The 288,358-nt window shown below is 40.6% G+C and overlaps 3 protein-coding genes across 8 annotated transcripts; all 3 read left to right on the forward strand.

Moving 5' to 3' along the window:
* The first annotated feature begins 26,418 nt into the window (after positions 1-26,418).
* Atp8b1 (ATPase phospholipid transporting 8B1) lies at positions 26,419-159,610 on the forward strand. Of its 3 annotated transcripts, none has more exons than XM_021239201.2 (29): positions 26,419-26,771; positions 43,003-43,186; positions 90,124-90,326; positions 113,381-113,478; positions 115,149-115,262; positions 117,264-117,362; positions 117,476-117,537; positions 118,830-118,902; positions 119,001-119,071; positions 122,069-122,151; positions 122,270-122,428; positions 122,599-122,687; positions 124,517-124,707; positions 127,645-127,853; positions 129,242-129,285; positions 129,925-130,081; positions 135,725-135,913; positions 137,842-137,954; positions 140,019-140,183; positions 140,916-141,027; positions 142,624-142,699; positions 146,089-146,221; positions 146,628-146,916; positions 151,197-151,420; positions 152,638-152,721; positions 153,442-153,687; positions 153,995-154,133; positions 155,980-156,110; positions 157,292-159,610. In XM_021239201.2, exons 3-29 carry the CDS (start codon positions 90,146-90,148, stop codon positions 157,532-157,534), a joined length of 3,774 nt encoding a protein of 1,257 aa, XP_021094860.1. In that variant the 5' UTR covers positions 26,419-26,771; positions 43,003-43,186; positions 90,124-90,145; the 3' UTR covers positions 157,535-159,610. The 3 variants fall into 3 exon arrangements, with proteins under 3 accessions (XP_021094860.1, XP_087048238.1, XP_004858456.1); XM_087192112.1 differs by lacking the exon at positions 43,003-43,186 and adding an exon at positions 52,245-52,393; XM_004858399.4 differs by lacking the exon at positions 43,003-43,186 and having other exon boundaries at positions 26,420-26,771.
* A 25,225-nt stretch (positions 159,611-184,835) lies between these two features.
* On the forward strand, positions 184,836-204,029 carry Nars1 (asparaginyl-tRNA synthetase 1). Of its 3 annotated transcripts, none has more exons than XM_004858395.3 (15): positions 184,836-185,056; positions 186,126-186,208; positions 190,554-190,619; positions 190,734-190,826; positions 190,911-191,000; positions 191,939-192,017; positions 193,070-193,140; positions 195,477-195,563; positions 197,861-198,082; positions 198,190-198,389; positions 198,869-199,004; positions 199,332-199,445; positions 201,666-201,797; positions 202,111-202,242; positions 202,959-204,029. In XM_004858395.3, exons 1-15 carry the CDS (start codon positions 185,014-185,016, stop codon positions 203,088-203,090), a joined length of 1,680 nt encoding a protein of 559 aa, XP_004858452.1. In that variant the 5' UTR covers positions 184,836-185,013; the 3' UTR covers positions 203,091-204,029. The 3 variants fall into 3 exon arrangements, with proteins under 3 accessions (XP_004858452.1, XP_004858454.1, XP_004858453.1); XM_004858397.3 differs by having other exon boundaries at positions 184,836-185,011; XM_004858396.3 differs by having other exon boundaries at positions 184,855-185,056; positions 186,129-186,208.
* An 8,092-nt stretch (positions 204,030-212,121) lies between these two features.
* Fech (ferrochelatase) lies at positions 212,122-246,497 on the forward strand. Of its 2 annotated transcripts, XM_021239198.2 has the most exons (12): positions 212,122-212,300; positions 213,095-213,175; positions 216,914-217,046; positions 221,830-221,949; positions 223,292-223,440; positions 229,410-229,544; positions 235,224-235,330; positions 238,529-238,627; positions 240,681-240,788; positions 241,314-241,478; positions 244,553-244,612; positions 245,065-246,497. In XM_021239198.2, exons 4-12 carry the CDS (start codon positions 221,852-221,854, stop codon positions 245,197-245,199), a joined length of 1,056 nt encoding a protein of 351 aa, XP_021094857.1. In that variant the 5' UTR covers positions 212,122-212,300; positions 213,095-213,175; positions 216,914-217,046; positions 221,830-221,851; the 3' UTR covers positions 245,200-246,497.
* Positions 246,498-288,358: the final 41,861 nt, after the last annotated feature.

Here is a 288,358-nt window from a genome sequence, read left to right on the forward strand (position 1 = left end):
GAACTGAAACCTCTATTACCTTCAATTGGGAGACCACTGTCCCTAGCACAGAGGAACAGAGCTGACCCCAGCATAGAGGAGGTAAACCTTCCAGGTCCCTGTTCCACCGCCCCCAGCACTGAGGAAGTGAGCCACACAGGTGCCAGCAACACACAAAAGGCCCCACCCCACCCCTGTGGAAATGAGAAGACATGTAAACAAGTCTCAAAACCAGACTTCCAGATCACCTAAAGCAACCCCAAAGATGTAACAATCTGCTACTCAACCACCTAGACTCCCTGAACTGGCAACAAAAGAGGATCTACAAAAAATGACATCGGAAATAATTACTCACATAAGAGCAGAGATTGTGTCCATAGTGAAAGACATGATTAATAAATCTAGAAAGGACACAGATAAAAAAAATAGAGGTGCTGAGGAACATGATGGAATCCCAACATAGGAAACAAATGGAATCCATAAAAGAGGTGCAAACAGATTTCCAGGAGATCAAAAACTTCATTGAAAGTTTACGCAGCAGAATGAGCCAATTAGAGGACAGAATTTCAGATTAGAAGATAAGATTGCAATTAGTGGCCAGGAAAAGAAAAATTCTTTCAAAATTGTAAGGGACCATGAGAAATCAATCCAGTAGCTGCTGGATGATGCAAAGAAGAATAACATAAGACTGAGTGGAGTCAATGAAGAAACAGGAGACAGTGCAGACAACATAAAAAAAACTGTTCAAATAAGTGATGGCAGAAAACTTCCCAAGCAGGGGAAAAGAACTTGACATACAGATAAGTGGGGCATATAGGACTCCAAATAGCCTGGATCAAAAAAATCTACACATAGGCATATAATTGTTAAGATTCCAGAAACACAACAGAAGAACAAAATTCTACAAGCAGTTAGAGAAAAGAGCAAATCACGCACAAAGGAAAGCCCATCAGAATCTTGGCAGACTTCTCAACACAAACCATCAAGGCAAGAAGAGCGTGGAGTGACATATTCCAAGCCCTAAAGGAAAACAGCCTCCAACCCAGATTGATGTACCCTGCAAAACTATCTTTCAAAATTGATGGAGAAATAAGATACTTTCATGACAGGGATGCCCTACCGAGGTCACAAGTCACGTGGAACATGCCAAATCAGCCCGCTGCAGACAGGTAGGTCTGCAGATGCCCTACCGAGGTCATGTGGAACACGCCAAATCAGCCCGTGCCCTGGCAGCAACCCACTGGACACCACCACCACCACCCCACCTCACCCCATCCTACCCCCCTGCCCCTCTGGCCTCCTCTCTGTACAGCCACCTGGTTCCACAATACAAAAACGCAGAGGACACAGGACCACCAGACCACTGTACTGGGTAAGTTGGAGTCATCGTCACATCCCATCAGGACTGAGTCTATCTTCAGGGGAAGGGCAGCTGGAACCTGCAATACAACTCTGCAGAGTTCAACCCTACAGGAGGACAGGGAGCTCAACTTGGGACTTGGGACTGCCTGAATCTCATGGGTCTGTGACTAGCTTGCTGAGGCTCATTGACTTATATTTGCGCCCTGCTACCCATGTTGTCTATTGTGACAGCAGAGACATACCCTGAAAGAGGCCCTACATCTTCATTGTTTTATTTTTATTCCCAAAATTAGTATTATTAATTTTTTTTCTCTTTTCTTTTGCTCCTCTTATCTTTAATTTTTTTCCCTACTCTTCACAAACATTTGTTTTCTCTCCTTTTCTTCTTTTCTTTTCTTCTTTCTTTTCTCTTTCCTTTCTCTCTCACACTCACTCTCTTGCTCTCCCACATTGTTCATCTTCCCTTTTTGTCCCTGTTTTGGTCCTCATTCAGAGTTCTTCTTTATTTTACTATTATTCTCTTCCTCCCTCTCACCTGTGTCCTCTAGTCACACTGCTAACCTTCCCCTATCCTTCTTCCCATCTGTCCCTCCCTCCCCAAACCTTTCTAACTCCCCATCCCAAAGGGTAAAGTTGTTATATTGAAGAGTTTATTCACTATATGTTGGGTTGGTCCTTGATCTTGATTTAATTCACACAGCTAAAGGCGATAGATTAATAACTACCACAAAATGTCATTTTCTAGGATGTACTTGATGCAGTGGTGTTGTTGATTGTATCATTTGGGCTAACGTGTTGTTATTGATCTAGTCAATGAACCTTCCTAGTATAAGGAAAATGAGATAGCCTTAGAGTCATTAGAGACTCAAAACTTAAAGACCGGCTATATCTGGAAGACATCTCTGAGAAGCAATCGTTCCATAAGGGTTCTAATTACAAGCAACAAAGATACCTACAATAAGCAATTTCAAACTATCAACCCAGGAGTTAAACCAAGGACAGTACCAAAAACAAAAATGAGAAGACATTTAAGCAAGGCACAAACTCAGACTTCCACCCCACCAAGGATAAATCCTGGGGGAAATGAGATGGAAATGTCCTATAACCAACCACCTGGATACCCTGAACTGATAGCACAGGAAGTAATAAAACAGATGAATGAGGCTCTAGAAAAATTCAAAGCAGAAATAATCTCCCAGATATCTACAGAGATGGTGAGCAGAGTGAAAGACATGATTAAAGGATCTAGAACAGAAAGAGATAAAAAAAAATAGATGAGCTCAGAAACATGCTGGAAGCCATGAATACCCAGCATAAGAAAGAAATGGAAACTATGATTGCCCAACATAAGAAAGAAATGAAATCCATGAAACAGATTCAAACAGATATTCAGGAAATCAAAAACTCCACTGAAAGTATCCAGAGCAGATTAAGGGAATCTGAAGATAGAATATCAGATATAGAAGACAGGATTGCAGTTAGAGACCATGAAAATAGAGATTTCTTAAAAATAGTAAGGGACCAGGAGAAATCAATCCAACAACTGCTAGACAATGCAAAGAAGAATAATGTAAGACTGATAGGAGTCCATGAAAAAACAGGAGAAAGCACAATTGACATAAAAAAAACTGTTCACAGAAGTAATAGTGGAAAACTTCCCAGACAGAGGTAGAGAATTGGACATACAGATAAGTGAGGCATATAGAACTCCAACCAGCCATGATCAAAAAAAATCTACATCTAGACATATAATAGTCAAGATCCCAGAAACCCAACAGAAAAACAAAATCCTACAAGCAGTTAGAGAAAAGAAACAAATCACCTACAAAGGAAAACCCATCAGAATCACAGCAGACTTCTCAACACAAACCCTCAACTCAAGGAGAGCCTGGAGTGAAGTATTTCAAGCCCTAAAAGAAAATAACTTTCAACCTAGACTGTTGTATCCTGCAAAATTATCTTTCAAAATCGATGGGGAAATTAGATACTTCCATGACAAAGAACACCTGAGAAATTTCATGAACACCAAACCCGCACTCCAAACAATTCTAAACAATATCCTAGAAAAAAGCAATGAAGGCCACAACTCCCTGAGGCCCAACAGAGGGAAGCCACCAGGCAAGGTAAGACACTAAAGGGAAAGGGGGAAAAAATAAGAAATAAAAGAGCCAACAAAAGTAAAACATCATGACAAGGATAAATCAATACCTATCAATTATAACCCTCAATGTTAATGGCCTCAATTCACCAATCAAAAGAAATAGACTTGCAGAATGGATTAGAAAGGAAAATGCAACACTATGCTGTATACAAGAAACACACCTAACTCAAAAAGAAACTCATAGACTGAAAGTAAAAGGATGGAAAACAGTTCTCCATGCCACAGGAACCCAGAAGAAAGCAGAGGTAGCAATCTTACTTGCAGATAAAGTAGATTTCAAACCAAAACTAATTAAGAGAGACAAAGATAGTCACTACATCCTTGTGAAGGGAACAATCCAAGAGGAAGAGATGACAATCCTAAATATATATGCACCAAATACAAATGCCCCCAACTAAGCAAAACAAATATTAATAGACATGAAAAACCAATAAACACTAACACAATTGTAGTGGGGGACCTCAACACCCCACTATCACAAATAGACAGATCATCTAGACAAAAAGTTAACAAGGAAATTCTAGAATTGAACCAAGCCATTGAACAACTGGACTTAATAGATGTTTACAGAGTGTTCCACCCCACAAAATCGGAATATACATTCTTTTCGGCTCCACATGGGTCATTCTCCAGAATAGACCACATGCTGGCTCATAGGACATGTCTAAGTAAATGTAAAAGAATAGAAGTTACCCCCTGTATATTATCAGACCATAGTGTAATAAAATTGGAGATCAATAACATAAGAAGCTGCAAAACTGCAACAAACACATGGAAACTGAATGACACCCTCATGAACAACCAATGGGTCACAAGTAATTAAAGAAGAAATTAAACAGTTTCTACAAGTAAATGAAAATGCCAGTACAACATACAGGAATCTATGGAACACAATGAAAACAGTTCTATGTGGGAAATTCATAGCAGTGAATGCCCATATTAGGAAAACAGAGAAAACTCAGATAAATAACCTAATGCAGAACCTCAAGCTCCTAGAAAAAGAAAAGCATAATGAATCCAAAGCTTGTACAAGAGAGGAAATTATAAAGATCAGGGCAGAAGTCAATGCAATGGAGACTAAGAGAACAATACAAAAAATCAATGAATCAAAGAGTTGGTTTTTTTGAAAGAATAAATAAAATCGATAAACCTTTAGCCAACCTTATCAAAAAAAGGAAAGAAAAGGCACATATACACGCAATTAAGAATGAAAAAGGTGAAGTCACAACAGATCCAACAGAAATCCAGAGGATCATCAATACCTGCTTTGAGAACCTCTACTCCAATAAAATGGAAAACACAGAAGAAATGGGCAGATTCCTAGATACATATGAATTGCCAAAGTTAAATGAAGAAGATACAGAAATTCTAAACACTCCAATTACAATGAGTGAAATGGAAAATGTAATAAAATATTTACCAACAAAGAAAAGCCCAGGTCTGGATGGCTTTACTGCTGAATTTTACAAGACATTTAAAGAAGAACTAACACCATTACTCTTTAAACTCAAAAGGAAATTGAAAGGGAAGCAATACTTCCAAATTCATTCCTAGAAGCAAGTGTTACTTTGATTCCAAAACTAGGGAAAGACCCAACCCAAAAAGAAAACTACAGGCCAATCTCCCTAATGAACATAGATGCAAAAATCCTCAACAAGATACTGGCAAACAGAATACAGAAGGTCATCAAGAAGATCATACACCCTGACCAAGTTGGATTTATCCCAGGGATGCAAGGATGGTTCAACATTCATAAATCAATAAACATAATACACCATATTAACAGAGTCAAGGACAAAAACCATATGATCATCTCAATAGACGCAGAGAAAGCATTAGACAAAATCCAGCACCCATTCATGATAAAAATCCTACAGAAAATTGGAATAGAAGGTCTTTATCTTAACCTAATTAAGGCTATCTATGAAAAGCCAACAGCCAACAACATACTAAATGGTCAAAAACTGAAAACTTTCACTCTAAAATCAGGAACAAGACAAGGATGCCCACTATCACCACTCCTGTTCAATATAGTTCTGGAAACATTAGCCACAGCAATTAGAAAAGAGAAAGAAATAAAAGGAATAAAGATAGGAAAAGAAGAAGTTAAATTGTCATTATTTGCTGATGATATGATACTTTACATAGAAGACCCAAAAAGCTCCACCAGAAGACTTCTAGACTTAACTGACAGATTCAGTATAGTAGCTGGATACAAGGTCAACACTCAAAAAACAATAGCCTTCTTGTACACAAATAACAGACTCACTGAAAGAGAAATTAGGGAAACAATTCCTTTCACAATAGCATCCAAAAAATGAAATATCTAGGAATCAATCTAACAAAGGAAGCAAAAGACCTCTACACTGAAAACTACAGAGCTCTGAAAAAAGAGATTAAGGAGGATGCAAGAAAATGGAAAGATAGCCCTTGCTCCTGGGTAGGAAGAACCAATATAGTGAAAATGGCCATACTTCCAAAACTACTATATAGATTTAATACAATGCTGATTGAAATTCCAACAATATACTTCAGAGAACTAGAGAAAACAATCCAAAAATTCATTTGGAACCAGAAGAGACCTACAATAGCTAAAGCAATTCTAAGCAACAGAGACATGGTTGGGGGTATCACAATCCCCAACTTGAAACTATACTACAAAGATACTATGATAAAAACAGCATGGTACTGGCAAAGAAACAGACCTGAGGATCACTGGAATAGATTAGAAGATCCAGAAACAACTCCAGACATGCTCAGCCACCTCATCTTTGACAAAGTAGCCAACCACCATCATTGGAGGAAAGATAGCCTATTCAATAAATGGTGTTGGAAAAACTGGATTTCAACCTGCCAAAGATTAAAACTAGACCCATACTTATCACCATGCACTAAACTAAGATCAAAGTGGATTAAAGATATAAATATTAAGACAGAAACACTAAACTTGCTGGAAGATAAGTTAGGTAGAACTCTTGAAGACATTGGCATAGGAAAAGACTTCATGAACAAAACCTCAGCAGCATGGGAACTAGCACAAAGAATCAACAACTGGGATGTCATCTTATTAAAAACTTCTGCACTGCAAAAGAAACCACCAACACAGCTAACAGACAACCTACAATATGGGAAAAATTTTTAGCAGCTGTACCTCAGACAAAGAACTACTATCTACACTATATAAAGAACTGAAAAAAATCAGACCCCCCAAATTCAAAGACCCAATTCCAAAATGGGCATCTGAAATGAACAGACATTTCTCAGACAAAGAAGTAAAAGCAGCAAACAAATATGTGAAAAAATGTTCAACATCACTCGTCATTCAAGAGATGCAGATGAAAACAACCCTGAGATTCCACCTCACCCCAGAAAGAATGGCTGCTATCAAGAAATCAACAAATAACAAATGCTGGCGGGGTCATGGGGAGAAAGGAACCCTTCTCCATTGTTGGTGGGAGTGCAGACTGGTGCAACCACTGTGGAAATCAGTATGGAGATACCTCAAAGAACTAGGGCTAGAGGTCCTATTTGACCCAGATACTCCCCTGCTGGGTATCTTCCCCAAAGAATTAAAAGAATCATACCACAGAGATATATGTGCACCCATGTTCATAGCAGCACAGTTTGTAATAGCTAAAGCTTGGAAGCAGCCCAAGTGCCCATCAACTGGAAACTGGATAAAGAAAATATGTTTTTTTTAATAAAATGGAGTACTACTCAGCCATAAAGAATGAAAAACTACAGTCAATTATAGCTAAATGGATACATATTGAGGCCATACTCTTAAGTGAAATAAATAGGACACACATGTGTAAATACCAAATAGTTTCTGTAGTGTGTGAAACTGATAGTGTAAAAAAGGGTTAAAATGATTAAAATGAATAATTGATAATTTGAAATAAGAAAAAAGGTCCAAGGACGAAGGAGTGAAGGGAGGGGAAGAGGAAAGAAAAAGAGGGAAAGGAAGAATTATGAGAAAAGAAAAAAATGGAAATGAAATCTATGTAAATAGTTAAGGGCCAAGGGGGTGAAGGGTGCACAGGTAATGGGGGAAAAAATAAGAACCAAGATGCATCATATATAGGTACAAACACCCAATGATAAATGTAAATGAATTGTATACCTAAAATGTACCAATAAAATGTACCAATAAAAATAATTTAAAAATTTTAAAAAAAGATACTTTCATGACAAAGAGCACCTTAGGAACTTCGTGAATACCAAACCAGCATTCTAAAAAATTTAAACAATATCCTAGGAACAGACACTGAGGATCACAACCCCAGGAAGGAAAGCAGAATGAACCCATCTGGCATGACAAGAAATTAAATGTAAAGAGGGAGAATCCAACAAAAAGAAAAAGTCATGACAATAATAAGTCAATACGTTTCAGTTATAACCATCAATGTTGATGGTCTTAATTCACCAATCAAAAGAAATAGACTGGCAGAATGGGTCAAGAAGCAAAATACAACAATATGCTACATACAAGAAACATACTTAATTCAAAATGAAACTCATAGACTGAAAGTTAAAGGGTGGAAAACAATACTCCATGTGATGGGAACCCCAAAAAAAGCAAGAGTAGCTATCCTCTGCAGATCAAGTAGATTTCAAACCAACACTGATTAAGAGAGATGAAGAAGGACACTACGTCCTTGTAAAGGGAACAATCTAACATGAAGAGATGACAATCATAAATATCTATGCATCAAACACTAGTGCGCCCAACTATATAAAACAAATACTAACGGACATGGAAAGTCATATATGCACTAATACAATTGTAGTGGGGGACCTCAATACCCCACTGTCACAAATAGATAGATCAACTAGACTCAAAATAAGTGATGAAATACTAAAACTCAATCAAACTCTTGAACAAATGAACTTAACAGATGTTTACAGAGTCTTCCACCCCACAAAATCAGAATACACATTCTTCTCAGCTGCACATGGTTCATTCTCCAAAATAGACCACATACTCATGCATAGAACATGTTGAAGTAAGTGCAAAGGAATTGAAGTTATCCCCTGTATATTATCAGACTATAGTGTGATGAAAATGGAGATCCATAGCAAAAGAAACCACAAGAATTTCCTAAACACATGGAAATTGAACAACACACTTCTGAATAACCAATGGGTCAAGAGGAAATTAAGAAGAAACCAAACAGTTCCTTCAATTAAATGACAATAACAATACAACATATCAAAATCTATGGGACACAATGAAAGCAGTCTTACAAGGGAAATTCATAGCAGTGAATACGCATATTAGGAAAACAGAGCGAGCCCAATTAAACAACCTGATGCTGAACCTCAAGCTTCTAGAAAAAGAAGAGCATGGGCTGGGGATTTAGCTCAGTGGTTTTGCCGCCTGCTGTGCAAGCACAAGGACCCAAGTTCCATTCCCGGCATTAAAAAAAAAGAAGACCAGGACAACCCCAGAGCTCATACAAGGGAGGAAATTATAAAGATCAGAGCAGAAATCAATGCAATGGAGACTAAGAGAATGATACAAAAAAATCAATGAAGCCAAGAGTTGGTTCTTCGAAAGAATAAACAAAATTGACAAACCCTTAGCCAACCTTATCAGAAAAAGGAAAGAAAATGCCCAAATCCATGTAACTAGGAATGAAAAGGGTGAAATTAAAACAAACCAAGCAGAAATCCAGAGGATCATCAATACCTACTTCCAGAACCTATACGCCAATAAGATGGAAAACACAGAAGAAAGAGAAAGATTCCTAGATACATATGAATTACCAAAGTTGAATGAAGAAGACCTAAAAATTCTAAACAACCCAATATCAACCAATGAAATTGAAAATGTAATTAAAAATTTATCAACTAAGAAAAGCCCGGGCCCTGGTGGCTTCACTGCTGAATTCTACAAGACATTTGCAGAGGAACTACTGCCACTACTGTTTAAACTCTTCAATGAAATTGAAAGGGAAGCAATACTCCCAAATTCATTCCTGGACCCAAGCATTACCTTGATCCCCAAAGCAGAGAAAGACCCAACTGAAAAGGAAAACTATAGGCCAATCTCACTTATGAAGATAGATGCACAAATCCTTAATAAAATACTGGCAAACAGAATGCAGAAAATCATCAAGAAGATCATACACCCTGATCAAGTGGGATTCATCCCAGGGATGCAGGGATGGTTCAATATATGCAAATCAATCAATGTAATACACTATATCAATAGAGCCAAGGACAAAAACCATATGATTATCTCCATAGATGCAGAAAAAGCATTTGACAAAATCCAACATGCACTTATGATAAAAACCCTACAAAAAATTGGAATAGATGGTCTCTACCTCAAACTGATAAAAGCCATCTATGAAAAACCAACAGCCAATATCATACTAAATGGTCAAAAACTGAAATTCTTCACACTTCACAAGACAAGGATGTCCATTATCACCACTCTTGTTCAATATAGTTTTGGAAATGTTAGCCTCGGCAATTAGACAAGAGAAATAAATAAAAGGAATAAAGATAGGTAATGAAGAAGTCAAATTGTCATTATTTGCAGATGACATGATACTCTATATAGAAGACCCCAAGAACTCCACCAAAAGTCTCCTAGACTTAACAACCAAATTCAGTCAAGTAGCTGGTTACAAGGTCAACACACAAAAATCAATAGCTTTCCTCTACACCAATGACAGACTCACTGAGAGAGAAATAGGGCAAATAATTCCTTTCACAATAGCATCCAAAACACTGAAATACCTAGGAATCATCCTACCAAAAGAAATCAAAGACCTCTTCTCTGAAAACTATGGCACTCTGAAAAGAGAGATTGAAGATGATATCAGAAAATGGACAGACATCCCCTGCTCCTGGGTGGGAAGGATTAATATAGTGAAAATGGCCATACTTCCAAAACTGCTATATAGATTCAATGCAATTCCAATTGAAATCCCAGAGGCATACTTCACAGACCTGGAGAAAGCAATCCAAAAATTCATTTGGAGCTAGTAGAGACCTAGAATAGCAAAAGCAATTCTAGGCAATTAAGACAACATAGGGGATATCACAATCCCCAACTTGAAACTCTACTACAAAGCTACTGTGATAAAAACAGCATGGTACTGGCAAAGAAACAGACCTGAGGACCAGTGGAACAGATTAGAAGATGCAGAAACAACTCCAGACACACTCAGCCACCTCATCTTTGACAAAGGAGCCAAACACCCTCACTGGAGTAAAGATAGCCTCTTTAATAAATGGTGCAGGAAAAATTGGGTTTCAGCTTGCCAAAGATTAAAACTATACCTATCTCTCTCACCATGCACTAAACTAATATCAAAATAGATTAAAGATCTAAATGTTAAAATGAAAACGCTAAACCAGCTGGAACAGAGGTTAGGTCGAACTCTTGAAGACATTGATGTAGGAAAAGATTTTATGAACAAAGCCTCAATTGCCCATGAACTAACACAAACAATCAACAAGTGGGATTTCTTCTTATTAAAAGTTTTCTGCACAGCAAAGGAAACCACAAGCAGTGTGAAGAGACAACCCACAATGTGGGAAAAAATTTTCACCAGTCGTTCCTCAGACAAAGGCCTTCTATCTAGAATCTATGAAGAACTTAAAAAAATCAGACTTCCCAAATTTAAAGACCCAATCCAAAAATGGGCATCTGAAATAAACAGACATTTCTCAGACAAAGAAGTAGAAATAGCAAATAAATACATGAAAAAATGTTCAACATCACTGGTCACTTGAGAGATGCAAATGAAAACAATGCTGAGATTCCACCTCACTCCAGAAAGAATGGTTGCTATCAAGAAATCAACCAATAACAAATGCTGGGGGGGGGCTATGGGGGAAAGAGGAACACTGGTCCACTGCTGGTGGGAGTGTAGACTGGTGCAACCACTGTGGAAATCAGTATGGAGATACCTCAAAGAACTAGGATTGGAAGTCCCATTTGACTCAACTATTTCCCTGCTGGGTATCTTCCCCAGTGAATTAAAAGAATCATACCACAGTGATATATGTGCACCCGTGTTCATAGCAGCACAATTTGTAATAGCTAAAACTTGGAAACAGCCCAAATGCCCATCAACTGGAGACTGGATAAAGAATATGTGTGTTTTGTTTTTAATAAAATGGAGTACTATTCTGCCCTAAAAAATGAGAAATTAGAGACATTTATAGCTAAATGGAGGCACATTGAGGCCATACTCTTAAGTGAAATAAATAGTTCACACATGTGTAAATACTGAACAGTTTCTCTGGTGTGAGAAACTGAAAGTGTAAATGAGGACTAAAAGGTATACTAGATAATGTGACATAGGAAGAAAAGGGGCAAAGGGGAAGGGGAAGTGGAAGGGATAGGGAAAAGGTAAGAAGGGAATGGAATTAATATGAGAAAAAGAAAAAATGGAAACAAAGTCTTTGTAGATAGGGAGGGATGGAGGGGTTGAAGGGAGGGCAGGGGAAAGGGGGAAAAATAAGAACCAAGAGAGATTATGTAAAGGTGCAGATTTCCAATGATGAATGTCATTATATTGTACACCTAAAATGTGCCAATAAAATTAATTAAAAAAAAGAAATGATGTTTCAGAAAATGAGTATAAATTATGTAAGGGAGATAAGAAAATCATGAGAACACTGAAGTACCAAATATTTGAAGAGAAGATAATGCAGACCTGTGGATCCCAGCATTGGCTGGATGTTAGAATTACTAGGTGCTCAGTTATACATCCTGAGGCTTGGCCATTCCTAATCAATCAAGTCAGTAATTAACCACCACACCACCATCCAGAACAGCCCTCTTCCAACTTTAGTCTGAGCTGGAATCACTGAGGAGCTTGTTGAATGTGATTCCAATGGGTGGAAGGCTGAGTCTGCATTTCTAACAAGCTGCCAAAGGATGCTGTGGCTGCTCTTCCAGGGACCACAGTTGAAACAAGGCTCAGGACAGCAGGGAGCATGCTACAAAGAGGTGCAGCCAGTGAACAGGTACAGGACAGCAGCCAAGATATTGAAATTATCTTTGGACACATTATTTTGATGGCAGTATAAAAATGGTAAAATATGCATGACATAAAATTTGCCATTGTAGCCATTCTTGAGTTACAGTTCAGTGGCATTTAAGTATGTTCACATGATTGTGTAACCATCACTTATATCCATTTCCAGACCTTTGTCATCTCCCCAAACTGATGCTCTGTACCATTTAAACAATATTTCCTACCCCCCTCCCACCTGGCAGCCACCTCTGTATTTTTGTGTCCATGAATTTGCCTATTCTAGGTATATATACCTCATGTAAGTGGAATCATACAATATTTTCCCTTTACTTACCCTAATGTCTTCGGGATTTATCCTGTTAGAATTTCTTACTATACCTTTTTAAAGTTTTATGTTGATACATTGTTTCACAGTAAATTCATAGTGATCAGCTGTTTTGGGGGGGATTTTTTTGTACCTGGGATCAAACTTGGAACCTTGTGCTTGCGAAGCAGATGCAGTACCACTGAGCTAAAATCCCGGTCCAATCAGCTGTTTTGATAACAAAGGAACAGATCCATAGTGCTTCAGAGCAAAGTTTATTAAGTAGGATAAAGTTTATTCCCCTAAAGGGCCACCCTCTGTAATATGAATGTGACCTATGGCTAGGGCCCCTGATCGCCCATTCTTTTCCCACTGAACTACCATTAGGAAAGTCCTGGCTTGAAAAGGAATTAGCAGTGGCATGCCTGTATTAGCAAGCGGTCAGCCAGCACCTCAACCGGGAGGGAGGAAGCTTGAAGCTGCTAGACCAGGTCTAGAAGGATGAGGTCACTGATGAGCCTGGCTCACGAGATCTCAGGTGACCTCAAAGTGACAGAGACAGAGAAGCTTTAGATGGAAACGCCTTAGTGACAACTACTTGGAGTAGCTGACTCTCTGGGGACAGAGTTAGTAACCAGTTTTTCCTGGCAGAGGAACTGTGGCTGAAAAAATTCCCCCAAAGGAAAGGAACAGTGGCTCTTTTGCTGGACTAAAATTTCAAAAAGAATGTTGACACTCCAAAGTAAAACAATGTAAGAAAATTCCAAAGGAAATACTCTGTCTCCATTTAGAAATGTGAGAACTTACTTCCAGCAAGCCAGCAACAGCCCAGCGAATTTCAAGTATCACACAGCTTTCCCCAAGGCACAGGGCTGAACCAACAGGATCTCAAGTCATCTCTATAACTGGAGAAGAGCTTTCCTTGGAGCATAAGCTCCTGCTTTCTTCTGTGTTTATTTGGCATTTGTGAACATAGACTTATCTAATGACTTAAATGGAAGGGATTTGGGCTCTGCATCCCAGAAACAGTGTCGTGTTACGGGAAAGATCTTAGAACTGAGAATTTGGCAGGCCTGGGACAGAATGCTCCATCTGCTCCCTGGCAGCTTTGGGCAAGTTATTCACTTCTATTACTTTGGCTTCATTTATCTCTTTGTTGAAACGAAGATAATAATACTTCCCTATAGGGTTATAGTAAAGATGGTATGAGATAGTGTTTGTGAAAGTTACAAACTCTTATAGTAATTATAGATGATACTGTAAATGTGGGTTTCTACAGCCTTTCTGTATTTATAATCCAGGCACTGTTAGGCAGAGGGCATCTGGTGATGAACAGAAGGAGATGACTGGCACATCCTTTGAGAGCTTACAGCCTAGAAAGGAAACAATTATTATTATTATTATTATTATTATTATTATTACTTTGTGGTGCTGGGGATCGAACCTAGGCCCTTGAACATGCCAGGTAAGCTTTCTACCACTGAGCTACATCACCAGCCCAGGAAGCAGGTCTTCAACAATCACAAATGCAGTAAGCCTGGATCAAGCTCTGTTACAAAGGAAAGCAGCCAACTGAGAATTACAAGCAGTGCAATGTGACTTGGTCAAGAAAGCTTTTCCTGGAAGCCATGGTTGACCTGCAGGAGAGCAGGCATTAGCCAGGTACAGATGAAAGGCTGTTCCAGGCAGAAGCTTCAAAATGGCAAGGAAAAGGCTGGAGAGGAGACCAGGACAGCTGGAGCCAAGGGAGGGAAGCTGAGCCAGATACCTGGTGGAGAAAACTCCAGGCTGGATGGGGTTGTTAGGCACCTAGGAATTTTGTCTTTATTCTAAGACCTCGGGAATCCTTGGGGGTGGGGAGGCCACTGTCAAAGGCAACATTTCACTTTAGGAAAGCTCACTGGTCCAGGAGACCGATGGCAGCAGCCTGGGATGGGGTGATGGAGACATAAAGATGAACTGGAACATAAACACCTCAGTGTCACATGGCAGTCAGTCTAGACTTGTTTGTAGAGCAAAGCAGCAAATCCATAGTATTCTTTGATGGTTGGCCCAGATATCACCCGCCCTGAAGCACATGCCAAAACGATACCTATGTTTCATTCAGCCGTGAATAGGAGCAAAGATCACACTACAACATGGATATGCCTTGAGTACATCAAGCCCACAGAAGACATCTGTGACAAAGGACCTCACAAGCGATTCCATTTACATGAAATAGTAAGCACAGGGAAGTTACCGAGGCAAAGTCCGTTATGAGTTGCCAGGGGCTAGGGGAAATTGAGAAGTGACAGCTAAGGGTACAGGGTTCCTTTTTGAAGGATGACAGGTCCCAAATTTGCTTGTGGAGATTGGTGAACAACTCTGTGAATACACTGAAATCTATTGAAACATACATTTTTAATGGGTGTATTATATGATATGTAAATTACATCTCAATATAGCTTCCATACAGGTACATATCTATCTCTATCCATAACTCTGTCTGTCTGTCTGTCTACCTATTTATCTTGTATCTATCTACCTACCTACTACCTACCTACCTATCTGGAATCTATCTATCTATCTGCCTATCTATCTATCATCTATCTACCTATCTATCTGTGGTATCTATGGTGTCTATCTATCATCTAGCTGGAAAAGTCTGTGAGAAGGGGGTCCACACTCAAAAGCACTGCTGACCATAATCCAGTGGGCAGGAGGGGGCATTTCCTGGCCCATCATCCTCAGGGAAGGAAGGCATCTTGGCCCTTGACCTGATCTCTGACTTCTTCCAGAGTAAATGTGGTGGCCCTGCTTGCCAACTTCCAGGAAGGGAATTGAGAAGGCATTAATTTTTCTAGCTGTCTCACTGCCTCCTACTTCATCGTGTGAACTGTGATGTACAGAGTCACATGACAACAGCCACCTGAACCGTGACTGAGGGTGTGACAGAAACTCCTGCTCATCCTCCAGGTTTCCACTTAGATGTCATCTTCTCCAAGAAGCCTTCTGGGACTTCCAGGAAGGAGTCAGGGGCTCCTCCTCTATCTTTTCCGGGGGCCCCTGCCAGGTTGTGATGACAGGGTTGTGAAGACAGCTTTCTCACTCCCCTCTGGGCAGGCACAGGCTTGTTCTCCAGTTGTGTCTCCAGCTCTGCCTCAGAGGTTTGGGGAGATTTGATGGTCAGCCTGAGGACGGTGCTATAGAGGCCACAGGAGGCTGGGAGCAGGAAGGAGGGGTGCTGTGTATATGACCTCAGGCTTCCCTGGAGCAGAGCCCATTGCTCAAGCTTGGGGCATCTCACCTCCTTCCCAAAGAACCCCAGGTGGTACATAGAAGCGACACTTCCTGAGTGGCCAGCCTCTCTCATCTACTCTGTGTGGGAGGGACAATAATCAACCCAGTGCTGATACTGAGGTGTTTTCTTTTTTGCTATTTTCAATGCAATAGTTCCTGGGGAGCATGTTTCCAGACCCCCAGTGGATGCTAAAGCCATAGATAGCACCAAATCTTATATACACTGTTTCTTCCTATCCATGCACACCCATGACAAGGTTTAATTTACAAATTAGGCACAATAAAAGATGAACAATAATAACTAATAAAATAGAGCCATTTTAATATAGTGTATAAAATTTATATAAAATTTATAAATATTTTTATATAATATATATTGTTATAAATATTTATATTTATACAATCTCTCCTCAATTTTCTTTTTGGTACCGGGGATTAAACTCAGGACCTTGCATTTGCGAAGCAGGTGATAGCACCACTGAGCTAAATCCCCGCCCTCCTCAAATATTTTAATTTGTCATCACACTACAGTAATATTTTTGGACCATGGTTGACCAGGGAGATGTCTCTTTGAGTAGATCTGAATTTTGTGTGCATGTTTATATAATGCATATATGATTTTATCTAGGAAAAAGGATACACACTAATCTATTCTGGTTTCCTTAAAGCTCTGAATGTTTCAAATGCTCACATCTGCTACAGTGTCATTTGGCATTACCAATAGCTAAAAAGCATTTGCATTTAATTGGAACAATGTACACCTATCTGTACTTTAAAGGGTAAAGGTGGAGCTCCAGGGACACTGAAACTGCTGGGTTGCTTCTTCCCACCACTCATTCTCCTCTGGGCCTCAGTGTTGTTCTGCATAAAATGGGTGGATGGTTGAGAGTTTTAAGGTTATTTCCACCTTTTATAGACTCTGACCTATTTTTATTCACTAGGTTCTTTTCTAAAATTTTGTTTTATGGTTTTTGTTTTTTGAGACAGGGTCTCATTATGTGGTCCAGGATGCCCTTGAACTCTCTATGTAGACCAGGCCGGCCTCAAATTCATGGTGATCCTCCTTAGCCTCCCAGGGTCTGGGATCACAAGTGACCACCACCACACCTGGCTTAAATTCTTTAAAAAGTGGAAAGTTTAGTCTGACCATCATGTTAGTAAGGAATTATATTTAGCTATGTGTGACAGTGAACTGAGAGACAGTGGCTTAAACACATTTTCTCACAAAAAGTAAGTCTAGAGAGAGGCAGTCTGGACTGATGGAGTAGCACTGTAATGGCATCAGGTGTACATTCTCTCTCTCTAGTCTGCCCTTCATGGCAAGTGGTGTTTTTTGTGTGTGTGTGGTTTTTTTTTGGTACCAGGGATTGAACTACTTGTGCGCACCAGAACCACTGAGCTAAATACCCAGCCATGGCAAGTGGTTTCTATCTGTAAAGTTCCCTCAGCTCCAATATGGCAGTAGCCATCACCCATGGTCCCATTGCCAACCAGGAGACAAAGTAAAAATGTGAGTTTCCTGACTTTCAGAGCATTCTCAAAGTCTCATATAGCATCCTGTCTACACCTCCTTGGTCAGAACATGGTGGAGAGAGACTGAGACCTGTGGCCTTTTAGCTGAGCACATTGCTGCCACCAATAACATCCAGGTTTGTGACCAGAGAAGTGGGAACTGGGTTTCAGGTGGGCAAGTTCAGTTCCACCACACCACAGTTGTGTGAGGGCAAATGACATCCCCAGTGAGTTGACGTCTCCTTGTGCTCATGCTGACAAGACTCCTGTGCCTTTCAACCTGGGGTGGGGTGGGGGAGTCACTTCTGGAACAACAAGCAGTGACCCCTGTGTCTTGAGGGGCTCTGAAAGAATGCCTGTTTCTGGAGCACAAAAAAGACCTCTTCTCCCCTGAAAATCCCGCCACTAAGGAGTTTCACCATTGATATAAAAACAAAACAAAACAAAGAGATAAAACACTAGTTTCTATTTAGAATGAAGATGCCCTTGGATGAGTTAATGTGTCCAGCTCTAACAGGAGAGGAGAGAGTGATCGTGGGGACGGAGAGAGCAGTGTTGTGACAGTCCTTGCTAGAGGGTGACTGGGGAGGCTCTGGATGCAAGAGGGCTGCCTGAGGCTTTCCAGCACCTCAGTGAAAAAGGACAAGCTGTGAATGGAAACTAAGGTGAGAGAGTAGGATGTGGCCCCATGCATGTAGTTTCGGTTCAGTGATTAGCTTTGAAAGGGACTTGGTGCCTATCTGGCCAAGCACACCTATTTCACAGAAGATGAAGTGGTCTGAGACAGGCCATGTAGCCTGACAGAGCATGCAAACAGCAGGAAGCAGGCACAGCCCTCCCATGCTGTCTCCTGTGTCTCCGCCCAGGAGCTGTGCCATCTCAAGGCTTGCTTTTCATTTCTGTCCCACAGAAGATTAGGGCTCCTTGGTGAATGCTGCAGAGGAGAGGTAGGAGAGGGTGGGGTTCTGAGCCAGACAGGTGTGAAACCAGGCTTTGTAGGGCCTGAAGTTTATACAAATGCGGGAGAAGGGTGTTCCTTAAGAAAAATTTAAGAAGGCAAGACCTAGGCATGGTAATACCTATACTCCAGCTATTCAGGGGGCTGAGGAAGGAGGATTGTAAGTTTGAGGCAAGCCTGGCCAATTTAAAGAGACTATGTCTCAAAATAAAATTATGAGAAAGTCTGGGGATATAGCATAGTGGCAGAGCACTTGCTTAGTGTGTGTGGAGCCCTGGGTTCAATCCTCAGTATCACAAAATATATATATATATCATTAGTTTCATGGTGAATCTGCCACTCCCCTCCATCCTTTGTTTTAAACATGTCAGTTTCTCCACCATCTCTTTTACACATGAATCTTCTGTTTTGAAGTATTATAGTTTTTAAAAAACTGAAAAAGGTTGACTCTAAAAAGCTTGAAAATCACCATTTTTCATGTCACCGTCACCCAGCGCTGTCTAGAATGAGGCTGTGCAGAAGACACAATCACCTGCCAGCATTTTAATTGTCTACATTGTTTTAGAAATTAATTGATTTCAAATGAGTCATGGGAAATGTACTTGTCCAAGACTTAAGTGCTAGGACGCAGGGAAGTACAGTAAGCTTTGACTCACGAGATGGAATTTGAGCAATTCCTGATCAGGTGCCCAACAAATAAATGTCACTGATTGTTTAGATGGGAACACAAGTGGATTTAAAAGTTGCTTCCCAGCCTGGGCAACTTTAGCGAGACCTTGTCTCAAAACAAAAGGTAAAGAAAGGGTGGGAATGTAGCTCAGTGTAAAAGGGCCTGAGTGCAATCCTCAGTACTGAAAAAAAAATTGCCTTCAAATGAAGTACATCTTTAAAAACCAAGGGTTTTTGTATGTGCGTTAAACCCTGGAATTTATTCTCACTGGTACATGAAGGAAATTCACCTGGGATTCTCAACAGGGGAGAGATGTCTGGAGAATGCCCTCATCTTAAGGAAAGAGGAGATTAATGAGCTTGATGATTGTGCAAATCCTTAGTAATTCAGAGTAAAGTCGTTATGAGTGTGGTACAGGTTGTTTCAGTGCTCTTTCCTTATGTATTATTCTTGGGTTCTAAATATACTGGCCTATGCTTTAATATGGCTTGTCCCTGTCAAAATGCATACTGAAATTTAATTGACATTGTGACAGTATGGAGAGGTGGTGGGGCCTCTAAGGTGACTGGGTCATGGGGGTGCCATCCTCATGAAGGGGTTAATGCAGTTCCCTCCAGAGTGGTTAGTTGTCTCCAGAGAGGGTTGATATAATGCACCCAGCTCACATTGGCCCCTTCTCTCTTTCATATATGGCCACTTGGCTTTCTGCTTCCTACCATGAACTGAATAAGCACAAGGCCCTTACAGATATGGCTGCCCACTCTTCAACTTTCCATCCTCAACAACCATGAGCCAAAATAAATTTCTTTTCTTTACAAAGTACTCAGTATCAAGTGCTCTCTTAGAGTAACAGGAAGTGAACAAAGATCTTCTGCAAGATATTAGGGCTCGTGGTAGTGCCTTGGGCCCTACTGATAGAGTAAAAGGTGGAAGAAGGATAAAGCAGTTTCCTCTATAATTACATTTCTTCCCTTTCTCATGACACAGGAACAGGTTTCTTCATTTTAAAACTCTAGGGAAGTGGAGATGACATTGTTAGATAGAAGATAGATGGAGCTATATTTGGAGGCAAAGGGAGGAACAGGAAAGAAACACGCACAATGCTCCTGGTACTTACCTAGACCTGTTTGGGAGTACTTGTGTTTTAGCTTCTGGGAGTTTTGGAGCAGCTTTGCTGGGTTTCCCCATTCCATCTGTCAACATTAAGTCATGGTCGTTTTGTCCAATTACCTTTCCACACAGTGGTTTCTGTTTCAATCCTGCCTATGCAATGATGTCTCCATGAAAACCCAAACGGACAGGGTTTGGAGAGCTTTCAGATTGCTGGATGTGTGGAGGTTCTCGAGCAGGAAACCTGGAGAAGGCACCAAAGCTCCACTTCCCTTCCCTAACACCTCTCCCTGTGCCTCTCTTCATCTGTATCCTTTGTAATATCCTTTACAATAAACTGGCAGTTGTTTTCCCTGAGTTCTGGGAGCTGCTGGAGCAAATTAATAGAACCCAAAGAAGTGTTCATGGGTACCCCGATCTGCAGCTGCTCAGTCAGAAGCACAGGTAGAACAATCTGAGGTGTGTGCATGGTGGGGACAGTCTCAGGAATCAAGCACTCAGCCCTGTGGGGTCTGATGCTACCTCCAGGTAGACAGTGTTAGGATGGAATTAAATTAGGGGACACCCGACTGGTGTCTGCTGCAGAATTGCTTGTTTGGTGTTGTGGGAGTCAGTAGGAGAAACTGAGTCTGAGTTGGTTTTTTCCTTTGATATCTTCAGAAAATATAACACCAAACTTAAAAAAATAATTTTTGCCAACATGTCAATTGAAAAAAGGATAATCACTCGGTGCAGGCTGAAAGTTTGGGCAAGTCAGGAAGGCAGTGTCTGTGCACACCATAAGCTTCTCCATTTGAATGCCATTCTTTTCATTGTACCAGGGATGCCAACAAATACTAGTGTCCATGTTCAAGGTAAGACTTCTCTTGTAATAGAGGCATGCTCTTTCTGGAAGAAGAAGGAACAAATCACAACTTCCACAATAACAGGAACGAGGGAGAAACAGAATCTTTAGAAGCCATTAACAGAGTGGTGGGTTGTGATTAATGACACATTTCTAGAAGACCCACTGATGAACATATAAACAGCCAATAATAGCAGGTGACTAAAGAAATCAGCAGAAGAAAATTCTATACAACTACTGAGAATTATCACTACGCAGACCATTGATTCATGCTATAAGAATTAATAAACATGAAGGGTGGCAGAGCAATGCTCTAAGCCAAGAGAGGTCAGGAAGAGTAAAACCTAGTCTTCTATTCAGAGGACTCAAAGGGGAGTGCCTCAGGAAAGCAGTGGAGATAATAGGGAGATTTCCCTAGAAGTCAGGTGCAACTACTGCTTGGGGAATATGCGGGCCAAGCTTCCTCAGAGGAAGCTGCCTTGGAGCTGACAAAGGAAGGCTGGAAGCATCAGGCAGATGAGGAATGATGCTTCAAATTGAGGAACTAACAAGCCTTATTCAGAATGCAGCAGCTTAGAAGGGAGACCTTGCGGGGAGGTCAGGAAAAAAGAGGTATGAAGCTAGAAAAAGCAATGTGTTTTCAAGATGCAATGAGAAGAGACGAAAACAGGGCATAAAATGGTGCATACAAACTTCCTACAACCACATGAAAACCTAGCAATATTATACTAACCATTATCATGGAAGATTTTGAGGCTGAACATGGTGGCACACATCTATAATCCTAGCACTTGGAAGGCTGAGACAGAATTATCTCCTTGAGTTCAAAGCCAGTCTGGACTACATGTCAAGACCCTGTCTCAAAAAACAGGAAGGCTATTTTGGAAAATTATTAATTTAGTTTCTAAATACTAATTAAGTTTAATTAGTGTTATATTATCAATACCTGATCAATGTGATGTACATTACATTTCCAGATAGGAAGCAGTTTTTAAAAAAATCTCTTCCTTGTAGAAAAGAACTGTAGATGAATTCTGCACACTAACATACTTCTGAATATGAAAGAAGGAAAAGTGAATTTTCATAGCATGCCTAGGGGTTAATATATCTAATATTTCATGGATGCTAAACCTGAGAGATTGCCAGAACAATTGAGACACATTTAGTTACCTGATGTCTCATGTTTCTTTTGCAATCTAATTTTTCTTTTTTTAAATGTTGGTTTAAAAAAGGGACAAGAGGTACTAAGTGGTGAAGGAGGCAGGTAGCTTAGTAACTCAGTGGGTATTTAGAAAATTATTTGTGCCAGAGACAGCAGACTATATCATCTGTATCTGTATTGCTTTATAAGCACCACTTGAAAGGAAGCAGGCAAGTATTTGAAGCTTATACCAGCAGTCATTGCAAACACAGGTTCACATAAAACCTTCTTATATTTAAAATTTTGAGGTAGGGAGTGTAGTTCAGTGGAAAAGAATAAACTTAGCATGTGAGGAGTTCTGGGTTCAATCCCCAGAGCTACAAAAAAATAAAAAATAAAGAAGTTCTGAAGTTGGTCTAGACATCGTCTGTGAAAAATTCGCCTTCCAACTGAGTTAATCTTTACTGCCAGTGCAGGGTTACAATAGCACCTTTCCACTGGCATGAAATGCTTTAGCTTAAATAACCACTGGGCTTAGCAGAGAACTGAATACAGGCAGTATCACCTCTTTTTAAGCTTATCTTTTATCCCTTAGCTCTTGCCTTGTAGAGAAAAATGAATTTCCAGTTAAATTGAGTGAGTTCTCTGGGCAATCTCCCAGCAGCCTTATTGCTTGCAACCATTAAATGTGATACAGCAGCCTTGCCAAGAAGAGAGGCAAAAAGAAATGGTTGGAAGAGAATTTAAACTACAAAAGCTGAAAAGCATTGCTATTCTGTTTTAGAAATGGCTGTTTCTGTTAAATTTCAGTATTCCTCCCAGCTGCTTGCAAGGTAAAGGTGTTGGCTATGGAATGGGAAAGGCTTCTATAAAATATCCTGGTATTTATCAGTCCTGAGAATCCCGGGAAAGACCCCAGGCAGGTGGAAGCAGGTCTCTACCAGGACAAAAAGCCACGTATCTCTCAGTGACTCATGTAAGGCATATTTCAAAATCAGTCCTTGTCGCATGCACAAGATACTTTCAATGACGGAGCAGACAGGATACTCTGAGACTTGGGCTGGTTCTTTCAGAGATTACATAGGTCAGGACTCCCAGTCCAGCTACTTTCTCCCGGCAACATCAGCTAACATGCCTGAGTCTGCTACCTGAGTTGCAGGAGCTGAAACCCATGAGGAAATGGTTTGAACATATCCTGGTCTGGTAGATTCCAGGCAAGTCGGGCTTTAGCCAGGTAACTCAGCTAAGACAAAAATCTATCTTCTTCTAAGGCTTTTTCAGGTGCAATTTCTAGGAAGCCCACCCCGACCATATTATTTAAAACTGTGACTTATCTTCTCACTCCTAAACTCTGAACCCTGATGAATATTTTTTATTATTAGTGCTGGAGATCAACTCCAAGGCTTTGTACATGTTAAACAAGCACTCTATCACTGAGCTACATTGCCAGACCTCATTATGTGTGCATGTATGTATATATGTATGTATTTTTGTGGTCATGAGGATTGAATCCAGACCCTTGTGCATGCTAGGAAATCACTCTACCCCTGAGCCTCACCCCGGTCCCCTTATCTTTTTTTTTTCTTTTTTAGATAGGGTCTTGCTAAATGACCCAGGTTGGTCTCAAACTTGCAATCTTCCTGCCTCAGACTCTCAAATAGCTTGGATTACAGGAATGGTCCATAACATTTGCCTCTATTTTATTTCTCAATGTAAAAATCTCAAGTGTGCAAGTAGATGAACTCATATATATGTGCACCTTCATAACTATCACCCAGGTTGAGACAGAACTTTCATGGTGCTCTAGAAGCAAGACTCTTCAGGGCAAGTTCTCAGTCAGGTCTGTTCTGTTTTTTCAAAGCATTTTTTAATGTTACTTTTTCAGATAGCATTTGCCTGATTGGTTCATTATTGTACCCAAGCAGCTAAAACAGTGTTGGCACATAGTAGGTACCCAATAAATATCTGTTGAATGAATAAATGTTTGAAGCCATACTTGTTGGACTCATCTACCATGCTTCCCCTCCAATTTAGCCTGTAAAAGGAAGAAAAACCTCACTTGAATCTCTGGTGTCTGTATAGCAGTGTTAACAGCAGCCTTGGAAGTGGAAGTTATCAACTTTGGGGACAGGTGTGAACTGGGCATATCCTAAGGCAGTCTCTTCTATGCAACATTTTCTTGGTCAGTTTGAGCAGTTTGTAGTAGAGCTGTGAGAAAGAGACTGTTCTTTTAATGTAGAGTCCTCATTTCGGGGGGCAGGGTGCTGAAGATTGAACTTGGAGCCATGTGCATACTAGGCAAACACTCTATCACTGAGCTACACCCCAACCAACTTGAGTCCTCTCTTGATTCTTAGGGTTCTGGCATTTCTTTTTTTCTTATTCTTTCATTTTATTAGTGCATGTTGTATTACATGATGTTAGGTTTCTGGCATTTCTAAGTGGTGACTCTCCTGACTTTGCCATTCCTTTTCTCAATCTTGAGAACTGACTTGTGTCCCTTGCTCCCTTCTTCATGTCACTTGCAGGTTCTGGCTGCTCTGTGTCCTGGCCATTTCTCCCTATGTTGCTGAACTAACCTCCCAGGTGATACCCCATCTTCACCCTTATCCTCTCATGAACATCCCCATAATTTCCTCTAAAATACAGCCTTGATCATGTCGTTGTTGTGGTCAAACTTTCAGTGGTTCACCCGTACACCAAAACAAGTCCAAACTCCTTAGCCTTGCATTCAAGGGCTCTGGGGCCCAGGTCCGCCCACTAGCCTCATGTGTCACCACCACACTGCAGCAGACCACCCACCCCTCTGTCACTAAACAGGCCCTCTACTCTCTTGCCCCGTCCCTTTGCTCTGTTGCTGGGTTCTGAAAGTAAGTGCTAGAAGGAACTCCTTGAGATCAGGTAGTCTGACTTCATTTTACAGTTAAGGAAACTGAGGCCCATAGAGACGAAATGACTGATCAGCACTACCTAAGTGTGATTGATGAAAAGGGACCTCCGGGCAGCCTTAAGTTTAACAATATCAGTTGGATTTTTTGTGTACAAGATCAATCAGTGGGCCATCCTTTGACTAACTCTCTACATAACTCCCATCCCTAAAATTGTGGGTTTTGAGAACCAGTCCCACTGCCTCTATGAAGCCTTCTGGGTGATCCTAGTTGGGAACTGGAACTTTCAAGGCAATGAATCAGCCTCTTTGATCTACAGGTAACTGATATTTACCTGAGTCCCCTGGCCCTCACCACATTGTGCAGTGTAACCCCCCCCCCCAACACATACACACGCTGAGGTTGGAACCCAGGACCTCGAGCTTGCTAGGAAAGGGCTCTACCACTTGAACACTACTCTCTCAGGCCCTAAGCACACTCTCACATCTTGACTTTCCTCCATTCTGACCCCAGCAACTTGTACTTAGTAGGTGAGCACTAAGATCCTACAGAACAGAGGGTTAGCAGTGTAAGGAGTGTACTTACACCGTATACTCCCAACACGCGCACGAGGGTCCAAAATGCTCAGCTACATTTCGGGGTGCACGTGCAGTATCTTAACTCTGACCCAAATCTCTAAACATGAGCAACTTTGGTCTCAGTGAAAAAGCCTGCTTGCTGCAATTACAGGGTAAGTTTCTTGAAGTCTTTTGGCGAAGTCTCTATCCCCACCCTCTGTGCAACAATCTCTGGCGACTGGTTCCGGAACGTGACTTGGCATGGATAGCGCACAGCTCTCCTTACAGAGGAGCACAGGTCGCTGGCGAGCCGCGGCCCTGCCAGCTTTCCGGGCTAGCGCGGTCACCGACGCTGGGTTTCGGCCAAGCCGGCAGAGGGCGGGAAAGTGACTCGGGGATGGTGAGGCAGGGTGGCGACTGCACTTCGGGAGAGCTGGAGCGCCCGGGAGCCCCGGATCCCCGGCTGGGCCAATGGAGAAGGCGTCCTCAGGGGCACCAACCGGGTGCCCACCTGCGCAGGGGCTCACAGAGGGTGCTGGACTAGACCTAGGCCCCATTGGCCCACACAGGGTTCGCCATCCAGCCTCTCTCTGACCCGGGGAGGGACAGGGGGAGGGCAGAACACCGGGCCCGCCCCGAGCCCTAGCCTAGCTCCAGTCTCGGCCCCAGCCGCGCGGGGCTGCGGCCGCGGGAGGGAGACCAGAGACTCCTCCCCGAGCGGAGAAACCAGTTTGGCCGGTCGGGCAGAGCGGAGAGAAAGGGGCGGCCGCCGAGGAAGGGCGCTCGGACGCGGGGCGGGGGAAAGCGGGGAACCATTGGCGAGCCGAGAGCCGGAGGAGTCGCAGCCGACTGGACACGCTCCCCGGGGCCCCAGCCAGCCGTGTGCGCCATGAAGCGCTAGCGCGGGGAGGGCTGGGCCCGGGCGGCGGCGGACAGGTGCGCGGCGAGGCTCGGAGGGGCGCGCCGGACGGATGCCCCAGCCGGGGCCCTGCGAGCCCTAGGTAAGAGGGGCGCGGCGCCCAGACCTCCGAGCGTCCCGCCTCTCCCCGGGCGGTCCGCAGGCCCGCTGACTCCGGGGATCCGGGATGGGGAGACAGCTGCTGTCCGCGCCCTCGGTCTCCCAAGTCTTCATAGGTGGGATTTGGGTGGGAAGCCGCGAGTCGCCGCACGCTTGGGGACCAAGAGGCACCGCTGGCCAGGAAAGCGCTTCTGTGCGGAGGTCCGCGGGGTTTCCACCTGTCAGGAGCCGGGAACTTGCGAGAGGTGTTGGGGCGTTTAGCTGGTTTGCGACAGACTTGTCCCGGGTTAAGCTCCGAAGTTCAGCCAGTGCTTGGGACGCCCTCGGAGGGTGCCGCTGGCTGAACCGCCGCGGCGGCCAACTCCTCTGGGAGTCCCCCATGGCTGGTTCTAGTGGGTCCCGCTCTGGGAACTGATGCCGTTTCCGAAAATGACCCCAGGGCCAAGTGTATTTGGCCGCGCACCTGCGGGGTGGGGTGGAGGGGGTGAGATCGCTGTCTCCACCGCTCCAGCTCCAAGGCCAGGTAACCGCCTCCCATCTATCCTGTGTCCTTTAAGATGGTGTGGGCCGTGATCGGGGAAGGGACGGTGCTTTTCTGGTGACTCTGGGGTCGCGCCCGTCAGTTCCTCTTCTCGTCCCAATTCGACGGCGGCGCTAGCTCCTCCCTGCGTGTCTGTGGAGGGGCAGCTTATTGGAGGGGGGAGAGATGTTCCATGGATGGCAGTGCTTTAACTGCCCACTTCTTCCACCTTCTCCCCTCGCCCAAAGTGAAAAACGCTGTGACGCGTAGGACCAGCTTCTCCAAGAGAGGTGTGTGCGTGTAGTCCCCGCCCGCCCCGGAGGCTCCGAGCTCGGAGGCCGGGCTGCTATATAGTGGAGAGGACGGCAGTGCAGATGCGAGCGCTAGCGCGAGCTCGGGGCGGGGGGTTGTCGACGCGCAAAAGTAAAGGGGACCTGCGCCACCTTTCCGCCCAGCAAGTCCCCTTCCAACCGGCCCGACCCTCCGGGCCTGCACACGCCGCCTCCGGTGGTCTCAGCCCATAGCCCCGCACGCCCGAGTTCTGCTCCCGGAAACTGCCCACCCTGCTGGCGGTGAGAAAAGTTTGGCTCCCATCTTCCTGGTTGCTTTGCCTTCAAAATTCTGCCCACCAACCCCCCCCCCCCCTTGGAGAATTAAACCAGACAACACTAGTGAATTGCTTGTAGACCACCCGGCATACACTAGGTGGCTGACAGAGGTGAAATGCTTTTAGGAACGAAGGCTACCCACCATGTGTGGTAGAATCTCCGTGGACAGTAAATAGGACGGCACAGAAAAAGGGGAAGCCACGCAAAAACGTGAAGTAGAAACTCTGATTTTCATGGTCTGAAGAGTACTTTTGTGTTAGGCCTAAAATGTCATTCATTTACTCTGGAACTATTGTTGAGAACCTTATTGGCCCTATTATAAATGCGTATACTGTGCTGCACAAGAGATGGTGAATGGTTATTAGCTGATTAATTTCTGCGGAGAAGTCACGTTTGCCTGCAATTACTCCTCTGTAGCCTCCTAATGATTTTCATTATGTAGTGAAGATTTCCTTGTTCTAATTTTGGAAAGAAGCCTTAACTGTTGTGTTCATTTATCATTTTCCAGTGGTTGTGCTTTAATAATTATTAGTGGTTCTCTGTGCAGGTTACTAAGGGGCAAATGACTCTGGTGGCTTACTTAGTACTAGCAAACACAGATGCCACCTGTGTAAGCTCAGTGCTGGCCAATTTGCACTTTTCTAATTTGTATTTTAAAGACAATACATAGCTGTATTGACTTGTTACTTGCTAGTGCTAGAATTAGCTTTTTTAAAAAATTGAGGCCTTAAAATAATAATTTGGTAAAGCAAATGGTTTAATAACAAGTGTTCCCGTAAGCTCAAGACTGGTTTCAGGGTTAGCCTGGCTTTCAGGATTTCAGATCTTAGTGCTAACAAAGTGCAATACCAAACCCCCTATAGAATGTTTCTACCCCTTCTTTCTGTCCTCCCTTCTTTCCATTCATTCTTCCCACCTCTTCCTTTTTCTTGCTTTTAAAACAAAGTGATGGAAACACAAGTGGCTGTAGATTCTCACAGGTTTCAGTTCTTTGAATAATCTTAGAGGGATTTAAATTTTCTAAACTTGTTTGCTCATCTGTTGGGAGAAAAATAAGGATGTCATCAACTTATTTAGGTTGTTGAGAAAATTAAATGAGAAATATGTGAATGTCCTTAATACATAATAAGTTTAAATGTGCTTTCATATTTTCCTTATTAGACTGATTCTTCTTTTAAAAAACAGCACCATGCCCACATATTTGGTGTGTGCGTGTGTCTATCTATCTATCTACATGTGGGCAGATAGGTAGACAGATAGATATGCACAGGCAATTGATCCCAGTGCCTCACATTTGCTCAGTAGGCACGTTGGCATATTCTATTGGCTTACTGTTTAAATTCTGTCTTAGTTTGTCAGAAGTAATATTCATGGAATTCAGGTAATCCTTATAGAAGTTTAATTTCTTAATTGCCAATACTCTTTGGTTTTAGTCATTGTGAAAGAAGCCTCTGCACTTGCAGATACAGAGGAGCTTGCTCTTTCAGGGCCAGGACGTGCTTTATTGGTTCCATTCATGTCCCAATAAGAAACTTTAAAGATCCTTAAGTACTGGATTTTAGTATTTGCTTCTAGATTAGTCTCCTGGAAAGTTTTTCTTTGTGGTATCATCAGGTATCTTGAGTTTTTAAAGCTGTTTTGGGGGTCACCATTCCATTAGATTAATTGTATTTATGCCAGTAGGTCTTTTTTACCTATTAAATAAAAATTTGCCAGGGGAGTCTGAATAACACAAAAATAAGATAGCATATGTTCTTTATTTTGTTAATCAAGTTACTCCTGGATCCCCCTCCTTGTGCCTTGCTAAAAGTAACACCCAATCTAAAACCTTTTGAAGTCTTGTATCCAGGAGTCTTTGAATATCTAGGAGTCTTTGAATATGAAGTCTTTGAATATCTAGGACAAAAAGTACTATGTGTGTATATATATGTGTGTATGTGTGCGTGTATATATATATATATAAAATGCACATGAAATGCACATATGTGTTTCTTGTGTGCTCTGTCTCTGTCTCACTCTCTCTTTTTTATGGTCCTTGGGATTGAACCCAGAGCCGTGGACATGTGCATATTCTAGGTGAGCACTTTATTACTAAACTACATTCCCAGCCCTCTAATTTTTATTCCTAGAAAATAAAGAATTTTTTTAGCATCAGTTTATTTCAGAATAGATTTAGTATTCCTCCTGATACTTCTAAATGCATTCCATTTAAAAATAAACTGTCACCAAACCCATCCATAATGGAACTGTGTTGGAAACTGGTTCCCTTGAGTGGTCCACAGGCAGCAATGAACAGATCTTGCTAGCCTCCGTATCCTTTGATCCAGATTGTGTTCCATGCCCTACCTCTTCCTAGCTGTATAAGTTACCTAATCTCTCTATAGCCTCAATTTCCAGGTCTTTAAATGGCTTAATAAGAGGCCTACCTCAAGGTCTGTGCGATGAGTTCCAAATGAGATGCTTTGGGTAAAGGAGGGAGCATAGTGCTCAGTGAAAAGAAGTCATTACTATCATCATTGTGTTGTTTCTAGTGTTCAATAAGTACCTCTTACCCAGACAGTGCCTTTCTCCTAGGCTGTGGAGGAAACAGTAGTCACTGTACATGTTAGTATTTGCTTAGCAAACATTGGTGCCCATTTTCACCAGGCCCGGGACAGAAAAAAATTCTCCGAGTAGGGGCAAAGTTCTAAGCCTTCAAATTTATGCCATTGTTCTGGAGTTCTGGCCGGTGGCTGGAACAACCATGGTTCCCAGTGACCTTTTACCTTGCAGGAGGATGACCTCAGTCCCAGCCAGGAGGAACTCAGGCTGCTCCCTCAGGTGGTGCTACCTCCTCCTGCACAGTGGACTACTTGGGACACACAGAACACTGCTGTGCCTCCTCTATCCCTCATTTCCTGTCTGTGTCCTCTCCCTCATTCGCCATACTCCTGTTTTGTTGTTGTTTTTAAAACATTTACTAATCTTCGTTTAAAACAACAGTGTCTGAATGTTGTGGTTTTTGCACAGGATCAACGCTCTCTGCATGATTTTCTTCATTGTAGAGCCTCTGTAAACACTGCTGAGAGACAACCTTGGTAAAATGTCATTCATTCATTCATTCTCTTTCATCTTTCATCTATGCAATGAATTAACTTCCCTGCCGCTCAGAAGCCTGGGAGGTTTACTGAGGGCTTGTGTTGGTTTTTTTTCTTCTTTGATATGCAAATAGGGCAAGTATCCTGGCTCCTGCTGCCCTTGACATTGTCCCTCTCTTGAGGAGGGATGGTCACCTACAGCCCTTGAGGACTGCTGGGATCCCTTCTGGCCTGGAGGGTTTGTTTTCATTATCAGTGTAGTACATTTGCATTTAATGGGTCAGGGATGGGCCTGCAAGTGTCGAGGGTGTCAGTCAGGGGAAAGGACCCAGACTCCAGGAGGATGGTGTCACTTTTATTCCAGGGTGCTCTTCATTCAGTGGCAAAGACCATCTACTTCCCACTAGCATGACTGAGAAGCCAGGCATTTCTGCATTCACTATGTGTGGAGTCTGACCTTTGGCTAGTAGCTTTGGTCTTTGTTTACAGGACTGTTGCTTTATGGCTTTGTTTCTTTGCTGAGTGGCTTTTGTTCTACTAGAGTTGAGGTTTGTTTGATTTAGGGCTGGTTGTGTTTAAAATCAGCTTTCTAACCTTTACCCAAATTAAGTTGAGCTAAAAAATCTGCACTGGGGCTCCTGCACCTCACACTGTCCTCACAGGGTGCCACAGTCCATTCTTGCCAGGTGGGAGGCTCCCCTCCACGGAATATTCTATTTTATAGCGTGACTTGAACACAAATCTTTGTCTCCGTGGGACCCAGTGAAGTATTGAGATGATTTTTTGAGAGCGCTGTACATTATCTGTGGATCCATAAGAAATGCTTCACATTCTCCATGGAAAAATAGATAAATGTGCGACTCAGGTGGTTTAAATATTCACTCACTGGGAAGATGGGTCAGGTTTTGTATATTTAATCCTGGGAAATATCAGCTCTTTCTTTACACTGGAAAACACATGTGTGAGTCCTTTAAGTCAGGCACTATCTGCTGCTAAATCTCTAGAATTTTGACAAAGTTGGTATTGGGGAGTGGCTTCATTAGACTATAGATATTGTGAGAATTAAGTGAAAAGTCTTTGTTCTGTGTTTGGTAGCAGGACGACTTTGGGAGGAGGGGAGGTTTCTCATGATCTCACTTTCTTGATGCAGAAGTTTGTCATGAGAGTTTTTTTAAAAACTACAGTTAAGGTGGGCATGGTAGTACGTGCTTGTAATCCTAGCAACTTGGGTGGCTGAGGCAGGAAGATCACAAGTTCAAGGCCAGCCTTGGCAACTTAGTGAGACCCTGTCTCAAAACAAACAAGCAAACAAACAAACAAACAAAGAAAAAAACAAAGGGCTGGGGATAAATAGCTCACTGGTAGAGTGCCCTTGGGGTTCAGTCCCTAGTATTGAAAAAAAAATTGTGGTTAAAAAAATTTGTGGTTAATATATATAACTTTAAATTTACCATTTTAACCATTTTGAAGTGGTATTAAGTACCTTCACATTATTGTGCAGCTGACACTGGTGCCCATCCACAGAACTGTTTCATCATCCCACACTGAAACTCTATACCTATGAAACAACTCCCAGTTCTGCCTATTTCCCAGTCCTGATGACCTCTAGCTTTCTGTGCCTATGAATTTGATTACAGTACCTCATGTTAAGTAAAATCATATACTATTTGTCTTCTCATAATGCCTCAAGGTTCTTCCATTATAGCATGGGTCAGAATTTACTTCCACTGAAAGGTGAATAGTACTATAGTCTATTATTTGTGTCCCATGTTTAGCTCAGGTTGTGATATTCACTTAGGTTGTGTTTATCCTTAGGTATTATCAATAAAGCTGCTATGGACCTGGATGTATAAATATCTGTTTTTTCATGTGAGTTTTTCAGCTTGGTAAAATTTATTTTTAGTAAGTTCAATGGGTGGGAACATGTAGTATTTAACCTATGTTTTCCTTCTCTAACCACTTGGGGAGAAGAACTCTAGAACTATAAGGAAGATGGTTGTGTGGAAGACACGTAAGCAGCAATCACATGTTTCTCCTTTTTACTTGGAGCTGCTGTTAGGAAGCTGTGGTCATTTGTCATTCCAAATGGCCTGGGTCATGTGGACCCCACGGCCTTGCAGCCTCTATAGACCAAAACTGCCAGCTAGAGATGATTTCAGAATAGAGGGGAAAAAAAAATCCTTACCTTCCTTCTAAAACTGATTTGAATTTATTTTTTAATTTAATAGTTAAGTGTCAGATTGTTTTCCACCAAAAATAGGATCCATGGCTCTCAAAATATGCTTCAAGCCAAAAGGCCAGTTGCAGACTGCAGCATGGAACAGTTACCAGCTGCTGCCTCTTCCTAAGAATGTACTGATATGTGTGGCAGCATGAAAGCCAGGACACTTAAGTAATAAGTAGATATCAGTCTGTTACATTAAAGAATCTTAATCTGTATTTTCTTTCACTGTTTTTTTTTTTAAGATGGACTCTTTCCTTATTGCCCAGGCTGTCCTTCAACTTGTGGTTCTCCTATTCCAGCCTCCCAAGTAGCTGGAATTATAGGTTTATACCACTGTGCCCAGGTTACTATCTCATATGAGCTTATGAGTACCCTGAAAATTAGCCAAATAAGAGTTTTTATATTTAAAATATAAGGTTTTCTTTTTAAGTAAAACAACAACCCACAAAAAACTTCAACCCAAAATACCACCTTCCCTAGGTGTCCTTCCCCTTTCCCATTTTATGTTAATCACTGCCACAAAAGGAATACTGGGGCAACTTGGCTAATCTCTAGGAGACACAATACTTTGTTTAGCTCAGTTTAAGATTGTTTATAATTTTTATATATCAGTGTTATGCTCCCTCCTCCCTTCAGAAATGTGAAGATTCTGAAAGGTCAACATGAGAACCTCAGGCCATGTTAATAGTGACATAAGCATCTAAAATGTCCTGGGTCCTTGAAATCACTTGGACCAATACTATTTAATCCTCAAGAATATTTGTTCTGAGTCTGAAGTCTTAGTGAAGGATTATGCTCATTTTCTGAGTTTTGGCTTGAATGGCCAAAGAAGCTCTATGGACCATTTTCTCCTGCATTGTCCCATGGAGTGAATAAAGGTAAAGCATAACCTTTACAAAGTCCAAAGGACAAACAGAGGCCTCACCAATAACATCCAGCTAATCAGGTGGCCCATAGATAGGTAAGCTGCACAGTTCATGTGCCAGGCCCCTGGCAATAAGTCATTGATGGAACAGAAACCCAGGTTGCCTTTCAGGTGTTCATGTTCGAGACAGGGGACAGATTGATATCCAGAGTCTTTCCAATGAAAGTTTGAAAGTCTTGAGCCCAGAGGAAGGGGCTTCTGGGCCAGCGTTCCACCACTCCCAGCCCAGAGGTAGGGGCTTCCAGGCCGCCATTCCACCACTCCCAGCCCAGAGGAAGGGGCTTCTGGGCTGCCGTTTCACTGCTCCCAGTGCAGAGGTAGGGGCTTCCAGGCCACCATTCCACTGCTCCCAGCATAGAGGACGTGAGCTGTGCGGGCACCAAAAACACCCACCCCCCCCAGCCATTGAAATAAGAAGACACATAAACAAGCCTCAAAACTAGACTTCCAGATCACCTACAGCAACCCCAAAGGAAAACTAGATGGAACAATCTGCTACTCAACCACCTGGACTCCTTGAACTGGCAACAAAAGAGGATCTGGAAAAAATGAAATCAGAAATAATTTCTGAGATAAGAGCAGAGATTGTGCCCATAGTGCAAGACATGATTAATAAATCTAGAGAAGGCACAGATAAAAACATAGAGGAGCTGAGGAACATGATGGAATCCCAAAATAGGAAACAAATGGAATCCATAAAACAAATACAAACAGATTACCAGGAGATTAAAAACCCCATTGAAAGTCTACACAGCAGAATGAGCCAATGTGAGGACAGAATTTCAGATATAGAAGATAAGATTGCAATTAATGACCAGGAAAAGAAAAATTGCTTCAAAATTGTAAGGGACCATGAGAAATCAGTCCAGCAGCGGCTGGATGATGCAAAGAAGAATAACATAAGACTGATTGAAGTCAACGAAGAAACAGGAGAGAGTGCAGACAACATAAAAAAACTGTTCACAGAAGTGATGGCAGAAAACTTCCCAAGCAGGGAAAAGAACTTGACATACAGATAAGTGAGGCACATAGGACTCCAAAATGCCTTAATCAAAAAAAAAAAAAAAATCTACGCATAGGCATATAACTGTTAAGATTCCAGAAACCCAATGAAGAACAAATTTCTATAAGCAGTTAGAGAAAAGAAACAAATCACTTACAAAGGAAAGAGCATCAGAATCACAGCAGACTTCTCAACTCAAACCCTCAAGGCAAGAAGAGCTTGGAGTGACGTATTCCAAGCCCTAAAGGAAAACAGCCTCCAACCCAGAATGATGTACCCTGCCAAACTATCTTTCAAAATTGATGGAGAAATTTAGGAACTTCATAAATACAAAACCAGCACTCCAAAAAAGTTTTAGACAATATCCTAGGAAAAGAGAATGAGGATCACAACGCAGGAAGCCCAGCGGAATGAATCCAGCAGGCATGACAAGAAACTAAACTCAAAAGGAGAGAATCAAACAAAAAGAAAAAGTCACAACAATGATAAGTCAATACATATCAGTCATAACCATCAATGTTAATGGTCTCAATTAACCAATCAAAAGAAATAGACTGGCAGAAGGGGTCAAGAAGCAAGATCCAACAACATGCTGCATACACGAAACACACTTAATTCAAAAAGAAACTCATAGATTGAAAGTTAAAGGGTGGAAAACAACACTCCATGCGACAGGAACCCCTAAAAAAGCAGGAGCAGTTATCCTCTTGGCAGAACAAGTGGATTTCAAACCAACACTGATTAAGAGAGACAAAGAAGGACACTACATCCTTGTAAAGGGAACAGTCCAACAGGAAGAGATGACAATCATAAATATCTATGCACCAAACACTAGTGTGCCCAACTATATAAAACAAATACTAACAGACATGAGAAGTCATATATGCACTAATACAATAATAGTGGGAGACCTCAATACCCCACTGTCACAAATAGACAGATCAACTAGACAAAAAATAAATAATGAAATGTTAGAACTCAATCTAACTCTTGAACAAATGAACTTAACAGATGTTTACAGAGTGTTCCACCTCACAAAATCAGAATACACATTCTTTTCAGCTGCACATGGGGTGTTCTCCAAAACAGGCCACATATTCACTCATAGAATGTGTTTAAGTAAGTGCAAAGGAATTGAAGTTATCCCCTCTATATTATCCGACCATAGTCTGATGAAATTGGAGATCCATAGCAAAAGAAACTGGAAGAATTTCATAAACACATGGAAATTGAACAACACACTTCTGAATAACCAATGGGTCACAGAGGAAAGTAAAGAAGAAATCAGACAGTTTTTTAAAAAATAAATGACAATGACAATACAACATATTGGAATCTATGTGACATAGTGAAAGCAATCTTACGAGGGAAATTCATAGCAGTGAATATGCATATTAGGAAAACAGAGTGAGCCCAATTAAACAACCTGCTGCTGAACCTCAAGCTTCTAGAAAAAGAAGAGCAGGACAAACCCAAAGCTTATACAAGGGAGGAAATTATAAAAATCAGAGCAGAAATCAGTGCAATGGGGACTAAGAGAATGGTACAAAAAAAATCAATGAAGCCAAAAGTTGGGTCTTTGAAACACTAAACAAGATTGACAAACCCTTAGCCAATCTTATCAGAAAAAGGAAAGAAAAAGCCCAAATCCATGCAATTAGGAAGGAAAAGGGTGAAATTACAATGGACCCAGAAGAAATCCAGAGGATCATCAGTACCAACTTCGAGAACCTGTACACCAATAAGATGGAAAACACAGAAGAAATAGACACATTCCTAGATATGTATGAATTATGAAACTTGAATGAAGAAGACCTAAAAATTCTAAACAACCCAATATCAATCAATGAAATTGAAAACATAATTAAAAACTTACCAACTAAGAAAAGCCTAGGTCCTGATGAGAAATCAAAGACCTCTTCTCTGAAAATTATAGCACTTTGAAAAGAGAGATTGAAGATGATATCTGAAAATGCAAAGACATCCCTTGCTCCTGGGTAGGAAGGATCAATATAGTGAAAATGGTCATACTTCCAAAACTGCCATATAGATTCAATGCAGTCCCAAATGAAATCCCAGCAGCATACTTCACGGACCTTGAGAAAATAATCCAAAAATTCATTTGGAACAGGAAGAGACCCAGGATAGCAAAAGCAATTCCAGGCAATAAAGACAAGGTAGGGGGTATCACAATCCCCAATGTGAAACTCTACTACAAAGCTACTGTGATAAAAACAGCATGGTACTGGCAAAGAAACAGACCTGACGACCAGAGGAACAGATTAGAAGATGCAGAAACAACTCCAGACACACTCAGTCATCTCATCTTCAATAAAGGAGCCAAAGATAGCCTCTTTAATAAATGGTGCTGGAAAAATTGGTTTTCAACTTGTCAAAAATTAAAACTAGACCTATATCTTTCACCATGCACTAAACTAAAATCGAAATGGATTGAGGATCTAAATATTAAAATAGAAATGCTGAATCACCTGGAACAGAGGTTAGGTAGAACTCTTGAAGACATTGGTGTAGGAAAAGACTTTATGAACAAAACCTCAATTGCCCATGAACTAGTACAAATAATCAACAAGTGGGATCTCTTCTTATTAAAAAGCTTCTGCACAGCAAGAGAAACCACTAACAGTGTGAAGAGACAACGCACAATGTGGGAAAATATTTTTACCTGCTGTTCCTCAGACAAAAGTCTACTATCTTGAATCTATAAAGAACTTTAAAAAATCATACTTCCCAAATTTAAAGACCCAATCCAAAAATGGGCATCTGAAATGAACAGACATTTCTCAGACAAAGAAGTAGAAATAGCAAAGAAACATATGAAAAAATGTCAACATCACTGGTCATTCGAGAGATGCAAATGAAAACAATGCTGAGATTCCACCTCACTCCAGAAAGAATGGCTGCTAGCATGAAATCAACCAATAACAAATGCTGGCGGGGCTGTGGGGAAAGAGGAACACTGCTCCACTGCTGGTGAGAGTGTAGACTGGTGCAACCACTGTGGAAATCAGTATGGAGATACCTCAAAGAACTAGGGTTAGAGATCCCATTTGACCCAGCTATTTCCCTGCTGGGTATCTTCCCCAAAGAATTAAAAGAATCATATCACAGTGCACCCATGTTGATAGCAGCACAATTTGTAATAGCTAAAACTTGGAAGCAGACCAATTGCCCATCAACTGGAGACTGGATAAAGAAAATGTGTGTGTGTGTGTGTGTGTGTTTTAATAAAATGGAGTACTACTCAGCCATAAGAAATGAGAAATTAGACATTTATAGCTAAATGAATGCACATTGAGGCCATACTCTTAAGTGAAATAAATAGGACACACGTATGCAGATACCAAATAGTTTCTCTAGTGTGAGAACCTGAAAGTGTAAATAAGGACTAAAAGGTATAATAGATAATGTGAAACAGGAAGAAAAGGGGCAAAGGGGAAGGGGAAGTGTGAGGGCTAGGGGAAAGGAAAGAAGGGAATGGAATGAATATGAGAAAATGAAAAACTGGAAACATAGTCTTTGTGAATAGGGAGGGATGGAGGTGGTGAAGGGAGGGCAGGGGAAGGGTGAAAAATAAGAACCAAGAGAGATTATGTAAAGGTGTGAATTTCCAATGATGAATGTCATTATATTGCATACCTAAAATGTACCAATAAAATAAAATTTTTAAAAAATGACAAGGGAACAGATTCTAAGTATCGGTAATAAATTTTAAAAAAGGAGTAGGCAAGGGAATAAGTTGCCATTGTAAACAGAGTGGTCAGTGGAGCCTCACTGAGAGGCTGACACATGAGGAAAGACTGGAGGAGAGGAAGTGGCTCAGGAAGATCTGGGGAAAGAGCACTCCAGGCAGAGAGGATGGGACACCTTGGTGCAGGGGCCCTAAAGTGGGGGTACCTGGCTTGTCTGGTGAACAGGTAGGGCTGGGCCTCAATTGAGCAAGTGGGGAAGGGAGGGAGGGAGGAGAAGAAAGTAGAGCAGAGGGTAGGGTGAGATTTGCAGGGCCTCCCTGGCTGTATAAGGACTTTGGCTTTGTGTGAGATGAGGGGAGGTGCTGGATGCTGCTTATTGAAGAGGTATGGTTGACTTGGGCCCTTCTGGTTGCTGTGTCTGGAACAGGCTGGGAAGAGGGTTCCTACACAGGGAGATCAGGTAAGAGGAAAGGCCAGGGAAGCCATGATGGATATATCATGAGAGAGACAGACAGACAGACAGAGACAGGGATTTGATAGATAATGATTGATACAGACATGGATGTAGCTTTTAATTTGATAAATTATAAAGGATTTCTGGACAGATTGGATGTGTGGCGATGGGGAACAGGAGCCAAAGATAACTTTCTTGGCAGAACCTGTGTTGCAGAAGAAAATCTGAGTTTCTGAATGCCATAAATTTAATGCCTTTAGATGGCTGGTAGTAGATTATAAAGAGGCTCCTCAGAAATATACTTATAAGGTTTTGTCAGAGAACTGTATCTGTGTTTATCGTCTGCGTGTCTTCCTAGTTTGGTAGGGTGAGAAGGGAGCACTTAGAGAAGGGGGATGTTCTGCATGAAGCGAAAGGCAGAAAGATCTGTAAGTAACTCACAGGGTCCTGAAGCAGGCTGCAGCCCCAGCAACTTTGAAGTGTTGCTGCTCAAACTCCTGTTTCCTTAATTCCCCAATTCCCCTCCTCTCTTTGCGTGATTGAAATAGCAAGCTTTTCCCAACACCACAGTTACAAGTAGCACCTGTCCCATCATCTCCATGTTCATGGGCTTTTAAAAAGCAACTGTGCTGGGCGGAGGATGTAGTTCAGTGGGAAAGCACTTGGCTGACATGCACAAAGCCCTGGGAATTTTAAATACTACAAAGCAAAACACTCCAAAAATACCCACAAGCTTTATTGAGGTGTAATACATGAACCATTTAGTTCATCCTTTTCAAATATGCAATCTAGTAGTATTTAGCATAGTTCTAAGTCATGCAATTATCACCACAATGTGTTTCAGAATTTTTCCATATCTCAGAAAGAAATTCTGCACCTTGTGTGTTCTCCACACTGCCCCTGGCAATCCCTAATCTAATCCCTGTCTCCATGGGTTTGCCTTACCGACTTTTCATATGAATGAAATAGTTCAGTATGTGAGTTCTGTGTCTCTTGCTTCTCTCACTCAGCATATTATTTTCAAGGGAATATGTATGAAAACTTAACATCTTCATATTACCAAACTCACTTGTTATTTTTGCATATAAAACATTTTGGGAGAATTAAAAAAGCACACACACAAAAGAGATGGAACAAAGCAGAAAGACTAAACCACATATTACAAAGGGACTTTCTGTGCCTAGAGAGCTAATGTGTGCGTGTGTGCACGCATATGCATGTGTATTAATTTATTTACTTTCACAATTGAATACAGACTCTGCAGAGTTTGTGAGTAAATCTCAAGACTAGTGACTTTCCAGTGGCCCAATGATTTTTCTTTCATTCAGTGATTGAATAATGATTTATTAACCACTACACTCCAGGTCCTATGCCAGGTACTGGGGGTAAACACAGTGGTGAACCAAACAAGGCTGTGGAGTCGGGAGATAAGTCGATATTAAATAAAATATTGAGCAAAAGAGATATGAAATAAACTGATATCAAAATTACAATCTGTGATAAGTGCCTTGAAGGATTTATGATATTACACAGAGAGTAAGAAGGACCTACTTTAAACTGGATAGAGATGAGCACAAATATCTGTTGAAAGATGAATGGATAAACTAAATGTGGAATATCCATGCAATGGAATACTACTCAGACTTCAAAAGGAAGTTAGTTAATTTTGATACATACTACATGAATGACCCTTGAAGACATTATACTAAATGAAATAAGCCACACACAAGAAGATAAAGATTGTATGATCCCACTTAAAGGAGGCACCTAAAATAGTCAAAATCATAGAGGCAGAAAGTTCAACTGTTTTTACCAGCAGCTGGGGGAGGGACAAATGGACAGTTACTAAATGAATACTGAAATTCAGTTTGGGAAGATGAAAAAGTTCTGGAGCTGGATAGTGAGAATGATTACACACCAGAGTGAATATGCTTAATACTGCTGAACTATACACTTAAAATGGCTAATGTGATATATTTCATGTATTTTTACCACACTTTAAAAAAAATACCCCTGGAAGGTCTCTCGGAGGATCCTGTCCTTAAGTTGGGACCCAAAGTGTGAGAAGGCACGAGTCAGTGGAAGATGGTCTGGTCAATGGGAACAGTGTGCGCAAAGCCTCAGAGGAGGGAGGGAGCTTAGTGCTGTATTGTAGGAGCCATAATGGCTGGGGTGAAGGATATGGGGCTGATGGCATGAGGTGGGCTAGGCTAAGCTGTAAAGGAGCGAGTGGAAGCCATTCACAGATATCTTAAGCAATAGAGTGACATGATTTAATTTCCAGTTTGAGTGATCAACCAGACTACAATGTGGAAAATGGGTTGGGAAGAAGACCTGAGCAGGCAGGAGGCCAGTTAGGAGGCTGCTGCAGCTTCCAAAAGAGAGTGACTGGACCTTGGGCTAGGAGAGTGGGAGGGGATGAAGAGAGAGGAGGGTCACAGCTTCGCCTGAGAAGTGGGAACCTTGTTCTTCATGGGGGATTGGATTTGGAGACCTAAAAGAAACATTGGATGATGTCTCAGACTTCTCATGTGTGATTCATGATATTGAGACAGAGTAGATTTGGAAGGTGGAGTTAGCTTGGATCATGTTTGGCTTGAGCTGCTGAGATACACAGGAATGGCCAGAGGTCATGCTTTAGTAGTGTCAGAAATCAGGTTAGAGATCTCTTTGCAAATGAAACTTGGAAACTCTTGGATCATTCTTATAACTCTGAACTATGAAATATTTGCATAACAGGGTAAAACCAGCTAGTGCCTATATTTCCTCACTGTTCTATTTTGAGTTTGTTTTGTTAAAAGACAAGGAATAAAGAGTTTTCAAGATCTAAAAATACTTTGGGGTTAGTATAACCAAGATTGTTTCCTAATAGGATGGAGCGAAGTCCAGCTTAATGCTTGGCCTGGTTTTATTTAGTCAGTTTTAGGTGCTTATCCACAGAACCAGAATGTGAGAAAATTCTAGTGATTTGTGGAACTCTTGCCCTAGTTTTGCTGTGAACTTTGAGATAGAAGACAGGTGCTGGTTTATTAAAGACTTTGGTCCCTAAACTAATTAACTGGAGTCAATTTTGTCCAAAAGGGACATTTTAGGTTCTCACAACTCAGGGGATATCATTAGCATCTAGTGGTAGAGACCAGGAATGCTGTTAGACATCTCTCAAGAAATACCCTCAAATGTCAGTAGTGTTGAGGTTGAGATAGAATATGAATTTTTGTAAAATGCTGTGTTCTGCAGGACTCAGTCCCAGGCACATTTCCCACTCCATGCTGTGTATCTCCTGTGTACACCAAACCCAGCCCATCACGAACTGAACTCCCTAACCAGTTTCAAAGATGGTTCCTCTCTTGCTGATGATTACACCAGAAATATGAACCAGAACCTTAACCCCTTTTTCTTCCAACCTGCATCCCACTTTCATTTCTAATCATCTCTAAGATCCAGTGCTTCTACCTGCAGAATACCTTGGATCTGATGAGCTACCTCTATCTCCCCTGCCATCCACTTAGTTCAAACCATCATCTTCCCTCCCCTGGACTATCCCAGTAGCCTCCTAAGTGACATGTCCATTTCGAGCCTGCTGCTTTCATCCCAGAGCAGCCAGTCAGGTCCTGGGTTGTACCCCTACCCAGCTGCAAACCCTTTTAGTAGCTCACCACTTCAGTTGTAAAAACAGCCACTTTCTCTCCACAGCTCCTGGACCCGGATTGCTCTGACCCGTGCCTCCTCCTGCTTGTACTCTTCAGCTTCAGTCCAGCATCATGGTCCTTTTCTGTCCCCAGACCTTCATATTTGTTGCCTTCTCACCTGAAACACTCTTCCTTGGAATCATTCCTTCTTATCTTTGGCTTTTGGGCTCCAGTGTCATTTCCTGAGGGTAAGCTCTGATAACATCAAGTAAAAGACTCCCCCAAATCTTTTCTTGTACTCATCTGAGTGGAACCTTCCCTTGCTTGTGGGAATTATTGGTGTGCTGTACCCGTGATGCTGGATAGTTCCTGAGGAGGGATCCCGTTGGTCGTGCTCATGATAGCTCAGTGGCAGACAAGGGCTGAAGCTTGTGTGAATGATGTGAATGGGATGTTAGTGGTAGGAGTTGCTTCCTGGGTGGGTGAGGATGAGCTGAAGTGAGGAAATAAGAAATGGGGGCCATAGAATGGAACTGTTAACTCAGTTGAGGGGTATTCAAGAAGGTCCCCTTCAAGAAGGTCTCTAAGAAAGGGCTACATTGGAAGGTGATCTTGAAGAATGGTGAGGGGTTCCCCAGTCTTGGGTGAGAATGAAAAGCCCCAGTTGGTGTGAGTGGGAGACATATTTGAGATTCAGCCAATCCTAAAGAAAACCTGGCCTCTGATCATGTCCACACATGGTTGGGATAGACCATCCAGAAAATGGCAGCTTCCACAGTATGGACCAGCAACATCTCATCCCAAACATACATGTCACTCTCCCAAGGATCCTGTTAATATAGATTCTGGGTTTGTTCAGAGAGCTAATTCTCCATTTCTATCAGGCAGATGCTACAAATACTGTTGTTCTGTAGAGAACAGGGGAAAACCAGAGATGATGTTGAAAATGGCAGCACCTCTGTCATCATGTGCTCTTTGTGTATGGCAAAGGAGCTCCATCTGTCTCTTTAACACTTAATTTTTCCTTTACACTGTCTTACTGGGGCTTCATTGATGACACATCTATATGGCATATTCAATTTTTTTTTTGCATATTCAGTTTTTAAAAATTTCTTATTCTTTATGGGCCTTCTCATGTTATTAAAAGAATAGAAGCAAAAGAAGACAGGTTAAATCACACATGTCCTGTTCCTCCATGTGCAGGTCATCAGTGTCAAACAACCACAGTAAGCGTGTTGATGCTTTTGTTAAACGTCAGCCACCTCAATATTATTTTATCCACACTTGCATTTGCCAGGTGCCCTCTTCCTCCTGTGATCTTCGTATTACCTCTGTTGTAGTTTTTGATAGAGTAATTTTGCCTGGATGGTGTGTTCTCTGTCACTTAAACTTCTGGACACCTTCCTGCCTCCCGCCAGCCCCTACATCTTCAGAAAAGACAAAATAGAATTAGTCTAAGCTGGTCTTCATTTGGAAAGTGAATCCTTTCTCTTCTTCTTTTTTTAAACTTTATTATCATTCGCTAAACACACATGTATACAAAAATTAAAAATTTTCAAAGAAAAGCAATGCAAGGGAAAAAAACTACAATAATATTCAAATATAATAGAACTCAACCAAAGCAAAACTGAAAAGTACTTAAACATTTTTCCATATAATTTAAAAAAACATCTCAAACATTAACAAGACATCAAAGGATGTGATTTGTTTTAGAAAGGTTTTCAAAACTAATATTGAACAAATAGTGGTCGGGAAAAAAATCCTAATTAGCTAGTAGACTCCACATAGGCCAAACTTTTTAAATTTAAATTTCAATACAGTCATGTGACACATGATGGAAATATAATCTGAGAAATATGTTATTAGGCAGTTTCATCCATGTGTATTGCAAAGTACCATGCAGAGTGCCAACTTCTAAATGCAAACTGAGAAGGTATACGTCAATCATCTGTGATGGCCCCTTGATATTATCCAAATACACAGTTAAACACGAGATACTTGAGGCTACCATTGGCATAGCAGCACACTGTTTTACAGTAAACTCTTTTACATAAGTAGGATTATGCTCTAAAGGATGAAAAGCACAGCAGGTTATGATAAGTACCTAAAACAGTAACAGTCATTTATCACACTATGGAGTACTGTGTACTGTACATAGTTGTATGTGCTTCTTCTGGAAACACAGCCTTCTCTCCTTTGATCTCAGTGCCTCTTCCTTCCCAACCCACTGATGAGCTCCAGCCTAGTCTCTATCTACATCTCTTCCTATAGTTTTAAACACAATCTGTATATGGATTCTTTCCAGATTCCAGCCTGTAACTCTGATCTCTCCCCTTCCCCTCCTGCCACCCCTACCCCTTTGAACCTTTTCTTCCTATTTCAAATTATCAGTTATTTGTTTTAATCATTTTAATCTTTGTTTACACTTTCAGTTTCTCACACCAGAGAAACTATTCAGTATTTACACATGTGTGTCCTATTTATTTCACTTGAGGATGGCCTCAATGTGCATCCATTTAGCTATAAATGTCTCTAGTTTCTCATTTTTTATGGCTGAGTAGTACTCCATTTTATTTTTAAAAACCACATCTTCTTTAGCCATTTTCCATTTGATGGGCACTTGGGCTGTTTCCAAGCTTTACCTATTACAAACTGTGTCGCTATAAACACGGATGCACATATATCGCTGTGGTATGATTCTTTTCATTCTTTTGGGAAGATACCCAGCAGGGGAATAGCTGGGTCAAATGGGACCTCTAAGCCTAGTTCTTTGAGGTATCTCCATACTGATTTCCACAGTGGTTGCACCAGCCTGCACTCCCACCAACAATGGAGAAGGGTTCCTTTCTCCCCACATCCCCTCCAGCATTTGTTATTGAATGATTTCTTGATAGCAGCCATTCTTTCTGGGGTGAGGTGGAATCTCAGGGTTGTTCTCATCTGCATCTCTCGAATAACCAGTGATGTTGAACATTTTTTCATATATTTATTTGCTGCTTTTACTTCTTTGTCTGAGAAATGTCTGTTCATTTCAGATGCCCATTTTTGAATCGGGTCTTTATGTTTGGAGGGTCTGATTTTTTTGAGATCTATATATATTCTAGATAGTATACCTTTTCTTAAAATTATAGTTAAGCACATGGATTTTACATTATCTGGAGCCTTCTTTAAGATCCACACACTACAGGTGGCTGAGGAATTTTCTGTGTGTGACTGTGCCATTCATTCTTAACTTGTCAAGAAGGAAATCTTCGATTTGGCTGTACATTTAGGATCACTTGAAGAGCATCAGCAATGTTGCCACCTGAATTCTCCACCCAGAGATCCTGATTAATCACCCGGGGGATACACCTAGGGCCATTCGAGGGTTTGGTCAAGACAGACTGCTTGGAAAGGCAGATGATGTGGAAGTCTTTTATAGGATGACATTTTGTGTATCAAAAATGTTCTTGGGCTTAAAGAAATACCCATTATGAGCCTGTGGGGGAAATGATAGAAATAAATGAGTAGATTCTTCGGCTTGGATCCTGCAACATGTCAGTTGTAGCTGGCCTTAAGTCACTTTACTTCGTAGCTCACAACTATGTAGTGATTTGCTGATGACAAAGACCTTCAATAACTGATGAATTAATACATTCATTTCCACTTTACAGATGGGGACATTGAGGCACAGGGAGACCAAACACAGATTCAGCACTCTCCCCCCCGCCCCGCCCCAACCTTTCTGAGCTCTGGATTCATCTTGTAAAAATAATAAATTTGGAGATTTTTCCCTAACAACCATGATAGCTCTAAAATAGGTGGGTCTGGTCTATTATTTTTAACTACTTGGTAGTTTGACAGAACCCTCCAAATGAATGAAATGGGCTCAAGAATGAAGATACGATCCAAGTAGCCCCTCTATTTGTAAGAACAAAGATTTAATAATCATACCTAACCTAGATGAGGAACTCAACCCTGACTACTGGGCCTTGAGATCACTTCAGGGAGCCTTTGAAAAAGTAGAAATTCCTATGTCCTATCCTTTGTGTTTCTGAAGTTCTGAAGTGATTTTGAAGCAGATGACTCAGTACTTGAGGCCTGCTTTTTGGTCTTCTTAGAGATTACTCTTATCTGATCAATAGTGGTTGTATGAATGGTCTTCAACCCTGATTTTATGAATTGCAAGCAGTTGGCTGACCCAAACCAGCCTAGATTGAGCAGCCAGCATTGGACAGGCTGCATCCATCAGGCACACATTGTAGAGACAAGGAAGTTGCCTTCTATACAAATCATGTAAAATCATGACGTGGCTATTGAGACCGAACTCTTGACCACTTAGAAGTCATTTCCTAATGGGTTAGGGCAAGGAGGTGTTGGGAAATGAAAGAGACAAAGAAATGTGGAACCATGTGTTCCCTCTGTTAGGCTGAAGCTGTCCACGGAATGAATACATTTTTCACAAATCACATATAATATTATTCACATCAGTGAACCCCTTTAGTTAAAGCCAATGAAGGTATTTTGAGGGTTGCAGAATGTAAGGATCAAGCAAGTATATTTTGAGGGGTTTGATCAAAAGCTCTCTGGCCTTAGTAGAACAGGCAATCTCCAGAGAATCCTGACTGCCAAGTCCTTGTGACACATCTTCCTTCCATCTTCCCAGAAACCTTCTCTCTCTCTTGCTCTCCCCCGCCTGTCCACCCACCCCCATTTGGAAGCCAGCCCATCATAGTTTTAATTGTCCAATTCCCAGAGCGTGAATATGTATGTAAACATACAACAGGATGTTCCTCACAGCTGTGCAGAGGGCTCGGGAGCCAGCGAAATGGTTTCTTTGTTCCAAACTGAGTTAATCCTCTCAAACCTTCAGCTATGTTTAGAGTAATTGTCAAGTTATTCATTTTCATTTTAAAAGGACCTTTAAAAATTTATAAATTGAGTATATTTTTATCTTTTCAAGGATTTACTCAAGTGAGTAAAAGATTTTTAAAAAGATGTTTGGGTTACTTTTTCCATCTTAAGATTTTTTAAAATATCTATATTTATTGAGATCTTCTAAATCAATTTTACACTTACAGACTTGTGGAATTTGAAAATTATGATAACCAGTATGTTAAAAGAATTAGAAACACAGGCTTTAGTCAGTGTTTGGACCTCTTGCATTTGTATTTATAATATATAGATCTAGCAGAAAGAGAATCTTTTGTTACACAAGTTAGGAATTGAAAATTAGCCATCCCTTAAGTAAGATAGAAACATTGTGTTCAGTGTTACTAAAATAAAAAAGCAAACATCAGTCCATAGCTGATAACAACCCCAGGTTTTAAAAGTTAATTTTGCATTTTATGTTTGTCTCTCTGGCAGCCTTCACCCCTATCCACAAAATCTCCTGATACCATTTGAGTGAAGTAATTTCTCTCTGGTTTTCATTTTACTGTAAGACTTTTTTTGCTTGTTCCATAAAAGCCTTCTCATACTGCTTTTGACCAAATTTGGGCTGTGCTAAAGCATCTTACAATTCTTGCGTAATTTCTCTCTGCATTTCATTTTCCAGCTAGGTCTTTTAGGATTGTTCCATAAAAACCTCCTCAGATTACTTTGGACCAGATATGGACCTTGCCAAAGTATCTGCTTAAGTGTACTTTAGTGGCTTCTGTTTCTGGATAATATCCTACTGATTGGAGGTTAGACTCAGTGAGTCCTTTTTAATGTAGAGAATATGGCCACAGTAATGGGATGATACTTCAGAGGCTGGGAGACCAGAAGAGGCTATGTCCCACTGGCTTGAGTTCTGTGGCTGTCTGCATTGCTCTGAGAGAAGCCAGAGCCATATTGGATCTGCTGTATGGAGAGATGCATGTGGCACAAAACCAAGGGTGGCCTCCAGCCAGCACCCCCAAGCAACTGAATCCTGCCAACAGCCCTGAGAGTGAGCTTGGAACTGGATCTTTCCTGAGTGAACTTTCAGATGATGTGCCTGGCCGACACCTTGATTGTAGCCTTGTAGGAATCCTGAGCCATGCTTGGATTCCTGAGCCACCAAAACTGAGATAATAAATACTTGCTAAATCTCGTGGCGCTTTGTAGGCAGCTATAGATAACTAATACAAGGACAAATATTCAAGGCATACCTAAAATGCCACCTGCCTTTAGGGATCTCTTCAGTTGTCAGTAATCACTAGTAAGTTAACACGTGGAACCATCACCCTTGTCATTTCTGGATGAAGGAAAGGCTCCAACAAAAATAGTTTCCAGACTGTAGTTTTTTTCCTGCATATTATTTCATTTTTTTAGTTCCTTTTTTGAATAAGCAATATATGCAAATGGTAGAACCATCAAAAGGCACCAAAGAGTGTGAAGTGTAAGGTACGTTTTCTTGCCTTCTTTTGCCCTAGATATTCAGTTCCATTTCCTAAAGTTCCCACCCATTGTTAGTTCATTGGTTCACCTTCTAGAGACAGTATTTACATTTACAAATGTATACATACCTATTTCTCTTGCCCTTTAAAATAAATGGCAGTGGAATTTGCCTACCAATTGCCTGCATCAGGAGTCTGGCAGATACAAAACAGATTGAAATGTTAAGTAATTTCCGCCATTAGAGTCTGCTCACAATTTAATAGGTAAGAATTTAACTTGAGGAGTAGCTGGAAAATCTTTGAGAGAAAGATAACACATACCCTTTACCTGGTGTCACCATTTTCTTACTCAGTGGCTTCTCTGTAAGGCAGGTAAGGCAAGGATAGGGTAATTGGGGCTGGCATTTTTTATCTCTACTTGTCAAGGCTGATTATTTTTTGTCTAGGTCTCATATTTGGGGAACATGGTGGCATAATCATAGGTCTGAAGTGAGACTTAGAGAAGCTGCCTGGTCCTCCCACCCCTTGCTTTTGGGCAGACACATCCAGGTGCCTTGCTTTTGAGCAACTTCCACAATGACGTGGTTGTTGACCTTTGGTGGGGGAGTGAAAATAGTATTGGAAAGTGTCCCAGACAGTTGTTTCATCCTTTTCTCTTGATATTTTCTGGCCAACTTTTCCTTAAGAAACCTTTGTATTGTGAAAATTTCATTGTCTTGTTGTCATTTTTCCAGTGCTGAGGATTGAACCCAGGGCTTATGCATGCTAGGCAAGCGCTCTACCACTCAGTTACATCTCTAGCCCCAAATGGCAGTGCTTTGTGTGATTTGCTCTGGGTCACCTCTAAGGATCTAAAATGAGTCTGTGCTAGCTGGGGAATGTGTCCAGATGAGGAAAGTGGAGGGCTTGCTGTTGTGCTTTATTTCTATTATCCCAATGGCCAGATCTGGGTGAGTGTTGTTCCTCATGTTGGGGTGCCCCAGGCTGCCAGACCCAGAATTAACCCCTTCCACGGCTAGCCCAGAGACCCTTGCTGCACATCTTACCCTATTTGTGACTGGGTTTCACTTTTTACAAAGTGAAGGTGATTAAACCAGATAATTAAAACAACTCTCAAGAATGGTGGAGCCTAATTCAAATGGTAAATGAAGCTAATAAATGTCTCAGAAGACAGGTGATTTAGGAATTAGAGATGATACTCGTATTACAGTCATTAACCTTAAAATTTTATGTAGCATGACAAACAAGTCACAGCGGAGGCCAAAGAGTCACTGACCAGCCCTTGGCTTAACATAGATGTCAGCTTTGTTTTCTTAATGTGAATACCAGCTTTCGATTGAATTGAGGGTATTAAAGTGTACTCACCTGCTTTGCTATGCCAACTGCTAAGTTGGCCAATCCTTATTTATTTATTGTTCAAAAACAGTGTAGAAGAGAGCAGCTTACAAATAATTGGGATTCAGTCTTCCATCTACTGTGTATCCTGGCACAATTACCAGACAGTTTCTTTTGACTAGAGCAACCCAGGAGTGGATAGATTTTAAATAATTGCTTAATTATTTCACTGCTCTCTGACAGAGTTTCTAAGTAGAACCAATTAATGTTTCTTTGCTTGGAGCCACTCATCTGTGACCTTGATAATGTGGGGTGAAAATCCCTCCCTTCATCTCTCCCTCCCTTCTTCCCTCCTCTCCAAATATTTGAGTACCTACTATGTGCCAGGCACTCCTAGGTATTGTGAAAGCAGCCAAGGGAAAATGAGACAAACTCCTAAAGTACCTGCCCTTGTGGCACTTACATTCTCATGTAGCTAGAACAAACACACTAACACGTAGTGTTAACGTTTGTCACATGTTGATGGTAAATGCAATGGCAAAAATAACTCGGGGCAGGCGTGAGGGCTGTTTTGTATAGAGAGGACTGCAGGAGGCCTTATTAAGGTGACTTTTGTTCACTCAACAAATGGCCGTAGGATACTTCTGTGTCTCAGGCTCTGCTTTCGGCTCAGGGGAAACACCTAAACGACGGAACCAAAACCCCTGCCTCCGTGAGTGCACATTCTAGGGGGAAGAGACAGATAATCAATGCATTTAGTCTGTTAGAAGTGCTGCAGGAAGTGCCCTGCAAGGTAAGGGTTGTACAGTTTGAATGTGATGGTAATTGGGCAGATCTCCTAAGGAGGTGACATTTAAGGTAAGGTGGGACAGCAATGGGAAGATGGGCACAGGGACAGTGCCTGCACAACACTGGGAGGGGCACCATGCCAGAGGCTGCCAGGACCAAAGAGGGGCTGTGTAGCTGGAACAGAGGGAGGGAAAGTGGTAGAGACCAAGGGAAAGGCAACAGGTAGGTTTGGGGTTCACCCTGACAGAAATGAGAACCTGTGACAGACAGGGATTGAACCCAGGGCACTTAACCACTGAGCTACACCCCAGCCCTTTTTATTTTTTAATTTGAGACACAGCCTCACTAAGTTGCAAAGTTTCCCAGGCCAAGCTCAAACTTGCTATCCTTCTACCTTAGCCTCCAAGTGCTGGGAGTGTAGACATCTGCCAGTGTGCCCAGCAGGCAGGGCTTTGAGCTGAGGAGTAAATAAAATGGATCCGCATTGCCTTCTAAGAGAAGCCACTCCACTTCTGTGCTGACTTTAGAATGAAAGGGTCTGGGGTCTGGGAGCAAAGCTCCCCTTTGCTGGCCTGGGGGAGCCTGGGAGAAGAGTGAGGTCAGCCGGGGAAGTCAGCAGCTCTGTTTTGGTTAGAAACGAATTTTTTAACTTAGCTGTAGTAATGTAGAAACACTCAGGGGAACCACCCTCCTCTTTATGAACCGTTCAGCACACAAAGAACACTGGTGCCAAACTACTATCTCAGTGAGAAAGAAACTTGAGGATTGGCAGCTCAGCTGAGGGCAGAGTGGTAGTTACTCACACTAGAAGCTGCCTTGTTCTCCATGTTTTCTCTCCCAGATCCCTTGCCCTGATTAAAAGAATTGTGAAATGCTGCTGCTCTGGCCTGAGTGTCTTTGGCCCTTCCTCTCTGTCTGCAGAGGACCATGGGAACTTGCAGGAGTCTTGTCTTGGCCAGAGAGTAACACTGTTCCTTCCTGGAGTCTCAGGTGAGGAGTCACATTTCCAAACACATCTGATTAGGACGGTTCCTGTTTGGGAAGGCCCAAGCTCTTTGCACAGACAATCCCTGGATGGGGCTGTTTCTTTCACTTGTGCTGTTACACCTGGGCGCTTCTGGGCACCGACCTTAATGGTGCTGGGGCATCTTCTCAGCCCTGTTTCCCCGCTCTGTGTCTTCACTGTCCCTGTTACTTCCCCCACCCCCTTGATGCTGGAAATTGAACCTGAGGCCTTCACACTGAGCTTTGCCCCCTGGCCCTTGTTATTTTTTATTTTGAGACAGGATCTTACTAAGTTGCCCAGGCAGGCCTTGAGCTTGTGATCCTCCTGTCTCAGCCTCCCTCAGTGTCAGGATTACAGGTGTGCACCACGATGCCTGGCTTGGCCCGGTTACTTTTCCATCGCAGTACAGATAAATACTTCTGTGGGCCAGACTCCTCTCTGGCTCTGCTCGGGCTTACACTGCAGAGGGACCGGAGCCATGTTGCCCACCAGCAGCTAAGTATGGTCCTGTGGTCCAGAGACATTTGTTTGGTATGGGGACCCCTTTGATGGTCTCACCTGCTTGACACACGACTTCCAAACTCCTCTAACCAGCAACGCCTTCCCAGCCTTGCTCTCGGTCAGTGTCACAGTCTCCTTTTCCAACCACTGTCTTCCTCATCCCCCCTACTACACTGCGGCAACTGAGCTAATTCTGTGTGTTCTTTGCTGCCACCTTGCTCCCAGGGTTCCCTCTGAAAGCCTTTCTCCTCTTGCTCCCTGCCTCTAGACCTGGTCCGGCCTGCACCTCCCCTGCTATGCCTCCCGCTTTGTTCCCCTGGTAGTGTGGTGCCCCTGGCCGTGCTCACCTGTACATTCTCCATCCTGCACCAGGTATCAGGCATGTGCTTGCCGGTGTTCCTGTTGTGACTGCAGGGCATGCGTGTGAGGGGAGTGGCATTTTATTTGTCTATATGTGCTGATCTGTAGCTATTTCATAAACTTATACAGTATACTTTACATACTATATATGCTTTATACATTTATCTTTGGATACTGTATGCATGGTACTGGTATATACTTTATATACTTTCTATCTTATATATTTATCTTTATATACTTAATGTACTATATATACTTTATCCTTTTTCTACTTATCTCTAGATACTTTATGTTTATCTATGCTTTATATCTTTATGCGTAACTAATACTGTGTTTAGTAGAGTGGCAGAATTTTACATTTCAGGGAGCTCATTCCTTAGGATTAATCTTACTTCTTGTAAAGCACCGATGTACATAGCAAAATTATAGGTTTGACCTCAGAAAGCTTAGGGAGGGTTGTCTTCTTTTTTTGTTGTTTTTTTTAGTTTCTTTTTGTCTTGGGTTTGTGTTTTAGTTTTTAGTGAGAATTTTGTTTTGCTTTGCTTTTTCTGGTTCTGGGGATTGAACCCATGGCCTCCCACATGGTAGGTCAATGATCCACCACTGAGCTAGATCCTATCAATAGGGAGGATTTTATGTATTGAGTAGGTTCAGTTGAACCAAAGCATACTTCTTTGGAATATAAACACACTTGCTGAATATCAGCATGTTGCTTACCATTTTTACCACCGTTTTGTGGTGGGAACTAGTACTCTAAGCCCAGGCTACTTTGTCCCTGGGCTAAAAGTGTAGCCCATTGCTTTCCTCACAGGTGTTTCTCTTGAGTTTCTTTGCCTTTGCTGTACTCTCTTGGGAATGTGATTTTTTTCTCTGGTTGTTTCAACAGTGCTACTAAGTGTGCCCCTTGAGTCACTGAGAACTAATTTATCCTGTTTGATACTACCCCAATCTTTGGACACTTAATGCATTCTGATCACCTCATTGTTTTCCAAGGTCAGGATTTACAGTAAGATTTACACCCCACCCCTGTACACCCTACTGATGCCTGGTGTGGAGGAGTGAATCATTAGGCTGGGCAGGTACACTGCTTATCAGAAAGGAAACTGCAATTGACTTTTGAAGTGCACTTGCCTAAAAATAACTCCCTTGGCCTGATTTTGGAAGCTCAAGTAAGGGAAACTTGGTAATCCCATGTCATTCTGGAATTTAGCAAAGATGAATTGAAGTATCAGGAAGTCAAGGAATTGTGCAGTAAGGCCAGTGCTGAGAGAGGTAGACAATATTGTTCTTAAAAACACCATCTCAATGTCAGAGGGAGTCTAACATGCCTTATATGTATAGTTTGACTCCCAAAGAAATAGCTCTGTTGATTTTATGAGGTAATGTTGAGAGAAAAATTTACCATCTTAATTTTCCCATGTATAGCAACCAGCACAAAATCTAGACTCTTCTTGAGAGGAATGAAAGTCTACCTCCCTCATGAAGAAGCAATGCTAAGTTACCCCTGCCTGACTGTCTTTTTCTTTTCTGTTCTTTCTCTTTTCACACTGAGCCTGATGGCTTGTTTTCATCTAGAGGTTGTTGCCATGACCTTGGGATCTGCTGAAGTGGGTAGAATGAAGGAAGGGCCAGATTAGCTCTTGGTCTCCTGGGAGGACAAATGCAGGAAGAGATGGGCCCCAAGGAGCGAGCAGTCCCGGGAGCCAGGATGTATGGCTCTGGGGGTAGTGGCTGGGCTCTGCCTGTCGGCTAGTGATCTGGAGCAATGCAAACACTGAGCTCTTCTTTCTTTCTGAGATAAGTTTTCCCTTAACCTGCCTGGGCCAGAAGACTGGAAAAAGGAGGCTGTGCTTCCCAAAGCCACCTGTCCATTAGCATCAGGACCAGAGTACCCAGCCAGCCTGGGAGAACTCATGCCACTCACTGGGAACCTGCCCAACAGATTCTTCCTGGAAGCTGAGGGCGGGCCCTTTCTATTCTGGGCTCCTCAATTCCTGCCCCAGCAGCTGTGGGACCATCTTTGGAAGTAAGTCCATCTCTGAGTCACTAATTACAGAAGTCCTCACTCATTTTTGCTCAGTTGGCTTTGTTACTGCTTACAATGCTCGCTGGTATGTTCAGCCCAAGGGTTAAACCTTTCTCCTGGGTGTGTTTCACTTTACAGCACAGCTCATTTCCTCCTTGCATCAACTTCCACTTCTATCCTTGGCGTGGGATGTGTTATGAATTTGCCTTTTATATTTAGAACTTAGAGTAAGGATTAGCAAATGTAATGTTTTGAATCCTGCATACTGACTTAGGTAGGTAAAATACACAATAGAGAAAGCTTTAAGAGCTTAGCTTTGTTGGCACATAAGCAGTAAAAGCCACCTTTTAGAATTTTAATCTGGGGTATATTTTTCCTCCCTCAATTCCTGTGGCTAAATATTTTTAGCATTTAGGAATGGCTTTGGAGAATAAGTGTCACTCTAAGATTCTTGTTAGTGGCTTGAAAAACTATTCCTGTATCTCTTATAAAAGTGGTGTCTAAGATATTTGTAGCTTACTATATATGTTAAAGAATTGTCATCTAGCTCTTTACTCTGTAGATTTTTTTACTTTTCTGTTAGCACATGTTTGCTATACATAATGTTTACATTCCTTGGGTGGCGTTGGCGCACATACGTAATACCTTTTAATTCCTTTTTCGTCCCCTTTACCTCCTTTCCTTTCATCTCTTGATCCTCTTCCCCTTTGAGAAACATCCATCTCCTTACTTCCTATTATCTCTCTTATTTTGCTCTTATTTGTACTTTTTGTTTCTCATGTAAGAGAAACCGTGTGCTATTTAGTCTTGTGTGTCTGGTTTATTCCACTTAACACTGTGGTCTTAAGATGCATCCATTTTCCTACAAATGTCTCAAGATTATCTTTATGCCAGAGTAGTACACTGTTGTGTATGTGTGTAGATTTTTTTTCTTATCAATTTAGAAGGTTTTTCATGAATGCAGGCTCAAATCCAGTTGCTTCCTGGTTTAATATAGTAAAACAAAGATGCCTGGTGTGTCTTAGACACAACCCTACTGAGTGCCTATTTGTATCTCCTGGGCTAGAGAGGCCCACTGAGGCTTTCTGTGACGATGGGAATGTTTTGTAGAGAGCCACTAGCTGCATGTGTCTTGCGCACTTGGGGTGTGACAAGTGTAACCAAGGAACTGCCTTTGACCTCAATTTGGCTAATTACATTCGAATAGCTTCATGTGGCTAGTGGCTACCATATTGGACAGAACAGTTACCTGGGACAGCTGTCACCTGAAACTGTGTAACTGGGACATCAGGAGGCTTCCTGAGGACCTCAAGCGTCTATCTGGAAATGAGTGTAGAATTAGACAGAGCCGAGGCACTGGCATTTTCCCAATTTGCTGGCTGTGCATGTGCCAGACCTGAGCTTTTCCAGCAAGCTGTTGGGCAGCCTGAGCTCTGAGAGCGCCAATCCTGTAATGCCAAGAGCCTGGCTCAGACTGGCTCCTATAGCCCTAAGGGTAAACTCTAGCTGCTTTAACACCCTTTATGATCTACCCCACCCACCTCTCACTCCATTACTAAACACTTTCCCCAATCACCTTCAACTTCCTGACTTAGACTCTCAGGTCCAAGAACAGGTGGTATCCGCCTCACCTGTAGACCTTTGCAAACACTGTGCCGGGGCTGGAATGCCCTGGCCCTTTCCCTCCTCTGGCTTACTGCCACACATCCTGTGAGTCCCACTAAGAGCCCAATTCCTGTGGCACCTCTACTGGGATTTCCTGACTCCTCCCAGCACAGATGAGTACTCCACTGCTGTGCATCCCAAAGTGCACCCCTCTTTTAGCACCTACCACCCTGGGTTGAAATTGCTTATTTATCTACAGGCCCCTGGCCCTACACAGAGCTTCTCAAAGGGTGGCCCTTGGCCCAGCAGCAGTAGCATTGCCTAGAAGCTTGCCAGAAATGCACATTCTCAGCCCCAGCCCCCAGCTCCTGGATCAGAAGTTCTGGCTGGGAGTCTGGCACCTTGCATTTAACAAGCCCCCCCAGGTTCTGATGCATGGAAAAGTCTGAGAACCACTTGGGTGAGCCCTGAGCCCTGATCCCCAGGAAGCCCAGGACCATGACCTCCTATTTGCTGCCTCAAGCACACGGCCTGGCTCAGAGGTGTTGCCCAAGAACACACCCAGACCACAAACCTCAGTTATTCTCTGGGCAACGGTTCCATCTGGAAGTTTTTTATTATTGTTATATTACCTTGGATTGTGATGTCCTGTTCTAAATTGTGCTTTTCTGATATTGACATTTTATTAATTGTTTTATTATGGGTATTTCCTATTTGCTGTCACAAACATTTTGGGAAGGAAAGAAGGGAAAACCATAGGAAACAAAAGAAGGAAGGTAAAAAAGGAGGGAAAGAATATTTATAGCTGAAATTAATTTTAATCTCATCCCTTTTCTCCAGAAGTGATAAAGAACAGCTGAATACTTTTCAAAATTATTATAGTAACAAATGCATAACATAAAATTGACCATTAAGTATATTTATATTGTACATCGGTGTTAGGTATTTCTGATGTTTGGTCACCACCATCCATCTCCAGAATGGCTTTATTTTCCCACATTGAAACTCTGCTTATTCATTAAACAGCTCCCCTGGTGGCACATGCCTATAATCCTAGTACTTGAGAGGCTGAGGCAGGAGGATCCCCAAGCCAGCCTAGACTACATAATGAGTTCAAGGCCACCCTGAGCTACACAGTGAAAGCCCGTCTCAAAATAAACAAACAAACAAACAAACAAACAGCTCCCCTATCCAGACGTGGTGGTAGCAGTAGTCCCAGTACTCTGAGAGACGGAGGCAAGAGGATCTCAAGTTTAAGCCCAGGCTGGGTAACTTAGCGATTTAGCAAGATCCTGTCTCAGAATTTATAAAGGGGCTGGGGGCTGGGATGTAGCTCAGTACAAAGGGCCTGTATTCAGTCCTTTGTTCTGCAAAGAAAAAAAAAAGAGAGAGAAAGAAAAGCCTGCTCCCCTGTCCCTTCACCATGCCCTCGCAGTCCCCATGCTGTTTCCTGTCTCTATGACTTTGGCTGCTCTAGGGACCTCCTGGAAGTAGAATCATGCAATATTTGTTCTTTTGTGACCGGCTTGACTTAATACAATGTCTTCAAGGCTTATATTGTAGCATGTATAAAAATTTCCCTTGTAAGACTAAATGATATTTCGTTGTGTATCCCACATTTTGCTTTTCGGTTCATCAGATGGACATATGGGTTGCTTATACCTTTTGATTATCATGACTAGCACTTCTATGAAGTGCTGTAGTTATACAAACATCTGCTGAAACCCCCGTTTTCAGTGATTTGTGTATATACCCAGAAGTAGGATTGCAAAATGATACAATAATTCTATATTTACATTGAGGAACTGTTATGCTGTTTCCCACAGTCACTGCACCATTTTATATTCTTACCAGCAATCCCGAGAGATTCAGCTTTTCCACACCAGCAATTATTTTTTATTTTTTAACATTTGAGTAGTAGAAAGAGAAAAGTTAATATAAAGATAATGTCTGAGAAAGTTTCCAAACTTGCTTAAATGTATTTCTTTAATCAGTGAAAATATACTGAGTACCTATTGTATGGTAAGTTGCTGTATTGAAAGAAATAAAATCAATAGTATTCATTCCAGTTAGTCTCATTTGGTTGTAACAAATTGAAAATGTTTGTTTGTAATTTGAAAAAAATGTAAATGTTGAAATGTTACAACTAGCTCCAGGCATAATTCGTAGAAACGGAACTCTTTTCAGAGAACAGTTTTTGACACCTGTTATATTCTTAGAATTTCTGCTAAAGAAATAACTAGATAACTATGTAAACATGCATGTTTAAGAACCTTCCTTTTCCTCACTCAGATTCTCATTATTTTTAACCTCCTGACTTTTGTAGAACCTTCAGATCTTTGGATCAAGAGAAGTAATCTCTATCAATATCTGGCTGCCATCTCTCAGATTTTTAAAAAATCAGTCTAAAGCTATTAAGCCACAGAACCTGTGACTTATCACTTGGAAGCACATTACATCATCAGAGAATACTTATTGGTTTAGCACTTTAACAGGGAAAAGACACCAAAAACAGTGAAATAGTGAAAAAATAGATGTCTGCATTTCTGGCGTCTCCCCACACGCACCACTGTGCATTGCAAGCCCCTTTTGTTTGTCCTAGCTTGGGAATCACAGGTGTTAGCAGCCACCTCCTCTCTTGAGATTCCACTCTCAAGAGCAAGACTTAACTCTAAAGTATACTCTTTATTGAGAAACGCATGCATTTTTACATATTTGTCAAACTCTGTAGACTATACAAAACCTAGAATGAACACTAATGTAAATTATGGACTTTATAGTTAGTGACATTTCAGTTGTAACAAATGTCCTGAACTAATGCAAGGTGTTAATAGGGGACACTAAGGCAGGGGGCTGAGGAGCATATGGAAGTTCTCTGTACTTCCTGGTCTCGTTTTTTCCTGGTACTGGGGATTGAACCCAGGGGTGCTCTACCTCTGAGCTACATTCCCAATCCTTTTTTTATTGTTTATTTTGAGACAGGGTCTCACTAAGTTGCCCATGGCCTTGTACTTGCAGTTCTCCGGCCTCAGTGTTTCAGTAGCTAGGATCACAAGTGTGACCTACCATGCTTGGCTCTTGCTCAAATTTTTTATAAATCCCAAACTACCCAAAAAATCTGTTTATCTAGAAAAAAAAAAGTAAAAGAAAAAAGTAAAGCAAAACAAAACAAAAACCAAAACTCATGGAATTGGGAAACTGAGGGACAGAGGGACTTCAGCCATGTTCTGAAGTGTGGAGACAGGCTTAACAGTATACTATGGTAGGGATCCTGAGGTGTGGTCACATTTTCAAAGCTCTGATCCAGTCAAAGATCCAACTGGCCAATGATAGCCCGAGCACAGCTCATGGTGTGCCCTGGCTCAGGTCGTAGGCCGCGGGGGTCAGGCCACACTAGAGTATGGTCCCTCCCCACACTGCACCACCTCCTGGACCTTGCAAGGGCCCTGCATTTGGATCTGAGAGTTCCCCAGGGCACATGCAGCACCTGTCCACCATCCCCAATCCCACAAGGTTCCACATGCCTCTTTGGCGAGACTGGTCCATGGCTTTCTCTTGGTCTGAGAAATCCTTTTTCAGTAGGCGGCCCAGCTACAGTGGTGAAGATATTCTTATGATTTCTTCCACTTTTAGCAACAAAGGTGCACAGTGATTGCTGCTTCTAGAACATGCTATTCCAGTTAGACCACTGGTCCTTTTAAATTGCTTTCTCTAGAATACATTAGAATCCATTAAGTACAGAGTTTGTGTATGTGCATTATATCTATTTTTGCAAGTTATATTTCTCTTTTTTAAGAATAATTTTTGAACTTTCTGAGTTCTGATTTTACAGAACAGGAGATTGTAGTGAACCAAGAGGGGGGCATAGGAAAGTCATATTTTCTTGTCTTAAAAGGGTCTGGAGTGCTTGATCTAGGTGACCTTGAAAAAGAAAAAAAATGTTAACATTCTTTCCCATTTTCATATTTCTAGAACTATTTAAAATATTGAGTTTCATAGAGTCAAATGAACTGCAAAAACCACACAGAGAATATTTTCAATTTACTGTTCCAAAAGGATGATTATGCCAAGACGTGGTGGCACATACCTGTAATTCCAGTACATAGGTGACTGAGGCAGGAGGATCACTGAGAGTTCAAGGCCAGCCTGAACTACATAGCAAAACCCTATCTGGAAAAAAAGAAATATATATATGTGTTTGATTTTGTAACTCATAATGTTTTCCACTTCAGATTTTAATATGGTAAAAAATTACATTATTAGCAAATAGCAAGTAACAATTTTGTACCTAACATTTATACTTCCTATTAAGTTTAAGAAATATTTATGAGGACTCCAATGAACTTCCATTGAGGAGGTTATGGGAACCAAGAAGAAGGTATAGGACAGTCATATTTCTTGTTGGAAGCAGGAGGGCAAAGTGAAACTCTGGGATTCATTACTCTTGAGCAAACCACTGGCTAATATATCCCTCAAGGGAAGCTAGTGTTTGGTTTGAGGAAGGCAAAGCGGAGAACAGGCTGTCATGGGAGGAGGATCCTCAGGCATCTCTGGAGCTGACAGCCCCTGTTCCCAGGGAGCAGGATATTAGGATCAGGACTTTTCCCACTACCAGTCTGAGGGCAGGTACTATTATGGCTTGTGTCTAGCTGTCTCCCCAAAGCCTCACGTGGTGATAGGTGGCTGAATCTAGAATGTGTGGTGCTGGAATTGATTCATGGTATATTACTAGGCTCAAGGGCACTAGGATTAAGAGTGTGAGTGCTATCCACAGGGTAGCCAGGATAAGATAGAAGGAGCAGAAAGACCTGGGGTCATCCCTTGCTTGCCTGGTTTTGCTAGCTTCTGCCCTCCATGAACAGTTTCTCCTCTGTGACGCCCCTCTGCCATGTGCCACTCTACCTTGGAGCCAGCTAACTATGGACTGAAACCTCTACCAACTGGGAGCCAAATAAACTTTTCTTCCTTTAACTTTAGGTGTCGAATATTTTGTCTTAGCAGCAATCAAAGTAACTAAGACAGGTACTGAGTCAGAAGTCACTCAGATATCTCATCAGTCCAAGTATTATCCCAGAGCAAATGTGTGTATGAAATGCTAATCCCCTTAAGATGTGGCTAATCATGTTATTATTACACTGAATTAATTTGTGACTTCCCTCCACTTTTATTTCTGAGGTTAATCAAAACCACTGTAGAGATAGGCACAGTGGTCCATGCCTGTAAGTCCAGCTACTCTGGAGGCCGAGGCATGAAGATTGTAAGTGCAAGACTAACCTGGGCAACTTATTGAGAACTTGTCTTAAAATAAAAAAGACTGAAGGTATAGCTCAGTAGTAGAGTGCTTGCCTGTCATGTGCGAGGTCCTGGTTTGATTCCCAAATTCCCAGCACTTCTGAAACAACACAGGAAACAAAAAAAATACACTATTGGGCAGAGTCACTTTTAAGTCATTTCTTTTTCCCTGACTTTTATATGTAGGAGAGATTCACCAACTTGGAAAATACAGATACCATGGCACCAATCCCTCCTTGTGGGTGTGCATGGGTTTGGAGTGATAGCCTCTTCCTGGTGCCTTGAACCTGGGTATTGGTGACGAAGTGAGGGAGCTCCTAGTAGGTCACCTCCACGGTGGAGAAGGGAAAGCATAGAGCAACACCAGTCAGGACAACTGAGCCTCAGCAGCAGCTGTCTTGCAAAGGACAGGTCTTAGAGTGAGCTTCCCAGTTGTGGCAATGGGTTGTTCTGAATCATCTAACTGCCTCCCCAACCTTGTTCCTTTTACGACCACTGGGCGGGGATTGCCAGATAATCTGTTAAGGATCAAAAGTTCACAAAGCAATCTTACTGTTTTATTCCCTGAGAGTGAGTGAATATTTACTCAGTGGCTATCATCGTATCATATCACGTCATATCATATCATATCATATCATATCATATCATATATCATATCACACCACTATGTTAGATTGAAATGTTCCCAGGGAAGTACCTTGGTAAGTCATAGCTGTCTTGGTTGGATGTTAATAAACTAATGGTCGTAATATATTAGCCGGGTTGAGTCCTTAAAGAAGACTGGACTTTGGGCCAGGGATTTAGCTCAGTGGTTCTGCCGCCTGCCTTGCAAGCGCAAGGATCAGAGTTCGATCCCTGGTACCAAAAAAAAAAGAAGACTGGGCTTTAAAGACATGGAGACTTGAGAACAGAGGAAGGAAGGAAGCAAAACATGGTGGAATCTGTGGATTTCTTTTAAAAAGTTTTCCAAGGAAGTAATGTAGACAGATGTGTATTTTCTACTTGTAAACAGTTGTCTGAAAATTGACATCTAGTGATTTCCAGGATGAGAGAGAGAGAGAGAGAGAGAGAGAGAGAGAGAGAGAGAGAATAAAACCAAACAAGCATAAATGTTCCACTTAGGAAAAGAAAGAAGAAAACATAAGGAAAAGAAACTTTTTGGTGGGGGGATTATTGGGGATGGAATCCAAGGGCACTCTACCACTGAGCCAGCCCTTTTTGGCTTTTGTTTTTTTGATACAGGGTCTCACTAAGTTGTCCAGGCTGACCTTGAACTTTTTTTTTTTTTTGGTATCAGGAATCAAACTCAAGACCTTATGCTTGGGAGGCTGGCCTTGAACTTCTGATCCTCTTGCCTCAGCCTCTGGATTGTAGGCATACACTACTGTGCACAACTTGTGCTTGTCTTTTTTAAAAGAAAAAGGAAAGATAAGAATACAGCAGTGTAAATCATTTACCAGCAGTTATCAGGTGGCAAAATGAGAAGGAGTTATGTGAAGAGGATCACAGTCTGTATCTTTTTACATAGTTTTGGCTCCTGGGGGCATCTTATTATTCCACATTAAAAAATAAATAGCAATAAATATAGGAAATGGAGGACCTTAAATTTCAAGGTAAAATAAAATTTAATTGTATTTTAAATGAATATCAGAATTTGATTGTATTTTAAATGAATGCCATAATTTCAATGAAAGCAGAAAGGCAGAAAATCTAAGATATATATCTAATATATACATATAATATGTATATATTAGATACATTCAGCCTTGGATGAGGTTGGGTGACAAAGGAGAATTACAATGAAATCCTGAACTATTTATGTAGTGATAGGAGCAAAGCAACTCTGAAACAGTTTTAGACCCATTTTATAATCAAATGATGATTGTTTTAAGGATCCAGCATTCTCACTGAGAAAGAAGAAACATACAGATGTAAAATGGGAGGACAAAGGACGTGGTGGGATCAGTTGGAATTAGAAGTATAGCTCTGGACTCACTTCTGAAATGTATACATGCATAAATATACTTGCAAATATATACATGAAATATATACATGCATAAAGATTCCCTAATGTGTGTGTGTGCACGCACATATGCACATGATTTTATATCCAACTTCATTCTGTCCATCAGCAAAGGCCTGCCAGTAGCAATAAGCACATCTGCCGCCCAGATGGTGGTCTCTAATATCATGAAAAGGAACCTGGGGTCCCTAGAGAAATGGCAGAGACTGGATTGTCTTACTGCTGTCCCAAAGTATGGAATTGCTCAAAGAATGATAGGTGTCAGGCGACACAAGTGTCAGCTTAAAGGACTCCCACTAGCCAAGCCTGAGACAGTTTGAATAGTAATGACAGTAAGGAATTGCAAACCACTGGGGAAAGGAGGAACTCATACCTTCACACTGATAACATGAATCACTAGATAAATGAATGGGAAGAAGAGAGATGGTGCTTACAGTGGACTCCCCAAGCTGACTGATGAATGTGGAGGGGCTGCTGGGGCTGCGAAATCATCCTTTCTGAGCCTTTCTGAGTAGTAAACATCAGATCTGGCTGACTCAGGAATGAATACCATTTCCAGGGGCAAATTGTGATGTGGAGCAGGACGTTTGCATTGTCTTCAAGTGTGACCCCCAAAGTTGCAAGTTCAACAAACAAAGTGGAGAAACCAGGCAACACCTTGATTGTGTGATCGAAGTGAAATCATCAGCAAGGGGCAGGGGACGGCGTTGGTTGCAGCTGTGACACACTGAGAAGGGCCAGCATCACCTGTATGGTGTTCCAGGGAGATCCTGTAACCTGAGTTCAGTCAGGAGACAGCATACTGATCTGGTCTTTAAAACAAAATTAAAAAGGAGGAGCAAGGTGTTGTAGTCTTCAAAAAATGTCAGAGTTATAAAATGATTTTGATGAAAAGGTTGTGAAAATGTGTCAAATTAAAGGGTGGCCAATTAAGAAACAACTGATTATAGACAGATCCTGGGCTTGAAGAAAAATAATACCATAAATGACATTACTGGGTCCGTTGCAAAGTAGGAATATTAGGTAACTATTAATGTTAGTGTTGATGTTGAATGGTTTAAAGTTGATAATTGTCATATACTGTGGTTATGTGAAAGATGGTAAGAGACTACCAGGAAGTATTTAAGGGTAAAGGAGCATGATGTAAACTATGTGCAGATAGTTCAGGCAGGGGGAGAGTGTTTTGGGAGGACTGCATGAGCCAGTGCAGACAGTACAAAGCTCTGTGTCTGTGTGTAATTTCTGAGTGCGTGCATACGCACACAGGAGAGTGTACAAAGAAAACAAAAGGGAAAAAATGTTACCGGATGATCCAGGTAAGTGGCACATTTTTGAAAAAGGTTCCCTAAGGTGGAGATGGTCTGTGGTTGCAAATATTTCTATGCTTTCATTTTTGTAAGAAGTGACAGCAGTTTGTGGTTTCTTAGATATTCTAATTTGGAACCCCCAAAGCAGTGATGGTGAACCTTTTAGAGCTTTCAGTGATACAAACAACCCACTGCGGCACATGTGCCATAGGTTCACCACCACTGCCCTATAGTAGTTAACTTTAGAGGATACCTTCTCTTTTACAGACAGTGGTCTTGAAAATTACTAGTGTGTGTCTCTTCTGTCCTGTATGCTTGTTTGTTCCCTCACAAAAAAAGGGGGACAACCAAGTAAACAAAGCATGGAGGTTAAAAATAACAACTTGAGGTGAAACAGAGCTTGATCGCAATTCCAGCTTATTACTCTTTGTGTGATACGGAAAAATTACTTAACTTCCTCTAAGCCTCAGTTTCCTTATCTTTAAATTGGGAATGGTAATGATATTTGGCCGAGGGACCCCAAGTTCAAATACCTACAAGGGATGGGGCAGATTCAGGCTGGCTGGGACCATGACAGCTGGGGAGCCCATGGACACTCATGAGGTAGACCCCACCCGGTTCTTGGGATGGTTGTCTTGCCCAGGTATCACCACATTACCAATTTAAGAAAATTTGGAAATCTGGATGGTTTTTGTTTTGCAAAATCAACAGATCTTTAAAATACAATAAATTAAAAGTTAAGCAGTCCTGTTGGTGATCTTAGCATTGCACAGCTGCAGGTAATTTCTGTAACCCCAAGTGCCACATTGAGAAGACCACACAAGGCCACCCAGCTGAGCACAGAGCTGGGTGACCCAGTGCCTGGGGGGCCTCTGTGGCTGTCTGTCCCTGGCAGTATTTGCTATTGTTTTGTTATAGTTGGGGATTGGGTAGAATTAGAACAGCACTACTGTGACTCCAAACAGAATATGGGGCCTGAAAATGGTTAAAATACTGGCTACTACTGACCATTTTGAAAGCAGTTAGGAGTTAAAAACTCCCTTTGGGAGCTTGCCTGTGTAAACAGGTGCAGCCAAGCAGCTGACCAGGAGAGAGATGCCTGGGATCTACAGATAATGAATAAATCAATCATTAAACATTCAAATAATCAAGAAATAACTTGATTAAGCAGTGGGTGTCAAATTACCAAACCATAGGACATTTTACCTAGGATTTTTAAAAATCTTGGTTGGAAAAAAATACAAACCTAGAAGACTTAGTCTCCTTATAATCTCTCCCTCCCCAAATGCCAGTGTGGTTATACAATGCATGAATGTTACTATTTAAATAAGATGTTGGCAAAAGAATAGTTTCATAAAGCAGTTCCAGTGAGACTGTAATATGTGAATATATAAACACATTCAGCCGTGGGTTCTCTAATTTACAATTACACATTGTTGATAAACAACCCAAGACTATTTTTGTCTGGCCGGTGTAGTGTGTCTCTTGTTGGCAAGATATATACCATATTTTGTGGCAGAGGTGTCAGATGTAGAGTTTCTATTTCTGAAAAATAACACTTTCTCTTTCTGAAAAGTCCCACATGTATTCATTATGCAAAGATACTGACTATGAGATGATTGGTTTATATTTTAAATTCCACAGTTTGGGGTTTGTGACACGTTTCAAGAGATCTGAAAAAGGTGGTAATGGATACACCACAGGCTGCTTTGTCCTGAACAGCTGCCGGAGTAAAATATTTAATGTCTCTTTCACTACTAGGGTGACATTTTCCTGCAGCCTGAGCACGTAGGTTATGAGCTAGGTATTCCCCTGGCTATCAATGATTCAACAAATGAAGGTAAATTTGAGGCCCTGCAAGGGCTGTAGTAACTACTTAGCTGTTCTGAAGTGTCAGCTGGGCGGCATGTTTTTTTCCTCCTCATGTTGGAGCCTCTCATGGAAGACTATCAACAGCTAATATTTATTGTACCTTTCCTGGGGTCAAGTTCTATACCATGAGCTCCTTGTATATCAGATCTTTTCATCCTCACAGTAGCCACAAAAGGCAATCACTATTTATTATTTTACCCATTTTAGAGATGTTAAACTGAGGAATAGTGATATTCAATTTTTCCTGTGTCCACGCAGTTTTCTGGGTGCTGCATTCTTTGCCACGTAGCTAGAATGGTCACAAGGAATGCTGTACCATGGCACAGTGAAATAACCTTGGGAAATGACCTTGGGTTTTGTTCCTGCACCAGCTCTGTGGCAACCAGCTGTGTGACTTTGAGCAAATTATGTACTCTTTCTTAGCTTTAGTTTGCTCATCTTTGAAATGGGGGCATTGGGGATAATTTACTCATATGTTGGGAAGATTTAAATGTGATAAAGGGTGAAAACAGTACTGCAAACATGCAGGGATAAACAATGAAATAGGAAAAAATAACCCATGATGCACAAAAAGCAAGCAATGCTAAAAATTCCTGCTGGTCAAAAGAGCAAATACATCTCTTCAGGTGCCATACAGATGGAATGGCCTTAGCTTATACTATAATACAGGTTCCTGCAACATTTACACTTTACTAAATATTCAGATGTGTTTGTTTTCCTATTGTCTATGGAAAAGCTTATTTAACATCTGAGCTATTTAATATCTGTGTTCTCAAGAGAGGCCCAAGGCGGAGCAAAGCATCCAATACCTTAAGAGCCTATATTATGGATGCATACACATGCCCTGCACACCATGGTGGCATATGTTAATGCATCCGTTCCTATGAAAGATAATTTTTGGCTTATTGTTTTAATTGAGGAAGATTTCAATAATATACAAAAATAGAAGCAATAGTACAATGTGCCCCCTTGTTCTTGGGCATGGCTGGCATTGATTCATCTACATCTCCATTTATCTCCTCTCTTCCTTGCAGTATTGCAAAGCAGATTCAGCCATTGCATTCTTCCATTTAATCTGGTTTTGAAATTTATTTTGTTTTACTTTTTCATATCATGATGTAGCTAAGAAAAGTTGTTTGCTAAGCAGGCTTTGAGGAGAGCATAAATATGCATGTTAAGTAGTTAGAGCTGGCTGTGGTAACATGTAACCCCAGCACTGTGGAAGGCTTAGGTAAGAGTCCCAAGTTTGAGCCCAGCCTGGGCAATGTGGTCACTTCCTGAGAATATTTCAAAACAAAAATAAGTAAGTTAGTAAATAAATAAATAAATAAGTAAATAAATAGCTGGGGATGTGGCTCAGTGCAAAGGCTCTAGGCCAGCGGTGGAAAACCTTTGGCATGCATGCTGCAAGGGGCTGTTTTTTATCATTTAAAACTAAAAGGTTTGCCATCACTGCTCTAGGCTCTAGGTTCAGTTCTCAGTACCATTAAAAAAGAAAGTTGCTGCTTGTAACTCTTCACTTGATGGTTTAAAAAAAGTGATTTTTTTAAAAAATTGGGATCTTTCTAGTGTTCGACTCTCTTGTGGTCTTGAAGTTACTTTCATCTAGAAGAATAAGATGTCTTAGATGAACACAGTTCTCTGAGTCCACACTATGGGGGCAGGAGACAGTATGGTGAGGGAGAAAGGGGCAGGGTGTGGATTCGGATGATGAAACTTGGTGGTTTGTGTTCCTCTGCTTCTTAAGAGCTCTAAGAACTGGGATATAACATGGGATTCTGAACACAATTCTTTATTTGATTGGTTTTCTTTCTTTCTTTCTTTCTTTTTTGAGACAGGCATGTGCCATCACACCCAGTTTATCTGGCAGTTCTTCATTAAAGGTCTTATAAGTGTCTGACATTTCCCTGAGTGATAGAGTTGTTGCAGAGAATAAAATGACTTGTTTAGATTATGTTCTTTATAGGTATATGAAAACCTTTTGCAAGCTGTGAAATAGCATTACTTTTATATTCTTTCCCTGTTTTTCACTTGAAAACTTCAGTTCTCAACTATTCCAGGCTTACAATAGTTCATAATAAACTAAGTTTTATTGAGAGGGAATATTATGATTTTCTGACATCTATGTCTCACTTTATTTCTAATGAAATGCCACCCTGGAATTCCTCACTCCGTAGATGTCTGAGTCCCAAATACTGTGCATTGGGCAAAGAGTTTTACATAAGATTAAGATTCCCAAGGACAAGGTGTTGGAAATATAGCTCAGCAGCTGAGCACTTGCCTACCAGTAGTGTGCGTGCGGCCCCAGGTTCTATCCCTAGAACAAAGGAGGGGCATTCCTGACGACCCTGTAAAACAGGCACCATGTACATTTCATACATGAGGGAATAAGGTCAGTATGGATATTTTGACCACAGTCCTATAGGGCATTAGGTAGTAGAGCTGGGATTTTAGCCCCATGTCCATCTTTGTCTCTCTTCAGACAGATGCCCTTAACCATTTCCGCAGTCCCACTTGGGAAATAAGACAAATAGGACATGGCCCTGAGCCTTTAGAATTTACTCCTTTATGTTGGAGACAAAACAACCATAATACAGAGCAGAAAGTAGAGAGTGCTTTGGGGAGTAAGTTGTTTGAGTGCAAATGACAAAGCCATTACATTGGGATCTGAGGATCTGGAAAAGTGTGAAGGTGCCTTTTTGGCTCTATGAGTGTCCCTCTGTGTGGCCAGAGGGTGGCCAGAGTGAAGGTGAAGTCTCTAGTGCGAAAGGCCAGAGCAGATACTGCCTCTCCTCCTGTTTCTACTACAGGTGTGAAACTCTACCCAGTGATGGCAAACCTTGTAGAGCTTTCAATGATAAAAAATAATCCACTATGGCACCCATGCCGTAGGTTCGCCACCACTACTCTATAGCTGTTTCCATAATGCAGCATGGTAGATGTGGACAGTTTTTAAAGACAACCTGAAAATCTCACTGATTGCCATCTGACCGCTGACAGGCATCTGGTGAGTCACTGGTTCTGATTTCCAAATATGTTGAGCATAATTGTATCTCATCTAGGTGGCAAAATTTAAATCCCATTTAAGACATTTCCATTCTTGCTGATAGCCCAAGCTACTACTATCCAGACTGCAACAAGTATGCTGAAAATTTCAGTCCTTGTGTGATCTATGCAAACCACACAGACCGAGCTGCCTTGGTGTCAGTGCAGCAGTGCCCAGGGTTTAGACTGCAAGTTCTGAGCTACAGATTGCTCATGGACAGACCTCCCTGATGAAGAAGGAGAGTTGGAGTGGACTCTTGAGTATGGGTTGGGGTGAAAGGCAGCCATGAATGCAGAGACTCTCATGCTGAGCAGGTCTAGCAGAGAGCACTTGGTGGTAGCCTAGTTACTAGCCAAAACACCAACTTTGGGTCTTGAGTGTAGCTCAGTTTATTGTTGATGGGTATGTCAAGAGAGCAGGCATCATGACTCTGAAATATTTAGAGATGACATTATGTAAATTTAATGCACAATCTGTTTGGAGTGCTTTTTAAAACATGCTTGAGAAAGGTTTTAATTAGCTCCAGATATTTAAAGTAAAGCTCAAATCCATGTGACATTTGAAGGCTTTTCTCCAGTTGTAAAAGCATGTGGACAATTTGGATTTATTCCTAACTTGGCTAATTTGTGAATTATTTAAGCCCCTTGGTCATTCTTGATGCTTTTCTCTTTATTTTTACACTTAATTCCATTTTCTTCCTTTCTAAAAAAAGCTCTGGGAAACCAAGAAGATTAATATGTTTCAATACCAGGTTCAGGTCAGTTAGATTTGCTCTTTGTTGAGAATGTATTTCTGGCATGATGTGTTCATGGACAGCTGAAGGTTTACTTATGAGTGTGTGAGTGGGTAGCTGGTGGGTTGGAAGGAGGCGGAGCCCTTCTAGACAATACTGCCTGCTTCCTCCCCAGATATACAGGGCACAGTGACAGTGGGCTCTTGTTTCTAGAATAAAGGACAGAGGCCCGGGGATTTAGCTCAGTGGTTTCACCACCTGCTGTGCAAGCTCAAGGACCCGAGTTCAATCCCCGGTACCAAAAAAAAAAAGAAGAAGAAGAAGAAGAAAGGACCGAGCTTCCTGACTCAACTCAGAAGTCTATAGTGTGGGGGCCGGGGATTTAGCTCAGTGATTCCACCGCCTGCCTCACAAACTCAAAGTCCCAAGTTTGATCCCCGGTACCAAAAAAAAGTCTATAGTATGCATTTGCTTAAATCAGATTAATTTGGGAAGAATTTTTCAGGTTAGTCATATGTTAAATATTACAAGTATTTATAATGGTATTAGTAATAATAAGATAAAATCATAAGTCATTTTATGATAATAGGGTTAAAGGAGTATTTTATCATTTGAGTTCAGTTGCATTCAAGAAAGTCATTTTCATTTTGCAGATGGGTGGAGTTAAAGTCTGGGTCTGTGGAAAAGGGAGAATGTGAAAGAGATAAAAGCTCAAACATTTTTGTTGATATTTTACTTCACTCCAGCATATAAAAATGTTATATATTCTCTGTATACCATCCATGCCTGGAGGGTGGGGTTAGAGAGGAGGTGGGTCACATATTGCTAATCAAACCCAAGCCCTCCTCACTATTAGCTGCTCCCAAAAAGGTACACAGAGGGTTTTTTTTTTTAAAGGGAAGTAAATGTTGATTTAAGAGGAAAAAATAATCACAGTAGAAGAGAGTTCTGGACCAAACTGACATTTTTCCTAGGGCCATATTTTTAAGAGGTGGAGTAGAAGACTCATTTAATTGACACTTCTTTGAACCGCCCCCCGCCCCAAATATTCTGAAGCTGTTTTAATAAATGTTCAGGTTTTATGGGTGTATTTTTTTCTTAAAATGCAAATCAAAATAGGTGTTTGTATAAAACATAAGTCACTGCATTTGAACAGCCTGTCCTTATTTACATTAAATACCACTTGTTTCTTCAAATTATTCACTAGAAATAAATCTTATAACCTGGGAAGCTGCAAACAAAGAAAACCATGTTTGACCTTCAGGGAATTAAAAGAGGGAACAAGAAAGTGGCTACTTAGGTCCTAATTAAACAATTTCCTTTTGTGGATGCAGTCATGGGGAAATGTGGATTGTGAATTATAGACACAGAGTAACAAATCTGCAGTACCTGACAGTAACATCCTGTTTGTAGAAATTAAGTAGTTTTAAAAGAAAGCCCCTCAAAATTTAAAACTACCCAGTGAAGCCTTGTACTACAAACTGAGTGGCTTAAACAAGAAATTCCTTGTATGTTTCACTTCAAATTTTTAAATACAAATAAAATTTTTAGTAGTCACAGAGTGTGACAGAAATAAAATGTCCTTGGAACTTGCTCTGTAGACTAGTGTGTATTGAAGGATAAGTAATTTTTGGAGTGTGTATTTGAAGCATATTTATTAAAACTGAGCAGTAACTACAGCAAAAAGACTGTAGGGGAGAGTATTTTATCACTGGCCTCATCCTTTCATGTGATTAAAAATAATAAAATCAGATAACTTTCATGGTTTCACTGTTTTTGAATCCTCTCCAGACAATTTACTTCCATGTTGCCTGCAAGCTGGCAAAATGTTTCTGCTGCCTATCTAGTGCCCCACCCCACACCCTGACCTCCTAGGTCCCAGACCCATGGTGGCAACCCAAACCTGATGAGCTGGGAGAGTTTCAGGAGTCAGGTGATCTCTCATTCTTAGTTCCTGGGGTTAGGCAGTGATCTGGTCTGCATATGCTTTACTGTTGAAAGCCATCTGGTTTAAAACTGAAATGGCGCTGTTCTCCAAAGTGAGATTTAAGAGAGATAACAGCTGACTCGCTGGGTCCCGCTGCCCCCACAGCTCTGCAGAGGAGGCTGCCGAGGGGCATCTTGGGAAAACACCAGGCCAGCCTAGGTCTGGGAGGAGGGGTGGAGAAGGCCATGAGAAACTAGAGTATGAATCCTGGACGTTTCCTCTCACTGTACAGAGGGCAAAGGTGTTTTTTGTAAAGTCAGAGACCTGGATTCTAAAAGATGCGGGGGAGGGGGTCCCTCTGGCAAGGCTGTACAGGTGTTTGTGGTGTTTGTGGCCAGGAACTCCATTTTATGCCCTCCCGTTTCCTCAGTTTCCGCACTGGTAAACCTGAGTGGAGAGACAAGAGAGTCAGGACTGTTGGGTTCCAATTAGAAATCCAGTGTACATTTAACTGTGTGTCTCTTAGTTATTTGTTTTCCTAGATATAAATTGGATTAATTATATTTTCACCAGTGTGCCACACAGTGATGTTATTAGGTACAATTAAAGCAGTGAGTGCAGTGATTAAGAGCACAGACTGTGACAAAGAATTGTGTTACCACCTGTATGTCCTTGGGCAAAGAACCTCTTATAATGTCAGTCTCCTCATCTATAAAATGAGGATAATAATTTGACCCTGGACAAATGAAGTAAGATAATGCAAGTTAAGTGCTCAGCACAGAGCCTGATGTATAAATATATAGTTGGCCCTCTATAACTGCTCACAGCCACATCCCAGGCAAACATTGAGAACTTCAGAAATCTTGAATCAGAAATATTACCCAAAGAAATTAAACCTATTAGATGTGTAAGAGAAGCTTGGGCCTACTCCTGTCAGTTGCTCAGAATCTGAAAGTCCAAACAGAATTGCTGACTGTCGGTAGGAAACTCTACAGATCGTTCAAGCCAAATGCAAGTATGTCCGAGGGACATATAAAATATTACCCATATGTTTGAAGTATCATCTTGGCCTGAAACCTAGGGTATGAACTCTGCTGTCCGGGAAGAGTTTGTAATCTAAGCTGAATTTAAATACAACCAAGAAGATAGTGATTAAATGTCAGATGTGGCCCTCATCCCTCAGACTTCGGGATCTGGAATTGGTGAAGGTGTTAACTTTTGGGTGGGAAGGGAAATTAGACTGTCTTGAACAGTCTCAAGCATATGGGGTCCATAGATAGTCTAAGAAAGGAATCAAGTAGGTCCCCTAATCATACTTGATATGCCATACTTGATCATACACAGTGTCCATTTAAAGGTATAGCATTTGAGCTATGTTTCAGTTTTTATTTTTAGTTGAAGCCACAGGTTTGGAATTGGATCATTAAAGCAGGATTGGGTGGGATCACTAAGGAAAATTACTAATTTAGTTATTAATTACTAATTTAAGTCATTTTTGTCAATGGACCTTTGTCCAGGCCCTTGGGAATAGGCATAATCCTAATATTTCGAGACAACTTTTCTCCCACTTTGAACAGCACTGTGACAACTCATAAGAGATTTGGGAACAGAGAGCTGCTTGAATTCATACTGTGTAATCCTGGAAGAGTCACCTAATTTCTCTAAATCCAGAAAAGGAGGATAATCACTTCCTTCTGGATGTGTTGTAAGGATTTCCTGAAATATACCCCAACGTGTAAGCAGCTGCTCAATAGTCTAGGTATAAGAAGTGGTTCAGTTTTATCAGTTGCTATTTTAGAAAGATCTTCTTTCAATACAAGTGTTCTTTCCCAAAATAGAAGTTTTAGCACATTCCTATAATCCCAGCTATTTAGGAGGCTGAAGCAGGAGGGTCAAAAGCTTGAGGCCAGGGCTATAGATTTAGATCACTGGCACCATGACTACCTTGCAAGTGCAAGATCCTAAGTTTGATCCCCAGGTACCAAAAAAAAAGCTTGAGGCCAGCCTGGGCAATTTACCACGAAAGGGCGGGTATGTAGCTCAGTGGTAGAGTGTTCCTGGGTTCAGTCTACACAGTGCTGTAAAAAAACCAAAAAAAACCCAAAAAAAACTAACCACCACACACATTTTATTTATTTATTATTTTATTTTGTGGTACTGAGGAATGAATTCAGGGCCTTGCTTGTGCTAAGCCCTCTGCCACTGGGCCCCACCCCCAGCTCCACATGTATTATTTACAAAGCTGCCTAAGAGGACACGGTTTTGACTTCTCCCTCTCCCGCCCTATGTTTAATTTTAGAAGGCACTTCCTGTGTTCCTACCACTATCATTTTTAATGGCTACACTGAAATCATTAAAATTTGCAAAACCATTATCTTATTGAACTTTCAAGTGATTTCTGTTCCTGCTTTCTATAGCTAACAACCAACAATTTAAAAAATTTGATTAGAGTTCCTTGGTTGAATTATTAGAAAAGTGTCTGTCAATGAGATGCTTAGTTCAAATATGTCTTTAGTGTTTCTGATACTGATGTATTGTATTGTTTTTCATAAGGGAGGCACACATTTCAAAGTCAGTAGCTGTGAGTGTGAGTGTATGTGTGAGAGAGAAGGTGAATTCGTTCATCTTTACCTGAGCCAGCATTAACATAGTCGTTGGCTATTGTTCACAGGCATAAAATGGTGTCTTATGTTTTCATTGGTGTGCTTGTCTTTGGTTATAGTGAGAGTAATCTTTTCCGAGCATGGTTATTCTTGTTTATTCACCACATCTGCCCCTTCCACCCTTTGATTAAAACAAGCTGTTGTCATGAATCTAGATGGGGAAAAGAAACCATCTCACTGTAGATGGAAATGTTTAAAGTTTGTGTTTAATTCTGGAAATCTGGAAATCTGTGCCAATCCGAAGGTCCTTCTGTCGTGTCATCTTTCTATCAATAGCTTGATGACTCTTCCAACATTAAAATGAAGTAAACGCTGATTTTACCCTGGAAGTTTTGCTTCCAGGGAGCCATCAATTCCAAAGCCCCTTCTATTCTATATTATTTAAACATGAATATAATTTTAAAGTCCAATTACAGTGGCAATACTAATGAAGTAAAGATAGGGCCACTGTCCTTCACTAGTAAGGATGACACTAGAATATAAGAATAACAACGCTTTTTCTTCTGGTAATTTTCGTTATTATAAAAGTACATTGCGGATTGAGGCTGAGTCTCCAAAATAAACATTTGGGAAATTCTGGTTTTATTGTCCTCTGAGAACCAGTTCTAGCCTTTTGTATACTTTTCCTCCTTAGTTTTCCAGACAAAGAAGTGATGGCTCCACCCTGTCTTAATTTTAAACACAGTTTTCTAGCTGCGACTTCCCTAACTCAGTCTTGCCTGTAAGTTTGGTTTTTTGCTTTTTGTTTTTGTACTGGGGATTGAACCGAGGGAGTGCTGAGCTACAGCCTTTTTTATTTTTCATTTTAAGGCAGGTTCTCACTAAGCTTCCCAGGCTTGCCTTGAATTTGTAATCTTCCTGCCTCAGCCTTCTCGGTAGCTGTGATTACAGATGTGCGATACTGCACCTGGCTAGCCTTGTGTTCCTTGTTCCAGCTGGCTTCCTGTGCTGAGTGTTGTTGCTGAATGTGACTGCAGGGGTAATGAGTAAGATGGAATTACATGGTTTTACATATGAAAAATCTGTGATCACAGCTGCTCAGTGTCCAGTGTGGCTTCTGAACGCCCTTCCTGCCTGGCTCTCATCTTCCCACACTCTGCCCTCTAGCTGCTAAGACTAATGCTGTGCTGATCACATTCTTGGCAGATACCTTCGGTGTTGCTCTCCACCCCTAAAATGCAGCCTTCGGGACTGGGGGAGGTGATTCCTGCCAGCCTTTCTCCAGCTCTACACTGATACCCTCGAGGGGGAGCCGCCTGACCTCTCGATTGTACTTTCTTGCCTCTGAGTCCACATTCTAGCTGTTCCGCATTCCTGAAAACCCCCTTTCCATCCAGCCTGTTCTGGTTCACTTCGGTGTATCCCACATTATCCAGCTCCAAAACACCTAGAAATAATGATCAAATTACCCTATATGATATAAATGGGGAAGCATTTTAATTCTTACAACTCATTGGTGTAGGAAAGATCTATCTGTAGACTGCATAGTTTGGTTTATTTTGCTTAATTTCTTCATTTTAATGCTTATACTTTTCTTGTGACAAATGGTGTTCTAATTAGGTGCTAGAATTTGGATCTTGAATGTCCTCCAAAGGCCCATGTGTGGAAGGCTTGGTCCCCAGCCTGTGGTGCTACTGGGAAGTGGTGGAGCCTATAGGAAGTGGAGCCTAAAAGAAACTGCCTCTGTCTAGTCAGCTCCACCCAGTAGAAGGGGAAGTACTGGGGGCATGGCCTGGAGGGGTGTGGGGACCCTGGTCTACTTTTCTTCCATTTCCGGACCACCAGAAGGTGAACAGGCCCCCTCTGCCACACACCTCCCATCAAGATGGGGAGTGAACAGGCCCAAGAGGAATGGGCTAACCATCCAGACAATGAAACCTACAAAACTGTTAGCCAGGAAAAACCTCTCTTAAAAATGGATTATCTGCCTTTTGTCACAATAATGAGATGTTTACACTGTAGACATGAGGAAGGTGTGTTGAGGCTCCGATGGTTCCTGGACAGAGCCTGGACTGCAATTCAATCCATGATGCATTTGCTGTATCACATGGAGCACAGGGCCTGGAGATATCCAGAATCCAATTTGATGTTATACCAAGGAGCTCAATAACCTTGATCAGTTTCCTTCTCTGCCTCAGTTATCTCATTGGTAAAATGACAATGATAGTGACTAACAGCACAATGCAGAATATGTTCGTGACAACTGCATGAGACAGTGTGTGTGAATAAAACTTTGTGAACTGTAAGAGACAGCCTCATGTTACCTAGAAGGAATCATTATTAGCAGGATATGTTGGGGAACCTATGACAGGGTTGTACTAATACATCCTTTCATCTTATCTAGGAGTGCTAGGGTTTAAATCTGAAGTATCTCCCAAAGACTCATGTACTGAGGTTTGATCCCTAATGTACCACTGTGCAGAGGTGAAGCCTAGAGAGGTAATTGGATCTGAAAGGTGCTGACCTCACCAGTGGATTAATCCATTGATGAGTTGATTAGCTGAATGGGTTGTTAGGAGATGCAGCCCAGTTGGAGGGAGTAGGTCACTGGGGTTGTGTCTCGGAAGGCTGTAACTCTTCATGGGCTCTTTGTTTATCTGTTTCTCTCCTTCTCTCTCTCTCTCTCTCTCTCTCTCTCTCTCTCTCTCTCTCTCTCTCTTTCTCTCTGGTTCAGGCTGCTATGAAGTAAGCATCTTCCCTCTGCCATGATATTTCTGCTTTGGAGCCAGCAAACCATGGACTGAGATGTCTGAAACTATAAGTCAAACAAAACCTTTCCTCCTTTAAGCTGTTTATATCAGATAGTTTTGTCCCAGAAGAAAAGCTATCTAACACAAGGAAATGAAAAAAACTACTCTTCTCTGAGAGGTCAAAGTGTTGAGATTTCTCCTGCACATTTTTCTGTGGTCTCTTTGGATGTTGAGCAGTAGGAAATGGTAGCCAGTCTTCCTTGGTGGCAGAAGGCTCCAGGGTAAGCTTGCTGAGAAATGGGATGAAAGTATGGATCTAGAGAAGTCTTTTCTATTAAGAGCAAATAGCTGAATTGGTTCCTGCAGTGATGATGATAATGATCCCTTAGTTTTACATTAATGATCCCAGCCTTATAGATCTTTAAGCTTTGATCTGGGAAGACAATGAAAAAATAAAATTCTTTTGTGCTTGGAACTGTAATTATCTTGCTTTGATAACAGTATAAAGTTTAAATTTAATCTAGATGTTAGATATGTTTTATTGCTATTGCTTCAGAAAATTCTTTGACTAATTACAACTGTCATCAGGCTTGTCAGATTTTACTTTCACAAATATTGGGCAGATTCCAAGCAGGGTATATCATGTGTCTGGAGGAACTAGGATAGCAGATGATTTCTGTTGCCTTTTAGATGAAAGCTTTTCTTTGGAATAACTTAGAAATAATAGTAATCACACTAGGCATCTTATCATAGAATTGTTAGACTGTGATTAACGATGTGTATATTAATTAGTATTGCATAACAAATTACTCCTAAGCTTAGCAGCTTAAAATAGCTCACACATACCACCTTACAGTTTATGGGTCAGATGTCTGAGCATCTATTGCAGGGTTTCTCATAACTGAGGTTAAGGCATCAGCCAATCTAGGATCTCCTCTAAAGGTAGAACTGAGGAAGGACCTGCTTCCATGTACATGTTCCTGTTGGCAAAATGTATTTCTTGAAGGTTGTCAGCCTGAGGGCCCCAGTCCTCTCTGGCTGCTGCTGGATGCCCGCTGTGTTTCTTGCCATTGAGCCTGTCCACTGGGAAGCCGCTTCCCTGAAGCCAGGAAGATGAGAGAGTCCGCTGCCAAGAGGGAGGTCATAGTTTCTGTAACCTCATCATAGAAGGTTACAGAAATACCTGTGCCATATTGTATTGATTAGAAGCAAAGGGCCATGTCCAGCCCACACTCACAGGGAGGAGATTTTACAAGAGCACTGGATTAGTCAGCTTTTTGTCACTGGGAGAGAATATCTAACATACACAGTTTAAAGGAGAAAAGGTTTATTTTGGCTCCTGGTTTCACACGTCTCAGTCTGTGTTCAGCTGGCACCTAGGCAGAAACCTCATGTTGGGAGGGCTTGCGGAGGAATCATCTGTCTAATGACAGACGGAAGACAGAGCAAGGGAGCAAGGAAGGGGCCAGCCAAATGCCCCCGGTAAATCACTTCCTCCACCCTGGCCCGACTTCCTCTCAGGCCTTTGAGTGCTCTCATGATCCAGTCCAGCCACCTTCTGTGAGCCCCATCTTTGACTCAGGAGACTTTCTGGGGGACATTTTAGATCTAAGCCATCACAGTCGTGAAGTCCAGGAGGTGGGGTCATTGGAGACCAGTTTAAATTCTGCCTGACAGAATTTTTTCTACTTTGTATAGAATAGAAATACAATATACATACTTACCTATCATGTGTTAAATATTTTACACCCTTATCTTTAATAATAATAAAATGAAATGAGGAAAAACATATTTCAGAAATACCCCTTCTCGTCGAGGACTTTCCAAACCATAAAAGGATGATGAAGGATGAGCAAGAATGACTATTGTGGATCTTCCTATCTGAGGTTTGTCTCCCCAGACACAAATCAAGTTATACAACAAAGATGTCATTGACTGGGGACTTGGGTCTTTACGGCCTCTACGCTCCCATTGCTGTTATGAATGCATACAGATCACTTTGTTCTAGTAGTGGCAACATGCAACTTTTTTGTTCCTATTTTTCCTTCATTTAAGCTTGGAAACCTTGTGATAGCAACAAGAGTTTTTGTTTTCATTTTTCTGGCTTCAGTGATATCAAGGGTTGTTTTGTTTTGTTTTTGTACTGAGAATTGAGCCCAGGCCTTAACACTGAGCTACACCCTCAACCGACCCTGCCCTGTTTTATGTTTTATCTTGAGACAGGGTCTCACTAAGTTGCTAAGTTGCCCAGGCAGGGCTCAGACTTGGGATTCTCTTACCGCAGCCTCCCAGAGTGTGGAGATTTGGGGTCTTACTGTTGCAAAGGCAGAAGACTAATTCTTTCTTGCCTAGGCCTCCCCTTTTTTTCTTTCCTTCAATGCCTCCTCTTCTGCAAAGGGAACAGAGGAGTCCATTCATCTGTTCACTTCATGGGTGTTTATTTGGTAGCCAAAGTACTCAGATATGATAGATTCAATATAAAGGTTCAAGTTTGAAAACCTGCTATGTTATATAACCTCCTTTATTCTGGAGTCTATGATCAAGAGGCCTGGATACTTTGGAGAGCCACATAGGGAATGAGGCACCACATTCTTAAAAGTTGGAAAATCCCAATACCAAACTCTGATATAGATGATACCTCTTGCTTCCTGCTATCTCTGCTCCTGCTATTTTTAGGCAGGCTTGGAGAAAAGTGTGCGGTCGACTAACACAGGGTTGTTAGGAGGTGATGGTGGGGGACAGTCCAGGGAAGAGGAGGAAGGGTGGCTATACCACTCAAAGGCAGACCCAGACTGGGGTGCTGACCACACAAAGATGGTAAGGTGGGGAGAGCCATGCATGCCAAGTCCTGGGCATTACACTTGAGTAGTATAGAAACCTGGTGTAGGGCCAGGGATTTAGCTCAGTGGTTTTGCTGCCTGCTGCGCAAGTGCAAGGACCTGAGTTTGATCCCCAGTACCAAAAAAAAAAAAACAACCAAGAAACCTGGTGTATTAGTTTTCTGTCACCATAATGAAATATCTGAGATGGACAAACTTATTACGAGGTTTATTTAGTTCACAGTTTTGGAGGCTGAGAGTCCCCTAATGGCACAGTGTAGGCTTGAGAAAGTTCTCTGTCTTGGCTGTGTCACGTCATGGTTGATGGCAGTGGCAGGGACATGTATGGGAGCCACATCTCAAACAGGAAGCCAGAGAGAGAGACTGGGAGGTACCAGGCTTGGGTTTTTATAACAACCCTCTCTAACAACTAAGGGTCTCCTGAGAAATCCCTCTATCCCTTCCCAGGGCACAGCCTACTGATCCAAAGACCTCCACCAGGCCCCACCTCTTGAAGGTCCTCGGCTACAGCACATAGAGCCTTGGGGAACAAGCCACATGCAAACAACGACATCTGGCTACTAGTGTAGTGGCAGGCCCTGGCCTCGCCATGTGTGAAGGCCCTCTTTGTCAGCGCTGAGGAGTGGGGAGATCCTTCCTCTGGGGTGTATTTGGTCTTTGAGTCTTTGTCTTGAAAGTCTTGATCTCAAGAACAAGGAGAAGCAGGGAATAGAAGTTAGCACTTACAATGGATCTATTATCTGTTAGACCTTGCTGAGGGCTTTCATAGCCATTAGCTATCCATATTAACCTTTATAGTATATGAAATATAAACATTCCTCCTCTTCCTGCCTTTTTTTGCCTGTGGGAAACACACTTTCAAAATGTTAAATAATGTACCCAAATTATAAACTAGTGAAAAAGAGACCCAAGATTTGAAAGCAGCCAGGTGTGGTGGCACATGCCTGTAATCCTAGCACTCAGGAGGCTGAGGCAGGTGGATTGCTGTGAGTCTGAGGCCAGTCTGGGCTACATAGTGAGTCCAAGGCCAGCCTGAACTATATAGCAAGACCCTGTCTCAAAAAACAACAACAGGGGCCGGGGGGATTTAGCCCAGTGGTTCCGCCGCCTGCCTCGCAAGCGCAAGGACCCGAGTTCGATCCCCGGTACCAAAAAAAACCCCAAGAAACAAACAAACAAACAAAAAACAACAACAAAAAAGATTTGAATGCAAACCCGTGTTCTTCCCCCAAAATCATGCTGCTTCTCAATCCAAGCAGCAGCAGGTGCTACTCTTTAGCAGTGGGTGGCCACTCCGTGAGCTAGAGGGCCAGTGGTATGTGGCCCAGAAATATTCTAACTGCTTGTCACTAAAACATGACCATAATGTCACTCCCCAACACCAGCTCTTTTTCTTGATGGCCTATTCTATGTGAAGGTCTTGCAGGCTGATCCTTATTTTCTGTTTCCTATGGTTCATTTCTTAAAAGTGAATTTGCCATATACCCACTCACACATTCCAGCGTTGGCACTGTTCATTTGGTGGTAACCATGCACATTGGGGTATAAATTCCAGCTCTGTAAACAAGGCTGGAATGCCACTGATGTCAATGTTAGAGCACTTGCTTAGCCTGCATGAGGCCCTGGGTTCAATCCCCAGCACCACAAAAAACAAAGAATGAAATGCTCTATAACTATTTTCACATCAGTATGATGCTATCCAGAATGAGATTACCTGGAGGACTGGAACACTTGGAGGAGAATGTAGGTGGATTTGACTTGAATTACATCCACTTGTATTACTAGTTAGGATGTTTATTTACTTTTTCAATGTAAAATTACATATTTATTTGATTAAATCGTATTTATTACAAAACTGAAATCAAATGCTGCATTTTTAGAAGTATACAGTACACATTTTAAACAAACATGTTTATATAGCAATTTGAAACCTACACACACATACACACACACACATACACACACATGCAAACAACTAAAAAATGTAATAGTTCCCTGTAGCTAAGGTGATTAAAGATAGCTTCTAAAGACACATGGGCAGAAAATCCTTGAATGCTATATTGCATCGATGAATTCTTTTTAATGGTAGTAAATCCTTTGCCCACTTGTGCTGATTCACTTTTACTTTCAAGGTATAAGTGCATGGATTAATGATGAAATACCCTAAGGAATGGGGTGTGGATGTGTTACAAGATGTACCACCACAGCATCTTATGTGAAGGCTAGATGATTGTGTACTGTTCCATAAATTTGAAATTCTGTCTTTGTCAGTTACATAGCTTTTAAACACTCAAAGAAACAACACCTCCAAGTCAATATGGCAACTCTTTTACTAAGGGACATTTCCCCACTACTCTACCTGGTAGTTTATTTTACATCCCCAAAGCACACATGATTTACCTAATTTGAGGCATTTGAGGTTGACCACTTGTTTTGCTGCTGTCTCTTACTATCTTTCATTTTAGTCCAGGGGTCAGCACACTTTTTCTATAAAGGGCCAAAGGGTAAGTAATTTAGCCTTTGAGGTCATATAGTCGTTACTGCAAATACTGTATTCTACTCTGCCATTGCAGTGCTAAAGCAGATGATACCTAAATGAATGAGCAAGGGTGTGTTCTAATAAAGATTTAAGAAAACATACAGTGGACCAACTATAGCCCCTGAGCTATAATTGGCCAATTGCTGTCTAGACTATAAGTCCTGTAAGGATAGAAACAAGATTGCCTCCTCTGTGGGAGACACTGTACTGGGTACTGGAGTTATTTTGATAGACAAGAAAGGTAGGTCTTTATGTTCAGTACCTTCAGCCCCTTAGCAGAAGACTTCTTTTATTTCATGTGCATGGTAAAATCTTGAGCAATACGTTTTTGGTGGTTTTGAATGAGTCAAAATCCTAAAAAGCTGCACATGGTAAGACTTCTGAACTTGGCTCTCCTTTTTCCCTCTTCATTATCCTCAAGTGTTTATCCGTGATCCAATGAATGCTTGAATCTGTTACTATATAGTTGGTATGAACAGTAAGAATATGGGAAAGAACTTTGGTAACAACCAACTCTCCAAGTGCCCCAGGACTTTACTGGAGATTTATTTGCTCTCTTTTCCAGTCTTTGAATGCCAACTGTGTGATGCTGAGTGTTCACAGACTGGGCTGTGTTCTTGTACAGCTTGTGGTCTAGTGAGACAGGCAGATGATAAGTAAGTAAAAGCAAGTGTGTATTTTTAAGTCGGTGTAAGTGCTAGAAAGGAAACAGAAATTTCAATGGTCAGGAGGCCAGTGGCAGCAGAAGGCAGATACCTGTTCAATGGCATCGGTGGAAGGAACGTTAAAGTCAATCTCCATTGAGCTGGGGATGCTAGAGTGTTTGCCTAGCATGTGTGAGGCTCTGGATTCAAGCCTGAGAGGGAGTGGGAGGAGAGTCAGAGAGACAGAGAGACAGAGAGGCAGGCAGACAGACAGACAGATACAGAGGCAGGGAGACAGAGACAGAAGTACGAAAATACCCTGAGGTAGGAAGGACCCGTTTGTGTAAGGAAATGAAGGCAAGGTATGGAGCTTAGGGGTAGTGAACTAGAAGGAGGTTGTAGGAGTATGCAGAGCCCTTGCAGGAAGCTCTTGAGGGAAAGAATATGGGTTTAATCTAAAGTACCCTGTGAAACAAAACTATTAATCTGCTCAGGCTGCCTTACAAAATACCACAGACCAAGTGGCATAAACAATAGATGTCTGTTTTCTCAGGATTCTGGAGAGAACAAGATGCCAGCCATGTTGGTTTCTGATGAGGCTGGTCTCTTGGCTTGTAAATAGCTACCTTAGTGCTGTGTTCTCACATGGCCTTTCCTCTACGTGCACACGGAGGGCGAGAGATCTCTGGAGTCTATTCTTCTTATAAGGATATTAGGCTCATTGGCTTAGGGCCCCACTCTGATGACCTTGTTTAACCTTAAATGCCTTCTTATAGCCCCTGTCTCCAAATACAGTCACACTTCAGGGTTAGGGTTTGAACGTGTGAGCTGGGGAAAGTGGGGCCACAATTCAGTCTGTACCACATAGTAAAGTCTATGTGTTTAACCTGTAACACCTATGAAGCAGGGGAACGGCACAAGCCTGGTGGCTATGTGGAAGGTGATTGTGGTAGAGACCTCTTGGAGCATTTTGGGAGTGAAATGATGGTGGCCTGAGTTAAGTTGTGGCCAGGATAATGCTGAAGAGGGGATGAGTTGGAGGCATTCTCGAGGCAGACATGACTGCCCTTGCTGTATCTTCTTCTTCTTTTTTTTTTCCTCGCTGTATCTTCTGGCTGTCTTTGGTAGTTTACTTATCTGTACCCATCAATAACCTGGATGTTCCTTTGTGGTTCACTTTCAAGGACTTGGTATAGTACGTTGCACTTTGAAGGTGCTTAATGGATGCTGAGTAAATGTATGCCTGTCTGCCATGTGCTGGAGTGGTCTCCATACTATTTATAGAGCCTGCCTCTAAGGGATCGAGATGTTTTTTTAACATTTTCATATTTTATTGGTACATTTTAGGTGTACAATATAATGACATTCACCATTGGAAATCTGCACCTTTACATAGTCTCTCTTGGTTCTTATTTTTCCCCCCTTCCCCTGCCCTCCCTTCAACCCCTCCATCCTTCCCTATTTACAAAGACTTTGTTTCCATTTTTTCATTTTCTCATATTAATTCCATTCCCTTTTTTCTTTCCCCTACCCCTTCCACTTCTCCTTCCCCTTTGCCCCTTTTCTTCCTGTTTCACATTATCTATTATACCTTTTAGTCCTTATTTACACTTTCAGGTTCTCACACTAGAGATTCGGTATTTACACGTGTGTCCTATTTATTTCACTTAAGAGTTTCGCTTCAGTGTACATCCACTTAGCTATAAATGTCTCTAATTTTTCATTTTTTATGGCTGAGTGGTACTGCATTTTATTTTGAAAACCACATTTTCTTTATCCAGTCTCCAGTTGATGGGCAATTGGGCTGTTTCCAAGTTTTAGCTATTACAAACTGTGCTGCTCTGAACATGGGTACACATATATCACTGTGTTATGATTCTTTTAATTCTTTGGGGAAGATACCCAGTAGGGGAATAGCTGGGTCAAATGGGACTTCCAGTCCTAGTTCTTTGAGGTATCTCCATACCGATTTCCACAGTGCTTGCACCAGTCTACACTCCCACCAGCAGTGGAGCAGGGTTCCTCTTTCCCCACAGCCCCACCAGCATTTGTTATTGGTTGATTTCATGATAGCAGCCATTCTTTCTGGGGTGAGGTGGAATCCCAGCATTGTTTTCATTTTCATCTCTCGAATGACCAGTGATGTTGAACATTTTTTCGTGTGTTTATTTGCTATTTCTATTTCTTTGTGTGATAAATGTCTGTTTATTTCAGATGCCCATTTTTGGATTGGGTCTTTAAATTTGGGAAGTCTGATTTTTTTAAAGTTCTTTATAGATTCTAGATAATAGACCTTTGTCTGAGGAACAGCAGGTGAAGATTTTTTCCCACATTGTGGGTTGTCTCTTCACACTGCTGGTGGTTTCTCTTGCTGTGCAGAAGCTTTTTAATAAGAAGAGATCTAGAGGATCAAGATGTAAATCTAGAAACCCTCCTTCTATAATTTAGAGCTTCCAAGAAATGATTGCTTCTTAGTTTCCCTTTGGTAGTCTAAATTACCAAAGCTAAGATATTGCCATGTGTGTCTGCGTTACACACACACTACAGAGCACCCTCCCCCTGGTTACTACCTCAGTCTGCACTCCTGCCTGAGTGGTGAGGCACTTGGCTATGCCAGGCCTTTCTTGCTTTGGATGACATACATGTGGGTTGTCAGATCCTTTCCTTTGTGTTTGTCTGCCTTTTCCCTCAGCCTTGAAGAACTGCATATTGTCCCAATTTGGAAACATTTGGCAACATGGTAGCAATGTTGAAAGTGGTTCCTTACCAAATGTTAATATAAAATGCACTGTATGCCACTGAACTCTACATTGAAAAATAGTTGTCATGGCTTGGGTTTGTGTCCCAGAATTCATGTGTTCTAAACTTAATCCCCAAAGTCACATGCTAACGTATCTAGAAGTGTGATATTTGGAAAATAATGAGAATTAGATGAGGTCATGAGGGCCCCCAGGAAGGCACTAGTGGCTTTCTAAGAGAGACCCAAGCTGGGAAGCCTACTCTGTCTAACCATGCCTTCTGCATATCATGATGTGGGAGGAAGACTTTTACCAGCTGTCTGAGCAGCGGCACAGTGTTCTTAAACCTCCTGGTCTCTAGCACTGTGGGCTAAATAAACCTCTGCCCTTCACTAATCAATGAATCTCAGGTACTTTGACATATACAGCAACAGAAAATAAACTAAGACAATGGTTAAAAGGTAATATATATATGAATGTATGTATGTGTGTGTGTATATATATGTGTGTGTGTGTGTGTGTGATCAAATGTTTCTACATTGTGCTTTCAGATTTTGAATGTTTTATATACTGCCATAATAGAGGTCCTAGACTGCCACTCACTGCTCAGCCTCAGGCTTGGCATCTTTGAAATGGGATAATAATTCCTACCTCACAGAGTTGCCCTGTTCCTCACAGAGCAGGAGCTCAGTAAAATGGTGACTATTTTTTAAATTACTTTTGGTCTGAAAGTTTTGTGGTGAATGTTTTGTCTTTAAGAGTTTGGGAATTTTTAAGAGAATGTATTACATATAAATATTAGCTAAAGAATAAATGGCACTACAGTGTATTACAAAAACACAAATAAGGCTAAATTGTGTTAAATTGCAAGAAATAGTAACTTACAAATCCACAGAAAATCTGAAAAGGGGGAATGTGCTTTACTTTACAGCTAAAATAAAATTAAGGTGAGCTAAGAGTAGATGTGTCTACTGGCCATTTGTATTTGCACCAAAAAATGGAATAAAGAAAGAAATGAATAGAATTATGCTCAGAGAGCAAAAGCTTTTATGCCTATGCTTAAGTATATTCACTAAGTATACTCATTCTTTTTTTGTGTGGGGTACGGGGGATCGAATTTAGGACCTTGTGCTTGCAAGACAGGTGTGGTGCCACTGATCTAAATCCCCGGCAGTATACTCATATTTTTAAGAGGATAATCTAATTTTTTTCTTGATGAGGGACAGATAGATTTTAGCAGTAATTTTGGAGATGGAAAAACTTAAAGGGACAGACCACTCCTTGTATTTGCTATTGTAAATAACACTTTTCTAATTATGAAAATAATAGCTTAAAACAATAATTGGTAATGTTTATCAAGGACTTACTGTAGCTGTCAACTGAGTTGAGCACTTTGTGTGGATCATCTGTAAAGTGGGCTCACCTGACGAAGTTCCATGTGAATAACTGGGACTGTTCTGTACATGTTGATCTGTACCTCACCTTTCAGCTTAATACATTTGGACTTTTGCCTCATCACTAAATACTTTATTGTGCACAGTCTGAACTAGTGTGCACTCTCCTATGGTATGAGGACATATATAATTGTATAATTTCCTTATACAATTCACAAGTATTGGATAGCCAAGTTGCTTCTGGCTTTTGCTGTTTTAGCTAGTACTGGAGAAAAAAAAAATCTTCATATAAATACTTAAAAATTTCCTAAGTCTCCATTTGTGGGTACACAATTCCAAGATACTAGATCTGGTATAAAAGCTGCAATCAGCTAAAATAGTTTCACTCAGGGCAATTTATATTCAACTAAAATATGTAATAAGCTATAACATAAAAATAAGAATATAGAAGATCTCTCCTTTGAAAGCAATTTTTGCTGCAAAATTTTAATAATTATTGTGAAGTCATTTCATATCCTAGAGTTTGGGTTTTCTTCTCTGTAGAGAACACGAATAATAACTTCAGCAGAGTGGTGTGGGATTTCTCAAGGGACCACTGTCTATAGTGGTTTCAGTGCAGGGTCTGGTGTGCAATTAACACTAAATAAATGTGAGCTACTATTGGTAACAATACTGAGTACATGCTAGTGTGATGCTTATATAAATAATGCCAGGCTGTATGTCTCTCCTCAAGTAATCTGAGGTATTTGTGTAAATATTTTCTCAATATAAATATAACAAAGGGTATCCTTGTTACCTTTGTAGGGTCACTTCGTGCAGCAGTCGTCACACAAATTCTAGATAGGGAATCTGGGTGGAAGTTAGAAAGGTGAGAGAGTGCTCCCTGAAAGTTATTAGAAAATGTTGAGGCTTTATGGTTGTATTTAAAATGTGTCACAGAATAAAGGCTCAGAGTATTAGCATTAGCAGAAACCAGAACTCTTAAGGGAATGGTTTCCAACTCTGCCCCATCCATAGTAAGAAACTCAACTCCATAGATACCACAATGCAAATAAATGTCTATGTGTGCCCCTTTTGTAAAACTGACCGAACAGTACCTACACTTACTATGTGGACCATATTTTCTTATTTTTTTTGTCTATTTCATTTTATTTTAATGTTGGTTGTAGCCTGCTAAAGTTATTTCACTGGAAATAAATTCACTAGAATTTCACTGGAAACCCACAATTTGTCTTAAATTTGTGTACCTGTCTTTAAAAGGTGGGAGGTGTGGCTCAGTGGTAGACAATTGCTTAGGATGTATGAAGCCCAGCTACATAAGAATTTCATCAATAATGAATGGCTGTTCTTGTTTGCATATTGAGTGGAACTTTTGGGTCATTATTTAGAACTATTTACATGTTAGTGGGATAACATGTTCTGTTAAAGGGTGTTGTAACAGGATGCAGGTAGGCTTCAACCAAAAGCTGGGCAGGAGTCAGCATTCTCTCTGTTTTCCCTTTGTTTTCAACCAGGTAGTTCCAATTTGCCAGCAGAATGAATACAGAACAAGACTCAGAAACAACGTGTGAGGAAGATTCTCAGCCTAATGATGAAGTGGTTCCCTACAGTGATGACGAAACTGAAGATGAACTTGAAGACCAAGGGCCTGCTATTGAGCCAGAACAGAATCGAGTCAACAGAGGAGTGGAAGAAAACCGGGATACAATCAGAAAAGGTAACTGTCAGGAGGGCCTGGTACCTGGGAACTGTGCTGTTAGATGATCATATGGATTGTGGGAACATGTGCCAAGGATGAGGTCTATTCCACATGGTCTAGGGGGCCTCTTCCTTCTCTGAGCTCCTCCTAGGATGGGCTTGGACATGTACCCATTGTCCTCAGTATGGCAGGCCTGGGAGATCACATCTGACAAGTTCTGTGGAGAAAATAGAACATCTTGGTCACTGTGAATATATTTTAAATGGAGTTGTATGAGGAAAGACTGTCTTGTTGCACACAGCAATTTTAAAAAGTACACATATCAATCTTTGGATGTAAATTATTTGTTTGTCCAAATTGTCAGCAGAAATTATATAAATAACTATGTGTGTAAACGAATTGGAACCATTATGAAGAAATTGCACCTATGTGTTTATGTGTGCATGCTCGCATGCTCACAAATGGAGCAGCAAGAACAATATCCAGTGATAATTACTTGGTGGTGCTCAAATAAATATACTTTCATAAATCAACTAGTAGGTGCTACATTTGGAAAGTTGTCTTTTGTTTGCCCACCAGATCTTGGAGTGCCACTCAGTGAAACAGCTTCTCAAAAGTATCTTAGAAGTGTGGGCCCTTTTGGGGAGTGATGTTGGGCTGTTCCCAAGACTGTACAGTTTGAAGGGATCAGGGCATAGCTTTGCACCTCTTGGCACCTTCGGCTCGTTCCCTCCAGTGGCCATTGGCAGTTTAAAGGACTTGGAGTCGCCATACCTTTTGTTCAGTCATTTGTGAACCTGAAATGGCCTTGGCTCACTGGGAGGAACTTTTTAATGGGTTCCACTTGCCACCAGTGGCCCGTCCTGTACAGACTGTGGCTCTTGTCCAAATGCTGTCAGCTTCAGAGGCAGGGTCTAGATAAGAGGACTTTTCTTGTGAAGAGCAATGGTTAGGAAGCATTTTAGGCTTTGTGGACCATTTGGTCGTATCATCACTATTCAACTCTGCCTGCATCATGCAAAAGTGGCCACAGACAATAGGTCACTTACAGCAATGGAGTGTGCCTTACTTTCATTCACTGCTGTTTTGCTCCTGTGGATTTTCTGCTTCCTGCTGGTTCTTCCACCATGGCAAATGTGCCCTTCTCTGTGGCTCTACTGAAGAAGCTGAGCCTTTTCTGTTTGCACCCCAGATTTCAGGCAGAAATTATTTCCTGCATAGCTACTCGATTCCAGTGGAGAGCTGCTGTTTGCCATTCACAGAACTCTCCATGCAGCACTGTTTGCAGCTCTCCAGATGTGTCTCCTATGGCCTCATCACAATCACCTCTGGTTTCATCTGTCTTCCCCAAAGTCCCTGTCTCCACTATTCCACTCTAGCAAGTTTCCTACAAGCCTCTGTGTCCTTCCTGCCACTCCCAACCCCCTAGATTCCCTTCTTGGGTCTGCCCCCTGATTCAGCCTAGTTTATTGGAACAGTTTTAACCTGAAGAAAAAGTGGCAGGCCATGAAACCTCAACCCTATAATGGTTTTTCTTCTTGTTCTTGTGATGAGGTCACTCTGCGGCTCCCCTGTGTGGGGACAGTCTCAGTATAAGGGAGCCTAGATATCCAAAAGGGACTCCTCCCAGTGCAGGCTCCAAAACCTGGGTGGCCCTTGACTCACGTGGGTTGTGTGCCCCCCAGCTTTCCATTTCAAACAGGTAGACAAATTAGTCCTGAGTGTAGGCTTCAGGGTATAGTTTTAAACTGTTGAGTATTGACAGTACGAGCTTTCAGCAACAAAGCTGAAGGTATAAAATGGTGACCAGTGAGTGAAATTAAAATAGAGTCACCACCAATCTGAACAGAAAGGTGGCCTCCCTCCCAATGTCTGGGCATTGGTAGGCTGGGGTTAAAAGTGAGTGGCCTGACAAGTTAGTGAGGGAGTTCTAGCTGATTGCCCAGATAGTGAAGCAAGCATGCTCCTTCTTGGTCCTTGTCCCATGGCACTTTGAGTCTGCTATCACAATCTCAGAATCTCAGTACATAGATATCTGGTGAGTTGGCAGGCGAATTGGTGCCATGGAGGGGAAGGTGAACTTTGCTGTTGGTGCCTAGTGCCACACCATCACATGATCGGATGTGTGGTTCAGGAAGCCTCGAAGGGCTGGGGTTGAGTGCCTGCAGAAATGTCAGAGAAGCACGTAGTAGGCAGAAACCCTCACCTCTGTTTTTTTCCGACTCTGCTTGCACATTCTGGTGGTCATAGAGTTTGCAGGTCCCCTTTTTGGTAGATTCCTATGCTCATAATATTGGCATTGACAGGAGAGAGCTTGATCTTGGCTCTTCACAGCCTTTACCAAGGGTAGTTGGTAGTCCTAGGGGATATTAGTGGTTCTCATTTTTTAAATTTATTTTTTAAAATAATTTTATTATCAAACACACACACACAAAAATTAAAACCATTCAAAGAAGAACAATGCAAGGGAAAAAAACCCTACAATAATATTCAAATACAGTAGAACTCAAACAAAACAAAACTGAAAAGCACTTAAACATTTTTCCACATAACTTTTAAAAGCATCTCAAGCACCAGCAAGACACCAGAGGATGTGATTTGTTTCAGAAAGATCCTCAAAACCAACACTGAACAAATGGTGGTCTGGAAAAAAACTCCAGTTAGTTAGCAGACTCCACATGAGCCAAGCTTCTCTGTAATTTAAATTTTGATACAGTCATATGACATGCTATGGAAACACAATCTGAGAAATATGTTATTAGGCCATTTCATCTGTGTGTATCCTTAATTACACTTTCAGTTTCTCACAATAGAGAAACTATTCGGTATTTACACACATGTGTCCTATTTATTTCACTTAAGAGGATGGCCTCAATATGCATCCATTTAGCTATAAATGTCTCTAGTTTCTCATTCTTTATGGCTGAGTAGTACTCCATTTTATAAAAAAAACTACATCTTCTTTATCCAGTTTCCAGTTAATGGGTACTTGGGCTGTTTCCAAGCTTTTGCTATTACGAACTGTGTCGCTATAAACATGGGTGCACATATGGGTACTGTGGTATGATTTAATTCTTTTGGGAAGATACCCAGCAGGGGGATAGCTGGGTCAAATGGGACCTCTAAGCCTAGTTTTTTGAGGTATCTCCATACTGATTTCCACAGCGGTTGCACCAGTCTGCGCTCCCACCAACAATGGAGAAGGGTTCCTTTCTCCCCACACCCCCACCAGCATTTGTTATTGGTTGATTTCTTAATAGCAGTCATTCTTTCTGGGGTGAGGTGGAATCTCAGTGCTGTTTTCATCTGTGTCTCTCGAGTGACCAGTGATGCTGAAGACTTTTTTCATGTATTTATTTGCTGCTTTTACTTCTTTGTCTGAAAAATGTCTGTTCATTTCAGATGCCCATTTTTGAATTGGGTCTTTCAATTTGGGGGGTCTGATTTTTTTCAGTTCTATGTATATTCTAGATAGTAGTCCTTTGTCTAAGGTACAGTTGCTGAAAATTTTTTCCCACATTGTAGGCTGTCTCTTAGCTCTCTGTTGGTGGTTTCTCTTGCAGTGCAGAAGCTTTTTAATAAGATGAGATCCCAGTCTTTGATTCCTTGTGTTAGTTTCCATGCTATTGAGGATTTGTTCATAAAGTCTTTTCCTATGCCAAAGTCTTCGAGAGTTCTACCTAACTTATCTTCCAGCAAGTTTAGTGTTTCTGTGTTAATATTTAAATCTTTAATCCACTTTGATCTTAGTTTAGTGCATGGTGATAGGTATGGGTCTAGTTTTAATCTTTGGCAGGTTGAAATCCAGTTTTTCCTCATTTTTTAAAGAGTAAATTTGACTGTGACTCATTACAAAAATTGTTCTAACCCCTCTGTCTGCCCCTCCCAAGCACTCAGAGAACATTCAGTAAATGCCAGGCCTCTTTGCTCCCATTGCACTTATGCCACACAAGGAGGGAGAGAAAGATGCTTTCTTTCAGGCATTATACCAGTTAAGGTTGGTGTCACTCTGGCCTTTCCTTTTTTAACCATCTTATTCCTTTCTTGACACTGAACATCACGGATAATTTCTTTTGAAATGTTCAGGACACCATTGCACAAATCACCCTGTACCATCCAGCTGAGTAACACCAAGGCCTAGACCCATTCCAGTGTGAACAAAATCCTTTTGTTAGTGACATCATTGTTGTATTGTTGCATAGAAAGTTGATTTTCGTTCTTTAAAGAAAGAACATGTGGTAGCCAGCTGAGCTTTCATGTGAAACAAGAATTTTGAGAGACCCATTGAAATGTCTCTTCCATTGAAGGACCTTAATTGTGTATTGTGAGAATCCAGAAAAGGTGGAAAGTTGCAGTTAGAATGTGCTGTGAAGGAAGAGGTAAGCCCACAGACTTCACTGGAGTAACTTTACTCTTGGTTTACCTTGAACAACGATTTGCAGAAACCAGGGGGAATATTTTCTGTGCCAGTGGATGAACACTGTTGTTTCCTGACAAGCACAGGAGACTGCTAGTTCTGCCAAATGATCCAGGACACAAAGATTCTGTAGGCCCTAAAATTGGAAGCCTGGAATTCTCGTCCTCTGGCGCTCAAGACTGCCTATTAGCATGAAAGGACCCAAGAAGTCCTAGCTTCAAGGAAATGGATTGAACCATAATCAGCCAGAGAGTCACAAAATTCTTTGACTTTGGGGTAAATCATTTTTAGCTTCCTATGCTGTGATCCTTGTCCCCAGACCAACTCCTTGTATAATTCTGTGCCATTAGGAACTGCTGAGAGATAAAGTCCTTGGGGAGAATCAATTACTCTGGAAAAGATTTCTGGATTGGTGCAACCTCCTGAGCCCAAGGATAAATGAGGACACTGTCTCCTGCCTCATTTCCAAGAGACACATAATCATGGGTGTATAATACCCACATTTATTCTTTAGAATGTTTCTATTGATAAATTGTTAATTTTAATTTTATAGTTTTATTATATTAAACAATGTGTACTTAACAGAAAAAAATCAAAAAGTAAAGTATTGAATTTTTAATATTTATCAAGTGTTTATAGAAAAGCATCAAATTTTTCAATACCAACTGTGTTTTGATGTACAAAGTCTAAAAGAGGACAACAGAAATAAATTCCTATATGAAATACAATGAAAATACCAACAGCACTCTGCAAAACAAATAATCTTCACTTCAGTTATCACACCTAAGGCAGTCTTCACACATGACAACAGTACATTCCAACACATGTATCGCTTGCACTGACAGCATGTGTGTTTTGCTTTCCTGGCCTTTCGTAGGACATGCTTGACGTCTCACTGGTCTTGCTGCTTGGTCAGGAGGTTCTTATTATACTGTGCAATGTGTAATTAACAAGAACATAAAATATCAATAAAATAAACTATGAAATTTTTAATATGTCAGCATTTTCACATTAGCTATGCACTTGCTTACAAAACCTAAAAGATAGCATCAGAAATAAATTCCTATAGGAAGTACAATGAAAATACCAGTCAAACTTTACAACAAAAATAATCTTTGCTTCAACTGTCACAGCCAAGGCAGTCTTCACACATGACAACTACACGTTCCATGCACACATCTTGCTTACACTGACAGCACATGGGCTTAGCTTTCCTTTCCTATGTAGCAGGCCATTCTTGTCACCTCTTGTGTTAGTTACTTTTCTCTCATTGCTGAGACAAAAATACCTGACACCCAAAGTTAAAGGGGAAATGGTTTATTTACCTCACAATTTGTAACGGTTTCAGTCCATAATCAGCTGGCTCCAAGGCAGAGTAGCAAATGGCAGAGGGGTGTCACAGAGGAGAAATAGCTCATGGCACCCACTGGGTAGCAAAAGTAACAAGAGAGAAGACAAGTCTCTTTCTCTTCTTTATATTGTATCCAGGCTACCAGGATTAGGGTGGTGCCAAGCCAATCAGTGTACTGATTTGTTAATCACACACCCTTAATCCCAGCATCACACACTTTAGATTCAGCCACCTCTGAAGAAGCCCCATCTAAAACTCCATGAGGCTTTGGGGGGAAATCTAGACACAAACCATAATACCTCTCTTCCCCTCCTGTTTTGTCAGGAGCTTCCTACTATATTATACAACATGTACTTAGCAGGAAAATAAGATATGAATAAAATAAAATATCAAATATGTAATGAGTGCTTAGAATAGACATCAATATTGTCACATCAGCTGTTTACTTGCTTACAAAACCTAAAAGATAACATCAGAAATAAAACCTATGTAAACTACAATGTAAGTGCAAACAAAAGTCTACCACAGAAATAATCTTTGCCTGAACTGTCACACCCAAGGCAGTTTTTACACATGAAAACTTCATGCTTCATACACAAGTATAGCTTATAGAGCCAGGGATTTAGCTCAGTGGCACTGTGCCTGCCTGGCAAGCACAAGGTCCTGGGTTTGATTCCTGGTACCAAAAACAAACAAGTATAGCTTATACTGATAGCACATATGTTTTGTTTTCCTGTCTTTCTTGTAGGGGACAGTTGACATCTCTTTTAGTTTTCCTGTTGTCATAGTAGATCTTTGTGATGCTATGCCTGCCTATTCACCTATCAACTCACCAGTGTGCTCCACAATTTTTTTTTTCTTTTTGGTACCGGTGATTGAACTCGGGTCCTTGTGCTTGCAAGGCAGGTGGCGGAACCACTGAGCTAAATCCCCGGCCCCTGCTCCACAATTTTTTTTTGCATGGTTCTCTGGGCAACAACATTTTGTTTTTCCTCTGCTGTAAATGCTATCTTATGAATTCCAGTCTCAATCCTCTAAGAAAATTTCTCCTTGGTATTTTACACTTATTATTTTCTTTGTAAACTATCAAACTATTTATCCCACACATGTTTAGGATCAAGTAAAACACAACCATTGACCAATGCTTTATGTTTCAAGTGACATCATAGTTACTGCATAACTCATCAACAACATCTACACTGCCTTTGGTTTTGTTGTAGAAAGTTTCCATCTCAGGCTTCCATTTTGTTGAGGTTTCCCTGTCAATATTTCCATGATGGTGCAACATTGACATCAGCAGTGCCAGTTTGTTTTTCAATGTAAATCTTTCTGAAATCCAAAGATTATACTATATAATTCTCTATTTTGAAATTACAATGTTTCATTTGAAATTTCTGCTTTGTTTCTGCATACAGTTCCTATGCTTGTCAACTTGTGCTCTGTTAGCAAATGTAACATCAGTTGGAAACTGGTACACCAATTATTGAATGTCACATTCTGATTAGTTTGGGAGATGGGAGCAAGTCTGTTCACAACATCATTTGGTTTTTTACTATGTGAATATAGACCTGGTGGCTGAGTTCCAGGATAAATTTCTAAATTGAAAGCGTAGCGAGTCTTTGCATCTACAAGGGGTTAAATTTTTATGTGCTATTTTGACCCATCACTTTTCCATAAGTCTTCTACCTTCCTGTGATTACCATGAGAAATCCCTGCTAAGTACAGCAGACCTATAAATGCTTTCAGGTCAGCTACTGAGGTGTCATAATAAATACATTTTTGTATATGGCTGTTGGTGCATACAGAATGTTTTACTTGTATTTCAGCCTTTGTGTATTTCACAACATCTTGTAACATTCTGTCTTTTACAATTTCTAACATTGAATGGCAGTGCTTGCACTTTGCCCAATAGATTTTTACCTCTGTCAAGCCTCACTATATTTCCTGACCTAATTCTAACATTGAATCATTCCATTTGGTTGTGTGACCATTTTGCAACATTTTGACTAGTCAAATATGCACTCACATTAGTTAACGGAATCAAGGAGGTCTGTGTTCCCTGTGTCTGTGTCAGTCAATTCTTGCTCCATTTCACTGTCATAGGAATTTTGGCTCACACGGCCAATGCCAAAGTATTATCATCTTCATCATCATGCATGAGTGATCTGATAATTCACTTTTGACCTCCATCAAAACTTGCAAATCTGGTTTTTCACATGCCATTGTACTGAGTTGGGCTACTTCTCCCAGGAAAATCAAAAGAAAATTTTTTTAAAAAACAAATCCTAAATGTGCAGAAATTTAGCAATGAGCAATTCACAGGTAAAACTCACCTATCACTGCTTTGGAGCTCCTGTACACCTTGCCACTCGTCTGCCAAGTGTGTGAATACACAGATGGGTTTTTGCTTTCCCCAGGCACAGGTACTGTGAGTCACAACCACATTTCATTATGATAAAATACATGTTTTCATAATAGAAGAGTGTTGTGGGTGTATTTTACCCCCTGTGATGCTCAGGTAAACATACACAAATCCTGTTAGATGGAGGATTATGTGGGTAAAAATCCTTGTTTGACACTTTTGCTCACATGCATATACCTTGCTGTTTATCATACCAAGTGAGTAAACACAGAATGCTTCCTATATCCCCCAGGCACAGCTACTTAGATGCACAGCCAGCTACTATTATGCTAAAGTACAAATTTATAGTAGAAAAGTATGAGGTGAGTAGTTGTAACCCAGTGTTATGCCTACAGGGTTCTCTTCCATCTTCTGGTTCCAGCTGGCTTACACATCTATGTCCCATGGCACATTCTCACTGAAACCCTGCTTTCTCTATTGGATATCCTGTCTCCTGCTCCTATGGCCAAGTTTCCGGAACCCTGTAATATACCATCTACCTATTCCAATGGCTTCTTCCCCTCTGTGGGCTGCCAGGCCAACTTACAGATAATACTTTCCTAAAGGTGACTAAGAAGTTTGGAGATGTAGCTCAATGCTAGAGCACTTTTCTAGCATGCATGAGGCCCTGGCTTTGATCCTCAATACTGAAAAAAAAAAATCACCAAGACCCCAGGTGCCAAGCCTATGGAACTTTACATCACCTGTCTTCCTTCCACTATGTCCTCTGAATTGTCTAAGTTTTTAACAGAGCCTCCCTCAGGAACCATTATCTTTTTCATTCTGTCTCTTCTTTCTAGCTGCCCCCCTCCACCATCCTTGAACATTCCTGTCCCCATTCATGCTCTGTTCTCTGCCTACAGACTCTCCTGTGATCAGCTTACCTTTTTCAACATGCTTTGCCAACAACATGACCCTGTATTGCTTGGAGAGGCCCAGAGCAAGAGGGATAAGAGGAAAGACCCCAGACTCAGACTGTGTGGGTTTGAGGCCTGCCTTCACCACCTTCTAGCTGTGTCACCCTGAGAAAGGGAATTCTTTTCTGTTTCTCAATGCCCCTATCTGTAAAATGGGCTTAATATTAGGAACTATTTTGTAGGATTAAATCAGAAAAGTGAAGGACTGAATTGCTTTGGGCTTATACTAAGTGCTTAATAAATATCAGCTGTTGTTACCTCCCACCTGACACTTCTACCTTAAAGTCTCCCATTTCAAATCTCACTCAGCATCCCTTGTCCCATATTTCTATCTTTCTTCTGACCCCTGCCCTTCCCTTTGGGGTACTTAGATTCTCCTGGCTCCCTATGCTGAAACTGAAGAGTCATTCTTATTAACAGATCATTCCCTCCCCAAATCTAAGAGCAATGAATGGATAGATGGTTGATGAATCAGTTTTCCCAGCAATCAATTTGCCCCTCTATTGAGAAACTGTTTTGTAATTTAGCATTGTCCCTGCCTCTGCCATTAGGTTTCCCCTTTCATACAGGCTCCTATGGGAAAGTTCACCCATACACATATAGTACAACAGGGACAAAACTAAAGCTTGCAATAAATGCCCCAAAACCACAATTATGCAACCGATTTTCTTTAAATGGATTTGTCTGTACCAACGATTCTGGCCAGGACAGTGGTCAGGGTGGCTTTCTTGTGGAAAAGGCACATCTGGTCAGCTATATGAAAGCTGAAGGGAAGTTAATTATGGGAAGGGAGGAGTGAGGGAAAAAGGGCTCCTTCCAGGGCCTATGGAGGAACTTGGAGGGGTGAGAATGTTATGAGAAGAGTGTGCCCTGATTCGTTCCTCTTCATCATCTATCACAGTGTGACTTAAAAACTGAAGGATTGGTTGTAGACTGTCCATCATCATCTCTTGAGTCTGTGTGGGCCTAAGGTTGAACCCGTTTTATTCTGGACTAGTTTTAAAGCTTTAGGCTCTGTGTGGCATGTTTCAGACTCAAGGGTATCTATGAACACATTGAGTGTTTCAACTAGGATGTGAGTAGGGAACAAAATGAGCTCTTCTGAGCTTCCTCTGCTCAGGGGGAGCTTCCTAGATGTGAGACCCCCAGAGTGAGTCCTGAGCAAGTGTGAGAAGAAATTGGCTCTCAGAAGCCCCCAAGTTGAGGCAGCAAGCAGTAGTGAAGCATGAAGAAAGGCTCAGAGGAGCTGAGTTTTGGGGAACTGTGAGGGCATGCTAAAAGGCTTGGACATCATCCTGAAGGCAGGGCTAGCACTCACAGAGACCAAAGCAGAAACCTTCTGGTCTTCTCTGACCTGGTTGGGCTGTCACACAGCATCATTTCTGCTATGTTCTCTTGGTTCCAAGCAAGTCCTTAAGGCCAGCCTTGATTGAGGGAAGGAAACTAGACACCATTTCTTTTTTGGCAAAGTTTAGGCCTGGCCCAGAAGAGCACTCACACACCGCGTTGGTAGACACCATTTCTTGATGAGGGAGTAATAAGGTCATTTGGCAGGGGAGCAGGTGAGATGGGAGACACTGCTGCAGCTGCCTATGGAAGATACATTCTCTTGAGCAGATAGTGGATCTGCTTTGGGGATGGGTAATGGGGGCGAGGAACTCTGCTGACCAAGGAGAGGATTATTGTTGCGAACCCGATGAATTTCAGATCTCTGTAGAATGGCTACTTGTTGCTGTGTGACTGGCAATTAGAAATCTAGGATGAGGTGGTTAGGAAAGAATGGCTCAGCCTTGTTCTTGGGGAAGTAAAAGCATCTTAAATTCTTAACCATAAGGTTGAAGCACTGAGCTTTAGTTCGCAGACTGCAATCCTTAGTGAGACCAATCAGTTGAGTTTTGCTACACCTGTATAAGTGACCTGTTCTCAGGGATAATTAGTAATACAGAATGATGAGATTCATCTTGGTATATGGATACATGCATATAGCATATTTTGATTATTTTTATCCCTATTACCCTCCTCTCTCTCTTTCCTGCCTCTGCTCCCATCCCTTCCCTGTCTCTTAAAGTCTGTATCCTAGTTCTCAGTCTTTTTCTGAGTACACTCACCTGCTTCCCCACCCCTCCATAAGCATACTTGGGCATCTTACACACACACACACACACACACACACACACACACATGCGCACACACACAGCACAGCTCAGTTTGTCTACCTTCTATGTTTGTGATGTTCTGCAATTTTGGAATTGGAGATGCTTTTGACAGAAGTTTCAATGTCACTTATCTTTCTTTAGAAAAAAATTATACCATGAATAAGGTCGAGTGAGGAATATTCAGTTGGATGCCACAAAAGTATGTGCTCCTGGACAACTGTCAGGCTTGGGGTCACCTATATATGGCCAAGAGGAAGGTTCCAAAGCTTTGTTCTTGACTGAGTTTTTTTCTCAAAAATACAAAGCTACATTTCTTTAAAGTTCTTTTCAAAGTCAGAATTTGGTTCATAATTCTGTTTGGGGGCAAATTGGCCATTGGTCAACAGTATTTAAAATGGAATGTTTAATAGTTAAGGTTTCAAGATGATATCCTGGGACGGATCCAGTAGATCAGTTCCAGGCTCTTACAATGAGCAAACATACATCCAGTGGTAAAAGAAAAGCGGCCACATTTATTGACAATCATGGGAAGATGTGCTTAGGGAAAGTTTGAACAAAGAAATGGTGCTTCATTGAGGCGATACTCTTCAGTGAAATAAATAGGACACACATGTATAAATACCGAATAGTTTCTCTGGTATGAGAAACTGAAAGTGTAAATAAGGACTAAATGTATAATAGGTAATGTGAAATAGGAAGAAAAGGGGCAAAGGAGAAGGAAGTGGGAGGGCTAGGAGAAAGGATAGAAAGGAATGGGATTAATATGAGAAAATGGAAAAATAGGAACAAAATCTTTGTAAATAGGGAGGAATGGAGGGGTTGAAGGGAGGGCTGGGCAAGGGTGAAAAATAAGAACCAAGAGAGACTATGTAAAGGTGCAAATTTCCAATGATGAATGTCATTATATTGTATACCTAAAATGTACCAATTATTAGAATGAATAATCGATAATGTAAAATAGGAAGAAAAGGTCCAAAAGGGTAAGGGTAGTGGGAGGGGCAGGGGAAAGGAAAGAAGGGAAAGGAAAAATGATGAGAAATGAAAAAAATGGAAATAAAGTCTTTGTAAATAGGGAAGGGTGGAGGGGGTGAAGGGAGGGCTAGGAATGGGGAAAAAATAAGAACCAAGATGCATTATATAAAGGTACAATTCCCAATGAGAAATGTAATTGTGTTGTATACCTACAATGTACCAATAAAAGAATTTAATAAACAACAAAAAAAAGAAAAAGAAAAAAGAAATGGTGCTTGGATGACAGGAAGGTAAAAAGCACAGCACACAAAGACCTTTGGATTTTGAAGGACTAGTACCCCAGCCTGGGCGCTTTTCATTGGGTCTGTAGGTGAGATTGACAAGAATAATTGACAGGATGCTGAGTCATCCCAGGAGTTTTCAACAAGCATGTGAGTCCCAGAATTCATGCTGATTAAATTACATGTATGAGATGCAGTCCATATTTATGAACCTTTAATAAAGTTAGAGTAAGGAAAATGCTACTGAAGGTCAGACCACAAAATCTAACACATGTGAACTCTTAGAATTCCAGTGATCTGGATCTTTGTTATTTTATTTTCTACCTCTCTCAGAACAAAGGAAGGATTGGCTCTGCGGTGTTGTCCACACTCAAGTGGGTAGAGGGGAATGGTTTTCCATCACAGATTGCGCTACCTGTACTAAAGCTGTCACCCAAAGTCATCAGGACATAGGGGACATTTTCCTCTCTCATGGCAGAATTTCAGGCTGCATGTGGCATCAATGAAACCATTATAGCTGTATACTTGGTGAGCATGACTTCTCCTCCATAAAGAATCTGAAATTAAAGATGTCTGTCTCTACAGCACAGGTCGTGTGGATTAATTTTTATTTGGCAACAAAACACAAAGTTGGTCCATTGAAACATGGAGATACTAGGAAATCCATGAAATATGCCAAGGAGCTATTCCACTAAATTAGATATATTTTCAGGTTTTGATGTATTCCACATATTAAAATTTCATCCTGTCTACTTATTTTCCTTCTGTGATCAGCCATAAACTGCCTTTTGCCACTTCATCCTTAAGGACACCAGAACAACCTGTGGCTTATAAAATAGGAGGGATGATTGATTAATAATAGGGCGATGATGAGACTTTGCATCTCATTTTATAGAACTTACTCCTGACTAATGTAATTTATGACCGACTTTGAGTGAGAAGCTCTTGCTCACAGAGACCTAACATTGCTGCTGTTTTTCTCCCTGTGAGTTTGGAGCCTCTAAAGTAGATTTATGTGACAGAAGTCATTACTAAAGACTCTTGCCTATGCACTAACTAGGATTTGTCAGTGCCTCTGGTGCATCAGAATCACTTGTGGAGCTTTGAAAGCCCTCCAGGTGCCTCAACTGACCCCTAGAAGTTGAGACAGAGGATATGAGTGAGGCCAGCAGAGAATCCACAATTTTAAAAGAATCTGGTATAGGTTGGCACCAGAGCTCTTGCCTAGCACACATGAAGCCTAGGGTTCTATCCACAGCAAAGAATCTGGCTAAGTTCAACCTTACATGGTAGATTAGCCTATGCCATCTCCTCCAGCAGGCCTGTCACTCCAGGCTGGTCCCCTGGCCATCCTCTGCTGGATGCGAATTAGAAGTGTAGAGCCTCTAATACTACTGCTCTAGTCCACAGGATCCCCAGGGGTTGTGTAGTCATATTCTCAATGAGAAGGTGGGACCATGCTTCAAAGGACATCAAAACCTGCTGAGAACCCTTTTGCTCAAACCCCAAGTGTATTGCTTCAGTGAGAAAACAGCTAGATGAGAGGTTTCCTCACCCTCAAATGTGGTGGCAAGAAATGGGAAGAGAGGGTGCAGCTAAGCCTTGCCTGGGAGTCACATCTCCTGGAACCTTTGCTGGGTCCTCCCTAGGTGGATTTAAGCAGAAACCCTGGGTGGAGCCCAGGCCTCGAGATAAAGTAAAAGCCACCTTGGGGATTCCAGTAGGGTCTGGAGCAGTGCTTCTCAGAGCCTGGGGGCATGAGAGTCTAACTAGGGATCTTGTTAAAGCAGGATTCAGTGCTGTAGGGATGGAGATGTGAGACTGCATTTCTATGCAGATCCCTGGTGATTCAACTGGTCCACACTTTGAGTAGCAATGGCCCAGGAAGTTTTTGGACAGCAGTTGTGTTCTTTGTTTTTTTCTCCCAGAGACGAAGAGTAGTATTGAGCCTTCTGTTTTGCATTCAATTTAACACAATTTTTTTTTGTAACAAAGTTGAATGCTTCAAACACTGCGCAGTACATGTTTGCAGTACACAATGTTTACAATCCTTGCGTAGAGTTGGTACAAGTACATAACATATTTTAATTTCTTTTTTCATCTCTTTTCCTTCTTTCCCTTGCCCTTCCCTCCATCTCTTAAAACCCTTCCCATTTGAGAAAGATTTATCCCCCTACTTTCTATTATCTATCTTTTATTTTGCCCTTTATGCACAGTTTGGGTTTCTCTTATAAGAGCAACCATTCCAACCTCAGATCTTCCCTGGGTTATTTCCCTTCCCCACTTTCTCAAAAGCTGCTCAGATCCTCACTATCCTCCCCACAGTGCCCAGTTTGAGCCACTTCCTGAATTCCAAGAAATGTAAAACCCTGTGCTCACCCTTTCTCTTCTCTATGCCCAGGGAGGACTTCACCCTGCCCTGCCTCCTCTCCATGCTCCTGCCATCAGCTGTACCATCTCATTACATCATTGGCCTCCCCCTCTCTCTGGGCTCCTTCGCCTCAACCCCCAGACTTGCTTCAGTCTCCTTGGCCTAAAACACCTTCTACAGACCCGACTCTCTTTAGTTTCCCATCTAGAAGAAATTTATCTCAATGAGTCTTTGATGTTCTTTTCTGATCATCAAATCCTTAGCCATCTTACATTCTGGGGTGGGAGGCACAGCTGCACTGTCTCCTGGGGCTCATGTGCTCACTTCCATCACAACATTCTAGGTCTCTGAATGTCTCCCTGGTCTTCATAGGCATGTGATGGTGAACCTTTTAGAGACTGAATGCCCAAACTGCAACCCACAACCCACTTATTTCCCACAAAGTGCCAACACTGCAATTAACCCTAAATACTGAAGTTTTAGTTTAGAAAAAACAACTCATATACTTGGCTCACGTGCCAATAGAGAGGGTTCTGCATGCCCTCTGTGGCACACGTGGCATAGGTTTGCCACGATCATAGACTGTTTCATGGGTTTTTCCTCTGCCCTTCTACTTAAATATAGTAGGATACTCTTGGCGCGCTATTTCACTATGACACATTTCCCACGTGGTCATTCATACTCATGGTTCTTTCAAATCTGTGCCTCCACACAGAGAAATCTGTGCTGCATTGCTCTGGGGTTCAGAGGCTTGGATCTTGTATTCTGCCTCTCTGGGATCCTTAGCCTGCTATTCTTGATAGCTTTACTTCATTTATGCTACTAGTTTCTTTTGTTCATTGAAAAGAAAGTTTTGTCCTTTTTTGTTTGCTTCTTCTTTGTAAGAGAGATTCTTTTTTAAAGACTTGTACTCCGAGTAACATTCTGACCATTCTTTTAAGATCATGTTATTAACCATTATTTTGTTATGAAATTTTATTTTTTTCATAGAAGTAAGATGTCTTGGTTACTTTTCTTGTACCTAAGACAAAATACTTGACACCAAAGTTAAAGGAGGGAAGGTTTATTTCAGCTTATTGTTTGTAGAGGTTTTAGTTCTTAGTTGGCAATTCCAAGGCAGGGTGGCATGAAAGAAGGGCATTTCTTCACAGAGAAGAAAGAGTTCATAGCATGGCAGGCAAAAAGCAGCAGGCAGCAAGCTTTCCTTCTGTCCCTTATATTCCATCCAGATCACACCTAGGGTGGGGCACTCTTAATCCCAGCATCACATCCTAAATCCCAGAATCACACACTCTAGATCCAGCTACCTCCGAAAAGCCCCATCTATGAGTGCCTGAGGCTTTGGGGGGACATCTAGATACAAGCCGTAACAGAAGAGTATTTTTATATTTTCTTTATTAATATTTACTTGTGTTACATTAACATTTTTAAAAGGAAAAATGAGTTTATTTGCAATGTGGCCAAGTGTAGAGAGCAACTTGACCATGCTCTCTGCCGCTGGAGTGCACAGGAGTGGCACTGATATGTCAGTTTGACTCAGTTCCTGCCCTTAGTTGGCTATTGAATAAAGTCCTACATCTTTGCTCCAGTGACCTCTGCTATGGTTATTGGCTCTGCTCTGGAGCATAAAAGAACTGAGATTTGCTTGGTGAAAACTGGGTAACACCGACAGGGAACCATTCTGTGGTCCTGTGATACCCACCTCTTCACATGTGAACTTGGACCAGACCTGTCCTGCCTTTGTGCTCTCTGATAATATCCTGTTTCCCTGGAATGTGCTTGGACCTTTCTCTTCTTCCCTTACTGGTATAACTCTGAGGTAGCTTTTAAGTATAAACACGCCTTCCAGATGTGTTTTAAGGGACATGTCTCCCAAAAAGCCCTCCCTAACAGCACCACTCCCTGGCTGGTTCAGAATTCCCCTACTGCCAAATGTTTATCATTACATTTAGGACACTGTTTGAGGGCTGGGGATTTAGCTCAGTGGTTCTGTCACCTGCTTCACAAGCACATGCTCCCGAGTTCGATCCCCAGTACCAAAAAAATAAAAAGCATTGCACCTAGAATTCTGTTTGCAGGTTTCCCTGTGTCATCCATGCTGGATGGAGAGTGGTAGTCTCAGAGTTTGGGATTATGCTTGATTAATAAGTGGTTTCTCTTTGAAATGGGTTTCATAAATATCTTATTCCATATCAGTGCTTTTCAAAGTTGATTGTGTCTGAGAATCACATGGTAGTGGGTTGTGAAACCCACTGGCCTCTGTCCTCAGAGTTTCTGATACCACCGTTCTGGGGTGGGGCCTGAGAACTGGCATCTCTAACAGGTTTCCAGGTGCTGCTGGGATGGAGCCATTGGTGTCTGGAGCCCTCACTTTGAGAACCACTACTACACATGATCACTGCTACCCCTGACCTGTACTTTCTCCATCTGTAAATTTCAGAGACTATGAGGATGGGTAGAAGTTGAGCCTAATTTAGAAAAACTAGAACCCATGACAAGGGGAAGTGAGCTCCACCCACTTTGCTGGGCAGGGTACTTCTATGATTTGAAGTCGCCTTCTCTTTCTACCCTTTATGGCCTATTGGCTGAGGAGCCCTGTGCTGGGCCAGGTTGGAGTGGAAGGACCCAGCAGGCCTGGGGCCCGGTGGCTGGTCTGTATTAGTGACCTGAGAGAGGCAGGGTCCCTCTTGGCAACAGGTATGAGAGGACAGGGTGCACTTCTCTTAACACCTTCCATGTGCTTGCCATGTGCAGCCAGAGCCCCTCAGGAGAATTTGGTTCAGTTGACCCGTAGATCATCGATTCTCTTCTTTATTTAGCTAAGACTAAGTTCTGCCACCTCTGTTCCACTCTTGTTATCATCAGCACTCTAGACTATTTTCCTCCTATATTTGCCTTTACTTTGGCTTTTTTTTTTTTTTTTTTTTTGGTACCGGGGATTGAACTCAGGTCTTTGTGCTTATGTAGCAGGCAGCAAAACCACTGAACTAAATCCCCTGCCCTACTTTGGCTTATTCTTGTTTTCTTTTTCTTTTTTTTAAATATGTACACTTGTGTGTCCATGTACATAACACATATGCAGATGTGTATATGCATTCATACTGTGTATTGATTCTGTGTGTCACAGCAGGAAGCACAGGGTGACAGAGATTCTTCTGCTTTAGGCACTTAATTTGGAGAACTTCTCCATCACCCATATAAATCTACCTTATTGTATAGATGTTTAACTAGAGATAGGTATTTGGTTTGTTTCCGGTCTTTCTGTTAAACAGGACTATGTTGAATAGCCCTGCGCTATGTCATTTCTCCCCTGGAGAGTAGTTTATATGTGGAAGGAAGTCCTAGAAGTGTGATTGCTCAGTGTGTGTATGTAAAATTTTGAGTTACAGCCAGATTCTTCCCCACAGAGCCTGATTCTCCACTCTTTTCAACCTGGAGTGTCATCAAATTATTTATTCTTTGGCAATATTTTGCTATTGCAAGATAAAAATTGGTACCTCCATGAAGAATTGCATTTCTCTTTGGTAACCTTGGATACCTTTTCACTTCTGAAAAAGCCATTTGAATTTCTCTCCGTATGAACTGTTTATTCACATCCTGTAGCCATTTCTCTCTTTGGCTTTTGTTTTCTTTTTGCTATTATGATGTTAAGCTTTTGATCATTCTATGTCCTGATTTCCTGCAGTTTTTGGTGGTTAGTGGATCTATAGGCAAAAATTCAGAGCCCAGCTAAAGGGACGGGCAGGGTCAAAGTACTTCCTTGCCGGGTGGTAATGACCAAAAGGACTTGGTGGCTGCAGGAACACTCTGAGCATCGTGTAGCAGTTTTCAGATGTATGATGATGCATTTACCAGACTGGTTGGTTGGTGAGTTTTGAGCCATGTGTGGCTCATGTTAAGCACGTCTCTGGACATGTGGCTTGATGGTTTTGTTGACACAACCTTGGTTTAGTTATTGTTGAAGCTTTTAACTAAAGGCCATGGTAATGAAGTTCCTCCCCAACCCCAGCCCCCACTGGTATATTTATTATTTCTTTTCTTTGTCAATATTTCCACTCTAAAAAACGAGACAAGATGCTTCTTTCTTTAATAAATTAGCTTTGTCTTCCAAGAGTCTAGTAAAGTCTTCTGTTCCAAGTGGCTTTTTAATAATCAATTTAATCAAAAACAATTTTAACAAAAAAAACCCAATTTAATCAAAAAAATGCCTCCAGGTGCTATTTTGCTATCTTTCCTCAAGGTGTGCACATTAGCGCAGCATCTCTCAAATTGTATGAATAAGTGTCATGTAATTGCTTCAAAAAATACCTGTGGTCATGTTAATTTTGAAAAGGCTGAGATTAAATAAGTAAGTTTCTTTACCATAGGACTTTTCAGAGACCTAAATGTATCAGCAAGTTCATTGAATGTCCAAGGTAGAGGTGTGGATTTAGCAAATGGATTTGACCACAGAACAGCATTTTCACAATTTTTTGTAGTCTCTGATTGAAATACTAGTCAAACAATTAGCTCCAATCTCAGAGAAGAATTAGAAGACTTCAATTTACTTGCCCCATTGATTTGTCTGAATTAGGCCAAATAAGAATCCTTAACTAGAAATAGGATTATTGACTATGTGGCTGCAATCAGATTTGTGAAATTAAGTGAAAACATTTTTGTGGTTAAATCCCAGATAAGATGCACTGATTACTTTCTCCGGGCACCCTAAGGTGTTATCAAGCATGTGAAATTAAGACATCAAGGTTACTGCTGGTAACACCATGGCTGCTCCTGCTTGAGGTCAGAAACCACCCTCTAGTCGAAGCATCCAAATCAGCCTGGGCTGGGAATGAGGGGCAGTGCTGGGAGCAGATAAAGTAACCAGCTGAGGGTTTAATGACCAAGCAAACCCAAAGAGTCAGGTGAGGGAACCAAAGGAAAGGTGGGAAAGCTTATTATATCCAGGTCATTAACAGGGTGGCTTAGTCTCTCCTCCTGAGTATTTCTAAGACTGATTCTTTTAACCCTTATCACTGAACCCTTTTTTCTCTTTTCCAGAGCAGAAAATCTCGTCTGATTTTCTTCCTCAGCCTTCTTGAAACTTAGAAGGGTATTCTCAGAGTGTTCTAGAACACTGGCGGCCGGGATGTGTCATAAGTCATTTGTGAACTCAACTCAGCCACCGAAAGCACATGCATTTTAAAACTACCATAAAATAGATTAGATTCAAGATTGCCCTACGAAATGCCTTTTTTTAACCCACTTTCCCTTAGAGCTCTTCTTTGAATGGGAAAGAAATGTTCTGATTTCAGACGTTATTACAGTGCTCACAAGCTGTTTTATAGTTCCATTTCCATTTTCCCAATTGATAAAATTGCACTTGAGCTAGAAAGATGCCAGGAAGATTTCCATTTGTCATAACACAACAGTGATGATTACCCTATAAATGGCAGCCGAAATGATTTGAGAAAAGTGTTCAGTAATGGTATTGTGGTTTTAAAAAAGAATCAGATTAATTATTTGCGGTTTTCAGTAGTCCACACTTGATCCTCTTGCAATATTATCTGTATTTCCTAGAGAGTAGGAGTTAAAAAATGAATCATTTAAAAAGTTGAAATGAAATATTTTCAAAGGTATGATGGTTTATTTTTATAATAGTCATAAGACTGATCATTTTATAATTCCTTACTTGTAAATGTTCTTTAATATATTCTCTTTTCCAAAAATGATTGTGCCCCATGAGTTGTCAGTGTTCTGCATTCATGTTCATGAAGAACTCAGTGCTCAGAGGGGTTTCCTCAGGATTTCTTCCTAACTGAAGGCATCCTTGTCTTGAGCCCTAGTGACAGTAGTATGCTGCGCCTTCCTGTTAGGAGATAGCACACCCATGTACTGGGGCAGCAATGGAAGGGTGATCCTGTCCTTGTAAGCCACCTTCCCAAATCAGCACTTGCTGGCAAGAGCGAGACTCATCATGGTTTGGAGCTTGAGTCACAATGGGAACCTTAATCAGCGTGGCAAGGTGGATAGGCAGGCTGCATGTGAAACTCAGATTGCTGGAGTTTGAATTTATTTCTCTGCCACTGATCACCTTGCTGATCCTGCTTGTGCCCCAGTTACCTCAGCTGTAAATTGAGATGCTGACTATGTGGCATGACTCCTGGCATATAATAACCACTGAACATATCAGCTATAGAGCTAGTATATGTCATGGGACAGTACAAGGCAAGGGAATATGGACAAAGACAAAAGAGAGGAGTGAAATCTCTTTCCCAGGGGGCACAGCCTGACTGGCAAGCCAATAATCTTCGTATTGGAGGAGTCCTTTGGCCTCAATTCCCACTAGGTACTGGTCTCCACTGGTAGGTCACCCATTGTCATAGAAAGAGAGAAACTGTTCACCATTTATAAATTTTTCTTTTCCTTTTCATTCAGAAGGTATTTTGGGTGCCACTCTGTGGAACCATATGGAGGACTTGTGGGGGATATAACAAGCTTGACATGTTTCAGTCTCCCCCTAAAACCCACCTAGGGAGGGGAGGCATTGCTGGCATCTGTGGCCAAGGTGTGGAGCATTAGTAGTCCTTGCTGTGCCTCTGACTAGCTTGGCCGGGACATAGGGTAGGTGTGAGGGAGCCCAACTGACCTCTGTCCATCCTTGTAGGAACGTACTCACTTAAATAAGCGTGTAACTCCTCCTCATGGTTAGGGTCAATCTCATTCTGGGGGCTGGGGTGTGCCCTGTGCAGAGACAGGATAAAGATGTGTGCGTGTGTGTGTGTGTGTGTGTGTGTGTGTGTGTGTGTGTTGGGGGTAGCAGAGGCAAGGGACAGGCCACAAAGGCTGTAAAGGATAAGACCTGCCCAGAATGGGATGGGTAGTTGGTCACTCTCTCCAGTTCCTGATTTTCAGGAACCAAAGACAGAGGCAGAGCTGTCATAGACAGCTGAGAGTGAACAGTACAGTGGCTTCTTCAGTATGCCCGGAGGGTGTGGCTATCCAAGAGGACTATATTGCAGTCACACTGCCATCAATGTTTTTGAGCGGCTTTATCTGGGTTGGCAAAAGAACAGATGTGATCAGAGTGCACAACCAAGTCCTCAAGGAGACCCTGAACTGTGCTTTCACCACTGGACATCACACCTTTGCCCCATGCCACCACAGGCTATGAAGAACATCCTGAGCTTGCCATGCTACCAGGGGAGGCAGCACAGGTCTACAACAGCCTTGTGGCTTGTTGTTTAGGAGTCCGGTTGGCTGTAGGATTGGAGGAAAGGAGAGGTGATCAGTGAACAGGGAGGCTCTGCACACATAAGATGCTTTGCAGAGTTCAGAATTAGTCTACTACACAGGAGAGGACATCTTCTGCTGACTGGGGAAAGCCACGGAGGAAGAGTCAGGTTAGCAAGAGTAGCATGGTGGACAGAGGTAGGGAGAAATATTTAATGAGGCACCTGTTGGATGAGAAATATCCACAACAGCAGAGAAGCTGGGAACTTTCTAAAGTTCCCTAGAATTTAGACATGGCGATGGTATGGGTGGAGTTTACTCAATGGCATGATGTGCTGTTAAGTTTGTGAAATGAACTTGGAAAGATGACAGGCATTGGTCATCAGGGTAAGGCAGTGCACAACACTGACCTATAATCTGGACTCAGAAGTGTTCAATTAGTTGATGATATACTTCTTTGATTTATTCATTCACTAAAAATTCAGTGTAATGTAAATTTTATAAACCAAGTCAATGAGATTGAAAAAATAATTTAACTCAAGTTAACTGACCTCTTAGATTCTGGTGTTTTTGTTTGGGCCATGTTTAGATAAGGATTGCTCTTGTTGAGTTCTGTGAAGAACTGGTCAAGTCATAACATGGTTGTGAGTTTGACAGGTCTGCCATAACAGAGTACCACCAACTGGGTGGTTTAAACATTCAAAAGGTATTCTCTCACAGTTCTGGAGGCTGCGAGTCTGAGATCAAGGTGTCGACAGGTGTGATTCCTTCTGAGGGAGTGAGAACAGAGTCCCTTCCGGGCCACTCTTCTTGACTTGTAGATGACCACCTCCTCCGAGTGACCTTATATCATTGTCTTATCCCTGAGTCCTAATTCCCCTTTTTAATAAGGACATTAGTTCTATTGGATTAGGACTCACTTGGATGATTTCACTTCAATTTGATTCAAACTACAATAGCTCTGCTTTCTACTTATATACTTTTTTCTCTTTTAAAGATTGTACATGGCAAGTCAAAGCAAATGATCGAAAGTTCCATGAACAACATCATTTTATGAACACTAAGTTCTTTTGTATTAAGAAGAGCAAATATGCGGTAAGTTGACTCCTAAATTACTTTTATTGAAGCCCCATTTTATCCAGTCACTGTCATGTTTGCCTGCTTCGTGCTACACCTGCTTTCTAGGTAGTAACAAGCCTAAGGCTCTTGCTAATTTTTGTTCTTTAGAATGTCATTTTTATTGAAGTTTAATGACCTCTAAGGTGGGTGTGGGTGACTTGAAACAAAACTAAACATTATATAGACTGAAACTTTCCCTAGGTATATTCCAAGCTCTCTTTAAAGTACTTTATGAAAGAGTATAGTATATTGTCACAGAAGCCTTATGCTTAGAAGTAACAAGTTTGAAATGAATTTTAGTAAGTTTTCTTTCCTTCCTCTGCCTAGAATAGATTTAGAAACTTTAAGGATAGCTGGGGATTTAGCTCAGTGGTGCTGCCACCTGCTTTACAAGTGCAAGGTCCTGAGTTCGATCCCCAGTACCAAAAAAAAAAAAGAAGGAAACTTTAAGGATATTTTCACCTTAAACCAATGCAGTGGCATACACCTGTAATCCCAGTTACTCAGAAGGCTGAGACAGGAGAATCGAGAGTCAAGGCCAGTCTGGGCCACATAGAGAGACTCCTTGTCAAAACAAAGATATTTTTACCTAAAACATTGCTTGTATTTGAAATCTGATAAAGAGTATCTGTCAAATATGCACTTAAATTTTATAAAGTGGCCAGGTATCGTGGTGCATGCCTATAATCCTGGCACTCTGGAAGGCTGAGGCAGGAAGATCACAAATTCAAGCCCACCCTGGGCAACTTAATGACCTAACAAGACCCCGTCTCAAAAAAGTAAAAGGAATGAGAATGTAGTTCAGTGTGAAGGCCTTGAGGTCAATCTCCAGTACTCCAGAAAAAGAAAAGAAGTGTTTTAAAGTGTCTGTTTTCTTCTTAGGACTGCTGCTGTAACAAAGTGAAAAAACTGAGGGGCTTAGAAAAACAGAAATTTACAGTGTGGGGGGCCAGAAGTTCAAATTCAAGGTGTCAGTAGAGTTAGTTCTTTATAGAGAATCTGAGAATTCCAGGCCCTTCCCAGCTTCTGGTGGTTGCCCACAGTTTTTGGTATTCCTTGGTCTACAGACACATCACTCCAGCCTCTGCCCCCACCTTTAAGTAGCATTCTCCCTGTGTCCAATTTTCCCCCATTTTATAAAGATACCAGTCAACCGCTGGTCTAGTATGACTTCATCTTGATTATGTCTGCAAAGAGCCTATTTCCAAATAAGATCCCATCCACAGATATTGAGCTTAGGTCTTGAGTGTATCTTTTGGGGGACACGACTCAATCCACAAGGGTGCCTTTTAGTCTCTTGCTGTACACAAGCCTCTGTCCCCCTTGAATTGACCTGTTTCTTTCCTGCTTTGCTCATGTTGACATCTGCCTTTGCCCATTTTCTAACAGGCTCTATAACGGATCAAGGCATCTGACAGCAGGATCCATGAGGTCACAGTCTGATGTCTGTATCTTGTTACTCTCTCTGACATAAGATTCCATGTAGTCATTTCTGAGCCCTGGCTAGAATTAAAAGCTTAAAAGAAATCTCAGTATCTTTCTGACTGATGGATCATGGCCCTGGGTCACTGTAGATCATGGGACGTGGTAATGTTTGCGGGTGTGTATACTTGATGCATGAATGACTTTCTTATTTTTTCCAACAGAATAATGCAATTAAAACATACAAGTACAATGCATTTACCTTTCTACCAATGAATTTGTTTGAGCAGTTTAAGAGAGCAGCCAATTTCTATTTCCTGATCCTTCTTATCTTACAGGTAATGCTCTGTGGTATCTTAAATCTGTTGTGAATTCTGACAGTGCAGTAATACCTAATGTGTGGTGATACAGTGTGGATAATTTTGAAAGTGTCTCATATTAATGTCAGGTTTTTCTACCTAAGGGGTCATTGCCTCCTGCACAGAACAGGCTCAATTTGTATTTGAACAGGGAAAAAGAACAAAGAAAAATATGATTTTATTTTTTAAAGTTAAATTTTGAACAGATGAGAGTGCTCAAACTGGTAACCCTGAAGTGAATAAAAATATAATCTTCACTTTAGAATTATTTGTACTTTAAAATTAAATCTATTTTTATGCTTATCTTTTTAAATTTAGTTGCCTGATTTCCAGAAGAGTGTTACTGATTTTTATTAATACTTTAGTCATAAAGTTTATGTTATTCTGTGAAGTGCTTTTACATTAGAAAAGACTTTTTCTGATTTAAAAAAATTGTGGCAAAGAGATTCCCTTATCTGGATAGCAAGACTTTTTTATGTGTAGGAACAGTTGCTATAATCAACTCATTTCACTCAGCATTCAGAGTCAACCTTTAGCACCTGACAAGCTGGTTACAAAGACAGTGTTATCTGCTTTGCTGCGTAAAGGGCTGGATTTGGAAAACAGTCCCACTGCTGGGATTCTCCCACTAATACTATAAAATGGTAGCACGTGTGTCTTGGTGGGGACGGAAGCTGCACTGAGTGGAGAGAAGAGGAAAGGGAGACACTAGGAGGAAGTGGTTACTAGCAGATTTGGTGGAACATAAGCTCTGGTGACTTAGAGCTGGGGATGTAGCTCAGTGATATGGTACTTGCCTAGCATGCGCAAGGCTCGGGGTTCAATACCCAGAACCACAAGGAAAGGCCTGTCTTGATTGTAAAGGATGGTCCTACTGTGAAGGGTGGATGTTTAGACAGAGGTGAACCATACAAGTAATAAGGTGCTGCTATGTGGTCAGTGTGCTACTATTCCTTTACTTCCTTCTAGAAGGGAAAAAGAAAGATTCACATATTCACAATTTTGTGGGAAAGGGTCTTTCTTCCAACCACACCCCAATTACCTTCTATTAAGGCGCAGGGATCCAAATTAGGCTAACAGCAGTAGCCTTAGACAAACAGCCCTTTACTTACACTGTTACTTCACTTAGTTCTTAAACTCTGTGAGGTAAGGATCAGCATAACCTCTGTTTTGCAGAGATCTGAGGCCAGGTGAGATAAATACAAAGTAACATTGCTTAAAGTCCCAAAGCCTATGTGTATAGAGCTGGACAGGGCTGGATCCAGTTCAGCTTCAAAGAACCACCACATAATGTGACCTAGTGATTGACAGGATGATTATGAAAGATCAAAATGAGATTTGCTTCCCAATCTTCTATTCAAATTGGGAGGTTGCGTTGATGGAGGTGGAGCCTTTTGTAAGGCCACCTGCGTTTTTGGCTGGACCAGTAGCAATAGTCATGAAAGGATTACTTTCTTCAAGTGTCCCAAAGATAGTCTACCAGGTCACTCACTAGCTGATGGAGATAGCCATCTGCTGCCATCTTTGCCTGTGCCACAAGACTCTCAGAAATCATTGCCTCTGAGCAACCTTCTGAGAGAAAGCTATGTGCCTTTCCTAAAAATTTAGGACTACTTTCCCCCTACCCCAGTCTACCCCCCACTTCAGTTAATTATGATTTTCACAAAAAGTGCTGAGCAGTTCTCTTTTAGGTTACAAAAGATCTCTTTTATCATGTTACAAAACCTCCTTGGTATCCAGTTAAAGTCACAATGAGATAATTTCAGAACCACTGACCATGGCCAGGATCTGTTCCATGTGTCCAGAAGCTAGAGAAGCAGGTTGGCTGGATGCTTAAATGCCTTTTCCTATATGGATTTCAGGTGCAGATTTGTGTGGTGATGGAAATTAGAATTAGCAAGCTTAGAGTCAGCAGCCTACTTCCTGTAAGTTAGCTGTGCCTTCACAGGTACTTCACATAAGCCTTTTTATTTCTGTTAGGCAATTCCTGAAATATCTACCCTGGCATGGTACACCACACTCTTCCCCCTACTTCTGGTGCTGGGCATCACTGCTGTCAAAGACCTGGTGGATGATGTGGTAAGGATTTCTCATGCAACTAACTGTACAACTTTGTACTTGACCATCTTTAATTTGGCATTAGTACTTACGTGATGAGGTGATTAAAATATTTCTTCATTTTTCTTCTAAAGGCTCGGCATAAAATGGATAAGGAAATCAACAATAGAACATGTGAAGTCATTAAGGATGGCAGGTATGTTGCCTCCTTCAATTTGTAATTTAGTTACAAAGACATAATATATGCATTTGTCTAGAAACATAGTCATTACTAAATTTTTTAATTGTCAAGACATCTCTTAACTTGCAGAGACACTGCATGGGCTTTGCTGCTCCGAGGTCATACAACCCAAATTGGACTATGTGCAGTTGCCAACTGGCCTTTGTGTTTCCAGCACATCTGGCATTTACATGGCTCCTTCAGCCTCCGATGAGCTGCATCCACCTCTGCTCTTCTCAAACTTGTCCCCTTCAGGGGTTTGCTTGTGTAGGATGTCTTGACACCTTCATGACCTACCAGCAAAAGTGATTTCTCTCTTCTCTGCCCTTGAAGAGCATTTTAGCTTTTTAAATTATGATATGAATTGTATTAGAATTATTTTTGTATCTCTCCTTCTGAACTGTACTGTAAGTTTCTCGAGGATGTTGTCCTATCTGAAACACACAAGAAGTGCTCAATAAATGTTTGTTCAACAAATGTAGTCAGCTGTGACCAAAGTTCCAACTCAGGGATCAGCAGTGAGTTGTTTTTTGAGTGAGAGCCTCAAGGCAGAACTACAAATTCAAGTCCTAAAAATAGGGACTAAGACCCAAGTCAAAGAATTTTTAATGTGTTGATATTGAAGCAAATAAGCTGATTTATGATAATATCTCTACTGTATTTAATTAAAAATAGACACCCCTAAGCCATAAATATGTTAACATAGTTTTTCTTCTTGCAATAGATGGATTTCAGTTAGAAATGTAAATGGGTATTTCCTATGAAGTTTAACACCAAAGATAGTCATCTTTCATTTCACTGATATTCTTATTACTTTTATTATAAAATCCAGGCATAGTCATTAAGAATATGAACAATAGAGAGGAGACCATCTCTGAAGCCCATGAGGGTTCTTGTGGCCCACAGGAAGCTATAATGTGTTTTTGTCCTGGGCACTGAGCAAGTGGTGGATGGCTGAGAAGGAAGAGAGGAGTGAAGGGAAGCAAGACATGAGCAAAAACAAAGGGAGTGGCACCATCTCCCTGCCACTTATTGGAATAGCCCCAGTGGCCACTTCCTTATGTGAGGTCAGGTAGGAAGAACACATCAAAGCCATCACACTGCTGTTGTTTCCTCCATATATGGTTACATCATTAAAAGGGTGGACCTTAGTAAACATTTCCCCTGTGATTTACACATTTTCCAGAATCTTTGACATCCAGAAAGAATGATAATTCCCCTGCTTGGAACTTAAAACCCAATAAACTCTCATTATTTTTAATACTTAGGTTCAAAATTACCAAGTGGAAAGATATTCAAGTTGGAGATGTTATTCGTCTGAAGAAAAATGATTTTGTTCCAGTAAGTGAAAGCGTTCTATCTTTCCCATTCCTATCCTCCCGGCCTGCACTTGGGTCACCCCGAAGCTCTGTGTCATAGGTGCCTTTTGTTTTGTACAGGCGGACATTCTGTTGCTATCCAGCTCTGAGCCTAATAGCCTCTGCTATGTGGAAACAGCTGAGCTTGATGGGTGAGTGTGTCTCAGATAGGCCCATTTCAACACTGGTGTTGCAGGGATGTGCACTCCCCTGGTGTCTGTGTTCTCCAGCAGGAAACCTCAAGATCTGGCCCTGCCTCTGCCGCTGGCACTCTTGACAGTGACCTGAGTAAACTGGCCTCTTTTTCCCCCATTACAGATGTTTGCCCTGCTGGATTTCAGTCTTGCTTCCCCATTGGTTTCTATCCTTCCATTCTTCCCTTTTGAAATGGGTATGTTTACCTGTGCCATTGTGTGTCCACAGTGTTTAATTCTTTCTGACTTTTATAGGAACTTCCAGTTAAAAGTTTACCTTAAATCTCAGAGTAGACTTTGGATCTGGATTTTTTTCAGCAATGCTGAAACTTTTAAGACTTTGGCAACTCTTAGAGATACACTGAATGCATTTTGCATGAAAGGATGCACATGAATCTCTTAGGAACCAGAGGCAGAATGTTACGATTTAGATCTAGTTGTTTCCCCAAAGCCCTTTGTGCTAGTAGGTGGGGCATTTGGGAGGTGATTGAATCATGCGGTCTTGATAATTATCAATGGACTAGTCCCCTGACGAGTTTATAGCTGATTTGCTGTTAGGAGGTGGAATCTGATCAGAAGAGAGGGGATAGTAGGGTGGGACCTAGAAGGGCTTACCTCTTCCTACTCCTCCCTACACATTCTTTCTACTTCCTGCTACCATGCCATGAGCAGCTCTCCTCTACCATCCCCTCTGCCACGCCACCCTGCCTTGGAGGCAGTGGACTATGGACTGAAACCTCTACAGACTGAGTCAAAACAAACCAAAGTAAACCTCTCCTCCTTTAAGTTCTGGGTATCAGGTATTGTGTCACAGTCATCTAAGACAGATCTTAGTTACTTTCTTTGTCACTGTGACACAGTACTCACACCACAATTTAAAAGAGCAGAGGCTTACTTTGGCTCATAGTCTGTAGAGGTTTCCGTCCATAGTCCGCTGGCTCCAAGGCAGGGCGGCATGGCAGAGGGGATGGCAGAGGGGAGCTGCTCGTGGCATGGCAGCAGGAAGCAGAGAGAATGTGTATGGAGGAGTAGGGAAGAAATAAATACTTCCAGACCATATCCTCAGGCCCCAGTGACCCACCTCTTCCAAACAGATCCCATCTCCTAACATCAAGTCAGCTATAAACTTATCAGTGGACTAATCCACTGATGATTGTCAAAACCCCATGATCCAGTCACTCCCTAAATGCCCCACCTATGAGTGCATGAGGGTTTGTGGGGATGTCTAGATCTAAACCATAACCTTCTGCCCATGGCCTCCAAAAGACTCATCTGCATCCCTTTATATAGAAGGCATTTACTCCATCTCTAAGAGTTGCCAAAGTCCTAACAATTTCAGCATTGCTGAAAAATCTAAGTCCAAAGTCTCCTCTGAGATTTATGGCCTCTCCCAGAATTCTCAAGCCTTGCCTTTCGCCACCCCTCAGGGAAGGTAAAGGCCCAAATGGGAAATAGATGCTCAGGCCCTTTAGAAACTGCCAAGGAGTTTTGAGAACAGGAATGACTATGGATATTATCTCATTCAGAGAAGAGATTAGGGTTTTTAAGTCTTTACCAGTAAGCAATTTTAAATTTTCCCTTTGTTGGTTTTAGCTATCCTACCAAAACTTAAAAGAGAATAAGGTTCTGGTTTTGACCAGTTTTCAGTGCATTTATTGAATGCTTACAAGGTTGCAGGCACATTATATTTAGCTCATTTTTAACAACTAGGGCCAGGGATTTAGCTCAGTGGCGTGGTGCCTGCCTGGCAAGCTCTTGAGTTCAATTCCCCGTACTGAAAAAAAAGAAAGACTTTTAACACCTCAGTGTGATGAGCGTTATTCTTCCCCGTGTATTGCCCATGAGGAGACCAAGGCCCAGAGAGATGAAGTAGCCTGCTCATGGCCACAGAGTAAGTGGCAGTAGGGACCCCGCTTCCTGTGCTCCTTGTTCCTTACGTCCCAAAGCTGCTTTCACTACTTCAGAGAGCTAAAATCATGTGAGTGAAAAACCTTGGCCTTTCCTTGCCCTGTGAGTGAGTCAGCTGACAATTCAATCTCAGCAATGAAATAACTATTAATCTCACTGGTGGGATATTCGAAAGGCTAATGAAGATAGGAAGTCTTAATAGGCCCTGCCAGAACAGAGTGGTGGAGCTGGGAACCACTGGTCAGTTTCCTGATAGGTGGACATTCCTGAGCGGGTATCTGAGAGGTCTGTGAGGGGCCATCCATGGTGACCAGGCAGCCTTGCTCTCAAGAGTGCACGTCCTGGTCTGTCTCCATGTGTCACGCACAGTGACCTTCCCTTGCACGAGGGTTGGGACAGGCCAGGTATTGGAGGTGAGACTGTCACCTCCTTTCCTAAATCCAATTATTCATTCTAGAAAATAAGTCAGCAGAAGTTAAACAGAACACCTACAACAAGAGGTTTTTTTCCTTCCTTTTTTTATTAGTATGTTCACAATAAATAGTAAATGCATTCATCATGGGGAATTGGTACATATAGAACAATTTTGTTTTAATCATCTTAGTATGCTGAAATATTAGAAGCTACATTTCCCAACAGCAGTTTGGTGAACAGGTAAAAAGAAGGAGATGAGAAGTTAATGAGGATGTTGTGGCTGTCTTGTCCTAAGTGTCACCATAGCAAACAGCAAAGGTGACCAGCATTTCCCAGGTCAAGGATTCTTCTCTAGTTTAGAGGGTAACCTCATCCAAACTTAAAGTTTCAAGATAGACAACAAGTATAAAAATAGAACAAGTTAAGGGCTGAGGATGTAGCTCAGTGGTAGAGCCCTTGCCTAACATGTATAAGACTAAGTTCAATCTCCAGAACTGAAAACAACAAAAAAAGAACAAGCTAATGATTTAGCCTTCATTTCTAGGTAAACTTAATGTTATCTTGTGTGTGCTATTTATCTTCCTCTTTGAAGTATAAAATGTGCTCATGCAATTACTTTTCCCCTCCCTTTAGAGAAACCAATTTAAAGTTCAAAATGGCACTTGAAATCACAGACCAATGTCTTCAAAGGGAGGATAACTTGGCAACGTTTGATGGTTTGTACAAAACACATCCTACTTTATTTTAAGTTTTAGTTGCTTGATTTGGTCTATGAATTAAAGCCAGAAAATCCTTCCTATGTGATTAATAATGTAAATCATATCTTTCCTAAAGGTTTTATTGAATGTGAAGAACCCAACAACCGACTAGATAAGTTTACAGGAACACTATTTTGGAGAAACAAAAGGTTTTCTTTGGATGCTGATAAAATTTTGTTACGTGGTTGTGTAATTAGGAACACCAATATCTGCCATGGATTGGTCATTTTTGCAGGTACTTTGAGATTTTCTTAGGAAATTGATCTGCTATGAGCTCTTAAGATTTAAAGGAAGAAATTGCTTTTCTGTCCTTTTTTCATCAAAACCAAAGGAAGAGTAATTATATTGACATGCTAGTTAATTGATTTACCCAATTGTTGATCATATTGAATTTTCCATTTTTAGGTGCTGACACTAAGATAATGAAGAATAGTGGGAAAACCAGATTTAAAAGAACTAAAATTGATTATTTGATGAACTACATGGTTTACACGGTATTTATTTTCCATTTCAGTAGATGAAAAGCTAGACTATTGTCTTTAGCTCTAATTTTGTTATATATTTCTCTAGTGCAAAAAAAAAAATTACTTCTTTAGATGGGGTAGAAAAATCTCAGGTAAGCTCAGTGAATCTAGGCTCCTAAAGGCAGAGCAGCGTTGATTTTACTGGTATCAGTTTCCCATATGGGAGCTCCTCTTAAAAACAAACTTTTTTTCTCCAACATATACTGTATAAATTCAAATACAAGGCAAGACTAAAAATAAGGTGTGTCAAGCGTCTTCAGGCCACACCCAGGTTCAGTGATGGACTAGGAGGACCCATAAGATTTACTTTACAGTTGGCCTCATGGCTATGACTTATTACAGGAAAATGATACAAATCAAGATGAGCAAAAGACTCATAGGGCAAAGTCCAGAGGAAATCAGGCACAGGCTCCCAGTGAATTCTCTCCCAGTGAAGTCACACACAACAGGCATTTAATGCCCCCCAGCAATGATTTGTGACAGCACATGTGAAATGTTGTCTTCCAGGGAAGCTCAATAGACTCTCACCCAGGAGTTTTAACTGGAGACTGGTCATGTAGGCACCATCTGCCTGGCGTGCACCGAAACTCAAGACTTCCTGAAGGAAAGCAGGTTGTCAGCATAACCCATGCTGCCTGCACAGCCAGGCGCAGTGAATTGTTCTTATCAGAGAGTAAGAAATAAGGAATCAGAAAACCCCCCTAAAATTAAAGTTTCCAGATGCCAACCAAAGGCCAACCTTGGAAGAAGGCCTTGTGAGGAGGGCAGTCTCAGTTCTGCTGTGTTAGCTCTTTTCTTTTTTTATGGTGAGCCCATACATTAAGCAGATCTCCAACTTCCTAATGAGAATTATTTCTCAAATTTTTAGTTCAATTTGAATATATAACCTCTTAGGGACTTATAATAAGTAAAATGCTTTATTGTAGATACATATTGAAAGTCACATAAAAGTAATATAATAATTTAAGGAAAACTCTTTTTCTTCTCCTCTCGTATTTAATGAAAAATTTCCTTGAACTTGACATGTTCATCTTCACTGTAACCATGGTGATCATGACTACAGCCCTCACAAAGAGCCTATCGTGTCTCCCCTGTGCCAAGTTGTTTTGACACATAGCACTTTTGAAATAAAATACATGTCCAAAAATTTAGTTTTGTCTGTGGAAATTTTATTTCCACTTGCAAATAATGTACACAAATACAACTAGGATGGGTGGCTTTTTAATTTATCCCATAAGTATACAGTCATCATTTCCACGACTTAGGGCTTACTGTATTGCTTCTCAGGTGATCTTATTTATAATACCTTGTAGTCTTTATGATACTGTACCTTCAGAAATAATTACCCAAATGTGTGTGATGGTTCTATTTAAAAAAAAAATTTCCACCCAATATTTTTTATAAGTAGCTCGATTTAGCATAGTTTGAAGTTGTTTCATGCTAGGGAAAGCTATCTTCCCAAACAATATGTTATTTTTCAAGGTAAAAACAGTTCAGAGAATATCCTGTAGTATGAAAGTGTTTAAGGATTTGAATGTAAGATACTACCTTCTTTATTAAAAGGTAATTCTGGGAACAAAACCACCATATATATAGAATATAGAATAAAGCAATCAATCATAACCATCAAATAGACTTTCAAAGCATTCTTATGATACTATCTTAAGTACATTAATTTTACAGACTATTAAATTATCATAAACAATCATAAAGTTTAAATAAGGTTAATTAGGAACAACAAAATGCACGGGGTTGGAAATTCATCTTGGGAATACAAGTCAATGCTTCCTGTCTTGTAGATCTTTGTTGTTCTCATCCTGCTTTCTGCTGGGCTTGCCATTGGCCATGCATATTGGGAAGCACAAGTTGGCAATTACTCTTGGTATCTCTATGATGGAAAAAATGCCACTCCCTCCTACCGCGGATTCCTGAATTTCTGGGGCTATCTCATCGTTCTGAACACCATGGTGCCCATATCTCTCTATGTCAGGTAAGGCTGTCCTCTTCTTGACCTCTTGCTTTCAGGGAAGATTATAGTATTTTGTCCCAGTTTAGCACCTTCCAGTCCAGCAGTAATTGTTTCAAAGGTCAAAAGGAACAAGAAAATAACTTCTATTTCAAAACTGAATGTAAGCCAGGGGAAGAAAATGAACCTTTGAGTATCTACTCTGTGCCAGGCACCTGCTATTTAGTCTCTTTGCAGATAAGGCCCTGGTGTTCTGGGGTCAAAGGCCACAATCATTTACTTGGTAAGATTTCTTCTCAGTGTGTTCCAAGTCTCAGGAGTCAAAAAGAGCCAGGGAGAAGGTGAAGATTTAAAATGTCATGGAAAAACTTACTTTTCCCCTTTGGGATCCTTCCTACCCTCTTAGCTGAGCCTGGCTTATTACCATCTGCCATGCCAATGTTTGCTTGTCACAGTTACGGCCTTTCTGCCACTACCTCCTGGTGGGAAGGTCTTTGCCTTCCTCCAGTCTCTCACAAGGTTCTGACGTTCATCTCATTGTCAATCTCAGCTACAACAGAGGATCAAAGTCATATCTCTGACCAATGTCAGTCACCTTGTTTGGAGATATTTCTTCCTTTTCCTCCTCCTTCTTTCTTTGATGTTAGAGTTCACTGTCACAGGCCAATTGGATTTTAGGCCTTTGAGGGAAGAACTGTGCCTTGGAATATACTCTGCAGTCAAAGGCAGCTCTTAGTTCCAGTAAATAATAGTCCAGAGGCACATGGGATCCCCCCCTACACACACACACTCCTGTAATTACACACACACACCTGTAATTAGAAGCTTTTCTTTTAATTTTATTATATGAACACTTGTTTTGTTGTTAATTTTATTACATGTAGTTACTGTTGTTCTACTGATAGGAAATAATCCCTGGGGCAGTCATCTGTCCCACAGGTACTTTAAAGATTAAAAAAGACTAAAATGAGCATTCCCCTCATTAAGAGAACTATTATACAGATTATTTTGTATAAAACTATCAATGTATGCTATAAAATAAATTATACTGCATGGAATTTGGGGTGAAAAAGTTATACCACGTGATTAATGCAGTTCTTTATGTCTCTTGGATATTAATAAAAGGTTTTTTTTAAGCATAAGTCATATTAAATCATTCTAGAGAGTATCTCTGCTTTGTCTTCCACCTCATGAGCACTTTGCATCTCATTCGGAATAGAATTATCAAGGACACAGTATCACCTCCAAGATCTGGCAGGATCTGCCTACACCTCAAGGCCCCTGCCACTCCGGGTCCCTTGATGTTCCTTCTACCTTAGGATCTTTGTCCCTACTCTTAGCTCTGCCTGGAACATTCTTCTCTAGATAGCTATATCCTGCTATTTCATTTTCTTCAGGCCTTTGCTCAGAGGTCACCTTATCACCCAGCCCGACCCAAGCCACCTGATCTTAACCATTGCTTCTCTTCTCCCTTGGTTTCCATCTCCCCTTTCCCTGCTTTGAATTTCTACAGAGAACTTTTAGCACCTGAGAGAATGGATATTTATTAGAATTTTTAATCTAATAGGTAACCTGCTTAATGGCAGGGATTTCATCTGTCTTGTTTACTCATATATACTCTGTAGTTTACATAGTAGGACATATTTATGAAATGGAGAGAGGGAAGGTAAGTCATTTTCTGTCTTTTAAATCTGTTATAAAAGCATCCATTGCCACTTGACAATTTCTACATATGTAAATAGCTTCCTTATTACTGAATTATTCTATATTGGCTTGGTTTGGATTTTTTGGTACTGGGGATGAAACCCAGGGACTCACACATGCTAGGCAAGTGCTGTACCACTGAGCTATATTCCCAGCCCCTTATAGTTTTAAAATTAAGAAGATCTTTTTATAATATCTTCTTTTGGACATTCTGTAATCTTGTAAGATAGAAAAAAATATATACTTTTTCCACAATGAGGGGTAACAATTTAGGGGTTATTTGCCCAAAGACCATTGTCCTATTTGAGAACATCTGGCAGTCTGTCTCCTAGTGTGCCCTTACCTCCTTGGGAGTGAAGATCAACACAGCCATCCCAGTTGTCCCTGAGTGCAACAGGGAACGAGATGGAAGAGAGAAGAGATGTCCATGCCTGTGGCACTGTCTGCAGGGTCACCTTGTTGCCCATTTCTTTGGGCTGTGTTCTGAACATGGAACTCCATGGCCTGATGTGCAGGAGTGAGAGGGAAGTCACACTGAGCAAGTTGTTTGGAAGAGCACTATTATTCTAAACCCGTCTTGACTCTGAAGCTGGAGTATGACATGTATGGTCAGGAGAGTCCAGAGGCTGGGCATACGGGCCACAGAATGGCTTATGTCCTGGAAGATGTTATAAAAACACAGGTTTTAAAAAAATTAATATAATGTAATACCTTACACCAAGTAACTTTTTGGGGACGTGGTTGTAATGAGTCAGGTATTGTTGTGTAGCCCAGGTTGGGCTCAAACTTATGATCCTTCCGCTTTAGCCTCCCAAGTGCTGGGGTTGTAGGCCTGTACCACTACACCTGGCTTTAAACCAAGTAATTTATAGACAATAGAAATATATAGCTCACAGTTCTGGAGGCTGGGAAGTCTAAGGTCAAAGGCCAGCATATTTGGTGTCTGGTGAAGACTCACTCCCTGCTTCGTAGATGGCAAATTCTTTCTGAATCTTCACATGGCAAAACGGGCAAACAAGCTCCATTAGGTCTCTTTCATAAGGATGCTAACCCTATTCATGAGGGTTCTGCTCTCAGACCTAACTACTTCTGAAAGGCCCAACCTCAGTACAGTTGCACTGGGGATTAGGTTTCAACATATGGGTTGTGGTCGGGGTGGGGGGCACTAATGTTCAGTCTGTAGCAAGTGAGGATAAAATCCACTGCCTGCCACTCACATCGAAGTGCTCCATATAATGTAATCTTTTGTCTTCATAGTGTGGAAATAATTCGTTTGGGACAGAGTCACTTCATTAACTGGGACCTGCAGATGTACTACACTGAGAAGGATACACCTGCAAAGGCTAGGACCACTACGCTAAATGAGCAGCTCGGGCAGATCCATTACATCTTCTCTGATAAGACGGGGACACTCACACAAAATATCATGACCTTTAAAAAGTGCTGCATCAATGGGCAAATCTATGGTGAGTGTGAGTACAAGAGAGTGAAAAGGCAAACCCTATCCCATTCACAAGTGGACTGCAAACTTGGATAATCTTTTCCTTGAAATAATGTCTGAGATATGCTTTTGTTGACTAGACTCATATATTTAAAATAAAAAGGATGGTTGGGTGTTGAATTAGGGTAGAAGAATCATTCCTCTGGTGCTGCCTGGAGCTGAGCCTGCCTTCCAAGAATGTCTAGTGCCCTACTGGGTGGAATCCCTGCTGCTGTGGGCTTTCCCAGCCAAGCCGTAATGGAGGACTGTGAACACTGTTGGGAAGACCTGTGTAACAAAATTAACAGTCGGAAATAGGCATACCTCTCTCCACTTAAAAATTGAATTACCATATGTTCTAGCAATTCCAATTCTAGGAGTATACTTTACTCGCAGAATTGAAAATGAGAACCCCAAAGGATATGTGTACAGCCATGTTCACAGCAGTATTTTTCACCATAGCCAAAAGGTGGAAATAACCAAATGTCCATGAAGAGAGGAATGGATAAGCAAAATATGATACATAAAAACAAAGGAATCTTATTAAACCTTAAAAGAAAGGAAATTCTGACCCATGCTATAACATGGATGGACCCCCCAGGGCATTATACTAAGTGAAATAACCCAATCACAAAAGTTTCAATTATACAAGATAAAAACAGTTCTGTGTTTAGACGGTGTTGGTAGTTTCACAACAATGTGAATGTACTTCATGCTGCTGGTTTGTACACTTTATAATGACTGTAATAGCTAATTTTATATTTTGTGTGATTCACAATTTTTTTAAAAGTTGATTTCCATTCTCATTTTCCAAAACACAGCTTATGCTTACCAATAATACTAAGACTAATACTGTATTGAAATAGAGTGCTCTAACTTTTAAATAAAGACAACATGGTTGTGTTTTTTTAAAAGGATACATGCATATTCTTTCCACTTAGAGAAAACTTTTTTCTCTGAATGTGTTTTCACATCAGTGAGGAAGATGGACACTAGGGGGGAAGAAGTGGTCCCATGAGTGGTGGCAGTCCCTTCTAGGAGAGTTAGGAAAGCATTTGAAAGCCCTCAATTCAGGTGCCAGTGGAGTACAGAGGGATGGGCACCAGTATGTGAACATCTAGACAAAGGGGCAGCAAACTTTTTCTGTGAAGAGCCAGATGGCAAATAGTTTAGCCTCTGCAGGCCATATATGATCTCTATCAAATATTCTTTATTTTTCCCAACTCTTGAAAAATGTGAAAACCACTGTTAACTCCAGAATCATCCAGATACAGGCCACGAGACCCACACTGCCACCAAGTATGCAAAGCCAGGTTGGAGGGGCCTCCAGACACAGGTGAAGACTCAATTTGGTTTGTCTTATTTGTTTCTCAGGAGACCATCGAGATGCTTCTCAACACAGTCACAGCAAAATAGAGGTGTGTTCTTCAACTTAAGGAACTGTTTGGGATATGTATTCATTTCCTAGAGCTGTCTTAACAAATTACTGCAAACTGGGTGCCTTAAAACAGCAGAAATTTGTTCTCTCACAGTTGTAGAGGCCAGGAGCCTGCAATCAAGGGTCAGTAGAGTTGTGATCCCTCTGAAAGTTCCAGGGAAGCATCCTTTCTTGCCTCCTCCTAGCTACTGGTGGCTGCCAGCAGTCCTTGGTGCTCTCTGGCTGGTTACAAGGCTCCAATGGTCACATGGTGTTCTCCCTATGTATTTTGTCTCTGTGTTCAAATTTCTCTCTATTATAAGGACCCCTGGCCTCCATCCTAATCCATTATGACCTCATCTCGATCGAATCTGCAAGGATCCCATTTCCAAATGAGGTCATGTTCACAGGACCCGGGGCTTTAGAACTTCAACGTATCTGTTGGGGGACACAATTCAACCAAGTGGAGGGCACTCTGCCATAAGACAGATATAAGCCTCTTAACACTTTAGTCAAGAATGTTCTCAAATTTTAAGATGAATTTTGTGTAATTAAAAACTTCAAAGGGAGGTTCATTCATATCAGTTGTTAATACAGAAGTATTTTTCTTAAATCATATTTCCTTCTCCACTTCTTTCAGCAAGTTGATTTTAGCTGGAATATATTTGCTGATGGGAAGCTTGCATTTTATGACCATTATCTTATTGAGCAAATCCAATCAGGGAAGGAGCCAGAAATCCGGCAGTTCTTCTTCTTGCTTGCAGTCTGCCACACAGTCATGGTGGACCGGACTGACGGTGAGTGTTTCTCTGGCATTGCAAACCTCGGAGGCCAGCTTTTCAGTTTGCAGGTGACTCTTATGACTCAGATGCATACCAAATAGTAGGCATGCTAAGTCTGTGTCACACTCACTCAAGCCATGAGTATTTGTGAGCACCTGCAACTAGATGGTACATGGAATAACAAAGCCTAAAACAAGATTTTCTCTGGAAGTTTAAAACCCATTCACAGCTGTAATCCTGGTTTTATCCCTTTGTAAATGCAATTTTATCATTAAAAGAAGTGGTTGGCTCTTGAATTATAATAGAAGACAAAAACTCTTTCTACTCTATGATACTTTATTGAAAATGTAAAAATCAGACCTTATCTGTATCACAAATGGACTTTAAACTTAATCATTTGTACAGTGATTTAAGATATTTGCTTTTATTGCTTAAATTCAGATATGTTTTGCTGGAAATTGTATCAGCCAAAGCCTCGGTCTCTTTAAGATGCTTTTCTCATTTGAAGGAGCATGATTAATGTGAATTTGCATGGGAAGAAGCAATGCTGAGATTTAGGTTCCTGGGCAGAATTTTTAAATCCCAATTTGTACCAGTTTTGTTACTGCAAATTCATCTGTAACAATGAAAACTAGTCATTTTATCACATATAGGCATAGTGAATTATATAGATACACGTGTGCATTATAGAAAGAACAGAGGGAATTCTTTTGATATAGCTATAATTAAACACAAACTGACTTCATTTACTCACTTCCTTCATCCACTTCATTCCATTCTTTATTGTTCTTGTTTGCTTTTATGGTCCTGGGGATTGAACCAAGGGCCTTTACACTGAGCTACATTTCCAGCTCCCCTTTTTGTTCTGAGACAAGGTCTCACCAAGTCACTGAGTTGCCAGGCTGGGCTTGAACTTGCGATCCTCCAATCCTGCTGTCTCAGCCACTCAGTGTGCTGTGATTATAGCCATGTACCACAATGTCTGGCTCATTCTTTCCTTTTTATGTCAGGCACTGAAGCACATAAAAATTCCCCTTGATGAGGTTCCAACCTTGATGTTTCATAAGTAATAGATAAGTCTCAGAGAAGGAATATTCATTAAAAAATTACATACGTAAAAGCTATATGTGATATCTTTCAGCAAGTTTCAAAGAAACCCATTCTCCAAGGATAACCTAATAATTCAATAAAGTGAGACTGCAGAGTTCAAACTAGGATGGATCCATGGGAGAGGCTGTTAACAGCAAAGAGGGGAAGGATGGAAAGGGATGATACCAGCTCACAAACTGCCAAGGCAGAAGTCAAAGTCTTTTTGACCAGCCCAGCAAATTTTACTTGTAGAATAAAAACTATGATATTTTAAAGCATCTTGGTTTGTTTGGATTCATTAGTAAAATTATTCTTTTTACCTTTAAGTGTATGGTGGTATTTTGAGAGTTAAATGGCCAACTTATGAAAATGTACATACCATTTTTAGATGGGTGTGGCGGCACACACCTGTCATCCAGCACTCTGGGAGTCTGAGGCAGGAGAATTGCTAGTTAGAGCCCAGCCTGGGCAACTTATCAAGATGCTGTCTCAAAAGTAAAAAATAAGAAAGGGGCTGAGGATGGTGGGTTCTATCCTGGGCAGGAAGGGGAGGAGGAATTATATACAGTATACCATGTCTGTTTTACTTTTTCCCCATTAAAATATTAATAACAAAGCCCTGGACTGTGTGCTGGAGGAGCACCAGCTTCCTCAGTGCTGCAGTAAAAAGGCTGGATGTTCAAAGTCCCTTCTAGCATCACATTCTGCAGGTCTTTGTCTCACTGTCAGCTGAGGTGAAGGGTTAACATCCCAAGGAATCTTTCTTTACCCAGTAAATGATAAGCATCCACTCAATGATAAACGATAAGCAGTTGCTCCAGCTACTGAGAATTCCTTGGCACAAGGGAAATTGGTTGGCACAGGTGGTTAGATAAGAAATTGGCTCGATTTTTGATCCACAAAGAACCATAAATGACTCCCTAGGAAGGGACTTCAGAGACCACACATCTCCAATTTTAGAGATAAGGAAATCTAGACCCAGAAAGTGCAAGGGACTTGCCTGAGGTCATTCAGCAGGTGCAAACTTATCCTAGTACAGCCCCTCATCATGTGGCTGGCCCTTCACGTAAGATCCTGTTTTCTTTTATAAGAATAATGAAGATTGAGGGTTCTTTCTGTATTGTGCATAACATCATCAAGAGAGAGGACATCCTTTCATATATGTGGCCATCAACATCTGACCTTAACAGGTGATTTGTGTGGCCTGAATGTTGAATACCTAAAGAGATCATAATGGAGAGTCCACATTAGTTTCCTATTACTTTGGGATCAATACAATTCAGACACTTGAGACACCTGCGTATTAGCTCATGGTTCTGTAGGTCAGAAGTCTGGGCATGGCATAACTGGGCTCTCTGCTCAGCATCTCACTAATGCCAAAGTCAGATCATGTGCTCATCTGGAGCCCAGTGTCTTCCAAGTTCATATGGTTAGGGTAGGATTCAGTGCCCTGTGATTGAAAGGCTGTGGTCCCCATTTCCCCATGGACTGTCAGCTAGGTTTGGTTGCTCCTGTAGGTCGGCCTCAATGCTTACCAATTGGTTCCCTCCATCTTCAATCCCAGGGGTAGAGAATCTCTCTTAAATTAAACCCCTTCTCCCTCCACAGAGCCTGACTCCTTTTAGGGGCTTACCTAAGTAGGTGCAGAACACCTGGATAATGTCCCTATTTTAAGATCACCTGATTAGGACCTAAATTGAATCTGCAAAATCCCCTCATAGAAGCACATAGGTTTGTGCTTCCATAACGGGCAGAAGGTGAACATATGATATATAGGTGGGAACCTTGGGACCACTGAGACTCCTGCTCTTACAGAAGCCATAGAAGCACCGAGCATGGGAGGCTTGGGGGCCTTTCTTTCCCTTGGAGGTCTTTAGCCAGTGGTCAGAAAGCTCAATTTACAATGCCTCAGCCTCACACTGGGTATAATATCCTTCAGCAGAGAGACAAGGGGTTGGTGTGGAGGCCCAGGGAGGGATTAGGGTGAGATCTTTGGGGGGAATGAGAAAGCAACAAATGTGGGAGACATATGGTAAAGATTTGAAGGTGGTTAAGGTGATTGAGGGGAAAGAGAAATCTGAAAGGCAACTGGTTTGAAAGCTGGTGAAAGGAAGATCTGACATGCTATAATCAGCCAGAAGCAGCTAGGGAATTTGAATAGAGACAAAAGGTGGCATTTGTGGTTGGAGTATCTTTTTTTGTTTGCGTCAATTTTATGAAACAAAGATTAGTCTGTAAAAATGGTCTTTCTGGTTGCCTCTAAGGGTGTGGTACATGAAGAATTTTCTTCAAAGGGTTATTATTCCAAGTGTCTTCCTACAAAGTTGAGATTTGGACCAAGTCTCTGAGGTTTTTTTCTTCTCTATTAGTCTGCAAGTCTGTGATTCTATTACCAGAAGGTAGTGGAATGATTTTCCTTTTCCTTTAATGATACAAATATCAAGTTGTTGGCTTCAAATAGGATTGTCCCACTTGTAGAAATGTTACCACCTTTCATTATTTTGTTTCTTTTCTCTGTTGGAAATAAGCTTGCTGTTAATATTATGTAAGGTATCACAGTGCCAACTAAAATTGTGAAGGGAGATGCTTTGTTCTCACTGCTGCTTACTTAGCTCTGGGTAAACACCTTGCCCTCTGGCAGTAGTGTATGTTTATGGAATGGCCAGATTTAGCAAGGACATTTATGCTTTCTGGGTGAACAAATAGAAAGCAAGCCTATAGTGTCATCATTAATTACTAATTGGGAGTGCTTAGTCTGAGCCAGCACAAGAAGGAGGGAGAGCGAGAAGGGGTGTTTAGTTCTACCTATAACCATTTACCTGGGAGTTTCCTACTCATCCAAATAGATGAAAGTGTGAAAAGCTGCCCGTGTAACCTGGTCATACCCATGATGGAAAACCCTTTTCTACAAAAATTCATCTGGATATGGAAATACTTTCCTTTCTATTCTGAGACAGAATAATTTGGGCAGAAAATAGAGAATCTGGGTTGGGCAAAGTAGGTTTTTAACTTTTATTGCAATATAACATGCAAAGACATGTACATATCATAACTCTACAGCTCAATAAATAGACCTTTATAATGAGTACTCATCTATAAAAGAAAGCCAACAGCCTGGAATATGCCTAGAATCCCACCACTGAGAGGCTGAGGCAAGAGGGTGGCAAGTCTGAGGCTGTCATGATTACTTAGCAAGTCTGACTCAAAAGAAGAATTTTTTCCTCAATCTCCATTACTGAAAAAAAAAATATCACGAAAGAAAGTAAAACGTGCTATCAATTCCCCCAAAAGCCTCTTTTGTGTTCTCTCTCCTTACTCTCCATCCAGAAAAACTCTCCTGGCTTTGGATGTGGGTTAGTTTTGCCCATGTTTTAAGCTGTATGAGTGGAATCCTGTAGAACATGTATTCTTTGGTGTCTGGTTTCTTTCACTCCAGATTATGGGATTTATTTTCATTGAAGTGTAGCTATGCATAGAAGGTAATTTTCTTTCTATTATTTAACTTTTAAAAATCAAGATACTAGGGCCAGGGGTGTAGCTCAGTGGTAGAAGGCTTGCCTAGCATGCACAAGGGCCTGAACCACAAAAAGAAAATCAAGATATTGATCAGACTGACAAAGTTGCATTGTTTTCTAGTGAGAAAATAGCTGTGGTAAAGTAAACATACTCTTCTAGAGGTAAGATAAACGGATATGATCCTTTTGGAAAACAAAAGTAGAAATATATAGCACCAGGCTTAAAAGTGATCAGTGTAGGGCTGAGGGTGTAGCTGAGGGTATAGTACAGCACGAATTTAGCACGTACAAGACCCTGGTTTCCATCCCTGGTCCCACAAACAAACAAACAGTATTTTACTGTTAGGAGACTGTCCTTGAAAAAATCTTTTTTTTTCCCCCAGTTTTTTGAGACAGAGTCTCACTATGTAAGCTAGGGTGGCCTTAAGCTCATTTTGTAGCCCAGGCTGGCCTCAAACTCACAGTGATCCTCCTGCCTCAGCCTCCCAAGCGTTGAGAATACAGGCATGAACCATCACACCAGGCTAGAAAAAAATCTTTATACTAACAGAAAGGCTATTATAATGTTATTTTTTGAGATCCAAACTTTTGGAAGTAAATTAAGTGCCTATAAAGGAAATGATAACATGTTTACATTGATTTAAATAGTATTTATGAAGAATCTTTAAAGATATGGTAACATGTTCAAAATATAATGTTAAGATAATCCAGATGGAAACAGCTACTCAGCATGACAGAAACTATTCCAAAAACAGGCATTTTAAAAAGGATTGAAAGGAATGAAAAAATGGTATAACCTGTGGATAGTGGGATTTTATGAGAACTTCCCTATTCTGACTAGTTGTTTTATTTTTAGTTTCTATTACCATTTATAATTCAAAATAAAAGTTCAATGTGTAAGAAGCTTTATTTTGGCATAGCCCTTAAGGGTCAGTGGCTAGTTTTTGGGGGGATGTGGTGAGCTTTGCAGAGGATCCAAGTAGAGAACCTGGGCAGGCACTCTGTGTTTAGTTTCACAGCTTTTCTGGGATTTCTCTCCTGCTTTCCTTGTTAGGTCAGATCAACTACCAGGCAGCCTCGCCTGATGAAGGTGCCCTGGTAAATGCCGCAAGGAATTTTGGCTTTGCCTTTCTCGCCAGGACACAGAACACCATCACCATCAGTGAACTGGGCATTCAAAGGACCTACAATGTTCTTGCCATTTTAGACTTCAACAGTGACCGGAAGCGAATGTCTATAATAGGTAGGTCTTCCTCAGACTCTGTGGCTCATTCAGTTCAATGTTGCTTTTCACTCATTTTATCTAGCAATGCCAGGATAAAGCAGGTAATGAATAGACTGTTCAGCTCCTGAAGGCTGCCCAAAGACTTAAGAGAAATTGGTGGTATTTTTCTTTAACTCTTTTCTTCACCATCTCCGCCGCACGAAGGGACATTCTGGACTATCAGAATCCTACAAATGCTGTGGACATTCTCCACCATAGAGGCCTCCAGCTGCTAAAATGCAACTTGCCCTAGCAGCTAGCTGTGGACAGCCTGCAGTGCAGCCCATGGCATGTGCTTTTTTCCCCCTTCCTAGTACTTATCTTCTATACGTGATACCAGGAGGGAGGACTCAGCAGGAGAGAAGTGAGAAAAAGGAGGCTGGGCTTATGGATCAAAATTGTAACTTTAGTCCAAGCCCTTAACCACAGGCCATCGAGTGGAGATGAAGATAACTTCATAATAATGAAGTTATTTTATTTTCAGTTGGTAATTTGAAATAATTTAAAATGTATGGGAAAATTGCAAGGATGGTTTAAAGGACTTTTGTGCACCCTTTAATATCCACCATTTGTTAACATTTGCCATACTTTTCAATTTTATTATTTATACAAATTAATATCTTCTGCACCATTTGAGAATAAAACACAGACCTCATGCCCTAAATATATTAGTAAGGGCTTCCTAAGAACAAGAAATTTCACTCATATACAAAGTAAAATGACCAGAATCAGAAAATTTACTATGATACAATATTATGTAATCTACAAACTTCTCCAAATTTTACCAGGAAATTTCTAGCTTTCTAGTCCTCTCTTCCCTCTATCCCTCCATCTCTCCCTGTTTGTCTTCCTCTCTTCTTCTCTCCTTATGTTTTCCTGGTCCAGAATCTAGTCCAAAATTACATGTTGCATTAAGTAATCATGACTTCAACATTTTTTGATCTATCATATACTGACATTTTTGGAAAGCATAGGCATAGGACATTTGTAGAATGTCCCTCAGTTTGGGTTTGTTTGATGTGCCCTCATGATTAGATAAATTCACGTTATATATGTTTTTATATATATATATATATATATATATATATATATATATATATAAAATTGTTTTTGGTACCAGGGTTCAAATTGAGGACCTTGAGCTTGCAGGGCAGGCAGCAGAACCACTGAGCTAAATCCCCGGCCCATGTTATATATTCTTGACAGGAAAGAACATATGTGATTCTGTGCCCTTCTTGAAATCACAGAAAGCATATGATGTCATTTTGTCTCATTAATGGTGGCACTAACTTTGGTCAATTCGTTAAGGTAGTATCCATAAGCCTTCTCCACTATGACACTGAATTTTTACCCAATAAAAATACATATGTCTAACTGTCTACTGAACTCTTACTGAGTGCTGTGTTCCTAACATTGGTCTGAACTTACTATCATGCCTGGCATCTATGTTAGAGATCTTGAAATCTAGTTAGTGATGAGGCACATAGTGCAATTAAATTATTGGGTGGCTCAAAATACAAGAAAGTGGTTATAGAAGACATATTATGGTCTGGTGTAAATGTCATGAGTTCATAGGTAAGAAAGATTCCTTGGCACGGACAAAGAAAATTCTATGGCAAAAAGTCACTAGCACAAGATATAGTACATAGGAGTCTAAATATTTGTTAAAAGAATAAGTAGACATGAAAAACTGAGTTGACTATGATGGAAACTTTCCATATTTATTTCACTATTACATTCATTGTAGACAGTGGCTCACCAACCTTGTTGAAGGTAACACTTTTCTAGATGCATTAATGTTAAACTCATCAATTATGAGCACAGTAGCCCTTCATATTAACTTTATAAATGTAATTTTCTATTAAGAACTTGAGTCCATCATGTGCTTTTCCTTTCCTTGCTACCAGTAAGGACCCCTGAAGGCAATATCAGGCTCTATTGCAAAGGTGCTGACACTGTAATTTATGAGCGATTACATCGAATGAATCCTATAAAGCAAGAAACACAAGATGCCCTGGATGTAAGTCTCATTTTTTCTATATCTGCTAGAGATTCTGGTCTTACTTTCTGTGACTGTCTGTTAAACTTACATGAAAGGTACAACTTGACTGTTGACCCTCAGCACCAAAACAGGAGTATGGCCAAATGGGTACTAGTTCTGCCCCTGCTGCTGACATCCTAGGAAATGACCATGGAGCCCTTTCTCAGCATTCCTGTCTGCAGGTCTGAGTGGCCTATTTGCCAGTGATCTTGAGCAAGCTTCAGCTACAAAGTGTTATCAAAAAATACAGTGTGTATTTAAATTTTTTTAAATTACAGTAAAAGACACATTGCCATTAATGCCCTTTGGTTCAAACACACTTATCTCATTGTTCTTTTCATTTTCTGACTCAGTTCTGGAAGTCCTCTTTTGTAAATGTCTAATTTAGTTGTACTGTCACGGTTGCCTTTATGTCCTGAATCAACTGAAAATGTTTACCTTTCGGGTCATTTTGGCTTTGGAAAAGAGCCAAAAATTGCACAGCACCAGATCTGGTGAATAAGGTGGAGGAGGACACACTGTAGTGTTTCCATGAGCCTGCCTTTCCTATTTTTGATCATATCACATAAAGATACTCAAGAAAGAAGACTTCCAGAATTGCTTCAGAAAGTATCAAGAATGATGGGTTAAGTATGTTAAAAGTGAGAGGGGTACTTTGAGGGGAGTTAATGGCAATGTATCTTTTAATGTTGTATTTTTTTTTAAATTAAGCCTTCTTTTTTTTAAATCTCTTCTTGTACATTAAGCTATAATCTTAATATTTCTGTGATCTCCAAGAACTCCACCAACTTCCTGGTATAGAGTGAAGGCAAGAAATCATTCCTATAAGACAGGGGATAACAAAGAAAGATGACAGATCATTGTGTTCTGATGCTTTTGTTAGCACACACAAAAAAAGTTTAGCCTTAATTACATCAAAGTCCTTATCTTGGTACACTGCCCAGTGATACTGCAGCTACTAGAATATTTCTGGAACTTGCACTTTAGAAATTGTCCACAAGTTTGTTTTGATTTTGTGTGATGTCAGCAGTGAGGTACAGAGAAAATTAGCCAGAACTTGTGTCTCTGTTCTGCCTCTTTACTAGATATGTGTCCTTGGAAAAATGCTTAGTTTATTATATGAACCATTAATTCCCCATGTGAAAAGGGAAAGAATAATTCCTACCATGGAAGCTCTTTGCAAGTAAAAACATCTTTGCACTTAGTAGGTCATTAATGCAGGGTGCTCCTCCCTTTATTTTAAACATCTTTTGAGGTTTAGAGTCAGCCAAACCTCCTGCAAAGAGAAGCCTGATGAATGTGTAGTTTATTAATGGGGTCACATTTTAGATGATGTACTCTCACTAATGCAGATAGAACAGATTGAGTCTCAGGAGAATGTGAATATTGTCAATCTAATCAACTAAATATAGAACCATCTAAAGAATCTTTGAAAGCGAGCACTAAGTTGAACCAGTTCTTCTGTCTTGGCTAGACAAGATGTGACTATGAAGGAATAAAAGATTTTTATTTGTTCATATTATAGCCATTTAGAATTATTTAAATCTGCTCAGCATAGGAAAATTTCCAGATACTTTTTTTCTGAAAATGTTTGATCTCAGCTTCAATGTGGCTCACAGATTTTAGTGTTGGTCTGAGGATTGATATTTGGTTGAGCGTTCATAATTTATTGGCATTGTAACACATTTTATGGGTACAGTTTATAAAGTTATCAGGTCTGTTTATAACATCATTACACCCTTTGTTATTTTTTTAGTTATTGAGAAAAAAGTTTTCATCACTCTTGTGACTTGATTTAGAATAAAGGTAATCTTTTCCTTTTAACTAATTTAGGAACTAGAACTATAGATCTAAGACCTTGAGAATGCTTAGGAAACAGTCTATTATAAACTAAAGTTTAATCCCTCTGTAGAATCCTTCATATTTCACTGCCGCTTTTTAAATTCTCTTAGTATATTACTCAGAGTAAGATTTCAAACCTGATCTTAAATTACACAAAGTTAACTATTTCTGCATGGGTGGATTGTCTTTTAAACAAAATAGATCTTTGCAAGTGAAACTCTTCGAACTCTGTGCCTTTGCTACAAGGAAATTGAAGAAAAAGAATTTGCAGAATGGAATAAAAAGTTTATGGCTGCTAGTGTGGCCTCAACCAACCGGGATGAAGCTCTGGATAAAGTGTATGAGGAGATTGAAAAAGACTTAATTGTGAGTTTTAGCCATAAGGACTTTTCCTTGATGTTCTAAGCTGGATTGAAAATTTTATTACATTTCATTACATTTTTTATCTTGTGCTTTCAAGATCATTCTAACTTCAGTGTTTGAAATTGGTACAAAGAAACTAGGTCGTTCGAATTTCTCTGTTCTGAAAAACAAAATAGAAGTTAGTGTTGGAGAAGCCAAAAGGAAAAATAAAATTCAGAGAGGTTCTGATCTAATGCCATTATTTTTATATCACTTTTGAAAATTCATTGTGAGTTTTATATGATAACAAACCAGAATTTCTTTCATTATTAGAATTACTGAAACATTTTGAAAAATTTTGAAGTAAGAGAAATACACCATTTTTAAATGAAGTTTTCCAAAACCATACTTATTGCCAGTAGAGTTTAGATTAACGGGAAAAGGCCAACAAATCCATGTAAAGCAGTAAATTTATAATGAATGTGTGGTTTTAACATCACTGATTTTGTACTTGCTTTTTTATTTGTTTATATTTATCTTGGTAAATTAAACAGTACATGCTTTAAGGGAAAGTGCTGTGTGGTTTTGGTTTGCAGTGTGAGCAGCATGGCGGCGTTCTTGCCAAAGCTGGCCCCTGGCCTCTGTAGAGAACCGGCAGGGCGTATAATTATCACTTCTTTTAGAGGCTGGCAAACTGAAGTTAAAGAAAATTTGGGGTTTATTTTCTAATTGCTTTTTTCCAAATGTATGTTCCAGCTATTAGGAGCTACAGCTATTGAAGACAAGCTACAGGATGGAGTGCCGGAAACCATTTCAAAACTCGCAAAAGCTGATATTAAGATCTGGGTGCTCACTGGAGACAAAAAGGGTACTTTATGGTATAGGGAAGCATATCTATTAAGTCACAAGTATTTATACCTCCTGTTTCCTTTGCACAAGATGACCTTCCGTCCTGTACAAACACTATCCATTTCTTTAAAAGAAGACACATTCTCTTCTTAAAAACCTTCCTCTTCTTCTAGCCCATCGTGCCCCTCTCCTTCCCTTAAGTGCCTCAGTGGCAGAGTTCATTGCTCGTAAGTGACCCTCGCTGTGTCTTACTGATTGTGATTGGTCTTAATCTCTCGAGCCAGGCATGAGCCCCTCCCCTCAAACACCAACTCCCTCTCCCTCCTGTCGTCCCAGCAGTTTTCCATTTGTTGGACGTACACTGGAACAATACAAAGTGCTGAACTACAGTTTTCCTTGGCTGTTTTATTGCTTGAAAATCAGAATTAAATATTTATACTTCAGAAAAAATTTCAACTTTTAAATTTAGAGCTCAACAAGTTATGGTTTGGCATTGATCCTTTATTTCACAAGCCTCTCACAGGAGATCAGAGAATGTCTCTTGGTCCGACTTCATCAGTGGGTTACACACTCTGCCAAGTCAAGGGAAGAACAGCCCTGACCTTTAATAAGTACCAAATGAATGGTAATGGAAGAAGGGGAAAAATACTGTCAGGATGAGCCCCATGTGAGGGTTGAGAGAAATGCTTTCCTTTGCCCCACCCAATAGCAGAGTGATTAAACTGCATAATCTGAGCATGCTTAGTAGTTTATGCACAATTAATTTATTAAATAACCAATTTATATACTTGATAACATAGCATATTTTATTATTCGAAGCATCTCAACCTAGCCTTTGACTCACTTATTACAGAGAAAGGGATTTTTTTCTTTACTTGACTTCTATATATTGCTATAGAAAAATAGCATATTTGGTTGAATCTGGTTATGTTCATGAGTTGAAAGAAATCATTACATGTTCAGTCTCTAATCTGAAAGTCTGAGATCCAAAATGCTCAAAATCTGAAATTTTTTGAGTACTGACATTAGTAGTAGTAGTTTGTTGTTGTTGTTGTTTTTGGTACTGGGGATCGAACTCGGGACCTTGCGCTTGCAAGGCAGATGCCAGCACCACTGAGCTAAATCCCCAGCCATAGTAGTTTGGTTTTTCTTGATATAGGGTCTTGCTGTATAGTTCACACTTGCTTTGAACTCACTATGTAGTTCAGGCTGGCCTCAAATTCATAGTGATCTTCCTGCCTCAGCCTCCCAAGTGCTGGAATTACAGACGACTGTGCTTGGCCTTGAATGCTGAGTTGATACCACAAGTGGAAAATTTCTCACCTGAGCTCATGTGACAGGTCATATTTACTTAAAATATTGTATAAAATTACCTTCAGGCTATGTGTATACAGTCTATATGAAGCATAAACAAATTTTGTTTTTAGACCTGCCTGGCACTTGTCCCTAAGATATATCATTATTTATATGCAAATACTGCAAAATCCAAAAAAAGAAATCTGAGACATTTCTGGTCCCAAGCATTGCAGATCAGGATATACAATCTGTGTTAGAAAAGGCCAACTATTTAATTCAACAGTAGGAATGACATTTAACTTAGTTTCATCTATTGTAGAAACTGCCGAAAACATAGGATTTGCTTGTGAACTTCTGACAGAAGACACCACTATCTGCTACGGGGAAGATATAAAGTAAGTAAAGGGCTTGCTGTGTGAAATTCTGTAGGACCTCATTTTCACAAAGTCAAGACTAGACGCAGATGGCACCATATTTGCACCAAGAGGACCTACAATATGTCACATGGGAGAGTTTGCTTGGGTTTAAAGTAAACAAGAGAACAACAGGTAGTCCCAAGTTACAGTGGGTCTGCTTTATTTTGAGTAGATGTTAGTCTCAGGGAAACTTGGGACCTCTTAGGGGATACAGTTCTCCATTCTTTAGAAGCCCTTGGTGCTCCTTCATTTCAAAAAGGCAGTACACCTGTGATATCACCAGCAAATTAATATGAATTATGCTTTTGGTTTTTCTAGGGATTTTACCTTTTAGAAGAGAAATAAAAGGAGGGTGGGACCAACCAACTTTGTCCCAGAAGGAACGAGTGGGTTACATCATGAGGTCATCTGTACTCTAGCTAGAAGTGGGCAGGCCTGATATTTTTAAACCTCAGCTTATGCCAGAACATTTTTTAGCACTGAATCAGAGTTGCAGCAGACCTGGAAACGTAGACGAGAAAAGCCCTGTCTTGTTAAGAAGCTATAAATATACTAGGCGCAGTTACCAAGATGTGCTCACTGATGGCTTAACAGTTCCATTTATTCCTTAAGATTTTTTCTCAAAATACTGTCAGGCTGGCACAAGGTCAAAGTTAGCTGTTAATATACACATTTGCTAGGTCGACTAAGATGATGCAGAAGTTAATGGTCCTTATTAGTCTTCTTTCTAATGATGATGATAGAGCATTTGTGAGTGTTTCCAGTATTTAGACACTCCGCTAAATTAGGCAAAATCAGAAGCCTTATTATCTAAATCAGTTCTGCTTAAATAGAGGCACATAAACCATGCCTCTTTGTGCTTTTAAGTTTTAAAAAAGTAGCAACAGACAAATGTTTAGTATGTTTACTTAAGTGGTTTTTGACTGCCGGTAATTTGCTTAATTATCATATGGCTTTATTTTTGTAGATGGGGGCCTTAATTTCTGCTCTTTTGAAAGGGTTAGAAATTGGTCGCTATACTAAATTAAAATATAAAATTTATGCATGTAGCAAAGCTCTTAGCCAAGAGTCCCTTTACAGAGAGGTGAATCAACTTTCTAGATGGTTCCTGAAATGGTGACTCCTGTAAAATGATTTGAATAGGTAACTTCATGTTTTTTTTTCTCTTTCAGTCTTTATTTTTTAATTAATTTAATTTAAAAAAAAATTGCTGTACTGGAGATTGAATCCAGGGAGCACTGACCTATATCGCTAATGCCTTTTATTTTATTTTTTTTTTTAATTTTGAGATGGAGTCTTGCTAAATTGCCCAGGCTGGCCTTGAACTGGGCAGTCCTCCTGCCTCAACCTCTGGAGTAGCTGGGATTACAGGTGTGTGTTGCCACACCCTGCCTATTCCAGCCTTTAATGTTTTGTCTTGATCATTTTTAACTTGAAAATGAGAATTAAATTAATGTGGAGAAGGGATAGTAAATACCCAATCTTGTAGTACAGTAGTTCTCAATGATAGCATTTGCCCTCCAGCTATACAATGTCTACAAACATCTTTGGTGGCTACAGCAGGGCAAGAGGGATGCTAGTGGCTTCTAGTGGGTAGGGGTCAGGGATGCTGTTAAATATCCTATAGTTTACAGGAAGCAGCAACGCACTACAGAATTATCTGGGCAAAGACACTGGTAGTGCCAAGGTTGAGAGACCTTCCTTGAAAGCTACAAAATAATGGCTCAGTATATGGAATGGGAAATGCCCTAGGCTGAAAGTGAGGAAACGTAAGTCTTCTTTCCAGTTTTCCATCATCTTGCTGCAAGAAGGCATATCACCTTGCTCTGGCTTAATTTCCCTATTTGTAACATGAAGACATTGGACAAGATATTTGAGGCCCCTTCTACTCCTAAACTCCATGACTCATTTTTCCATTACATGAAAGTGTTACTAGCTGGATGTGGTGGTGCACACTGGTAATTCAGCTATTTGGGAGGCTGAAGGAGGATCCTGAATTTGAGGCCTGGGTAATTTAGCAAGACTTGCTCTCCAAATAAAAATTTAAAAGGCCTGAGAGTATAGCTCAATGCTCCCTAGGTTCAATCCCCAGTATTGAAGAAAAAGAAAGAAAAAGAGAGAGAGAGAAAGAGAAGAAAGAGAGAGAGGAAAGGAAGGGAGAGAGGGAGGAGAGGGGTAGGGGGCAGGGAGAAACAAGAAGACAGAATAAGAGAGAGGAGAGAGAGATGGAAGAAGGAAGACTTACATGTCAATAATTTGTTGACATAAAGCACTGAGAATTTTCAAAAATGGACGTAATTTTGTAGCCAAGGTATTATAATTCAAGATTGCCTTCCTTTTGCTGCTTATGAACACACTGTCAAGTGTATCTTCCTTTGGCAAGCAGTGAAATACCAAGAATATGGTGGCCCCCAAAGTAGAAGAATCAAAACTTAGTAAGATTAAGAGGAGGCACAAATGGCTGATAAGAACATGAGACAGTGCTCAACATCACTAGTCATTAGGGAAACGCAAATCAACTCTACTAGGAGCTATCACCTCCTATGAGGAGGAGGGTGGGGAGGGAAGGGAAATGAGGAGGAGTAAGAGAAAGAAAAGGAGGGAGGGAGGAGAGAAAGGAAAAAGCAATAAAATAACAAGTGTTCAGGCTGTGGAGAAAGAACCCTTGGCCCTCTTGGGAGGAAAACAAACGCAGCAGCAGTCCTTCCCACCCACTATGGGAAGCAGTATGGAGATTCCTCAAAAGAATTTAAAAAGAGAATTACCATGTGATCCAGCAATCCTGCTTCTTGGGATAGTCTCTAAAAAGTTGAAAGCCAGATCTTGAAGATATACCCATGTTTGTAACTGTACTTTTCATAAATAGCCAAGAAGTGGAAGCAACCCAGGTGTCCATCAATGTATGAATAAACAAAAAGTGGTGTGTCCACACAACAGAGTATTATTTGCCCTCGAAAGAAAAATAAATTATGACAGGTTACAGTATAGATGAATCTTGAGGCTATTACATGAAATAGGTCACAAAAAGACAAATCCTATCTGATTACACATATATACGCTATCTAGAGTTGTCAGCTTCATAGAAACACAAAGTAGATTACCAGGGACTGGGAAGAGAAAGAAGCAAGGTGTTGTTATTTAATGAGTAAAGTATAGTGTTTTGAGTTTTACTATGTGGAAAATTTCTGGAGATTATTTACACAACAGTGTGAATATACTCAACACTATGGACTGTAAACTTAAAAATGGGTAAGATAAATTTTTATGTTTAATATAATTTTTAGAAAATTATATATCAAAATTGTCTCAAAGTCTAGGGCCTGTTTATAGTTTTGTATTTTAATCATTTATATTTATTTTTCTCACAGTTCTCTTCTTCACACAAGGATGGAAAACCAGAGAAACAGAGGTGGAGTCTATGCAAAATTTGCACCTGTTGTACGAGAACCTTTTTTCCCACCTGGTGAAAACCGCGCCTTAATAATCACTGGTTCTTGGTTGGTATGTACCATGCGAGTGTCTGCACCTTTGACTAAATGAGAGAAGTTCATTTTGGACCCATTTTCAATGGTTTTGTGTATTAACTTCCAACTTAAAAATCTCTTAGCCTATAAATGCAAGTTTGATTTTCCAAATTTGAGACTTAATATTGTGGGACATATGAAAAGAATTATCCCAAATTAATAAAAGTGTTTATCTTGGCTTATAACTAATGTGGTAATTTTCAATTTTTTTCTTTGTAGATTTTTGTGTTTTCTAAATTTTTGTCATAAATGTTTTATAATCAGAACAGATAATCAATGATATAACCCATGACCTAGCTTTCACATAACTGAAGTCTTGAACATTGTACTCTTGGTGTAAAACTTAAACTGATTAGTAATCCTTTCTCTCTGTGATTTTATAGAATGAAATTCTTCTAGAGAAAAAGACTAAGAAAAGCAATATTCTGAAGCTGAAGTTTCCCAAGACAGAAGAAGAGAGACGAATGCGGACCCAAAGTAAGAGAAGGCTTGAAGCTAAGAAAGAGCAGCGACAGAAGAACTTTGTGGACCTAGCCTGTGAGTGCAGCGCTGTCATCTGCTGCCGAGTCACCCCCAAGCAGAAGGCCATGGTAGTGGACCTGGTGAAGAGGTATAAGAAGGCCATCACGCTGGCCATTGGAGATGGAGCCAACGACGTGAACATGATCAAAAGTGAGTTCCACACAAGTGGCCCATGGGGCCCAGCTTGCTACTGAGGAGAAACAGGAATGCTGAGGGGTTCATGTCTTCAGATTTCATTGCAGAAGTTTTCATAAAGCAGACCTTTAATGAAGGCACCCGACCATGCTATGCCTGTGACCCACCCCTCAGGAAGCCTACATTGCATGCTGTGGGAGTGACAGTAATACTCAAAGAATCCAAGTAGAAGATGAGTTCTGTTGAGTGGCATTATCATTACTTCTTTCTTCATATGTTCAGTGTGGTTTTTATTCCCCTCTTGAAATTTCTGTCATATTTCTTTAGGCCTTTTTTAAAACCCTAATACTTAAGTTTTACGAAAAATTTTGCTGGGATGAGCATAATTGTTGAACTCTTTCTGGTATCTGTTTCGAAAATACTATTTTCCCTCACCTAAGCATCTCTTTCTGTGACTATTTTCCTATCTTTGATAAACCTGTTGAACTTCATCATTGGGGCACCTGGTGTTTGGAACAACATGTTTAGCAATGAGGTAAAACTTCAATGTGTCCTCACTGAATTGCCTAAAAGACTGCCAGGAGTTGTGGTGCTGTTTGAGTTGAGTTCTGTCACACAGAGACACCATTGCACTGGCATTAAAGCATACAAAACAAACCTGGGGTCCTTGTCTGCATGTGAGTCCTGGTCTTTCTTTCTCCCTATATTACTATAAAGGAGTATAGGTAGAGTATCCCTTGTCTGAAAGTTCTGGGGACCAGAAGTGTTTCAGATTTTAGGGCCTTTCAATTCTGGAATATTTCCATAAATTTTTTCAGTGCTGCTCAAAATTTTGAGATTTCAGAATATTTTAAATTTTGGATTTTTGAATTAGGGATACTCCATTGAAGTAGTGAAAATAGCCAAGCTAGTGGATACAGGAATACTTGTTCTCTTCCTACTGCTAACAGCCTGTGTCAGGTGGGGCTTATGCTCAGGCCTGTTTTCTCATATGAAAACAAGAAAATTTTCTCCAATGTTACTTCTAGCTCTGTAATATTATTCTTGTTACTTCAAAGATGAATCGTTACACGACTACACCTATATATGCATTCCTGTTGTGCTGGGTAGCTTAAACGCATTATAAATAACTAGATTTTAATTGGGTTTATTTTGTGACTCACAAGTCCATCTCTTCTTTTCTTAGAGTCTCCTCCTCCTCCTCCTCCTCTTCCTCCCTGATGTATACTAAGAATATTCCAACTTTATGTTCCTCGACAGGAGTCATCTATATGACGTATGTCTTCTCGCTTTTTTATCAATGCCTATATCTGTTGCCACTGCCAGTTTAATTCCTCTCCAGTTTTATGCATGTGCTCGTCTTACCATACAAATAGCACTTTTGCTCTCAGTCAGATCTCTTTCTTTTCTCTCTAGCCAGCTCTAGTTTATTTTCCATTATGTGCCCTTAACAAAACTAAAAAAGGGTAACTTAAACATTATTTTCATTCAATTATAACATAGTCTTGTAGATGCTGGAGAAGGCAAAAGGCAGGGGGTGGTTTGCCTTGCAGATTTACCATTTTATTGTATGACAGGCTTGAAGTTTTTGTTCCTCTCAGTTTAACATTTGATAGCAATATGGGTAGAACAAAGTCAATATATATAAACCTTGTAAAGGCTTCTTCTTGTTTTAAATTTTTCATTAAGTCTTGTTATATGCCAGGTATTTTTATATATAACTTATGGAGCACCATTTAGGATGAAAATATAGGAAACTACGGTCTCCTTGAGTACTGGGACTACAGATGTGCACCATCCCACCTGGCTCCTTTTTTGACTTTGTAAAAGCTCCCATTTCTTTCAGCTGCATCAAGAACAATATACAGAAGGAAAGTGTTTGCTAGTCACAGAAGTACAGTAAGGCCCCAACTTACAAACAAGTTCCGTTCTAGGAGAACATCAGTAAGTCGGATTCATTTGTAAGTCCAACAAAGTGAGTCTTATACACCTTCGCTCAAATATACAATGTAAAGCCAAACCCCCCCCCAAAATTCAAAAAAACAAATGCAAGATCCATTTGTGTCTGGGGACGTTTGAAACTTGAAAGTTTCTAAGTTGGGGACTTACTCTACAGTGAAATTCAGATTTTAAAAGCAATCTGACCATCAGCTATAGAAACGAGGAAATTGTGACCACTTTTTGTCCCTGGCAAAGGTCCACAGACCCTTAGAGGCTGTGTTCTGCCTGTGTTGTGCCTGAAGATGTCTTATACCAGCTGGATGCCTTGAAAAAATAATCAGATTGTTAAGGAATTCTGAAACAGTGCCTACCAGTGAGGCATTTCACCCTGCATTTGGAACTTCAGAAAAATTTCCCTGCCTATACTTAGATTTTAGGGGGAAAAACCCTACCAAGAAATAGTGTTGCCTTATAGTGCATCTGTTCAGCTGCCTCTAGTTATGCTGTGAACCATGCCCACGTTTACTTCACATGTTTTTGGTCTGCTCAGTGAAAGGCTGAACTGATAGCAGGCCCTGGGTCAGGGGTTCCTCTTCCTTAGCCTCAAAAGCCAAAAGAGATTCTCTACATTTCTCTCCATGGCTTGTTCAGGAAGGGAAAAGTGGCCATGGTTTGGGAGTTAAGAACAGTTTGGCAACCACACGGGTCATAAGAACTATTTGTGTTTTGAAAAAAACTCATAAATGCTGAATGAAAAGCAGTTGCTTCTATTTTTCAGAACTGCAAAGGGTAACTGAAAACATAGGTTTGGACAAGTCGCTACAGTTATATTTTTAATTTTCCAGACCTTGGGTTCTGCAACTGGGGCAAGATTTTTGAAACTTCTAATTGAAATAGTGTTGGCAGTCACTTCTCAGTGTTTGTGCACTAATAAGTTGTTTTCGCCAATACATTTTCTCTTCTGTCAGTTTTCACATTGATGACTTTTGATACTTAAGATAAAATTCACAATTCTCTAACTTGAAATGTTACATCATGGCTATTGGAAGGATGAATAAAATTATGACTTTAATTTTTATCCATTCTGGAAACTACACACACACACACATGTGCATGCACACACAAACACACACACACACACACACAAGTTAAGGTCATAGTAGGCCATTGATAAATAAGCCTTTGAAAGCTAAAGAGGGTGTTAGAACTCTTTTAAATACAAGTATAGGAGGGCAACCAAAGTAAGCTTTGGAAAACATAAATTCATTTAGAAAGATAAAAAGATGTCTCACGCTGCCCATAAAGAAGCTAACCCTCTGAAAGATGTTGAAACCAGCACCTAGAGTTTCACCAGGAACCCAGCATCTGTCAGTCAGTCTGTCTCTCTCCCTCACTGTCCCAATACTTTCTCTCTCTGACCCTTCAGAAAAAAACACATCCATTCCACATTTTAGGAATTTACATGTTAAAATTCCAGACACAAACACATCTGAACACTAATTCCAGAAGATCAAGAGAGAGATTCATTGGCCCAGCTTGGGTTTTCTATCAATGAAGGTTCAGTGCAGGAAATAGAGCCCTGTAGGTACTTGTAGCAAAAACTGGTTAATACAGAGGAAGTAGGTGCTTTGAAAAGCTCTTGATGGACTGAAACAGCTGGTTCTAGGCTGAGTCTCTAACCTCTGGGTTACTCGCGAAAGCTTCTGCCTTTGAGGTTCCTCTGACGACCTGCTCAATTGGAGAAGCCTTTGCAGTTGCCTAGCAACATCTGGGCAGATGGAGAATGGTTATGAGCTCTACCATAGAAATACCAAAAAAGGGAAGGGTTGCCAGGCTCCCATTCACTTCTTTCAAGTTACAAGTGGGTCTAAACAGTGAACCTCATTCACAGTGAGAACCTAGCCACCAAGGTAATCTGAGAACCTCTCCAATTAGAATAAGGCTGGAACAAAGGTTGAGAGAGCCAGTTCATAGTATTTACCACAGATTATGCATCTGCCCATGGCTGACTTGGCTGTGGTCAACAAGACAGGGACACACAGGGCATACATGGGTGCCTGGGGCTTACCTTGCAGGTGGGAGGTATGGCTTATATACTGGGCAGATAAGCCAAATGGAATTCACCACCCACCTGAGATCCTTTCACAAATATTTATGGAGGCTTTGTTTAGCAACTTGTACCTCTGACTCTTGAGCTGGGTTTGGAGTTGGGAAAGATAGATGGTGAGCAAGAGCTTTTGTGTGTATTGTTCCATGAATGCATATGTCTTTGTTTTTTGTTTTGCTAAAGAAACATTTTTTGTCATCTTATGATCCACTTATGATCCTCAGTGTCTTCTCCTTCTGCCTCATAGCTGCCCACATTGGTGTTGGAATAAGTGGACAAGAAGGAATGCAAGCTGTCATGTCCAGTGATTATTCCTTTGCCCAGTTCAGATACCTGCAGAGGCTACTGCTGGTGCATGGTCGGTGGTCTTACATAAGGATGTGCAAGTTCCTGCGATACTTCTTTTATAAAAACTTTGCATTTACTTTAGTTCATTTCTGGTACTCCTTCTTCAATGGCTACTCTGCACAGGTAATAAAATATTATGTTTAAACATTATTTTTTATTGAGTAGATCTCTTCTTAAATGAATAAAACCCTAATTCTGAAAGAACAGATTTGTTTTTTTCCTCTCTATTTGTAGTTTGGGTTACATATCTAGTTGGAGGTATAATCAAGAATATGGCTTTTCTGGAATGTTTCTGGTACTTTAAGAATAGTTTTTATTTACCTTTGGAGATTACTTATATTTTTCTCTTCATCTTAGGTTACTTTTCCATGTCACTTTGTTACTTTGCTTTGTGATAACAAACTGCCAACTGAGAAGTGTAAAATTATAATTGACCAAGACTAAAGGAATTATATAAATTGAGAGTGATGACAGCTCTATTTTCATGTCTGTTACTTTTGTTTTTTGTCTTCAGTTTTTGCTGAAATGGGAGGGGGGGTACCTCTGTGTTAAATTTATAATGTAGCAGAAAAATATCATTGGTAAGAAATGAACCTAGGTTGTCAAATCTTCTTTTTGATGTTCTGCCATTGTACCTTGGGGTCAAAGGAGCCTCAAGTTGTGGGCTAGCAGGTCTGGGGACATTCTCCTGACTCTGGGTCCCCAGTCCACTTCCTCCATCCCACCTTAAGGAATGATGTGTGGTTTATTGCTTTCAGAAACATGTTTTCTTTTATATTTAGCCCGATGATGCTTTATAAAATGTTTTCATGGAAATGCTTGCCTTGTAACATAAAAGTAACCAAAAAAAATTTTAATAGTATTTACATACCTCTGAACCAGTTTTATTAAGTATTCTATTTCACTAATAAAGGGGGATGAAAATGATGAACATTCATTTTCTAGCATTATTCAATCACAATAGTCTTTTACCAAAGTCTTTTTTTTTTTTTTTTTGCTATGGGGATCAAACTCAGGACCTTGCGCTTTCGAGGCAGGCAGCAGCACCACTGAGCTAAACCCCAGTCCCTTTTACCAAGATCTTTTTGGAGCATATACCCATGTTTATCTGGGTGGGGTTTGGGAGTGGGATTTATTTCTATGGAAAGGTCTGAGATTCTGCCCATTGGATAGAAGAAACAAATGCTTACCTCCTACAGGTGTAGATAAGGGGTGTTTATTCAGATGGGCAAAATCCCCACTGAGCTGGGGACATTTCTGCTTAGAGGAAGCAGGTAAATGTGTCAGGCAGCCTGGCCAGTTGTCTGTGTATGATCCAGAGCCTCTGTCAACCCTTGCAGACGGCGTATGAGGACTGGTTCATCACCCTGTACAATGTGCTCTACTCCAGCCTGCCTGTGCTCCTCATGGGGCTGCTCGACCAGGTAGGAGCTGGGTGTGGGGAGAGGAGAAGGTGATGCCTGCTAGAGAGGTTACAGCAGAGATGTCAGTGCATCTTCTAGGTTTCGTTTCATCCTGACGAGACCCTAGTATAATTCTGTTGTGAGGCACCCACTGCTGTACTTATTTTGTAGTAAGAAAAGGGCATTGCTGTGACTCTGTTGGATTCATTGATCAGAATGTTCCTTTCAGACACTAAGACGAGACTGTTTAGACACCCAAGAGTCTAGTATGTCTGTATATTAATTATTTACTTTGAAAGTAAATTTTAACACTTTCCAAAATTTGTTTAATTTTCAAATTGGTTTACATTTTATTTAATAGCAATTCTCAGAAAAAGTACTTTAATAAGTAAAATGGGATAATTAAGGAGTAACTTGTCAACATGTATTTGAATATATTTTTGAAATAATATATTCTCTCAAAAGGTTAAAAAAAAAAGAAAAAAATAGCCTTTTTTGGACATTTTCTTGCCCTAAGTAACAAAATGATAAAATTCTACTTAGTCCCTTTCTGCATTAAATATCAAGTAACGGTGGACTAAAACCATGACACTGATCTCTGCTCACAGAAATACGACAAGATTTGTCGTCTCATTCAGTGCTTGCTTTCCTAAAACTTAACAGCAAACCTGCTGAAAATGTCTCTGCCGTCTGTTTGACCTACTGGACAATACACTACTCTAATTTTGTTTTCCCCTTAAGGATGTGAGCGACAAACTAAGCCTCCGATTCCCTGCTTTGTATGTAGTGGGCCAAAGAGACTTATTATTCAACTATAAGAGATTCTTCGTCAGCTTGTTGCACGGAGTCTTAACATCGATGGTCCTCTTCTTCATCCCTCTTGGAGCTTATCTGCAAACTGTGGGACAGGATGGAGAGGCACCTTCAGACTACCAATCTTTTGCTGTCACAATTGCCTCAGCTCTAGTAATAACAGTCAATTTCCAGGTATGTGGCTTTCCTGACTCTACCTAGTGCCTGCTGGTCCCAGTATATCCGTACATAGGCTGGTGTATGTACAGACTATTCTCCCTCCAACCGAGCCTTCCTCTTTATAGAATGAGTGCTATTTTCATCCCTCATCACAAGCACAGTTTCTTTTTGCCTGAGTCAGGGATGGTTTGGTTTCTGATTGTTTGATATTCCAGTCAAATCATGCCTAAATTATCAAATCCCATTTTCAGAATTCTTAGATATTTTCTTTCTTGCTAACTCCTTAAAATGAATGCACTACTTTTCTCTGATTTCCCAACAGATTGGCTTGGATACTTCTTACTGGACTTTTGTGAATGCTTTTTCAATTTTTGGAAGCATTGCACTTTATTTTGGCATCATGTTTGACTTTCATAGTGCTGGAATACATGTTCTCTTTCCATCTGCATTTCAATTTACAGGTTGGTATTTTCTAAATTCCAAAAATAAATGTACAGACAAATGTCATTAGATTCTGACATAACTTCTGGGTAAATTTTAAAAAATCATAGAGGTCAATTATTTCTAGTAAAAATTAGTTCCTGACTGGAAATTGAATGATAATGTGGGGTGTGAAAGGTGGTAAGCAAATTACAATAATGTTAAGGTGCAACTGTATACTTGTTAGTTCAATGACTGAAAGGTTAGATAAGTCTTTTTTCCTACATAAAACCAAATTATCAGTAGACTGATAAGTATACATGCATTGCTGGTAGCACTATAACATAATCTTTCTAAAACAGTATCTGAAAAATGTATAATGGACCATCAAACTTTTCATACATTTTGACTGGGTATTTCCACTTAAAGAAAATACCCTGAGATAAAACATGCCAAATTTTAGCAAAGTGACTTGTACAAAAACTGTACCTCTATAACATTTCTAATTATGAAAAAGGGAATAAGCTGAAATAGCACAAACCCCTAAGAATATGAAAGTAGCTAATCAAACTATAAAATACCAATATGAGGGAATACCAACTGAAAAGTTGGCTACATCTTTGAAGATACGTATACAGAGCAGTAACAGAAAATAAAAGTTATGTGGCCAGTTGTATAAAAATAAAAGAAAATGACATGGCCGGGGATTTAGCTCAGGGTGCTGCCACCTGCCTCACATGCACGAGAACCCGAGTTCGATCCCCGGTACCAAAAAAAAGGAAAGAAAATGACAAATCCCAGAATGAATTTCAACTGATATAAATATCATAAGTATCATAAATATCAAATATCAATAAATATCAAACTGGAATTTATAAAATTCTTAATTTAAATAGCTTAGATGATTCACTATGAAAAAGAGCCCCATAAACTTGTTTCCCTATAAAAGATTGGGATTTCTGTGGGCAGTTCCTGGGCTATGAGACAGTTGGTGTGATAAGCCTTTTCTTATGATGGTGCTAGTTTTGTTCATGATGTGTTTTTCCTTACTGACTGTTTGAAAATTTTAGGGCCCAGGTACTTAGAATGTTCCCATAGGAAATAGTTTTAAATCTAACACATTCGGTAGTGTAAAAACCACATTTAAAAAATAAAAATCATTATTTTCATGAATTTAAAAGTGTAAGTACAGAAAACATTTTGATAAATTTGGCTCTAGATGTCTGCCAGTTGAGTAGTATATACTGATTACCTATTTGTATTATAGGATTGTTACTTCCTTTGACATAAAAATCTAGAAGGCCGGGCCAGGGATTTAGCTCAGCAGCATAGCGCCTACCTGGCAAGCGCAAGGTCCTAAGTTTGATCCCCGGTTAAAAAAAAAAATCTGGAAGGCAAACTACAGTGGGAAAAGCATGGCTCAAATCAGACAAAAGCCGGTTTTAATCAGGTGTTGCCATAGCGTCTGTGTTTGCTATTCAAACCCAGGGCTTGGTGCATGCTAAGCATATACTCCACCACTGAGCAGAAACCCCAAATTCTAATTTTGCATTTTCTTTCTTCTTTATTCATTTATGTACATTTGCCTGGACAAAGAACTGACCTTGCTCATTTAGCTTTGTGCAGTTTGATCAACTGATTGATATGGTACTGGGGATTGAACCCAGGGCCTGGTGCACAGTAGGCAAGCAACCTACCACTGAGCTACATCCACATCCCGTTTAATTTGCTTTAAAATATCCATTCCTTGAGCAGTGATGGGTTATTTTGGGGAGGCTAATCTGGCTGTGAGACTTTACCAAAGATAAACCATTTGTGGATTAGGAAATACAAACTATGTACTTAGAATGAAACAACCACTGTGATTTATTCCCATGTTCCTTCCAGGCACAGCTTCCAATGCCCTGCGGCAGCCATATATTTGGCTGACTATCATCTTGACCATTGCAGTGTGTTTACTGCCTGTCATTGCCATCCGTTTCTTGTCAATGACCATTTGGCCATCAGAAAGCGATAAGGTATACAGAAACAGTCCTCCTCTAACTCTGCATGTCCCTCACAGGAATCAAAGCATTTTCCAACAGCACCTTTCCTGCAAATTTCCAAACTCATGGGAAACTTGCTTGGAAAGCATTTTATGAATGCTTCTCTTTCTCTGTAACTCCATCTTGCAAATAAGCCCTTTGGGGTGGGATTTTTGTTTGCTTGCTCTTGAATACAAAATGTCCAAATGTAAACAAAGAAGAGTAGAATAATGAAGCCCCATATATTTCTTCCTTCCATTTAACAATTATGATGTTAACATTTTGTCATACAAATAGGGTTTGTATCCCCCCCTTTATTTATTTAAAGCAAAATGCCCCCTCCTATAACAGGATCCTTTGAATTACAAGTAACGGAAGGCCGTGACTCAAAATGTCTCAACAATAATGTACCATCTCCACTTGGTTAAAAATTACCAGGCTTCAAGTTCAGATGACTGAGCAAATTAATGTTGCCAAAAAAGGAGTTGGGTCCTTTCCATCTCTCTCTGAAGCAGTCTTCATTATTAGCTTCATCTCACACTGAAAAGTGTTACAGCAGCTCTTGGTGTCACACCCAACGTCAATATCCAGAGAAGAAAAGAGTGACTATTCTGTAGCTTTCCCCCAGGATCCCCGGGACTTTTCACCCAGGAGCCATAGCACACTTGCCTCGGGACTCGCCAGAAGTAGGTCACAAGCCTGTCCTTGGATTAATACCTAGTGAGGGAAGTCAATCAGCCCCAGGCCCATGAAAAATGTGGCGAATGGAGGAGGGGTACCTGTACTAAATCAGCTTCCAGAAAGGAGAGAGTGGATGTGAGCCGGCAGCCTTCAGTAACTCCCCGCCCTGGCTCCCCCAGCCCTCGGGCAGGGACGAAAGTATGCAGTAGCAGAGCAGAAAGCAGAGCTACAGTTTTCTCTTCAACCTGTACCAGTCCGAATGAACTGTGACTTGGAAAGGGCACTAGTTTAGGAAAAGTGAAAGTCCTGGCTTCCTGTTTTCCAGCTGCAAGAGCTTAGAAGCATCACACACACAGAAACACACACACACACACACACACACACACACACACACACCCAGGTTGGGGCCAGCTCCTACCCAGCTCCTTTTGGCCGGCGTCCTCTTTTTCACAGACCTTCATGTTCAGCCCTCCCACATCTCTCCACCTTTACAGATCCACAAACATCGTAAGAGGCTGAAGGCTGAGGAGCAGTGGCAGCGGCGGCAGAACGTGTTCCGCCGGGGCGCGTCATCAAGGCGCTCGGCCTACGCCTTCTCGCACCAGCGGGGCTACGCAGACCTCATATCGTCAGGGCGCAGCATCCGCCGGAAGCGTGCGCCGCTGGACGCCATCATCGCCGACGAGGGCTTCGCGCACCAGGGTGCCGCCGAGTACCGGCGAACGGTGGAGAGTTGAGATTACCCGCAGCCGAGCACCTGCACACACCGGAAATATCTATTTTTTTATGGAAGGCCCTCAGGACCATTTTTTTTAAACTGAATGTGTCACAATGATACTGAAGGCAATAATTTTTGTAACTACTTGGGTTGGGCTATTATGCAATAGCAACGCCAAGAGAATCTATTACTCAGCTGGTTATGGTCATTATGATTCAAAGGGAATGTTTTAATCCAGACTCAATCTAGGACAAAAGAATTAGAAAACGTCTTATATTTCAGTTCGAATGACCCTGCATTATAAAATTCCAACTGACTTTTCCTGTCTGTGATCTTCACGGATTTCGCAGAGCACGGGTTTCTTCCCCCTATTGGCCGCATTTTTAGCCAAGGACACGCGCGTGTGGCTGGGAACTGAACCTAGATCCTTGTACATGCCAGGAAAGAGCTTTACCACTGATCTACCTGCCAGCCCTAACAAAGATTTACAGGCTTTTTACAAAACAATTTTTAAAAACTGAGGGCATTATCAATGGGTATTAAGTTACAATTAGAATAAATTCTGGTGTTCTGTTGCATAGTAGGATGTCTGTAGATAATTATAATGAACTATGTATTTCAGAAAAGCTAGAAGAAAAAAACTTTGAATCTTTGCACCACACAAAAAAAAAAATGTTTGAAGAGACAGAAAAACAATGATCTGGGCACAATACAATGTGTACTTTATTAAAATATTACATGGTAGGCTGGGGGGTGTACAGCACCATGCAGAAGACCCTAGGTTCAGTCTCCAGCACCACCACTTTTTAAAAAGGAACCATCAGATGGTATTCCATAAATATGTGTAATTATGAGTAAATTACTAATTTAATTTTTTACCAAAAAAAAAAAGAATCTCTATCAAAAAACTTAGATGTAGTTCCCTTTGGCAGAAGACACTATTTTATCCAGGCTTGGTGGCACAGGCCTGTTATCCTAGTACCTAGCACTGAGGAGACTGAGGCAGGAGGCTTGCCGTGAGTTTGAGGCTGGCCTGGACTACATAGTGTTTTGAAGGTCAGCTTGAACTACATAGTGAGACTCTGTCTCAAAAAACAAACAAGAAAAGGAAGAGAAGGAGGGAGAGAGGGAGGAAGGAGAAAAAAAGAGAGGGATGGAGAGGGAGGGAGAGAGAAAGGCTGGCAGACAGGCACTATTTTAGATTCCTCAGCCCACTGGACATACGGCCGTGGTGTCATCAGGGCGACTGGTCTTCATTATCCAGTAAGTGAAAGGTTGCTGCTACATAAAGGAATAGGCCTAAAACCCAGGGGATCCTTTGGGAGCCCTCCCTAGCACTACCTGGGATAAAAATGAAAGACCCAACATGTAGTGGAAGAAATAAGTATAAACATACAAATAAAATCTGAGGATATCGGTAATAATTGCAGAACATTTCCCAGAGCTGTATTTTGAAAAGCAAACTTCCATGCTTGCCTACATGCAAAATCCTTTATAAGGGCCCTAAACAGAAGCTGCACTCTTTGTCACCTCTCTTGTGTCTTGACCGAAAAAGCTGTTGGGAATAGTGCTGTTTTTCAAACTTTAAGGATAACTTTACATGGTTATGAAAAATACCTTCCTCCATAAGGTAAAAGTTATTTTTTTCAAATGTTTTTTCTTATTTTATGCCTTTCAAGTCCCTTTGAAGTCGTATGAAGAAATCACAAGTGTACATTTCTATATACACAGGACAGAAAAATTTAATTATAATTTTATAGTGCATTTTCTAGGTGTGATAAAATTCATGGTTATTCTACAGAAATAAATTTCTGAAAGTTTACAACTTTACCTTGTAAATAAAAAGAATTGTATGTTTCTTTTTTTTTTTTTTTTACAGAAAAAAGTTAGCTTGTGTAATTTTGTCAGTTATAGATTACTCTCCCGTTTTTTGAATTGTGGGAAAGGTTGACAATGCAAATGTGTCAAAGACTGTTGGGTGCAATATTAACAATTTTAAAATACAAATTGCTTTGGATAAATTATTTCTATATGCTGTAAATTTGAGATTGAATGTATATTTTTGTTTAAAAAATAAATGTTTTAGTAAAACCTTTGGAAAGTATAATCTTTTTAAATACTTTTAAAATTGGATTCTTTTGTTTTTGTCTTTTTAAGAGCAAGGTATATGACAGAAGAATCTAGTCCTGTAAGGTTTCTCAGGGAACTAGGGGTGCTATTGAGGTGAGAAATTAATTTAGGAGCAAGATACCAAGTGCTGGGTGAGATGTGACTGATAAAGGTAATTAGGATTTAGAGGCAGATACGGATTTATAGTTAGTGCAATCAAGTCTTTTCTCAGGACAGTGCATCCGTCTTTGTGTGTGTGTGTTGGTCTGGCAGTGCTGCAATGAAACACAATGCCTCATGCATATTAAGCAAGCACTTTACCACTGTGCTGCACCCCAAGCTGCGTATCTTAGTATATTTAGACAAGGGGCAATTCATTCAAATGACCACAACTTGGGGCCGGGCACTGAGCTCAGTGATTCCGCCGCCTGCCTCCCAAGCGCAAGGTCCCAAGTTTAATCCCAGTTACCAAAAAAAAAAAAAAAAAAAAAAAAAAAAAGGACCACAACTCTTTGGAACCAGAAAAGAGGAACTAAGTGAGCAGATAGTCTAGAAACACATGATGAATGGATGGCAGAAAAATGGGCAAAAATTAGGAAATCAAAGAGGTGAGCAAATAAGAAGGAAGTGGGAGCCCCGAATTTGAGGCTGGAGTAGTATGTGTGAGGACCTGACTTCGGGGCAGGTTATTAGCACCTGGACACAAGGGAAGCCATGATCCCACCAGCAAAGTGTGACTATCCCACAGAGAGGGAGGTTCTCTGTATGACAGAGGTGGAGGACTTCTTTGGGGAGCATAACTAGCAGCCGGTAATAAGAGTACAGTATCAGTATGAGGGTACTCAGGGTGGGAGGAGAAGGAGCAGGTTATTAGCATCTGCAATAGCCATGATATGAGAAGGACTCGGAGCATACCTGGGAGATCATTCTTCAAAAAAATAGAGGCCACTTCTTTCTGCAACAGAGCACTGCACTAAAGTTGTCTAAGGGGTATTTTTAACCACAGAGCACTACCTAAAGGTTGTTAGTCATATTCTGTACCAGGAACTGCTGAGCAATGACATCTAGTGGGGATGAAATGATTAGTAAGACACATCAATGTGATAGCAAAATGTACCCTAACGGAATCTAAACATTTTTAAAAGTTGTTGCCTTCACATGATGTGAATGAAGCTTAGAAAACTGCAAGATGGCATCTAAAAGTCCTGTCACAGTGTGCCAGGAAGTTATGGAAGTGATAAAATTTCTGGTGCATTTATAAAAACAAAAAGGCCTGGGCTGGGGATTTAGCTCAGTGGTTTCGCCACCTGCTGTGCAAATGCAAGGTCCCCAGTTAGATCCCCGGTAAAAAAAAAAAAAAAAAAGGCCTGATGAGATACTGAAGTAAATCTTGGGAAGAGGTGGAGGTTGTGACACTTAAAAATAAACATGGTAATAATTATTTTCTACAGCAGATATTTCTCCAAAGAAGATTTATAAAGGGCCAATAAGCATAAGAAAAGAAGTTCAGCATCATTAAATATTGGAGAAATGCAAACCAAAACTATGGTGAGATATCACTGCACACTCACTAGGATGACCATATTAATAATAGACTATAATATAGGGAACAGGAAAGGGAACATCACCAGAGACCCCTGCAGTGGGTCCTGGTCTCCTATGAGCCACTACAACACAAAGCTAACAGTAAAGACAAGAAAAAGCTGGGTCTTCGGGCTGATCAGTGCTGTTCTGGGCAACAAAAACAAAGGCCCCCAAGTGCATCCAGTATTTATTGATTACAAGTGTGAGTAGAAAGTGAGAACAGGGTATGTTTTGAAGGTATCTAGTGATATACTATGAAACATCTGCATGATGGTTCCAAGCAGGGCTGTAAGGGAGGAAGCACTGCTTATCTTGCTTGGTTAGAACAAACCAGTACGGGAACCGGGTACAATTAGCAAACAACCTATCAGGTCAGTAAGCAGCCATAATTTGCGGGAGAGGATTTTAATTGGGGTCACACTGACCTCAGCTATACATAACTCAGCAGAGCCCTGTCCCTTCACAGACCAGGTCTTAGGTCTCTGTGGCAGCCACTGGGGGAGGAGCTATACTCACTCAGTCCACCATCTGACATGCCCATTTGAATCACACAGGGCTTCAGTCAGATTCCTGATATAAAACAATATAGCCAAATTATGGAACACAAGAAGCATGTGTCACTTATAGCCTGCTACTACTGGGCAGGGATGTCTGCTACACTGTAAGTGGAAAAATTGGGACTCTGATACATTGCTGGTGAGAATGTAACATGGAACAGCTACTCTGAACAGGTTGGCAGGTCTTTGGTAAGTTAAATGAATTACCGTTTGACCAAGAAATTCCCTTCTGAGGTATGTACCCAAAAGAACTAGAAACAAATGTTCAAACAAACACTGAAGAACTAAGAGTCATGGCAGTATTATTCATAATAGCCAAAAGGTAGAGACAACCCAAATGTTCATCAACAGATGGATGTGGTACACATGCAATGGAATACCTTTTAGCCATAAAAGGGAATGAAGTACTGATACACCCCCCAATGTGAATGAAGCTTGAGAATATGCTAAGCAAAAGAAGCTAAACTTAAAAGATTATGTATTTTCAAGTTCTTGGGCTGCGGGTTTAGCTCAATGGTGCTGTGCCTGACTTCCAAGTGCAAGGTCTTGAGTTCAATCCCCGGTACCAAAAAAATAAATAAATAAAATAAAATTCTACGTATGTGTCCAGAATAGATAAATCCATACACACAAAAAACAGACTAGTGGTTCCCAGGGGCCACAAGGAAGGGAAGATGGGGAGTAGGTGTTTAATGAATGAATTAGGGATCTCCAGAGAAAAAACAAACAGGATGTATGTATATATACATACACAGTACACATGTCAATAAATGGGGAGAGACTGATACATTTTAAGAAATTAGCTTGTATGACTGTGGGAGCTTGGAAACATTTAGGTTGAAATTCTGGCAGGAGTTTGATAATGCACTCTTGAATCTGAAAGCTAGGGATTTTGGGGAAGTGATGGAAATGTTGTGGAATTTGATAGCTATGATGGCTGAACAATACTGAGAATGTACAAAATACCGCTAAGTTACAAACTTACTTTAATCTTGGGGTGAGGATGTAGCTTAGTGGTTGCATTAGTCAGCTTTCTGTTACTGTAATAAAATACCTGAGAGAATTAAAAAGAGGGAAAGTTTATGTTGGAGGTTTTAGTCCATGATTAGTTGACCACATTGCTTTTGGGCTTGTGGTGAGTCATCATGGCAGAAGCACATGGCAGAGAAAAACTGTTCACTTCAAAGCTGGAAACAGAATAAAGAGGAAGAGACCCATGTCCCATATCCCTAGTGAACTAAAACCTCCCACAATGCCCCATTGCTTAAGAGTTCCTGCCATTTTCTAATAACACCATGCTGAGGACCAAGTCTTTGATACAAGCCTTCCGGGGACATTCTAAAGCCAAACTATAGCAATAACATTCATGATTACACAGACATTTCAAGGAACAGAAGAAGAAAATCTAGAAACAGATTCAAATATATGAAAATTTACTACATATAAAAGTGGCAACAAGGATTGGTGTAGGGGGAGAGGGACATTTTAGTAAATGGTATTGGAACAACAGGAAAACAAAATGGATACCTCAATGTAGGAGAAAAACTTCAAAGAAATAAAAGATGTAAATGTAGGAAAAAAAGAAACACACCAGAACAAAAACAGGAGAAAATTTAAAAATACGTGGAATTGGGAAAGCCTTTTTTTTCCCTTTGGTACCGGGAATCAAACTCAGGACCTTGCGCTTGCGAGGCAGATGGGGGCACCACTGAGTTAAATCCCTGGCCCAAGAAAGCCTTTTTATTAAGACAAATAATCCAAAGCCTCAAAGAAAAGGCTAATTAATTCAAACAAATAAATATGAAAACCTTCCATACAAACAAAAAAAAGGTATAAACAGGCACACAGCAAAGTAAGAGAAATATTTCTAATTCATATCAAAGGGCTACTATCTGTAATATATAAATGATTTACTGGAATTGAAATATTCTAAAAATCTAACCCCCAGAATGGCCGAATGTCTCAGTTGACTGGCTATAACAAAATAATATAAATTGGGTGGCTTCTAAGCAACAGAAATTTATTTCTCAAAGTTCTGGAGGCTAAGAAGTCTTACATCAAGGCACAGAAAGGCTTGGTTCATAGATGGTAGCTTCTAGCTCTGCCCTTACATGGTGGAAAACACAACAAGCTCCCATGAGCCTATTTTATAAGGGTGCTAATCTGTCATAATTTTAGCAGCCCCCGAAGTCCCCACTCCCTAATACCATCACTTTGGATGTTTGGATTTCAACATATGAATTTTGAGGGTACACAAATATTGAGACCATAGCAACAAAGGACACAAAAAAATACATAAAAAGAGATATAAATAGCTTCAAACACAAAAAGATATTTAAACTTACCCATAATAATGAAATACAAATTGAAATGATTTTGATAAACCATCTCCACCTATTAGCTTGGCAAAAAGAAAATGGTAATGCACCGTTGTGGCTGTGACACATAGGTCTTCAAATTTATTCCTTACTAATGGAAATATAAATTAACAAAATTCTTGGTAGGCAATTTAGCAATATCCATTAAAGTTTCAAAGGTATGCACCCTTTGGCTTGGCAAACATACTTTTCAAATGTATCCTGCAGATGTATGTGCACATAAGGGAAATGACATGGTATGATTATTATACTGCCGCACCATTTGTAACTGCAAAATACTGGCAATAAGCTAAAAATCCATCATAGGTGACTTGTTAAATGAAGTAAGTTAATCTCAGTGACAGAATACAATGAAGCTAGAATACAGACTACCAGAAATTAAGTTAAGAGCTCTATGATTTATTGTACAGTGAGAAGATCCAGGTGCAGAACTGTGTGTGTGGTGCCTATCTCTTATGTTTAAAAAAAAAAAGAAGAAGAAAAGGAGGGGATGAAATTGATCTACAGAGTCAATGCAATCCCAACAAAAACCTATAGGATTTTTTGTAAAAACTGACAAACTGATTCTAAAATTCATCTGGAAATATAAAGGACTTTAAATAGCAAAAATAACTTCGTGGAAGAAAAACAAAGTTGGACGGTGCTATAGTTCAGGTCCCGAATGTGCCTCAAAGTTGCATGTGTTGAAGGCTTGGTTCTCATCCTATGGTACTACTGGGAGGCAGTGGAACTTTTAGGAAGTGAGGGCTAGTTGTAGAGAGTTAGGTCATTGTGGTGTGCCCTCAAAGGAGATGTTGGGACTCCTCTCTTCTCTTATTTTTTAATTATATGCTCCCATGAGACGAATAGGGCTCCTCTACTGTGCACTCCTACTGCGACTCACTGCTATAGGCCAAAAGCAACAGAGCCCAATAACCATGGTCTGAAACCTCTGGAACCATGAGCCAAATAAATCTATATGGCTTGATCTAGATGTTCCCCCAAAGCCTCATGGGCTGATAGGTGGAGCTTTGGGAAGTGGTCGGATCATGGGTATATGATACTGGATTAGGGTGTGTGATACTATGATTAAGGGAGTATGATAACTAAATTGGCTTAGTATAGATCTGGGTGTGGATAATGGAAGCCACACCCTGGGTGTGGGTGGCACCACCCAAAAGGCTTGTAGTCCAGATAAAATAAAAGGGAAAGGGAGGCTTGCCACTGCTGCTTGCTGCTTCCTGCCTGCCTTGCCATGGACTGTTTCTCCTCTGTGATGTCCCTGTACCATGCCACCCTGCCTTAAAGCCAACCGACTATAGATTGAAACCTCTACAAACTGAGTGAGCCAAAACAAACCTTTCCTCCTTTAACTTACAGGTGTCAGGTATTTTATCTCAACAATGAGAAAGTAACTAAGTCACCTTCCCTCCTTGTAAGTTAGTTATCTCAGATACTTGTTTGAGTGACAGAAAGCTAACATAGAAGGCTAACACTGTTTTATCTTGAAAATTATTACAAAGCTCTAATAATCAAAATAGCACAGTGTTACCCTAAAGATAAGAAACAGATCAATGGAACATAACAGAGCCCACAAGTAAACCCACACATACATGGACAGCTGTTTTAACAAGGATACAAATGCAATAAATTAGAGACAGGATAGGCTTTTTCCACAAATTATACTCAAACATTTAGATATCAACATGCAAAAAGAAAAAAATGAACTTAGATCCATACCTGAAACCTTACTTTGCACCCACAGAAGACTTAAATAGACATGTCCACATAGAAGATATATATGTGGCAAAAAAGCACATGAAAAGATGGTTATTAGGGAAACCCATTATTACACGATTACAGAGGGGCATGAGAAAATGCTGGGGGGTGATGGGTACATTCGCTATCCTGACTGCAGTGATAGAGATATAGCTATAGATGATATAGATATAGATATAAAGGTATATCAAACCACACACTTTAAATATATATATTAATCATTGTATATTAATCACACCTTTAAAGGAAGCTGTTTTAGACAAAGAAATAACAGTGGTAGGCAGCTTGATTCAAAAAAGGTATATTGGAAGGAATACAGTCATAGTTTCATCAATAATATCTAGAAAGATATAAAAAAAACTAGGAAAAGTGATTACAGGAGTGAAACTTTTTTTGATAGTCCTGGGGATTAAGCCCAAGATCTCACATTTGCTCACACATACTTCTCAGGGTTTCAAAATTATCAGGATTTTTGCCTCAAAATCTGAGCAAATTTATAATGCAAATATTTACAACAAATATACAGGGAAATCAAATTCTAAGATGGAGAGAAATCCAAACCTCCAAACTAAGCATGGCTGTTAAAACCTTAGAGGCACTCCTGCCAAATTTAGGATAGGCAAATACTGTACTTTATCACTAAGCTACATCCCTGCTCAGGGAGTAAGGATTTGAAAAAGAAAATTATCTTTTCATACTTTTTAAATTTAAAAAATGGAAGCATATGAATATATTATATATTTCAAAAATTAAGTAGTAAAACATAGAATGTTTAAGCCCAAAGGAACAATTTGAGTTAATAGTTTTCCTGCTCAAGTCACAAATCCTCGCCAATTGAGACTCACCTTAACCTACAAATTTCTCACTAGAGCAGCAACTGCCAACTTTTCACTTTGTCTTCTGGGTGATTGGTTGTCCACAGAGCTGGTGGCTTCTTTTTTATGGTGATAGACAGAGTAGTATGTTTTGTTCAACCATTTATATGCACACACATTTTCTTGCCCTTACGAGAGTCTGGGTAACATCTTAAATAAGTGGAAAGCTCCCATAGAATTTAAGCAAAGGTTCCAAATTCAAATAGTGTGGATTTACCTCTATATTAACCAATCAATTTCCAATCAAGATGGCCTCAGTAATACAATACATGGAAGAAATACTTCTCATGTTTTCAAAATTACCAGGATTTTTGTCTCAAAATCTGAGCAAATTTATAATGCAGATATTTGCAACAAATATACAAGGAAAGCAAATTCTAACATGGAGAGAAATCCAAACCTCCTAACCAAACATGACAGTTAAATCCTTAGTGGCACTCCTGCCAAATCTAAGATGGGGTATTTCACTGTGGAAAACCCATTTATAATCTCCAATTAGAAAGACTATCAGTGTTGCTTGGTTCTCTGAAGCATTTACATAACAATCATGAAGTTCCCATAACTTCTGGAATGTCTACTTGTGACTTTTACACAAGAGGATTAAAGATATTGAATCTGATTTGTACAGTCAACATGAGAGAATTTTTTAGTCTAGCATTTCTCATCCAGAATCAATTCTCCTAGGGGAAGAAAGCCAATCTCTAGAAAAGAGGTTGATTTGCCCACTGGAGTCATCTTGCAGTTTCATTATAAAACAGTTCTACTGAGCCAAGGTGCATAATGAATAAACCAGTATACGGAAATCCTATAGGAAGTCTCCGGTTACCATCCATTAGGGAATTCCCATCTACTTCAGCTTCCTTATTTAAATTTTGTGTCGCAACATAAAAATTTTATGCTATTGAAGAGTTTAATAACATAAAAAGCACTGATTTTATTACTACAAACATTTTATGTGAACATGGATCCAGAAGGACTTCATAAAATTTACTGGATCTGTCTAAGACTGGGCTATTTCTTAGGATTTTTTTAGCTTAGAAAGAAAATTATTTCTAAGATGGCTGAAGAGAACATCACTGTACCACAGAGAAGAGTCAAGGCAATAAAGGAGAACTTATATTTCATGGACAGAAAAAACTCTGGAAATTAGCAAAGAAGTGATGGGAACCCTAAAGACCCCAGAGAGTCAGAAAGGCAACCTAGAGAAAAGAACAAAGAAATCTGCAGCTTTAAAGCAACTCCCAGCAAAGGGCAGGAGTCCTGACGCTGATAGGTAAAAGTAGAAAAGTGCAAGCAACCTATGTCATAGCAGCAGGCCAGCAGTCCTAACTGAAGAATTCACAGTCCCTAGAAGCTTTAAATAGAGTTCAGAGAGCTGCCTGGTCTAAAAGTGATGCCTCTGCTCTGAAGAAGATACACAGTTTGGACCACCCCAACCCCCCATAACTCAAACTAGCAAAATCTGTGAGCTATGGAGGAAGTGTTCCTGTAGGGACTGCCAGAAGCCATGTGCTGGTTCACACCTCACTGAGGGGAAGACAGCCACTCCCACAGCATCCTGCAGCTTCAGGACCAGTAGCTGCCATTGCCACAAGCCAAAGTCCTATCTTTTCTTGTCCCATGGAAAGTAGGAAAGTCTTCTTCCCAGCCCACAACCTTGGCGCTATAACCACTGTTGCCTAGCAGGATCTAGGGCACGTCTCCTCAGCTCTTGGCCTTAGCACTGTAGCTGCTGGTGCAGAAAGCCTCACCTTTACTCAAACTTGTCCTTGAGGAATGGTTCAGCTCTAGAACTGTAACTATCAATGCCACAACCGTTGTCCGGACCAGAGCTTTTCCTATATATAGCAGGGATATTCCAGGACCACTAATACCAAAGACACAAGTTCCACCATCATCTGTCCTCACTGTAAGCAATGAGTCGTTTCGCTCATGCTCCATACCTTAAGGGACATGGATACCAATGCCACAAGCTCAGGTGACATGGAAGAACTCAGGATCACCTTCTCTGTAGTTCACAGACTTTGAACCACAACTGCTGGCACCCAAACCCCCAGTACCACTTGTACTTGTCCCCTGAAATCTGGAGAAGGTATTGTCTGGATCCTACAGCTCCATGGAAGTGGTTAACAGCACTACAAGTCCAAGCTCCATCTGCACTCACCCCACAGAACCCAGGAAAAGTCCTTTTTGTGTTCTAAAACCTTGGGTCCTCAGCTATTCATGCCACAGACCCCAGCAGCACCTATGTTCAAACAATGAAACCTCAGAAAGGCACCACCCCATCCTGTGGGTTCAAGAACTATGGCTGCTATTGCCACAGGCCCAGGCATCACCCACATTCATCCTGAGAGTCCTGGAGAAGCCCTTCCTATCTGTGGCTCATGAATTGTGGCTGCTGGTGCCACAACCTCTTGACATTACCTGTGCTTGAAATAAGATTAAGAAGAAACATACTTCAAAATACCAAAGGGAAAAAGCTGACAGTGTTTCCTTTAAGATCAGGAACAAGATAGAAATGTCCACTTTCACCATTCTTGTTTAATATAGTACTAGAAGTCTCAGCAGGAGCAATTAAGCAAGAGAAAGAAACAACAAGCATCCAAATAGGAAAGCAAAAGTCAAATTATCCATCTTTGTGAATTACATGATTTACATACTGAAAAACCTAAATATGCCATCAAAAAGTTGTTAGAACTTATAAATCAATTCAATAAAGTTGCAGGATGCAAAATCAACATACAAAAAAGTTTTTACGTACCAATAATGAACTTGCTGAAAAAGATATTAAGGAAGTAATCTCATTCACAATAACTATAAAAATATAAAATATTTTGGAATAAACTTAAACAAGTAAATCTCTGCAATGAAAATTAGAATACACTGATGAAAGAAATAATACAGAACACAAAAAAGGAATGATAGCCTATGTTCATAGATTAGAAGAATCAATAATGTTAAAATCACCATCCTATCCAAAGCAATCTTTAGATTCAATGCAATTCCTATCAAGACACCAATGACTTTCTTCACAGAAATAGTAAAAACAATTCTAAAATTCATATGGAAATATGAAAGATCAAAATAGCCCAAACAATGCTGAGGAGGGGAAAAAAATGGCTGCAGGCAACACAATACTTTATTTCAAAACATACTACATGTTTCTAGTAACTAAAACAGCAAGGTACTTGCATAAAAATGGACACATAGACTAATGGAACAGAATAGGGAACCCAGGAATTAAGCCAACTGATTTTTTTACAAGGGTGCCAAGAACATACATAGTAAAGAGATAGTCTCTTCAGTAAATGGTGCTGGCAAAATTAGATACATGCACATGCAAAAGGAACTAGATTCTTTTCTCTCACTGTACATAAAAATCAACTCAAAATCAGTCAGAGACCTAAATGTTAAACCTTAAACTGTGGAATTATTATAAGAAAACAGAATGCGGGCATGGTAGTCTACATCTATAATTCCAGCTACTTCGGAGGCTGAGGCAGGATTGCAAGTTTGAGACCAGCCTGGGTAAATAGTGAGAACTTGTCTCAAAATAAAAAAATATAAACACATGGAAATGTAGCTTAGCATTCTCAGGGTTCATTCCAAATTACTAAACAAAACAAACAAAGAAAACACTTCAAGACACTGGTGTAGGAAATGATTTTATTTTAAATTTTATTTATTTTTTTTGGTACCGGGGATGGAACTCTGGTCCTTGTGCTTGCGCAGCAGGCAATGAAACCACTGAGCTAAATCCCCGGCCCCAGTAATGATTTTTTTTAATAGAACCCCAAAAGCACAAACAAAGGTAAATTAGACAAATGGGATAATGTCAATCTAAGAAGCTTCTGCATAGCAAAGGGAATAATGAACAGAATTACAACACTGTAGAATGTGATAAAATATTTGCAAACCATTCAACAAGGGATTGATATCCAGAATACATAAGGCACTCAAAAAGCTGACCACAAAAAAACAATAATAATAATAATAAACAATCCAATTTAAAAATTGGGTAAAGGACTAAACAGACATTTCTCAAAAGAAAACATACAAATAGCCAACACGTATATGACAAAAGTTCAGTTTTATTAATTGTATTGGTCAGCTTTCCCATAGCTGGGACAAAATGCCCAACATGTAAAACAGGAGAAAATGGTTTATTGGGTTCATGATTTTAAAGGTTTCAGTCAACGGTGGACTGGCACCAAAGCAGGAAGATCATGGCAAAAGAGTGTGGTAGAACAAAATTGCCCACTTCCTGGTAGCTAAAAAGCAGAGCACAGGGTAAAGATATGCTTTCTGAAGGCATCCCCAGTGACCCACTTCCTCCAACTGTGCCCCAACTCCTAACAACACATTCAGCTATGACCATCAGTGGATTGATTCACTGATAAGTATAGCACCCCAATGAACCAATCACCTTGCCAGGAATTTAATGCAGTTAAATTGACAATTAAGATTAACTAGCACATCATCTGAGAAATACAAATCTAAACCACAATGGTATTATCATCTCACTCCAGGTAGGATGGCTCTCACCAAAAAGACAAAAAATACCAAATATTGGCAAGAACATAGAGAAAAAGGAACTTTTACACACTGTTGGTGAGAATGCAAATTAATACAGCCATTATGAAAAACAGTGTGTAGATTCCTCAAAAAAACCTTTAAAAATAGAACTATTATATGATCCAGCGATTCCACTGTGAAGTATATATCCAAAGTTGAACTCATTATAACAAAGAGATGCTAGTACTCCCATACTTATTGCAGCACTATTCACAACAGCTAAAATCTGAGATCAATCTAGATGCCCTTAGTGGATAAAGAAAATGTGACATATTTACATAATGAAATACTATGCAGCCATAAAAAGAATAAAATCCTGCCACATGCAGCAACATAGATGGAACTGGAGATCATTATCCTAGGTGAAATAAGCCAGACACAGAAAGACTACATGTTCTCACTCATTTGTGGAAACTACTAAGTCCATGTTACAGAGGAACAGAATTGATTTGTGGTCACTAGAGATTGGGAAGGGCAGGGGAAGTGAGGACAGAAAGAAGTTCAATGAGGGACACCAAAACACAGGAAGAACGATTTCTAGTTCCTCTTTAGCACAGTAGGAAAACTACTGGTTAAAACAATCTATGAAAAATTCAAAATGACTAGAATAATATAAAATTTCCAGCACATAAAAATGATTAATAGCTGAAGAGATGGAAATGTTTATTATACTGATTTGATTAGTGCACATTGCACACATGTAATGAATTACCATAATGTACTCCGTAAAGATGTACAAATATGACATCCAAAAAAAGGTTTTGTAAACAAAAAAGAATTTTAAAAATTTTAATGATCTACTCCAGAAGAAAAAAATATAAGACTAAGAAATCACCACGCTCGCAGGGTCCACGCTCCCAGCGAGGGTCACGCTGCGCCAGTGCCTCGGGCGCCCCCTCGGTTCTGCTACAACCCCTTACTGCGCATCCCAGGCCGACACGTGCGCGGAGAACTCCCCGCTGAGGCGGCAGAGGGGTCTAAGAGGCCCGCGTCAACCTACGCATCACCCATGGTCAAGGGCCGCCCGCACCCCAGGGCAGACTGTCCAGAGCCACGGGGAAAATGGTGGAAAAATTTACGGAGTAAATTAACAAGCAAACTAAGTGCTTACATTTAACTCTACAAGGGAAAAGGAAAGTTAACTTTTCAGTTCCTTAAATTGATCGTTGGATCCCAATAATTCTTTTTTTTTTTTTCTGATTGTAGTTACCAAACAGATATTACTTACATTTTCTGGCTGCTTAATGGGTTCGTTAATTAAGCGAACACTGCTTGTGCCACTTGCCTTATCTCAGTCTGAGACGGAAAAGAAGCGCCAGAGGCGTCCCAGTGAATTTCGCCTCTTCTCTTTCCAAAGTTTGTTTGGAAGAGCAAAATACTGAATGTACACGAATGCTCTTGGAAGATGTCTGCAAGTCAGACAGTTTCACATTCGCAGCACTCTCACAACTAAAGTAATGCAGCTTCCTTCCACACCTGTAGGTGTGGCACTGGGCAGGAAATCCGGACCTAAGTAGGTGAACGCGGAAGTAGCACGGAGTCAACGTGGTAGCGCTCCGACGTCGCATTCCCTAAATCTAGCCCGGCGGTCAACTACGGTGGCCGGTAGGGATGAAAAAGGATAAAGACCGTGTCTTGCTTACAGATGGCGGAATAAAAAGCGTTACAGCGGAGAGACCAGAAAAATCAAGAAAGGGCGCGGAGGCAGATCATGACTACTGCAGGAGGAGAGCACCCCTAGCTGGCCAGTGTCAGATAAGGAGCTTGAACATCGTCATTTATTTATTTATGTATTCATTAATTTAATAAAGGGCACTGACAAACTGCAGCCTTTTGCTGGAAGGGAACTGCTGCTCTGGAAGGAGATTGAACTAAATGAGAATACCCGCCAAAGAGAGAGTTACTAAGCGTTTACTGAGCGCAAGCCTCTGTGCTGGGTGCTCTGGAAAGATGCTAGCCAGGCATGTTATATTCAATATGGAGGTGGGGTGTAAGGGCCACCTATCAGACAAAGAGTACTATACAATCATCCCTTGCTATCAGAAGGGGAATGGTTCCAGGACCTCTCCAGATAATGAAATCCACGGATGTTCGAGTCCCTCACATAAAAATAGTATAGCACTTGCATATAACCCGTGCATCCTTGCCCACATATTTTAGGCCATTTCTAAGTCACCTTTGTTACCTAATGGAATGGAATGCCGTGTAAATACTTGTAATATGGCACTTTTTAAGGAATAATGATAAGCGATAAAAGACTGTAGGCATCCAGTACAAACATATTTTAAAAGGAATATTTTCCATCTGTAATTAATTAAATTGGAAGATGCAGAATCCATGGATAAGGAGCCGACTGTTATGGCCATCATAATTACTTTCTTTAATTAGTTCATTAATTTTTTAGAAGCCAGTATTTCTGTGAAACAAGCTTAATTCTGCCAAAAAGGTATACCTTCTTTTTGTAAACCAATGTGAATTACCATTTGGTTGAAAGCACACAATTTACTAATGCCAAGACAAAGAATTACAGTTTAGTCATAACTTTAGGATTTTTTAGATACAAACATATAGAAGTAAAAAAATTTTGAATGGTATGTAAGAATCAATGTCTTAAGAACATATATTTTTGAACAATACTGTCTGTTACTGATCAAGAAGAGTATGGCTTCTGTCAGTTATAGTGTGGTACAAAAAAAAAGATATGTATTTTAGTTTTCTCATTGCTGAGACAAAATCCCCGACACCCATAGTTAAAGGAGGAAAGATTTATTTGGCTTACAGTTTGTAGAGGTTTCAGTTCATAGTTAGCTGGCTCTAAGGCAAGATGGCATTGCAGCAGGGCATCACAGAGCAGAAACAGTTCATGGCAGGCAGAAGGCAGCAAGGCAGCAAGTGCAAGTGATGACTCTCTTTCTGCCCCTTATATCTTCTCCAGGCTACCCACCCTTGGGCAGGTGGCACTCACACCCAGCATCAATGGTAGCCTTAATCCTAGCATTGAATCATGAATCAATCCCAGCATTACATCCTTGACCCTAGCATCACACACCCTAGATCCAGCCACTTCTGAAAAGCCCCACCTATGACCACATGAAGCTTTGGGAGGACATCTAGATATAAGCCATAACAATATGTAAAAAGCAAACAAGAAACTCATAACTAAAAATTATAATTTTTTTTTTTTGGTACCGGGGATCAAACTTGAGACTTGCACTTGCGAAGCAGTTGGTGGAACTACTGAGCTAAATCCCTGGCCCTAAAAACTGTACTTTTAAGAAGCCTGCAACTTCCAAGACCCAGCTGAAGTTACCCAAGGTGATCCATATCAGTATTTTTGTTTAAATTTAGGCTTCTTCCCTACCAGATCTATCACATCAAATTCCTCAGGAATACTAAAAGTAAATAAATTGGCTTAATTTAAAAAAATGAAGAGTAAGAACCTGATCCTAGATAAAGGAACAGGTTGAGAGAATCCAAAAAATTATTTAAATTTAAAAAAAACAAAACTGTTCAGACCTGTAGAACAGGCTAGTACCATTCTTGGGAGTGGGTTTTACTCTTCTGGGGTTTCCACCTCTTCAAGAAAAGCATAAATGTTCCCTGTTCCAGGAAATAATGCACTTCATTTCTCTGAGCACCCACACTCCACTCCTGCGTGTGTCCTAAGATCTCTGCCTAATACACCCTTCCCATGCCTCTTACTGACATATCCTGAAAATTCTTCTTCTATGTTAAGAGTCAATAAACCTGCAAACATCCGACAAAAGGATAGGTTTGGTTCCTTATTTCAGCCTCCGGGACCTTTCAGACTCAGCCCAGTAAGATTTTCTCTTGGCAAGCCAGCCAGGAGATAGGAGAAGCATTGAGATGGTGACTCTGGAAAGTCTGGCCAATGGCTTTTCATTTTTTGCTTGCCCTCTGCTCCTCGTCCTCTGCACCCTTCCACTGTAAAGCATAGTCTATGGACTCAACCCATAAAGTAGCTCCCTCGTTTTCTTTGTTTCCTCCTCTCTCTCCCAAGAAAGCCCCAACCCCCTTCTTGTCCCTTCTGTCCCACTCAGGCTTTCATCTGTCAGAAATCCCAAGTTCTTTAACTCTTTCTGATACTGGTTATCAGGGAGAGGTAGGGAGCTGGAGGGTGGCGGGAATTAATGTGACCTGGGGAACTCGGGAAGTTTTCTCATTCTTCCAGGGGCAGTTCCTAGTGTGGTGCACCATGTGGGAGGAGAAAGGGAAAGTGCAAGGCCTCTGTATTTTCCTAGCTAGTAGGAGAGGCACACAGGCCTATGGGAAGGCCTCCATTCCACGCCCTCTCAGCTATCTGGCAAGAGCTTCCTTGGTCCTAGAACCAACCACCTGTTAAGCCCTAATTTCAGTTTTGTTTTGTTTTGTTTTCCTGGAGCCTCTTGAAGTTGCTTCTCTACTGCTTGCTTGTTTCCTCCCTCTATTTTAATTGGTTCTGGTATTCTTATGATAATTTTAGCCTCAAATTGATCTACCTATTGAAAATGGTATGTGATCAGGGGTCAGGGATTTAGCTCAGTGGCACCACGCCTGCCTTGCAAGCGCAAGGTCCTGAGTTCAATCCCCAGTACCACCAAAAAAAAAAAAGAAAAGAAAAGAAAATGGTATCTGTAGTTGCATCTTCAGACTATAAGCAATACATAAGATAGCAACTTAGTGAAACAATGTACAACATAATAGGACAACAATCATGACTAACAACATTATACCACGACACTTACATTTTTAAAAAACATAAGGCAAATCATACATAACAGTATTAATGTAACCAGAATTATAAAAGAAAATTTTAAACAGGTATCTAAGTAAATATGAGCTAAGATTTAATCTTCCTAAACATTTAAAACCCAACAAGAAAGTAGAGAACACAAGAAATAATTTCACAAATGTAAAACCTCTTTTTAAAGTTTTGTTGTAGGGCCAGGGATTTAGCTCAATGGTTCCGCCACCTGCCTTGAAAGCGCAAGGGCCAGAGTTCAATCCCCAGTGCCAAAAAAAAAAACAAAAAACCAAGGATTAAAGTTTTGTTGTAAATCGTACTAAGGTAGATCAATATTCTAAGCCTTATTTTTTTAAACATAAATATTCTGACACTATCCCTGTGTATTATTTTGAATTTTAAAAAATTTAGAAAAAACTATCCCTAATTAGAAATGTTTTATTCAAAAGATATACTGTTGATGTATATGATTTATAACAAAACAAATTTTACATTATTAAAAAATTATGTCATCCCTTGGGCCGGGGACTTAGCTCAGTGGTTCCGCTGCCTGCCTCAAAAGCACAAGGTCCCATGTTCGATCCCCGGTACAAAAAAAAAAAAAAAAATTATGTCATCCCACACATAGGATATTGATGGTTTAAAAATCATATCATTAGTCATGATTGTGTCCCCAACTGTAAACATCATGTATCAATGTAAGCACTGTGCATCTAGAAAACTCACAATATACCTGAGGTGGGAAAACCCCAAAAATCTTTGCAAGGCTTTTTTGTGGCTCCATCTAATTACTTGGGAGACAGAATCCTTCCCATTTATCCCTATGATAAAAGACCAGTTAGCCCAGGGGAAAGTCAGAAGGTTAGGAGACACGAGACTAATTGTGGGTCCTATGGTTATGCTCCATCCATCCAAAGGGTGTCCCTTCTCTCAAGCACAAGGTCCCGAGTTTGATCCCCGGTACCAAAAAAAAAAACAAAGGGTGTCCCTTAAGGTGACGGACCTCTCATCCCAGGGAGACACATGAGATACACACCTCTTTGGGGGTAGCCCCAAGCAGGAGAGATCTCTGACCTGTACAAGTCGGGGCTGACTTCACTCAGGGGCTACCATGGCACTGGGGTCACCATCTGATTGATCAGATTGGAGCAGATCAGCAAACAAAATAAGGGAGGGGGAAACTTACTGTTCTGGAGAGATAGAAAACCTGCCTACTGGAGAGTCTTCTGGGTCAGAAAATTTGGCTGAGGCAAAGATTGGAAGCTGGCGGCCACAGGAAGGGATCAGCAAAGGAAGGCTGTGAAACAGTTAAGGGGAAGTCCACACAGTATGTACACATTCAGCCTGCATGAGCTGCCACTGCCAACTGCACTGTGGTGGTGGTGGTGGTGGTGTCCAAAAGAAGAGAATGTTGCTTGTTACCCTTACAGATTATAGGGAGCCATCCTTCCACTACCTTCAGATTCCACTGGAGAATGGTCCCTGCCAAGGTTATTCAGTTGCAAACAGGAAGAAAGGTTTTCTGCGAGGGGCTGAAAAGAACTCCTTAGCTTGTTCCCTGATGGGCCACAGTGGTTGAAGATCACAGCCTGGGCCTTCAGATCCCTAAAATTGCTTTCTGTTCCGTCAGTGAAATCATCTGTGCTATACTGACCCCCACCTCAAAAGGAATAGTCCTCCTTATTTTCATTAAAAACACCAGATGCTTGGTAAATATCCCTTTGGGTGTTATGGGTGGGGTATCAGTGGAGAAAAGATAGGAGAGTGCCTCTCCCTTTGACATGAAAAACCTAATCCAACAGTAACTCTCTGTAAGGCACAGGAACTTCATCTATGGGGGGCCCAGCACTGACTCCAAAAACCTCACTGCACCAAGTGCAGAAATACAGTTGAGACTAAAAGCTTTCTCAGGGCTGGTTTCTGGTCTTGAGTAAAATATGCCTCCAAAACAATGAAAAAGAAAAGGAGCACCAGGAGAAAGTCTGAGTTGAGAGACCACTGTAGTGAAAGAGATTTGTCCTCATCAAATGTAACCGGGATTAACAAAAGCATATTGCAAATGGAGAGAAAAAAGGAAAACAGACAAACGCTTCCCACTGGGGGTCTTGCAGTCTGTCAAGCTCAGTGGGACCTCCAAAGCTGAAAGAGCTATCATCATGTAAACCAAGACCACTGACTCACAAAGTTGAAGAATGACACTGATGGCAAAGTGGAAGTTAAAGGATTAGTGTTTATTGGAAATATAAGGAGAAAAATAGCTCCTGGTGGGCATCTAGGAAGGGTTCCATGTGGGTCACCATGTAGCCCCTTGGTCCAGAACTTTTTGTGGATAAGTGGAGTACAGGAATTGCTCAATTAACTAGCAGCCACCTACTACAGGCAGCTCTGTGGGTTTAACATGACCAGTGGGAACATAGGCTCTCCAAACTGATTACTCAGCATGTGGAGTTTAAAAAGAAACCATGATTTTAAAGAAAAAGGAGTTATATTGTATTTTTTAAATTCCTCAAAACTCAGGAACTTAGGGTCTGTAATGCCCCGGTAAGGAGCGTTTCATATTGTCTGAAGATGCCCTTGGTCACTGCTTATTCTTATTTTAATTTTTTTTTTTTTTTTTGGTACTGGGGATCAAACTCCGGACCTTGAGCTTGCGAGGCAGGCAGTGGCACCACTGAGCTAAATCCCCGGCCTTCTTATTTTAATTTTTTTGTTTTTTTGGTACCAGGGATCAAACTCGGGTTCTTGGGCTTGCAAGGCAGGCGGCAGAACCACTGAGCTAAATCCCTGGCCCCTTATTTTAATTTTTATCATGGTGACTCATAGCCCAGCTCTATCTCCTTTCTCTAGCTACCTGCCTATTCATAAGCTAACTATCTAAACTGTCTTTAACATTATCCCAGCCAAAGTTACTCTAAAGAATCTTCTTAAGTACAGTTGCATGATATCAGAATACACTTTCAGTTATACAGGCCCTGTTGTATCACAATAAAATCACCTTTTTCTAAGTCACACGTAACTAGAACTTCTCTAAAGAGCTACAAAGTACCATAAGCACTTTTATTCCTGTGCAAATTACAACAGAGCTCTTCAAACACACCCCAGTGTCTCTAGCTTCTTCAAATTTCTTAAGCCAAACTTTCCTATAAGACAAATAGTTTAAGAACCTTGAACTCCAGATTGGCTCACAAAGAAGTCACTGAACGCCTCAACACCTAAAGTCGTTAGCATAAATCCCCAGATATATTCATAAGAACCTCTGAAGGCAACAAAAATGAAGGATGGGGACTTAACATCTCTGCAGGATGAATTTAACCTTTAAGTACATAATGCCTTAGAGGATATTGTCTTGCCCAAAAATGGGGAACTCCCTGGCCAAACTGAATGTTCCACTGGGTCTTAGAGAGAGAGACCTTTACTGCCTTATATTCATATGCTGGAGAAGACATAGCTCAAGCACCCCTCTCACTATAGAATCCTGGCTGCAACCTGTATGGCTAGTATAGAGCTTCCAGATGGTACTGAAATCCCACTGCCTATCCTTGAATAAATGTGGTTATAAGAAGAGAAAGAGATAGGAAACAAAAGCAAGTCAAAGCAAACCAAAGGAAACTGAAGACCCAGGCATGGTGGCACACACCTGTAATCCCAGCACTCGGGAAGTTGAGGTAGGAGGATTGCCATAAATCAAGGCCAGCCTAAGCTGCATAGTGAACTCAAAGCCAGCCTGAACTACATAGCAAAACCCTATCTCAAAAAATCAAAAAATAAAAATAAATAAAGGAGACTGAAAAGAAATGAGCATTCCATACCAAGAAAACAATTGCCTGTAAATTTTTCTGCCTCTTTTCTATCTCTTCTCATACCATCAGAGCCCCCAAATGACCTGTAGTAGGTCCAGTGACAAATGGTGAAGGTGCTTACTTGACCCTAGATGGCACTGTGGAGCAATCTAAAAGAAGGCTCAAATGGTAGGGACAGTAGATCCCTGGTGTGCACTTTCCAGCAGGAAACCAGGTAGAGCCCAGGAGCTCCCCAAACAACTTCTTTCCTTTTACCACAAAAGCATTTATAGGCGGCTGATGCCATGAACAAGAAAGGAGGGAGATTCCTAAGTATGAAAGTGTCCCTGGCACCTTCTGAATGTCCCTGGAGTCCCGACCACGGGCTCAGCTAGCCATAAATTGTCAGTCCCTTTTCCCAAGTGCCCACCATCCTGCCAGTAGGAAACTGGGAGACCCATGGTTCTCAGGAACAGGGACTTACCTCCTGGCTCACTTTGGCAATACTGTTACTGGCCAATCATGTTTTATGTAAGTACGGTTCACTTGCTTGCGCTGCCCAAATCAAAGGAGTCCATTTAGTAAAAAGAAAAAGGATTTATTCAAATCTAGCTCTGAGGAGGCAACAGGGCCCATTTGCTTAAAATCACCATCTCACTGAGTACAGGTAAGGGTGTTTCATAGGAAGGAACAGAGGTGAGGCGGGGTACAGAGAATAATATGGATCTTTACACTTCCTTTAACGCTTCCATTCATCTTCATTCAACTCATAGTCACCATTCTTGTAGAAAGGAAACTGGGATCCAGCCCCTTGAATCTGGCACCTGCAAATTCTGTCCTTCTTTTGAGGTGGGAGAGGAGGGGGTGTTATGTGCTCAGCAGGAACACATTTGGAGAAATTGCTTATCCCTAAAAGAAAAAATTCTTTTAAAGTTCTATTTTGCAGTGCCAGTTACAGGACTCTACAAGCAAGCACAACACCTGTGGTGGGCAGGTACAGACAGAATGTCCCTGGGAATGAGAGGATGCTTCCTTGCTTACTTTTTTTAAAAAACCAGGAATAGAGACTGAGAGTTGTAAATGTGGGAAGGTTATATTGCAGTAGCCCTGGACTGTGTTCCCTTCTCCCATCTCTCTCTTTTTTTGGGGGGGGGGTCTTCACCAGTGTCTTTTCTTTGGGAAAAGAGCAAAAGAAATTCTTGCTTACTGACCTCAGTGTGGGTCACAGATATAAATTATTTCATGGAAATGAAGACACCTGCAGAATTCTTTAAAACAAACAAACATACAAAAATTAATAACATGTATTCTGCAATAGGGGAAATCATCCACTGGCTTAAGGTTTATATGGTTCTCTCAAGTGCCATTCAATTATTTGTTTAAGCCAGATGCTTTTGGGTAATGAGGCATATATCAGTCCACTATTGGTACAATAATGCTGTACAATAAAATGCCCCCAAACTCAGAGCCCTAACGCCACAGTTACTTATTCTCAGTCATGCAGTTAGGGGTCAGCTTGTCTGGGCTGTGTTCAGTTTGACTGGTCTTCAAGCTACAGATTGGCTTCAGGTCTTTTCCAAATATTTCTCACCTTCCTTGGACCACTGGGCCAGGCAGCTGTGTGTTCTTTTCACGGTGACAGGAGAAGCAAGGAAACAAACTGAACTAAACAGCATATTTTAAGCCACTGCTTGGATCACATCTGGTAATATCCACACAGCTAAGTCCAATGTAAATGAAGCAGGGAAGTCTATTCTTCCCATACAGGAAAAGGGACTATTGCCAATATTTTAACCAATAATCTAATTTAACACACAGTGTATGGTTAGACTACTGGATGCCATAAGTTTGCTGTCCTGCTTCCTTCACTGAAAATGTGTTCCCTGGTTAGAGGATACAACATTCTGTTTGACCATAGAGGTTAGTGCTGCAGGCAGGAAGGGCACATCCTTATAGGACTGTATATCTATGCTCGGGAGACATATAGCTGTCCCCTCCAAAGGTCTAATATAATTTACTCCTGCCATGTGACCAAAGCATAGAATGCTATTGGGTCATCAGTAGCCATTCAGATGAGCCATGATGAAGGGCAGCTCATGAGGTTGAACCCAGGCATAGCCTCCAACCTGTTATGATAGCCATTTGTATGTGGGCTCTTGATGCAAGACCTGGGGTGTTTGAGGAAAAAGGCCAACATTCCCAGATTACAATAATGTCCTACCATACTGAATGCCCTCAGATGAATGTTTACATAGGACAAGAAATAGGTCTACTCACAAGCCTCTCCTCCAGATTTCCTGTATCTAATCTCCAGTCTTATTCTTTCCAAGACTCTGATGAACTTGTGACCGAATGAGCCTAAAGAAGTCCCCAAAAGAAACATACAGACCTCAACTCATGCAAACAATGAGTAGGTTGTAGGCTTACTGACTTCTGTCACAGAAAATAATTTTAGGACATGTGAGTGAATAGCATGGCAAGGTTTATTAGGCAGAATTAAAGAAGTACACACTTTGAGAGAAGAGATTGGCAGGGGGAGACACTCATTATGGGTAGTCTGGAGTTGGGAATTTTTATGTGATCTTGGGGGAATCTTCGTGATGGATGATCTAGGATGTGTATTCATAGTGTCTGCCAGGGTAGCCCATTTTGTGGGCTAAGTTAGAATGCAAACCATGTGCATGTGTTTGAAGTTTAGAGATATACAGTATAGCCCCATGAAGTCCCAGTTCAGAGTTCTTGGCCTCGGTCATTGTTAGATTTTTTCCATAGAACCTAACTAATAAGTGTTTGTGGAAACCCCCACAATTTCAAGGAAATTGCAAATAACCCTCCTAATTGTCTTTTTGGCGGGAGGGTTGCAAGTAGCCAACCCGAGAGTGTTATTCATTTCTCCTTGCTGCTGATTGGCTGCTGCCCGCCATCTCCAGCAGATGCACCAGCATTCCCACATCATAATAGGTTGCTCTATTGCATAGCCATAGTGTATAGCTATCTTCAGTGTTCTCAGATTTTATTCTTCTTAAAGCCTTAAGGTCCCTAAGATGCTGCCAAAATGTCCTGCACCTAAGGGAGACATAGCATATTTAGGGTTTAAACTATAAAAATTGGCATTTATGGGCATTTTTCTGACCATATCTGAAATTCGCGATTTTTCACAATTTTCGGGTTCTCTAGAAATGTAACCCCCGTGAATTTCGGGAGTCCACTGCACTGCCTATTTAATAATGTTGCTTCCTCGAGGATGGAAATCATTGGGGAGAAAAGAGAAAGTCCACCTTACAGGCTTATTGTATTTTTAAGAGTGTTGGGAATTTTTGGGAGTGAGTTTCTGGGAAGGGAAAAAGGCATTGAAACCTTGGATAAGTTTGTGTCCTGAAGCTGCAGTTTTTCTTAAAAGTAGAGTTTTAAAATTATGATTTTTCTTATCCCCTTTCCACCTCTCTATTTTCTTCTACCCTACCTCAAACTGGCTGAGGGTACTTTAGCCAGTACCCACTCTAGTTACATCAGAAGTGAAGCCGGGCATGGTGGCACATACCAGTAATCCAAGCACTATGGGAGGCTGAGTCAGGAGAATCATAAGTTTGAACACAGTTTGGGCAATTTAATGACTTAATGAGACCATGGGTCAAAGCAAAATATAAAAAGAGATTTGGGAATGTAGCCTAGTGCAAAGGCCTTGGGTTCAATCCTGGTCGCACCAAAAAAAAAAAGTAAAAAGAAAAGTGGAAAACCAGACATACTGCCAGAGTTCTACCATCAGAGATGACTTCCTGGCCAGGGATGTAGCTCAGTGGTTCCAGCGCCTGCCTTGCAATCGCAAGGTCCCGAGTTCAACCCCTGGTACCAAAAAAAAAAAAAAAGATACAGAGATGACTTCCTTTCACCAGTGTCTTCTCAGATGCCCACACCCAAGCAAGTCCAGGATACAATCGGTGTCCATGCCTCTGCCAACATCCACCTGACTGAGCAAGGCAGCATCGTCTCCATCCTCACCCAGTCAAGCCTTTCCATGACTGCAGCTCCTGCTCACAGCAAGACACAGGAGAGACCCTGAGCCAGAATCCCCTGCTAAGATGCTTCCAAATTCCTGACCATCAGAAACCGTGTAAGGTCATACAAGTTGTAATTTGCAGCAGTGGATAATCACTTTGTAGTTTGCAGCTGCAAACACAGAACAGCAAAGAAGGGTAAGGTTATGAAATTTGGTGAAGTATTCTCTATGAAAATAATACAAAAGTATTTCACTCATATCCCTTTTTTTTTTATAGAGCCAGGGATCGAATTTAGGACGTTGTGCTTGCGAGGCAGGTGCTGTGCCACTGAGCTAAATCCCTGGCTCCTTGACTCATATTCTTGATAGCCCTAGACCCTGAGTGATTTTTAGAATTCCTTCTATAACAAAAACAAAAAATCTCCCTGTCTCAAGGACAAACTCTGGAATTTCAATACGTTGAAAAACGATGTTACCCTTTGTTTAGTAGATAGTATATTCCAGGCAGGCAGTCCTCTTACATTATCTTTCACCGATATGGAAACTGACGGGTCAGGTAATTTATTTCAAGACACACAGTAAACGGCAGAACCAGAATTCCAAGCCAGATTTATATTCCACAGCCCTGGTTCTTTCCACTTCGTTATCACAGCCTCTCTAAAAGTGATCCCGGGGCGCCCATAGTCTTATTTATTTAACTTTTTGTTGTTGTTGTTGAAACATAGCTTGGCTATGTAGCTCAGACTTGCCTCAAATTTGCGCTCCTCCTGCCTTAGTTTCCTACTGCTGGGATTACAGGCGAGCAGCTCCACGCCTGTCTAAATTTGAAGTTTTCAAAGGGAAAGTTTAGTAGGTGTGAACTCAAGGAAGCAAGAATTGAAGCCGGAGCTGGATCTCAGGGAGCGCTTAGGAAAGACCCAGTTTATGGGGCTGGGCGGGACGCTTCCGGGCCGGAAGTTGCTTTGCCCTGAAAAATCATGGCGGCGCCGGCGGCGCTCGCCCTCATCCCGTAACCAATGGAGCCCCGACTTTGGCCCTACTCACGCTGATGACCGCGGCTCTAGAGTATATGATGCAACGCCCGAGTCGAGGAAGTCGCTGGTGCACGTTGGGGTGACAAGGCAGTGGTGGTATTGCAGGGTATGTCCTTGGAAGTGGTCAGGACGACCGCAAGAATGGTTCTGGGTGAGTGAGACTTGGCATGGTGAGGGGGAACCCTGGTCCCTTAGCCCTTGGCGCAAGGTGGGCGCCTCCAGAGGTTGGTGGAACGCTTTGTGGGGCGGGGGGGGGTGATGCTCGGTGGCCCAGGCTGGGCTCCCCTTGAGCCCCGCGTGCCCCGGTGCTGCAACCATGGCCGGGCCCGCCCCACTGCCAAAAGTCGCGTGATTCCGCTGGGACTTGGGCGATGTGAGGGCTCAGGCATAGTGTAGCCTGCAAATATGCAGTTCTTCAAAGTGATCTCCAGGAAAGGAGTTTATGTATTTTAATTCTCTGTTGTACATGCTTCCTTTTGTATTGAGATTTCCAGTAAGAGAGAAAAAAATTAGGAGATCTGGGCTGATGTCACATCTAGGCTTCTGCAGTTGTGAGGCCTTCTGCACTTTTTTGGAGGGGAGGGGGTGCCGCTATGTAGCTCAGGGTGGCCTTGAACTCACGGTGATCCCCCTGCCTCAGCTTCCTAAGTGCTAGGATTACAGGCATGGGCCATCGGGCCCACCTCACCTTCTGCAATTTGTTTAACCTCAGAACTTGGGTTTCTTAAGAAACTGATATTTTCATTAGCCATCTGCACACTGGCACGGGGATGTCTGATCTGTATGTGTTGTTTCACCGTCAGTATAGCTCTTCAAGATGAATATCGTTTTCCTTGTTTTATAGAAGAGGAAGTAAGCTCGGATAGGTCAAGTAAATTTCCCAGGGTCACCCTGGTTTTTAAGGTACCACAACTAGGATTCCAGTGTAGGTCTGGCTATAACTAAAGACCCTGCTTTGTTGATGGGTAGTCAAGTAGATAGAAACAGTATCACAAATTAAAATGAACAAAGAGTTCATTTTGAAAAGCGAAATTTATAACTCATGTTTTTAGGAGATACATTTCCTTGAGATAGGAGGGTGATTATTTTGGACTGTGGTAAATTTTCCTAATCTAGTGCTTATTCTGTTTACAAACATAAAGAAACAGCTAAAGTAGTTGCATTATAAAGTGCCTGAGTTATTGGTCAAACAAGTAACTTATTCTCATTTTGTGAAACAGCAGAGTTGTATGTGTCCGACCGAGAGGGAAATGATGCTACAGGAGATGGAACCAAGGAGAAACCATTTAAAACAGGTCTAAAGGTAGTGTCTCTTCTCAAAGAAAAATGACTCTGCATTTATTAATGGCTTTTGTCAATGACATATGACTTGTCAAGAATTTTATTTTAAGCACTAGGTTTTGAGTAGAATATCAGAAAAGGGAGAATAAGGAATATTATACAGAGTCCACCAAATAATATATGCACATTTCAGAAAAAGAAAAAAATAAATGTCTGGAAGCTAACGGCCACCACTTTGAGCACCTCTTATAATTGTAGAGGCCAAAGGTAACTTGTATTAATCTCATGATTTCTCAGTAAATTTAGTATTAAAATATTTATACAAGCGTTTCTTTTTGGACTCTGCAGATGTGTAGCTTTAAGAGTGCTGGATGATTAGAATCTAAACTTCTTTGAACATTTAAAACATTTGTCTTCCTTTCTTCTTTCCCACAAGTCATTGGATATTGAGATTTTTCTAACATGTCAGGTTGCTGGTTTTCAGTTTTTGTAAGAATAAAAATCATCTTTCTGTGGTCTTGCTGAGTGTGTGACCTGGTGATTCCTAAGAGGCCTGTGGGTGAATTTACTTCTATGCAGCAGTGACCTTGAACCTCGTGAATGAGAAGATTTTTATCAGTACAACCAAGAATGCATACGTTTCTCAGAGCAGACTCCTGGATCTGGAATTCAAAATACAATTCCAGTTTATTGATGTGCTACTGTTTCTCCCAAACCAGAATCTTCAAATAAGTTTAACACATTTTTTCTGAGAAGACTTAAGTGGAAACCAAAATACAAGCCAAGGGGTTCTTCAAGAGCTTGAACTCACATGTTTGTTAGGTAACAGTTGCATCCATCTTAAGTTAGGCACAGAAGGTTTCTGTTGAACTAGAACGCTAGGATCCTTTGGTTACAACTGCCACATAAAGGAGATAGTTAAACTGCTCTTCCTTGGAAAAACAGCCCTGATATTTCTTCTTCTGTGCATCCATACCTGGGCAATTCCCTTTTTTGTTAGTTGTGTTACAACATTTACAGTAAAACCTTGGTTTTTGAGCAGAATTCATTCTAGAAACATGCTTGTAATCTAAAGCACTTGTATATCAAAGCGAATTTTCCCGTAAGAAATACAGTATACTCTGTGAAATCATGGTTCAGAGTTTGCAGCCTCAGTCATTCCCAGATTTTTCCTTATAACCTAACTAATAATTGTTTGTGGATACCCCTGCAATTTCAAGGAAACTGCAAATATCCTCCACCATTGTTTTTTTGGCGGGAGGTTTGCAAGTAGCCAATCTGAGAGTATTATTCAGTTCTCCTGGCTGCAGATTGGCTGCTGCTCTGTAACCCATCTTGGCAGATGCACCAGCATTCCCGCATCGTAACAGGTTGCTGTACCATGTGTAGCTATCTGCAGTGTTCTCAGTTTTGTTCTTAAAGCCTTAAGATCCCTAAGATACCACCAAAATGCCCTGCACGTTCTAAGGCTTCTGGCAATAAACCTAAGCCCCAGAAGAAGCTTAAGACACTCCAGGAGAAGGGTGAACTACTGGATTTGCTCTGAAAACAAAAGTTATGCCATGGTAGCATAATAGGCATTTTTCTGACTATATCTGAAATTCACCGTTTTTCACAATTTGCAAGTGCTCTAAGGAACATAACCCCTGCGAATTTTGGGCGTCCACTCTAATGGAAATTCAGATGATTTGTTCCAAAACCCAAAAATATCCTTAAAAAATGGTTATAATACTGTAATATAATATGAAATAATAAAGAAAATATAAAATATAAAGAAAAATATATTAATCTGTACTTACCTTTGAAAATTGCGGTTGGTGTGAGGGAGACAAGTTTATTGTACAGAATGACTTACCATCACTAATGGAATGACTGCTGTTTCTTGGCTTAATGGAGTCTATTACTTTCAGTACAACTTTAATAAGGAACCTATCCAATGACATTTGCTTTTGCCTCCTTTTGAGAATTTCTCAGAAATATGAATTGCATTGTTGTTAAGCAGATTCATTGCTTGCACTGCTACAGCCTTATTCCAGTGGTGCTTTTTCTACAAAATTTTGCAGTTTCCCACATTTTACACATCTCCCTAATCTCATTTGAAGTGAGGGTTCCCGCACCTTTTTCTCCTACTCTGCAGAGGAGAGATCTCCTTCATAAGCTCTTGCTGTTGAGCAACGTTTACCTGCAATCCTGCAGTGGGGGTGGGGCATTGACTTAGTTGTGATCATGTGATGTTTGGTGTCACATACTTGTATTGCAAGACATCACTCATTTATCAAGTTAAAATTTATAGAAATGTTTCTTCATCTTGTGGAATACTCACAGAACAAGTTACTCGAAATTCAATGTTTTACTGTATTATCAAATCTTTCTAATCTGGGAGCATTCTCTTCTCTTTAAGGTTAAACCATATGGTTATGCTCTGGTGTGTCATACATGGGTCTTGCTTTTTATCTCTTAGAGGGAAATCTTTGTTTTCTTTCTGAGTTGTTGGGGTGCCTCCCTCAAACTGACTACACCATTTAGGTGAATGAATATGTGCAGAATGTCAACTGTTAGCAAAAGTGTGCCATTCCTATTCAAGATAGGACAGTTTAGCTCTTTCAATTTCAGTGATATAAAAGAGGAATCAGTACAAACTGTCAGGTAATAATTGAATGTTGAATTGCCTGCAGATACAGCCAGGCGTTGGTTAGCGACCAGGACAGAGTGTACTTGCACAAAGATGGCTGTTACACAGAAGGTGATAGAATCTTATGGGACATAGTTGGATATGTGGTTCATCATTGATTGAAATGTTATGTGGTACATGATGGCACCCTGTGGTGTCTTAATTTTTGAAAATGTGGACTTTTGGATGTTTTATAAAGACTCATGTTCCTTCCTTGTATTCATTAAGTTGAGACTAATGGCCCTTCCTTTTTTTTATTAGTGCATGTTTATAGTACATAATGATTACATTCATCATGAGGAAATGGTACATGTACATGGCACATCTTAATTCTTTCTATGTCCCCTTCACCTCCCTTCACTCTCAGCTGCACTTTTTTCCCCACCCTCCTCCCTCCCACTTCCATTCATGTCTTTTTTTCCTATTATATAACTTTTATTTTACTCATTTTTATATTTTGGGTTTCTCATATATAAGAGAAACTATGCGATATTTAAGCTTGTGTGTCTGATTCACTTAACATTATGATCTCAAGGTGCATCTGTTTTCCTACCATTAACTCGTTTATCCTTCTTTATGGCAAACTAATACTCTATTGTGTATGTATACCACATTTTCTTTATCCATTTATGTGTTGATGGATATATATAGGCTGCTTGCTAGTTTTACCTATTGTGAATTGTGCTGCTGTAAATATGGGTATGCATTGAAATATGTCTTTAACTCTTATGGGAAGATACCTAGGAGGGGAATAGCTGGGTCAAATGGAATTTCTTGTTTTAGTTTTTTAAGGAAACTTCATATTGATTTTCATAATCAGTGGTGGTTTACATCCCAATCAATAGGAAGGGTTCCTTTTTCCCTACAGCCTAGCCAGCATTTGTTATCCGATTTCTTGATGGTAGTCATTCTTTCTGGAGTAAGATGTTTTAATTTGCATTTTTCTAATGGACAGTGATGTTGAACATTTTTTCATGTATTTATTGGCCATTTGTGTTTCTTTTTGAGAAGTACCTGCATTTTTTGATGGATCTTTTATTTTGGAGAGTTTAATTATTTTGAGTTCATGTATTCTAGATAGTCCTCTACCTGAGAAGTAGCTGGCAAAATTTTCCAGTTCTGTAGGTTGTATTTACTCTGTTGGTTGTTTCTTTTTCTGTGCATCAGCTTTTGTAATTTGATATGATCCTATTTTTTGATTCTTGGTGTTAAATCCCTTGTACAATTGGAGTTTGGTTCAGAAAGTCCTTGCCTGTGGCTATGTCTTCAAGCGTTTTACCTTTTTTGTCTTCCAGCAGATTAAATGTTTCTGTTTTAATATTTAGATCTTTGATCCATTTAATTTTATTTTAGTACATGGTGAGAAATATGAGTTAGGTTTCATCTTTAGCATGTGGATAGTCAGTTTTCCCAGCACCATTTGTTAAAGAGGCCATCTTTCCTCTTGTGAAAGTTTTTGGCCCCTTTGTCAAAAATTAGGTAGCTGAAGGTACTTAGAATTGTTTCTGCATCCTCTATTCTGTTGCATTGATCCATATGTCTGGGTTTTTTTCTCAATACCATGCTGTTCTTTATCACTGTAGCTTTGTGGTATTAATGTTCCTCTAGAGTAGGTTGATTTTTCTAAGCTACAGGTCTTGCCACCAGAGGAAATAATTCATTGTGTTTTCTTTTGTTTTCTCTTTCCCTACCCAAGGCTTTGATGACAGTAGGAAAAGAACCATTTCCCACCATTTATGTAGATTCACAAAAAGAAAATGAGGTAAGGTGAACCCAAAACTTTTCAGCATTATACTTTGTGAATAAATTTTGAATTGAATTTAAATATTGAATAAACAAGTCTTGGGTAAAATTAAGTATCTGTTTTTCTCTCTAGCGGTGGGATGTTATTTCTAAATCACAGATGAAGAGCATTAAAAAAATGTGGCATAGGGAACAAATGAAGAATGAATCCCGGGAGAAGAAAGAGGTGACTAAAGCTTACCACTATACATGTTTTACCATTTGGAATGCTGAAAGCTGTGTTCATGTGTTGACTTATTATTTAAATTAGGCAGAAGATAATTTGCGAAGAGAAAAGAACCTGGAAGAAGCCAAGAAGATTACCATTAAAAAAGATCCGAGTCTGCCAGAGCCAGAGTGTGTAAGTGTGCACATCGCTTCCTGTATCATGGGCTGGCTCACGTCATGTCATTAATTTTAGCTTTGAGGAGTAGGCCCCATTGTTTGTCCTTGACATTGATTGTCTTTCCTTTTAGAATGGATAGAGAAAGATTTTAAGGCAGGGAGGCTGGTTCTTTAGGCGTTTGCTTTAACATAGAGTGTAGTAATTGCATATTAAACACATTCTCTTTTGACCGTCCCAGCAGACCTTGGATGCAGCCCTGGCTGTGTGGTGTTGGTCAAGTGATTTGACCCTCTTGAGTATCTGTTTCCTCACCATAAGATGAGGCAGAAATCCATGACTTTTATAAAGTATGTGATTCTGTGAAATTGGGTTCATTCTTTCCTTCTGGAACCCAAACAGCTTGCAGCACTATGAATGGACATGGTTTGAGTCCCAGTCGTTTTCTTGCTGATAATTGTCATATTTTCCCTATTTAGTGATGGAATTGTTTTCTTGGCTATGTTCACCACCCCGTTCCTCTGTACGTCTCCTCTCATCTTCATCTTTCAAACAGAAAGCCTTATTTTTAGCTTCTCGGTCCCAGAGTGTATTGAGGGACTGTGAGGTCATGGAAAGGGCCCTGTGTGGCTAGGATTGTTGCTACTGTGGGGAGTAGGTGCTCTGCTGCTGACAAATTGAATTGTTTATTAACTGATTTTCTATGGCAGTATCTGAAAACTTTCTGGGTGCCTCTCATTGCCAGTTTTGCATTAAGAAAAGACTTGGGTTTTTGTTTTTTTCTTTTAACCATTTTAATATGGTGAAATTTTTCAGTTCTAACCTGCCTAGTGACTGCCTCTAATTTTGTATTATAACTTTTTTAACACTTTATTACTACCCACTTAATATTAATGAAAATATTAGTATGTGATAAATGACATAGTTGTTCAACTATTATTTATTTTAATTTATAGGTGAAGATTTGCGCATTAGAGAGATATAGAGGCCAAAGAGTAAAGGTGTTTGGCTGGGTCCATAGGCTGCGTAGACAAGGTGAATGGTACCGCTTTTCTTTTCCTCTTTAATTTCATACAGCTCTGGTCTTAGATAGAGAAGAACATGAAGGCATTTACTTGGGTTTATTCAGAATTTTTGGTTGTTGTGTCATTGTTTTATTTTGTTGTGCTAGCTTTTAAATAGATACAGTGATTTATATTCTAAATTTATTCTTATTTAACATGACTAAAGTTTAAGAATTATTTAAATATATTGTTAACCGATAGCAACCGCAATAATCAGGTGTCCAGGAAATATTTGTCCAATTGAATTTTAGTTATTTAATGAAAAACCGGAGATAGGTTACAAGAAGGCCAGATCCTGATCTAAAACTTGCCTGTTGTGTTTAAACTCTTAAATAATGGGCATATTTGCATTCTGCTTCTCCCTTGGTCCTCATGTTTTGCTCTCTCTGGTTTTTTTGTTCCTCTGTGGTTCTGAGGATCAGACCTAGGGACACTGCCACTGAGCTGCTTTCCCTACCCCTTTTTATTTTTTATTTTGAGACATGGTCTCGCTAAGTTGCCTAAGCAGGACTCAATCTTTGATCCTTCTTCCTTAGTCTCCCTTGATGCTGGGATTACAGGTGTGCATCTCTGTGTCCAGCTGCTTCCTCTGTCGTTTTATAACATATTATTTTTATCATGATTATCAAATCATTCATGAATAAAATGGAACATAAATGAAGAAGAGAGTGCTTCTGTTCAGCAATATTTATGCCCCTCCCACTGAGTGCACAACACTACTGTATGTGTCAGGGGATTCAAGGGTGAATAAAACATAATCCTTCAGCTCATTGCTTATTATCTTGCTGACCTATGGGTGTGTGGATCATGAGAATTGCATAAGATTTAAAAGCACAATGAAAATGAAGTGCTTTATGCATATTGTGTAGCAGTGTTACGGGGCATGTCAAAATAAGGAGGTCACATGAGAGGCTTAAACTTCCCATGTTTAACCTTGAAGTTTCCTTTATGTAAGATTAAATTATGAAAAGTACTCCGATCACTTCAGAACAGTCTGGCTAGATTTCTGTTTCTCATTTTTAGGAAAGAATTTAATGTTCCTGGTGTTGCGGGATGGTACAGGTTATCTTCAGTGTGTCTTGTCAGATGATTTGGTAAATATTTTCTTAGACTTTTTCAGTAGCTGTATTATTTTAAGGATTTTTAGATCTGTATAAATATTTTAAACTTATGTTCAGCAAATGCACTTGTCAAAATATGCTATATGTCATAAATACAAAAATTTTAATTGTTAATTATACCTTAATAAAGCCGGGAGGGCTTTTATTATGGGAAAATTTGCAATGTACAAAATGTACAGCATAAAGAACCTTTATCATCTAGTTCCAATAAATACCAGTATATGGCCAGTCCTGGTATGATGTTGCTGTCTTAGACGTCATATCATTCATTCAGGTACACTTCTGTGTGCATTTTTCAGAAAGAAAACTTTTTCAGTACTAAGATTGAACTCAGTGCCCCAAACTGAGCTACATTCCCAGTCCTTTTTTATTTTGAGACAGGGTCTTGCTAAATTGCCCACACTGGCTTTGAACTTGTCCTCCTCCCTCAGCCTGCCAAGTAGCTGGAATTATAAGTGTGTACCATTTTGTCCAGTTAGAAGAACTTTTTCATGTGCAATACAGTGGACCCTTGAGTTATGACCAGCCTGGGTTATGACTGGAATTTTAGTTTTTTGACAAAAGTCTTAAGTTACGACCCACATACTGGCCACTTGTGCTTCCAAATGGTTTGAAACAGCCGGGGATTTAGCTCAGTGGTTCCGCTGCCTGCCTCACAAGCACAAGGACCTGAGTTTGATCCCTGGTACCAAAAAAAAAAAAAAAAAGGTCTGAAACAGATTTAACCCTTAAAGAATTCTGGAAGGAACATTATGACATCCTTTCCTGTGTGAGGCTAATTGAGAAATCCTGGGCCAATGTCTCTCTGACACTGAGATCTGCCTGTATACAGGAGAGAGACTTTGTGTACATTTTTTTTTTTTTTTGATACCAGGGATCAAACTCTGGACCTTATGCTTGCAAGGCAGGCGCCGGAACCACTGAGCTAAATTCTCGGCCCAGGAGAGAGACTTTGTTTTTGTTTTTGTTTTTTTTTGGTACCAGGGATCGAACTCAGGTCTTTCCGCTTGTGCAGCAGGCAGCGAAACCACTGAGCTAAATCCCCGGCCCAGGAGAGAAACTTTGAAAGCTGTGTAGAAGAGCCTGAGCCTTCAATTGACCAACTCGAGTTACAACCAGCCCTTGTGAACAAATTGAGTTCATACATCAAGGGTTCACTGTACTTAACCTGACGTTATCACCTTCCACCAAGCTAGTACAACTCCTAAATATTATCTGAAACCCTGTCAGATTTTCCTGATTGATTCATAATGCCTTTTTATGGTTGGTTGATTTGAATGAAGACCCAAACAATATCTCCATCTTGCATTTAGTTGATATAACTCTGGATTTGGTTGATTATATCCTTGTGGTATCATTTAACATATTCCTTTGATCGCTGTATGATTAACAAACTATAGAGACTAGGTCTGGATAGGTTCAGTTGTTTTTGTTTTGTTTTGTTTAGCCATGATTACTTCATGGGAAAAGCTGTGCTCTTCTAATTGCATTATATCAAAAGGCATGTTATGTCTGATTGTCTCTTTTGTAATTGGTGGGTTTAGGTGTTGACAGTCTGATATCCTCCATTGTCAAGCTCCCTATCACCATTCTAATGACTTCAGCAAGTATTTATCATCAAAGTGTAGATGGGCTCTATCTGTTAATTAAGTGGTCTGGATTTAACCATAAAAATGAACTGTCCAGATAGATTTAAATGAAGGACAGTAGTGTCATTTGTGCTTATATTATGTATGTTTGTAAAGTGGGGTGCATATATATATATATATATATATATATATATATATATATATATATGCCTATGAATAGCCAAGTGTCACTTGACAAGGGTCACATTCTGAAAGATGAACCTTAGGCAATTTTGTTGTTAAATGAACATCATAGAGGGGCTGGGGATTTAGGTCAGTGGTTCTGGCGCCTACCTCACAAGCACAAGAACCCGAGTTCAATCCCCGGTACCAAAAAAATAAATAAATAAATAAAAATAAATAAAAAAATGAACATCATAGAGTACTTACACAAGCTAAGACAGCTATCATGCCACTATACGATATGATCTCATGGGATGACCACCGTATGTGTAGCCTGTTGTTGCCAGAAACATTGTTATGTGGTGTATGGCTCTATTGATAAATCTGTCTTCTGCAAGAATAGTTATTCTTTCTTAATACTAAAAATCGGTGGCAATCTCATTTTTTATTTTATTAGCATTTGACCTGGCAACTTATTTGTAAATAATCCTGTTAACTTTACCTATGTTAGACTATTTTAATGTGAATAACTTCTTTTGAACTTTGATCTTTTTATAGTGTCAGTGTTACAATGGAGTAGTTTTGTCCACTGAGAGTAGTGTTGCAGTATATGGAATACTAAACCTTACTCCAAAGGGCAAGCAGGTAAGTGGATTGATCTTCTCATTGAGTGAATAATAGTGTTTGTTTGTTCTCACATGTTTTTGTCTGTACTTTTGATGTTTAGCATATAAATACACTAATCTGAAGCACTTGTAAGTTTAGTATGCTTTTTCCTTTTCCAGTGAAATATGTATACTATACAATTTGTCTTCTGTTTTATGTTGCTGTAACAGAATATAAAGAAAAATTTATTTCTTGGGAGTTTTAGAGGCTGGGAAGTTCAAGCTAGAGGGGCTACATCTGGTGAGGGCCTTCCTGCTGTGTCATAGGATGACGAAAGGCATCACATGGTGAGAGAAATGCTTGGGGTAGAAATCAGGATGGGACTACACTCCCTTTTGTAGCAAACCCAGCCACATGATAACTTTCAGCTAACCCAGTCCCCAGGTAATGAATTAATCCATCATGACCTAACCAACTCCCATTAGGCCCCATGTCTTAGGTACTTTTTCTTGTTGCTGAGACAAAATACCCGACATTCAAAGGAGGAAAGCTTTATTTAGCTCACAGTTTGTGGAAGTTTCAGTTCATAGTTGGCTGCTCCAAGGGAGGATGGCACACTAGAGGAGCATTGCAGAGGAGAAAGTTCTTGGTGGGCAGAAGGCAGCAAAGTAGCAAAGAAGCAGCAAGCAATGACAGCATCCCTCTTTCTGTCCCTTATATTCTATACAGGGTGGGCCTTCCTGTAATCTACACCCAGAACTATGCCAAACCAGTCCGTGGAGTAATTTAGTAATCACACCCTTGATCTCAGTATCACATACTTAATCCCAGCGTCACACACTCTGAGTCCAGCCATCTCTGCCCATCTAGGACTGCAAGACACAAGCCATGACACCCACCTCCCAGCACTGCTGGATTGACAATTAAATGTCCCTGTGACTTTTGCAATGGACAAAACTAAAACCACAGCACAATTCATATGATTAAAAAGAGCTCAAACTTTCAATTTCACAGAATTCCTGATTAATCTTCATGGGCTATAATAAAGCCATATGGGGTTTATGAATAACTGTAAAGGTAGATGGAAATAAACACTTTACAGCCTACCCAAAAATTTCAGAAGAGAACAGTAGTCTAAACCTGAAAGTTTCTGTACAGAATTTGAAAGCCTTTTTTTAAAAAAAATCAAACATTTCTGATATTCAGAGAGCTATTTGTTCTATAGCCAAAGACACATAACCTATTCCAGTTCCAGTTACTTGTTAGTAATTATAGTTCAAATAATTATTAGTTGGTTAGGAAGGAAAATAAACGCATGTAATATATTAACCACAAGAGGGAGCAAATAGCCCTAATCAACTAGAAATACATTGAGATCTCATAGAGTCCATGTAAAAGAGCATGTAATAAGATTATCCGGGGGCCATACCTGCCTTGCAAGTGCAGGGTCCTGAGTTTGATCCCCAGTACTGGGAAAAAAAAGATTATCTGATTCACATTCACTTAGTTTTCTTGGAAGTAATGTGATTGCAGAATAGAGTGGTTGTCATGATGTTACTTGTCATTTGTGTTTAGCACCAAGATAATTATATATTCCATGGTGTTACTTTTAAAATGAATTGCTTTTATGAAATTATTAGGGAGAAACTATATTTTTACATATATATATCCCCAATCAACAGCTTTTAGTAAAACCTTTCCATTTTAAGTTTTTCAATGTGGATAGATTAAATTATTGGGCAGAGATTAGAAAGATACACCAAAACGTTAATAGTAGTTAGTATTTACTCCAGGTTGCAAGATTACAGTTTATTTTCTAGTTTATACTTTTCTATTTTAAAAAAGAGTGTGGCTGAATGATAGATATTGGGGAGTAGGAATAAAATGTTCAAATGGGAAAGGAAAGAAGGAAAAGAAAAAAAGAGTAGAAGAAAAAATGGAAACAAAGCTTTTATAAATAAAGAAGAAAGAAAGGTTGAAGGGAGGAGAAGGAAAGGAGAAAAAAGAATCAAGATATGTACAGGTACAACTTCCCTATTATAAATGTGATCATTATATATATATGTATCAAAAAATGTACCAATAAAATTAATCTAAAAAATACATGCATACTCAAAAGAGTGGGCACATTTACTCTGAAAGAAATATTAAATATAAAAATATTGTTAAAATTGAATTCCTGGTCTTTTTATTTGAAAGAATAAGGGTACTTATGATACAGTTCTTAGAAATATCACCTTATCAAAAATCTGGGCATAAAATGTTCAATACTGTTCAGTTATTATTTCCTTCTCCTTCTCTCCGTTTCTCCTCAATCTGCTTTCTTTGAAATATAGGCTCCAGGGGGCCATGAGCTGAACTGTGACTTCTGGGAACTCATAGGGTTGGCCCCAGCTGGAGGAGCTGATAACCTGATCAATGAAGAGTCTGATGTTGACGTACAGCTCAACAACAGGCACATGATGATCCGGGGAGAAAACATGTCCAAAATCCTAAAAGCACGTTGTACAGTCACCAGGTGCTTCAGAGATCACTTCTTTGATAGGGGGTACTATGAAGTGAGTATGTGTTAGTCTTCTTTTGCAAACAGTCCCTCTTTGCCATTTTGAGACTTGAAGAGCGGTCTTCACAGCGGGCCTTTTTTTACTCCTTTCCATATGAACAGGTTACTCCTCCAACATTAGTACAAACACAGGTTGAAGGTGGTGCCACACTCTTCAAGCTTGACTATTTTGGGGAAGAGGCGTTTTTGACCCAGTCCTCTCAGTTGTACCTGGAGACCTGCCTTCCAGCCCTGGGAGATGTGTTTTGTATTGCACAGTCATACAGGGCAGAACAATCCAGAACGCGAAGGCACCTGGCTGAGTATGAAATTGTCTTTTTGTTTTTATTTATTTTTAGAAAATATCTTTAGGGGAGAAAGCTTTATGTAGGTAAATTATATCTATATTTTAAAATTTCATACATTACAGGGATAATGAAAGTTTGCCTCTTAAGGCATAGCTGAGTTCTGTTTTTCACTTTGCTTTGTTCTCTGTGGGTTAAAGAATAAACAAGAAATACTACTCAAGGAGATAGAGGGGTGTCCAGACTAACTTACAGATTTGCTTTGTTAGCAGTGTTGGAGTTTTGCCTTTCTGGACAATTTCCCAGTGTCCAAATCTTTGCTTGAGAGAAACTTAATATAAAAGAAGAGTTAGGGCCGGGGATTTAGCTGAGTGGTGCTGCTGCCTGCCTTGAAAGCGCCAAGGTCCTGAGTTCGATCCCTGGTACCAAAAAAACAAAACAAAACAAAACAAAAAACAATAAAAGAAGAGCGACTGAGCCAGTGTCTTGTTCTCCAGATATACTCATGTGGAAGCAGAGTGCCCTTTCCTGACCTTCGAGGACCTCCTGAACCGGTTGGAGGACTTGGTTTGTGACGTTGTAGATAGAGTCTTAAAGTCTCCAGCAGGAAGCATAGTATCTGACCTCAACCCGGTAGGTGTAGTGTTTCATGGAAATCAAAGGATTATAATCCTTTTCTGGAAGACAGTGGAGTCTTAACTCTCACTTTTATTGATTTGATTTGAGCTGAAATAAGTGACTAATATTTTGAAGACTAAAATTTAATATTAGCCAGTGCCAGTAATTTCATATTTTAACTTTTCTAAGAGGAGGTCCATACATATTTTCCATTTGAGGGGTGTTAGCATAGTTTCCCACTCTGAAATAATCTGTTGTAATAATGATGAGTGGGTTTTGGTTAATGGACATTTTAAGGTTGGTGATTTCTTTATATGCCCTGTGTTTTTCCTTTCTGCATAGAACTTTAAGCCCCCCAAACGGCCTTTCAAAAGGATGAACTACTCAGATGCTATTGTGTGGCTAAAAGAACACAATGTAAAGAAAGAAGATGGGACTTTCTATGAATTTGGAGAAGTATGTATTCCTGTTCCTCCTGTTTCAGAGGTGGTAGTATGCTTAAGTGGATTGCTGTTCTGGTTAACTGGCTAATATAGAAGGCACCTGCTTCTTGGGCCTGTCGGTTCATTATAGAATGAGCATTGGCAAATGCATAGCCTTCCTTCCTATGTCATCCTTCATCTCTTTTCTTACCTTCATGATTGTTCTTTAGCCTAAGCTTTTAAACTCTAGGCTGGCAAGGATGCTTTTGAAGTTTGTGAAGCCCTTGAAATATGTATAAAATATTGGTCTATGTATTTATTTGTTTTGTTTTTCTGCAAAAATGTTTCATACTTTCAAAAGGGATTCATTCTCCCCAGAATCAGTGATTTAAAACTGGTTGGAAGGAGATTCAAAGAAGGTAGCCACTGAATAAGATAAAACCAAGAGATGGGGCTGGGATTTAGCTCAGTGGTTCTGCCACCTGCCTCACAAGCGCAGGGTCCCAAGTTGGATCCCCAGTACCAAAACAAAAACCAAGAGAGAAGGCTTTGTTAGGGAACATGAGCTGGTACCCAGGATAAACTTAGCATGTTGATTTTGATTGTGCCTAGGAACCACCCTCCAAGCATGGACTGGGAACATGGATTGGCAGTAATATTAAAGGCCCTCATTCTTTTATGTTTAACCATTCTTTACATAATATTTGCAAATCTATTTGATAAGTGAAAAGTAGGTAGGTGCTGCTAACTAGAGTTTTGGTTTTTAACAAATTTATAGGGAAGACAAACAGTATATTAGATCTCTACAAATTACTCTGTCTTGTAAATTTGTATAATAACACAATTTTGAACAGAAAACTTGATTACTTTAGTATGCCTTGTACTCAGCAAAGTAATGTAATATTTGGCAAAGTGGGGAGTGGAAAGAACACAAGCTGTGGAGCCAGAATATTTCCCTCCCCAGGGTGGACTTATCTCCCATCTCTGTCCAGACCTGTTGTGTAACTGAAGACAAAAGACTTGTTCTCTTTTAAGTGATGAATCTCTACTTTGGAGGTGACATCTTCTGGATAAAGTTGTGGGGACTACCTGAGCTAAATGCCTAGCAGGGCCCATGGCACAGGAAGCCTCAGTGCATGTCAGCAAGCACTGTATACATGCTATCATCCCATGCACATGAAGGGGCTAGAGAGATAAGTGGTCTGTGGACTTGACATTGTGCAGTAAAGTCCCTCTTCTGGTAGTTTAATCTTGTGCAGAACCCCAGTATATTAAGCAGATACAAGCTAAGAGGCCAGAGCTCTCTCATTCATTTCTCATCTCCTCCTATACCTCAGAGAGTGTGGGACCAGAGAAGAGAACAGCTGTGCCACCTGATTGCTCAGCTCTTGTTTCAGGTTTTTTTTTTTGTTTTTTTTTTTTGGTACCGGGGATCAAACTTGGGTCCTTGCGCTTGTGTGCAGCAGGCAGCGAAACCACTGAGTTAAATCCCCGGGCCCTCTTGTTTCATTTCTTACATTAAACAAATCAATGAGTCTTGTCCAATTTTCTCAATCAGGTTTTTACTGGGACAAGAGTTTTTGGTTTGAACTTGAATTTATGTTTGGTTTACGGAAGAATGTTTAGAGAGAGAAACTGATTCATTTGATTCATCATCAACTAACATTTCCTGGCTAACTATTCCATATGTGGTTACACTTACAAACTTGATACTGGTTATTTGTCTTATAACTGTCTTACTACTATTGAAGGCATAACTGATTTATTATAACAGGAAAGAAGTGCAGATAACTGAAGAGTTTAAAGATTAATGTCATTAATAACATACTTTTGTGTGTAGATCAATGATGTTCTGGAGCATTCACTGATTAGTTTCTACTTTATGAGGCTCAGTGGACCACAGTTTGCTTTAGAGCTTGATAAAACTGACCACTGAAAAAAATAACAGTGGTCAGCTTGGAGGTTTTTTGGTTTTTGTTTCTTTTCATTCCTCAAGAAGCATGAAGCTTGAGATGTACTGAAGAAGGAGGCAGAGCATTTTACAGTTCACTTAACAACTATGGATTTATAAAATAGGGTTTTATTTTTTTTCAAAAGAAATTGTTTCTTACACGAGTGTTTATGGATTATGGTTTAGTGTGCATTCTCTACCATGTTTCTTTGATGGGAGGAAGGGCTGGTACAGGGTGAAAGACCTGCTTCTGTCTCGTACATTTTGAGTCATAAATGTTAATCAAATCTTGTTTAACCTCAGGATATCCCAGAAGCTCCTGAGAGACTGATGACAGACACCATTAATGAACCAATCTTGCTGTGTCGATTTCCTGTGGAGATCAAGTCCTTCTATATGCAGCGATGTCCTGAGGATCCTCGTCTTACTGAATCAGTCAGTTTGTTATTTAGAGCATTAGAAATTTTGCTTTTTAAAAGAAGGGAGGTTGTCATTTGGAATGAGATACAGCTCATGACAAGTATTTCATAATAGAATGACAATAATTAGAGAAGTAGGTTTTTCATGTTCCCATGATTGGGATTAACATGCTTTGTTAGAAAATTTGAATATTTGAATTTTGCATGAACACAGTCTGGATTCCTTTAGCTATAGGAGCTTAAATTATAATTTTCATTGAAGCCTCACAACAATACTATGTTTGATAGCCTGGTAATAATTATGTGGTTTTTTTAACGTATATTCAAAGGTCGATGTGTTGATGCCCAATGTTGGTGAGATTTTGGGAGGCTCCATGCGTACCTGGGACAGTGAAGAACTCCTGGCAGGTTATAAAAGGGAAGGTATTGATCCCACTCCCTACTACTGGTATACAGATCAGGTAAAAATAGTTTTTTAAATTGTTGAATTTTTTCCATTGTGATAGTTCTGTATACATTGACATTTTTTAAAGGCGAGCATTCCAGATGGTACTTTGGTATTTGAATGAGTTGTACTTAGTTTTGTGCCTATAATAATAATAATACATGTAAAGGTTGCAATTATTTTCTTTGGCCAAGTTATATGTTAATTTCATTTGAATACCTCTACTCATTGCTAATTATCATTACATCCTACTAATATCTAGTACTATCTTTTATTTTTCTGTAATAAATGGAGATACCTAATACAAAAGATTCCAGGGAAATGTTTAATTCCTGGTTTTCATACTGAGTGTTTCTTTTCTTTGCAGTACTGGAGATTAAACCCATGGCCTTCACATGCTAGGCGAGCAACATCCCCAGCTCTTTTTTTTATTTTTTTAAAAAAAGCTTATTTTGAGACAGGATTTTGCTTCGTTGCCTAGGCTAGCCTTGAACTTGTGATTCTCCTGCCTTAGCCACCTGAGTAGCTGGGATTACTGGTGTGTACTACCATGCCCAGTTTGAATTATTTCTTTACACATGGTTCATGAAGGTATATAGATTATGGGTTGAATTCTTAACCACAATGAGCTGACTCTTTCCACAGTGGAAAATTTTAACTTCTTTAGATAAAATTTTACAAACATTTACTCCTCTCATTCTTTCTCTCTCTCTGTCCCTTTTTATTTAACAGAGAAAATACGGTACATATCCTCATGGAGGTTATGGCTTGGGCTTGGAGCGATTCCTGACTTGGATTCTGAATAGATACCACATCCGAGATGTGTGCTTGTACCCTCGATTTGTCCAGCGCTGCAAGCCATAGTTGGTTCCTCTGAAATGTGAAGAAAAGAATACAATTCATGAAAAGAGCAGACTGCCTCTTTAAAAAGAAAAAAAAGACAAAAGGCCAAAATCTTCTCTTTTTTGTTCTGTTAGGGTATAACTGTTCCTCTTTTCTCTATTTTTTTTTATGCCTACTACCATAAAAAAGAGTACATTACTGGAACATCAAGTGACACTAAGGTCATTGTAAGAGAAATTATGTGTTACAGAGTTTGGGGAAATATGTGGCACATAGCTTAGTAGTTGTAGGTACATTTCAGTATTTTATCCAGTTATAGGGTATAATCATTGTGTTTAGTATACCATCTGTAATTAAATAGTTTTCAGTTATAGTCTGATCCATTCAAGTAATTTAATTCTTCTCTCCTTTTAAATGTAACTGAAATTCTTTTAATTTATATCATTTTATTGTATTGATGAGATAAACATCTTGGAGAAATTGGCAAATATGACATAAAAATCTGCTAGTATTAGAGAACAACTCAGCAGTACATAACTAGCATCTAATGAATCCAGCCTTTTGAATTTCTAAATTTGTAAGGCTGCTTATATGGAAGAATTTGTAGAAGTGGAACTTCCTTGAAATTGGAAATGACCATAATTTGCTGAGGAGGCATATTTGATGATTCACAGATTCCCTCTTACCATTAGTTTAAAATAAAGAGGTAGAGTGAGCTTCTCTCTTTCCTGGTGGTTCTTAAGTAATTAAGAAAAAGTAAGTTCTAAATGTATTTTCAGGTGGCTGTGTGTGAGTCACCCTGCCTTGTCTTTAGATCTGATCTGTGTTACCTTATGAACTCATCGTGGGCTCAATGAATGGCTTCCATGCAGATTGGGTTAATTTTTCTCCTCAGTGCATGCCGTGTATTCTCCATCAGCTGTATCCCCAGCAATCAATAAATGAACAGTAGTAAAACTCTTTGCTGGCTTAGTTTTCTCAAAGCTGAATATCTCTGTCTCACATTAATATATCCCTTACACGTTTTTTAAATCTTTATATTTCATGATGTGTACATGTAAAGTTAGATATTACTAAGTTCAGCAGGTATTACTAAAGATTTATGGTAATAAAGAATGATTTTTAAACATTAGATATTTGGGTCCTAGCTATAGCATTTTTATATTCTTTTTTTTTTGGGTACCGGGGATTGAACTTGAGTCCTTGCGCTTGCACAGCAGGCGGCGAAACCACTGAGCTAAATCCCCAGACCGCATTTTTATATTCTTATTTTTTAACACATTAGATTTTATCCTGTTTTGCAATTACATGAAAAAACAGGTGGAAATGGGGCATTTATAGCCTATTTGGCTTGTGTCTTTAAATAAAAAATACTTGGAAGAATGTTCATGAGCTCTACTTGGTTTCAACTAGGCAATTCATTAGATCAGAATTAAGTGAAGAGGTGGGCTGGGGATTTAGCTCAGTGGCACTGTGCCTGCCTTGCAAGCACAAGGTCCTGAGTTTGATCCCTGGTACCACAAAAAAACAAATTAAGTAAAGAGGCTAGACTCAGCTAACCTAAACTTTAATTGTTAGCTAAATGGGTTGAGGATTATAAAATACCACAGGAGAGTTAGGATTTAGCAGGATAAGGAAGTTGAGGTTATGGTCTCCTTAGGCCAAGAAATAGCGTGGTGAGCAGTAGACTTTATACACAGAGACTTCATCTCTTTTGCTGTGTGGTGGTTCTGCTCTGAGTGCCACAAATGCCATCCTTTGTCCCTGCCAAGGACCAGCTTACAGACACCTGTGCTTCTGACTTCTGGCACTTGTAGGACTGTCCTCCCTGGACTCTCATGTCATGACCTTTTTCTTACTGAAACCTGGTGATACTCACATTAAAAATCCCTTTCACTTTTGGCTCTTGTGTGGTAGACCTCAGAATTGGAAACAAGTGAGAGGCTGGTACCAGAACAACTCAAATGAGAGATGGCACCAAACATACTATACTCTTTTAGTATTCAGTAAATTTCAGGAGATGTTCAAGACTTTATTATAAATGAGGCTTTGTTAGATGATTCACTGAACTACAGGCTAATGTAAGTGTTCTGAACATGTTTTAAGGTGTGCTAGGCTGAGCTGTGATACCTGGTAGGTTATATGTATTAAGTGCATTTTTGATAGGATATTTTCAACTTGCAGTTTGTGGAGATGTAACCCCATTATAAGTAAAGGAGCATCTCACATAGCAACTTTCCCTCTTAAATGTCCTTCAGCCATTTCTAGCAGCCCAGTTTTTCACCTTCTTCCAACCTTGTTGCCAGTTCATTCAGCTCCTTCTTAACCTTGTTTCTAACAATTCCTAAAAATGTCTACTACATAGAGCAGTTGAATTCTATCACAAACAAATCTGGCTATACACTGGGATCACTTGGAAACCTTATGAACAGTGGTGTCAAGGGCTTACCCTGGATCAGCTGAATCTGAGTTTCCGGGATGAGGCTGGGGGATTTCTTTAAAGCTCCCCAGGCAGGGCTATAGTAGAGTGAGGTTGACAGTAGGTGGCTCCCTTGTAAACTCAACCTTAAGCCTCCCTTATTACTACTGTAGGTCTTAATGACTTTGGATTAATCTCTGTAGTTAAAATGGAAAGCTGCAGTGAGGCTGAGAAAGGCTTACATTATTTTAAGTTACCTTATGTTCAATATTATTTCATTCAGCTTTTCTAGGAAGAAAGTTTTATCTTTAAAGTTTCCAGTTTAAGTTTTCGTCTTTCATCATGTTGGTTTTCTTTGGTTTGTTTGCATTTGTTTCCCGAGGCTTTTCTCAAATGTCAGATAATGCTGAGTGATCTCTTGATAATTCAGGAGACTGCAGTGTCCATTGGTTGCTCTGAGTGTGTGGTAAGAGATGTGATCTTCACTGTAGGCTGAGCTGCCTGGGCCAGTTAGTAGCCTGTCTGATCCCCCATGTCAGTGTGTTTAGGTCATTCTTGTTGGGCTGGGTGGGCTTCTTGTGAAACACTTCTGGGAAAAAGGAGAAGGCTGGATTTCTGCTCTAAGACGTACATATAGTTCATTACCTTCTGCAGTTTTCAGTGTGTTCCTGTTCTCAGCTGTGCCTGGGATCTGTAGTTTTGAGCTTTCTGCCAAATCTCTAGTTAGGATAGAATAGGGGAGCTGCCATCCCACTGGAGGGCAGGAACCTGAGTACTCTTGACGGCTGCTTTAATAGACTTTGAGTCCATTTCATTCTGGTGTCTCCTTTTCATCTACACTTCCAGAAGTCTCTGCTGTTGCCAATCCGGAGACATCTAGGGATTCTCTTGTATGAATCTGGATGGTTCTTTTCTTAAGATGGCCAGCTTAAGAGTCAGTTTTCTGTCTGCTGAATCAGTAAGCATTTATTCATCTGGCTTCCAGCTTGTAAAATTCTGTTGCTATGCTTCCCTTTTCTCCATCTTTTAAGGTTTGTGCTGGAAAACAAAAAGCACTACCATCAAAACTTCTGTTGGTATCCCAGTAGGGTTTGGGAGGAGAGTGGAAATACATTCATGGGCTCAAGCTCCCTCTTTACCTGGAGGTCATTACTCTGTATTTGAGAACAAGTCAGAAGGGATTGGGCATAAGCAAAGCAGAAGAAATGTTTAACTGGCTGTTAGGAAGGACAGACTACTTTTTATAAATAGGAAAAAGAAAGCAGTATGCAACTGTTAGAAGGTGGGAAGTGACATTTAAGCTTGGGTCATAGAAACAGGAAGATAGTCATTATTCTTGAGCTACCACTGTTAGAAAAGAATTTCCTTAGTGTATTGAAATTCAGCTATGAATCTGAATTCATAATTGTCTGACTTGCTGATAGTAGCTCTTACAAACCCATGACTCACTAGAGATGCATGGGTGAATGGTTGGAACTCAGGGCTCCCTGACTCCTGCTAGCTGCCACTTTTTTCTCTTTTGAAATGCATCCTGAAGGAATGGGGCAAGCCCAGGATTGGAACCAGACATACTAGGTTCAAATACTGGCTGTGTTCCTTGTTAACTGTAGCCTCAGACAAGGCACAGGACCTCTGTAACTTCATCTGTAAAATAGGGTAATACTATCTGCAAAATGGTAGCAGTGATTAATGGTAATTTGGCACTTAATAAGTGGAAAACATTATCACTGATTCTTCTTCCTGCTGACTAAATGTGAGTGTGCTCACCCAAGCATCCTTATTATAGTTTGTTAGTGAACCCATGTTCATTTACTCGCCAGATTTACTGGATAAATATCTCCCCATCCCCAATCTTAGCTGAGTGTGAAAAGACATCTGAGGAGTTCAGAACTGGAGGGGAGAAGGGAAAGAGGTCTCAAAGGCAGAAGTGTTAGATGAAGGCTGGGGGCTAACAGGAGAACAGCCCAGACAAAGGCCCTGAGGAGTCTTAAATTTTATTCAAGTACAGCATTCAACAGGAAGGTGAAGCAAGGGATAGATTCCCCTTGTGAAAGGGGCTCAAAAGCCTGGTCTTTCTGTGAGGAGAAATCCAGAAAACAGGCCCTCTACCCCAGAGTGGGATAAAGAAGATTTCTACTGCCTAGAACTCTGGGTAGGGAGTAAAAGCTTCTTAGGCAGAGGTGCCTTCCTGGGTTGTGAATTTATACATCTGCAAAGAGTAGGACTGCTTGGCCAAGAATTTAACACTAACCTGTCCAAGGCAGGTGAGATTCCTGGGTAATGGCAAAGGCATCCCAGAAAGGCTTTAGAGTGACCCTTCCACCACCTTGGGACAGGAAAAGTCTGGGGAAAAAAACCCACCCTCACTGAATATGAGCTCAAAATAATCACAACCTATAGGAGGAAATGAATGCATCTACTCATGTAGTACATCAATACTGGCTCAAAAGCTCCAGTGTGTCCACTGCATTGCTGACAGTGAAGCTTTCGGTAATTATGCATTCCACTCTGCTAGAAGGAAACCACTTAGATGACCTTTCATCACCTCCAAAGTCTTAGGTCAGGGGCCTTGGTTTCACTCCATCCCTAGCTCAAGGACATGTGACTTCCTTGCTGTTCTCTAGCAACCTGTTACAGGTTGAATTGTGTCCCCTAAAAGTATACTGACATCCTAACCTCTGGTACCTGAACGTGTGACCTTATTTGATCCAGTGTACTGTTGTCCTTATAAAAGAGGAAGATGGCATCTGGAGTCAGCCATATGACACTGGAAACAGGGATTGGAATAATGCAGCCATTGCAAGGCAAGAATGGCAAGGAATGGCAAGAATGGCTGGCCACCACTCCAAGCTAGGGAGAGACAAGGAAGGATTCACCCCTATAAGTTTCAGAGAAAGTGTGGCCCGTTGATACCTTGATTTTATATCGTCTTCAGAAGTGGAAAAACAAATTTCTGTACTTTGTTTGTGATACTTGGTTAACATAACCCTTGGAAACTAATTCAAGCATCAAATGTGAACCCCTCAGCTTTCAAAGCCCTTCCTCAGACAACCTCCCCTATTCCCAGGGATTGCTGTCCAGATGCCACCATAGCAAGGCAGCCATGTCTGACACCACCACTGAAACTAGCAGCTGTGGTTTCTCTGCTTTCTTTGCCTCTTTTGCTTTTTGTTCCTGATCCCTAGACATAAAGGTCATTACACTGTATCCTTTATCTTTGTCATAGACCACTGCCTGCTTCACCTTCAGGAATGTTCTATCCCTGAGGGTGGAGACTGACCAATTCATTGTTGTTTGCCCACTGAACGCCACATGCCTGCCAGAGAGTGGACTTAAAACATACTTACTTTATAAAAGAATGAGCTACCTAAAAGCAGTTTCTTTTTTAATTTTTTCACTTTTACCCTCTACATTACCTGCTGTAATTTTTTGTTCATAGTAGACATTAAATATCTGCAGATAGATTAATTAATAAGCCAACCACCACTGGTAGGCTCAAGGCCGCGTGGTTAAGAAGGGTAAGTAAAGATGCACATCATTTTTGTAGGGAACAGGGAAAGGGGACATTACTAGAACCTCTGCAGTAAGTCCTAGTCTCCTGCGAGCCACAGCAGCACAAGGCGAATTACAGGAAAGATAGAAAAATGAGACTGAGAAGAAGCTGAGCTTTCGGTCTGATCAGTGCTGCTCTGGGCGGCAAAGACGAAAACCCCCAGCTTGCCGCACCTTTTATTCAGTACATCGGGAGAAACAAAGTGTAGCACATGACGCAGAGAGTTCAGTACATCCTGCGTAAATAAGATGTAACAATCCAAGAACAAGGAGGAACTGAGTAGATGTTTGTTCCTCCCAGGATGTTTTCAGCTCCCAGGATGTTTCTTGTCCTGGAGAATCACAGACAGTATCACCGGATCGTTGAGGTCTCAGTTGTGACTGGAGGCAAAAATGCAATTATGTCTTGGAATTCCATAGCTGGGCTGTAGGCAGGAGAACTAGGCTAACCAAATGATTTTTCCCTAAAATTATGTAGCATTGCTCCCAACACATTTTGGCCTGGATTTGGTGGCCTTCTTGTTGTAAAACGTTTGTGGAAATAACTGATCAGATTTCCCTGAGTAATCATTATATCTTAGCATTTGTCACATGCAGCCACTGCTTCTCTTGCACTGAACCCCCTCCCCTATTCTCTTCTGATTAAGGAGACAGAGTTGAGTAATCTAAATTTAGTTCATGTAGCTCAGAAGTGCCAGTCATGGAAAATAATGAATTAAGGGATCGCCACTCCCAGCTCCTTCCCTGAAGCATTGAGCTGAAGCCAACAAATTCATTTTATTTAGAACCACAGGCTGAACTCAGAGTGTTGTCTGTGACAGGCAAGTGCTTTATTCACTAATTAAGTCACCCAGGCTCAGACAAACCCTCTCTTGTGGCAGGGATGCTGCTTATCTGAGTCAGCCCAGACTCTGTGCTTGTCTTCTGTTTGGTAATGGAATTGGTATATAATTTGATTAAAAATGTGTAAGCTAGAAAAAAATCATATGTATACATGGATATCCCCTATAACTCTGCATCCAGAGTTCATGATTTCTGAGTTAAGGACTATGTTCTATCAGTTTTAAAAAGGATTGTATAAAAGATCTGCTTTCATTTATAGGAACATAAAAAGTCATTGCAAATGTTTATAAGAAATAGACCATAGATTAGGAATAACAATTGTTATGGTTCTCTCTGTTGGAGCAAAACAATGAGGGTTTGTTTTCTGTTACAACATATGGCTCTGTAATATGTGCACTGAGAGGTTTTACACACAGGGATTCTGAGTTTTTTAAAGTGAGTGAAAATGACAATGAAATATATGAAGTGATGCTAACTCAATTTTAAAATGTTACATGGTATATGTAATAAAGCATTTTTTGCTAGTTTTGTTTTTTCTGGTCTGATAGAAATTTAATCTGTTTCAGCTGTTGATTTTGTACATTTGGCACATTTATTCATCATCACTAATTATCAGAATTTCTCTGGGAGGAGCCAGAAGCCCCTGTTATCTCCTCCTACCAGAAAGGACTCAGCACCCAGCCCAGGGTGGGGGTGACTTACCCAGGGCTTTCCAGAGGTGACCCAAAGGTTCTCACATAGATCAGATGCCTTAAACCCTGGACCGTTTCTAATTCTCTGGTTTTCTGTACATTTCTAGCACAGTATGTCAGAATGTGGAGTAGGTCCTTTTGATGTAGTTCAGGGAAAATGGGCTCTGGTTTTAATTAGAGAAGTATATTATCCATAAACATAACCTACTTAAAGGACAACTTCAAACTACTGTAATTTTGACTATGAGAGTCAAGAACTAGCAAAATCTATAGGAAGGCAGTTTGATCCTTAGAGCAAGTTTTACTATCTTCTTCTCAGGGAACATCCGGTTGGATTTGGAGACCACCTAGATGATACGAAAAACAATGTGACATTTTATACAGGGCTTGTAACCATAAGAAGGGCAACCATTAATCAACTAATTCAGCCAAGAGAGCAAATTGTAGCTATGGAAAACTGGTTTTCAACCCGATCTAGATTCTTGCTGCCTTGCCTCCTTCAGACCCTTACCTAAAGACTTCTCTGACCCATCTGTTTCAAATTATAATAGCCTCCAGCCCCCATCGCCTTTACCTTAATTTGTTCCTTTTGTTAATGCACATTACCATTCAAAATACTACAAAGATTATTTTTGTCTCTTTCTCTAGCCCCTACACAAGTCACCATCCCCCTTTACTGCTGTTTTCCCACAGTTAGTGCTCAGTTTGTTTAGTGAGTGATGCTCGCATCCAACCAAGGCCTGTGATTGTACTTCAGGATGCACTGAACGCACAGGGGCAGGGCGGGCTGGCTGGTGGAGGCGGGGAAGGGCTAGAAATGGGGCGGGGGTAGTTCCTTTTGCTGCCTTTGGGTCCCACCTTGGGGTTAAACTGCACCGAAAAGGTTCTGACAAACCTAAGAATTGCATTTCCCAGCCTGACCTTCACTTTTCTTAAAAATGCTCTCATATTAGCAGTGTAAGGTTCACTTTCTGGTCTCACCTGTCAAACTACTACATAGAGGTGCTGCAGAGAAACTAGATAATCACATGAGTGCCTAATATAAAAGAATCCCCTTTTCTGAAAACAAAGCAAAACAGTGAACAGTTGTGCTGTTAACTAGGCAGGCAAACTGGAGAACTGAGGCAAAAGCATCCTCATATCTAAGTAACAATGATGAAAATGTCTAGAAAGTCTTGCGCTGAGTCGCGGCTGCCATTTCTAAATTGGCAGATACAAACAGATCTTTCCAGCGTAGCGAGTCTACTGGTACTTTGACTGGCACACAGCCAAGGATCCGGACACCATCTCAGCCGGCGGCCTTTTCCTAAGCAGTAGGAAGCAGCAGGCTTTCCGCCTGGGCTTTCCTACCCACTTCAATTCGCCCTTCAGCCACGCCCTCCCGCTGGGCGGCTTGAAACTTGGACAGGTTCTCCACAAGGGGCGAGGTCCCGCCCTGCCCCGCCCCGGCAGCGAATGAGCTGGCTCCCTGGAAGGGGTGTGCCTGCATCAGGCCCCGCCCCCTGTTCGGCAGCAAATGACTGCATGCCAGACGAGGCGCTGGGTGCTGCCTCAGGTGATAACGCCCGGTGCCACTGGTGGGCAGCGCTTCCCAGGTTCCGCGCTAGCTGGGCCGGTACCCGAGGGCACAGTGGTTCTCGGCCAAGGCTGCTCCGGAAATGTTTTCAGCGGGCACAAACATGGCTGCGGCCTTGCGAGCTGCAGGCGGCCTGCTCCGCGGTCGGTGTAAGTGGGGCTGATTCGTCCGCCGCTGAGGCTGGGGTCCCTCCGACGGCGGGGCGCGCCGGGCCAGGGGCTCTGGGAGCGGCGGTGGGCTTCTCGAGGAATGTGTTAGAGAGGGGACTGGGACGCACCCTACTCTGGGAGGGGCGAGGGGAGCAGCTGGGCCCCAGAGGGCACAGGGAGGCGAGGGTTCGAGTCCCACCCATTAGCTGAGCAGTGAGCAGTGGCTGGATTTCTCAGTCGTCGTTCCTGTCATCGGTAGGAACAAGATTGTTTAGGGCATTACGGAAGGGAAGTACTTAAGGGCCTGTTGCCGAGAGGACAGTAACGGAGGCATCATCGTCATCACCACCACGGGCATCCACCCAGCAGTTCAGTAACCGGGGTGGAGTTCACAGCGTGCCCGCTGCTGCTCAGCCCTAGCCCCTGACCTCACTTCCAGGCATCAGGACCCCCACGTGGGGCAGCCTAGGCCAGTGTTTTCTAGACAGACAACCTCGAACGTTACTGGCACACACCGTGAATGTAGGTTACGTCCACTGGATGAGTTGATGGGTTTGCCATAGATGAAGAGTATTATAAGTGAAGCGGGCAGCACAGTGCCCGGCATACAGTAGGTGCATAAAGACTCCGAACTTTTCACACTTATTAATATAAAATGCCTCAAAGATGATGTTTAATACATTTGAGCCGTAACCAGACACAGCCTTATGTTTCAAAGAAGTTCCCAGATTCATCAGTCCAGCACCTGCTGGGAGTGGAGGGAATCCACTCTGAACCTCTATATCTCGTTACAGGTGTCTTTGGTAGGTAGGAAAATAATAAGGACCCAAGGTACAATGAAGATAAGCTCACTCAGGACGCTGGAAGAAAAAAAGGTATTATCTTTTAAGAGACAGGACAGTGCCAGTAGTGGGCTAAAGGAAGTATTGAATTAATTTTTTCTTCTTTTGGTACCAGGGATCAAACTTGGGACCTTGTGCTTGTGAGGCACTCGGCGGAACCACTGAGCTAAATCCCCAGCTCTGAATTAATTTTTTCTTAAATCAACCTTTCCTGTGGCAAATAAAGCCTGACAGACCCTAGGTTTGAGGTCGTGGAACAGTATGAGAAACTTTAAATTTGCTGTTTAAGTTACAAGTAACAAAGTAGAAATGCTCAGAAAGCACAGGAGTAGGTTTGAATTCCACTTGTGTTACAGACTATGATTTTAAGGTGTAATTGTAGTACTTTAATCTTGGTTAATAAGAAAAGGTTGATGTTAACTGAGAAAAAATTGGGGGTGAGGGATTTAGCTCAGTGGTTCTGCTGCCTGCCTTGCAAGTGCAAGATCCCAAGTTTGATCCCCTGTGCCAAAAAAAAAAAAGAAGCTAAAACTGAAAAAAAAAAAATTGAGTAGTATTTCTGAAAATTATGGAAGTAGAAGTAGAAAAGCAAAGCATAAACATGGTATAAAATTAATAAATCTCAGGGGTAGGGTGGGCTTAAGAATATATATATCTGTACATATACACATACATGTTTATATGAATTATTGTTTTTGTTCCTTATTCTAATTTTTTATACTGAGAATATATGTCTTTTGTAATTAGAAACAAGTCTAGGATAATAGAAGTGAGTTTTGGTGTTTGAATAAAGTCATTAGAAAGTATTTTGGCTTCACACCCAAAAATAGCAACTCTGTAATGTGCCCCTTCCCAAGTATTTATCAGTTGTCACAATATAGAACCTTATTTCTACTAGTAATTTTTAAATGATACATATTTTATAAGTACTTTAAAATAATCTCCATCTCATGTGATAAAAATGGCTCTATTATGTACTTAAGGATTTGTATATCCTCCTCTGCTCTACCTCCAGCCATCCAAAATATTAAAATAATTTGGTTTTGAAGAACCAGTTGGTACCCATTAACTTCTTAAGTCACGTATTAGGCTTTGGATGATTCCCCTATTGGGTTTGTCCTGGAGTTATGAAGCTTCATTTTCTAATGCCATCTTCTCCTCTTTTGCATACCCTTCAGCCCGATCGATAGCTTTTCTTCTTTTTTTTCCCTGGTACCAGGGATCAAACCTTGCACTTGCAAGGCAGGTGCTGTGCCACTGAGCCAAATCCCCAGCCCATAACTTTTGTTTTTTATAGGCCTTCCACAGGTAGACGAGTTGTCCATTTAAAGGGTGGGAGTGTAGGGTCTTAGTTCATAAGTGATTAAGTTTGCACTATTGAATATTATTGACTTGTTTGTCTAACCACATGCAGTGTGTCAGGCACTGTTAGTGGAGCCAGGCATAGATTCTCCCCTCCCTGTGCCCCAATCTTCACAACAGCCTGTAAGGTTGGCCTTATCACTATTTCACAGATAGGAAAAGTGAGACTTGGCGGTGGCTCATTTTGTTGCTCCATGTGGCCACACAGCTTGTTATTCCTATGTGGGAATCTCTGCTCAGATCTCTCTGGCCCCAGAACATTTACACCACACAGTGCTGCCTGTGCTTTTAGATTCTCTTTAGCTGTGAGCTTAGTTTATTAAGGTGTTTCAGTTTGTCCTTTGTTTGAATGATTACTTTAAACTCTTAGCTAGACAAACTCTAATAGTTTGATAGAAAACACTGTTTACTCTGCTAGAAAATTTAGCTCACTAGTGTGTGTGGGGGTGCTATAGAGATAGCCTTAGAGATGAATGTATTTACCCTGAGTTTCAAGTAGAAAACATCCCTCTTAGCAGCGTCATTGTCCTTGCTGAGAATTTGGCCACGAAGAAGAGAAATTTTTAAGGGCATGGCAGTAGTTAAGGAGCTTGAGAAGGGACCACTTCCCAAACTAGGAAATTCTAACTAGTTGGAAGATCTAGTCCCACCTCAACTTCCTCTTCCTCCTCTTTTAGGTTTGTGGGATGAAATCTTCTTTATGGCCAGCAGTCAAATTATGGAAGATCAAAGTTTTATTCTTCATACCCGTAGAATCTAATGATCTGATTTATATAGGAAATTGGAGACATTGAGGCATGATTAAGAATCTGGTTAATTCTCACTTTGTAGTTTATCTGCAGTGATATATATATATATATATATATATATATATATATATAGTATTTTATCTAAAATAAGGAGATATGTGTTAAATGTAATTGAACTTTTTTATGTCAATCTTTACACTTCCACTGTGAACATAATAAGGATTACTCAGCACAAAGTTATATAATTGGCTCTGTTGAGAATGGGCACAATTGGGATAGATGGAAATCTAAGGGGTTTGGAAATATGATTTTCTTACATACTGTACACATGTTGGGTGATTTAAAAAAAAAAGACCAGAGCAGTTGTAGTTCCTACTGTCTAGAAACTTACAAATGAAACTAAAGCTAGCACTAATTATGTGGCAGACTCTCCAGAGCACTTTACTCATCTTATTTGCTTTAATTTTCCTAAGAGTTCCAGTAGCAAGGTGTCATCATTTTATTGCTGGGGAAATTTAGGCTTAGAAAGATTATAATTGGGCCACAGGTCGAATTGCTAGTAAGTGACAGCTGAGTTCAGAGTGGTTCACAGCCTAAATTCCTCCTCAGGGAATTGTTGCCTAAAAGGAGGCTGTGGCTTGGAGACCTATCTCAAGCTGTTTCTAATCTGCTGTTTTGCCAGTGTGGAAAGATGGCAAGTGTACAGCATGGAACAAGGTGGTGACCATGGTCCCACTTTACCTTCTATTGTCTGGCTTTAGTTTACTGTTACTGCATTTTTAAGACCAACACTCTTCATGCTACAACTGAGTGTGGCAAGTGGACTCTTCAATTCAGGGGATTTCTGCAGGATTGTGGGAGTCCAAGGCAAGAGTATACCCAGGGGACACATGTATCACATATGGGATAGCAAGTTAAACTGGAATGTGTTCAGTCTTCTGACACTGACAAATGGACCTTTGTAATGACTTACAGTGGTGAGCTCTTGAACTCAGGCTCCTGCAGAAATATGGAGGCCTTGAGTGAGTTGCCCTGGAAGGCCTGCTTCTTTTCTTACCTCCAGTTCTTCCCTTGACCATCCTTGAGGTCAAGAATTTTTTACATTCAAGGCATGATCTGCCCTTAGGGGGCATTTAGGCAGGATGCAGTGAGCAGAAGCTGGGAGGGCAAAGCTGACTCTGTAAACCATAGGTCCTTCTGTTAGGTTCCAAGGGCAATACTGGGGTTCCCAGCACTGTGTTTTACTAGAAAAGGCTTAAAGTCAGAAATGAAATCTGTAGCTACTTGGAAAGTGGCCCATTTTCCACTCTATCGGTGGCTCTTCACCTTTCCTCTGAGCATTGTACTACTGTCAGTAACATTCAGAATGTGCAGTGGTCTTGTGAGGAATCATATCAAAATCTGCAGCCAGTGCAAGGAGGGGAGGTATATGTATGTGGCTTCTAAAAAGCATCCCCACAGGCTCTCATAAGCCATCCTACACCCCATCCCTTTGGAAAGGCCTTAAGTGCCTTTACCTGCCTGCAGAGAAATGCTAGGAAAATCACCTCTGCCATCTCATCTCTTTAAATTTGAAAGCCAGGAATTATTCCCTGAGGACCTCTTCAAAAGAAATTACTTTCCAGCTAGATTTCATGCTAGCACTTTAATTTTGTCACAGTGGTGCATGGCAGCTTGAGGACCCATCAGCCATGGAGATGCCAGTTGGGTACAGCAGCAGCAGCAGCAACCACCACCACAGAGACAAGTCAACGTACTAAAAGTGCAAAACCTCAAGTTCAACCGGAAAAGAGGTATGAGTCCAATTTTAGGTGCAAATAAGGATTTCTTTTCATTGTTGCAAACACCAGTGGATGCAAACTACCTAGGAGGATAGGTATTGGGAAAACCCAGTATATTAGGAACGGAATGTTATTTTCTTGGCTTCTTTTTAACAGGTGGTTTTAACACTCCTCTTCAACTGAGCTTTTGTTAAAGAACACATAGTTGAGTACAAACGGACTACAAATCATGAAAGAATTTGGTCCTGCAATATACATAAATCATGTGTGTACTGGAAATGTATTTATTAACCTAACATAATTATGTCTATATAATGTATGTCTTGTGCAGGATAAAGAGTAACTAGCCTACCAAGAATTCCTATAGGAAACTCTACCATTGTTTTTCATCTTTTAACACATGAATGTAATTATAAATGATGTATTATGACTTATAATTAATTAGATTTATTAAAGAAATAGAGGGCTAAGGGTGTAGCTCACTAGCATTCATAAGATCCTGGGTTTAATCTCCAGCACCAGAAATAAAATAGAGGGTATATTTTCTAACTCATCTCTTCTGTTTGCTGGTGCAGGGCAGCAGGATTAATGTTGCTGAGTGTTCTCTTTAGTAACAAGCCACAGCTGTCCTCTAGTCTTCCTCTGTAAAGGAACGACAGCAGATTTTACTAAGGGAATTTATTTAGATGAAACAGCTCACTTTAAAACCAGGCCAAGTGAAACAAGAAAAGTAGCTGTGCCCTACTTAACTTTTTGACCTTTTCTGCTAGGCTAGATGTTGGTCCAGGGAAGTTATACAGCAATGAAATAAAGTATTCTAATTTTGAGTTTGTTACTAGTCATTGTGATCATGGGATTGTTGATTGAGTGCTAAGGAAACTAAGATGTATTAAGGAGATCTTAGGGGTGGAGTCCCAGATCATCTTCCAGCTCTCTGTCCTCCATGCAATGGAGTTATTGAGGAAGATAGGAGCCCTGCACATTGCCTCTGACTGCCACTGAGCCCTCCTCTCTCCTCCCTCCTCCGCCCTCAGTACTTAGGGGTTGGAATAAGTATTGGTATAAACAGAAGAGCTGATCTGATGTAGAACCCTGAAAAGAAAAATTATTTCCTTATTATATTATTCAATAATACAAATAGCCTTCATATTCAGTTATTAAAATTAGATAGAAATCTAAAATGAGCCCCAGATTCTATTAAAGAACTTCATGTCATTTATACAAAAGAAATGGGAAACCTAGACAGGAAAAAAATTTAAAAACCACTGATAATCTTACTATTTAATATTTTGTCTTTGTATCTATTAATATTCACTTAGTTTGTACTGGACTTACCAAAATGTGACAATACTGTAAATAGTTTTATAGTATCCTCTTTTTACTTAATATATCATCACAACTATAAATCTTCTTCTATATTATTTTAGTAGCTTAGGAGTATTTTGTTAAATCATAGTTTATTCAGCCCCTCATAATGGATGGGCTGTTTGTAGTTTTTCAGTATTACAGATGTTTAAGCCATGGGTGTCCTACTGGGTCATTCTGATGTCAGACCTTTTGAAGATATTGTGCTGCTTAGTGCTTAGACCAGACTGGACTAGATGGTGTACTAGATTAGGGGTTGAAAAACTTGTATTATGTAGGTTTAATTTAGGTGTAATAAACTACAGACATGTCCAACTGGTGGTTCGCAGGCCGCATTTGGCCTTAGACATCTAGTAAGGCGACCCCACAAGATCATAAACTTTTAACCTCATTATGTAGTTTTTAACCACACTTTTTTATGGCTTTAGTGGGAGGAGCTTGAATGTGGCCTGTGTGGGCAACAGCTGAATGCTGTGTAGAGAAGAGCGCAGGGGAGCATTAACTCTCCTTCTTTTGGCCACCACATAGTGCCGTGTGCACAGATAAGGCAGAGGGTGGGATGCACAAGTAGGCTTTGTAGGTTATGCCTCCCTCTCATTGTGCTTTATCTCTGCTGTTGTCATGTGAAAGTAACCATAGATAACACACGGATCCGTTAGTGAGGCTGTGTCCCAACAAACCTTTGTTTACAAAAGCAGAAAAAAAATTTAATATATACTCTGTGTGTGTGTGTGTGTGTGTGTGTGTGTGTGTGTGTGTGTGCGCGCGCACATTCACATTTGATACAGGGACTCTAGTTTGCCACACTGTTCTAGGGGTAGCATAGATCCATGGGTCAGTTACATCTTACAGATTTAATGAAGAGCTGGAGGTTTTTTTCTTAATGCTGATTATATATAGTAGAACAAAACCATTGTTTCTTTATTAATTGATGTTTGTTTCTGTTGTGTAGATTTAATAGTACAAAGGGAAAACCTCAGAGTTCGAGGGTCCCAGAGTATAAAAATGGCAAAACATTTAAACCTTTTCAAGAAAGAAGTTTTAAAATATGTTTTTCTTTACACACTTTTATGTTCAAACAAAGGGAGCTTGACCAGTCAGACCTTGGTCTCAGGTGTGTTCCGTCTGAAGGAGAGACAGAGACCCTTGACTAAAGCTTTGCACTTCACATTCTGGAATAGAGCAGAGTCAGACCGAGCTTACTAATGCTCCATTCATCATGCACAACACAGTTTTGAATTAAATGCATGAGTATTTGAGCATTTTCAAATCACATGTGTCTTTTTTCACGTCTAAGATCAACATGGGTTTGCAAAACCGTGAGCAGGGCAGAGTCATGTCCGCTTTAAAGCCACTCTTGTTTTGAGCTCAGGTGTTACAGATGAAAAACACAGTTCTCAATCCCGTTTCCACATTGATACCCTCTGTGGCTTAGGTAAGTCCTTTAGCCTGGGGTTTCTTAACCAGTAATCTGTTAACTGGCAGCAATCCATGGGAAAATGCACTTAATATATTGTGAGTCACAGATTTTGAGGGTGAAAAATAGGATCCCAAGAGAAGACTGGTGATTTAAGTATAAAGATTAAGAGAATATTACAGCTTCACAAAATGACATATCTGGAAGTTTTAGGTAGCAAGAAAAGAAAACTCAACACAACTGTGAATTTAGTGATAGGACCTCTGTGTGGAAAAGTTCAATAACAATGACATTTTTGGCATAGTTACTCAGTTTAGTAAAAAGAGGATCAGATTTTCTTTTTCTGAGACAGGTTCTCAATAAGGGGTGGCAGTGTCTGGAGATATTTTTGGTTGTCACAGCTGGAGCGGGATGTGGGCTGTTGCTCTCTGGTAGATAGAGGCCAGAGATGTGACTGAACATCCTACATTGCACAGGACAGTCCTCTGCCATAAAGCATTACCCAGCCCACAAAGTTAGTGCCAAGGCTGAGAAACCCTAGTCTAAGACAAAGATGTGAAAAGTGATTTTAGTTCATCTTTATCTAAATTAGAAGATTCCTGACTTCATTGTAATATTTCTCCCTATCCATGAATTGGCTCTATGCTGAAAGTTTGAACTGAGAATTCAGATTTCTACTTCATTCAACTACAGTGTGTTTGATCAAAAAATGATTTCTACCTTTAGATTTGATACTCTGCTGCCTAACATTATTGCCAAATGATGTTAACAGTTGTTTTAAATTGCTGATAAAAATGTCATACTATCATTCATTTTAGTACACGTTATGAAAAGACTTCCAAAAGAGCCATCTCAGCAGTCCTTTGGTTTTCTGCCATCACATGGCTCTGCTTTCACGGGGACATGCAGGGTCCCTGGTTTTCCATGGCCCACTCAGACTCTGACCTTCTGGTTCCAAGTCTCTGGTAGCTCCCAGTGCAGATGGAGGCAGTTGGTTCTGTCCTGGGCTTCACCTTGCTTCTGGCGGCATGTGCAAGTAGAGAGAACTAGCCTGGCTCCCTTCAGACTGCAGGCTCCAGAGCTGTGTGGAATTTGCAAGTTTACATTTGTGTTCAGCACTTCTGGGTTTTTTTTTCTTATTTCACAGAAGCTACTTGATTTAAAACATTTGGTATAGAGTTTTGCTTTCTTTTTGCTTCTCCCTTCTCATGCAATGCTTGATTTTTTTAGCCTAGGATGCATTTGAGTGTTTAGCATCATTTCCTGAAGGAATTATCTAAGCAGTAGACTTACGGGAAAGATAGAGAGGTGAATGCTGAATGAGAAATGTAGTTTATCACAGCAGGAGATACTGAGGAAGGAGTAAGGGCAAGCCCTGGAGAAGGAAGCATAGTAGCAACAAAAAATGTAAGTCAGGAATAATTAGTAATTAAACAGAAAGAAACAGTTGAAAAGAGTAAGATAAGAGATGGGCTCATGCTATATTTTAGAGGTTTAAAATTATAGGGGAATCCTCTGTATGATAGAACTTCTTGTGTACTGGATCATGCTAAGTGACTAAGCACTTTATCCACTGAATTCTCAAAATAACCTTTTGAAATAGGTGGTGGACTTTAGCATATGAGTGAACTTGGAGTTTGCTTATTTATTAGGCACTAACGTGTATAGGTTCTTCAGCCTCAGAACAATTTAAGATTTCTGTCTTGACTCCCAGTCTCCAAAGAATTTGATCTGTTCAGGGCTGGCAGGTTAATCAGGAAATAGTATGAGCCCAGTGAAGACCAATGTCCTGGGTGGAGCTAAAAGATAGTGTTGAGGTGTGAACTGGGACAATGGAGAAATGGAAGCCTCCCGTGTTCCCAAATGGTAGCTGTGGGATAACAGCAAAAAAGGTGTCTGGATTTTACTTTTGCATACAGGTTAGATGAGAGCTTGTTAGGCTAAACTCTGTGTCTCTCCTAGTGGGAAGTGAGAGTGTGACAGGTCAGCTGTTGCCATTTGTTTTTCATATAGGAAACCAAAAACTGGAATACTAATGCTAAACATGGGAGGCCCCGAAACTCTTGGAGATGTTCACGACTTCCTTCTCAGGCTCTTCTTGGACCGAGATCTCATGACACTTCCTGTTCAAAAGTAAGAACATATAAATGCCTGCGCTTTTTAAAATAATGTATGCAGTGCCTGTGGCCTTACAGGTAGCTGAACTATATAGTTTGAAAAAATGAAATAGTTTTAATGTATGTGTGGTAGTGGTTTCAGTAGCAGCATTATTTTCTTTAGACAATCAGAAAGATACAACATGGGAAGAATTCTAGAGCAGAGCAGGTTACTGAGCATTTCCCTTGAGCCCTTTCCTCCCCAGAGCCCCAGCAGTTGCAGTTGTCTTGACACAGCTGAAGTGCCTTTAAAGATTTTTAAAGATATATTTATACTTGGCGCTTAATGGCTGATTAACACTCAAGGAAGCAATGATAGTTATTCATTTGGACTTTAATATGGATCGTTGCCATTTTTTTCTTTTCATTCATCCCTCCCCACTTCTCCCCTTTATTTCAAAAAGGTTTTGCAGTTAATACATGCATATGATTAAAAGCGCAAATAGTATAAAATACAGTAAAAAGCAAGTATTCTTTTTACCATAAACTGTAGACCCCCATTCACCCACCTGGAAGTAAGCACTGTTACATGTAGAAATATTTCATGTACATCCAAGCATATATGTGCACATGTGTCCTTCCCCTACTTTGATACACAAATATGAATGTACATCACTTGTCATTTTGCTATTTTTAAACTTAACACTGTATCGTATTTCATACTAGATTATATAGATCTGGCTCAGTCTTTCACAACTGTTTAGAGTTGTGTAGTTTTACCTTAATTTATTTAACCTGTGCTTCACTGATGGATAGTTAAGTTGTTTACAGTGTTGTGGCCAACAGTTTTTTGCATACATCATTGCTCATATATGCAAGTATAAGATTAATATACATTTTACTATTTTATAAGCAGAGTACTTTCTATGTTGTTCTCTTCTTCCCTCTCCTGTTTTGCTTTTTTGAGACAGAGTCTCTCTTTGTAACCAGGCTAACCTTAAACTCATGATCTTCTTGCCTGAGCCTTGTTCCTGTGTCTTATATCCAAATTCTTGTTAGGTCCAGGATCAAAACATAAGAGAGTATCTAGCATGCATCCAGGGTTCTCTCCATGGGTGTTGAGTGTCCTGATTCTTCAGGGGATGCTGCTAGAACAACTTATGAAGTATAGGGACAGATAGTTCTTATAGAGTGTCTAGCTTTAGCTCTCTATGCCCAAAGAATTGGCTCTTGTCAATACCTTTAAGCTTCTATTTTTAAAGGCTTGATCCTGTTAGGTTTTTCTTAAATTTTTGCTTACCCTTTTTATTGAGTAGAAAATATTTCTCAGGTTGCTAAGGTGGAATAAAATCCACTTACCTACATGTTAAATGATTTAGTAAGCTGGCACCATTCATTGCCAAACGCCGAACCCCCAAGATTCAAGAGCAGTATCGCAGGATTGGAGGTGGATCTCCAATCAAGATGTGGACTTCTAAGCAAGGAGAAGGCATGGTGAAGCTGCTGGATGAGTTGTCCCCTGATACAGGTATGATCTGTCTTCATTAACGTAGTGCTCAGTTTGTTCATTCAGATGAAATTCAAAACAGTATTGGATGCCAGATGCTGTTGTTTGTACCAGCTCTTGATTTGTGAGTTTCTACATAGTACCTGGTCACTTACCTGATTTCTTGAGGTGCTATCTTGTTACTATAGAGCCTTTGCCATTATTTCCTATGTTACAAGTAAAACAGCTGAAATTTGGAACACTACTTTCAAAAGGAAGTTCAAGGCATTGAGTTGAACTAGATTTTTTTTTTTTTGGTTCCGGGGATTAAACTTGGGACCTCATGCTTACAAGGCAGGCGGTGGCACCACTGAGCTAAATCCCTGGCAAGTTGAACTAGATTTTAAGGCAGAAGTGATATAAATGAATAGAAGATTTATATATCATTGTACTTGAAAGAAATCTTTGGGAAATGGATTGAGACTGCAGCTAGGGCCTTTTCTTTCTGGTTGGATAGCTAATTAGATCGACATTTAGAGCTGAATTAGCTAACTGTCACTGAAACCAGAGACACTAAGCAACTTTCAGTGACTGCTTTCAGCTCTCAGCAATACCATCTTTGGCAGATGTTGAAGTGCTGCATTAGACGTGACACAAAAAGAGGATTGTGTATATGATAACAGCTCTCTTCATGGCAGAATGAAACACTAAATGCACAAATGAATTGCAAGTGTCATATTTAATTGTACTCAAGACACACTTGATTATAGGACACTACTATTTTGCATAATATTAAGACACATAAAACACTGCTATTTAATTTTAAGACTATTTTAGATGTAAATGAATATGAGAAATGTTAAAATTGAAAAATATGCATGTTAAGAGACATGAAATATATTCGCTGCCATTTTAGGGCCTTAGGACCCAGGACAGGTATGTGACACTGTGGAAACTGTCAAAAAGCCTTATTAGGCAGGACCAAAAGGAACATTTCTCTTCTTTGAGACAACATCATTTAGCATCCACTAGAATTGCTCTCAGAATTCAGCATTTCATGTTGCACAAAGCGACTAAGGTTGCTGGTCCCTCAGCAGATCATCTCACTTGGAAAATTGTTCAGTTTCGCCTTTGAATATTAGGTTTGTATCCTTTCTTCCCCTGGGGCTCAAGGGCATTTCTTGTATGGTTCAGCCACACATGCCACAGTGCATCTTTTAAAATGTTGGCAGAGGGAAACTTGGCTGCCTTGTGCTTACCCTTACTTGGTAGGGAACAAACCCTGTTATTAACAGCTTATTGTGATAAACGATTTAGTATGAATCAGACTTACAATTTATTTATTGGAAAGAAGAGACAGAAAAGTGCCATTTTTTTTTCCTGTTTACATGTTATCATAAAGAGCCTTAACAGAGATGTCAGACTTGAGAAAGGAAAATAGATGATAGGCATCCTTCCACCTCCTCCTCTCCCTTTGTTCTCTGTGATGAGGCTGTTGGATTGTTCAGAGCAGTCAGGCCAGCTGTGGCCACAGCCTCCCAGGTTGGCTGGACAGGGTCCCACCACGTGACCGGGGATTAGCCCAATGTGCCCCTTGCTGTTGGACATCTGATCATTTTAATGATCTTGATAGTGCACAGACAGAAAATTACAAGTATGTGGATTCTGGGATGAAATGCACTCTATTTCGGTAGGTATCAAAAAACAGTAATATCTACTTCATCCTTACATAGTCAAAATTGTGAAAGTGATTTTTAAAAAGTCAGTTTGCTCTCCTCTACAAACTTATTTTAAATGGTCCATTACTGTTCATTATGATTTTGGAGATAAGTTTCAGGTGTTCATGGTGCATGAGTCTGCTTGGTGGCTTGCCTGTCCAGTCACTAAAGCTCTCCTAATGTTGCAGCAAATTGTCTTTTTCCTTTGCTCACGCCATTCCTTTGCGCATGTACTCACCCATTCTTCCATCCACAAAGTCTCACATCCATCCATCCTTCATCGATCCCACCAACCACCAGATCAGCATCAGTTCTCACCACCTGTCAGGTGTAGTGCTAGGGACAGAGTAGTGAGTTAGCCACACCTCACCACCATGGAGGAACTAGCCCAGCAGTTTTCACTAAGGTAAGAAATCACCCCTTTGGGGGCTACTTTTGTTTTCTCTGAGTCTTGGAAGCTTTTCCAGGGTACTAATCCAGAGTGGCTATTGATATTGGTGACCCTTTGGCAAATCATCTTCTGTGGCCCATACTTGTTCTCCTTGGAGGCATGCCAGTTAAATTTTGGCTTTCTCTTGCATGGTAGTTGACCACTCCTAATCCTTTTGTCAGGCCTGCTTTGAAGATCTGGTAATAGTATTGAATATGGCCCAACACCACCTATTCATTTATTCCATAGCAGCACTGCTATTTAGAGTTGAAAACCATGGTTTCTTTTTACAAGAAATTTCCAGTTCAGTGGGACTTTGCTGCTTTAGGTAGTCTGCTAAGACAGAAAAAAATCTTTTGGAGTCTTATTGGAGAGATGGTACATAAAACATGTGAGGGCTGATGAGCACACAGGATGCAAGTGTGTAAAAAATGACATAGTCGGGCTGGGGATTTAGCTCAGTGGTTCTGCCGCCTATTTTGCAAGCCCAAGGTCCCGAGTTTGATCCCTAGTACCAAAAATGAAATAGTCTCAAAGTAGGGGGACTTCTGAGAAGATCACTAAATGAGGCCCTACAGTTTCCCCAGACTTCCCAGAAAGTTGCTTCTTGTCCCGCTACTCACACTTTGCTGGGTGATAAAGCCCCAATGCTTTTGAGAGGGACCAGGAGTCAATTCCCTTGCTACCTCACCCTCTTCATGTTTTCTCTCTCCATTTCTTTCTCATCCCTCCTCTTCTGTGGTCTGAGTGTGTCATGTCAAAAGTTCATGTATTAGAAACTTAATCCTCAAATTCATGTTAATGGTGTTTGAAGTCAGGCCTTTGGGGGGTGCTTAGAGTTAACTGAGGTCATGAGGATGAAGCCCCCTTGATGGCTGTAGAGCCTTTGTATGAAGAAGAGAGACTTGAACTATTACACATGCTCTATCTCAGGATGTCGCGCCCCTCACCATGTCACAACACACCAGTGGGCCCTTACCTGATGCCGTGCTCTTTGACTTCTCAGTCTCTAGAACTGTGAGCCAAATGAATCTCTATTCTGTATAATTACCCAGTCTGTGGTATTCAGTTATAGCAACAGAAACTGGACGAAGACATTCTTATTACTCTTTATTTCCTACACTATTACAAAGTTTATGTTTGAATTGTGTCTATTTAGTTATTTCTGATAGGAAACGTCAAGAAAATGTGATGAATGCAAACAGATAAAAATGTTTTGTGCTGTCGTTTTAGGGACATAGTTGCTGCTCGGTCGTTAGAATGGAAATATTGAGACTTGCCTTGGCTTTGTGTAGAATTGAGCAATTAATGAATGCGTTGAGGTATAGCAAGGGATATGGCTTGGGCATGCTTTCATGTAGTTGCAATGTGTTACAGTAACGTAACAAAGAGAAAAGGAAATAGGTGAGAAGTGTAATCTTTTGATAAAAAGTCGAAGTCTAAAATATGTTTTTAAAATTATGGTTTAATTCTTTGGACCGTGACTGCTTTTAATGAAGCTAGGAAGCATAATGGGTAGGAGCTGGGGACCTGGTTAGGCTAGTGCTGGCTTCCCTCTTGGTTATATGACTTCAAGCCAGTTACTTTTCTAAGCCTCATCTCCAAAAGGGAGAATAGGATGCACTCCTAGGATCCTTGTGAAAATTAAATAAGATAATCCTGAACGCATTAGCATGGTGCTTGGTAGATGGTAAAAATTGAGCTTTATCATTGGCATGGAGTTCATGATCTGATGCAGATTTAAAAGCATCATGCTCCATATTTAAACCTTTCTTTCAGAGAATCATGTCACACATTGAAACTATTGTGCATGCTTAATAAATGAAGTTTTACTGCTTAAAAATCCCATTTTTCTGTCTTTTCATTCTTCTCTTGAAAAAGTCCTGTAGGCAGCAGCTCAGAGAGCAGACTGGGCAAGGCCAGTGAGTCATGTGTTTAGGCATTATTCTGGCCAGATGTTAGTCAGAGAGGCACCTTCTCCTCCATGTGTTTTGCCTGGGACAGCCAGCTACAGCATGGTAAGGAAACTTACCATGACTGGGAAAGTCCTTTGTGGATACCATTTGTTGGTTCCTCAGCATTGACCTAGTCAGGAGCCTGTTGATACTTTTTCTAAAATATGTGGTCATGGGCCATTAGAAAGCATTATCCGTTCTTCCCAGAATATTTCACTCTTGCTCCCTTCAAAATATGGCCACCCACCTTGGCTTTATCTGGGAGAGCAGTCTCTCCTCTTTGAGTCTGCACTATTTGAGGAATTTCCAGACCTAGGCATTTAGACTGCAACTTTCAAATACTGGACAGGTGAAAAGACATAGTGAAAAACTGGTTGACCTGCAGCATTGGGGAGCTCACTCAGTCAGGTGATAATTATAATGTCTCCAAGTAGATTAGAAAGCAGTTTCCACTGCCTTGCTAAACCGTAGCTTGGATTGCCTGGAATTGCCTAAAATTGGACTTCATGATATTGTGAGAATGAGTAGTTTTCCCATGAAGCGCATAATCATTGAACGGCCATTTATTTGGAGTTTGCTTATAGGGCCATATCCTCTGTTGTGTTTAACTCCATTCACCTATTTTATGCAAGAGAGCATAAACATAGAAGGGCCTTGAAAGGCCCTCTTATAATCCTCCTTCTTTTTGCAGACTGCAGCGAGGGAATACTGAATCACATCATGCTTTCCACACACGTCCGTGCTTCTCTCACCTATTGACATTATGCTTCTGTCCTTAGTAACACGTTCCATTATTTCACAGTTCATGGGTCAAGTTATGGAGGATATTGTCCATGTATATATCCATATAGATATGTACATATCCATATATATAAATTATATATATGTATATATGATAGACTGTCTTTTCTTTCACTTTAACGTACATGTTTCTTGTGGCAATTTTGTGTTGCATTCTTCATTGCAGTCCCTACAAATGTTTTGTATAATAACATCATCTTGATTTTATGATTACTTGGTATTTGTGTAGAGTATCTCAATATCATCTGAGTATAAGTTTTACATGATCTTATAAAAGGCAAGGAAACAAGACCAGGTAACTTTAGGATACTTTCAGTTTTATGATTTTATATATGCCTGAGCAATTATGTGATGTGGATGTCTTTGAAATGCCCCAAGATAAAAACAATAGAAAAGGGAGTTGGTAAACCAAGAAAGAAAGAGCACAAAACTATGCAGCAGACTTGAGCTAGTTTGGGCCAAGAACAATTACTTTACATTCCACTTGATGCCTCTAACTTGAGCATTGTTTTATGTATGTTACCTGTGTACTTTGAGTCCCAGAGCTTTTGCATTTGTTTAATAAACTAGATGACCTGGAGTCAAAGGGAATTGGATGATGGGAACAGGTGAGAGTGTGGAAGGACCATCCTTAGGCTGGGGACCCAGGCTGCAGTTGCAGCTGGACCTCCTGCCAGTTGTGGCTTTGGGCAAGTCAGTTAACCTTCAGCATTTCTATTTCCTTTTCTTAAAAAGTAGCACTTACAGGAGTAATGTGCAAGAAGAGGTACACTTTAAGAATTAGTGCTAGTTTTCCCTTCTCTTCTCTTGAGTCTCATTTATTCCAGCCAAGAACAGAGAATTAAGAACAAAAGATTGGATTTAAATAACCATTGTTCTAATTAAAAATGTGTGATGGGGGTGATGATCCCAGGAAATAGTAAAAATTCACAGACCAACTGGAGAATGGATAAAATCCAAGGAATATGCTAAACTTGCCCACGTTATCAGCATCATAGGAAATGAGGTTAACTGTTCTTTCTTTTGGGCATTGCATTATGTTTGGCGATACCAAGGAATCTATATAAAGATGAATACTTTCTCCTTTCCACTTGTGCTTTCTAATAGCTCCTCACAAATACTATATTGGATTCCGATATGTCCATCCTTTAACAGAAGAAGCAATTGAGGAGATGGAGAGAGATGGACTGCAGAGGGCTATCGCTTTCACACAGTATCCCCAGTACAGCTGCTCTACCACAGGTAAGGGTGTCTCTGACAGCGGGAAGGTGGATACAGCCCTGGCAAAGTTAACTAGGCAGTCTGAGTGGTGAAGGAAGGATTACATCACTTGTGGTCTGAATGGCAAATCTTACCTGTCTTCTTTAAACGTTCGGTCAATCCACTTGAAAGCTCATGGTTCTTCTTTTCCTTGAATTATTGGCCAGTCTGCTGAGAATTACAAATGGTGAGTAGAAGGTGGATTCAGTGCTTTCATGCAGCTGTATAATGGATTGGTAGTGAACCTTAAACCACTTTCTAGTTTGTATCAAACTTTTATTTTTTTTAATTTTTAAAATTTTTTTATTAATGTATAACTTTATTATTGTCCACTAAACACATACATATACAAAAATTAAAATTATTCAAAGAAAAACAATGCAAGGGAAAAAAACTATAATAATCAAATATAATAGAACTCAACCAAAGCAAAACTGGAAAGTACTTAAACATTTTTCCATATAATTTAAAAGAAACATCTCAAGCATTAACAAGACAGAAGATGTGATTTGTTTTAAAAAGAATTTTAAAACTAATATTGAACAAATAGTGGTCTGGAGAAAAAATTCTAGTTAACTAGTAGACGCCACATAGGCCAATTTTTTTAAAATTTAAATTTCAATACAGTCATGTGACACGTGATGAAAATATAATCTGAGAAACATGTTATTAGGCAATTTCATCCATATGTATCGCAAAGTACCACACAGAGTGCCAACTTCTAAGTGCAAACTGAGAAGGTATACGTCAGTCATCTGTGATGGCCCCTTGATATTATTCAAATATGCAGTTAAACACAGATACATGAGGCTACCATTGGCATAGCACCACACTGTTTTATAGTAAACTCTTTTATATAAGTAGGATTATGCTCTAAAGGATGAAAAGCACAGCCGGTTATGATAAGTACCTAAAACAGTAACAGTCATTTATCACACTGTCGAGTGCTGTGTACTATACATAGTTGTATGTGCTTCTTCTGGAAACACACCCTTCTCTCCTTTGATCTCAGAGACTCTTCCTTCCCAACCCACTGATGAGCTCCAGCCTAGTCTCTATCTACATCTCTTGCTATAGTTTTAAACACAATCTATGTATGGGTTCTTTCCAGATTCTAGCCTGTAACCTGATCTCTCCCCTTCCCCTCCTGCCACCCCTACCCCATTGAACCTTTTCTTCCTATTTCATATTATCCATTATTCTTTTTAATCATTTTAATCCTTGTTTACACTTTCAATTTCTCACACCAGAGAAACTATTTGGTATTTACACATGTGTGTCCTATTTATTTGACTTAAGAGGATGGCCTCAATATGCATCCATTTAGCTATAAATGTCTCTAGTTTCTCGTTCTTTATGGCTGAGTAGTACTCCATTTTATAAAAAACCACATCTTCTTTATCCAGTCTCCACTTTATGGGCACTTGGGTTGTTTCCAAGCTTTAGCTATTGCAAACTGTGTTGCTATAAGCATGGGTGCACATATATCGCTGTGGTATGATTCTTTTAATTCTTTGGGGAAGATACCCACCAGGGGGATAGATTGGTCAAATGGGGCCTCTAAGCCTAGTTCTTTGAGGTATCTCCATATTGATTTCCACAGTGGTTGCACCAGTCTGCACTCCCACCAACCATGGAGAAGGGTTCCTTTCTCCCCATACCCCCGCCAGCATTTATTATTGGATGATTTCTTTACAACAGCCATTCTTTCTGGGGTGAGATGGAATCTCAGTGTTGTTTTCATCTGCATCTCTCGAATAACCAGTGATGTTGAACATTTTTTCATATATTTATTTGCTGCTTTTACTTCTTTTTCTGAGAAATGTCTGTTCATTTCAGATGCCCATTTTTGAATTGGGGTCTTTGAATTTGAGGGGTTTGATTTTTTTTCAGTTCTTTATATAGTCTAGATAGTAGTCCTTTGTCTAAGGTACAGCTGCTAAAAATTTTTTCCCATGTTGTGGGTTATCTCTTAGCTCTCTCGGTGGTTTCTCTTGCAGTGCAGAAGCTTTTTAACAAGATGAGATCCCAGTTGTTGATTCTTTGTGCTAGTTCCCGTGCTACTGAGGTTTTGTTCATAAAGTCTTTTCCTATGCCAATGTCTTCAAGAGTTCTACCTAACTTATCTTCCAGCAAGTTTAGTGTTTCTGACTTAATATTCAGATCTTTAACCCACTTAGATCTTAGTTTAGTGCATGGTGATAGGTATGGGTCTAGTTTTAATCTTTGGCAGGTTGAAATCCAGTTTTTCCAACACCATTTATTAAAGAGGCTATCTTTTCTCCAATGAGTAGGCTTGGCTCCTTTGTCAAAGGTGAGGTGGCTGAGTATGTCTGAAGTTGTTTCTGTATCTTCTAATCTTTTAATCCATTTTCTTATATCCTCCTCAATCTCCTTTTTCAGAGTGCTGTAGTTTTCAGTGTAGAGGTCTTTTGCTTCCTTTGTTAGATTGATTCCTAGATATTTCTTTTTTTTGGATGCTATTGTAAAAGGAATTGTTTCCCTAATTTCTCTCTCAGTGAGTCTATTATTTGTATATAAAAAGGCTATTTTTTTGAGTGTTGACCTTATATCCAGCTATTCTACTGAATCTGTCAATTAAGTCTAGAAGTCTTTTTTTTTTTGGTACCAGGGATTGAACTCAGGTCCTTCCGCTTGCGAGGCAGGCGGTGAAACCACTGAGCTAAATCCCCAGCCCGAGTGTAGAAATCTTTTGGCAGAGTATTTTGGGTCTTCTGTGTAAAGTATCATATCATGAGCAAATAATGACAGTTTAACTTCTTCCTTTCCTATCTTTATTCCTTTTATTTCTTTCTCTTTTCTAATTGCTGTGGCTAATGTTTCCAGAACAATATTGAACAGGAGCGGTGATAGTGGGCATCCTTGTTTTGTTCCTGATTTTAGCATGAAAGTTTTCAGTTTTTGACCATTTAGTATGATGTTGGCTGTTGGTTTTTCATAGATAGCCTTAATCAAGTTAAGATAGACCTTCTATTCCAATTTTCTGTAGGGTATTTATCATGAATGGGTGTGGGATTTTGTCGAATGCCTTTTCTGCATCTATTGAGATGATCATAGTGTTTTTGTCCTTGACTCTGTTGATATAGTGTATTACATTTATTGACTTCAAACTTTATTTTTATGGTTATCCCGATATTAACGTTGCAAAGGTGATAGCTCCTTCCATTTTGAAAGCAGTGTTGCCCATATAATTTGGGCAATACTGGGGGGTTTTTGTTGTTTGTCTACTTGGTTTGGTTTTTGTACTTCATTTAGTTGTTTGCTAGTTAAACTAAAACTAGTTCGGGGTTCTCTTTGCAAACTTCTCTCAGTGTTCTTGATTTGAGAAAATGTTACTGCTTGCTGTTCCGCATATATTTAGCTGAACCCAGAGAATAACCTTTATTTGGCAATGTCTGTATTGTTAACTGTAGGAAACACTTCCACTGTTAGCTGCAAATATATTTGTTTGCATTCAGTTTCAAGGATTGATCTCAGCACATCTTTACTCTCAAATTGTTTTTAGATAGCAGTGTTATTATTTCTACAACTATAAGGAAAGAAAAAAGGCTACTGGAAGAAACATTAAGAGCTTGTTGTATGCCTTAAGTATTTGTCCAGAGCTCTTGTTAAAATGTCTGAATTCTCAAATACCCTCAAGAGTTTGAATTGTGGTTTCTTTTGGAAATATACTTCTGTAACTTCAAAATACCTGGTAGCATATCACTGGAGAATAAGCTAGATTTTAGAATTTTTAAGCTCTACTTTTGTCTTGCTTTAAAAAATATACCTCAGTTAAGAAGTTTATTTATCTCACAAAGGATTGGTTGTGGATTTCATTTTATATCTGGCTCTTACAATGTGTTCAGAACTTCAGGGCATGCTCAGTTTTTCTCTAGTGCCTGGTGCCAAACCAATGGCACACATGCTGTTGGCATGTGTTGGCACACGAGCCAAGTCACCCCAGCATCGCCTCAGCAGCCGAGCATCAGGTATTCAGGTTTACTTGCAGCGTTGGCACTTTGTGATAAATAAGTGGGTTTGGGGTTGCAGTTTGGGTACTTGGTCTCTAAAAGGTTCATCATCAGTGCTTTAATGCATCCTGTGTGAAAGGACAGGTGTATCTTTACTTCTGAGGTACAGAAGCCTTTGGGAGGGCCAGGGATTTAGCTGTCCCTGGATTTTACCTGCCTCAAAAGCCCAAGGTCCCGAGTTCCATCCCTGGTACAAAAAAAAAAGCCTTTGGGAAACACATTTATTCCTTTAGAGTGTCATTTATCTATTGTGTCTTTTAGTTAGACACAAACTGTTGTGGCAGAGCCACTGTACTATGTGTCTATCAAGCACTTTTCTCATTTATATTTTCTCCTTCTTAATTACTCTTTTGGTTAGCTTATTGGATGTTTCCAAATGACCTGAAAGAGCTAAGTAGTTTTCAAAAATCTTTTCTGTATATCTGAAAATGCCTTTCACCTGTAGAATGCAATTTGCAATGTGAATATGGTGGTGACTACTTTGATTTCTAGAGAGATTGTTTTTGATTCTTGAATAGGTTGGATTCTCTTGACTCACTTTATTCCACTCACCAAAATTGATTCCATTCACCATTTTTGCAAATTGAGTCTTAGCCTTAAGCATACATTTGAGTTAAAGTATGGCTCGGTTGTGACTACCCTTTTAAATTAGAAACCTGACTAATAGTTCTTGTGGTCTGAGAACCCAGTGCATTGGTGATGAGAGGCATGCAGATATGCTGGAGCTTGCCCTGTGTTAAGACTGAAGCAGACAACCCTATTAGGGTTGGTTTCTTACGGTTAGGTTTGGTCCTCAGTGCCACCTCTCCCGGGCCAGGAAAAAGCTGCTTTGTGTTGGCACCATCTGCCTTCATTTAGGCTTCCAGTATTCACGATTCCCATCTCTCACTTAGCAATGCAAGTGTGGTTAGCTTACTGTAAGGATTTTGTGTCCATTTAACTTATTCTAGGGAATGATGATAGTTTTGTAGAAAAAGATAAAATAGAGCGTGCTCGTGAGAACTTCAGTAGGCTGCTTGCCTTCTCATGATGCTGTTTAAAGGTTGGTTATAAAGCTTTTATTATAACATGGAAGATACCTCGTAGTATTGGCCCAAAACCAAAGGCCAATGTGGACAGTGTTGGGTGTATACTAACATCACAACTTTGTAAAACAAAGCAGCTATAAAGATAAATAACTGAAAATGCCTGTGCTAGAATAATGTGTTGTCATGCTAGGATAGTGGCTGATTTCTTTTTTCCTTTCTTCTTCACCCTCTGCACTTTCTGTACTGGTGCTGATTATCTTCATAATAGGAAGAAATTTTACTATGATTTCAGTTATAAGATGTGATCCCTGCAAATAACAACTGCTTATGTTTCATATATCTATGACCATCATGTTTCTCACTAGAAATAGCCCCAATAATCACTGAAAGTCTGTGGAAATTGATTGCTTTTTAGTGATCTTCATTTGCAGGGTTGTTAAATCCATATGCATTTTAAAGTATTGAAAAGATTGTAATTAGACTGGGATTCCATATAGAAGCAGTTGCCTACTTTGGACTTATAATTACTGCTTTTACAAGTCTGTGTTTTATTTGTTATAATCAAAATGTATCAATTACTTGGCCCCTGTATATTTCAGGCAGCAGCTTAAATGCCATTTATAGATACTATAATGAGACGGGAACGAAGCCTGCGATGAAGTGGAGCACTATTGACAGGTGGCCCACACATCCCCTCCTCGTCCAGGTGAGCCATCGACTGCCAGGTGCCCCGCCACCCAGCGTTGGGATGGCTCAGTCCTTGTCCCTGAGTACTTTGTGGTGTCCTCCTGAGCCCTGCTGTTCTCTCACTTCCGGTATGCGCTAGGAATTTTTAAAACATATTACATTTTCCACTTTTTGTAAAAAGAGAAAATTAAAGATTAAAACAGTTACACTTTTTTTTCTTTCCTCAGATTACTGCTATTAGTGCTCAATCATAACTGAATTAGATTTTGAGCTTTGTGTTTCCCAGTGCCCAGAAGAACATTAAAGATTATTGAAAATAGTGTTTCGGCTAATTTACATTCATACTTTTAACGACTGGCAAATAAATTAAACCCTTTATTTTCTAAACCCTTTAAAATGTCAAAAGAGTTTATTAAAACTTAATATATATACATGTTGTGAGACATGAAATAAAATTTAACATTTCAATGGAGAAAGTTTCATATTTATTCTGTACAACTTATAATATTAATAGGTGCTCAACTTTAGAAGCATCAATTAAAACTACAGTTCTAAAACCAATATCATCAAATTGGTATATTTTATTCTTTTCTGGCTTTCAAATATGAGAGGGTAAAATGTTTCCTAGATCATACAAATAGTTTTTTTCCGTCATAGAAGTTTCTGATTTTGAGTTATTTTAGGTGGGATAAATGGGAAGTAATTTAGATTTCATCCAGTTTATTTTTCATTCCTTGACTATTCTCTGACCTCTCGCAAAATAACCCTGCAAACATTTTTAAAAGCCTGATGGCACTTAAAATCTGTAACCACTAGATGGTGCTAGACATCATTAAAATCAGGCCCGCTCTTCTGGAACAGGGTCCCGCAGGCACGTGAAGGGTTAAACCCTGGGTTGAGCTCCTTTAAGTCAAAGGTGACAAGAAGGAGCTCCCCTAGGGCTGAGTGTCCCTGTGGGGTCTGTATCCCCACCCTTTGCCCTCCTGCTGGGTCCAGCAGCTCTGCCCCAGAGGCCTGCGTGCCCCACTGGGGCTCCCGGAGCCGTGGTGGGGAAGGAGGCACAGTTTCAGGTCAGCGCCGACATGTGGTGCGGGGAGCCGGGGATCTGCACAGCATCTGCCTGCCTAGATCGAGGGAGTAATTAGATTTGCATTAAAATTCATCCCTTTGAAAACGGGGGAAGCAGAAAGATGGAAAGGTCTCTTAAACGAGGAAGTCTCTGTTCATAAAATGAAAGGGAATTTTAGAGGCATTTATCTGCCCTCCTGGATGGCGTGATTGAAGGCTCTGAGAGCTCCGGTGCCCCTTTCGTTCCACAGAGGGGCTGCGCGCAGGAAATCCCGCAGATGGGCTTTAGGTGATTTAAGTAGCACTTCGACTCTCCCAGGGCACCTTCGTTTTGAAGATGGCTTAGGGACTGTTGCAAGCTCTAAAGAATTGTGCTCTTATGTACAATTTTGCAAGGTGAGAAAAGGAAAACCAAACAAAACCAAAAAGACTCAATTCTGGGTAAGATAGAAAATTTTTTGAAGGCGAAGAAACAAAACCAAAGCCCTGAATTAAGCTAAAACTAAAAATATGGTTAAAATAAAAATATTTCTTTTAATCCACATTTCTATTTGAAAATAGTCATTGTATTACTGTTGTCTCTAATATTGCTATTCATCTAGTTGTTGGGATGATTGGAGTAAATTTGTCCCAGGCTCCTACATAAACCTTGCAGTGGCCTCCTATTGTCCAAAAATAATCCTTTCCGAACACCTTTAGTTTCTAAACACTGCAAAGACCACCAGAAAATATACTTTTTGCTTGTATCAAATACTATCACATTTAATCTTAGATAAATTTTAAATTCTGAAAATGGAGCTTAACTCTAGGCACCATTTTGTGCATTAGTGCCCTAATTTACTAAATTTTGAGAGTTCCAGAATGATTGATATCTCAATATTTATTAGAAACTAATTTACGCATACTGTAGTAAGCATTAACTGACCATTGGTATATCAAAATACCAACAAGTACAAATTTATATGGTTCTGGTAAATTGCTTTTATAATTTCTTCAAAATCTTTTTATTTAGAAATAATTTCAGACATGGAGAAAGTTATGAGATTAAGAATAGTATAAGGAGCTCTCATATATTCTTTACCTGTGTTCACATGTTAGTAACATTTAATCCCACTTGCTTTATTGTTTGCATGTTAAGTGTGTATATATATATATTTTTCTGAACCATTTGAGACTAAGTTGTGTTATATCTTGTCATTCTCTGCACTTGAATGTTTGAAGATGTATTTCTTAAGATTAGGGCTATTGTCTTAAAATAAGTACAACATTCAACATCAGTAAATTTAACATTGATACTCAACTTTTATCTACTTTCCATTCATGTTCCAGTTCTGTCAGTTGGCCCATTACTTTCCTTTGTAGCAAGTTAAATGACAAAGAATGATGAAAGTGTGAGATGAAGGAAAGGCTCTTCAGCTCTGGCATTGCAGCACCTATTGGCATGATGGGAAGGGCCAAGGAGAGGAGGGAGTGAACTGGTCTGGGGGAACAGAGGTTTGGCCACACGGGACCTGTGTTGTAGCCCGGGTGCACAGGTGTGGGTGGATGACCTCATGTCCAGCGTATCTTTCCCCCTCTGTGCATTTAACGGGGCTGTACAGCCTGTCATCTGTCATCAGGTAGGCTGTGAGGAAGATTGCCTCTGTGAGGATCCTAGACTCAGGAAGATGTCATAAAAAATGAGTATTTTCTTATTTCTCTCCTATTTCTGGCTAATGTATTTTAATGTGATGTGCCTGAAAGCCGAAGTAAGGGAGATTTAGAAAGACCCTGTAAGCTGTTTTCCTGCTAACAGAGCAAATGAGAGGTCTTAAAACAACTTCTCCTTCCCATCTGTGTTTCCTTTCCATCTGGAAGTGTGCCCTGTTCTTCCCGAGGGGAAGCAGATCCACAGCATTCATTTGCAGTGAGCCATTAGCAAGCTTTAGAAGTTTCCCATCAAATTCCCTTGGCCCCTGAAACCGTTATGATCCATTTTGATGATGAACCAAAGCAAAGAGAGTGTACTGTTTGTAATTTTTAAAAAGTGTTCTGGTGTTTGAGGATTGCTCCAGGATTTTTGGTATAGCTGTCATTTATGAAATACTTTTTTCCTTTCCATTTCTTTCTTCCTACTTGCCCCTCTCTTCCTTTCTTGGGATTCCTGCAGTGCTTTGCAGACCACATTCTCAAAGAACTGGACCATTTTCCACTTGAGACGAGAAACGAGGTGGTCATTCTGTTTTCTGCTCACTCACTGCCTATGTCTGTAAGTAAGAACATCTTGTTGGGTGACCTAATGGTAGAGGATTATGTTGTTTCATTTTCTAAATGTGTAAAATGGTCCCAGATCCATTATGCCCAAAGCCCAGTGCAAGAATGAATTACAAAACCGCAGATTTAACTTGGTGCTAACTTAATTAGACTCACTTCTTGAAACCTCTAATAATCCAAATTAAAATATTGTAAACAGATCTCTACTTAACCCTCTTTAAAATGATAACTGGAAGATTCAGTATAGTCAAATAGAAAACTTTCCAGTACGTGGGACAGTTAAAAGATGACTGCTGTGCTTGCCCTGGCAAAGGAGCTTAGCCTTAGTGCGTGGAACTGTTCAGCCGGCCTTGGTTCACAGCAGCACTGCCGATCTCATTCTTCTGTCCCCAAGACTTAATAGTAGCCATTTGAATTTAGAAGCAGTTATAGTTTCTGACTTACTAAGATTAGGGACCACAGTTTGGCCAATGAACCTGTAGTCAAGTTGTGATCTGGTTTTTCTTTACTTAGTCATGTTGCACCAGGTCATTAATATACACAAACATTGCCATGGCTGTTGCGTTTTGGAAAGAAGAACAGTCTAACTAGACGCTGAGGATAGAGCTCAGTGGTAAAGTACTTGCATAACACATGTGAGGAACGGGTTCAATTTCCAACATGCCAAAAATGATCAAATTAGTGTGCTGTATGATACATACATAGAGTCGTAGAAAAAGTAACCAGTTTCATCAGCTCAGAACTATCATTGTGTCCTAAAAAACATTGCTTTCCAATCCAGAGAGGTGGAGAATTACACTGTCATAGGTGCAATTAAGGTTTGAAGTCCATAGCCATGGGACCCACCTCACTGTTGGGGTACCTTGCTTGCTGTGTCGTACTGCCAGCTGATGGTCACCAGAGTCAAGACCAGTGCAGTTTCCCCTTTCTTGAACCTTGACTGGGCCATTGCCACTTCATCAGTAGGTGGCTCTGGAGAGAAATCTCTCCCTTCTAGAAGCGTGCCTACTTCATTTTTACAGGCTCATACTCTCTTTTCTGGTATCATGCAAATCCTTGCACATAACCATCCTGTGCATGATGAGACCTGAGATACCAGAAGAGATGCTCCTGAATGGGGCCAGAACATTTTACATTGTATTCCAGGCACTGTTCTCTCATATGGTATGGGAATGAAGGAAACAGACAAAAATATGTGTCACTGGATAACCATGGGAAAAGATAATATACATAATATGTAAGAAAATAATATGGTAGGTCAAGAAATAATAGATGTCAGAAAAATAAAATAGGGTAAGGGGTTTAGGGAGTCCAGACACAATGAAATGTTAAAATAGTTATAAACATACTGTACTGAACATTTTCAAACTCATTAACAGACCCTGTTAGGAAGCCAATTAGGCCTAATTAACATGTTCTGTTAAGAACATGTATAAACACTCACTGTGCAGGAAGCACTTGGCTGCTGTCCATTGTCATGAGAGGAGCAGATAAGAAAAAGAAGTAGAAGGTATGGGTCATATTGTTGAAGAGTCTGGAATCTGAACCACGTGCTTTCCTTTTCCTCCCTATGTTCCACTAGTGTCTACCATAAACTCCATCTTCTCTCAGCAGTTCAACACATTGTCCATACTGAACTTCAGTTTGTGCTTTAAAATCCACCACTCATGGGACTGCCAAGGTGGACATTTCCATCCTGTGTTGACTCTTCTGCCCAGCTTTTCTGTTATTATTTCCCTTTTTCAGATTGGGAGATAAAGGAGAGTCACCTTCTATAGTTAGACATTGTCAATCTTCTACTAACAACATGGAGCATAGCATTTTGTATTTTCTTGGGGACCTTAGAGATGATGGAGCACAATGTTCTCTTTGGCCAGTGAAGAGGTGGAACCAAGAGAGCTCCATGATTGCTCAGGTCATTTCATAAGTAATTCAGGAGACAGAAAGTAGGGCTTGGTCCATGGTTAACCCCATGTCACTACACAATCAGAGGCTCTTGGAGCCCTTTGCTATGTTGGCAACTGAACACCATTTTGTCTCTGCTTCAGGTGGTCAACAGAGGGGACCCCTATCCTCAGGAGGTAGGTGCCACTGTCCACAAAGTCATGGAAAGACTTGGTTATTCCAACCCCTACAGACTGGTTTGGCAGTCCAAGGTAGGTGGCTTTCACACATTGCCGGCACTCAACTCTAAAAAATCTGTTTTAGGGGTGGTGCATGCCTGTGATCCCAGCACTCTAGGAGGCTGAAACAGGAGGATCACCAGTTCGAGTCTAGCCTGGGCAGTTTAGTAATTTAGTGAGACCTTGTCTCAAAATAAAAAATAAAGGGCTAGGGATGTAGCTCAGTGTGGAGTCCCTGAGTTCAATCCCTAGTCACCTGATTGCTCACGATGAGCTGAAAGAATTCTGTAAGCAAGTAAGATAGAAAGGAAAATCAAGTGATTAGTAGAATTCCATTGGCTTAATATTTTATTTTTAGATGTAGAAATTATTATTTATATTAAGTTAACTTCTAGAATGATTTAGGCTTCAATGCAGCGATACAACCCATTCAAACAGGTGTAAGAGAGATTCTCACCCCTACTGGGCAGGTGGGTGTGCCCAGGGTGGGGAGACAGTGAGTGCTGTGGACACATTGGCAGAAGGGTCCATTTACATGTCCATCCTCCTTTCTGGTAGGTTGGTCCAGTACCCTGGTTGGGTCCTCCAACAGATGAGGCTATCAGAGGGCTTTGTGAGAGGGGAAGGAAGAACATCCTTTTGGTTCCAATTGCCTTTACCAGTGATCACATTGAAACACTGTACGAACTGGATATTGAGTACTCTCAGGTTTTAGCCAAGGAGGTAGGTGCTCTCCTCTAGCTTATTAATCACACTGTGATTTGTTTTAGAAGGAAATGTTCTCTGCAACCATTGGTGTCATTCCAAACTATTATTTACTATATGTGTTTGCATGTGCTGTGTCCTCATTATTTGGAATAATACTTCATCCAAGTAGTTGGCTCAGCACCTTGAGTTCATTTGGTGTCAGCAGTGGGAGAGGACGTTTGTGCCCTTATTTAACCAGGTGGCCCAAGGATTACTGCAGCCAATGTCGTTTTGCTCAGTTGGAGTTAGTGTACTACACAAAAGTAATAACAACTACTTTTCTTTAAGAAAAAAGAATTGTACACCTCGCCAATTCCAAGAGAAAAATTTATCATCCTATAATTAATTCCTTTTCTTCACCTAATACAGTCGTGTCCTTTACTTGGGCTATTACAATCCCCATTGGGTTTCAAGTCATAGGAGACAGAGTCATTTCAGAGAATGAACATGGAAGCTGTGTGTGTTGTAATTTCCTTGACCTCTTTTTATGCGCTCACTTAATTAGCTTTTTGTTACCATGTTGTGATCAATCTGATTATTGAAATAATACCGCCCAGTGTTTTGTAACATAAGATGGATGTGAATTGTCATTCAGCATAGAGAAAAACTATTGCTTACCTATCTTGTAGCTTCTGAGACCCTGCATGAAACCTACATCCAGTTTATAGATCTGTTTCTATGGAAAGTGTAGAGGCGCAGGCAAAGCAGCCCTTCTCGCCTTCCCCTCTTCTACGGAACCCCTGGCCATCCCGTGCGTGACTGATGGCTGGAGGCCTGGCCTCACAGAACACAGCCTGGCTGGGGTGGGCGGTGGGTACAGGCCAAGGTGGAAAGTGGCTGAAGCAGCAGAGTCACTGTAAGTCTGAGGCCAGCGTGGGGTACCTAGTGTGGGTTAAGGCCAACCTGAGCTGCACAGTGAGACCTTGTCAAATAAAAAGAGACAGTGGAAATTTAGTTCAGACTAGTCTGTTTGGAAAGTAGGTTTTTATCTATATTGAGTGATAATTCACGTTCATTTATATTACTAAGCTGAGGTTATTTAGTAATCAAAGAGATTATTAGTGACTAATAAATTACTTCCTATACAGAATAAAGAAAATCATCTAAGTGTAATTTATTTCATTATCTTGAGAGAATATAGTGTGTTTAAAATAATTAACTACAGAAAGTTTTAAAAATTTTCCCCCAAAGTAGAAATGACTTTGTTGCTTTTTGATAATAAAAGTAGTGAGGATATCAAATAGTGGAGGAGCAGTATATGAGATGTGATAAAAAAGCACACCAAATTTTAAACCAAAAATAAAGAAAAATTTATTGCAGTAGGAGACACATTGCCATTAAGCTTCCTCAAAATACTCCTTACCGCTTTCGCTTCAGATACACTTATTCTGTTGTTTTTGCCATTTTCTGAGGCAGTTCTCAACTCTTCTTTCGTGAGTGTCTTTTCATGGCTGCCTCAGTGTCCTGAATTGATTCAGAATGTTCATGGCAGTTTCTGTGAAAATAGAAACATTATGGTGTGTTCTCATCCTCTTTATTCAATAAATCTGGCACTGTGCAACTTCTGGCTCTTCCCCAAGGTCGCAGTAACCCTGAAAGGTTAACGTTTTGAATCAGTTCAGGACATCGGGGCAGCCACACTAGAGTAGCTAAAGTCACACAAAAGATGACTTCCAGAAGTGCTTCAAAAAGTGGCAAGCACAATGGCATAGGTCTGTTTGAAGTGAGGGGGAGTATTTTGAGAGGGATTAATGGCAATATGTCTGTAATAAAATTTTTTAAAAGATTTTGCTCATACCTGAGCATAGTAAATGAAACACATTTATAATCTTATCCTTCAGAACATCTGTTAATATTTTGATAACAGCAGGTCCCTTTTTCTTTTAAATGTCTGTGTTTTAATAAAAATAGGCTTCTCTATGTTTAACAGAAATAGTATTTTATTCATACTGTTTTATAATCTTTTTATCTTTCTTAAAAATATATTATGGAAAAAAATATATTATGGACCTCAATCAGTAAATATAATTAGATCTCTGTAATTATTAACCCAAACCTAATGGGTATATCTTTAAAGTGTTCTTAATTTTTGCTATCCCACCCCACTTTATAATAAATACATTTATTTTTTCCAGTTATTTTCTAAGGACAGATTCCTAGACAGCGTGTCAGTGTTGAGGCGCACTTCCCAGATGTCCTCAGGAGCGTACCCTCGAGCTTGTCAGCAGTTTGCCCTCTGCCAGCCCTGGCTGCATGGCTGTGGCTGAGTTCTGTGTGAAGTTTCACAGTACAGCCTCCCCCTCAGTTGAGATCTATGTGTCCACCGAATCTCAGCATGTTTCCCATACCGGTCTCCTGATCCTATCTTTCCATCAGAAAGATAAAGCAGCTGGCAAACTATCTTCAGGAAAGAGAGAGAAGGTCCTAACTACCCAAGTAAATCCTAATTAGTGCTTAGTTATTTGGGAGATGATTAACTGAATATTTTGGAGAGGAGGAAGAGAATGATACTGAAACAATCCATGTGCATGTGAGTGCGTTTTAGTTTGTATTTTTCTCTTTAAGAATATATTTTAAAAACCCAACTCTGCACTATATTCATTCTAGATCCATTATACATTTCAGAGTCCATAAATTAATTTCTTCATTTTGGCACTTGGGATCAAAGCAAGTAGGAAATTTTACTTAATTAAAGCAACATTCTACTTAAGTAGAGTCTGTAAGGGCATATATTAAAAAAGTAGAATTAGAATAAAAAAGAATGACAGGCAGATTTAAATTAATTTGAGAATTCCATCAAGAATAACCTCAGCCATGGTCTGGAAACAGCTCACCTGTAGGAAAGTAACGGGCTCGGGGAGGACAGAAACTGAAGAACAATCAGTGGTAGCAGAAATCACCCATGTGCTGGCCTGTCACCCTCATTTATGTACAGTCTGTCCATGCTTGAAGTCAGAATATGAAGTTGTGTATGTGTGTGATTTTTATAGCAGTTTCTTAAAATAAATAAAAATGTGTCTGTTTTTCCTCCCCTTTCTCATTTGATTCAGTGTGGAGCTGAAAACATCAGAAGAGCGGAGTCTCTTAATGGAAATCCATTGTTCTCTAAGGTATCTGCAGTGTTACATCCATTTTAGTAGAACATACCGAGGAGTAATCCTCTGAGAAGCTCTTGCAGAATATTGGTTTTCTCACATATTAGAACATTTGGAGTTCCAATTAATTACAAAAATAAGATCGAATTCCTTATCTACTCCTTCCTTTTTCCTTTAGGTAGCCCCAATTTTCTTTTTTTTTTTTTACCCCCCCTATAACTATGTATAATTTAAAATCTGCTTTTCAGAGAAAAGGGGGAGTGGGTGAGGTAAGAGGATGCATTTCCTAGATTCCGTATTTTAGTTTTCCCTAAGCTGAGGATGCTCAGGAAAGGAAGATGTGGAATTCAGCTCAAGACTTTACAATGCAGATTAAAAGCCTGAATCCAACACACATGCCGGCCTAGCAGACTTTTCTGCCAGCAGACTTTGTGCTTCTGACACTCTGTTTCTTGTGTATCTTGCAGGCCCTGGCTGACTTGGTGCACTCACACATCCAGTCAAACAAGCTGTGCTCCAAGCAGTTGACTCTGAGCTGTCCGCTCTGCGTAAATCCTGTCTGCAGGGAGACTAAATCCTTCTTCACCAACCAGCAGCTGTGACCCAGGGACCCCGTGGGATTAGGCAAATGCTCAGCATCTCGACCCCTCAGACAGGAGGAGAACACTATTTGTGACCGAAGAAGGAAGCCACATTAGTGTCTGTACAGCCTTTGGGCACAACTGTGATTTCTTGACAAATGGACTCTGAAACCTTGCTGAGAGACTTCAATTTTCATATTACTTATACAGTAAGCATTTGTAATCCCTCTCTCTGGGTAGATTTACTAGTTTTGAATTTCCACAAGGACATTCGAAAAATGACTTTTGGAAATTTATCTCATGAGATATACACCTCTTTTAAATACAAATTTTGCTTTTGGTGCCTAAAACAACTCCCTGAAAGGGTACAGAGAGTCCCCTCTGTCCTCTCTGTGGGGTCAGTGTGACTGAGATCTGTTTACAGCCTCGTGCATATAGTTGTAATTTTAAAAATAAATACAGTTGAGTTTATGGAATACAACTTGAAAAGGAAATGTGACCTCTCTTTTCCATAAGCCTATGCATGGGAACAGGAGTCTGCTGGGGAGGTTTGGTGCCTACCATGGCTTCTGTTCCAGGGAAGCCACTGTTCATTGGTCATTTTGGTGTCTGTGTGAGAATCTCACTTTCCTCACCCCCAAACTGGATCAAGTACAGAGTTCAGAAGTGCCCTGTGATTCCTCAGGAACACGAAGCTGATAAACATGTAGAGATCCACTGTTGGTCGCAGGAGCTTGGTAGGAGTCCGTGGTGCCTCAGGAAAGGGAGCTTCCACTGCTTCCTTTCTCCAAAGACTGCACTGCCAGAAAAGCTACCAAAGGGCTGAGCTTTAAACCTGCCCCCACCCCAGCGTCCTAGGGAGTCTTCCCAGGCAGCCTTTCCTGATCTTAGTTGAATGTCTCCTTTTTGCACATTGTAGAATTGTTTTATAAAACCAACTATATTGGGCCAGGATTTAGCTCAGCAGCACAGTGCCTACCTGGCAAGCATGAGGTCCTGAGTTTAATCCCCAGTACCAAAAAACCCCTCCCAAAACCCCAACTATATGTTGTAACCTTAAATTCTTTCTCAATTTACACTTTTATTGTAAAATTATATATCCATATCATAGGATATTTGAAAAATACAGAAAAAAAGCTAATGCAACAACTATTATCATTTTATTGTGTTTCATGCCAGTCTTTTCCTGTGGATATCTTTTTATGCCATTGTCACCTTGAATTTGGAGTGAAAAGTTATTCTAAACATGTAGAAATAATGCCAGATCAGATCTGATCTTCTGTATTTGGAATTAAAAACATCTCTGATGGATCCATGAATTTGTAATGATCACTTTCTCTTTCCTCCAAGCCCTTAAAACTTTGTTCTTCAAAAGAACATTTCTCTGAATTTTTTTAAAAGGCCAGTTCATAAAGTGGAAGTAATTAGGGGATTCATAGATCTTCTGTATTCAGGATTTGCTTTTGATAAATGTTATGACATCATTAAGGTTTTTACCAGTTTGATTGATGCTGTTAAATCAAAAGTGATTAAATATGAGGAATTTACTTTGCAATAGAAGGAAAGAAACACACCACATACTTTAGTTAGTAGTTTTCCTATGCTGATAATGCCCCTCAAATTTGAGTAGCGTCTACATTTTTTTTCTCCCAAATTGAGTTTCTTATTAGTAAGTTGTTTCTAGCGAAAGATTTAAGTTGTACATAGTTTGGATGTTTCCTCTATCTTTTTCTATCACTTTTTTGGGGGGCATTAGTTTCAGAATAGACTCTGAGTGGCTGTCCCTCAGTGAAGTAAATTTTCTGGGCTAGTGGCCTGGTCTTGGAAGGCGGGTTATACCCAAGCCAGGCCCCCCCCAACTGCTGATCATCTGCTTCACCTCTCTAACTGCTTAGAGGTGACGATAATGTTGTCATGGAGATGTTACCAACAGTCCCGATTCAGGAGCCCTTGTTAGGGTATCCAAAGCCCCTCATTTGCTAAGGAAACTTCGAATCAGTGATGGGGCTTTCTGGAATAATAACCTTGATCTGAGCTGGGAGGAGACTGGTCTTCTGAATGAGAGGCAAGCTGGGCATGGTGGTGCGTGCTTATAATCCCAGCATTTAGGAGGTTATTCAGAAGGATCGCCACAAGTTCAAGGCCAGCCTGGGGTACATAGCTCAAAGCCAGCCTGAACTACTTAGTGAGACCCTGTCTAAATAAAATAAAATAAAATAAAACAAAACAAAATAAACCTAATGGAGAGCAAAGGGAGATTTATTGGGATCACTTTTATTGGTATATGTGTGTCTAAGAAATGTTACCTTTGACTGTTAACCATAGATAAGTGTCACAAAAGAGGGTAGCATTTAGTAAGACAAAGTATTTTTAGAGCTAATAGTCTTTGAGCATTGTTATTCTGTTTGTCAACTTTGAAATACAAATGTTTGCCCTGGTAATTGGCAATGAACAGCTAGCAGTGTCTTCAAGCTGTGCTATGCAGGGACCTGGCTGCTCCTTGGCGAATAGTCCAGTTCCACAGATGACTTTCGGGGAAGTGTGGTTGAGGCCAGTTAGCCTGCGAGGGTGACCACAGAGCCCAGGACCACAGATGTCCTGCACAGGAAGGAGGAGCTCTTCTAAAGAATGTACATTAAAGGAAATCTTTGGACTCAGAAATGAACTCATTGTCAGAGCCCTTTAAATATATGTCAGTGGTGAGCTGGTGTTGAGTAAATAGTAAAAATCCATGACTTTTCTGATAATACTTCAGAGTACACATCCCTGTTCAAGTAATCTCATGATCAGAAAGCAGTCTTTCTGTAGGATTTTGTTAAATTTTTCTTATGGCTGAAATTAGACAATGATGATTAGATATGAAGAGATAGCAGCCTTTGTTGCTCCAAGTTCCCCAGACCAAGGCTGTCAGAAAGTATCAACAACCCTAAAGAATATTAGGTCATTTAGAATTTTGGCTGATCTTAAAAAGAGATTTTTCTTTTTCATTTATTTTTGGGGACCATACACAGATGTGGTGGCTGGTCACTGAAAATAAAGTCACTACATTTGCTTTCCTCAGCTAATCTGTTCCCATATATTGGGTATTTCATTCAAGAAACTGTAATTTAAGGCACTTTAGGGAGGGGTTTGCTCAAACTGATACCATCAAGTTGTGAAATAGGTTATTAGGCCACCAAGGGAGAGGACCAGGCTCTGCCACAGCCCAAGTAGGGATCTTCAGTAAGACCAGCATCCTGCTCAGAATGTAGATAACCACTGGCACCCACAGTCCTCGGGGCGCTCTTTGCTTCTGAATTGCATGGACAGGCAGGCATCTGCCAAGGGCCCAGCTTGTGCTCCAGCTGGAGGGCAGAATTTAAAGCTGGTTGCAGGAAGATACAATGACTTACATGTGAATGCAGAGATATATGCATCTCTAACCTCTTCCCCTGGCCTGCAAAACCCCTTCCAGAACCCTGAAGGTAGTCCAGGAACATGCTTCCCAACATGAGATGGAAATGAGCACTTCTTTAAGATATCACAAACTAGAAGAGACCCAGAATAGCAAAAGCAATTCTAGGTAACAGAGACATGGCAGGGGGTATTACAAGCCCCAACCTGCAACTATACTACAAAGCTACTGTGACAAAAACAGCATGGTACTGGCAAAGAAACAGACTTGACCAGTGGAACAGATTAGAAGATGCAGAAACAACGCCAGACACACTCAGCCATCTCATCTTTGACAAAGGAGCCAAACACCCTCACTGGAGGAAAGATAGCCTCTTTAATAAATGGTGCTGGAAAAATTGGGCTTCAACTTGCCAAAGATTAAAACTAGACCTGTATCTCTCACCATGCACTAAACTAAAATCAAAATGGATTAAAGATCTAAATATTAAAGTAGAAACTCTGAACCAATTGGAACAGAGGTTAGGTAGAACCCTTGAAGACATCGGTGTAGGAAAAGATTTTATGAACAAAACCTCAGTTCCCCGTGAACTAGCACAATCAACAAATGGGATCTCTTCTTATTAAAAGGTTTCTGCACAGCAAGAGAAACCACCAGCAGTGTGAAGAGACAACCCACAATGTGGGAAAAAATCTTCACCTGCTCTTCCTCAGACAAAGGTCTACTATCTTGAATCTATAAAGAACTTCAAAAGATCAGACCTCCCAAATTTAAAGACCCAGTCCAAAAATGGGCATCTGAAATGAACAGACATTTCTCAGACAAAGAAGTAGAAATAGGAAATAAATACATGAAAAAATGTTCAACATCACTGGTCATTCGAGAGATGCAAATGAAAACAACGCTGAGATTCCACTTCACTCCAGAAAGAATAGCTGCTATCATCAAATCAACCAATAAGAAATGCTGGCGGGGCTGTGGGGAAAGAGGAACCCTGCTCCACTGCTGGTGGGAGTGTAGACTGGTGCAAGCACTGTGGAAATCAGTATGGAGATACCTCAAAGAACTAGGACTGGAAGTCCCATTTGAACCCCCTATTCCACTGCTGGGGATCTTCCCCAAAGAATTAAAAGGATCATATCACAGTGATTATGTGCACCCATGTTTATAGCAGCACAGTTTGTAATAGCTAAAACTTGGAAACAGCCAAAATGCTCATCAACTGGAGACTGGATAAAGAAAATGTGTTTTTTTTCTAAAATGGAGTACTACTCAGCCATAAAAAATGAGAAATTAGAGACATTTATAGCTAAGTGGATGCACATTGAGGTGATACTCTTAAGTGAAATAAATAGGACACACATGTAAATACCGAATAGTTTCTCTGGTGTGAGAAACTGAAAGTGTAAATAAGGACTAAATGTATAATAGGTAATGTGAAATAGGAAGAAAAGGGGCAAAGGGGAAGGAAGTGGGAGGGCTAGGGGAAAGGACAGAAGGGAATGGGATTAATATGAGAAAAAGGAAAAATAGGAACAAAATCTTTGTAAATAGGACTGAAGCGGTTGAAGGGAGGGCTGGGCAAGGGTCAAAAATAAGAACCAAGAGAGACTATGTAAAGATGCAAATTTCCAATGATGAATGTCATTATATTGTATACCTAAAATGTACCAATGATTAGAATGTATCATCAATAATGTAAAATAGGAAGAAAAGGTCCAAAGGGGTAGGGGTAGTGTGAGGAGCAGGGGAAAGGAAAGAAGGGAAAGGAAAAATGCTGAGAAATGGAAAAAATGGAAATAAAGTCTTTGTAAATAGGGAAGGGTGGAGGGGGTGAAGGGAGGACTAGGAATGGGGAAAAAATAAGAACCAAGATGCATTATGTAAAGGTACACTTCCCAGTGAGAAATGTAATTGTGTTGTATACCTACAATGTACCAATAAAAGAATTTAATACATTTAAAAAAAAAAAAGATACCATAAACTAGAAAAAATTTTGAGTTGGGAGGAAACTAGTGCCTTCAATTAGGATTATTCAGTTATTATCAGGAAGATGGCGATTCCTTTGAGGAAGATAAAAGCTAATTATTCTTTTCATTTTTTCTAAAAATTGTAAAATTAGAAATGTTTAATTAAGGTCATGACCCAAAAGACTTTGCAAAGATTATTCGCACGAGTTTCATTCTAGTTGCCTAATAACTGAGATTACTTTGCAACCAGCACCTTTAAAAACTCCTCCCAGTGCAGGTGGTTTTCAGTGATATTTGAATTTCATTTTATAGAAACTAATACAACAATTTCAGGTACATATGTTAAGTAGATTAAACCCAAATATTGGTATAGCTCAAGAAACCTGAGTTCTCCTGGAATCATTGCCAGTTAAAATACTGAATCGCGTCCTGATTATGTTACGATTTCTTGTGCCTACTTTCTAGCATTCCTGGTTAATTCTGTCAGTGGCACCTGAAAGCCTTTGATTTACGTTTTCCAGATTTTCTCCAACTAGATAGTTGTGTGGTATGGCTTTATCTGACCTTGGCCTTAACAATTGTGTGTCTTTTCAAAATGCACGTATTTGGGAAATTATAAAGTATGCAGAGCTATACAGCATTTAGTCACACAGTGGGTGGTGCCCCTCAGTCCTGGCCCCAGTCCCTGTGCGAGATGAGTCTTACAAAGAGGAGCTCTGGAAAGCAGCTCCCTCTGGAGAGCACATTCGTAAAATTCTAGGGTCCCACAAGAGGAAGAAATAATGTGGAAGTCTTATTATGCCTTTCTACAGGGAAAAGGAAGTGAAAAACAAACGCACCCCATGATAATCAGTTTCTGACAATATTTTTTTATAATGCTGGCTTAGTTGTTTTTAGCTGAAATCATTAGCTTCCATTTTTAGTATAACAACAACTATCAGCTAAATTAGTCTACAGCAGGCCATTAAGATGGATGTTGGAATTAAAAACATTTTTGGAAAAAAGCCTGGTTTCAACCTTTGTCATAAGCCCCTGAGCAGAGTCCGGGTCCTGTTTCTGTTGCTTGGAAGTCCCCCTCTGACCCTTTGCAGCCGCACACCCTTAGCAGCCTGCTCCCCAAACAGGAACACACAGATCAACATTTCCCCTTACAGTCTCCCCTATGGGTCAAATGTTTACTTTCCTGGCATGTCAAGAAAGATTTTACCGTGAGAATTCATGACACAATCTCCTTATTTAAAAACAATTTATATTTGTGGCGTGAAATTGAGTGCACCAAGCATACTGTGTGCTAGCTTACAAACCAATGGTTAAGTTCTCAGTTTGTTTACTGCAACAATCATTAACAATTATATAACTTATACTTTTTTTTTTTTAAACGTTTGATTTGATTTGATTGTGCCAGGGACCAAACCAAGGGCCTCGTGTGTGCTAGGCAAGTGTTCTGCCAGTGAGCTAAATCCTCAACCCCAACAATTACATAACTTACAATTAAATCATGTTAAAACCCATTACTTCCTATTTTACAGTATTGTTTTATTGACTAGTTTTAAGAAGGTGATGAAAAAATGTTGATGCAGATTAAAAGTTGTCTCATTAGCCATTGTCAGTTGACAGACACATGAGGAAATATTCTTCCAGTGTTTGTAACTATTATCTAATTTATCCAAGTGACATTTTGACAAGAAGAAGCTGTCTCGTGTTTGCATTGCTCATTAATGCGAACAAAGAATCAACATCCATGTCAGAACTATACTTGTCAATCAGTTGTAACCATAGGTTGGCTATAGATACAAGAGCTGAGTGTAAGAGCAAAACATGGTTTGAGAATCAGTCGACTACATGGAATTTATAGTAAGGAATATTGTGTAGTTTATTATTCATAAATTGTATGTTCTACATATTTTAGGTGAGTTATATTTGTGATAAACATACTCACATATACACACACAGATTGTTTTTTCAGATTGCAGGTTGGTGCCCATGTCCCAGCACATTACTGGCCTGTAGGGGCTATTCCAGGATGCTAGGAATGATATTTATACTACCTTGAGTTGCTCTGCAGATGCTTTATCTAGTCAAAGAGTGTTCTGTGCCTCTGCCCGTTCAGAGAGAAAGCTACTGGACAGTGGCTAGATGTTTAATCTTTGAATTACAATTCCATTTATCTCTATCACAGACCCATGGACCTCTTAATAACCAAATCCCTGGAAAGCCAAACTCAATTAGCAGTTCCAGCCAAAGGGCTAGATGGAAGAACTTTCCATAGCAAAAACATGAAAAATCGTACTTGCTCTACTTCTCATTGCACTCGGCCCTGGAAAGTTGTCACAAGTGAGGACCACACACAGCACTTGGTAGTGGTTTAGAGGAACGTGAATTGCTCTTTCTTAAAGCAGTGAGCCAAGCATGGTAGAACACACCTGTAATCCTAGTGCTCTGGGAGGCTGAGGCAGGAGGATCAAACATTTGAGCTCAGCCTGGGCAACTTAGCAATGTAGGGAGATCCTGTCTCAAAAATTCAAAAAGGATTTGAGAATTTAGCCTAGTGCAAAGGCCCTGGGTGTAATCCCCAGGGCTACCAAAAAGAAAAAACAAAAAATGCCAGTAGCTCTCTGTGTGTTGGCTTTTCATTTCCAGAAGCCATTGCTTCATGTCCTTTCCTCTGAAGGATCAAACCTTGGGGTGCCTCTGATAGAATGAGAGCAAGTGAGCACTGTGACCAGAGCTGCACAAAGCTGGCTCCTGAAGGCAGCCCCACTTTTCCCTGGTACCAAAGTGACCCCTCTCACAACATTGCCATTCTATCCCAGCCCTTGGGTTGTACCATTCCCATGTTTCCGGAAGCCAGGCCATCTTTTCCCATGGTAGGCTTTTCCTACAAGCAGGTTCTTTTGTGTCTTCACATGTTGATTACACATGTGACAAAAAAGAACAAAAACTTTGTCATACAATGCATTTCAACCTCTCCCTGTGCCTCAGAACTTGACCAAAATAGAGACAACTCTACACAGCCACTTCACGAGTCTCTCTTTGCTTCTTCTCTGCTCTCCTTCAACCTTGCGTTTCTAAGATGCTGCCTTTCATTTCCCTGAGACAGCCTTATCCTTTGCTGCAATCCCTTGATCCTCAGGAGCACAGAATATCTCCACGGTTTTATGCCTGATCCTTTCTGTATCCCCCAAAGGCCAAGTGCCAAGCTGAGCCATGGTGGTGTCCAATAGAAAAGGTCAGCCTGGCATTACCTTCCTGAGAGATGTCTCTTTGGGAGCGTGGCCAGACCTTTAATTGCAGCAGTGTAACACGAGGTAGCATTTTGAGGGTATGTGGCTGCTTGAATACAGTCTCTTCTCAGAAAATTTAAATGGATTCCCCCAACTAAGGAGATGCACAGCTGAATGTTAGTGCCTTTATTTTCTGTCTGCATTAGCACCATCTGGACCATATTATCTCCCATTTGTGTTGCATTCCTGGGTCCTAGCTGAGTCAGCTTCAAGGACACTAAGAGTAGAGATTGTTCATCAAGCACCAGAGGAGGTGTCTGAGGACTGGGAGGCCATAGGGCAGGGCAAACAAGACATCAAACTGTTTACCTGGGCAAAGTTAGGGATAGGACTGTAGGGTGGTCTGACATGGACATGGGAACCCAGTTGTGAGCAATCTTTTTTTGCTCCTGCCCGGAGCTTGGCTGTTTTGCTTCAATCATTGTTTGGGTCCATCAAGTTTCTTTATAAAAGAAATGTGCTGTATCAAGCATGGTGGTGCATGTCTGTAATCTCAGCACTCTGGAAGGCTAAGGCAAGAGGACTGCAAGTTCAAGACCCACCTGGGCAACTTAGTACGACCCTGTCTCAAAATACGAAAGGACTGGGAAGGGTAGCTTAGTGTAGAGGCCCCAGGTTCAAGCTCCAGTACCAAAAAAAAAAAAAAAAAAGTGCTAGATATGGTCTTTTTCTGACCCTGAGAGGAAATAGTGTTCTGAATAATACGTTACCGTTTTTTAACAACACTCACAGCAGAAGTAATCCTACTTAAGGCAGGGGTCTGGGTAGGTTGACCTTCATTTTAATATATAGATTTTCCTTTCTGAGAGTATCCAGGGGTGTGCTGGTAAATGTTTAACAACTGGCTCTCTGGGAGAAAAAAACCACCCTGATTTGTAGTGTTTGCTGATTTCCATCCTGTAAATACTCCTACCATGGCTGATCCCAGATTCCCAACATGATGTCCCTGATGGTAGTTGGGAAGAAATGCCAAAAATCGGTTTTCAGGCACCAGCGCTAGCACACTGCTTACTATCCCTTCTCAGAGACTGCTTGCCTTTTGTTCTGGAATGTTCCCCCACCCTATTCTCTTCCTGTCCAGCGATGAGCAGGTTGCTGGAGACCCTAAGCACTGATGGGGGCAGGGGAACCAAGAAGGAAGAAGGCCAATCCCTCCCAGAGCTGCAGTCTTCACAGTGGACACTGCGAGCTTGGAGTAGCACCGTGGGACACAGACTCGGTCCTTTGGGTGTGTGTCTGTCTCTCTCTCTCTCTGTCCACTCTGAAAATCCTTGGAGTTATAAAATATCTGTTTTGCCCACCTGAAAAAGTTACTGTGAAAATCATCTGAGACAATGTGTGTAAAACCATAGTTTAGACTAGAAAGGTTGGTGTATGTAAAACTGGCCATTAAGTTTACTAGCGTCTATGAATTGTTCTCACCTGATAATTTAAGATTTTTTTCACTGTAAACTATAAAACATTAAAAGTAAAGTAAATAAAAAGATAGGGAAATCACATAATCTTATGAAAATTGATAAATCTAACCACATATTTTATGTATTCTTTAAATTTATAAAAATACTTATATCATTCTTACTCTTTTATAGCCCATATTGGTCACTTAATGATAGCCCAAAGGGCTGGGGATTTAGCTCAGTGGTTCTGCCACCTACCCCGCAAGCGCAAGGACCTGGGTTTGATCCCTGGTACCAAAAAAAAAATAGCCCATGGACATATTTCATTTCTTATTCTATTACTATTTGACAACACATTTGTGCACAATATTATGTGAGCATATTGTAACTTATATAACTACCTCTCAATTATTGGAACTATATTGTTTTTATTTTTCCTTATAATTAAGCAGTGATTTGATAAACATCCTTATAGACACAATCTTTGAAAATATTCTCAATCATTTCTAGAGAAAAAATTCCTGGAAGTGAATTTCCTGATCAAATGATATTCTTGCAGATTTAAAAAAGCGATTAATGAAATTATGGGTATAGGATATTTTGTACAGTGCAGTGCTTAAGGGGTGTGTGTGTGTTGTGTGTATGTTGTATGTGTGTTTGCATGTGTGAATGCATGCTAAAAACTCTAATAAATGGTAGTTATTGTTACCTATATTATTAAATTGATTATCAGACTATTGCTGTATTATTTTTAGTGGTAGCTTTATTCTAGGGGGTGAAATTCTACAGTTTTTTTTTTTTTTGTATTATGAAGAGTGTAATGGCAGGATGAATATTGTAAGTCTGAGTGCTCACAAAGCCTAAATTCTCTTGTCCAGTTTTTTATGTTCTTTAGTGCTACTTACTTTTGGATACTTTTTTTACTGATAGAGTCCTGGGCAAAAAGACTGGCTCTAATGCTGTGGTTCTTTCTACCTCAGTAACTTTACAAACAGTTTGCATGTTGGGAGAAAGTAGAGTTTCAGATTCGAAGAATTTGGGGGATTATGTGTGCATTTCACTTACCCTTTAAGGATCTGCAGGTCCCTGAGAAGTGTCTGTGTGTGTCCTGAACACCCTCTTGTCCCTGCATGGCTCTGAGCTGGCTCCCAGAGGACAGAGCTGTCCATCAAAGCCAGGCAGGCTTCGGCTCAGGTAACCACTGCACTTACACAATTGTCCCTTTACGGAAGGTCAGCGGGGAATGTGTTCCTTCCTGTTTATACCCTCTTGAAGGTTTTCATGTCCATGCTAACCCACTGCGGTACTGGGCCAAGGCCAAGTTGCCCATCAATATTTTAAAGTAGTGGTGTTATAAAATTTATGGAAGACGCACAAAGGACAATTCCCTGAAGTGATGAGCCCGCTGAGAAGGAAAACTGGCTAAAAGGAGATTTCCCACTTGGTAACAGTGTGAGATCAAGAGCCAAGCTGGAGAGGCCCTTTCAGTGCATGGGGCTTGGAGTCTGGTGGAAAATCTGACCTGGTTTCAAATCCCACCTACAACTGTTAATTTATTTGGTTATCTATTAACAGTCTCCTGGCAGCTTACTTTTATGCTTAAAATTAAGTGCTTGATTGATTATTTTCTAGAACCGTGATGGGCTGTTGTTCTATACTTAAGCCAATCCATTAGTGGGCTCTCTCATTACTGATTTTTCCTTCCTTTCCTGGTTCGTTGTGTGTGTGCTAGTGTGCACATGTGTTTGTGCATGTGTGTGTGCACCTGAAGGTTCAGAGTGGGGGTGGAAGATAGAAGGAAGTTTTTATTCTGCAAGTGAAAGAAAATAGGGATTTTATAGCCTTGTAACCACACATCCACAAGACTTTTCCAATGCCCAAGAAGTGATGTAAGATCTGACCCATGAAATACCAGGAACAGTTTGGAAGACACTGGAATAAGGTGTAAGGATGGCAATCAAACATCCATTTATTCACCCAGCCACTAGGGGAAGTAATGATTCCTCTCTAGTCACTGATTGTTCCTATACTAAGTATTTGCTTTTGTCATGCCATCTCAGTTCATCTTTACAGTAAAGCTGTGGCTACCATCCACGCTTTAAACAGGGCTTCCAAAATAGAATATTCCAGGGAGGTCCACTGGTGGTGAAGTGTGGAGAAGCGTCCTCATCCCCCATGTGCCTACCTAGGATGTCTTGTCTTGGAGCCAGCAGTTCTCAGCGAGGGAACTCAACCCCTTCTGCCTTTGTCTCATAGTCTGAGGAGAACAAGCAGGTGTTTGGAGAAGGATGCCCTAGGTTGGGGAAGTGGCTTGGTGGTAGAGCACTTCCCTAGCATGCACAGGACCCTGGGTTGGATCTCAGTACTGGAGGTGGCTGTGTTCCTAAAAATGTCCACGGAGACACAGATTTTATAACTCTAATTACATGGGGACACGTATTGGGGGGATTTGCACAAATGCTTTGCTAAAATAAATCTTTTGCCAACATACTCTAAAGTTGGCTGGCTTGTAAATCTAGATTTTGAACTCAGGCCAGGAGGTATCTTGCCTCAATTGGCAATTCTCACTGAGAAAAAAACTGGGTTCCACTAGGTTAAAGATCTACCATTTTTGGAAGCTCCATAATGGTAACCAGCATTATATGAGGAAGAGAAGCTGGGTTTGGGCTAGGGGCTGGTGCTACAGTACCAGTTGGCCTTTCTGCCGTCAGTCTTACCACAGATCTGATGCCACAGCCTCAGAAGCATACATAACTAACTGAACTCCTCATTCCTGGTGGAAATAGCTATGATGCATGGAGCCATGTGGGCTGGATCCATATCTCCTCATATGTATACAACCCTTTTGAGCAAAAACCCTTTCCCCACCCTGTCCTAGGTCCTTAGGCAGCTGTGATGAAGTGCTAAAAGTGGAGGGGCTTAAAACAACAGATCTTTATTCTCTCAAAGTTCTGGAGGTTGGAAGTCTAAAAGTAAAGTTTCAGCGGGACCAAGCTTCCTCACGAGGAGTATCCATCCTGGCTTTCTCCAGCCCTGCTGGTTCCAGATGTTCTTTGGCTCATGGCTATGTCCATCTCTGACTTCTTTTCCACATGACCTTCTTTGTGTTCATACCGTCTCTTCTTCTATTTCTTATAAGAAAGCTTTGTCCCTGGATTTAGGACTCCTGCAGATGGTCTAGGATGACCTCACTGCATGATAACCCAATGATATCTACAAAGACCTCTTTTCCAAAACAGGTCTCACTCACAGGTTCTGGGGGGTTGGATGTGGATAGATGTTATGCTGCACATCTCAGAGGAGGGGAGCCACAGTCCTAAAGGATTTAGTGATTTGTTCAGACCTCCCAGCTAATATGTAGGCGAGCTAAGACTGGACTCCAGGTTCTGCTGGGTTCCAGGTATGTGTTTGTTAACATTCACCTCAGCCTTGAAACTCTACTTTTATGCTCTAACCATAAATACTGCCTCATAAGAATGTGGGCTTACCAGAATTTGAGGAGTGCATGAGGATGGTTTTTGGGAAAGGCAAGAGGAGACGTGCAGGGAGTTTAGTGGTGTCCCCTTAGAGCGGTCATTATTATGGGCTTTCGTCCCATAATGAGGAGGCTGGGGTTTCATCCTGAATGTTCTGAACCAGCCCCATGACCTCTGGTGAATGAATCCCCATCCTTCTGAGCATCTGCTGAATGTGTACAGAAGCAGAGATTACACAGGGCAGTTTCCTAGCCTTCTATCCACAACTGCCCGCACGCTCCATCTGGCAGAAACTCTCCAGAAAGACTCCAAGACTCGGGCTTACTTTTGGTCAGGATTAGCAAAACTCACATATACTTCTTAGACTGGGTTTCTAAACTAACAGAGACTTTTGCAAAACTTTTCAAAGTAATATTTACTGTTCAAGTATCATTTGAAAAATGGCGCTTCTTCTGGTGGATTGTATTTCACTTCTGAAAACAAAAGAGATTGAAGGAGCTCTTTATTCTCTTGCATCTGAATGTGATCTTCCAGAAGCAGATAAGTCATTCAGTGTTAAGTCTAAGAGGATAGAGGTTGCCCTGGCCCATGGACTGAGCCTGTGCAGAGTTGGCCCCAAGAAATCCCAAGAACAATTGAAGTTACAGATAAAGACATTGAAGCTTAGAGAAGGGAATGACTTGTCCAAAGCCACACAGTGTTGGGCTTCCAATTCTAAGACCAGGATTCTTTCTTTCTGGAATTCTTATTTCACCAGAAATTGCTCCGAGGTCCCACTGTTCAGGGAACATTTTTGTTAGCTGTAGTCATGCTCCTGTTCAGGTGGAGTTGAAAATATATTCACTGCTCCCAGTGACATTATAATCCGGTGCAAAGTTAAGAGGAAAGAAAGAGCCAGGATGAGATAGGGCAGCAAGACTCTTCCAGAGTAACACTTGCACCTGCAGTGAGGGTCTAGATTCGTGGACACATCTGTGTAGTTTCACTATAGGAGAAGACATATTTTATTTGCAAACACAATTTTCATTTAAAAGGGTTCTGGTCTCTGATCAGAACTTTTTTTTTTGGTACTGGGGATAAACTCGGGACCTTGCTCTTGCAAGGCAAGTGGCGGCACCACTGAGCTAAATCCCCGGCCCTCTGACCAGAACTTTTACTCATGCAGATTATTTGGCAACATTCTCAACAGCTATTTCCCAATAACAGTTTCTTATCCAGGTATCTAGATATGCACATTTAAGTATTTCTTTTGAGAAAAAACCCCAAAACAACAAAACTTCAATAGTCATGAAAAACAGAGGATGTCCTGCTCAGCTCTATTTGAATAACATTTCTTATCAATTCAGAAGTCAGCTGACCTTTGCCCTGGGGGCATATGTGCCAGCTATAAGGCCTGCTGAGGGACAATCTGCATGGGAAGTAGCATTCATTCTGCAGAACATGACTTCCTTTGCAGGGCCACCCTTCTACCTATATGGTAAGTCCTTGTCTTTCTTATTGGTTTCCTGGGCTACTGATATTTAGCCAGTGACTGAGGATGGCTCTGGTGGCCAAGGAGAAGAAAACACTTGGCCTTTGATAAGCCTCCCACCCCTGTTCATAGCAGGATTGCTGTTCCGATGGTGCATGGTACTGGAGTGGGTAGGAGTGTGTGCTTCTGTGTGGGTGGGGGTGGAGTAGGGAGGAAACCAATTTATAAATCACATCTTGAAAATCCTTCCATTCTGTAAACTCATTTCTCTGCTGTTCTCAAGCTTTGATTTATATATTGGGATCAGGGGGTTTGCATCCCTTCTTCTGGCTATTGGTTTGGATTTAGCAGGGTGATCCATAAAAATGTTAGGTGATTTGCATGCTGTGAGCTGATTGAGTTGCATTCTTTATAGGATCGTTTGTAGATGGATTGTCTCTGTGGGGCTCTGTTCTTTTGTTTTCTGGGGTTCAGAGGTTACATCAAAAAACCTCCTGGCCTGCTGCCTGATATGACCTTTGAACTCCAAAGGGCACAAGATCATGAGGCTATAAAACAAGGCACAAACACTAAAGGTGTCATTTTGATTGTCCTCAAAGGACAGGAGTTTAAGGCTTGGTCACATGATTCAGGGAGGAGGAAATACTGAGTGAAAGAAGTAGAGAGCAGTGCCCATCCACATCTCAATCCGTAGTCAGGAAGGATGTAAAAGAACCTCTGGGGCTATTGCTAAAAATGTCAGCTGCACTTTCATACAAGCATTTCTAGGAAGAGCCCAAGACTGCTCAGACACGCCAAGCTGCAGACTGCTAGGTGTCAAGTGTTCTTGTTTTTATTGTGTCACCATAAGCAGGTTCAGTTTTCATGGCCGACTTGAAGACAGGAGGAGGGTGTCTAGGCTGGCCTGCAGGGTTCAAACTCACAGGAAGGACAGCAGAGCCAGGCTGAAACTTGAGAGCTGAAGCCTGTGTGGCTTGGAAGGAAGAGCTCTATATTAGCTGCTGGTTTTTTAAAAGGGAAAGAAGCACTGGCTCTGAGTCAAACCTCCAAAGAGTATGTCATTAGAAAGGGAAGATCTATTTGGAATAATGATAAAGGTCTCCTTGTGGCTGGCTAGCATTTCAGGGCCAACCAAAACAAACATGCAAGGGAAATGCAGAGGAGGCCTGTGGGGTCCAGGTGGAAAAGTGAAGGGATGGGCTCAGAATCCTTGACATCAAATAAATTACCCAGAATATTCTCAAACCATGAATGAACTTCTACTGATTTATGCAGAGGTTTGCAAGGTCTTTCAAAAATGCATGTGAGGAGCATTTGTACTCCCTAGTGGCGTGAAAAATGTTCCATGGCAGCAGAAAGGAGCAAAGCTGAGCAAGGCTGAAAGCCTCACCTACAAATAAGCTGCCATTGTGGAAAAAAGCCCATAAACAGGGTGGGGAGTGGGGGAGGGGCTGTCCTTGGAGAGAGGTCAGCGTCTGCTCCGGATGGAGAACTGAGGCCCACATCAGGTGACTCAAACATATGTGTCCCCAGATGCTATTCCCATGGCTGTATTAGGTGGAGAAAAGGGATATTTTTAAAAAGTGAAGTGGAAGACTGTGTAGAAATCTGAGCTCCCGCTGAGGCCAAAGGGTGGGGATACTCCTGACTTGAAACTCAGGCCTGCTGCTATGGGTTTGAAGGCCTTAGCAAGGCCAGGGGGTATTTGGCTGCAGCTGGGGAATCTGAGGTCCAGGTAGAGATGGAGAGAGAGAGGGAGAGAGAGAGAGCGAGCGAGCGAGAGAAGAAACGGGGTCAGAATAGGGAAATGAGAACAGACTTAGAGGGAGGGTAGCTGGTGCCTCTCAAGCCAGGCAGGAGTTTTTGCAAATGTGGAAACAGATTGGAGAAAGGACCTTTTCTTTGTGGTGGCTGGGATTTATACTTAGTTCAGGTTCGCAGTGCTCAGAAACTAGTACCTAGAAAGATCTGAGCAGTTGCAGCAAAGCTCTTGTCTCTCTGCCTACCCACAGCAACTATTTGACGGAGGGCACGGTTTGTGGATTGGCCGTGGGTTTCCAGTGTTTGATGTACCTGTCTGTAAGGTAGCATCTGTGCAGCAGTGAGCTCAGGTCTCCTGTCACTTCTAGCCACCCCTCTTATCTCCTGACACCTGCTGTCCAAATGATCAGAAGATCCCATCTGTGTTCTTGTGCTTGCTTGGATTTGGGCCAGATCTTTGAGTCTCTGGTTTTCAAGAAGAAAAGAAGTCATCCTGTGGAAAGGAGGCAGGGGGACAAACCCCAAATCTACGGAATAGGAATGAATGCTGAAGAATTTAGACTAAGAGAAGGGCAGAGACCTCCTGATGAAACGTGTTTTTTAGTAGGGTGGGAAGGATGTTCATGCATCTACAGAGCTGATTTCCCTATCTAGGGGCTTGGGATATCCTGACTGCCTTCTCCACAGATTTGAAATCCAGTTAAAAGAAAAAAGACCAGGTTAAATTCTCCCACCTCCAGGAAGTATTTTTGGACCGGACTAACCCAGCCCAGAGTGACCTTTCCTTTCAGATCACGTGGAGTGCTTATCGTTCAAATAATGTGTATCTTGCTTGGTTTCCTATTGTTAATCAAATAGGCTGGACTGGGCATATGTATTTATATATTTAGATATCTCCAGCAACATCTAAACCCCATCTCCAGCTAAATCAGGAACATTGTCCTTCCTCCCATTCATCTCCCTCTCTAAAAATATTTCTTGGTTAATCAATGTATTGATGTCTTGGGCACATTGCACATCTTCTTTTGATGGACATTCATTTTATTAGAAGTTTAGTTGGAGAACGTTGATTAAAAATGCCTCCTGCCCAACCTCCCTAATGCTGTGTTTGAGTCTGTGAATGTGAGGAATAGTCACAACAATTACAGAAAAGTCCCTGTCACTTCCTCACAGCAAGATAAGATAATGAAGAGATGATGCTCTTGGGGGTCCTTGTCCCAGGAAAGTTCAGTTTTGAGGGGCAAGATGATTGAAGCAGACTTGGAATGGGGCTGTGACACCACCAGCAAAGATTCTGATTTAAGTGGTCTGGATTAGGACTCTGGCTTAAGTATTCCTCGAAAGCTCCTAATGTCTTTACTATATAGCAGAGTTGGAGAATACTGGTCCATATGGTAAAGCCAGACTGGCTCCTGGCTCCTTGTGTTTACCTGTTACAATTCCCATCCATATAGGTTTGTGGTCTTTGAAGCTCAATTTCAAACTAGTGGGAGACCAAATCTAATTGTCTGAGCTAGGGACCAGTGTCCAACTTGGTCAAATTAGCTATGGTCGGGATAGTGTCGTGAATGACAAACCTGGCTATTGAGGTGCCTATCCCTTTAGATCTTGGATGTATGTCCCAAGAATGGAAAGATTGTGTGTTTGGCAGACATCTCCAAAGGTGATGGGCATAATTCCTTGTACCATTGTGGTATCAAAATTCTAGTGCAAATGCTTTTGAGGTCTGTGAGCTCTTTAAGGCAGAGATTCTTATTTTCATCTATTAATCATGTTTCTTGTTTTCTATATTTCATGATGTTTTAATATGTTGGGGCCTTGTGGACTCAGAGAGGGACTGCCCTACCAGGGTTAGCAAGTTCTTAGAGATAGCAAACAACTTGGCTGCAAGAATGCCTTTGATATGCAAACCAACCAATCCCAGTCTAAACCTCATCGTCCACTCTTTCATCAGACTCAGGCAGCCCTGACACCATCCTCCTGCCCAAATCACCCCAAGATCTGCTATCAGACTCCTAGGGACCACCCTGTTATCCCAGAACCTACCAAACTTATTCAAAATGATCTAGTCCTACATGGTTCAGCAGCTTATCCTGCTTCACCCTTCTTCCTCCTGAGAACCATAATAAAGAGACTTGTGCATGCTTTCCCCTCAGTCCTTCTTCCTCACTGGTGCTTTCTCTGTGACCCTGCATGGTGTGGCACTATGTCCCCCTCCCCCTGTTGGGAAATGTAAGTAATAAACTATCTTATCAATGGCAGTCATCTCCTAATATGTTGACCTCATTAAACCTGAATAAAAACAAAATCCCAGGGAATATTTTTAAAGAAACCACCTGGCACAGTAGCCATCACATAGAAAGCAAGTGATAAATATTTGTTGAGTCAAATAAATGAATGAATAGGTGGACGGATGGATGGATGGATGATGGGTAGGTGGATGATGAATGGATGGGTGGGTGGATGGATGAATGGGTGCATGGATAAATGGATGGATGGATGAGCAGACCTTTGAGAGTTTAGTGGGGCATGATGTGATGTTATGTGTCTGATCTAGCCCTGGGTGATGGATGCCTGGGCCTCTTTCCATGTTCCTTCCTCTGTCATAAAAGGAACCACAGGCAATTACAGTGGAATAACAGAATTGAGGGATCAAATGACTCCCTGAAAAATAGCAATCTGACTGAAGACCCAGGGCAGAAGAAGAGGTGTGAGAAACTCTTCACAGTGTTTGTAAATAGCAATGATGAATGAGTGTGCTCTGACATTTATGTCACTGTGCAAGGACTTTCTATCCTCTTCTCTACACAGTCTCTCTCTGGGATAACAGGCTGAGCACCAAAGAATTATTGTCTCTACTATTCAAAACTGGGGGAGACTGAGAAACTCCATCCTGGTTCATTAGACCTGTGGATGAATTATGGGACATGTGCCTGGTGCACATGTAATGAACCCAGGATCTCCAGTGATGGATGGATGGATGGAGGTGAACATTAATCTACTCTCACCCTCTTGGATGATGTCATTTTTAACCAACTGTGAACTTTACCCAGAAGCCAGCCTGGAGACAGAACAGTGATAATGGGAAGTGAAGTTCCCCAGGGAGAAATGTTAACCAGATTCCAGAATCCTGACAGTCAGTGCTGCTACAAGATCATTTGAATGCTCTGTTTAGCTCTTGAATTAAAACAAGACAGGGCTAAAACTTTAATCAATCCAGTTCAGCCGCCACACTCAGGCACGAGCAGGGAATAAAATGAAGGTCACAGGAGAAGTCCAGGAGAGAGAAGTTGACAGTCTGTGCAGATGAGTGGGGTTATGCCAAATGGCCTTGGAGATGAAAGGAGGCCCGGCCTGCAGTTCATTTAGGACAGGAGTGGCCGTCTCTCCATAGCTGGTGCCAGATCCTCGATCCCTGCTCTTTCTGGAGCATGCACCGACGTGTGCTTGTGAATGTGTGTTCACCTGCCAGAGTAGAAACATAGTAAGAAGCTGCCAAAAAAAGAAAATCTCTCTTCCACATTCACCCAATTAGAGACTTATTTGTGTTAGTAACTAACTTGCATGGAGGTTTAATTAAAATGTCAGTGCATATGTATTTCTTCAAATCATCAAATTGGTTTAGTCTAAATTCCTGATGTCTAGGGAGTATGAGGATTTAAGCCCAGCACACATCCCCTGGTAGACCAGGCTTGCAGCAGTGTGGCCATTAGCAGCAGTGAGGAGATTGGTCCCAGGATGCCCTACAGATACATATAACTCTGCATGCTCCAGTCTTATAGAAAATGGCATAGTTTCGCCGCCTGCTGTGCAAGCACAAGGACCCAAGTTCGATCCCGGGTACCAAAAAAAAAAAAAAAAAGAAAATGGCATAGTATTTGCAAATAGCTTATGAATCCCATCCCATATTCTTTAACTCATTTCTAGATTATGCATAATGCCTTATGTGATATAAATGCTACATAAATACTTGTTATACTGTATTTAGAGAATAATGACATGAAAAAAGTCTGTACATGTTTAATCCAGGTGCAATTTTCCTCCAATATTTTTGGTTCCTTAAATCCACAGATGTGGAATAAACAGAATCAGAGAGCCAACCATATACAAATTTTTTTTGTCATTTTTCCCTATTAAAATGCCTCTACACAGGAGTCAGGCCTGGGCCCTTTTCTATCCCTATTGTACCCAGAGCACTCTGAACAGCACCTCTGCAGGAACCTTCATGTACAGGTGGGCACATCAGGGGCACCTGCAGAGGGCTTGCGCCTGTCCTCCAGGGCTTCTATCACATCCCAGACTTCGGAGGTTCACCTTTTAGGCTCTTTCCTTCCTTCTCTCCTCCATTGCCCCAGCCTAGCCTGGGGCAGAGAGGCCTGGCTCAAAATGATCACGTATTCTTCCAAATCTATTATTTATACCTAAACCATTTGCCCTGAGTCCTTTAGGCCCTAGGCTTCTTAGGCTCAAAAGCCCACCTTTGAAACACAGAAAGCTTTCCCCTCTTAACTCTCCAGTCTCTGCTGTGAGTTTCTAGAGGCCGATTTTGTAACACAGAAGTGAAAGCTTGATTCCTTTGACTGCATTTTGCGATGTCATCACTTCTCTAATGCAGGACACATGACTGTCCCTGTGGCCACCTGTAACAGAGGGCAGGCCAAATAAGGAAACAGGGAGGGGCTGGTGAGACTCCATTGCAGGGGAATTCACACCAAGTATCACGGTATAAATGCCTCAAGTAAAAATCTCCTTAAAAGCACTTTCTAATTGGTGTCATGGTATTAACAAACTAAAAATAATGAAACCTGGTGTTGTTCGCTGGGGATGAGAACCAGCACACAGTGCTGAAGCAGCATTCACTTGCTCCAGTGTTCCTGGAGAGCCGCCTGGTGAGAGAAAACAAGAGCTATGAAACGGTTTATCCCCTGATAATGCACTGGTAATTCCTCTGCTAATACCCCTTTGGGGAATACACTCAGTGAGTATCAGCCAGAAAGAGCAAATGAAAAACTATAATTTGTTCAAAGACAAGCATGGAATTATTTAGAAATAATGAAGATATCCATGACAGGAAAGTAGTTAAGCAGACTATGATTTGCCAAGATGATAGGATAGTAGCTAAACCTTTGGGTTCAGGGTAGCATAACTGTTTTAGCAAACAGCCCCAGATGTTGGTAGCTTAGCACAATGAAAGTTTATTTCTTGCCCACCTCACAATCCAGTGTGGGTTGGTGGGGGAAAGGGGTTTCTTTTCTTCACACCATCACTCAGAGAGCCAGGCTCATGCATTTAGTAGCTTCAACATTTCCCTCTGTATTGGACAGTGGATGAGGGGAAGAGAGGCTGAAGAGAGAATTGCAAAGAAGGGTTCAGGAACCAGTTCTGAGCTCTGAGGACAATATTGTTCCTGTCTCCATTCTTAGGGCTAGAAAGAGGTCATTTGACTGCACCTGACTACAAGGATGCTGGAAAATGTAGTCTTGCTAAAACATGCAAGGTTTGAAGAAAATAGTTTGGTGAACACATGGCGATGATTGCCACAGTGCTAACATCCTATGCATGTTGATTATTTTGGCACATAAGAATTTCAATGTTAAATAATATTAAACAGAAAAAGCAGACCACAAAAGCACAAACTAGAACTAATTACTAATAGTTAGGTCATTACTACTATGTATATTAACCAGCTAGAAGTAATTTTAGAGTACTGTGGACTCTATAGTTGTATGTGTTTATTTTTTTTTCCTTCTGTGAAATGAAAAAGTGTGATGGGGTAGAAAAAAGGTGGCCATGGAATCATGTGACTGGAGATTGAGTTCCATCAATGCTGTTTACTTTTGGGGGATTTTTTTTTTCATTAAAAACACAGAAACTTATTTTAGACAATATAGATGACCTGGAAGACATTATGCTAAGTGCAATAAGCCAGACATGGAAGAGAAGCACTGTATGATCTCACTTGTACATAGACTCTTAAAAAATTCAAACTCATAGAAACAGTAGAATTGTGGTTGGCAGGGGCTGTGTGCAGGGAGAGAATGGGAAGACATTGGCTTCAAATTTTCAATTGTGAAATGAACAAATCCTGGAGCTCTAATTGGATGGGCTAGCTAATTTGATTGAGATAATCATTATAAAATTTATACATCAATTATATACATTATACACCTTGAGTATATTCAAGATTTTTTAAAACGGGGCTGGGGATGTTCCTTTGTTTGATCTACTGAGAGGATTAAAATTCCCTCTACCTTTTTCTCTTTCATAATTGTGTCTCTCTACACATATTCACATCTTGCCAAAGTCAGGAGAAGAAACAGACTGTTTTTCTCCAAGTCTTGTAAAGATGAGAAGGAAATTGTTTTTCTGTGGATGCATGGATGTGAGTGGGAGGTTACAGTAAAAGAAAAAAATTAACAGCAGAAACTAAATCTAGGCATGGTCTAGAAATTTCAGTTCTCATATTATGTTTTTCCTCCAGGTCTTCAGATGAGACTGGCTATATCCAACAGTTCAGACAACTGAGCAAGGGTTTATTGTGGTTTTGCCATGAGCAAAATGGGACTACATGTTATGTGTTTGAGAAGACCTGGTCCATGGAAAAGCCAAGTGAGACTTCGGCATGGTGGCACACACCAGTAAACCCAGCTATAGTACGTGGGAGGCTGAGGCAGGAGAATGTCTGGGCAACTTAACAAAATCACATCTCAATAGAAAAAAATAAAAAGGGCTGGAAATGTAGCAAGTCAGCAAAGATAATACATGGCCAAGGGCCAAAATGAGGTACACAGAAGGGCCAGTGTGAATCCTAAGTGCTCCTGGGGATGGAAAGTAGAAAACACATGTCCCTTTTCTAGAGCAGAGGTCAGTTTAGAAAAGAAGATGAAGAAATGACAGCAGGTAGACTTAGATTAAAAGCAAAGGTGACCTGAAATCAAGTTGGGGTCCATCCCCTGGGGAACAAAGTGGGTGGTGGGCTTCCTCTGGGAGGTCATCCCTGCAGCGTGCAGATGGGGCTGGGAAGGCAGATATGAGCCAGGGACTAATGCCAGGTAGAAAAGATAAATAACAATCCAATCTGTTTGTCAACTCTTAGAAAGTTATTTCCTATGAGCTTTCCTGTGAGCCAACACTTAAGGATGGGAATAGGCTTGTGGCGAGAAGGTGGGCACAAAAAGAAGTCATCATGGAAAGCCAGCTTTACATTTTGGTGGCATTTCATGTTTTCATACAGACTAGAACGTGAAAGTGTTTTGAAAAGATGACACGTTCCAAAGATTCCATCAGATCTGGGCTGGTTACATCCCTAACTGCTTGGTCAGTGACTTTTTTGGAGTTTTTGTTTCCCTGGAATGGAAATTGGCTTACACTCTTATTTTCCCATGTTGTTGACCATGTTCATAGTCTGGGTTCAATTGCTCAGGACCATCCTGTTTTCCTGACTTTCTTCTATTTGAAAACAAAACAGTCACATTGGTCCGTATTCAGAGGGCTGCGCCTAGGCGGGGGATTATTAAGAGTACTTTTTTTTTTTTCCCATGGAGGACAATGGTAAAAGATCTGAGATCCCTCCACATAGCCCTGGGTGATTTTTTTCTGTCATCTTTAAGGATGATGCACAATGTGTGAATATGACCTGAAGTTGAGGCCTAATTACGATTCTCCAGCGAGTGCTGCATTTGGAGGAAGTCTTAACCGAGCACTTAAGCTGTAATGCCTCTGCACACACCGCTGTGGACCTGGAGGGGGGCTTTGATTCCTGCACGGAGCGGCCTCCTCCTAAGCTGCTCCCACAAGCACTTTTATCACCACGTTATTAGACCATTATGGTCTATGATTGTCTTTCACCGCCTTTAATTTTTTTCTGTTGTCAGACGTGAGGAAAGTGATGTGTAACACAATACAAAATGCTCTTGTTTGTTTTAATCCATTGTTTTAATATATTATGGCTTCCTGCCATTAACCTTCTCTGGAGGGGCCCTAGAGCCCTGGGAGACAGCTCGAGGCTGGAATGTGTGGGGCACTTTGGGGATTTAGTGCAAAGTGGGGCCACGTGTATCTCTACCAGATGGGGTCTCAGAGCCAGGAATGGACCTGGAAGCTGGGTAGAGGGCCCTTAGGGTCACTTGAAAAGGGAGAGGCTTGGGCTTGGGCAAGGTAAACTGGCCTTCTAAGAGATCTCTCCCAAGCTGAGTTCTAGCAGGTGCTTTTGTGGGACTGAGGTCTGTCTTAGTCTGCTTTCTGATACTATAATTGAGTACCACAGGCTGGGTAATTTATAAAGAAAATGAGTTTATTCCTTAGAGTTCTGAGGGTTGGGAAGTCCAAGGACAAGGAACTTCATGTGATGAGAGCATTCTTGTTGGTGGGCTCTCTGTGTGGAGTTTCAGGGTGATACAGGGCATTACATATCGAGACAGAGCTTGCCAGCGAGACACCTTGCTTTTTTTGTGTGTGTGTGTGGTGGTGGTGGTACTAGGGGTTGAAGCTAGACCCTAGCACATGTCAGGCAAGCACTCTACAACCAAACTACATCCCCAGCCTGAAAGCTTGCTTTTATAACAAAGCCATGCCCCAGATGACCCACTAATCCATAAACCAGGAGAATGGATTAAAACATTCATGAGGGCTCTTTTAAAGGTTCCACTTCTTAATAACTCAAGAAGAGAATTAAATTTCTTTTCTTTTCTTTTTTTTTGGGTACCGGGGGTCGAACTCAGGACCTTGTGCTTTCGAGGCAGGCGCCGGAACCACTGAGTGAAATCCCCAGCGAGAATTAAATTTCTATGTGAGTTTTGATTGGGACATTCAACTCACAGCAGGTCCAAATCCTTCCTGGTCTTGATGAGAGTTTAAGGCAGTTCCCTAGAACACAGCTTGGCAGATGCTGAGGAGAGATACTCACCTCCAAGAAATCCTTTCCCAAGAAACACTTGAGGGATGGTCCCCAGTGATGTAGTATGTGAAGATGGCACACAACCTGAAAAACCTAGTTTTGGCTCTGTCACTAACCAGGTGCCTTACATCCCTCTAAAAGGATGTGAGACTAGGCCTTTCATAATTCCCACCCTTTCCTGTGTGTCTCCTCATCCCCTAGCCTTCTTGATAGCTTCATATAGGCAGCAGCTCCTCTTTCTTCCTACAAGAAACTCCTGGCTCCTGAAGGCCAGTGACCAGTGGGCTCAGAAAGGCCATGAACAAGCTATCTTGTTATGGCAGTGATCACCACAGTCATTCTGAAAGTTCTCTTGGAAGCTGACAGAGCCTGGTACACTCTTTGTGCCAAACTGGGTGTTGGCAGGAAGGCTGATCATCCCTGCTAGCCTTTGATCACAGAGCCACCATGCCCTTAACATGAGCCACTGCCTTGCATCCTTCATTTAATCAACCAACAAGTCTTTGTTGAGGGCTCATGCATCAGAACATTAGCTCCTTTCCTCCTGGATCGGCCCCAAGAGACATGCAGCAAGAGTGTTTATTCCCATTTTAGAGTGGAGGCAGCTGAGGCTCTGAGTGGTACAGGGCCATGCCCAGAACTGAGAGCAGTTACACAGCGACCCAAATCCCCTTCTCTTCACCATTGTTTACCCACTATATTACAGATTACAACACACAGAGAAACCCTTACTCTTCAATTCCACCAAAGTGCTCATTGTTAGGGCAAAAGGAATGAAAAAAGGGGTTGGCCCTATCACTGCACAGCCCATAAAAATATTTCAGCCTAGGAACTTGGGAGAGGAAAATTAGAACACACCCATGCACCCAGGCTCTGCTTAAACTTCCACTGAGATGAATCATCATTGGTTAGTGAAAATACGAAACAAAACTATGCTTTGGCCACAGATAGTGATAGAAAGTTCACCGTGAAAATCAAATCCAGAATTCAAGCCCTGTTTATCATCTTCTGGGCAACAATAGCTTTGGAGGAGGAGGAGTATTTATTTCCAAGAAAACTAACCATCTAGTCCAAGAAGGCAGATAGATCAGCACGAAATCCTGAGAAACAACAGGCGAGGTGCCTACAAATGAAAACTCCACTAAGCACTAAGAATGAAAAGTGAGGAGAGCATCAACAGCTCAGAGATTCTAATTTCTAAGAGATTCAATTAATAAACCCAAACAATATCTAGAATGAACCATGCTGCCTGGAGAAGCCTAGCACTCCTCATGTGGAGAATGGTGCCCCCAAATAAATCTCTTCTGCGTGAGGGAAGAGATGTAATAGGAGATGCCAGCTTTCATAAAATGAGCTCACTATTAGCCACCACCGCTTCTCTGATTCAGGTAAGAGTTCAGGTTGTATATGAAATTGTGCCCTCCCTTAGAGGGAACCTGCCATAGCTTCCTCTCTCATCAACCTGGTATTTCATTGATAAATATGAATGCACAGCCCAAGATCAACAAACAGTGAAGGAAACAAGAAGACTAAGAGGAAAAACAAAACTCAGAGGAGAAAAAGCATTTCAGGAATTGTAAAAATTTTTTTAAAATCTGATTAGAGTCCTCGGAAAAAGTCATAATCTTACACTCATAAAACAAGAACAAGATGTTATAAAAAAAAGCCCCAGAAAAGAATAGAGCTATGGGAAATTAAAGGTATAATTGCCAAAATAAATATTTAATAAAATGGCTGAAAAATGAATTTTGTAAAATTTCTCAGAGCACAGAGCAAAATGGTAAAAATATGAGAAGTAGGAGATTAAAATTTAGAGACAAAATATCAGCCAAAAATAATTCAATGATTAATTTGGAAAGAAAGAACATAAGGAAGGGGAAAATGAGTAATAAATTGTAACAGAGTGTGTCTAACAACTAAAAAAAAAACCACATTTTTTAAAATTCAAAAGGTATGCCAATTTCTGAGCAGGACAATGTAGAAAAGACTCATATCTTTAGGTGAAGGAATACATCACAAAGATGAAGAGATGATTGTAGACCTGCACTGTTTAATAGAGTAACCTGTTGCCACACGTGGTTACCAGGCACTTGAAACATTAACGCATTGAGATCTGCTGCAAGTGTTAAATACACATTAAATTTCTGAGTCTTTGTGTGAAAAAATATGATCTATCTAAATAATAACTTGTAAAATATTGATTACATGTTGAAATACTATTTTGGATATAATGTGTTAAATAAAAACGTACCTTATAAATTTCATCTCTTTTATCTTTTTTTTTTTAATGTGGCTATTTGGGTATTAGAAAGTTTAAAATTACATGTATGGCCCTCTTTATATTGTTATTCTAGAAGAATTGAGAGAGAAAGATTACTAACAAAAGAATGAATGGATCACAGGCAGCCAACTTCTCATCAGAACATTGGAAGGAAGAAGATCATGATCTCTAAGTCTCCGAGAGGAAAAAACAAGGACTAGAACTTAATATCCAGCCAAACTATCAATCAAAGATTTCATCCATGCTGGATTCAGAATGAGAAGCAGTCTCATTCTGAGAGAGAGAGAGAGAGAGAGAGAGAGAGAGAGAGAGAGTCAGAGACAGACAGAGACAGACAGGGAGAGAGAGGCAGAGAGACAGAGAGAGGGACAGAGACAGAGAGGCAAAGAGAGACAGGTCTAGAAACACCTCCAATTAGAACGTGAAGTCAGAGGACTCTGAAACATATATCTCAAGAATAGAATGAAAAGGTGGGGATGGATGTAGCTCACTGGTAGCTGCCTAGCAAGCACAAGACCCTGGCTTTACTCTCCAGCCTCACAGGGGGAGAAAAAAAAAGAATAGATCAGTTAACAGGTAGAACAATTAAGCAGTTGGGAAATCTTAGCCTAGTGAGGAAGAAAACTTAGGGATTTTTCCTCATTTTACAGGAAAAAAGAAAAATTCAAGAAAAAAATGAAAAAGTTAAAGATGAAAGTGTTGGTTCAAACATAAAATCAGTAAACATATGGTCTGATTTTGAGTAACAGATGCAATACAAGAAAAGAAAATCCATTTGACTTTATCCTTGGGTCATTTTCCTTTGAATCATTTAGTGACAACTGACTGTATTTCTTTTTCAATGGATTGCAGTATATCACACTATTTCTGCAGTGACTAATGTATAATCATAATTAAATGGTTGCTCATTTCAATTTTTATAGTCAAAACCAAAGACTTACTTATAGATATGGACTGGAATGTGCATGTAATAATTGACATTGTGGAGATAATGCTTCAGCTGCTGGAATTCAATTGTGAGCAGGAGGGGGACGCGTGCAAATGTCATTTTATTTTGGGATGAGGCAAGACATATTGTATAAAAAAGGATGGGATGGAAATGGAGGATTAAATATATTATTTAAAAGGATAAAGACAACTAAAGAACTAAACATGTTACTATAACAAAACCCAGAATAGATGAGATGGTTGGAAATGTTGTACGTGAGCTAAATTCTTCCTCTACTCAAGAGAGTGGGAATGACTTGATATTATCTTGGTAAGTCAAGAAATTGAGATCTCAGCATTTTTTTTAGACTTACGGTGATAACTTACCAGAAGAATTAAAAACAAAGGATTAAAAGGATTTCCTTAGAAGTGTGGGGGAGGTGAGCTGGAGAGTTTACAATTCATTTAATACTAGTCTGTACTGTTTGAATTTTTCAACCTTGTGTAGGTATTTCGTATGATTTTTGAAATTATGTTTATTAAAAATCAGTGCTAACAATAGATATAAAGAAAGCTCTAATTAAAGAATGGCTCTTCCCTGCTGGTGACATTTGCTAGCTTGGGTCTTTAGCTAATGATGTATATACTTGTCTGATGGGGGTCCCTTCTCTGCGGCTTAAGTTCCTGTTCTTTGCATTGACACGTTCCATCATTCTAAATCAACGTGTGCACTTAACAGTGCTATTTAAGCCTTAATAAATATTGTATCAGCATTCGATGGTATGGAGAGAGATGGGAGCAGATATATAGGAGAGGGATTTCTTTAGCTGGGGTCAGTGTGTGTGTGTTGTGTGTGTGTGTGTGTATGTGTGTGTATGTGAAAGAGATGGACACAAAGAGGAAGCAAATTTTTTGCTGAGACTTATGAAACCTTAATGAAGGAACTTACAGCATCCCTCTTCATTTCTTCAGGAATGGGAAGAGATAAACCAAAGACTCAACCCTGCCCAGGGCTCAGGCTCTTGGACCCAAGCAAATCTGCCTCGATCCTTCTCTTCCTTTGGGGTGTAACCTCTGAATGCTCTCAGCAGCATTGTTATCAGAGGCCACAGTGTCTGGGTACTACCTGGATCCTTCCCATGAGAAGAGTCATCCCTGCCCCTCTGCTTAGCTGGCACCAGGACTTGCCCTGGCTATGCAGCAGTGTGTTCCACTGAAAGCGAGCTGTCCAGGGCTCAGTGCAGAGGCTCAGGGCCCTATTTGCCAGTAGAGCAAACTCATGCACTCCACCAACGAGTTTACTGCTAACCCTGGCCATTTCTTGACCTCAATTCTCTGGTTGGATGACTCCTGGATTCCTTTTCCCCTGAACTTGACCCTTTCCATTCTCTCTGTTTCTCATCTGCCTATAACCTCATGCTCCTTCTAATATGGGGGCCCTTCCACACAAACTCTTGATCTTCTACCTAGTTTTTACCAAGTGATTGGAATAAGTAGTTAGTTTCCCAGGTGATTACCATGAAAAAAATCAACACATATTTGAACGTTGAATTCTAATCTTTTTATTTAAAAATTCAGCAGAATTATTTTATATTTATATTTTATATTATATATATTTTAGGTTCCTCACTCAACTCTATCTGGTCTGATTCAAGTATCTAGGAAAGTGTCTTCTACCATCTGTACCTCACTGTCTATCTATGTTGGCCTGAGAATCCCCAGATAAAATTTTAAATGAAAGTCCTTTCAATTTGTCAGGATTTTTTGGTTATAAGTCAGTCATAAAAACTCAAATCAAATTAGCTTAGCCAATAGGAAATTTATTGGCTCTTTAACCAAGAAACCCAAGGTGGAAATCAATTCAGTCCTAGCTGAGTCCAAAGGCTCAACAAAGCTTTCAGGGATCTGCCTCACTATCTCTAGCTCTACTTTGCTTTGTGTACTGGCTCTATTTTCACATGAATCTCTTTGCATAGGAAGGAAGATGGGTTCTGGGATGACCAGATGTATATTTTACAGTATGTGATACATAGGAAAATCCAGTTTCTTTGAATATTAAATCTTATAGAAGAATTCAGATTAGTACCACATGGGTCAGAAGGCCTTGTACTAATGCTCTGAACGTGGAATAGTATCTTCATAGCCTCTGTGGGCCACATGCCCTTCTCTGCAGGCAGGTATGATGACTGACAGCTCCACAAGTAGCACACCTCAGTATTCTATCAGTCAATCCATTTCAAGTGATTTTCAATTAAATGTGTATTTGTGGAATGCCTATTGTAAGCAAAACTCATACTATGCATTGAAGATACAACAGTGAATAAGCAGAATAGCTCCTCTCAAGTTATGCAAAATACAACTGGAAAGATAAGCATTTGATCAATTTATTATAGCATGGCAGGGTAAGTGCTACATTAGAAATCTGAGGGAAGTATGAGGGAGCAGTGCAGAAGAGGAAGAATTGCCAGGGAAGAGCAGACATCTGGGCTGCACCTTCAAGAACCCGTAGCTCTTCAGCTTGAACCTCTTGCTCTGTGTTCCCTTTCTTCTCTTGCCTTCTATTGGATCAATTAATGTCATTATCCCATTTTTCTCCTTAGTGAAGAAGTTCTACATTTTTCCTTTCTATTCATGAGAAGCTACTGTAGAAATAGAATATGAGACTTTGAGTTATCAAAGTCTAATGTTCATTACTGGTTTTGACCTGCTCCTAGAAAGGTGTATTTATTTATTTATTTATTTATTTATTTATTTATTTATTTATTATGGTACTGGGATTGAACTCAGGACCTTGTGCTTGCAAGGCAGGTGCAGTGCCGCTGAGCTAAATCCCTGGCCCTGAGGCTTATTTTTTGTTTGCTGGTCATTTGAAAGATTTTTTTAAAAATACAAATATATATGACCTCATATGATGTCATCTTCACCTAGAGAGATATCTGTTTGCTTGCTTGTTTTTGCCACACTCTTCTGGGACAACCAACTTAATGCAAATTCAGGGCTCAATACTTTCCCTCCTGTATGGATGATCGCTTGAGGACTGATTTACTTTCTGCTATCTAACTGCTATTGTGCAGTCCTTGGCATCCCAGCTCTCTGTGGGCATCTGGACTATCTTTGTCCTCTTAGCTTTTGAAATCTTGCCAGAAGCACAGTCCAGCAGCTCAGTAGTCTTTTCCGCATCAGCAAATGCAGGATAAAAAGCTGTAGCAAGCTACATGCTTCCTACTCTAGGTATAAGATTCCTATCACATTTTGATTAGTAATTATTTACCATCTTATCAGGTCTTGGATATTCTTAATAAGCTATTTTTGTATTTCACTCATATTTTCTAATTATTTCCCGAAATAAGGTTCATCTGGACTATCTAGTTCATCTGAACTATCTGAAATATCAACCATATTTTCTAATTATTTCCTGAAGGAGGATTTATCTGAACTGTCTAGTGTGCTTTACTGATAGAACTCAATATAAGGTATGATCAAATGTTAAAATTTAAAAAAAATTTTTAGATTGAAAAGAATCTGTTGCAGAAATACACATTGTCCCACCACTTGCAAGGCTAAGGCAGGAAGATCTCTGTGAGTTTGAGGCCAGCCTGGGCTACATAGTGAGTTCAGGGCCAGTCTGAACTACATAGTGAGACTTTGTCTCACAAAACCAAAAAGCAAAAAAAAAAAAAGAAGAAGAAGAAGAGCACATTGTTATTATTGCTTTCTGAAGCAGTTCTACAAGTACCCTTTCTGAGTGTCTGATTGCGCTGATATGGAAACATCAATTTTCTGAATCAAATAAAAATGTTTACTTTTCATGGGCATTTTGATTTTGGGGAAGAGCTAGAAGTCACACAGCGCCATATCCAGTGAATAAGGTAGATGCAGATACACTATAATGCTGTTATGAGCCTGTCTTTCCATTGGCTGGCACCTAGCAGTGGCATTCATTATGTTTTTAGTCATATTGTATAAAGACACTCACAAAAGAGGACTTTCAGAACTGCTCAGAAAGAGCAAAGAACAACGAGATAAGCATGGTTAAAGCAAATGGGATTATATTTGGAGGATTAATGGTAATGTATCTTTTGCGGGGGGGATACTGGGGATCAAACTTGGGATCTTGCACTTGTGAGGCAAGCAGCAGCACCACTGAGCTAAATCCCAGGCTCATGGTAATGTATCTTTTATTCTAATTTTTTTTTTTGTTTAAACTTTCACCATATATTTGACCACACTTTGTAGCTGGATGAGCTAGGGAAGGATGGTCCAAGGAGGATATTAGGGAAATACATGGAGTTGGGAAGGTGCATAGGTGTATTTGGCGACATGTGGCTGGAGCAACTGGTGTAAGGAGAGAAGTAGGACAGGAGGATGGGAGGCCGGAGCGAGTCACATTCAAAAATTTTAAGTGCCAGCTTAAAGTGTTTAGAATTATTCTGCAGTGAACTGAAGAGACTAAAGGTTTTCAAAGAGAGAGATATAGTCAGATTTTCTTTGGCATTTTAACTTTTGCTGTGGTGTGGATAATGTGTAGAGAAAGAGAGAAGAGATAGGAATGAGATCATTTAAGTGATTACTGCCCTAGTGTTTGACTATGAGGGAGGGGAAGGAAGGTGAAAACACAGGACAAATCTTGGAGGCAAAAGCAACAAGACTTGTCGGTTTCCACAGGATTCCTCATTAAGCACCAGAAGTTGATGTGTCGTCACTGTCAATATGTTTTACTAATAGATGAGTTCATAAACTTACCTGGAATCGAGTTGCGCAGAATACGCCGAATCAGCCCGCTGCACACAGGAAGGTCTGTGCACGCCCTACCGAGGTCCTGAGTCACGCGGAAGACACCGAATCACCCCGCTGCAGACAGGCAGCCACCTGGTTCCACACTACAAAGACGCAGAGGACACCAGACCACCAGACCAAGGTACTGAGTCCCACTGTTCCCGGTTCAGAGGTAGGGGCTTCTGAGCCCTCGTCCCACTGCTCCTAGTCCAGAGGAAGGGGCTTCCCAGTCACCATCCCTCCCGCCGGATGAAGAAAAGCCTTGAAAGACATGCTAAATACATTGAATTTTATCCTAAGAACACTGAAGAGCCACTGAAATCATTTAAGTAAGGAAGAAGTGACAAAATCAGATGAATGATTTAGAAAATGCGATCTGGCTGCCATAGAGATGATGGGTTGGAGACAGTTCTGGAGGGAAGAGCCAACTGGATTTTAAAGATCCAATAATGAAATGATGCATGTGAGGCCTCGAGATGGGACAGAGCAAGGGAAGACTGGAGATACAGGGAGATAGACAAGTGAAATTATCACCAGCTAGGTAAAGGTGTGAGGGAGAAAGAAGACACAAGGGTGACTCCCAGTTCTGGATTAGGCAGCCAAATATGTGGCCTGGTGCTATGCACAGGATGAAGAATTAGGGCCAGTTCTGGAGAAAAGTGATATGTTGAGTTTTAAGTAGGGCTTAGAGATCTAATAGGAAACTAGCTATATTCATATGAAGCCCAGGGGAAATATTTGTGCTGTAGATAAAAACTTAGTTGTTAGCATGTGGATGAAAGTAGGCAGAAAAATCCTTTAGAGGAGACAGAACTAGGGGCTTTCATCTCCCTGGCAGATGAACACTTGGAGAGTGCCTAAGCAGCATTAATCAGAGATATAGAAAATCCTGGGAAAAGATAGTGTTTGGGGAGCCAAAGGAGGAAAGAACCTTTTTTTGACTGGGGTGGTACTGGGGATTGAACCCAGGGCCTTGCACATGCTAGGCAAGTGCGCTACCACTGAATTGCATCCTCAGCGCCCTTGTTTATTTATTTATTTATTTTGGTGCCAGGGATTGAACTCGGGACCTTGCACTTGCGAGATAGGTGGGGGAACCACTAAGCTAAATCCCCAGACCCCTTGTTTATTTTTTATTTTTTGTATTAAATTCTTTTATTGGTACATTGTAGGTATACAACACAATTACATTTCTCATTGGGAATTGTACCTTTACATAATGCATCTTGGTTCTTATTTTTTTCCCCATTCCTAGCCCTCCCTTCACCCCCTCCACCCTTCCATATTTACAGAGTTTATTTCCATTTTTTCCATTTCTCAGCATTTTTCCTTTCCCTTCTTTCCTTTCCCCTGCCCCTCCCACTACCCCTACCCCTTTGGAGCTTTTCTTCCTATTTTACATTATCGATTATTCATTCTAATCATTGGTACATTTTAGGTATACAACATAATGACATTCATCATTGGAAATTTGCACCTTTACATAGTCTCTCTTGGCTCTTATTTTTCACCCTTGCCCAACCCTCCCTTCAACCCCTCCATTCCTCCCTATTTACAAAGATTTTGTTCCTATTTTTCCATTTTCTCATATTAATCCCATTCCCTTCTATCCTTTCTCCTAGCCCTCCCACTTCCTTCCCCTTTGCCCCTTTTCTTCCTATTTCACATTACCTATTATACATTTAGTCCTTATTTACACTTTCAGTTTCTCACACCAGAGAAACTATTCGATATTTACACATGTGTGTCCTATTTTTCACTTAAGAGTATTGCCTCAGTGTGCATCCACTTAGCTATAAATGTCTCTAATTTCTCATTTTTTATGGCTGAGTAGTACTCCATTTTATTAAAAAACCACATTTTCTTTATCCAGTCTCCAGTTGATGGGCATTTGGTCTATTTCCAAGTTTTAGCTATTACAAACTATGCTGCTATGAACATGGGGGCACATATATCACTGTGGTATGGTTCTTTTAATTCTTTGGGGAAGATCCCCAGCAGTGGAATAGCGGGGTCAAATGGGACTTCCAGTCCTAGTTCTTTGAGGTATCTCCATACTGATTTCCACAGTGCTTGCACCAGTCTACACTCCCACCAGCAGTGGAGCAGGGTTCCTCTTTCCCCACAGCCCCGCCAGCATTTCTTATTGGTTGATTTCATGATAGCAGCCATTCTTTCTGGAGTGAAGTGGAATCTCAGCATTGTTTTCATTTGCATCTCTTGAATGACCAGTGATGTTGAACATTTTTTCATGTATTTATTTGCTATTTCTACTTCCTTGTTTGAGAAATGTCTGTTCATTTCAGATGCCCATTTTTGGATTGGGTCTTTCAATTTGGGAGGTCTGATCTTTTTAAGTTCTTTATAGATTCGAGATAGTAGACCTTTGTCTGAGGAAAAGCAGGTGAAGATTTTTTCCCACATTGTGGGTTGTTTCTTCATACTGCTGGTGGTTTCTCTTGCTGTGCAGAAGCCTTTTAATAAGAAGAGATCCCATTTGTTGATTGTTTGTGCTAGTTCACGGGCAACTGAGGTTTTGTTCATAAAATCTTTTCCTACACCGATGTCTTCAAGGGTTCTACCTAACCTCTGTACCAACTGGTTCAGAGTTTCTATTTTAATATTTAGATCTTTAATCCATTTTGATTTTAGTTGAGTGCATGGTGAGAGATACAGGTCTAGTTTTAATCTTTGTCAAGTTGAAGCCCAATTTTTCCAGCACCATTTATTAAAGAGGCTATCTTTCCTCCAGTGAGGGTGTTTGGCTCCTTTGTCGAAGATGAGATGGCTGAGTGTGTCTGGTATTGTTTCTGCATCTTCTAATCTGTTCCACTGGTCCTCAAGTCTGTTTCTTTGCCAGTACTATGCTGTTTTTATCACAGTAGCTTTGTAGTATAGTTGCAGGTTGGGGATTGTGATACCCCCTGCCATGTCTCTGTTACCTAGAATTGCTTTTGCTATTCTGGGTCTCTTCTTGTTCCCAATGAATTTTTGGATTGTTTTCTCGAGGTCAATGAAGTATGCTGCTGGGATCTCAATTGGAATTGCATTAAATCTATATAGCAGTTTTGGAAGTATGGCCATTTTCACTATATTAATCCTTCCCACCCAGGAGCAGGGGATGTCTGTCCATTTTCTGATATCATCTTCAATCTCTCTTTTCAGAGTGCCATAGTTTTCAGAGAAGAGGTCTTTGATTTCTTTCACTAGGTTGATTCCTAGGTATTTCAGTTTTTTGGATGCTATTGTGAAAGGAATTATTTGCCCTATTTCTCTCTCAGTGAGTCTGTCATTGGTGTAGAGGAAAGCTATTGATTTTTGTGTGTTGACCTTGTAACCAGCTACTTGACTGAATTTGGTGATTAAGTCTAGAAGACTTTTGGTGGAGTTCTCGGCATCTTCTCTATAGAGTATCATGTCATCTGCAAATAATGACAATTTGACTTCTTCATTACCTATCTTTATTCCTTTTATTTCTTTCTCTTGTCTAATTGCTGTGGCTAATGTTTCCAGAACTATATTGAAGAAGAGTGGTGATAGTGGACATCCTTGTCTTGTTCCTGATTTTAGTGTGAAGGATTTCAGTTTTTGACCATTTAGTATGATATTGGCTTTTCATAGATGGCTTCTATCAATTTGAGGTAGAGATCATCTATTCCAATTTTTTGTAGGGTTTTTATGATAAATGCGTGTTGGATTTTGTCAAATGCTTTTTCTGCATCTATGCAGACAATCATATGGTGTTTGTCCTTGGCTCTATTGATATAGTGTATTACATTGATTGATTTTCATATATTGAACCATCCCTGCATCCCTGGGATGAATCCCACTTGATCAAGGTGTATGATCTTCTTGATGATCTTCTGCATTCTGTTTGCTAGAATCTTATTAAGGATATTTGCATCTATGTTCATTAGTGAGATTGGCCTATAGTTCTCTTTTTCAGTTGGGTCTTTCTCTGCTTTGGGGATCAAGGTGATGCTTGCTTCCAGGAATGAATTTGGGAGTATTGCTTCCCTTTCCATTTCATTGAAGAGTTTAAAGAGTAGTGGCAGCAGTTCCTCTCTAAATGTCTTGTAGAATTCAGCAGTGAAGCCATCAGGCCCCGGGCTTTTCTTAGTTGATAAGTTTTTAATTACATTTTCAATTTCATTGGTTGTTCAGAATTTTTAGGTCTTCTTCATTCAACTTTGGTAATTCATATGTGTCTAGGAATCTGTCTATTTCTTCTGTGTTGTTCATCTTATTGGCGTATAGGTTCTGGAAGTAGGTATTGATGGTCCTCTGTATTTTTGCTGGGTCTATTGTAATTTCACCCTTTTCATTCCTAATTGCATGGATTTGGGCCTTTTCTTTCCTTTTTCTGACAAGGTTGGCTAAAGGTTTGTCAATTTTGTTGATTCTTTCAAAGAACCAACTCTTGGCTTCATTGATTTTTTGTATTGTTCTCTTAGTCTCCATTGCATTGATTTCTCCTCTGACCTTTATAATTTCCTCCCTTGTATGAGCTTTGGGGTTGTCCTGCTCTTCTTCTTCTAGAAGCTTGAGGTTCAGCATGAGGTTGTTTAATTGGGCTCGTTCTGTTTTCCTAATATGCATATTCACTGCTATGAATTTCCCTCGTAAGACTGCTTTCATTGTGTCCCATAGATTCTGGTATGTTGTATTGTCATTGTCACTTAATTGAAGGAACTGTTTGATTTCTTCTTTAATTTCCTCTGTGACCCATTGATTATTCAGAAGTGTGTTGTTCAATTTCCAAGTGTTTATGAAATTTTTTGTTTCTTTTGCTATGTATCTCCAATTTCATCACACTATGGTCTGATAATGTACAGGGGATAACTTCAATTCCTTTGCACTTACTTAAACATGTTCTATGTGTGAGTATGTGGTCTATTTTGGAGAATGACCCATGTGCAGCTGAGAGGAATGTGTATTCTGATTTTGTGGGGTGGAAGACTCTGTAAACATCTGTTAAGTTCATTTGTTCAAGAGTTCAATTGAGTTCTTGTATTTCATTACTTATTTTTAGTCTAGTTGATCTATCTATTTGTGACAGTGGGGTGTTGAGGTCCCCCACTACAATTGTATTAGTGCATATATGACTTTTCATGTCCATTAGTATTTGTTTTATATAGTTGGGTGCACTAGTGTTTGGTGCATAGATATTTATGATTGTCATCTCTTCCTCTTGGATTCTTCCCTTTACAAGGATGTAACATCCTTCTTCATCTCTCTTAATCAGTGTTGGTTTGAAATCTACTTGATCTGCCAAGAGGATAGCTACTCCTGCTTTTTTGGGGGTTCCTGTTGCATGGAGTATTGTTTTCCACCCTTTAACTTTCAGTCTATAAGTTTCCTTTTGAATTAAGTGTGTTTCTTGTATGCAGCATATTGTTGGATTTTGCTTCTTGACCCATTCTGCCAGTCTATTTCTTTTGATTGGTGAATTGAGACCATTAACGTTGATGGTTATATCTGAAACGTATTGACTTGTCATTGTCATGACTTTTTCTTTTTGTTGGGTTCTCCCCCTTTACATTTAATTTCTTATCATGCCAGATGGGTTCATTCTGCTTTGCTTCCTGGGGTTGTGATCCTCAATGTCTGTTCCTAGGCTATTGTGTAAAATTCTTTGGAGTGCTGGTTTCGTATTCAGGAAGTTCCTAAGGTGCTCTTTGTCATGAAAGTATCTTATTTCTCCATCCATTTTGAAAGATAGTTTTGCAGGGTACATCAATCTGGGTTGGAGGCTGTTTTCTTTTAGGGCTTGGAATATGTCACTCCAAGCTCTTCTTGCCTTGCAGGTTTGTGTTGAGAAGTCTGCTGTGATTCTGATGGGCTTTCCTTTGTATGTGATTTGTTTCTTTTCTCTGACTCCTTGGAGAACTTTGTTCTTCTGTTGTGTTTCTGGAATCTTAACAATTATATGTCTATGTGTAGATTTTTTTTTGATCAAGGCTATTTGGAGTCCTATATGCCTCATTTATCTGTATGTCAAGTTCTTTTCCCCTGCTTGGGAAGTTTTTTGCCATTATTTCTGTGAAGAGATTTTTTTATGTCATCTCCACTCTCTCCTGTTTCTTCATTGACTCCACTCAGTCTTATGTTATTCTTCTTTGCATCATCTAGCAGCTGCTGGATTGATTTCTCATGTTCCCTTATAATTTTGAAGCAATTTTTCTTTTCCTGGTCACTAATTGCAATCTTATCTTCTATATCTGAGATTCTGTCCTCACATTGGCTCATTCTGCTGTGTAGTCTTTCAATGGAGTTTTTTGTGTCCTGGAAATCTATTTGCATCTGTTTTATGGATTCCATTTGTTTCTTACGTTGGGATTCCATCATGTTCCTGAGCTCCTCTCTAGATTTATTAATCATGTCTTGCACTAGGGGCACAATTTCTCCTGTTATCTGAGAAATTATTTCTGATTTCATTTTTTCCAGATCCCCTTTTTTTGCCAGTTCAGTGGGTCCAGGTGGTTGAGTATCAGAGTGTTCCATCTCATTTCCCTTTGGGGTTGCTGTAGGTGATCTGGAAGTCTGGTTTTGAGACTTATTTATGTGTTTTCTCATTTTGACTGGGGTGGGGGGCTGTTAGCACCTGCATGGATTACCTCCTCTGTGCTGGGTGAGGCGGGACAGGGGCCAGGAGCAGCGGTAGGGATGGTGACCCAAAAGCCCTTTCCTGTGGGATGGGAGCAGTGGGAGGGATGGTGGCTGGGAAGCCCCTTCCTCTGGGCCAGGAGCAGCGGGACAGAAGGTGGCCCCAAAGCCCTTTCCTCTGGGCTGGGAGCAGCGGGAGGGATGGTTACCAGGAAGTCCCTTCCTCTGGACCAGGAGCAGTGGGATGAGGGCTCAGAAGCCCCTACCTCTGGGCTGGGAACAGCAGGACTCAGTGCCTTGGTCTGGTGGTCTGTTGTCCTCTGCATCTTTGTAGTGTGGAACCAGGTGCCTGCCTGTCTGCAGTGGGGTGATTCAGTGTCTTCCACATGACTCAGGACCTCGGTAGGGCGTGCACAGGCCTGCCTGTGTGCAGCAGGGTGATTCGGCGTGTTCTGTGCGACCTCCTTTGTTTACTTTTAAAGAAAGGGGTGTGTCAAAGAACTAGGGCTAGAGGTCCCATTTGACCCAGCTATTCCCCTACTGGGAGTCTTCCCCAAAGAATTTAAAGAATCATACCACAGCAATATATGTGCACCTATGTTTATAGCGGCACAGTTTGTAATAGCTAAAGCTTGGAAACAGCCCAAGTGCCCATTGACTGGCAACTGGATAAAGAAGATGTGGGTTTTTTTCATAAAATGGAGTACTACTGAGCCATAAAGAATGAGAAACTAGAGACATTTATAGCTAAATGGATGCATATTGAGGCCATACTCTTAAGTGAAATAAATAGGACACACATGTGTAAATACCGAATAGTTTCTCTAGTGTGAGAAACTGAGTGTAATTAAGGATTAAAATGATTAAAATGAGTAATTGATAATTTGAAATAAGAAAAGGTCCAAGGGTTTGGGGATGGTGGAAGGAAAAGGGGAAAGGGAAGAAGGGAAAGAAAAAATTATGAGGAAAAAAAAATAAAATCAAACTCTATGTAGATAGGGAAGGGTGGAGGGGGTGAAGGGTGCACAGGTAATGGGAGAAAAAATAAAAACTAAGATGCATCATGTTCTGGTACAAACACCCAATGATAAATGTAAATGTATTTTATACCTAAAATGTACCAATAAATATATATACATTAAAAAAAGGGGGTGTGGAGGTAGATGTATTGAAGATAAAACAAAAGAGAGAGACTGGTTGCTGGAGGTACTACCAGAGAGTGGCATCCAGAGCCCTAAGGCATAGCCTTAAACAGACCTATAGGTCTCCCCTGGGATGATTAAGCAGAATATAAGAGAGGAAGAAAATGCAGGTAAGATCGAAGGGTGGTAATTAGTTGAGGGAGTTCTTAGAGCACAGGAGTGATGCTGAGAGTGAGGGTCGATGTGCAAGGACAGTGAGTAGGCTTGAGGAGACAAAAATCTATTAATAATTAGCAAGGTCAGCTCCATGAGGCAACTCGCCTACAGGGAGGCACACCATGCCCCACTGGGGGCTCAAATCTGTGGTGGCACCAAACTTCTCTGCTCTATGGTTTTCTTCTTGAGTCCAAGGACCCAGGTGCATGGTGGGGGGCAGAGAGTATGAGAATCCCCAGGCTTGGGGTTCGGCATGTACAGAATGGGAGCAACAGGAGCAAAGGAATGGAAGAGCTTGGTAAGAGTGAAGTTCAGCACTCTGGACTGGATGGAAATCAAGATGGCAGGAGACTGAGAGATGCAGAGAACAGGCACAGGTTGGGAAAAACTCCTTTGAAAATGCATATTAGTTTTGATTATAGTTTAAATTAATTTTTAGTCAAATCTTCTGAAGAAGGTGGGTGATCAAATAGGAAGCTGTGATATTAAAAATAACCACAAGGAGAGAAATTGATTTTCTTTTGACTATAAAAGTAGCAATAGAGTTAGTCCTAAAAAAGGCCAAATACATTTGAGCCCTGGCAGAACTGCTGGAATGAGATTTCGTCCCTCAAGTTGCCTATACCGTACATGTAAATCCTAGAGAATTGTTGAAAATGTATTCATATTGCTTTATAGTATTATTTAACCATATTATGTATGCTCCTTGACTCTCAATTGGATTATGAGCTTCTGAAGGAGAGTGAATTCTTTTCAACATTTTCTTTGCTTTTGGTTACTAACACAGATGCTGGGCCCAAATGAAAGTGCTCATAATTATTTGTGAAAGGAAAAAGGAGTCAATGTATGTCTTGAGAGTAAATAGATAGTAAATGCTGTGCTGTCTGGACTCTTACCAATAGGGAAGCTCTGGGTGAAGGCGTTTTCGATACTCTCTATTGCAAATCATTGAATGCAATCATTGAAATTCAACTGCAGCGCTAACACATTTGAAAGAGGTCTGATAAAAATGTAAAGTTTATGCTGTCTCCAGTGACTTCAGCTAAGTAAAATAAGCCTAGAGGGGAAAATAAACCTTTTTCTAAAACTTCACACAGGGAGAAAGGAGAAAGTTTCTCAAGTTTCTGAGTAATGACTAGCATTTCCAAAATGGAATTTGATTAGGACTGTGAGAAGCCAAAAGTGGTTGTGAAAACCAGTCGGGCAATTGGGAAGCATGGTTACCTTAATCAGGATTGGAGAGGGAGTGATAGAAATGCAAATCTAAAGCTGCCTCTGGATCCCCTGGCTAAGTAGAAACACCTAGAGGCAGAATCAATTTTTCACTGTTCAATGATGATTGTCTTTTCTATAGGGTGAATGCACAGAGGTAGGAAACATTCAAAGTTCTCAGGAAATGACAGGTAAATAGATTAACAATGATTGCTCTTGCCTAACCCCCCTCCTTGGCTTCTTTCTTCTCCTGGAGAGTCTTTGGTGTCTCCATTCCACCCTTTCTGTCTTGGCCACAGTTGGCAGCCCCAGCTACTAATTAGCTTGTGATTATATCCTGGCTCAGGAGGAAGGGGAAGCAAAGAATCGCA

The sequence above is a fragment of the Heterocephalus glaber genome, unplaced genomic scaffold, assembly GCF_053883595.1.
Source record: "Heterocephalus glaber isolate CG9 unplaced genomic scaffold, H.glaber_assembly_v1.0 deba00000331, whole genome shotgun sequence".
Lineage (NCBI taxonomy): Eukaryota > Metazoa > Chordata > Mammalia > Rodentia > Bathyergidae > Heterocephalus > Heterocephalus glaber.

Bases quoted from the DNA above. Each gene is read 5' to 3' on its own strand.
- Atp8b1 (XM_021239201.2), top strand. From the start codon at position 90,146: ATGAATACAGAACAAGACTCAGAAACAACGTGTGAGGAAGATTCTCAG. The intron at 140,184-140,915 runs GTGAGTTTTAGC...TGTATGTTCCAG, and splicing joins AGATTGAAAAAGACTTAATT to CTATTAGGAGCTACAGCTAT. The intron at 151,421-152,637 runs GTAATAAAATAT...CAACCCTTGCAG, and splicing joins TCAATGGCTACTCTGCACAG to ACGGCGTATGAGGACTGGTT.
- Fech (XM_021239198.2), top strand. From the start codon at position 221,852: ATGCTAAACATGGGAGGCCCCGAAACTCTTGGAGATGTTCACGACTTC. The intron at 238,628-240,680 runs GTAAGTAAGAAC...TCTCTGCTTCAG, and splicing joins CTCACTCACTGCCTATGTCT to GTGGTCAACAGAGGGGACCC. The intron at 240,789-241,313 runs GTAGGTGGCTTT...CCTTTCTGGTAG, and splicing joins GACTGGTTTGGCAGTCCAAG to GTTGGTCCAGTACCCTGGTT.
- Nars1 (XM_004858395.3), top strand. From the start codon at position 185,014: ATGTCCTTGGAAGTGGTCAGGACGACCGCAAGAATGGTTCTGG. The intron at 190,620-190,733 runs GTAAGGTGAACC...TTTTCTCTCTAG, and splicing joins ATTCACAAAAAGAAAATGAG to CGGTGGGATGTTATTTCTAA. The intron at 199,005-199,331 runs GTAGGTGTAGTG...CTTTCTGCATAG, and splicing joins TAGTATCTGACCTCAACCCG to AACTTTAAGCCCCCCAAACG.